We start from the raw sequence: 288,358 nt of genomic DNA, 5'->3' as shown, positions 1-288,358 counted from the left end.
CCTCATTATACATATCGCTGCTGTTTTCTGGTGAAATTAACACTAGAGGCTCTACAACAGCACTGAGTTGTATTCACTTTCACACAAATCATGAGTAAATCTTTAGATTAAACAGCCTGGTCTCATGAACATTACATGACCATGGCAATATTTTTGCAAAACAAAATAACATGCTTCATTACTCGTTTGGCTGGAGTTTCCCAGTGAAATGTCCAGCGGTGGGCACCATAAGCCAGTGAAATAATGTCATAATCAGACTAGGTTTTTACTGTGAATCTTTGATGCAGCTTTTAATAAGTAAAGTAACTAATAGTGTCCTAAAAGCAAATGAGTGGTAGACCTTTTTTAAATGATGCATAAGAGTAAAAGTGTTTCGATATTATAACATAGCAGTGTGTGTAATAGAGCAAAAAATAAGTGTCTATAAAGTCATAATCAGCAATTGTATTCGTGATTTTGTGTAAGCACAGTTGTTGTAGCGCCTCCAATGTTCATTTCGCCAGGAAACTGTGATGAAATACAGAACGAGGCACGTAAAAGTCATTTAGCAAAAATTTTCATTCTGTGAGACTAGGCTGAGAATAACACTTCATAAACACTTATTTTTTGCTCCTTCCCCCAAACAATACTCTTTCGAAACATGCTTACTATAACGCATATAATTGTTTTGAAAGATTATACATTTTAACACTTGCATTACATAACCAATACAAGCTTCCTCAAGTGTGACTAACTGATAGAGAATTGGACTTAACACACAAGCCAAAAGTATCATAGAAACGCCACAAAATGACATGGCTGCTTCAGCTATCACGTTTTTCATCTCACATGCTTTTATCACACAATCAGTTCGGTTTAGATGTAGCATTTAGAGTAGGGATGTCGATTTTGTTCATTTTAAAAATAGAAAAAAATATATAATCTCACATTTGCTTTTTATGAAACTATTGGTTAGGTTTCTGTTAAAGGTCTAAGTTAGGGAGGTAGGTTTTATTCATTTAAAACTCCATAGAGCATTAACCTTAAAAAACCTCATCTTTTTGGGAGAACATTAAACTCGCTTTTAGCACCACTCAGTGGAAATTTCACCTTGAAACTGCAGTGTTACGTTTATTAAACCCCGTAATATCATTTTGCAGAAATGTTGCCATTTGAACTATTGTGAACATTTTTCATGTGTTCAGGCTGTAATTGATGCAGTAACCCAAAAAAACAACAACAATTCTGTCATTACCCTAATGCCATTCCTAACACATTTGGCTTTGCATCTCTTGCCCTACAACAATTCATAGGTACCAGCAGCTGTCAATCTCCAAAAAAGAAAGAAAAAAAAAAACGTAAAAGCACCACAAAAGTCCATATGACTCGTGCGCTATATTCTACATTTTCTCAAGCCATACAGTATAATAGGTTTGTGTGAGGAACTTACTTAAGTTCTTGACCTCAGCCGATGCTGCAAAAATAGCAAGTCAGTGTCCTTGGTGGCAAAAGGCTTTACCTGTGTAGTAACCAAATGGGATGCATCATTTTTTAAATTTAGGACAAGAATGCAGGCAAGCTTCAGGGGAGGCCAAGAGTGCCTTATCGTGTTTATAAAGGCATTTAAACCACTAATTGTGATCTTTCTAAAAAAAAAAAAAAATAACAGCGGTCAGCTATGGGTGCAGCACACAGCACAGTGATACAAATAGTTGCTTGATAAAAAGGTCACTGACCAATCAGCATCCAGGACCGAAACTATTAGTTTTATAAAACAGCATATGGATTTGGAATAGCATGAGGGTAAATAAGGATTTTGAAGAAAATGACAACATTTAAATTTTTGGGTGAAGCATTCTTTTAAGAATGAAGGACGATTAGTAATTTGGATTAAATCTTTTATCTTATCTCATCTTTGTGAGTGTAATTCTTTACTACACAATTTACTGTGGAATCTAGGAGGCAGCAGTAAAATAATGTAACTTTTAAGTGTACATATGTGCAATGTTATAATGAAATATGTCTTTTCAAGGCCCTGGTATTTCAGATCTACATATAAATGAGGCTCAGGACAAGAAAACATGGACAAGTTTAGAATCTTGCATGGCAGTGATAACCAAGACCATTCCTACCAATCAGCATAACTCCACCCCTGTCTTCCTCGGAGCAACAGCAGGGATGAGACTTTTACAGTAAATAATTTCAACACAATCAGTTACTCTTTCTGGATATGTTTTATCCAAATAATGTTTGGTTGTGCTTTGTTTAAATATATAATTTTTAAGTACAGTAGTGCAGCCATTTACTGTAACATTGAAAGATTGGAGAGTCATAAAGCATTAGACCATACAACATAATAAAACAAACATATAAAATAGAAAAAGATCAAACTATATATATATATATATATATATATATATATATATATATATTCAAACTATATAAAGATCAAACTATATATATATACACATACATACACACACACACACACACACACACACATATATATATATATATATATATCAAACTATATAAAGATCAAACTATATATATATACACATACATACACACACACACACACACACACACACACACACATATATATATATATATATATATATATATATATATATATATATATATATATATATATATATATATATAAAATATCACTTATTTAGCAGCATGTCTGGACTCTGGACAGGGATATAAAATGTTATTGTGTCAAGGTATAATTGCTCCAACAAAAAGCAAAAACAAAAAAATTAGATTTTTATTTCTGTTAATGCCTCAGCTAACCTGATGCTTTGAAACTGAAATTTTTAAAAAATATATCAGTTCCACAAGCTGTGATCTTTGACAGTACAACTTTTTTACACAGCTTGAAAAATGAAGAGATGTCCAACACTATCCTGAAAGACATGCAGAGGTACCTTAGCTCTCTTCCCTTCAATTTCCATAATGCTTCTATCATCTCTGGACAGGAAGAAGGCCTTTATGGCTGGATCACTGTCAACTACCTGATGGGGAACTTCCTGGAGGTACTTAGAAATTTTTGTTTTCATATCCTACTTTAATCTAACTGATCATCACAGAAATAATTTTGAAACAGTTTCTTCTGAATTTTAAACAGCATTTTGCTAATCCTTTTATAATTATTATTCATGCAGCTTTTATGACCTCATATTAATTGAGAGACTATATGGAATATTTGTATTTAAAAATGCATTTGACACACTACAGTACCATTTAAAACGAACTAAAGAATGCAAAAAGGTGATTAATTGGTGAATATATTAAAAGAAATAGTGACCAGTTACAGGACCCAAGGCATACACTTTGCCTTATATGTTTATATACATTTTCACCTTAAAGCCTAATGCTGATAAAAGTCCATGGACAAATTGTGATTCTACCCATTTGAATCATGTATTATGTTTTATAGAAAGATCTATGGAATGCATGGGTACATCCTCATGGAGCTAGGACAGTCGGTTCATTGGACTTGGGTGGAGCCTCCACTCAGATTGCCTTTGCTGTTACTGATGATGTCAGAGGAGAAGATATTATTAAGGTTTCGCTCTATGGCTATGAATACAACATCTACACGCACAGTTTTCTCTGCTATGGGAAAAATGAAGCTGAGAAGAGAGTATTGGCCAAACTTTCAAAGGTAGAACCTGCTCATGTTTTTATTTATACATTTCTGGAACATCCTCATTTTCCTTCATCCTATTTTAGCAAAGTATTAAATTAATTAATATATAGCGAGAACAGTGTCCCAGACATTTGCATTGTGCTTTCATAATGTCTCAAACAAACTACCAAAAATGGAACTCGCCTCAAAGAAATTATCCTTCCACTAACTGCATCCTCCTCTCAGGATATCAAGAACATTAAAAGAAAACAATTCTGCAATGGAAACTCCTTTCTACATCTGTACTTTGAGATCGGACAATGACTGTACCTATTATACAGTTTTTTATTTATTTTTTATTTTGCTCCCCTCAGTAATTGCACGAGGAAACTGATCACAAATTCTGTAAAACCTTTCTTATAAAATCCATTACTGCTGAAGCTGAGAGCTGCATTTAAACTTGTAGCTCATGCTTAATATTACCTCAAACAAGCCATGTCAATACTTTTACAGACTACATTGTCATCAGTAATTTAATGTAAGGCTGAAATGGAGGGATGACTTATATTACATTTTTATCTGATTTGATCTTAGGTGAAGGATATGACAAGAAAATTTCCAATCAGTTGGCTACTTGACTTTTTTTTTAAAATACTTTTTTAAATGTAGTTAAAATAAGTATATGTGAGTTAAAGTAAAATGTAGTTAAAATAAAAATATTTTATTTAAAAAAAAATACATTTGTAAATATGTACTGTATTATCATATTTTTATTATAAAAAAAAATAAAATTAAAAAAAGTAAAAATTGTTCACCCAAAAATGAAACTTTGGTATTAATTTACTCACCCATCTCTCAATCTACTAATTTACTCAACCATCACTTTCCAAATCTGTTTGATTAATTACTGTGAATCATGACTTGAATAATATGAGTCTTTATGATTCTGACTGACCATCCATCAATTCATCTGAAAATAACCATCTCAAATAGTGTTACCTGCTGTATCATAATAATTGATCTCATAGATTTGTTTTATATATATATATATATACTTAGGATTTCACCAACTGGAATTATGTGAAGAACCCCTGTTATCCTGCTGGTTACAATATCACCATGCCTGCAGAGGAGATTTTTGGAAGTGAGTGTACAAAGAGTAAGGCTCCTCCGAAGTATAGCCCACAGCAAAACATTGCTTTCTTTGGATATAGTGATCCTGAACAGTGCAAAGTCTTGGTCAGGAGCATCTTTGACCTGACGTCCTGCCGTGGAGCTGAGAACTGCTCGTTTGAAGGAGTTTATCAACCGCCAGTCAGTGGAGAGTTCATGGTAGGCATTGCTCTACAGCTGTGGTTCTTAACCTGGAGGTCGCAACCCCCCAAAAGGGTCGCTGGGGGGTCACGGGACAACTTTTATTTTGAACGAGTGTAAAAAATACTTGCATCATGGCACCACCTACCGGCGACTTGATATAAACTAATTACTGCTTATTGCAAGACATCACCTCGGTCTAGTAATTCATATATTTGTAGTCATCTTAGTTGGTCAGCAGATTAGTCATGGAATGATTTCTAACTGGTGCTGCTGTTAAAAAGTGTCCAACAGAAACAGAGTCAAATGGAAAGAAAGCCAAAAGCAGGAAATATGACGAAAAGTACTTGGAATATGCTTTCACTCAGTCGATGGGGATCCACGACCACAGTGTGTGATTTGTGGTGATGTATCAAAGAATGAGAGCCTTAAACCATCCGAGATGTTAAGGAACTTAAAAACTAAACATTAATCACAAATATCAAAGCCACTGGAGTTTTTCCAGCAAAATATTGTCTTTCTTAAAAGGGGGTCACACTTGCAAAAAGGTTAAGGACCACTGATCTACAGACTAGCTAAACGGTGTGGTGCCTATTAGACCAGTGGGTGTCAACTAAGACCCAGTTTACACCTGGTATTAAGATGCGTCTTGGATGATAACGCATCGCTGTTAACATCTGGTTGCTTAAATGCATCTCCTGTGACCAACTGTGTTCTGATTTCGAGGGGAGGGACTCTGTTTCATGACGACATACATCAATCACTATGTCAGTGTGTTACAGCATGACAGTAAACCCCAAAAAAGAAAGCACAAAAGAACCGACATGCTGTTTCTCCCAGATGCAGAACACAACATTTCAAACAGAATTATCTGTTATTTTACTGTATTACCTGCATTAAAGGAGCTTCAGATGTTCATGGTTCTCATCTTTGTCACTGCATGTTGATTTCAGACACACTGAAGAAGATCTGTGAAGCTCTCGTGCTTGTGTATGTATTTGCTTTTTCAAATATTAAAATTAAACGTTCATTTGCTTTTAAAGCCGCTAGTAACAGAGGGGTGGCTATTCACTGCTGTCTAGGACACATTAAGGAAGAATAAGTGTTTAAACCTCAAATGCGTTGTGGTCACATGTGTTTTTGTGATCCTAACACAAAACATTTCAGACCTCTTTTTGATCTGTAATTTAGCATTGACCACATGTGATCCGATCACCAAAAACACATCTTAATACCAGGTGTAAACAGGGTCTTATAGAAAATAAGTTGCAGACCTGTTCAGATAGGGTCATGGACAGCAAATAATAAAATGCAACTAATCATATAATTGTGTATGGATGGCAAACTGAGACGTTGTGTCGATGTAGTGACACTAGGGGTCACTCTTGGGAGCCCGAGACACCTCTGGTCTTTGATAAAAGGCCAATGAAAATTGGCGAGTGGTATTTGCATGCCACTCCCCCAGACATACGGGTATAAAAGGAGCTGGCGTGCAACCACTCATTCAGGTTGTATGCTGAGGAGCCAAGACAAGGTCCGGCCATTTCAGCGGGTAGTTCAGCGTTGTGGCAGGAGGGACACAACGTCTCGTTCCCTCCATCAGGGAACGGAGGTTACACAAGTAACCATGATGTTCCCTATCTGTCACTCACTTGACGTTGTGTCTCATGGTAGGTCCTACCCAACGGGGGAGGAGTTACTACAAGCATGGAGACTGTGGCAGAGGGGCCTCTGCCCAAGGAAGACACAGTTTGCCAACAGGGAAACGAATTTGCGGAAAATATACATTCTGTTTGCCTACAGGGAACCGCCACATGCGGAGCACCTACCCCAGAACAGGGCTTTTAGTTAGCACGTGTACTGGGCAGGCAGCGAGTCTCTCTGAAAACTCGACTGCCACAGGGCTCGGAGGAAGTCAACCAGGGAACATAGTTTGTGAACACTACTGGGAGTTAATGGTGCACGTCTTCAGCTCAGAGGAGGTGAAAGGCGCTATGTGCAAGCGATAAACCCGGCCGGCTATCCCGGCACGAAACCGGTTCCACCCGGAGGTTGTAGAACCTGGCAAAAGTGTTGGGTGTTGCCCAGCCCGCTGCTCTGCAAATGTCTGTTAGAGAGGCACCCCTGGCTAGGGCCCAGGAGGCCACTACACCCCTGGTAGAATGGGCTCGTAGCGCTACCGAGGGCGGCACGTCCTGGGCGTGATATGCCATAGCTATGGCGTCAATGAGCCAGTGGGCAATCCTCTGCTTGGAGACAGTGCTTCCTTTCCGCTGTGCACCAAAGCAGACAAAGAGCTGCTCAGAGATCCTAAAGCTCTGTGTGCAATCCAAATAGATGCATAAAGCGCGCACCAGACACAGCAACGACAGGGCTGGGTCTGCCTCCTCCTGGGGCAGCACTCACAGGTTCACCACCTGGTCCCTAAAAGGGGTCGTGGGAACCTTGGGCACATAGCCCGGTCGGGGTCTCAAGATCATGTGAGAGTAGCCCAGACCAAACTCCAGGCACGTTTTGCTGACAGAGAACGCTTGCAGGTCTCCTACCCTCTTGGTGGAGTTGAGCGCAGTCTGGAGGGCAATCTTCAAGGAGAGTGCCTTAAGCTCAGCTGACTGCAAAGGCTCAAAGGGGACTCTCTGTAGACCCTGAAGAACTACAGGGAGGTCCCATGAGGGAATGAGGCCTCACCCATCTCGACTAATTTGAGCCAAAGGTGCCGCCCTTGGACCACTAATGTGGACATTGCCCACCCGAGAGACCATGCCGTGATCTTCGTCGCCCAGAGAGTGAGGTCGGTCGCCGAGCGCAGTTCCTTAATCAGATCTGGGGTGGAACTACCCTTGTGCAGTTCTTTTAGCACCTTGGCTTGGTGGACCTGCAGGAGAGCCATGGCGTGAAGGGCAGAGGTGGCTTGTCCAGCAGCACTGTAGGCTTTGTCCGTCAGGGACGACGTGAACCTACAGGGCTTGGACGGGAGCTTTGGGCATCCGCACCAGGTGGCGGCGCTCTGCGGGCATAGGTGCACCGCGAGCGCCTTATCCACCGGGGGAATCACCGTATAGCCCCTGGCCGCCCCACCATCGAGGGTAGTGAGGGCGGGAGAACTGAGAAATCGGGACCGGGCAGTAAAAGGTGCCTCCCACGATTTTGTCAGCTCCTCATGCACTTCCGGGAAGAAAGGCACTGGAGCGGGGCGTGGCTGCTTTGAGCGGCGCCGCAAGCCCAGGAACCAATCATCGAGCCACGAGGGTTCGGGGGAGAGCGGAGGGTTCCACTCTAGTCCGACGCTCGCAGCCGCCCGGGAAAGCATGTCTGTCATTTCCGCATCAGACTGTGACTGGGCAATCATCCCCGAAGGGGGGAGCCCAGCTGAGGCTTCTGCGTCCGACTGGACAAGCCCGCTCTCCGATGCTGCGCTCGAGAGCTCATCAGCTTCGCGGGCTCCGAACAAGAGGTCAAACTCGCTGTGAGACGAGCCAGCAGACTCATCCGGAAGCCCAATCGGGGCAGACGAGCGTGCTGGGGAATGGGAGGTCCGTGGGGGGATACCCGGCGGAGGCGGTCCCATTGGGGTCCCCAAATCGCCCCCAGTGCTAGCCGCGCTGGCCTCATACCCGTAGGTAGAAGGACCGAGGCGGGGAGTCGCTGGGGTGACCGCAACGTTGCCATGGTCATGTTCTCGCAGTGAGTACATGAACCATCCACGAACGCTGTCTCCGAAAGACAGCGATCGTGACCGTCTGAAGTTGAGAGGTAACGACCGCAACCAGGAATAACACACAAACGGAAAGGCATCTTTAAAAAGATGCGTCTTTAAAAAGACGTTCTGTGTGTGCCGCTCTTTTAGAGAAATATACTCTTTTAGGAAAATATACTCTCTTTTGTCTGCTTAAGCACCCAGGGGCATTCTCTGCAGTGCACCAGTGCAGAGGAGGGAGAAGCTGCTGAAATGCACCGTCAGATCCAGCAGAGTTGAATGAACAGTCAGCTCAGTAAACTTCGACCATTCGGCTCCGAAGAGAAAATCTGAATGAGTGGTTGCACGCCAGCTCCTTTTATACCCGTATGTCCGGGGGAGTGGCATGCAAATACCACTCGCCAATTTTCATTGGCCTTTTATCAAAGACCAGAGATGTCTCGGTCTCCCAAGAGTGACCCCTAGTGTCACTACATCGACACAATGTCGAGTGAGTGGCAGATAGGGAACTCTTCCCATATGTTTTGTTTTTGATGTCAAAGGTTGTGCATCCAATCAGACTTCATCAGTCATTTAGTTCTGTAATATGGCTAATACTATATATAATGCAATATTTGTAGTGTTTGTGTGTTAAGCTGGTAAAACACAATTTTGCTATTGTATATACATCTACAAAATTGTCCAATGTCCATGCCATCTAATAATTTTTAAAATGATTTGCCTATGCTGTTCATGGTAATGCCGTTCACTATTATAAATGTTATGTTTGTTTTTAAGGGCATTTTTTCAATAACAATACACAATACGATTGTATTTGTCAATCTTATTTAACTACATTAGTGAACATGATCTAACAATGAGCAATACGTTTACTGCACTTATAAATCTTGGTTAATAATATTAATGTCAACATATACTAATACATTTTTAAAGTTAAAAATTGTATATGCCAACATTAGTTGTAGCATTATGAACTAACATTAACTAACATTGAACAATACTATATTTGTAAACTAACATGAACCAAGATTAATAAATGCTATAAATTGTTCATTGTTAGTCCATGATACCAAATGCATTTATTTATGTTCACAAATATAACCTTAATGTAAAGTGTTATCCATCTTTCTTGATTTTCTACGATAAACGATTTGCTACCTGATTTCCAATGTAAAATCTGTTTCTTGAAGCAAAACCATTGTATTTGAGCTAACTGTTATATAAATGTACACTATATTTCTGCTCTAACTTCTGTTAGACCCCAAATTTAAACTTACTTTAAGACCTAATGTAAAATGTGTTTAAAACAAGAGAGATATTATTTAATATTTGTTACAAAGTAACCATATGATGAGGTATTATTTTGCTTAGGCATATGCTGGGTTCTACTGGACTGCCTCGGCTCTTAACGTGAAGGGTTCCAAGAGTATGGAGACATTTAACCACAACATGAAGATATTCTGCTCGAAGGACTGGAAAACTGTGAGTGCTGGCTAACTGCTTCATAACAATATGCACTGGCAAAAGAAGTACTTCTTTGAATTATCTTTATGATTGATGTGTAAAATGAGTACACTTTTGTTTTTTATCTTTTTTCCCTCTTTAGCTCAAACAAACCTTAGACATCAAAGAAAACCATCTGAAGTCTTACTGCTACTCAGCAAACTATGTGCACACTATTCTTGCAGATGGATATAAGTTTAACACAGACAACTGGAAAAATCTCAATTTTCAGAAAGAGGTATACATTTCACATCATGTACTTTATCTCCATCTGATTTATCTAACAAGTGATGATCTTCTTAAAGGTTAAATGTGTAATTTTTCACCAATATTGACACCAAAGGTAACTGCAAAATATACAAATAAACAGGTAGTCTCTTCCAGTGATGGCCAATGATGATTACTGATCTATAGCAGCATTTTTATTATTATTATTATTATTTCTTATTTTATTTATTTTTTCAGATATAAATCAGGCTACTGTTTGCACAATAGTCAGTCTTTTCATAAATATTTCAAAACACAATGATAGTAAAGTGTGAGTGGCGGGCTCTGGTTTAATTTTACTCTAACATGTTTTGGAAAAAGGGACTCTCCACCATGATAAGTGGCTGCTTATGGCTGACTATAAACTTAGCTACACAATTTGTTAACTTCTTGGCCTGTGGTGAATCAATTAATATTTTTTTCCTAAGGTGCAAATCTTCCGCAATTGTAGGTTGTTCCTGTTTACAGCCTTTCGCTGCACTGCCCTGCCATTCACCATGATATCTGTTCATATCGGATATAGGTCAGCTCCATCAACCCAGAATCTGAAATTACTCCAAAGTTCACTTCTTTTGCCATTTCCCCAAAACTCTCCAATTTGTTTATCCGCCATAACATTACCCACAATGAAACACCATGCAAAACACCAGCTGCGCAAATGTAGGGGTGACAGAGGGGACAATAACTTAGTATTAAGTAGTAAATGTTATATCATCCCCTTGTGGTCTCGTAAAGCTATTATACCAGACTACATTAAACAGAAGTTAACTGACAGTGAGTTGGAAAGCACACAAATTAGGCCTCTAATTTAAATGCCTGAAAATGTTATCAATGCCTCAAAAAAGTATCAAGAAAATAATGTGCCCATCAGTAATCGATGTATCAATAATTTATGATGTTTTTATATACAATATATTGAGGAAATTAACTAATGCTTTACTGCACATTAAACTAGGAAAGAAGGAAATATTTTACTGTAACAGAAAAATGCACATTTCAATTTCACTTTTCAATAATGCAGTTATATTTAGTAATACTGTACATGGTTGACAATGTTTTAAGGGTTGTTTGTCCATTTAAGAAATATTAAGCTATCATGCAAACCTTCTTCTCTACTTCTTACCTCTATTTCCAACACATTAGCTGTGCCCTGTGACAGGAAGAACAAAGGGTCAAGAATAGCTTTTTTGTACCACTGGACTGAAAAGTAGGGCCCTGTAAAAACCTTCTCACAGTTACAGTAATGTATTTCTGAGCAGCTGCTTTCTAAGGAACATACACTATACGTCAAGCCTTAATGCATCTCATGTTTTTGTGCTTGTCTGAGATGCCAAATATCTAAAATACATCAAAAATACACACTGTTCCACTCTTTACTCTCACAGATCTGTTTTGCCTATACAGAATGCTGTAAAGCAGGGTTTCCCAAACTTTGTACACAGACCCCCTAGGGTTTTGTGAGGGGAATGCAGGGAAAGAGATGCCATTGTTGAATTAATTTAAAATATATAATAATAATAATAATAATAATAATAATACATAATAATAATAATAATAATAAAAAAAAGTTAATACAAAAAAAATAACAACATAAATATTTCAAATGAACACACAATCATTATATTTTAAAAAGTTAACATCACTAAAAATATCAGCGGGAACTTCAAGCAAAGTCAAAAATGAATGGGGGCACAAGGCAAATACCCTGTAATGAATTCCTTTTTTATTTGTAGCATCTGAAATATTTTAATATTTAATTCTATGCCTAGTTATAGGTCTAAATATTTATAAAATATAAAATATTTAAAATCGAACTTTATAGGTAACAGCCAAATTACTTTTAATTAGCTTTACATATACAATGATGAAACACGTTTGCCTTATTCATAATGTATGAACAGAACAAATTTCTATGTAAAACCCATCCCTATAGAAATTGTATCATTCAATGGGACAGTTTATTTGCAAATTGTTTTATGTATGATTTACACTGAAATTTGTTCTGCTTGTGTTTGAATATATAGGTATATTGTTAGAAAAAAGATTGAAAATCAGATCCATACAGGTGGCAAATATTGGCACCTAGTAAAAAAGTTAATTTCTGCTCTTTTCAGGCCATAAAGTTAGGGAACACCAGCAGTAAAGAATCCGACTGATTAATCTACTTTGCATTTGACTCTCTTTGTGTTTTACAGGTGAATAAGACCAGTATAGCCTGGTCCCTGGGCTACATGCTTGCACAGTCCAACATGATCCCAGCAGAAGGGAAAATCCTCAAGCTACCCATAAACAATGTTCTGTTCACTGGACTTCTTCTTATGTTCTCTGCTCTGACTATTATCACCCTTACCTACCTCGTCATTGCACTGGCGCGCTTTCTTTATTGAGGTTTTGTACTGAGTTCTCGCCAGTAGGTCCCATTTAGGGAGGTTTTGTTAGTCAGGAGGGATCCAGATGTGTCAATGCAGATCTGCCTGTTAGAGGAGGATTTAAAATTTTTGGAACCTCAAGCTACTGTTTTAAAGGTACAACAGTGCTAAGGTTGACAAGATACCTGGATCTTGTTCAGTGCATTGGGGAATTAAGCAGATGTTATAACCTGTAATAAATTTAATTCAAAAGAGCAAAATATCTATCCACAAAAGGGAGTGTACAGGTCTTTCTAGTCAGGCCATAGCAAGCTCTTATACTGTGGATTTGAATGAAGACACTGCAGAGTAACCCACTGCAGCTTATATAAAATGTATCTGCTATGGTCATGGCAATGTTTTGACTGTGTATTGCATCTACTGTTTGTCTCACTCCATTGCATCATGCCTTATGTATTTTATGTATCTATTTCTGCATGTGCTCTTCGGCGCACATTGTCTTTGGATGAAGTATGTAATAATACTCTAAATAAATGTTATAGTTGTTAAGTGACAGTGCAAATAGGGTGAAGGTACAGTTTACAACCAAAAAGAACATTATATTTTATATTCAATGTGTTTTGTGTGTACAGTATGTGTTTTACTGTTAAAAATAACATTTCATAATCCCTTTAAGTAGTTAACAAATATTACATAGTGATGATTTATTAAGCATTATACAATGTAGTAATGTTTGTTAATGTTATTAAAGTTCATGTAAATTCTTATAAATCTGATGACTCATTATGTCCTGAATACACAAAAAGGGACTACAGATCCTTCACATGCAGCGAACCAAATATAACTCTTGAACTCTGGTCCTAAAACTAATTTACTCTCTATTTAAACACAAAGGGGCTGCGTTGGTCTGCCACAAATATAAATCACTGTAAGATACGTGATGACATAGCAAACTTTAAGATCTCATATACAAGTTTGGTGTAAGGTGTAACACTAGTTGGAGTAGTTTGTAATAATAAGAAGCAAAAAAATTAATAAAATAAAAATAAGCATCACATCACGGATTAAATCTTCAGAAGCTATATAATAGGTGTGAGCAAGAAACAGATCAATATTTAAGTTCTTTTTTACAATATATCTCCATCTTTGACCAGCCCCATCTAGTAGGTGGCAATTTGCACAAAGAATATGAATCTTGAAAGAAAAGAAAAAAAAGAAGAAGAATGTGAAAGTGAAAGTAGAGATGTATAGTAAAAAAGACTTAAATATTTATCTTTTTCTCACCCACACATTTCATATTGCTTCAGAAGACATGGATTAAACCACTGGAGTTGTATGGATTATTTTTATGCTACCTTTATATGATTTTTGGAGCTTCAAAGTTTTGGTATCCATTCACTTGCATTGTGAGGATCTACAGAGCTGAGATATTCTCCTGAAAATCTTAATTTGTGTTCTGCAGAAGAAAGTCATATACATCTGGGATGGCATGAAGTTGAGTAAATGATGAGATAATTTACATTTTTGGGTGAACTATCCTTTTAAAGTTGGGCAAAATCTGCCATTTTACAGTGGACTTTTTAATAATTGGATAAAATGGGCAGATTCAATTTATATCAAGCTTTATTGGCAAGAGAAACTTTAGTGTGCATTGCCTTTGCATTATTAAACACTGAAAACCGATATAAAGCAAATGAATGCTATTCTTTTAACTTGGATCTTTCCCATCTCAGAATCCGTTGTTGACTCTAAAATATTGATTATTGCAATAAAAATGATGAAATGGCAGGTGTGCACATCCAGAACAAAGTTATGTAGGTTACAGCAGGGACATTATAGTGCACTAACCCCGTCTCAACCCTTACTGCAAGTCCCTCATTCTACCAGCAGAGGTCAGTAGTACTACAATATGTTTTCGAGAAGCGATAAATCATCTCCAGATAGACTCTTTGAGTTTGAGGACTGTGAAACGCAAATTGTTGTTTGAATACTTGGTGTAGATCATTTTCTTGGTAAAGTTCGAGCGAGACAGTATCTTAAAGTCCAAAGTTACTTCTCCTTACAAAAATGTACAATGGTGGAAACCATTTTCGCCATTGTTCGCCTACTTTTATTGCTCTTACTGCTGTGCTATTACTGTGAAAATAACACATTAATAAGGGATCTCCTTCAAACAGTGTTAGAAGCTTTTTGAATATTTTGTAATTTTATTATTTAATTTTTTTTTTAGTGGAGGCTAATACAAAGATACCACATTTTTATTGTAATGACAACTAAAGTATTTTAGCAGAAAACATTTACTGTTTAAGGGTCTTATGATTGTGAAGTTCACGGATTGTGAACACAAGAACTAATGAAAGGACTGATGTGAGTTCATTTGTAGCCTACTAACGGATCCATATAACTATGAGACAATAACATACCACGGTTCTTGTGTAAATAACTAGGTACTTGTAACTTATACGGAATACGGGATACGGGATAAGCTGAGGCGCTCAGCTCAGGACAATAAATTTCCTCAGGAAGGTGTTTTTTCCTCTCCAAACCTCTTCTCCACTTCTCAAGTCCACTAACCTCCAATGCGTTGCTATCAAAGCTTTGCTCTGAGACTAAAGAATAAACCCAGGAAAACAGAAAACCACAGAGCAAATGTGACTTTGCACATATCGTATGCATGCACTGGTGCAGTCAACATTGGAATAACACAAAGTAGGTATACAAACTGGAACAACAGTGTGTTGGCATGGATGTGCAGCACAGGAATGAAGATGATGTGGTGCTGAAGATGCAGGTTAACAGTCAAACGCATTGTGTTTACAATGGTAAGTTAGAAGCCAATCATTTTCAGTTCAGTTCAAAATGTTTTCACCTAAATTTCTTATGCACATGGACTGCTTTCCTGAGTTTACAAAATGGACCACATATTAGAAAGTGGTTCTTTGCACAGGTCCTGATCACTGATGGAATAGCAAACACTGAATGCATGAAAAAAAAAAGCTAAATAGATATTGTTTGAGACTTTCCATGCAAACTCTCACATTGCCAATTTGCCACCCAGAGAAAAGACTGAATGAAAGAGGATTGCTGTTTGAATATAAATGCATGGAGTTTTGTATTTAAATTCAGTAGAAGTTAATAGTTCTGAGACCGATCAAAAGAATTTGCTTCAGTGTCTGAGCTCTTTGCAGGGTAAAGCAATACAGCACATTGTGTGTATTGAGATCAGATCTTTTAAAGGATTCTTTTATACTCTGCAGAAATCTACAAGACTCTGTCAGCAATGCTTGCTGATGCATCCAAGAGTTATTCTACAACAATGCTTAATGTTTTTCCAGCATCGGCAATTCTCCATAGCATTCAACACAGCTCCAGCCCTCCCCATCAGGAGAGACCCCACTAAAATCCCCTACTCAGCAAACCCGAAGTTCAGTATGTTCTGTTCATGAGAGGTTGTTTTGCAGTTACTATGCATTGTGTTGAAATTATTTGCAGAAAAGACTATTGTGATTGTTTTCTGATTTCAGTTATACCACAGACAGAAATATAATCTCTTTTTTGTTGGTTAATATATAAGTCACACTGTATGCTGATGTAACTTTATTGAGTCATCTCATATAATGCTTAGTGCAAAATCATGCACATAAACAGAGATGTGAGACAAAATATTGAATGCCTCCTGGCAGTGGCAGCCAGATGCTGATCTGGACTTTATCTAAGGTCAATCTGGAGGTATTTTAACAAGATTACCAGGTCTTTTGAAAGAAATTACAACTATCATACCACACAGGGAGACTTGGTTCGTTTCTGAATGATCTTGAGTCTTTATGCACCAAACCTCTAATTTTGCAACCCTGGGCACTTACAATTTTAGTTTGGCAAGAGCAAAGAGCTTTTCTACTGGCATGCCTTTCACATGGATATGTTGGCATGGAGGTGGTGTCTAACTGCACGTTTAAGGATTGTTGACACGAGGATGCTAAAAGCTTGTGCAATTGTATTCTTCTGTGATCCTTGGTGAAAGTTCTGCTGATAAGATAAATTGATTTATCACTGCAACTGAAGTTGTTAGAAAATAAATAATAGTGGAGATGGAAAGTTTCAGACGTGACTGTGTTTTCTAAGCCATTGTCTGGTTTATCGAATTCTACAAGATTTTGTCTCATTTATTTTGTGTTCTCTTTCTTTGAAAAAGTGGTAATCTGTAATTGTTACCACAAGAATTATTTTCTACTTGATCTACCCCATGAACATTAGTTGGTGTAAATTAATTTAGCAGGTTTCTTAGGGTGCTTTCACACTAGCACTTTTGGTGTGCACCCGAGTTTGAATGGCATCAAAGTTCATTTGGGTGGTGTGAACGCTGTTTTCCAAACTCGGATGCGCACCTGCGTACCGCACTCAAGTCCACTTGAAAAGGTGGTCTGGGTACGGTTCATGTAGTTCAATGCAGTCGTAGGCTACCAAATCGCAGAACCGCTATTGCACATTCAATGAATCCGTAGCAGACAAACATAATTGTCATTTTGTGCATGTAAAGTTTTGGTGGTAAATCTAAAGCTATGAATACTTCAAAAACACAGCGAAGCTGATGTCTTCTTGAGTTGTTGCCTAGTTACAGCAATAAACAGCTACCGCTTGTACTCATGTTGATGACATAATCAGACCACGGTTCGGACCCAAAAAATATGATTTGAATAGAGACCAGTTGGGGCAGGAGGAGGGGGGAAGATACGAACTCAGGTTCGGTCCAAGCAATCGAATCGAATCACACCAAATGTGAAAGCACCCTTAGTCAGATTAAATAACATTTTTGACTTCAATAAAACTAGTTTATTTTGATGTTACCACATAAAGATTTTTTAGGTATTTTTTTACAGAGTATCTTAGTCATGTATTTGGTAGCCTTTTTTTTTTTTTTTTTGCCAGGAAATTCAAATAACACCCATTGCTACCCAGTTAAACTGGGTTTATGAGTTTTATCTCATGGAGTAGTCTGATTTCTCCCATGTTTTCAGTAACAATTCATAAAACAATGTTAAAGTCATGTCTGTAATGCACATCTCTACCAGTTCCTTTAATTGTTATAGGTTTATTTGTACAGTATGGAGTATGTATTTCTTCTTGTGACAGTTGGCTTAACTTTTCCACGAGTAGAAAAGCAAAACAGTTTGTGCACTTTAGTCACGTCTGGGGTTAGATTCTTGACAACCTTGGATAACTGCAGCTCTGTCCAAACAAACCCATGTTCGCCACAGATTTATTGATTATGTAGCCTACAACCCACATACAATTCCCATCCTTAAACCGGTCAGTCACTCCCATTACATTTAAAATATATATTAAATGCACCACCAAATCAATACTTCACTGGTGCAATCTTAAAAGTGTTTGCAGGTGAAGTTGAAGCTGTAGCATCTGCTAAATATGACTCATTTCTGAAAATCTTGTAAGAAGGGAACTATGTTTGAAAATACACTGTGCCATCTGCTCTAGAGTAGAGTACCCGTTTGCAAGTTACTGCTTGGCTGCCATAGTCACTCCTGAGAGAGCAGTATTTCCTACCAAAAACATTAAGCACTGTTGTCCCAGATTTCCAAGCAAAAGTTAATAACATCAGATGTATTTTTATTTATTTATTTTATTGCTTATTTTTTAGTTTTGTTTGTTTTTTTAACCATCTTTACCTGTACAAAATCACTTCAGTAGCAGCAGTGGTTGAATAACAAAAACATTTACAAAAAGTACCATGGTGATACCATGGTCATTATGATATCATGGTAATACCGTGGTATTTCATGAAGTGCCTCTGAGTATCTTGTAAATACCATAGTACAACAGTACACAAATTTGTTAATTATTTACCATTACATAGTTATATCAAAGTACCATGACATTACCGACTGAAACCGTCACTGCACCATGGTACCAAAGTACTTTTTGTAAGTGCAGTACCAGGGAGAAACTAAATGTAAACATTCAATAAATGTTATTATTTGTGTTTAGCTATGTGTATATTTTTGAATCAACTAAATCAATTAAATCTCAATAAAATTTAATCAGTTTATTCTGCATTCGTCCTTTCAGGCATGTTGCATGCTGAATTATAAAACAGATAGTTCTGGTCTTGGATGCTGTTTGGTAAATACAGCATTCCAACCATGCTAAAATGCACAATATATTTGTACCTACTGTGTGTATACCTTTTAGTGGAAGGGTGAAAATGTGCGTTGTTAATATTTTATTATGTATCACTTTTTATAAAAGCAATAAGAAACTCCCTGAATGGATGGGGGCAGTGGTGTAGTAGTGACTGAATAGGTGGGCATACTGTGAATTTATCGAGGACAAAACAAATTAAATAAAATAAAAAAAATGAACACACCTGGTCTCAAAAAGTCATATATTTACACTGTATTACTTGTTAATGTATTTACATTATATTACTGTATAAAATGTGTAAGAAACACTACATAAATAAATAATAATAACAATTTATTTTCCGTTGTAATCATAGTCTCAATTGAACTTACAAAATGTTTGTCAGGGTAAGACAGTTTCTTGCTGGCATGGTGTACAGTACACTACTAAAACTTTATATTAAATATCTATTTAAATTAATAGGTCTGATTAACTGTTCTTTTAATTAATAGTAAAATGGGTAACACTTTATACTTACTCTAATTAATAAACTAATACAAACATAACCTTGTTCATAATAAACTGTTAAGCACTGTATAGGTAATGACTAATTAGTGTAGTAATGTTCACGTTAACACATTTACTTATATTATGATATACAGTACATAAGCAGGGCCGTAGCAAGGTATTCTGGGCCCCCTGACTCTATATTGCTCTGGGCCCCTTTCCTATTAAAAAATATAGTTTCGAATTTGTTGTGGGCCCCTTTGGACCTGTGGACCCCTAGAATCATTACCACCTTCCACCCCACTAGCTACGGTCCTGTCATAAGTATTAATTATTAGGCTATTTGTTTTATTTTTGTACAAAAATTTTCTTTCCTGTGTATAGTGAAATAGCTTTCCTATTAAGAAATATAAATTAAGATGATTTGAAATCACTAGGGAAAAAGACACCACTGACAGCAGTAAAAGACAGAAAAAAAGATATTTGATACAATTACGGGACAACTTGTCATCTGCGAAGAGCATAAAAAATTAAAAAAAAAACTAGCACGGATGCAGTGACACTCAGTATTTTCCCAAAGTTTAATAGCATAAGTTATTATTTAAATGCATTAATATTTTTACTTTCAGCAGCAAAGTAAACATACAGCGAAAATTATGGTGACTCCAGCGCTGCTGGTGAATCAGCATTTCACTGTAGACGCTAGAAATGTCACGCTCCTTATTAAAACAGAAAATATGATTGGTTAAAAAATATCCAATCACGTTTAAAATGAACATTGTGATTGGTAGCTCAGCTGAGTATAACTGTCAATTCTGCCTGTGCCTTCAGATCAGCGCTCCCGCGGCTCCATGCGCAGTTAAGAGAGAATCTCTGTACACTAATGAAATAATAATAATAATAATCACAATTCACTCAACGGTGTTGCGGCATCACCTCAGTATAATAAAAAGTTATGGTCAAAAGCCTCCTCGCTGTTCTGGTGGCCATATGTATCATAATTCATTTTAGGTGGACATACGCAAAATCCTTTGAAAGATAGGTGGGTATATTGTGGCAATAGTTGCTGTGCGGCGGGGTTAGGGATGGGGTTATGCTGTAGTAAAGACACCTCTTAAATCTCTATACTCTTAAAGGCACCTCCGCTTAAAAGGGCACCTTTACATGTGTGAAGGCCACCTTTAGATTTATGAACGAAAGGGGCAAGGGCTTGCACCCCTGTAGCCCCATTCTGTGCACGTCACCCCATCTGTATCTACTGGCTCATTGACAAAACAAGCAAAATGTAAAGTTTGTTTGTGTATATTTTGGTATAACTATCTTGCCAAAGGTTGTGACACAAGAGCATGTAGAAGTCTTGTGATATTGGGTTATGCTGTGTGTGTGTGTGTGTGTGTGTGTGTGTGTGGGTGTGTGTGTGTGTGTGTGTGTGTGGGCAGGTTTAAGTGGTTTACGAGGACTTTTTTTAGGTGATAAACTGGTAATTACAAGGGTATTATGCTATAAATGTGGTTTATGAGGACATTTCTAGTGTCCCCATAATTTAAATAGCTTAAAAAAACATACTAACTGGTATACTGCACCAACGTGTGTGTGTGTGTGTGTGTATGTGTGTGTGTGTGTGTGTGTGTGTGTGTGTGTGTGTGTGTGTGTGAATACAAATGACTGCAGCAGATTGTCAGTGAAACTTTTTCATACTACACACACACACACACACACACATTGTAGGATGACACTTGTGTCAAAAGCAGCTGCATCATAACAAAGACACTGCACTGATGACACTTAGAGGTAGGACAGACACAGCAGCAGATGGCTGATCTCTCTTTCTCTCTCTCTCTCTCTCTCTCTCTCTCTCTCACTCACTCTTTCCCTCCAGTAACATTCCGTCCCCCCCAAACCATTCGCCTTCTCCTCGGAATGGTAAATATCACTGATCCTACTATATGGATATAGTGTATTGCTGACCTTTGCACAATGCATGAAAGATCACAGATCAAATGGATGAGTTTTCTTGCAGCTGGTTATAGTTTGGAAGATCTTGTTATGCTGGTATTGCTATTTTTGTTTATTCTCTTAATGCAGGCATCCTGATCTAAGATCTTTTTCTGTACTCACTAAACTATACAGTATAACTTGTATAACTTAAAGGAACAGTTCACCTAAAAATTATAATTCTCTCATCATTTACTCACCTTTATGCTGACTCAAACTCGAATGGCTTTCTTTCTTCTGCAGAACACAAACAAAGATATTTTGATTGAGATAAGAGGTGTTTTTGTCCAGACAATGAAAGTCAATGGGGTCCAAAACTTTCAAGCTCCATAAAGGACATAAAAACTGCATAAAGGAAATTCATATGATTTGAGTGGTTTATTCTATGTCTTCTGAAGCAATACGATCAGTTTTGGGTGAAAAACAGACCAAAATGTAACTCCTTTTTTACTCTTCTTTTTCATAAATCTTGCCATCTGCAGTCTCATATGTGTAAGCTTGATTACGCTTCCTCGCACACATGTATACATACACAAACAGATCAAGATCCATCATTTCTTGTTGCTATGACGGACAGTGCTGACAGGCTGGGGGGAAAAGCACACGTCTCCCCCTCCAGGAGGGGAAGGGCGCTATGCGCAAGCGGTACACCCGGCCGGTTGCCGCAAACTTACCTGTTCGTACCTGACAATACACGGAACGGAACCGGCTCAACCCGGAGATTGTAGAATCTCATGAAGGTATTGGGTGTTGCCCAGCCTGCTGCTCTACAGATGTCTGCTAAAGAGGCGCGATTGGTCAGGGCCCAGGAGGCCGCCACACTCATGGTAGAATGTGCTCGTAGCCCCAAGTGGGGCGGCACGTCCTGGGCGTGATATGCCAAGATGATGGCGTCAATGACCCAGTGGGCGATCCTCTGTTTGGAGACAGCGCTCCCTTTCCGCTGTCCTCCAAAGCAGACAAAGAGCTGCTCAGAGCGTCTAAAGCTCTGCGTGCAATCCAAATAGATGCGTAAAGTGTGCACCGGACACAGGAATGACAAGGCTGGGTCTGCCTCCTCCTGGGGCAGTGCTTACAGGTTCACCACCTGATCCCGAAACGGGGTCATGGGAACCTTGGCACATAGCCCGGTTGGAGTCTCAGGACCACGTGAGAGTATTCCAGACCGAACTTCAGGCATGTGCCGCTGACAGAGAACGCATGCAGGTCCCCTACCCTCTTGATGGATGTGAGCGCAGTCTTCAAAGAGAGTGCCTTTAGCGCAACTGACTCCAGGGGCTCCAACGGGGTTCCCCGCAGGCCCCGTAGGTCCATGGAGAGATCCCATGAGGGAATAAGGTGCGGTCTGGGAGGATTCAGCCTCCTTGCACCTCTAAGGAACCTGATGATAAGGGTCGTGCTTCCTGAGAGACTTACCGTCAACTGCATCGTGGTGTGCCGCTATAGCAACCATGTACACCTTAAAAATGGAGGGGGACAGCTGCCCCTCCAGCATCTCCTGCAGGAAGGAAAGCACCGACCCGACTGCGCATCTCTGGGGGTCTTCACGTCGGGAAGAACACCACTTAGCATACAGACGCCACTTCAAGGCATACGGGCGCCTCGTAGAGGGAGCCCTATCCTGAGTGATCGTGTCTACCACCATGGGTGGTAGGCCACTTAGGTCTTCCACGTCCCGTCCAAGGGCCAGACGTGGAGATTCCAGAGGTCTTGTTGCGGGTGCCAGATGGTGCCCCGTCCCTGAGAAAAAGGTCCTTCATCAGGGGAATTCACTGGGGAGTGGGGGCTGTCACAAGGAGTGTGAGGTCCGAGAACCAAGTCTGGGTGGGCCTGGGTGCTACTAGTACGACCTGCTCCTCATCCTCCCTGACCTAGGCTCACTGGGGGGAACGCATACTTGCGTAGCCTGCAGGGCCAGCTGTGTGCCAGCGCATCTTTTAGAAGGAAAATATACTCTTTCAGTAGAAGAATATACTCTTTTATACTGCTGAAGCACCCAGGGGCATTCTCTGCACTCCACTGGTGCACGAGGGGGAGAAACCGCTGTAATGCGCCGTAAATCCAACAGCTTTTCGAAGTGAATGGACCAGCAGAGGAATTCAGCTCGCTGAACACAACCGCTCAGCTCCGAAGAGAAAATCTGAATGAGTGGTTGCGAGCCAGCTCCTTTTATACCCGTATGTCCGGGGTAGTGGCATGCAAATTCCACTCACCAATTCCCATTGGCCTTTTTTCATAGATCAGAGGTGTTTGGGGCTCACAAGGGTGACCCCCTAGTGTCACTACATCGACACAACTTCGAGTGAGTGACAGATAGGGAACTGGAATGCCCATAGCGGTCCACGAATGTAGAAAAGGAAGTCTTATCTTACAGCTAAAAGAGCCAATCACCTTTAAGACACAGACATCGCCTTTCAGTCAGCTCGAGAATGCACGTGTGCATTAGCTTGGCAAGCTGGAAAAATAGCGTTTTTTTGCGAAATCTGAGGTAAAGATTTATATCACAGTTTATGATACAAGTGTTGTCAGGTTTTACTGCTGATTTGAAATATGTTCTTTGATCATAATCTTGACCAGCCGTTTTTGAGATTTCAGTGTTCCCCCATTTAAGTAGATAGGAGCTTCACTTTCATGACTGGAAATAGCTGCCCAGGAGCGTTCCAAAGATGGCTGTGGAGAGACCAGACTTGCATTAAAGAACTATGGTATAACCCAAGAATTAATACCAGGTGTAAAAAGGGCCTATTTTTTAAATGTAGGCCACAATTTGCCACTTTCTTAAAATATGTTTCACCCATTCCATTATGAAACAGTTGTTTTAAAGTAATACAAATTAAGCTCTATCAACATAATTTGTGATAGAGGCAGTACAGACAATAATTTAGACCCGTCACTCAGTTTGTAAAAACATAAACAGCATTTACAGTAAAGCACATTTTAATAGAAGTATATGGGGCAAGGCATTCTGGAGATGTCAAAGCAGAAACTTGTAGCTCGTATTTTTTTAAAGCACTTAAATTATTTATTTTATACTGAAATGTATATTTAGATGGATATTTGAGCTGTAAAGTTTTCTAACTCATCCTTTTAGCAGTGAGACTACGGTTGTAAAAGGATGAACTTCTGTTTATGCTTTATCGACATTGGCCTGTGTGTGAATTTTCTAAGTCGTGTTGCTATACTTTTCAAATAGCATGTATTTTAATGTTTATGCCAGTGCAATGCCTTGCCCCATAGACTTTGTAAGTATATTACTGTACATATTGTGCATTACTGTAGTTTTGTTTGTTTGCTGTCGATAGAGCTTAACTTGTGTTGAACCCGGAACATTTCTTAAACTCTGTTTTTTACCCTAGTGTGACTAAAATGAAGGAGCACCACCTGCAACTCAACCCAGCCAAGACTGAACTCCTTGTCTTTCCAGCCAACCCTACTATTGAACACAACATCACCACGCAGCTGGGTGCAACTGCAGTAACGCCTTCCAAATCAGCCAGAAATCTAGGGGTAACCATCGTCAACAGACTAAATTTCATAGACCACATCTCAAAGGCCACAAGATCATGTAGATTTACATTCTACAATATCAGGAAGATAAGACCCTTCCTCTCTGAACATGCCACACAACTGCTTGTCCAGTCACTTGTCATAACTAGACTGGACTACTGTAACGCTCTCATTGCAGGCCTCCCTGCATGTGCAATTAGACCCCTGCAAATGATCCAGAATGCAGCAGCACGTCTGGTCTTTAATGAACCAAAGAGAGCACATGTTACACCACTCCTTGTCTCTCTCCACTTGTTGCCGGTTGATGCACGTATCAAATTCAAGGCTCTGATGCTGGCATATAGAACAGTCACTGGGTCTGCTCCAGCATACCTAAAATCATTTATGCAGAGCTACGCGCCCACTAGAAGCCTGCGGTCGGCTAAGGAAAGTTGCCTTGTTGTACCAACACAAAGAGGCACCAAAACACTTTCCCGGACTTTCAGCTTCATCATACCACGTTGGTGGAACGACCTTCCCAACTCCATCCATGAAGCTGACTCACTCTCTGTCTTCAAAAAACGACTAAAAACACATCTTTTCCATGAGCACTTAACCAGTCATAAAAAATAAAATAAAAATCCTGTTGCACTTTATTCTGTTTTTAATACTATTATGATGCTAGTGAAACTTTGTAATACAGCACTTTTCATACCACTGTCTCCTTAAGATGATTCGCTTATGTTTTCCTCTTTTGTAAGTCGCTTTGGATAAAAGCGTCTGCCAAATGAATAAATGTAAATGTAAATGTAAAATGGGGTAAAAAGCAATCCAGAGAACTTTCACAGTACACCCAATTTTCTTTTTTTTTTTTTTTTTGGTCTAGTTTTTTTCCTCTTGAATTAGCCTTTAACAGTGAATGTGTGATATTAAACTGGTTTTCTTTTGATGTGCACTGTCATCCAAGAATAGCTTGATAAACATTGCTGTTTCAGAGAGAACAATCTCTCCTTTAGATGTCTGCATTGTGTTTTTAGGGTAATAATGAGTGACCCATTTTGCCCTGCACTCAAATTGGGGTTATTTTTAGGTTCAACTTAAAGGGATAGTTTACCCAAAAATGAAAATTCTCTCATGATTTACTCAACCTCCTGGCATCCTATGTATTTCTTTCTTCTGCTGAACACAAACGAAGACTTCTAGAAGAATATTTCAGATTTTTTGGTCCATAAAATGCAAGTGTATGGGTGCCAACATTTTGAAGCTCCAAAATCCATATAAAGGCAGCATAATTCATATGACTCCAGTGGTTAAATCAATGTCTTAAGAAGCGATATGATACTGTAGGTGTGGGTGAGAAACAGATCAATATTTAAATAATTATTTATCATAAATTTTCCTCCCTGCCCAGTAGGGGGCGATATGCATGACGAATGTGAATCACCAAAAACAAGAAGGTGAAAGTGAAGGGAAAAGGACTTAAATATTAATCTGTTTCTCACCCACACCTATCATATTGCTTCAGAAGACATGGATTTAACTTTTATGTTGCCCTTAAGTGGATTTTGGAGCTTCAGAATTTTGGCACCCATTCACTTGCATTGTCTGCACCTACAGAGCTGAGATATTCTTCTAAAAGTCTTTCTGTTCAGCAGATTAAAAAAGTCATACACATCTGGGATGGCATGAGGGTGAGTAAATGATGAGAGTATTTTTATTTTGGGGTGAACTAACCCTTTAAGTAAGGAAATATGTTTTTACCGCTGCGTTTCCATTGGCATTACAGGTGTCACTACAGGTAAAAATGGACCCAGATGTACAAAATGAATCAAGCTGATAAAAGAGACAGAGACTGTCATGTGTATTCTGTTGATTCATGTCTTTTATTTTGAAATGTTTAGTTCCTGTTTCCCTTGTCATGAGATTCCTGTTTTCCCTCCATGTTCATGTGTCATGTTTTCATTGGTTTATTGTTTAATTATCTTGTTATCAGTTCTGTTTGTTCATTGGTTTATGTTCCCCCATGTCCATGTATTTAAGCCTCATGTTTTCCATTGTGTAGTTGTCAAGTATTGAATGTGATGAATGTGTTTGGTACGCCATAGTCAAGTCAAGCCATAGTCAAGTCAAGCCATAGTCAAGTCAAGTCTAGTCTAGTTTAGTCCATGTTCATGTTTTGTTTTGTATTTAACGTTTCTAGTTAGGGTTTTTTGGTTCACATTTGTAAATAAACTGCACTTGGGTTCTTCATCTTCACGTCTTCATCATAGTCATTGCCAGCAGCCAGCATACGTTACAGAGACAGAGAGGTAAATGATAGCTATTGATATCTCCATACATTAAGCTGTGAATTTTTAATACTTGGTTTTAAAAATCTGCAGTTAGAAATAATTAGATTGTCATGGCATGACATGTATTACATTTACATTTACATCTATTCATTTGGCAGATGCTTTTATCCAAAGCGACTTACAAGAGAGGAAAACATAAGTGGTATGAAAAGTGCTGTACTACAAAGTATCACTAGCATCATAATAGTATTCAAAGTGCAACATAAATTATTTTTATTTTAGTTTTTTAATGACTGGTTAAGTGCTCATGGAAAAGATGTGTTTTTAGTCATTTTTTGAAGACAGAGAGTGAGTCAGCTTCACAGATGGAGTTGGGAAGGTTGTTCCACCAACATGGTATGATGAAGCTGAAAGTCCGGGAAAGTATTTTGGTGCCTCTTTGTGTTGGTACAACAAGGCAACATTCCTTAGCCGACCGCAGGCTTCTAGTGGGCGCGTAGCTCTGCATAAATGATTTTAGGTATGCTGGAGCAGACCCAGTGACTGTTCTGTATGCCAGCATCAGAGCCTTGAATTTGATACGTGCATCAACCGGCAGCCAGTGGAGAGAGACAAGGAGTGGTGTAACATGTGCTCTCTTTGGTTCATTAAAGACCAGACGTGCTGCTGCATTCTGGATCATTTGCAGGGGTCTAATTGCACATGCAGGGAGGCCTGCAATGTGAGCATTACAGTAATCCAGTCCAGTTATGACAAGTGACTGGACAAGCAGTTGTGTGGCATGTTCAGAGAGGAAGGGTCTTATCTTCCTGATATTGTAGAATGTAAATCTACATAATCTTGTGGTCTTTGAGATGTGGTCTATGAAATTTAGTCTGTTGATGATGGTTACCCCCTGGATTTCTGACTGATTTGGAAGGCATTACTGCAGTTGCACCCAGCTGCGCGGTGATGTTGTGTTCAACAGCAGGGTTGGCTGGAAAGACAAGGAGTTCAGTCTTGGCTGGGTTGAGTTGCAGGTGGTGCTCCTTAATCCAAGCCGAGATGTCCACCAGGCAGGCAGAAATTCGAGCAGTCACTGTGGTGTCGTTGGGCTGGAAGGACAAGTAGAGTTGCGTGTCATCAGCGTAGCAGTGGTAAGAGAAACCATGTGCTTGAATGATGGGTCCCAGTGATGTTGTGTATATAGAGAAGAGAAGTGGCCCAAGCACTGATTACTGAGATACCACAGTAAGTAGCTGATGTGGATACCACACCTCTCCAGGCTACCTTGAAGGTCCTACCTGAGAGATAGGAATTAAACCAGTCAAGCACAGTTCCTGTGATACCCAGCGAGGAGAGGGTAGAGAGTGAGATCTGATGGTTGACTCTATCAAAGGCTGCAGAAAGGTCCAGCAGAATCAGGACTGATGATCTTGATTCAGCTTTCGTCCGTCTCAGTGACTCGGTGAAAGACAGCAGGGCAGTCTTGGTGGAGTGTCCACTTTTAAAGCCTGACTGATTGTCATCCAGCAGCTTGTTCTGTGAGAGATAGGCATAGATTTGATTGAAAACTGCCCTTTCAAGTGTTTTTGCCATGAATGGGATGAGAGAGACTGGTCTGTAGTGTTCTATTTGTGTGGGAATAAGTGTGGGTTTCTTCAGAAGCGGGGTTACTTGAGCCTGCTTAAATGTAGTGGGAAAAGTGCCTGTAAGTAGAGATGTGTTAATTATGTGTGTGAGTGCAGGTAGGATGGATGGAGAAATGGCCTGGAGAAGGTGAGAAGGAATGGGGTCAAGGGAACAGGTGGTGGGGTGGTTGGAGAGGAGGAGTTTAGAGACCTCAGTGTCAGTCAGAGGAGAGAACATAGAGACAGAAGAGTTGCATACAGGAGACAGGTGTTTGATAAGGTGTGGTGCTGAGAATGTATTGCTGATGGTTGTAACCTTATTAGTAAAAAATGTGGCGAAGACATCTGCTGTCAGTGATGTGTCAGGAGGGGGAGGGTAGAGAAATGTGTTGAATGTTCTAAACAAGCTGCGACTGTCTGTGGTGCTTTTGATCTTGTTCTGGTAATAGGAGGTTTTTGCAGATTTAACATTATCTGAAAAAGTTGCAAGCAGGGACTGATATTTACCTAGATCTGCTGGATCTTTAGATTTCCGCCATTTCCTCTCAGCTGCCCTGAGGTCAGTCCGATGTTCACAAAGGATGTCAGACAGCCAGGGGCTGGGTGGTGTAGCACGTGCTGGCCTAGAGGAGATAGGACAGATGTTGTCTAGACAAGTTGTTAAAGTAGAGCTTAGTGTGTCTGTGGCAGTGTTTACATTAAGCGTGGTAAATACATTTTGTGTAGGAAGAGATGTAGAGACAGCAGTGGAAAGGCGAGAGGGTGAGAGGGAACGGAGGTTACGGCGAAAGGAAACCAATGGTGGAGTCTGTTTTAATGTAGATGGGAGGGTCATGTTGGATTGAACAAAGTAGTGATCAGAGACATGTAAAGGAGTAACAAGAATATTTGAGTTGGTACAGTTACGTGTAAAGATGAGGTCCAGCTGGCTGCCCGATCTGTGAGTTGCTGTGGTGTTTAGTTTTTCCAAGTCAAATGAGGCCAGGAGAGTATTCAGTTCAGTGGCCTGGAGCTTGTCTTGGTGTATGTTGAAATCACCCACCAAGAACCACAAGTGGCCTACCATACTCTGGCAAGGAGGACAGCAGGACATCCAACTCCTCAAGAAAGTTTGTCAGCTGACCTGGAGGGCAATAGATGACAACAACATGTATTTTTGTGGATTGCATTGTAGTAATAGCATGGAATTCAAAACTAGTATTGTTACATAGTGAAGAGTGTGTTGAAAAAGTCCAGTTGTTATGAATGAGCAAACCTGTTCCCCCGCCCCTACCGGTGTGTCGAGGGGTGTGAGAGAAGGAGAAGTTGTTGGAGAGAGCAGAGGGTGTTGCTGTATCCTCTGGATGTATCCATGTTTCTGTCAGTGCCAAGATGCTGAGGGTGGACTGCGTGGCAAAGGCTGGAATGAAGTCAGCTTTGTTCACAGCTGACTGGCAGTTCCAGAGTCCCACTGAGAAAGAGAGCGGAGCAGGTGCTGAAGTGCAAAGTGGCCATAGGTTGTGTGGGTTGCGTTTGGTCTTGCATCAATATCATGTAAACGGTCTGTAACAGATAACAGGGATGTGCTTGAAGGCATGTGTTATTCGTGAAGTAGACATGTTAGTATATAGAAGGAAAATAATAAGAGATACAATAACAAGATACTTATGTGCTATGTTGAGTGGCGCCTTGTCGGTGCCCTTGCTCAGTGGACTCACACAGGTAGACTCGCTGGTCTTCACACGAGGAGGGCTTTACATGAGGGCTACCACTTCCGCTTGCCGCTTCCGCGTCAGCATTCAAGTCAAATATATACGCGATGATAATGAGCCGTTTAATGAAAAAAGCAGGACACGCCTTAATGCTACTTAGCACAACAAAGCTAGTCACGTGGTCAACAGAAACTAAGGGTCGCACGAGGTGACAAGTGCGACTTCCGTGCACCGCAAATAAATTATGCTGCACTTTAGCAATAAATAATACCCTAAAACAAGTGAAGCACTGTTTATAAACACTAAAAAACATGATAGTTTTACACACACACACACACACACACACACACCAACCTTCGTATAAGCGATGCGAGTTCAAGACAGTAAACAAACAGCACAAGTCTAGCAATGAATACCACTCTTCAACAAAGTAAAACAATGAAATAAACACACTTACACGCAACTGCAGACTCCTGTAGATAGATTGCTTATCCTGGATGACTGTGGATCAAATGGTTTAAATATCTTACCTGGCGCTGGACACGCCTTAATGCTACTTAGCACAACAAAGCTAGTCACGTGTTCAACAGAAAGAATCAATCAAAACCCATGTCTTTTGGGGGTGTGTTAAGATCCAAGAATTTTGGTTGAAGATTCAGAGTTTTATGTGTGAGGTATTGGGCACTCAGATTTTATTTTGTCCCAGACTCTGTATTTTAGGCGATGGGGCGGTCATCAATATAGAGAATAAGCACAGTATTAATAGTGGGGTTAAATATTGATTTTGTTTGTATATGTTTTGCTTTTCTTTGTTTAATAAATGAATCAATAAAAAAATGTAATAAAAAAAATAAAAAAAGAAAGAAACAGCGGCATGACTGAAATTATTGATGGCTAAATTAGTCTGGTGTTTTATCAACAGCCTTTTTAATTAGCACTAGGGATGTTCATCATATCCTATGTATTCATGAATAGGAGCTTCCAAACAATGAAATTTATTCACTTAACACTGTAACACTGTGTGGGTTTGTGTGATTTAATGTTAATGGCAATATCAACATTAAACTAATATTAACAAGAATAATATTAGTCCAAGCTACTATTTCAAATTAACTTTTACATTTAGTTTGCAAAGACTGAGTTTGAATACAAATTTAATTTGTTTGCCTTTCACATATTTGCATTTAGTCATATTTTGCAATGTTTATACATTGTTTATACATTGTGTGCAATAAATGTTTTGGTGATCCTTTTTTTGCATTTTGATACTTCCACAAAATAAGCTTGATAATTAATGTCAGTTATATTGCAACACTAAGCGACTGATGTGTAATTAACAGGTGGGGACCAACATGATTGAGTACTTAGAAAACGCAGTGGCCAATCAACAGTTTCCGCACATTTTGTGCTTGGGGGATGAGACGACGATATGCCAAGCCTTCACCATTATTTCAGGCCACTCCATTGAAACAGAGTTTTTGCTTGGAGCTGTGGACCTGTGTTTCAAGTCTTTTTTTTTTTTTTTTTGTCTTTGACATTAACCAAGCAGTGCCTCCCCACATGAGAGTTTCTGCAGACCGTATTAATGGACATGACTCCTCTTCTATTAAGTTTTTGAGGACAACAGTTTGTTCAGCCCACATTTAGGGTGTGTGTGTAAAGTTTTTTTGTAATGTGTTTAAAGAGGTTATATTAAAATTTAAAAGGTTATTTAAAAGTTATTTTTTAATATAATTATGTGCTGTGTGTTGTTCTATAATGCACTGTTGATTTGATGTTTTTTTTTAAAGAAGCTGTTCTATAAACTGGTGTTTTTATCTATGCGGGGTGGGGAGGGGGAATTGTATTCATGCATGATTCATTTTGGAAAAAAAAAAAAAAAAGTTAAAATCATTAAATACAAATTTACAGTGGCCCCTTTTTGTATAGTGTGTGTTTGTATGATTATGGGAAATTATTATAAAGTACACAACAATAATTAATATATAATATACCATTATTATTATTATTATTATTATTATTATTATTATTATAAAAATATAAACGTAGCATGGCAATGAGACGGAAAAAAACGTTATGTGTAATTTTCACCCAGCAATAAAGTTCATTTCACTCACTAGGTTGTGTCAAATGAAATAACCCAGGGTATGTGCAATTTTAACCCAGCATTAGAGTTATTTTCACTCACTAGGTTGGGTCAAATGAAATAACTCAGGGTATGTGTAATTTTAACCCAGCATTAGAGTTAATTTTACTCACTAGGTTGGGTCAAATGAACAACCCAGCATTCTGGGTTAAATAGTAAAATCCAGCACTTGGGTCAAACTAACCCAGCACGTGTTCTGTCCCATAGTTACCCAGCGGTGGGGTTAAGGTTGGGTTATTTTTTAACCCAGCAATTTTTTGAGTGTACCATGCTATATTCAATCACGTTCATTACGATTGCAAAATTCTGGCCTGTTAATAGTTCCTAGAATATAAAAATCCACAAAATGAGGTAGATACTTTTCCTATTTGGCTTCTAAACTATGGAATAGTCTCCCTAACACTGTTCGGGACACAGACACACTTACTGAGTTTAAGTCTAGACTAAAGACTCATATATTTAGGCAGGCATACACCTAATTTATTCTTCACTACACAATTTGGCTGCTTTAGTTAGGTCTGCTGGAACCTGAAACACTGATCATGATCTGTAACTCAAAAATAATTCAAAAAATGGAATGGCATCTATGGTAATATTATTCTATTTGCTTCCATGTCTCAACATTGGGACTCCTATCCTATGCATCTATATGAACTTCTGCAGTTAATCCAGGATGAACTTCAAAGACATTAGTCATTAATTTTACAGTTCTTACAAAATCTTTGTTTAAACACTGCTCCTTAACATTTACTTAGTTTAGTCATTTTAAACCATGACTTGCACTGCACATAAATAAGTACTATTGACATTATATTCATGCTGAATATATAGCCAGAGGGGAACTGGCTCCCACAGTGAGCCTTATTTCTCCCAAGGTTATTTTATCTCCATTAACCAACATCTGATGGAGTTTTGTGTTCCTTGCCACAGTCACTTTCAGCTTGCTCACTGGGTTTCTAAATACAATTATTATTTAATTACTTATTTTTATACACACTTCATAATCATATTTAATCAAACTACACAATGATCACTCAAAGACTTTATAAATATTACGGTTTCATATTCTGTTAATGCATGATTTTCTGTAAAGCTGCTTTGAAACGATGTGTGTTGTGAAAGGCGCTATACAAATAAAAATGACTTGACTTGGATAGAGTTAATTAGACACATTTTACAGGTATAAAGCTTTGATACAAGTATATGTATGCCATAAAGCCAGTGGACCTGCTGTAATTAAAAGGTTAGTTCACCCCAAAATGTTAATTCTCTCACCATTTACTTACACTTATGCCATCCCAGATGTGTATGTCTTTCTTTATTCTGCTGAACACAAATAAAGATTTTTAGAAGAATATCTCAGCTCTGTAGGTCCATACAATGCAAATGAATGGTACCAGAACTTTAAAACTTTAAAAGGCACAGACAGTCATAGTAAATTATAATCCTTTTGACTCCAGTGGTTAAATTAGTGTCTTCTAAAGCGATTTGCTTTGGGTGAGAAACAGATCAATATTTAAGTCCTTTTCACTATAATTGTTTACTTCCGGTCGCTCTCCAATGCGCATCCATAAGGGGAATCAGTTCACGCTGCCTCTCGCGTGGCGTAAGCGCATTGGCATATTTTGACACAAGAACTGACGCGATACAACTGGAAGTGCAGCTTGATTTGTTTACAAGAGAACGCCGTTTACAAGCGTAATTTGTTTTGCATTCATTTAAACATGCCAGCGCGCTTACGTCACGCGAGAGGCAGCATGAACTGATTCGCCTCATGGACGTGCATTGGAAAGCGACCAAAAGTAAACAGTTATAGTGATTGGTCTGATTGGTCTGACCATCTAATCTATTTGACTCCAGTGGTAAAATGAATGTCTTCTAAAGTGATACGATCGGTTTGGGTGAGAAACAGATTCATATTTAAGTGCATTCCGGGCCGCATCATCAGAGCATGCGTGAACCAACTGGCTGGTGTTTTTATGGACATTTTCAAACTTTCCCTCTCCTTGTCCACCATTGTGCCTGTACCAAAGCAATCCAAATTCACTTGCTTAAATGACTGGCGTCCTGTTGCTCTGACCCCCATCATCAGCTAATTCTTTGAGAGGTTAATCAGAGATTACATCTGCTCTGACTCACTGCAATTTACTTACCGTGACAACCGCTCCACTGATGATGCCATTGCATCTACACTTACACTGCTCTCTCCCACCTGGAAAAAAAAGGAACACATATGTGAGAATGCTGTTTGTAGACTACAGCTCAGCATTCAACACCATACTGCTCTCCAAGCTTTATGTGAAACTCTGGGCTCTGGGCTTAAACAGCTCTCTGTGCAGCTGGAACCTGGACTTCCTGTCAAGCAGACGCCAGGTGGTTAGAATGGGCAGCAACATCTCCTCATCACTGACCCTCAACACTGGAGTCCCGCAGGGCTGTGTTCTCAGCCCACTCTTGTATTCCCTGTACACACATGACTATGTGGCAACACATAGCTCCAATGGCATCAAGTTTGCTGATGATACGACAGTGGTATGTCTGATCACTGACAGTGATGAAACAGCCTACAGAGAGGAGGTGCACACTCTGACACGCTGGTGTCAGGAGCACAACCTCTCCCTCAACGTCAGTAAGACCAAGGAGCTTGTGGTGGACTTCAGGAGAAAAGACAGAGAACACAACCCCATCACCATCAATGGAGCACCGGTGTCCACATCACTGAGGAACTCACATGGTCCGTCCACACTGAGGCCATTGTGAAGAAGGCTTACCAGCACCTCTTCTTCCTGAGATGGCTGAGGAAGTTTGGAATGAACCAACACATCCCCACACGGTTCTTCACCAGCACTGTAGAGAGCATCCTGACTGGCTGCATCACTGCCTGGTACAGCAATAGCACCACCCACAACCACAAAGCCCTGCAAAGGGTGGTGCGAACTGCCAGACACATCATCGGAGGTGAGCTTCCCTCCCTCCAGGACATATATACCAGGTGGTGTGTGAAAAAAGCTCAGAGGATCATCAGAGACTCCAGCCACCCGAGCCATGGTCTCAGTGCTACCATCAGGCAGGTGGTATCGCAGCATCAGGACCCACACCAGCAGAATCCATGACAGCTTCTTCCCCCAAGCAATCAGACTTTTGAACTCTTGATCTCTCACGATCAAAATACATCAGCACTGCACTTTATTAATCTCACACTGGACTGTCATAAATTATATTCTCTCTTAACAACACACTGGCAACCGACAGCCTGAATGTCAATACAGTACAATACAACCTACTGTATATTTTATATTTACTACAGTATATATACTATTTTTATAGTATAATGTGTATTCTATATTGTGTGTATGTGTATTCTATATTGTGTGTATTGTATACTGTAAACTGTATATTATTATTTGTATATTGTGTTGTGTGTAATTATGTGTATATTTGATATGTAAATTGTGTTGTGTAAATCTGATGTTTATTGTAAATTGAAAAGTCTCATCACTGTCATGACTGCTATGATGCTCAGAACTGCACCCAAGAATTTCACCCACTATTGCACTTGTGTATATAGTTTTTTTCCATGTCTCAACCTCAGGATTCATTTCCAGAGGTTACCAGAGCTTGCCGGATCCAGCTTCATTCCTGCTTGGTGACTCCACTGCTACGTGTCGCTGAGAGATGACGACAAACTACAGCTGATGCTAGTCAGACATCACTTCAGTTTTTTTACTTCAGAGGATGAACTGATGCCAATTCCAACTGTAAGTCATCGGATACCTCATATGCCACTGCCTGAACCTTGGACATAGGATGGACCCCACCGAACCTCAACGAAATGACCTGCAGGTTGAACTGCGATGCACCTCATAATTTATCTCTGCCTACATCACCTTTGTCTATTGATGGACTACACTCTTGAAATGGAATACATAGAGATTGTTGGGCCTCATGTATTCAGATATAAGACAAAGGCAGGCCTAACACAGTCGTAAAGCCTGACTGAGGCCTACACACACAGTCATAAATCTTACTGATAAAAAGCGCGCCAAAATCAAACAAAGGGAGTCCAAAACAGATTACAAATCCCATGAAGCCTTGCTCACTAAAGGATCAAACTCTCAACTCCTATTGGATGAGGCACATGACAGAACGCCCCTCAACCATGATGTCACCGGGTCTCTGAGTGATAAACTAACAGCTGCTTTCTCTCCCACAATCACGAAACCAGCTTCGGTGCCACCACTTTATTCTCTCTCTCTCTTGTACTAACCACACACACACGCAACCCCCTCACAAATATACCCGCACATGCATTTGGCTAGTAGATAACTTGTTGATAAAGCTCAGCTTTGTCCTAAGTTATCATACAAGCGGAGACACGCGGTACACGCCATTAACCGGCGTCTCTCTGCCCACATTTGCGGCCATATTCTCTGGCCAGAAACCTCGCGTAGTCACGTCCGCCATTTTGTGCATGTCATTCCTTACACACACACCCATTCACACACACATAACATCCTCTCATGTGTTATAGGGTTATTTTGGTTACCATATCTAATCACGTCACTGTTTAGTTTGTAGTTGTATGTCGGAAGTTTATTGACTGCATTGTATTGATTATTAATTGATATTACTTCATCAATAAACTTTGTTATATTTCAAAGAAAATTTTTTGGTTTGTTTGGCATACACCTGTGTCAAAGGCTGGCAGAGGATGTCAGTGCTCGGATTCAAGCCTTCATTGTTTCTTTTTGAATGTCAATGTTCTCCGGACATCGATTTTCCCAAGAGAACAATCTAATATTGAGACTGTTATACTGTCTGGTTATTAGTCCCTGATTCCAGGGTGTGTCCCCTACAGTTTGTTATTAACAGTCCAGACTGCGATAAAGAGGGAGAAGGAGGCATGATTAGTCAGTGGTAAGTTTTTAATTCTGGTTGGGACCTTTCTTTGTCTGCAACGCAATTCAAGCAATGAGTGACATGGACATGGAATATGTGTGGAGCTTTCTGAAACCCCAGTTGGGTTCAGAGTAACTTGCAAATAGTAGGATATAAGGAGTCAATCCTGATATCATGCTCTCATAAATTCTTAGTCATTAACTAACTTAAATGGCTCTTCCCTATTTGCAGACAGCTGAATATTTTCCTATCAATCATCTAAGGGTGTTAGAGGTGTAGTGTATAATGTGATTTGTCCATGGTGTAGTGCATGTGTGAATTTTTTTTTGTGGTACAGTGTATGTATGATTTGTCTGTGTTGCATTGTAAATTTTAGTCTAAATCAGCTCGTTGGGGTCCCCTCTTCTCTAGCCTAATGGAGCCTGTGTGCTTCTTGATCTGGTTTCGGTGGACTCATTTGAAGATTGGTTCTTTCTGTCCCCGATGAATCTTGATTTGGCAAGCAACTGGGGAGAGTTTATCGACAGTCTCATGAGGGCCAGTCCAGTGAGGCAGGAATTTCTGTGACAAGCGGTGGGAGGCTGTTTGGAGTGATTGTGAAAAATTATAGTACCAGACTTTGTCACCCCAGTTGAGTTCTTCTTGAGACTCTTTTTGGTCATAATAGGTCTTCCAGCCTTCTGCGCTTTTCCGGAGCTGTTGCTGGGCAAACGTGAAGGTTGTTCTCAAGTAGTGGTTCAAGTCTTCCAGGTACTGGTGGGTAGTCTAGGCTGTAACAAGGTTCATGTCACCTGCTGGTACAGCAGATGCATTGGCTTCAGTGGCATTTGTTTCCCAGTCATTAGCTCGAATGGACCCTCATTGATTTGTGTGGTGTCGACCCAGATGGCCATGAGTACCAAGGGGAGTTTGATGTCCCAGTCCTTTTGGTTTGCGTACACATATTTCTTTAGCATGCTGACCACTGTTCAGTTGGTTCGATCCACTTGACCAGATGAGATAGGGTGGTGGCTGATATGAAATTGTGCTTGTATGCCCAAGAGTTTCTAGATCTCCTGCATGACTTCAGCAGTGAAGTGGGTGCCTCTGTCAGAGTAGACCCTCAGGGGCAATCCAAATCTGGTGAAAACATGGCTCATCAGGAGAAAGGCTGTGGTATGCTACTTGTCTCAGCATTTCGTAAGTGGCCTTGGCACCATGGTGTCCAGCACATGGTGTGTTGTGGCCCCCCTTTGGCACTGAGGAACCACAAGCTTAGGCGCAATGAGGTCATCAGGGACATAGAGGAGTACACCAGCTTGGAGTCACAACATGTGCTTAATGGCATAGAGTTTCCTAAAGGATGGGCTTGCTGCCAAGTATGAGTCTGCTATAGGATGTGTGGTGGCATCAGACAATAAGGGTCATATCAAGTATCGCATCCAAGTCTTCCCGAACTATTTTCTTTTTGTGTTCGGGCAAGCGATGGGGACAGCTACGTACCACCACTCCTGGTTCAGTCTCGATGTGGTGCTGGATGAGGTTCATACAACACATCTGCAAATCTGGAAAACACATCTGCAAATTCTTGTTGCAACTTGGCAAATCCTGCGAGCTGATACAGTGAGAGGTGGTCTCCGCAAGTGACCAGGGTGGGATTGTATCTTCTTTTGTTTGAGTGTCCTGCAACTATACAACCACTCATTTATAATCATAAAATAGGGATATGAAAGTGTGACACTTGGCCGGAGTGGTTGACCATCAATCACTCTCACTTGGTCGTAGGCGTGCTTGAGGGTCTCGTCTCATGAATTCTCCAGAGGGAATTCCCCTTCGGGAAATCCCCTGAGGATGGGAGGGGCAGCAGCCTCTCCCCCTCACATCATCTTGACTTGGAGCTGTCGAAGATGGCCCTGGCTCTGCCTCCCCCGCCAGAGCATTGCACACTTCACATCTCCACACTTTCGTGCAGGACCCATCTGTGCATATTCCCTTTAATACGTTTCTGAATTCAGGCCAATCAGTCCCCAAAATCAGTGGATGGGTGAGGCGGGAACTAACCGCGGCCTCCACTCTATGTTTTGTTCCCCGAAATTTAATCACCAGGGTCACCATATGGTATTTGTGAATATCCCCATGCACACACCTCACCCTCTCCATTTTAGCAGTGCCCAATGCCTCGCGTTGAACCAAGCATTGGTGGACCGTGGTTTGATTACAACTTGTGTCCACCAATGCTTGGTGAGTACCCCCCTAGATTCTTACCGGTATCCGGTACACTCCGGCTAGGTCGGGGGTAGCCTGTGGGGTGTCTGGGATCTGGACCACCGTCCCCAGCTCCATCACTGGGCATTGATCCCGGAAGTGCCCCGGATCCCCGCAACCCAAGCAGACCAGCCCAGACGGCACGCCGCACCTGCGTCAGCGGGAAATTCCACCTGAAGGGGAGAGCGACGGGGCACTATAGAGGCAGGGGGTGGTGTCCACCTCCTCAGGTGAGGTACTGGCCTTGGTGGTGGAGCTCCCTGCCTCCGCGGGGCAGGAATGGGCTCTGGGGAGAGAGCAGAGTGAGAGGGATGGGGGAACACACGGGGAAGGAGAGAGAGAGGAGGGCTCATCCGCACTCGGGTATGCCACCAAATGTGGCTTCCTCCAGTGACGCCGGGCAGTGGCACTGGACCCACTCCGCTGTCCCCTGAGGCAGTTGATGAATCAGCTGCTCCAGTACCACCTGGTCGATCACTCCCCCGACGTCACGATTCCCCGCCAGCAGCCATTCTGGCACACGACTCAGAGACGTTGGTAGAAGGCAAACGGGCAGTCGGTCTTCCCAAGCTTCAAGGTCCGGAACAGTTGGTGATACTGTTCTGGGCTACAACCCACCTGCTGCAGGATAGACTTTTTTAGGTCTTCATAAGCCAGGAGATTAGCCACCAGCAACTGTTGGGCCACAAGCTGGGCATCCCCGGACAGTAGTGGGAGGAGCCTGGCCACCCACTGGTCATGCTGCCAGCCCCAGATCTCCACGGTCCTCTCAAATAAATCAAGGAAGGCCTCGGCATCATCTTCCACGGCCATCTTCAGGAGTGTGGGGGGAGGCAGTTGGCTGCGGTGGTCACCCTCCCTTGTGTCCTCCTGACACAGAGCTGACGTAGATGTCCCCAGCACCGCCTCCCCAGTCAGCGAATCACAAACAACACACCGATACACTTGGTTGCAGGATCCATTCAACCCAGAATTAATGGATGGGAGAGGCGGGGACTAACCGCAGCCTCAACACTATGCTTTTGTCCCTGAAATTTAATGGTGATTGTCAGTAAAGGGTAACTTTGAATATCCCTGTGCACACACCTTACCTTCACCCGCCAGCTTGTACCCAAAGCCTCGGATTTAACCAAGCCTTAGTGAATGGAGGTTTGGTTACAATCTTAGTACACCAAGGCTTGGTATGTACCCCCCTTAATACTCACAGGTATCAGGTACATTCCTGCTCAATCGGGGGCAGCCTGTGGCAGTAGGCGGGCCACCCACTGGGTGCTCAGCCACTTCCATGCTCCCACCATCAACGTGAACAGCTTGATGAAAGCCTCTGAAAGTGTGATGTGAGGCACGGCTATAGGTGGGTCCGGGGTCGCGGCTGAAGACCCCTCCTGGTGTACCAAGCTCCGTAGCACCTGCCGGTCCTCCGCTTGAGCCTGGAAGAGCTTGGAACTGCTGCTCCTGTTCCACAAGCAGCTCAAGCAGAGCCTGATGTTGGGGTTTGGTGGATGCTGGCGAGGGTCTTGATGAGTTCGGTGAAGGGCGAGGACTACATGATGGTGTATCTTCCTCACAAATCCTGGGTTTTGGCACCACTATAACACTTACCTGGTAGCACAGGAATGAGGAAGTGGGAGACAGTGTAACAAAAACTGCATACAGCGGATATTTATTTGAGTTTCTCGCTTTTCAGCTATCTTTGCCAGACAACATAATCACACACACACACACACAGCTCTGAGTGATGCACTGTCTGCATTGTTTTAGCACCCGATTCACTGAAGTAATCATGTACAGAATGATTTCACAGTGAAATCAGATACAGTATGTTCAGTTTTCTATAGCTAAAAGCTGTCTATTCTTACAGAAATTGGAAACACTGCCTCCAGTGGCCAAAGTGGTAAGTGTTGTTGGGCATATGAGGACATGTGAGCTCAATTTTCATGACTAAATGTACACAAAGGGGTACCAAAAGTGGGTTTTTATGTGAGCTGTTTTCAGCTGTACAGGCTGTAATACAGTGAAGAGGAATGCATATTTTATCAACGTTGCCAGCCCAACTCAAATCCCAAACTGAAACCTAACCAGGAGTAAAAATGTAATGCAGCCTCTCAATCACATTCATAAATGATTTTGCGATTCTGATTTTAACACAGGATCCGAACCCGAGTCTCCCATGCTGCTGATGCAACGCGATCCCCTAAAGGAAGGTAAATATACTGATGCAAAAATGTCTGATGGGACGTGGCGCTTGTCAATGAGTCGCCATAATGTGGCCGATCCTAGTGTATTGGAAATAACATGCCGCCTTCCCATGTGATCATGTTGTTGCATATCAGATAACACCACAAACACCGCCACAAAATTGTGCAGCTCTTTAAAGTGTGCTTGACTACATCATGCGTCTGGATATACAGTATGCCTGGTTATAAAACTGCATTGTTTGATGAATTACTGCTGCCATGATCAATTGAAAATGTACACAAAAATCTCCTTTAAACTAAATTGTGTTTGCTGCTTTCTTTCCATGGGAAGTAATAGTGCAAATAGTGCAGACTTTTTTCAAATAAGGCACAATCTGTAGTAAAGAAATTGCACAGCACAATACCAGTGCTATGTTAAACTGGATTACAGTGGCTAGTAAATAATACCAGACATAAAAGTGACACAACTTTATTGAATTCACATTGAGTGTCTTTTATAAGTGTTATATTTAATCAAATTGTGTTTAAGCAATACCAAAGACCCCTTTGATCTCACCCCTTGATTAAAAGCTATGCCAAATCAAGCATGAAAAATCGGACAAATATAGACTAGTTCTGTGCGTTCATGCATGTGTGCAAGTGTAATTGCATGTGTTCATGAATGTGCTCTATGGATTTGTGAGAATAATATGCAGTTGTGCTTGGATGTGTGTGTGGGTGTGTGTGTGTGTACTATGAAAAACAGGGTGTACGGATGAACCATGAATAATACATTAGATCTTAGAAGAAAAGTCAATAGCTGTAACATGACCAACAGCTAATAGCTTTGTATTGATTTGCTGAAATTTCTGGGACCCTTGAAAACTTGTTCCTCTCTATTCATTTAGCGCCTCTGATGGCACTGATGTGAAACCTCACACCAATAAGCACAGAAAAGTGTGAAGGACATGCTCACAGTCACCAGGGGAACCACAAGACCTTCTGTGTGGCTCACTGAAATCTAGATAAAGTTGTGTCATGGCTGCTGTCATAAAGCGTTATACATTTTATGTAAGCTAATACATTTTTTACAATGTGAGCAGATATGGTTAATTATGTGGTAGCGGGTTTTACTGTAATTCAAACAGGTCACAAACTTTTCAGCGGGGCATGACAATTAAAATGTACTATCATGTAAGAAAAGAAAATTAGTTTTAGGTCTGTTAGGGTTATGATGGTTTTAGGACCATTAAAGTTTTGGTAACACTTTACAAAACCTTAACAAAGAGAACATTAACATAAAGGGGTTTTTTAAAGACTAATAAGTCATTTATAAATGCATTATAAATCATTGATATGCAGATGTAACAACATATAAAGTTGACAACATAATTATATGTGACATTTATAACATGACTATAACAATGACTATTTTTTTTCCCATTATTGTCAAAGCGGGTTCTCATTACTGTAATACAATAATAAACTACTGTTATACAATTATTATTCACAACGAATACTTCCATTATGTAATTAAATTAATTGACTACGATGATGTAATTATTATATATAAATTATATAATATATATATATATATATATATATATATATATATATATATATATATATATATATATACACACACACACACACACACACACACACACAACACACACACACTATAATTATTATTATTTTTAATGAGATTATTATTTTATGTTATATTATTATTATTGTTATTATTTTTCAGTAATGAAAATGTGGGGGAAGGGGGTGGAGTACGGGGGGTTGTTAATTGTAAAAAGTGTCCCAATTTCGTATTTTTTCATTTACCGTATTTAGACTGACATTCTGCAACACAGAAACTGAACATGCAAACATCATATTTTGCTTTTTTACTTTTCTAAGCGAATTGATTATGAGTCTAAATACTTTTGCCATTGTCATTGGATATATAAACCCAATGCAACCCTACCCACTGGTGATTATGATTCTCTCATGGTTCAGAATACAATATTCAGGGGCTGCAGCATGGAAATATCTTCAACAGAAATGCTCTGTGGCATTCACTATGGTTCATTGGCAGCACTGGGTAAGGACATTATGTAAGCAAGCCCTAAGGTTATCACAGTACTGGCAGGGTGAGGAGAGAAAGCAGGATTGAATCTGATGTACGTGAGGAACAGTTTGTGTTGACGGCTGTTTACTGCTGAAACTGTCATCTGACAGCAGCTGTCACAGACACTGATCTGATGTTAAAAATATTATTATTCCTATAATATCAGCATATAGACAAGAGTCTGAAGCATAATTCCTGGCTGTTTCTAAGGTTAGGATTAGGACTTTTCTTGATTTGAATTGGCAAAGGCTTTTCCAATACTTACAATTCTGGCATATTTTTTAAAGGAATACCTTTATTATTTTCTTTCTTCCACGGAACACAAAAGGAAATGTTAGGCGTAATGACCAAATTGTTCTTTTCCAAACTACGAAAATGGACAATGATTCAAAAAGGGACACAAAGGCACATTAAAAGTAGTCCATACTACTTATGTGCAATATTCCAAGTCTTCTGAAGCCACACAATAGTTTTTTGTGAGGAACAGACCAAAGTTGTTGGTTGCTGAAAATGTTCCTCTTCACCCCTTACGCTCAATTCTCATTTGCTAACATTCGTTAGCATTATCACTGCATTGTTTTTAGCACTAAACAACTCAAGTTCTCAAGTGAAAATGCAAATCACTGTGAACAAATTTCTCTCATATAGCTCAAGAATGCAGACATTAACATTTTCACAGAAAAATGGCTTACATTTCGAGTTGTTTCCCACAAAAAAAAAAAAAAAAAAAAAAAAAAACATATCATATGCCGTTGTAAGATATGGAATGTGACACATGAATGGAACATGGAATACTTTTATGATACTTTTAGGCCCATTTTTAAGCTTTAAAGTGTGGCTCTATTCACTACCATTGTATTGAAAAGATGAACCCCAATATTCATTAAAACATCTTTTTGTGTGTGTGTTCCGCATAAGCCATGAAATGACATGAGGGCAAGTAAATTATGACAGAATTATCCAAAATCAGTTCCCAGCTATTAAAATCATAAGCTTAACTATCATCAATGGATACATAGAGCTATTCTGAATTCAGAACCAGTTCTCTCTACTGTGTGAAATATAGCAGTGATGTGTCATTGAGGTCTGTGGAGTTTGGGAGTGAGGGAGAGCGTGCTAACTGAGAATGAGCTGGTTAAACATACCTACAGCACCGCAGGGTCACATTTCACCTCAGCTACACACACACAGCCTGGTATATTCACTCTGTGTTCTTCACAGCACACACATGAACCAAACAGGAACAATGTTTGTAGAGATAGACCACAGTATTGAACAATCAAAAATAAATTGCAACAATCAAAAATAACTTGTTTAAATGACTGGCGTCCTGTTGCTCTGACCCCCATCATCAGCAAATGTTTTGAGAGACTAATCAGAGATTACATCTGCTCTGTATTGCCACTCAATCTTGACACGCTGCAGTTTGCTTACCGCAACAACCGCTCCACTGATGATGCCATTGCATCTACAATACACACTGCTCTCTCCCACCTGGAAAAAAAGAACACTTATGTGAGAATGCATTCAACACCATAGTGCCCTCCAAGCTTGATGAGAAACTCCGGGCTCTGGGCTTAAACAGCTCGCTGTGCAGCTGGATCCTGGACTTCCTGTCAAGCAGACGCCAGGTGGTTAGAATAGGCAGCAACATCTCCTCATCACTGACCCTCAACACTGGAGCCCCGCAGGGCTGTGTTCTCAGCCCACTCCTGTATTCTCTGTACACACATGACTGTGTGGCAACACATAGCTCCAATGCCATCATTAAGTTTGCTGATGACACGACGGTGGTAGGTCTGATCACTGACAATGATGAAACAGCCTACAGAGAGGAGGTGCGCACTCTGACACACTGGTGTCAGGAGCACAACCTCTCCCTCAACGTCAGTAAGACAAAGGAGCTTGTGGTGGACTTCAGAAGAAAAGACAGAGAACACAGTCCCATCACCATCAATGGAGCACCAGTGGAGAGAGTCAGCAGCTTCAAGTTCCTGGGTGTCCACATCACTGAGGAACTCACATGGTCCGTCCACACTGAAGTCGTTGTGAAGAAGGCTCATCAGCGCCTCTTCTTCCTGAGACGGCTGAGGAAGTTTGGAATGAACCACCACATCCTCACACGGTTCTACACCTGCACTGTGGAGAGCATCCTGACTGGCTGCATCTCCGCCTGGTACGGCAATAGCACCACTCACAACCGCAAAGCACTGCAAAGGGTGGTGCGAACTGCCAGACACATCATCGGAGGTGAGCTTCCCTCCCTCCAGGAAATATATACAAGGCGGTGTGTGAAAAAAGCTCGGAGGATCATCAGAGACTCCAGCCACCCGAGCCATGGGCTGTTCTCACTGCTACCATCAGGTAGATGGTATCGCAGCATCAGGACCCGCACCAGCCGACTCCATGATAGCTTCTTCCCCCAAGCAATCAGACTTCTGAACTCTTGATCTCCCACGATCAAAATACATCAGCACTGCACTTTATTACCCTTACTCTTATATCTCACACCGGACTGTCATAAATTATATTATTATTATTATATTATGTTCTCTCTTAACAACTGACTATCAACCGACAGCCTGAATGTCAATACAGTACAATACTGTACATTCTATATATATATATATATATATATATATATATATATATATATATATATATACTTTTTTATATATTTTTATTTTTAATTTTTATTCAATAATGTGTATCTATATAGTAAAAAAAAACAAAAAAACAGCGTATTGTATACTGTACAGTGTATGTTATTATTTGTATATTGTTGAGTGTAATTATGTGTATAACAGATGTTTAAATTGTGTTGTGTTAATTTGATGTTATTGTAAATTGGTACATGTCTCATCACTGTCACGACTGCTATGTTGATCGGAACTGCACCCAAGAATTTCACACACCATAGCACTTGTGTATATGGCTGTGTGACAATAAAGTGATTTGATTTGATTTGATTGATTACCACTGGTATGACTGTCTGACCTGCAAGGTTAGCAGCTTGACGTGTGAAAAGGAGTGTCTGTTTGAAACTGTGCCTTTGTGTCGCCAACCATCACCCTCATGTGAACTGCGCCAAGATGTAGTATTTATATAGGATGACTGCATGCACTCGAGCTAGATTGAAGCCCACAACTTTGTGCAAAACCTGATTTGAGAATGTTCCAAAGAACATATTGTGTCCTTTAATGGAAGCATGGAAATCTGACTGTCTGTATACATAGTTAACATGGTCATTGTCACAAAATAGCTTTGATTAGTGACCCAAATAGAACAGAATCTTAAACATCTTGTTCTTAATTTTACATAATAATGTTTGTTTGTTTGTTTGTTTGTTTGTTTTGAAATCCTAAAACTTTCAGTTTATTTCGGTTTCTGGTACTTTCAGTTTTAAATCAATTTTGAGTTAAATTAGATTTTCAGCGGTCTCATATATTTGGACCCCATTATATATGAATGTGGAGCGGAACGTGGTCATGTGTCTGTCACTGGGGAGAGAGGAAGCGGTAAGGACCATCACCTGGTGATTGTTAACAATAAACACCTGTGTCTCATTACAGTGACGATGGAGACGGGCTTGAAAAGGCTGCAGAGAATGCTGGAGAGACAGAGAGAGTCAAGGACAAAGAAACCTGAAGTTGTGAAGCCGAAGTGTATATTTTGTTGTGAAGCCGAAGTGTATATTTTGTTGTGAAGCCGAAGTGTATATTTTGTTGTGAAGCCGAAGTGTATATTTTGTTGTGAAGCCGAAGTGTATATTTTGTTGTGAAGCCGAAGTGCATCTACTGTTGTGAAGCTGAAAAGCCAATGCTCTCTTGTGAAGCTGAAAAACCAAAGACTGTGTTTGCTAGACTGAAAAAACATTAAATCTTGACTTACCTGGACTGCCACCCCACATCCCATTTCCTTCCTAATCATTGGAACTTCTGCAATTCATTTTAACTTTTAATATTTTAATTATAAAAGGCTCATTACTTTCAATGTGTAATTATTTTGTTGTTGTTTTCTCCAGGTGAATGACAGACTGGGCCAGTACTGTTGTGGATTCAGACCAGACCCATCAGAACTGTGTGTATAAAATATGCTGCGTATCAAATGTGGAAACCCAAAGGACTTAAATCTGGTGCACATCCTGGTAAATGAATTTTTTATATATATTCATCGGATAATAACACTGACATTAAAATAATGTTCATTAACTTTGTTGTCAATATACAGTATAGGGCCTGTAAGAAAGATGATATTGGCAAGCACTGTATGGAAATCCCACAAATTTTCTTGTGAAATAAAATGTTCTTTTACACCATTGCAACACAGCCTCATTTGGCTTATTGCTTTAATCAAATGGCGACAACAGCAATATGATAATAGACATTGTTCAATAAATAGTTACATCTTTTAAATTAACAACTCTTTAAATAAGTAGGTTCATGTTAAAAATCAGCCTAACTGTAGACTTTTTACTGTTGCCAAGCAGTGTAGCAACTTGCCCTACTGAAGGAATAGTTCACCCAAAAATGAAAATTCTCTCATTATTCACTTACCCTGATGCCGTCCCAGATGTGTGTTGACTGTCTTTCTTCAGCAGAACAGAAATTAAGATTTTTAGAAAAATGTTGAATCTCTGTAGGTCCTTAAATGTAAGTAAATGGTGACATCAGGCTGCTGGCTATTTGACGGTCCAAAAGACATATTTAGGCAGCATAAAAGTAATCCACACGACTCCAGTCGATCAATTAATGTCTTCTGAAGCAAATCGATAGGTTGGTGTAAGAATAATATTGATAATTAAAACTTTAACTTTAAAAAATTGCTTCTTGCCAGCAGTCGACACATCAGTGACGTAAGCGCAATGGCGTGTTCACGCGAGAGGTTGGAAGCGCGCACTTTGTATACAACAGAGGAACGAACATCACGCGAGAGTTAGTTCAGTTCAAACAGCATCCCAGCTCTGGCCAGAAGCAACGATTTAAAGTTAAAAACTTTTTAATTATCGATTTGTTTCTTGCACCAACCTATCGAATTTGCTTCAGAAGACATTAACTGAGTCGTGTGGATTACTTTTATGCTGCCTTTTGGACTGTCAAACAGCCAGCAGCCTGATGGCACCCGTTTACTTACATTATAAGGACCTACAGAGTTTCAACATTTTTCTAAAAATCTTACTTTGTGTTCTGCTGAAGAAAGACAGTCATACACAGCTGGGATGGCATCAGGGTAAGTGACTAATGAGAGAATTTTCATTTTTGGATGAACTAGTCCTCTGATATAGAATGTGCGGCCACAGATGTGCTTTATCTGCATTATACATATGCATTTTAGAATCTCCCAGATAGAGTATTCACCATTCAAAATGTAACCAACTATAATGATGTCACTGTAATACTGCACACTGAATTTTGATTGGTCTTAATCAAACATTGCCTTGTAAGAATTCGTATTTTAGGAAATGCAATATAGTTGATTTAATCTGTTTTAACAAATACTTTTTGCAAAGCTGTACCTGTAAATCTGCTTTTCAGAGAGGCAGTGCTGTTTGTTATGGCATTTAGTTCAGTAGCAGGATAATATGCGTCAAATATTCTTAATAACCTCTCTTCATTATCATGTTGAGCTTTTGGAATTGTTCTTGAACTAATCAGGATTTTGCTTGAAGTTGGAGAGAGTAAACAAATACATATTGACACTATGGCTTCAGTAAAACTTGAAAAAGTTCTCTTTTATCATCAAGTTATATTGAATGACCTCACAAGTCACATAGCTGGCAAGTAATAGCTTTCTACCAGAAGAGTGTAGTACAAATTCTTTCATTCTGTGGGTAGCTCTCCAATATCAAAAGTAATATCTTTCCAACAGCTCTTGAGATCATGTAGTTTGAGTTCCCACTGTAAGTTAGAAATCCAAGTAAATGATGTGAGGCAGCTAAAATGAGTCAAGGCAATCAGTTTCTATGGGAGCTCTTAGACTGGTTCTCTAGTCATTATCTGATAGTGTTCGGAGAGCTGGAGAATTGGGGCTCCAGTGTGGTTGTGGTTAAGGATTTTGGAGCCAGTCTGCTAAAGTAATCTGTTTTAATACCGCTTGCCCACAAGAACATTCCACAGTTTTAGAAATATATCTGTCTCTCTGCAGAACCTGCAGAGCCCACTGCAACCAGTTCATAATTCATACAAGCTGTCTCTTTTGTTAACCCTAACCCTGAAATTAAAGTGTTACATGTGAACTGAAAAAGCCATATTCTTGCTCTGGATTCCATGAGAGTCTGAATTATTTTCAAAGTCAGGCAAGGTGTTTCAGTCTTACTATAGTTGTGACTTCAGAGTCTAGTCTACTTTCTAAGTTTGTTGAATTACATTTAATTTCAATTTATTTACAAATTGTGCAAATTTAGAGGACCTAAGAAATACATTTTCTCAAATACTGACCAACAAAGCCAAAACACAATAACTACACAAAAAGGGCTTCAAAGTTTTTTGATTGTCCAGCCAGTGATGGATTATAAAATAGTCTCACTCCATATTCTGAATCTGAGCATGGTTAAGCAAAACCCTCATCACACTTGTAGTCTTGTAGTAAGAGACACGAATTCAGTTATAACTACATTTTGGTCAAATGTATAGTCAATGGATTCTGGATGATAAAACAAAACTCGTGGACATGTTACACAGGAATTCTCCTTATACATAAAACCCAGTATGTAAACTTAGCAACCTCTATCTATAGGTTCGGAGGACAGATCCATCCAGATATTTTTTTAATTTATTGACAATGCTGGCAGACCTCATCAATCACAAGACAACCTCAACTTCAGATTGGTTGAATGTATCGATGAGTAAATACAAATATTTGTAAATATTCATTATTTCTTTTTAATTAAACAGTGCTATTGCATGTGTATATATAAATGTTTCTTCTTCCTGAAAGATATCACTGAAATAAGTGCCCTGAAATATGTGTCCGTGGCCTGCCAGTCAGAAGGCTTTGATGTACTTTTTGCCTGCTAATCAGTTTGTGTGCACTCATAGTGTAGTAGTTGAAGTGGATCAATCAGATTTAATGTCTTATTCATATTCAGAACAGTTGTCAGCTGTGGGTGGTTTTGCTACTGTTGTGTATGATAACCCTGAGAAGACACACTACTGCTCTACTGTTCGGTGACTGTCTCAACGCTATCTTTGGAGGGTGGTGTTTTGGAAAGAGAGGGCATGTCTAATTCAACAAATTTGAGAAAAAAGCCATCTTCTCAGTGAAAAGTGTTTTAGAAAGAAACTGAAAAGTAAAGTAATTAGTAATGTGATTGCTTTTTCGATAAAGTAATCAGAAAAGTAATCTAATTACAATCTGGAGTAATCAGATAGGAAAACTGAAATTTGAGGAAAGCAAATTTCAATTAGCACTATTTTTTTGTGTGTTTGCGTCATTACCTGATTTGCATAATTCCTTCAGGGAATCGTGTGCCAAAACAACGAAGACCAGCACATGTAATTAAACAATGCTATCAGCGGTTAATGGAGGGATTAGTGATTCCTTCCATTATGTTTACAAATTTCAGAGTAAGGATGTTGGTTTAGAATCAGTTTTGTTTCTCTCTGACAGATCAACATACAGTATCAGGGTTTTTCCTGGCTCAAAATGAGGCAGAGGTGGTACCATCCTGATCATGTGCACACACACACTTGTACCATGCCTTCCACTGGCTGAAGGAAACTCACACAAGCAACATATTTTAGGTGTTCTAATAATTAGATGATTAAAGAAAATGACAATTATCAACTTACAGCATATTTAATTAAAAAAGCTAACCTGTTCAACATTAAATTGATTAAATACAACATATCAGCTAATGTGTTCATTTATAGTTAACAAACAGCAAACTTGATTAACCTCTTAAACCGATAATAAGATCATCTCTGATCTCAGGTATGTGGGTGGGTATGGTGGAAAGGGACGATGTGTAAAGACCAATCAGCCACTCTTTTACAGCTTGGATTGGGCTGATCACTTAGATTGACAGGTCTTGATTTACCATGCACAACTGAAACGGTGCTGGATCTTATGTAATTATGTTTCTGGTTTATTGTGGCATTTACAAATAAAACCCTCAGATCACTTGTTTGGAGCGTTTTTTTGGACTTTTGATAATAATAAAAAAAAAAAAGGCTACCTTGGTTCCAAATGCCATAACTTGCTTTGAGATAACAATACAACATTTTGCCCAGATACAGTTGACATGATTGTAGTCATGTCAAGCATGAATAATTAACAAAATGAATAAATAAACTGCATTACTTTCTCAGCAGTGTTGTAACATAAGAGCCTCCAAATATGGGATGTACACTGCCGGTCAAAAGTTTTGAAACACTTGACTGAAATGTTTCTCATGATCTTAAAAATCTTTTGATCTGAAGGCGTATGCTTAAATGTTTGAAATTAGTTTTGTAGACAAAAATATATTTGTGCCACCATATTAATTTATTTTATTATAAAACTAAAATGTAATTTAAAAAAAAAGTTTTTGAAATTGATGACTTGGACCAAATAATAAAGAAAAGCAGCCAATAAGTGCCCAACATAGATGTGAACTCCTTCAATGCTGTTTAAAAAGCATCCCAGGGTGATACCTCAAGAAGTTGGTCGAGAATATGTCAAGAGTACATGTCTGCAAATTCTAGGCAAAGGGTGACTACTTTGAAGATGCTAAAATATAACACACTTTTGATTTATTTTGGATTTTGTTTAGTCACAACATAATTCCCATAGTTCCATTCAGTGGCGGACTGGGCATTGGGAGAACCGGGACATTCCCGGTGGGTCAGCCGTGAAATGGGGCTGCATGGGCCGCCACGTTATGCAGAACGTGCCACAAAACAGTGCCGCGATATGCGGAAGGGGGCAGCGATATGCAGAAAAGGACAGCAACTGTCCTTTTCTGCAGCAGTCCCTTGTGTTTAACTTGAATGTCTTTGTATTATATAACAAAATATCAAACCAAGTAGCATTTGTTTTAAAGAAAGATGCCACAAACACAGCAGTCACAAAAAGACATTTATAGGTTCGAAATGATAAATCAATAGTCATTGAAATGAAGACCAGAAGTATCTGGACACTTTCTGGCTGACAAACTTAGTGGAAAATAGTTAAAGCTACACTATGTAACTTTTTAATTGTTAAAAAATAACAAAATGTTATTAATGTGCAACAAAAATCCATCTTCCAAACCATATATTTACTTTACCCAAATACACTTTGCTAAACCTATAATAATGATATTCTATTATAAATATTTTAGAGCTGTCAGGATGGATTTTGCGGGAAATTGCGTACATACGTCATTCGCCCGCGCGTGTTGATGTCATATCCATACACAGAGAAAATAAGATCCGGCTACTGTAGCGCGTGTGTGGGATTAGCTGAAGCTGAAAGTTTGTTGTTACAACGAATGAGAAAAATTGACCATGGATCATTCAAAATGGCAAAACTCCAGAGAATCACTTTGTAAAAACAAAGAAACCCCAAACAGAGCAGAGTCTACAAGCAAAAACGGAAAGCGACAGAGCCCGTAATAAAACCCAAATCAACATCGGCTTGGCTTTTCAGAGGTGGCGACAACTCCAAGATCTGAAAGGATTTAAAAGTGACCCAGAGATAGATATTTTACTGATATGTTTTATGTATAATTGTGTAATCACACACACACACACACTACTGTGTAGTGAAATACAATAATTATACTGTAATCGGTGCAGAACTTTTCACTTGCTAGCACACGTGTGTATTTTTCTTTATAACAGCAATAATTTATATAAATAAATCCTTTTGTCCTAGGCTTGCCAAGGACATGTGAGCCTTGAAATGATGTTGACCACTGGTTGTTCAATGACACTCTATAAATTAGTTACTACCGTGGTCTATTTGGCCAGAATATCCTGCAGTTATAAAAACTTTACAACGGTTCACCTTATCAGACTAGCAATTGTTATGTCTAATGTTATCGAACGTTGCCTAACTTCTGTAACGTCATTTATTTCAAAACTTCAATGTTTCGAATAAGTCAAAACAACAGCATAAGATATGGCACTTACCTGCTCACATGTTTTCAGATATCTGTCTTTTCCTTTCTTTCATAATTTATTTTTCCATTCTCTCTTCTTCTTTTCTTCTTCTTTGGATTTATTGGTGGTTGGCAAACCAGCTTAGGTGCATTTCCGCCACCTACTGGGATGGAGTGTGAGGCACTGATGAAGAAGGAAATAAAAAGATGGAAAAAAAACACATCTGAAATCTAATTGTTTAATCTTAATATCATATTATTTCCCAAGGACTTGATGTTATATTCTTTTAATCAGACCTGTTGTCTTTAGGAAATCTAATACAGTCACTTTTGAATTGTTATTCAATAAGTTCTGTAATGTTAAACTATTTATCCCTTTGGATATGGCTTTAACTTCTCTGAGCTGAGATCTTTCTTTGCAGTAACCTATGCATTCTAATAGAACATTTTCAACAGTTTCAATCCACAATTATTGCACAGTCCATTGTTATGCTTTCCTATCTTAAATAGTGACTGGTTTAATGCAGTGTGTCCGATAAGGAGTCGTGAAATTACTGTGTCATCCCTTCTTTTGCCATAAATCTAATTTCCTACCTATTTTTTAATTCCATATACATCTTGTCTTAAGATGGTTATTTATATTTTCAGCTTTAGTGTGTCAATAGGAAATATACATTTTAGACTCCCAAACATTTCTTTTGCAAATAGAATAGAGTAAAATAGAAGAACAGGGAGCCCTGCAACAGATGTCATGGCCCCCACAAAGTCCCCCCACTGAACATTGTATCAGTCTGAGATGACATAAAGAGACTAAATAGATCTATGGTGAATTCTCCAAGAAGCTTGGTACATCCTATCTGCCAACAACCAAGAAAAACTGTGTCCAGGTGTACCTAGGAGAATTGGTGCTGTTTTGAAGGCAAAGGTGGTCACACCAAATATTGATTTAGCTTTTTTATGTTTACTGGACTTTGTATGACTTTAACTGATAAATGAAAACTATTTATGCCATTATTTTTGAAGACATCATCACTATGCAACATTTTTCCCAAGTGCCTAAAACTTTTGCACAGTACTGTAGATGTCTTCCCTTTCTCTCCTGGTTCCACACTTCTTGCCACCTCTTATTAACTGTCTCTTTAATTAATCCTTTAATTTCCACTTTACTCAGTGGTGCATTAATATTTATCCTTGGATTCTCTAATGCCTGTTTAGCCATTTCATCTGCTAGTTCATTACCTTTTACACCCATGTGTGCCAGCACCCACATAAATAATGTTTTTATCCCTTGTTGTTGTATTCTAAACAATGTCTGAAGGTTTTCAAAAAGAATATCCTGTCTAGAATTAGATTTGCCATTCATTAAGCCGATATGGTCAGAAAGAGAGTCAGAACAGACCACCATTCAGACCAGACTTCCACTCACTGAAGAGCCAACTGTATTGCTATCATTTCTGATGAGTAAACAGATAAATGATTAGATGTTCTTTTCCTATTTTACAGTCAAACTGAGTAATAACTACTGCTGCTGCTGTATGTCCAGACTCTGGATCATTTGAACGTCAGTATAGATTTGTATACAATAATAATATTCTTGATCTATATATTGCCTCACTGCCATATCCTTAGAAACCCATCTTTGTTTATTCGATTCGCTCTGATAAGATGTCCTGTATTCATGTGTACACCGGTGCCTCGAACCACATTCATCCACGCAGAGGAGCAGAGCCGAACCTCAACCAAAACAATGTCCTTCCGCAAGGCACATGCAGGTTTTTTTTAACCGCTAGAGGGCCAAAAGTTACATAGTGTAGCTTTAATAAACCAGTTACTCTGCTATTACATTTGTGTGCACTTGGGGGACTGACTTTATCTGTCCAGTAAAAATGAACTTGAGGCCAGCTGGCTAAAAATCATTGCTTTCATGTCTGCAGGTACCACTTTGCTTTGATATTTTGTTTTCTAATGCAATGGAATTCATAGATGTTTTACAAAAGATTAACTAAAGTATTCAAATACGGTATGAATAATATAAATATGCATGAATTTTCGCACAAAAGGTTTATGCACATAAATTCCTTTCGGTTGATTGATTTGAATTGTCCCGATTAACATATGGAAGTCTCGAAGTGCGTTTGTTTTGCTGTTTAGAACGTCATGCAAATTACACAAGACAGCTAAAATGAGTGGAGGCAGCGAGTTTTATGGATTTTGGAGTCAATTTCGCTAATCAGGATTGTCAGTCCTTGAGCTGTGATTAACTCATGAGATGTTCTCAACATCTGAGAGAAGAGATTCCAGATGGTCATTTGCAAAGTAAGACTCATGCAGGGGTCTGACACTGTGAGAGACTTTCTCCACAGCTGGTGCTTTGATTCAGATGTAAACCATCTTGCTTCTCTTTCTGAAGTGAAATGAAGTTACTTCTGAAACATAATTGTGGAGTTTATCTTGCAAACCTTCAAAACCAAGAGAACCAAGGGATAAAAATAAATCTTTAATGAAGTCTGCTTTAAAGGCTAAGCACAGAGGTCGGAGGCCGAGGACTATTAAACTGCAGTGTGGAATGAAACAAAAGGCTCTCCAGATAACCCCGTGCTGAGCCCAAAGGCACAGTTATGCACAAAATTGCTGAGTCTGAAATTGTGCTCTTTTATGTACTATTGTTATCATATACTGTATAAGTGAAAGAGCTTTGGTTCTTGAGTTTCTGAGTAGACTCAGAGACAAATTCACTCCACAGTTGTGCCACTTTGTGTTCTGTATATTAGTGCAAAAACCTATAATTTTCACTAACCACCGGCAATCGAGTTTAACCATGCGCCGCCTGCAAATTAGTGCTGTGCCATTTTTAAAATTGTTGTTTTGTTTATATGTCTGAATTTGACATTTATCCTCAATAAATGTTAGGGTGAGGGTTACATATTTCTGACATATCTTATTTTGTATAAACTAACAATAAAATAAAATCTGAGCGAACGGTTAACTTGCACATCTCTTCAGTTAGAGCCAGACATTGTTAGTTTCATTACTTAGGTGTCAATTATGTTTGGAGTTTGACTTGGAGTTTGAATTTGTCTGGACACAATTGCAAACTTGAACACATAACCCTAAGACATCCACAGATATCAGTTCCTAAAATCAAATTAATTGTGATTGTCTTGGAGTGGTTTAGACAAGTCTAGATGAGCTACAGTATATCAGGCCCATCTGATGATGAGCTGATCTTGTCACTTCCTATAAGCCTCATACTGATGACACATTTGGAGATTATGGTCTCCTCTTCCCCTCTTCATCCAGTTTGAAATCCCACAAGCCTCATTTACATTTGCCTAATGTGGGCCAGAAACTCCTGCCTGTGTTCTGCTTCCAATTTTACTTCAAAGTAATATGACTGCTTCCTTTCAAGACAGTTCACCAAAAGGCAGAGATTTGTAACCCCTGAAAACACTAGATTTGACTTGCATAAATGAAGAACACACAGATATTTCATATCTTTAAAAAAGAAAAAGTATTGAGCCAATATTATATCTAAAACTGCAGGGAAATTTTTTGGGAACACAAGATGGATAAAACAAGGTTGCGTTTTGAAGGGAACACTTGATTTGAAAAAAGTCTGGCGAGAGTCACATGCAACATTCCAACACATTTTCTCATAACAATTCGTAATAATTTGTACAACATGACGAAATAGTATGATATCACGTGACTTGCCTCACATACGAAAACGTACAAATACATGCATCAATGTTTTGCAAGCCTCCTATCCAACACTTTATTTTAATAAAGGAAACATCTGTTAACAAATGCTGTTACTCATTGTGCAATAAAAAGTCTGATGTATTTGAAGAACCTGCAGTATGTCTCCCTTGTTCTTCCGTGGTACACAAAAGTGATTTTACTCTTAAAATCATGGTTAGGTTTAGGGACAGGGTTAGGGTTAGGTCAAAGTGTAGGGGTAAAGGTCTAGGGTTTCTGTGTGACTCATAAATCATAAAAATAATACGAGACGGCAAAATCAAAAGCAATTGAATGAGCTGGCTCATACAAAACTTTTGCGTAACACAGAAGGAAGAGAAACTGCTGAGTTTTGAAGTAGCGTTCTGATGATCTATCATTAGTTTAACCCCAAATCTAAATCTAACCATCACCATAAAGTGTAATACTGCACCCAAACCCTTACCCTAATCTTAGCAGCAAATGCAACTCGGAAAATTTGTGTCAAGAGCATTCTTGTGGGTTGCTATTTTAAAAAGGGGCAGGGCTAGTTTTGTCCCATGTCTTGAAAATAAGTGTAGTATATTTACTGTCACATCAACATCTATCCAGGTTTCATGCTGCAGATCACAAAATTGCAATCATTAAAGTTCAGTTGACTTACCAGTTTGCATTTTATAATCATTAAAGAAAACATATTGCTTTTCTTTGTTCATTTTCTTTTTAATCGATCAACTTCATTGTGGGTTTTATATTAATTTGTTAATTTTTAATTAGTAACTAGAAGCGTTTTTTTTTTTTTTTTTTTTGCAGAATATAACCGAAAACTGAAAGTCCCTTTCAATAGTTCCGGAGTGAAAACGAATTATTTTTTTATTTTTTATTATTATGCTGGTAACCAGTTAATAACGTTATTATTTTGTTACCATATATTTTTAAATGAAATTAAAGACAAGAGGGTTTAGATTTAGTTCTATCCAGTTACCATTTGTAAAGGAGTCTGTGGAACGTTTTGTTTTTTAATCCCTGTTTTAATAACTGAGTTGTTTTAATTAATTATGTGGTTTCTGCAGCTCAGGCTGGTCTGAGTCCCTAGGCAAATGCCCAATAGATCTGCCGCCCTTGAGTTAATCCATCTACTTCTCTACAGTAAGTCTCCACTCCATAGGTTTGCAATTTAGAAATACAGGCAACTTGATCGCCTTTGTCTTACAAGGTCAGGATAAAAAAAAAGCATTAAATATAAAACTACAAGCTCTCTCACCATTAGACTTGAAATGATCAAGCCAGTATTGTTGAACAGCGACAATGCAGGATGGTTTCTCAGAAGAATATGTGACCGGAAACTAGAAATCTCTGCCATGTGTTACCCCTGGACTGAATCCATATTAATCGAAACATCATTTTAATTAATCATAACCAAGGGAGTGATTAAACTTAGAGAAAGAGAAACAGAGAGATAGAAGGAAAGATAGGAAAGAGCACGCAATTACCCAGATGAAAGTTTGCGCAGGTAAACACAGTAAAACTACAGTTGTGCTTCTTCAAGTATTTATTAAAGTAGTTATTGCTTGTCATAAAGTTAATCTTTATCTCAGCTTATCTTAGAGGGGAAATTATTATTATTATTATTATTATTATTATTATTATTTTTTACTCCAAAAAAAAAAAAAAAAATATGTAGAATCTGAGCAAAAGTTGCTAGAGCATCATAGTTGAGAGTGTGTATTCCTCTGGAAAATACTGGTGAACAAAAAGTTATTTTTTATTAGCATTATTAAACAGTTCATTAAATCTTAGGCTCATTGCTCTCTGGAAAGAATTAACTAACTCTCCTTCATTTGCCAGCTTGGAGTAGAGGTCTGCATGAGCCTTAAAAGGAAACCTGAACCCGACCCGTACCCGAGAACGTGTCGCCCGACCCTACCAATACCGTTTTAAGCCCAAACCCGACCTGAACCCAAAATTGCTTACTGTCTAATTTCTTCTCCTAGCAAGTACTGTTGCAATAGGCTGTTTTTTATATAAGCATATAGGCAAAATTCATAACAGTACTGAAACAGTAAACATAGACAATTTTAACAAGGCACAGCAGCCCCTTAGTACACTAGAGCAGAAGGGGAATAAAGAATTGCCCTACCATTTATTTTCTGAAACTTCACTTTGTGCAGAACAATCTGGAATCATATGAAACACTGCAACAGTCCCCTCTATACAGCGTGAACTTGTTCAGATTGTTGAATCTTTGTGACAACTAAAAACAGTCTAGACGCAGCTCAAAGAATGAAACAGAGCACAGGTGTCTCAACACACATTTTTGCAATTTAAGAAATGTACGTTATTTTTAACTTGACTTGGTGTTTAAAATGTGCCGGTCCTGTGCGAAAAGGAAAACATAGGAAAACAATGGGAAAACAGATCAGATGCATGCAAAAACACATTTGGTGTGAACGGCCCCTAACTTGTCCGTTTACGAGTCTGTGAGTAAGAGCGCATGCGTGAAACAAGTTCAGTAAGCCTGTTTATTTTTTCATTCATACAAACCCGAACCCGAAGTCCTACTTGAAAAACTGAGGTCAGGTTGCAGACCTCTAGCATGAAGGCAGAAAGCAGAAATGACTGGTCGTGGTTGAATCAACCACTGCCCTGGCAAAGGAGTTTTCCTGTTATTTAAGACAGCCCAAAATACGTATCTTATTTATCATACATTATTTATATATAAAATTTTGTACACAAATGTGACCACTTGACACAGTATGTGACAAATTCCAAAACCTCTGCTTGGCGCTGAACAACAGTCTCATGGGAAATGACATGGGTTACATTTAACGTAGTCTCACATAATGAACATTAAAGCGATGTGATCACTTTATGTGATGACATAATTAAATGTATGTCTTTATTCACTCTTAAATCAAATTAAACCATTAATAAACCCCTGATATCAAATATGGCGGCTACATCAATAACATCAAATCTCATTGGTTCTCTTCGTGTTTCGTGACCAAACATCACGACCTCATGTTATAAGAACGAATGAGGTTTGACATTATTAATGTAGCCGTCATATTTGATTTCAGATCTTTATTAATGATTTAATTGAATTTAATTTTTTTGGGTGAATTGCTCCTTTAAAATTCTTGGCCTATAACACTCAAGTCATATGTGGACCATTTTATGATACTTTCATCCTGCTTTCCTGTCATTTTCCAGTTTGACAGCTCCACTGAATGGAAAAGCATACTGATCTCACAATGAAATCGGAAACAGTAGGTTGACTTTTCTTTAGCTGAAATTGATCTGTGCTTACTGCCCCCAGTGGCCAAAGCAGTAAGTGTTGCTGGGTGTATGAGAATGTGAGCTCCATTTTGCAAGTTATTTTCAGCTGTACAGGCAGTAATACAGTAAAGAGGAATGCATATTTTTTAAACTGTACCCCCCAACCCAAACCCTAAACCTAAACCCAACCATCAGAGGAGGAAAAATCTAATGTTGGAGGGGAAAATGCAACCTCGGAATCGCTCATCACTGATTATTCAAACAAAATTACTCCTTTTAAAAAAATACGAACCCAGAATCCAAACCCGGGACTTTCGATTGTGCCACAAGGCAAGGTAAACATGCTTGAGCCAATGCAAAAATGTCTAATAGGTCATGGCACTTGTCAGTGAGTTGACATAATGTGGCCAATCCAAGGGAACTGGAACTCTCAGAAACAACATGCAGACTTCCCGTGTGATCATGTTGGGAAAAGAGTGGCCAGTATATTCTTCCAAAATTCACAAGTCACACAGGTTTAGAATGACATGAGGTCTAAATAACTGACATAATTTCCTTTTTGTGTGAACTATTCCTTTTAAAAAAAAGTGAGGCTCTGTTCATCAGAAAATTATAGTTCTAAGAGTGGCCAGAAATGGCAAGTTTTGTTCCCAGAACACAGAGATCTCCATGGCTGATATCGCTATCTCTCTTCTGTCTCCAATCTTCCTTGTTGCTTGTGATTTATTTAAAACATGGTTATCCTGTTAACCCTTGTCAGGAGACACACTTACCACTGACAGCAGCAGAAGGTGCACCATTATCAGGGTACACATAAAATCTTTCTTAAGGCCATAGAAACCTTTTTTTCATGAAACAGCAAGATAATAGCAAGATAAGATAAGCATGTCCCTTAATTTTTATTTTATTTTTTTCATCTGTTTGAGATGACTATGTCCATTTTTTTTTAGCAGTCTGTTCCTGTAAGCATAAGCAGTTTTTAGTGGCTCATTACACTCACATTCAGAACCATCTTTTACTAGAATGAAATACTGATATCCATGCAACTCTTCCTAACTCTCAACTCTTATAAAGCTCATCATTAACAGAATAAATAATGCAAATTGAAAATTCTGTCATTATTTACTTACCCTCATATCGTTCAAAACCCATAGGTTTAGAATAACTATTTCTCTGTTTCTCATACAATGCTATCATTTGGCTTCATAAGATTTGAAATATACTGTAGAATATGAGTCATACAGTATAGATAACTTTTATGCTGTATTTTGTGGGCTTTTTGTTCTTATTGGAGCTTGACAGCTCCTGGTCATTAAGAACTGTTGTTGTATGGCAAGAACTGTGCAGTAATTTTTCAAAAATTTCTCCTTTTGTGTTCTATGGAAAAAAAAACAGCATGAAACATCATGAGAATCTTTTTATTAACTTTTCTTTTTTTTTTTTTTTTCTCACAGAATCCACCTCTAATCAGTTTATTCAGCCTACATTACACAGACAAGGCAGGTCCCATGTGTCCTAGTTAAAAGCTGTTTAAATGTTAATTTGGAAGTAAACATGAAGCTCAGTTCAGCCTTCATCCTTTGAGACAAAACAAAATGCTTCAGTTGCACATTGTTTTAGTATTAGATAAAATTTTGCTGGTTATTTTGAGGATTGCAGTGCTGTACCCTAACATTATAGTTCCAAAAATGTTCCTACATTTCTTGCCTGTTCAGAAACTAATCTGTGTTCTGGAAGTATTCCAAGAGCCCTGACCTCTGCTGAATCTCTCTGACGCAAATGAGAGTCCTTAAGGTCCTCACCTTAGAGTGTTGCCATGACAATGAGTAGTCAGCTCCAGGCTTCCTTTTAGGTTCAACGTGATTGACAGATCCCACTCGAGGCTGTTGTCTCAGGTGAAAAGGTGTGACAGTAATAGGAGAGACAGTCATTTGCTTGCTCTCTCTCTCTTTTCTTTGCTTTAATGAGAGCTTACATGGCTAGCTCACTGCTAGTTGAGGTTCAGTTTAAACCAGGATCTCAGAACAAGATGTAAAGAATACAAGAGGGAAGCTCACCTGCATCATCATTCTAAAGTTTGAAATCACTATTACATTTTCATGTTTTTGAAAGAAATTGATACTTTTATTCACTAAAGATGCATTAAATTGAACAAAGTTACAGTAAAGACATTTATAATGTTGCAAATGACTATTTCTATTGCAAATAAATGCTGTTCTTCAAACTTTTTGTTCACCAAAGAATCCTCTATTTGCAGCAATGACATTTGTGCAGAAGAATATTGTGTTTAAAACATTAACACAATTAATCATGTCCCATGACACGACCGTACATGGGTAAGTTCCGAGATTCAGTCTGCAGAGGGCAGGTAGCACAACTCCAGCTGTACAGGTAATGAACAACTGCTTATTCAACTCCAGGCAGCTACCCTAATGAAGAGTGATGACATTGCACAAAAACAACATTAGCATCTCATGCATAATATGAAGAAACTCCCAGAATCGAATGTCGTACTCTCTAACCACTCACAACTTAAACTTTATGCATATAAAAAAAACATCATGGTTACCTGTGTAACCTCCGTTCCCTGATGGAGGGAACAAGACGTTGTGTCGATGTAGTGACACTAGGGGTCACTCTTGGGAGCCCGAGACACCTCTGGTCTTTGATAAAAGACCAATGAAAATTGGCGAGTGGTATTTGCATGCCACTCCCCCGGACATACGGGTATAAAAGGAGCTGGTATGCAACCACTCATTCAGGTTTTATGCTGAGGAGCCAAGACAAGGTCCGGCCATTTCAGCGATGTAGTGACACTAGGGGTCCCTATACGAAACGCCACAATTGGCTGAACTGTGTTACGTGAACTGGCGGTGTGTGGTGGACAGATTACTGTGTGCCTCATAGCCAGCACACCAGGTCGACACGTAACCTCCCCCAACATAGTCATGAGTGTCGAACGGCCCTTTAGGGACAAGTCGACTACCCAAAAGATAGAGACAGGCTTAACCCAGTCGTGGCCTCTTTTCCCCTTCTCTTTTTCCACTCCCTAAAAAAGAAGGGGGATTATCCGACTGGGCCGCCAGGTCTAGTCGGGGGGTGTCCCTCCCAAGGGGAAGACACCGTGGAGATCACACCTCGTCCAAAGAGAGGGGGGGATATTTAAGTGGAAGAATACGTCATGTGGTCTTTCCGACCATGTGGAGAGTCTTCAAGGTAGATCCTACCCAACGAGGGAGGAGTTACTACAAACATGGAGACTGGGTTAGAGGGGCTCTGCCCTAGGAAGACGCAGTTTGCCAACAGGGAAACGAACTAGCGGAAGATACATATCGCATGGGGTTAGCCTTACAGGGAACTGCCACATGCGGAGCACCTACCCCAAAACAGGACTCTTAATTAGCACGTGTACTGGGCCGGCAGCGAGTCTCTCCAAAAACTCGACTGCCACAGGGCTCGGAGGAAGTCAACCAGGGAACAAAGTTTGTGAACACTACTGGGAATTAATGGCGCACATCTTCAGCTCCAAAGGAGGTGGAAGGCGCTATGTGCAAGCGATACACCCAGCCAGCTATCCTGGGCTTATCCGCTTGTGTTGCGTGCCACTACCTGGGATGAAACCGGTTCCACCCGGAGGTTGTAGAACCTTGCAAAGGTGTTGGGTGTTGGCAAATGTCTGTTAGAGAGGCACCTCTGGCCAGGGCCCAGGAAGCCGCTACACCTCTGGTAGAATGGGCTTGTAGCCCTACCGGGGGCAGCATGTCCTGGGCGAGGTATGCCATAGTTATGGCGTCAATGAGCCAGTGGGCAATCCTCTGCTTGGAGACAGCGCTTCCTTTCTGCTGTGCACCAAAGCAGACAAAGAGCTGCTCAGAAATTCTAAAGCTCAGCGTGCGATCCAAATAGATGCGTAAAGTGCGCACCGGACACAGCAACAACAGGGCTGGGTCTGCCTCCTCCTGGGGCAGCGCTTGCAGGTTCACCACCTGGTCCCTAAAAGGGGTGGTGGGAACCTTGGGCACATAGCCCGATCGGGGTCTCAGGATCACGTGAGAGTATCCCAGACCGAACTCCAGGCACGTTTCGCTGACAGAGGACGCTTGCAGGTCACCTACCCTCTTGATGGAAGTGAGTGCAGTCAGGAGGCCAGTCTTCAAGGAAAGTGCCTTAAGCTCGGCTGTCTGCAAAGGCTCAAAGGGGGCTCTCTGTAGACCCTGAAGAACTACAGAGAGGTTCCATGAGGGAACGAGGCGTGGTCTGGAGGGATTCAGCCTCCTGGCGCCTCTTAGGAACCTGATGATCAGGTCGTGCTTCCCTAAGGACTTACCGTCAACTGCGTCGTGGTGTGCCGCTATGGCGGCAATGTACACCTTCAAGGTGGAAGGGGACAGCCTCCCTTCCAGCCTCTCCTGCAGGAAGGAAAGCACTGATCCGACTGCGCATCTCTGGTGGTCTTCACGTCAGGAAGAACACCACTTAGAGAACAGATGCCACTTAAAGGCATACAGGCGCCTCGTAGAGGGGGCCCTAGCCTGAGTGATCATGTCCACCACCGCGGATGGTAGACCGCTTAGGTCTTCCACGTCCCGTCCAGGGGCCAGACATGGAGATTCCAGAGGTCTGGGTGCGGGTGCCAGAGGGTGCCCCGTCCCTGAGAGAGAAGGTCCTTCCTCAGGGGAATTCGCCAGGGGGGAGCTGTCGCGAGGAGCATGAGGTCCGAGAACCACATCTGGGTGGGCCAGTAGGGTGCTACCAGGATGACCTGCTCCTCGTAATCCCTGACCTTGCACAGTGACTGTGCAAGCAGGCTTACTGGGGGAAACGCATATTTGCGTAGGCCAGGGGGTCAGCTGTGTGCCATTGCATCTATGCCGAGGGGAGCCTCGGTGAGGGCGTACCAGAGCGGGCAATGGGAGTATTCTTGGGAGGCGAACAGGTCCACCTGTGCCCGTCCGAATCGACTCCAAATCAGCTGGATCACCTTAGGGTGGAGTCTCCACTCTCCCCTGAGGGTAAGCTGCCACGACAGCGCATCCGCTGACCGCAAGCCATGACCGCAACTTTGCCATGGTCATGTTCTCGCAGTGAGAACATGAACCATCCACAAACGCTGCCTCCGTGTGGGTCACGCCCAGACACGAAAGACAGCGATCATGACCATCCGAAGTTGAGAGATAACGACCAGAACCAGGAATAACACACAATCTGAAAGGCATCTTTAAAAAGACGTTCCGTGTGTGCGCTCTTTTAGAGAAATATATACTCTTTTAGAGGGAAAAAGCTCTTTCAGAAAATATACTCTCTAGTTTTTCTGCCGAAGCGCCCAGGGGCGTTCTCTGCAGTGCACCAGTGCAGAGGAGGGAGAAGCTGCTGAAATGCGCCGTCAGATCCAGCAGAGGTGAATGAACAGTAGTATTCAGCTCAATGAGAATGACCGTTCGGCTCCGAAGAGAAAATCTGAATGAGTGGTTGCATACCAGCTCCTTTTATACCCGTATGTCCGGGGGAGTGGCATGCAAATACCACTCGCCAATTTTCATTGGCCTTTTATCAAAGACCAGAGGTGTCTCGGGCTCCCAAGAGTGACCCCTAGTGTCACTACATCGACACAACGTCAAGTGAGTGACAGATAGGGAACAACCACTTTCCCCCTAGAATTAAACATGAGTGCTATCGCTGATTTCAATTTCTGTGCAACATGTACATGTCTGTTAACATCTCACAAAATGTGTTTTAGGGTTTCATTTATAAAAAATGCTTTAAAAATTTTGCACTCTACACAGTATTATTCCACAGTGATTTATCCTGCACCGTCCAGTTTCACTGTGATTATAATTTTCTGTACACTGTTTTGTAACATGACTTTCCAACATTTCTATCTGTAAAGAGATAGAATAGATATATTAATAATTGTGTTTTCCTTTGTAGAGAACCCTGCACATCCAAAATAAGAAAAAATAGAGAAAACTGTACTGAGTTTAGGTAACAGGGCAAGGTATGATCCTCACCCTAATTAATTCCTTCCCTTATTTATATACATAAAGTTTTTATCACTTAAGATTATGACTTAATCACTTAAGTCTTATTTATTTCAATGGGTTTCCTGATGTATGCAAAACCAGAGGCCATTGTGTGTTTTTTTTTATTATTTTTTTTTTTTAGGTTAATTGTTTTTTTTAAAGCAAGCTGAAATAATTTGTATTTTGTGCCTGAAACCTAGTCTGAATTGGTCTTTACATGTGGAACACAATGCACTTTTACATCAGATCATTGCAGTTCAGCAGTATCCCCTTCGGCTCTACATAACTCCTTGACCTGACACTACCCTACATGGAGATGTTGTGCATATGATCAGATTTACTATTCTTTCAAGTCCCATTCTATGGGCAGATGTGGCATTTCTACACAATATGTCTCTGGAGAGTCACTGTAATTCTGATTTCAAAGATTTAATAGGCAAAAATACTGCAGGGGGAAATATGATTTACTATGTAAGAGCATCCTCCAGTAGGCGCATCATAAATAATTACATTGATTAGCATAATGCATTTCTGTACATACCGTATCTGTATTGTAGTGCAGCATTTGAAATTAGGCTAACATTATTTGCTGGAGCTAAAAGTGGTAGGTTAAAAGTGTAATCTAATCTTCATGTTCAAAGCCCGAGGACACAGAGATCATAAGTTCAACAGAACATGAAATGAGATAAAGTCCAAAAACAAACTTTTATTTTTTCAATTATGACCGTTGGAGTAATAAGTTGCTAACAAGACGATCAAGTCAAGATATGGAACTCAGCACTTCTGCAATGTTCAGAAATAATTAAATAAAAATAAATAACATGACATTAAATAAACAAAAGAAAATACATTTGAATTTGTTAACTTTAGATAATAACAATAATGATAAATGATGATGTTAGCATTGAGTCTCGTAAAGAATTGCGGCAAGACAACACAAAGACATCTGAGGAATTGCACATTTAAAAAGTGATAAAAAAATGATTTATGACATTCCAGTGGCACATAATGGCAAATCTCATCAACTGGCAGAGGGAAAGTTTACAAGAGTAATGAAGACTACAGCCACACATTCTACATACATCTTTACCTTTCTATGTTTAAACTACATTCTAATGACTGAAATGAGAGACTGTGAAACAGAAAAGATTACAACCATGACCAATCTATTCTTAACTCAGAGTGAAATTATGATACAGTACTTCAAATATGATGCTAGATAATTTCTCTCTCTGATTATATGCGCAAGCCATTTCTGCTATTTTGTATTACAAGCAATTAATTTATTATGTGCATACTTAACATGAATAAAATTACCATCAAAACAGAGTTATGCTAATAAAAAGCATGGCTGAGGTTTGCAAATTTAAATTAGAAATGTTCTTGGTTTAATCTACTTAAGCATCAATTCAATTGATTTTCATTTCAAGTAGAATGTTCAGAAAGCGATGGACAGACTGAAACTATAACCTCAATACATATGACCTGAGAGGCCATATAGATGAAAAAAAAAAAAAAAAAAAGGCATGTGACTGGTTGTTGAATTTGAAGTAAAATTTCAAACGCACAGTGGAACCCTTGACAAATCTGGGCTGAAGTATGTATAGCATTCCAGAGACGTCTTCAATAAATAATTTGCAGAGATAAAGTACATTTTTTCCATCTTAATAATCCATAAACCTGCACAACAAAGCTGGTCTTTGTGCAGATAAGACATATAAAGGACATGGACAATATCTTTAGCAACAGAAATTGGTGCATGGTCCTCCACAAGAGCAGTCTGCAATATAGATATTGTATGTTCAATATTTTTTTTAATGACAGGACATAAGAAGCACATTTCAACAGTGGTTTGTTTACGAAACAACTACTCAGTAAACATCTTCAATTTTGCATTCTGTAAGTCTTATGCAGTCATAGAGGGTTTTTTCCAAGTATTGTTACAGCTTTAGTTGACATTTAGCAAATGTTTTTAACCGAAACTAGTACAACTCAAAAACTCTACAGTTTGTACTAGGTTGGAATCTAATTCCTTAGCATTACCAGCCAAGATCTGTAATCACTACACTGCTACCATCATCCATACTATCATTGCACCAAAATACTCTGTATACAGCTCATTATTGACATGCCACCAAAATAACCAAAATGATTTCCAAACACAATATCTCAGCAACTTCATCCCAATCATCATAGATCTACTGAATTCACACATTCAATGAATACAACACATGTGATGCACACCTACTGTATTAACCTTATGAACATGAAATACCTCATAGGCTAATAATTATAAATATTCTCTTTTAATCTGATAAATAAATATTAGTGGTTTTGAGGCTGGTTGGATTAAAAAAGTAATAAATCTATCTATATGCAGCCCATCAGTATGTATATCTACAAATTGACATTCTTTTTTTCTTGTACTGAATAACTTGCAATTACTTCACTCTATATTTCCTAATCCAAATATATAAATAAAAAAACAACACCAACAAAATAACACAAAACCTTGAGAAGTAGAGGGTACACTCACAGTCACATACAATCCAGTTCAAGTCAACTGAGTCACAGAAAATATGTCAAAGTTCACAGTATTTCTGTCAACAAACAGAGTCAGGAGTCAGCCAAAATCAGTGCCTTGGAATTATAAATACAAATTTGAATTACATAATACACTACATTTCTAAATAAATAAAGCCAGTGAGAACTTTTCTTGGTTGGTGATCTTAATCTAAATGGATTGGCAGTTCTGTAGATTCTATTCCCTTCTAATCTTCATTGCAGTCCACTTTCTTACTTTTCTCTGACTCTCCATAAGGACTGTGAAGAACAATCAAGTGAAAAACACAGAGGTTGAAAAATCACCTATGTCACACTATATCATCCTCAGGATAGCTCAAGATAAATAATCCTAAAAATATTTCTCCAATGGCTATATTAACAACAATGTAACGTTTGAGTTCTGCTAACTGAATCAGGTTTTACATATAAGAACATCTGCAAATGGGCCAAGGAGGTTCTTATTAAAAATACAGCGCACCCATACTAGATAAGTGGTAAAGGGTTTGATGTTCTCTGAAAAGGTGTAGTTCTGATGGGGAAGGATGTAAGGCATATATGTGTTCTCTCCCTGCTCCTGGATCCAAACCTCATATTTCACGTCTTTAACTTTCAGGTACTTCAGGTTCCAAGGGATCTGCCATGATACTGAGAGCTTTGCTTCATTGGTGGCCTGTACTGATGTTTGGCACTTGGGCTCTCTGACCCGACCAGGATGTACTGTGCTAGCCACTTTGGCCTTCTTGAGATTAGGCTTGGTTTTTAGAGCCTCTCTGAGTACATCCAGAAAAGAGGGAATGTCCACAGTAGTGTCTTGGTAAATGCGAAAAAGCCACTCTGGATTATGGCAACAGAGATGTCTTGGCACCTCCTTGCTGGCGAGGATACGTTCTTGTTCCTCTTTCTCTAAGTGGATGATGCCACCCTGGTCCCAGGGGCGATCAGGAAATGTAAAAGTGTTCTCTTCTACAGAATTCCTCCATGCAATGTATTGTAGGTCCATGCCAGGTAAGGAGGCCAAGGTTTTGTAGGGTGTGTACTGCTCCGGGTTTATTGCAAATGGGAAGAGCTCAACTACAGCTGCACCACGGGGCAAGAACATGGAGGTGATCATCTGGGCTCCGTGCATGCTGACCAACATAGATGCCCCACTAATCATTTGGATAATCCTATCAAATGACTGTTCCTCCAAAGACACAGTGACAGTCCTCATCTGAAACTCTTGGGCTAAAGCCAGAATAAGTTCTGCCTCATTGAGGATGAGCCTGTTAGTAGTACGTTTAAAAACTACGATGTAATCATCGTCCGCCATCTTCTCCTCTCTCGTGGTGTTAAGCCTCTCCATCAAAAATGAAGCAAATTGACGAATCTCATTACCTGAAATCAGAATGTTGGCTTTGGGTCCTTGCGGTTGCACAAAGCCATATTGGTACCATGTTGTTATTTTTGACAATCCAACATAGGACTTTGTGAAGCACATGAGTTTGCCAAAGGCTTTCAGTTGCTCCTTGAGTAGTGGTTGCTTACTGCTCATCAAGCGGTAGAGATCAAAGTGAGCTCCCTCACCCCAGCCCTCCATGAAGACAAGCCTGGCCTCATCATCCAAGTCCGAATACTGCTGCATGGTGTAGTAAATGGGAAGAAGATCATCATGGAAGATGTGCATGAGGTTATCAGGGTTGAAGCGGTTCATAATCAGAGTGACGTCTGGCACGAACACAGGCTTTGGCATGAACTTCAGAGCTGCTGCTGGGAGCTCCAGAAAGTTGAAGTACTGAGTGTTGTGGTCCTCCACAGAGGAGAGGTCTAGAAGGGCGGGCTGGAAACGTCGAGGGCCAAGGTTGGGCAGCATGACAGAGGCATTACTGTGGAAGAACACAAACTCCTCTGCCTCCGTGCAGTAGCAGAGGTAGTCAAAGCGGCAGATGCGGTCGGTGTGCATCTTGCCAGTGCAGACCATTCTCGTGCCATGCTCTTGGAGTGCTAACAGGGCACTGTGGTAGTCGATACGCACCTGTGAGAACTCCTGTGATTGCCGTGTGAGATGTAGCTCCTCTTCCAGCTGTGACGTGTGTTCAATCAGGCGAACGTACTTCCAGAGCAAGGCTGCAACCACTGACACCAGCAGGCCATTCAGCAGTGCTGGCAGGTTCATCCTACAGCCAATAGCACGCATCACAACAGACCTTCGACCCCACACTCATGCTCCACCTACAACAGAGAATCAGAATGCAAAGTGTGATTTTGAAGAGTTTACAATAAACATAGAGGGTAAATAGTGTAGTGTATAGAGAGAGGGGAGAGTGTTAAATGGACATGTGTCAGTATTCTGTAATACCGTATACAGGGATAATTAACATGCACAGTTATGTCATCATGGACAATTCAAAATACTGTGAAAATATCTAGATAACCTATTAGCCAATTTAAATTTTTTTGAAGGCACTGTAGCATCATTTCCATCCACGAGTCAAGATTCATAACCAGGGACCAAATTTAACATGCCAATTGCGAGTAATTTATTGCTTGGTTGAGTAAATAAAATAGAGTTACTTGCCAGTGACCGGACATGATAAATCACATAAGTCACATTTTAAGAATGACAGTCGGAACTTTATAGTTTCATAAGGGCCTGCCACTTGATATATGGTTAAGTCAGAGTGTAAGATTGATATCCCTCGCTTATAGGGCTGGGTGATATAACAAATTCTGATGATATAATCGCAATGATTTTGCTGTCGATATAAATTAAGCAATACTGTGAATATGCCGATGATTTCAATGTGCTTTTAACTTGGTCATTAAGTTTCATAATGAGCGCATCTGTAGACTAATTTCATGATCCTTCTGGGCTGCACAATTAATCAAAATAACTCCTAAATATATATATGGTCATATGTGATTCTAAAACTGCAAAATGCTGCAAAAATAAAAGGTAAACATGGTCTGTGTGCACTTCAGAATAACCCAGTGACACGCTGTTCTGTAAACATGTAAGCTTTTAGAGAATTTCACATGCATTGTGAAAGAAAAGTACTGCAGGTTCTAGCATTCGCACAATTTTAGACATTAGTAACCAATAAGTTATTATATAAATCTACAAATTTGGTGCCGTATAACAGAAAAGGAGGAGATGACAGTATTTCACCAGATTTGGAACACTGTAATCTACACACTGCACTTTCAGTGTCAAAATAAAAGCTCCAGGTGAAGAGAAGTTTACATACACTAAATTAACCGTGCCTTTAGGCAGCTTGGAAAATTCCAGAAAATGATGTCAAGTCTTTAGACAATTAGCTTCTGATAGGAGGTATACTGAATTGGAGGTGTACCTGTGGATGTATTTTAAGGCCTACCTTCAAACTCAGTGCCTCTTTGCTTGACACCCTGGGAAAATCAAAAGAAATCAGCCAAGACCTCAGAAAAAAAATATTGTGGACCTCCACAAGTCTGGTTCATCCTTGGAAGCAATTTCCAAATGCCTGAAGGTACCACGTTCTTCTGTACAAACAATAGTACGCAAGTGTAAACACCAGGGGACCACACAGCCATCATACTGCTCAGGAAGGAGACGCATTCTGTCTCCTAAAGATGAACAAAGTTTGGGGCGAAAAGTGCAAATCAATCCCAGAACAACAGCAAAGGTCCTTGTGAAGATGCTGGAGGAAACAAGTAAACAAGTATCTATATCCACATTAAAACAATTCCTATATCGACATAACCTGAAAGTCTGCTCAGCAAGGAAGAAGCCACTGCTCCAAAACCGCCATAAAAACAGCCAGACTACAGTTTGCAAGTGTACATGGGGACACAGATCTTACTTTTTGGAGAAATATCCTCTGGTCTGATGAAACAAAAATTGAACTGTTTGGCCATAATGACCATTGTTATGTTTGGAGGAGAAAGGGTGAGGCTTGCAAGCCAAAGAACATCATCCCAACCGTGAAGCATGGGGGTGGCAGCATCATGTTGTGGGGGTGCTTTGTTGCAGGAGGGACTTGCACTTCACAAAATAGATGGCATCATGAGGAAGGAAAATTATTTGGATATATTGAAGCAACATCTCAAAACAACAGCCATAAAGTTAAAGCTCAGTTGCAAATGGGTCTTCCAATGGACAATGACCCTAAGCATACCTGCAAAGTTGTGGCAAAATGGCTTAAGGACAAAGTCAAGGTATTGGAGTGGCCATCACAAAGCCCTGATCTCAATCTGATAGAACATTTGTGGGCAGAACTGAAAAAGTGTGTGCGAACAAGGAGGCCTACAAACCCGACTCAGTTATACCAGTTCTGTCTGGAGGAATGGGCCAAAATTCCAGCAACTTATTGTGAGAAGCTTGTGGAAGGCTACCCAAAATGTTTGACCGAAGTTATACAATTTGAAGGTAATCCTACCAAATACTAAGAAAGTGAATATAAACTTCCGACCCACTGGGAATGTGATGAAATAAAAAAAAACTGAAATAAATCATTCTCTCTTCTATTATTCTGATATTTCACATTCTTAAAATAAAGTAGTGATCCTAACTGACCTAAGACAGGGAATGTTTTCTTCGATTAAATGTCAGGAATTGTGAAAAACGGAGTTTAAATGTATTTGGCTAAGGCGTACTGTATGTATTTTTTTTTTTTTTTTTATTAGACTTTGGAATAATTATTATTCTTTCTATTACCATCAACATATATTTAAACATTAGCCGCTGTTTACAGTACATCTTTTCACGTAAAATGCATTTTCTTCATGCCAGTGTCTCTTTTGCTTGATTTTAAAATAAGAAAGTTTTTGTTCAGATTTTCAGCTAAGAATTTCAGCTTTTTTTCCTCTTTTGGACGAAAACCGAAATAGCATTTTCGGCATCCAAAATTTTGGTGCATCTTTTAAAACATTAAATCTAAATTAAATTAAATCTACTTAGCTACAATGGCAGTTTGAGTGAAATGATGGTTCCTCTGATTAAAATAAAAAATAAAAAAAATTCTTTAGGAGCCATTTCAGAGCAAATACATAATTATCGAGATGCATATTGAATATCATCAATAGGCTGAAATATATCAAGATATAATTTTTGTAGCCATTATCACCCAGCGCTTATTACCCTCTCTGATGTGTGTCATGAGCGATTCAAAAGAAAGACATTCAAACCATCTATTGGAGAAAACATCAAGTCTTCTAACTGCTTACCTCAGTGGAAATTATATCTAGGATGTCTAAAGTTTTTCTCTAGAACTCCTTGTGGTGACACATGTGTAGAATATTCCTTGCAAAAGGACAAAATAAATAAATAAATAAATAAAATATGAATGTCAAACAAAATCACTGTGTCTTAATATTTTTGTCCAAGTGCTTTTTCACAGAGAGATGGAGAAAGGATCATCTCGTAACACTTCCATTGTTGTAAGGACAGAACTCGTTGTTGTTGTTTTTTATACAAATAATTCCAAATGCATTTTCATGGCTGGTAAGAATTGTTTATTGCTGGTAAAGTAAAAAAATAAAATAAATAAAAAATAAATAAAAATACAAATAACTTGAATGTCTGAGGGAGGAATGCTTCTGAACCTTTATCTCCCTTCTTAAAGGGTAAAGTCTGAAGTGTGAAAATATTTGAATACATAGTGACCACCTGATTTTATATTTATTTTAATTTTTGTTAAATGTTTTATGTTTATTTTATATATATATATATATATATAAAATTGTATTTATTTAACTGTTAATTTAGGTTTGAAAATATTCAAGGTTCTTTTCAGTTACTTTTTTTTTTTTATGCACATTTGGTGTTTAAAAACAATCAAATTTAACATAATTAGGACCAACAATAAAGTCTGTTTATCTTTTCACCACTTTTGTATTGTAATACAATACAGTGATAAAACCATTAACCACAATAAAAACAATTATCACAACATGAAAACTTGATTCTGGCACATATTGCCAAATATAGTGAATTTATATTTATTACACAGCTCCCTGGAATGCTTGAATCTGATTGGTCAGTTGTGGCATTCTGTGGTCAAATATTTAGATTTATAATTACTGCTAAACTGTTTGACCGTTGACTGACTGTTGTCCAAATCAAGCAACTTTCTATATAGCTGTGCTAGCTTCATGTCCCTCTTATCAGCTGCCTTTCTTCTCACACAATAAATAAACTGACATGAAATATACTGATTTGAGTTTAATCATTTAATTACCAAATAACAGTGTATTAAGTGGGATAATGCAGAGCCAGTCATCTTCGCCTTTAAGGTGATATAAGATAATAAAATAAAAATAAACCCCTTAAAGATAATACAAGACAGCTTCACATCTGGGAGTTGATAATCCGGTCAGGGTTTATTTTGCGATAAATTCCAGCTGACTGTTCACTATCCCCAACATATTATATTTCAAAATTTGCAGAACGTACAACCAAGGACATTACAAATGGAATCTTCTCCAAAAACACCAGATAAATGTATTTGCTTAAATAAAAAAAAACAGGCATGCAAATCTGATTTGCTGTAAAAATATATAGCAAATCATCCCTGAGATTGTATCCATTCCCTTCGCATAATACCGCATCTCAACTCATCTTCTGAGCTGCTGGCTTTCTAGAGTGGCCAGCTGAGGACTGGAGACCACAGAGTGGCCAAAGATGCCCACCCACATCCACACATTTTCAGAATTTGGCACAACTAAGATTCTATGCATGGGTCCTCAGCTGCCATCAGTGCACCATTTAATTAACAGCCTACACAGGCTAGTGCTTCAGCTGTACCTGCTGCTTTGTGACAACAAAAAAGCTCCTTTTTAAAAAGAGGTAAGAAAATTGAGGAAAAAGAAAAAGCACCTGCTTCAGTTACCATACATAGAGAGCTTTTCCTATTGAAAATTGTAATGATTAAGTCAAATCACAGGAGACCATATTCTAGCGCTAGCATAAGCTTTATCAGTACTACACATTAAGAGAAGGCTGGCAGGGCTTCTTGCTGTCGTCCTGTGTATGAGAAATGAAATGCTGATTTTTAGGATGGAAAGGACAGTCTGGCTTGTTTGTTTTATTTTTATGCATTGCATTTCATATATTGAGATTTGGATGCCAATGCTGCTTAATCTAGGAAATGAGCTGCAGCAAATGCAGTGCTGCTAGTTGTGCATTTAGTTCTCCCTCACTACATATAGGTAAACCAGAGGGACATGTTAAAAGGCTCTGCCAACTAACGAATGTCTCCATAATGTCAGTTACACACTGAAATAACTGGGAAAGACCTAGTGGTACCATCTCAGCTAACATAACGGTTTAAGGCTGAAATGTTTGGACATTTTTACGTTTAAACTGAAGAATTAATGGTTAGAAACACCTTATAATTCCACAGACACCCCCCAGGGAGCATTGCCTACGATGTTGACACAATTTCCCATCTTCCTCACACATCCAAATCAGATCTTGTATAAAAGACATGATTAGCTAGTCCTGATTCATTTTATAATCCTTCTAATTCATAATAAGTAATTCTTTCTAAATTGTTATCACTTTACTTAAACCATAAAAGTCTCAATGGCCACGTACACTACAAAGTTTCGGGACTGACAACTGCATTTAAATGCGGGAGTGAATCCCCTAAATTTCCGTTCCATATGTGTACGAAATACAGGACTGACTCCCGCAATTGCGATGACTGACAAGTGATAACCATAGCAACGCTGCAGCGTCTCATGTCTGTGAAACATTTATGCCACCAGTTTAACCAATTTTTTGTTTTCTGTTTTTGAGCAAAGAGATTATCCACCACAGATGTTTTATCCATCACTCTGTTTTGTTTATTTGCATCTGTTGTTAAACAGCGCACACGCTCTGGACTGTAATGTACTGGTTAGCCTGAGACTGCAGGGCTGATGAGAGAAACTACAGTAGAAAGAGACAGACTGGAATCTATGAATGAATGAAGACACATACCTCTGTAAGTCTCAAAATAGGTTGTAATCATACAAGGTTTTCAAGGTGAATTTTAAATGGAGGTTGCCTTGAGTAAAACGTACCTCCCTAACCTAAAAATTTACCCTAAACCTAACCAATAGTGTCTGAAATGATAATTAGTGTTTAAAAAAAACAGACATCCCTCCCCTTAACCAACACCTAACCGACAGTGTTTTAAAATGCAAATAAAAAAAAAAAAAAAAAAAAAGAGAGAACACACATTAACTGAAGCATCCATGTCCTTTCGTGTCGCTTCTATGCTACTTTCACTTTTGTGCATCTTTGGCTTAACTCGAACCGCGGCCGTTGGGGGTTGGGGGGGTGAGTAATAGAGTGAAAAATAAGTTTTAATAAATTCATAATCACAATTGTACTTGTGATTTGTGTGACAATGAATAAAACGCACAGTTGCTGTAGTGCCTCTAGTGTTCAATTCACCAGGAAAGTGCAACGAAACTTAGAAAGCGCCACATAAAAGTCAGTTTGCAAAAATGTATATAGAGTAATGTTCATTCTATGAGACCAGGTTGTAATTACATTATACAATTGTTTTTCATAAAAAAATTATATAATATATATATATATATACACATACACACACACACACACACACACACACACCGATCAGCCACAACATTAAAACCACCTGCCTAACATCGTGTTGGTCCCCCTCATGCCACCAAAACAGCTCTGACCTGTCGAGGCATGGACTCCACAAGACCGCTGAAGGTGTCCTGTGGTATCTGGCACCAAGACATTAGCAGCAGATCCTTTAAGTCCTGTAAGTTGCAAGGTGGGGCCTCCATGAATCGGACTTGTTGGTCCAGCACATCCCATAGATGCTCAATCGGATTGAGATCTGGGGAATTTGGAGGCCAACTCAACACCTTGAACTCTTTGTCATGTTCATCAAACCATTCCTAAACAATTTTTGCAGTGTGGCAGGGCGCATTATCCTTCTGAAAGAGGCCACTGCCATCAGGGAATACCGTTGCCATGAAGGGATGTACGTAGTCTGCAACAATCTTTAGGTAGGCGGTACGTGTCAAAGTAACATCCACATGAATGCCAGGACACAAGGTTTTCCAGCAGAACATTGCCAAGAGCATCACACTGACTCTGCTGGCCTGCCTTCTTCCCATAGTGCATCCTGCTGCCATCTCTTCCCCAGATACACAACACACATGCACCCAGCCGTCCACATGATCTAAAAGAAAACGTGATTCATCAGACCAGGCCATCTTCTTCCATTGCTAGACAGGGGTCAGCATGGGCACTCAGTCTGCGGCTACGCAGCAAGTTGTGATGCACTGTGTGTTCTGACACCTTTCTATCATGGCCAGCATTAAGTTTTTCAGCAATTTGTGCTACAGAAGCTCTTCTGTGGGATTGGACCAGACGGGCTAGCCTTCGCTCCCCACGCGCATCAATGAGCCTTGGGTGCCCATGACCCTGTTGCCAGTTCACCGGTTGTCCACTTTTGACGAATCTGCATACAGGTGGGAGGTTGAACAGCTGGCTGTCTGGTGCGGTCACAACAACCTTGTGCTGAACACGCTCAAAACATTGGAGATAATAGTGGACTTCATGAGAAATTAATATTGATTGATTCATGCATCCTTCACAAAGACGAATCTGCCTGATTCCTGCTTTGCTGAAGCACCCTTAGATCATCACCAATCCTCCACCTGGTCGTCTAATGGTTAAACAGAGACTTGGAGAGGTCTTCAAGCCACAGTGTCAAAGCACCCACTGTGAAATTTGGTGGAGGATCTGCGATGATCTGGAACCGGGCAGATTGGTCTTTGTGAAGGATGCATTAATCAAGCCACGTACAAGGTTATCCTAGAAGAAACATGCTTCCTTCTGCTCTGACAATGTTCCCCAACTCTGACAATTTTTCCATCAGGACAATGCTCCATGCCACACAGCCAAGTCAATCATGGTGTGGATGGTGGACCACCGGATCAAGATCCTGTCATGGCCAGCCCAATCTCCAGACCTAGACCCCATTGAAAACCTCTAGAATGTGATCAAGAGGAAGATGGATGGCAACAAGCCATCAAACAAAGCTGAGCTGCTTGAATTTTTGCGCCAGGAGTGGCATAAAGTCACACAACAGCAATGTGAAAGACTGGTAGAGAGCATACCAAGATGCATGAAAGCTGTGATTGAAAATCAGGGTTTTTCCACAAAATATTGATTTCTGAACTCTTCCTAAGTTAAAACATTAGTATAGTGTTGTTTAAAAATGAATTTGAACTTGTTTTCTTTGCATTATTCGAGGTCTGAAAACACTGCATCTTTTTTGTTATTTTGACCAGTTGTCCTTTTCTGCAAATAAATGCTCTAAATGACAATATTTTTATTTGAAATTTGGGAGAAATGTTGCCAGTACTTTAAAGAATAAAACAAAAATTTTCATTTTACTCAGACAGAAACCTAGAAACCAGAGAAACTGATAATTATGCAGAGGTTTCTTAATTTTTTCCAGAGCTGTATGTGTGTGTATGTATATATATATATATATATTGCAAACAGCAGAATCTGTACATTATTCCAAACTTTTGGCCGCCAGTGTATATATATACTGTATACATACACACATATGTGTGTGTGTGTGTGTGTGTATATATATACCTCTGCATATATTAGGGATGCAACAATACAGTTAGCCCACGGTTCAATACATACCTCGGTTTTTTTAACCACGGTTTTCGGTTCGGTTCGGTTCTGATGGCTTGGCACATCAGAGTGTTTTTTGTTATTCTATGCTTAGGCGACAGGAACAATAAGAGGTTAAGGAGAAAAGACTATTTTTTTATTGCAATACACTTTCTTTCTTTTACTTAAAAGCAAAAACAAAATAATAATTCCATTTGTACACATTCCTAAAATAAAAAAATAAATATATATAAAAATTAACACTGGCAGCACACAGCTGCTGGCAGCCCATATACAAACTGGGGAACATATGAATATTCATACATTTTAAAAATAAACATACATGTAAACATAAATTGACCATTTCAAATAAACATACCTGTACTTCAGTAAACATAAATGAACCATCTCAATTAAACTTACCAGTACTCCAGTACAGTAGCCTTCGTTCAGAATGTAAAGTGCAATATCACTTAGGTCAGCTATCTATTCCTGTATTTTGAGGTTCTTCATTAAAAAGATAAGCCTGTCAACATTCTCTGCAACAAGGCGAGAGCGGTTTGCATTTACAATGTCTCCGGCAGTGGAGAAAATTCTCTCACTCGCAACAGAGGTTGCTGGGACACAGAGGTGTTGTTGTGCAGCTTTTGCTACATGGGGGAACTTGCATTCATTTGTTTTCCACCACATGAACGGATCAGCATCCACATGAATACTGTCTGCTAACTTGTATGTGGTGACTTCCTCCTCAATGATCTGGTGAAAGGGCCTGGTCTGTTGTTCCTCTGTTCTGAAAAGCTCTTCAAATACTTCTTCCTCTGTGGAGGGCACAGGATTCTGTACTAGACCCTGTGTATCAAAGAGAATGATCCTTTAGTATAATTACACCTCCCCCACACAGATACACTCACATGCATGCACAGCTCAGAACCACAACCATCTCCAGTGTAACATATCACAAATGTGAAATTATTTTTATCTGTGAAAAGGATACAAGATATGTAACAACCATCTAAATAGATATAAAACAATCAAAATCACACACGGTTAACAAAAAACATAATCAAACAGTACCTGCTGTTCATGCTCCAGAATTTCTCGGATGATATTCCTGTAGTCGTCATCAAGGTAAGGCAGGGATTTCAACCTGGGGTCCAGGGCTGTGGCCATTTGGAGGTAATCATGAAGATTAGGGTCAGTGTACCTCCTTGCCAGGTCATTTGTAATGGCTCCTTTGGCTTCTTTGACTGTTGCACTGTCCTGTCTCCTGGTGCCATGGATTTGAGAATCATCTCTTTCAGAGGAAGGATCATCGATATGGTGGGTGTTGTTTCACTGCTCTTGAGTTGTCATCACTGTTTTCAGTGGTTTGAGGACCTGAATCAGTTCTTCTGCCAGTTTCTGTTCACTGTCATTCAACATTGTTATGTTCTTGACAGACGCCTTCAGACCTTTGACAAGTAAGGCAGAACAGATGGCGGGCTGCTGTTTTGTGTATCTTTCCAACATGTCATGTATTGTATTCCACCGAGTTGTGACATCATGGATTAACTTGTGTCTGGGCAAGTTTAACATCTCCTGCTTCACAGTCAAAACATGGTGGGCTTTGGTGCTTTTGTGAAAAAAAAGTCACAATTTTTCTGACCCTCCCCAGGAGGCGGGACATCGTGTTGATTGACACTGCTTTCTTGGCTGCGAGGTTTACAACATGCGCAAAGCAACTTATCTGTGGCCCCAGTCCATTAGCTTCATGAATTGCATTCACAATATTTGCAGCGTTATCTGTGGTTACTGGGAGTAACATGTTTGGCCTCCCCAACTTCCACGTGTTCACTGCATTTGTCAACTCTTCTGCCAAATGAGCGCTTGTATGACTTTCATACAGGGGACGGGTTTGGAGTACTGTGCTCTTCATTTCCCAATTTGATATGTAGTGAACATTTACAGTGAGGTAACTCTCTGTTGCTCGCAAGGTCCAACTATCTGTAGTCAGAGCAAGGCTCTGTGCTTTAGCCAATTCGTCTACGATAATGTTGCATGTCTTTACAAAGAGGTCGGGAATTACCTCGGCGCTGAAAAATGTGCGAGACGGTAGTCTGTAACGTGGATCGAGCGCTTTCTTAAGGTGGCAAAAGCCCACACCTCCAATCACCAAAAACGGCTGCAAATTTTGGCAATGAACACCCCCACTGCCTTTTATATTTCTTTGTGTCTCTCGGAACCAGTTGGGTATGTATGCTGGAAGGAATCAGCGAGGGACTGTTGCTTTTTGGATGACTGTATTACCTGCTCTGCTATCCGACACCAGCTGACACCAGCATTGCAAGCATGGTTAAGCGCCCCCTAACTTTAGAGCATAGCGATTGGATATTTACTCGTGGGGAGGTGTTTCCTCATCTCAGCTCGTAGACTCACGGGCACACACAAACAGAGCCAATTCGGAGAGAAATAAAACGCAAAACCGAAAAAAACGCAATTCACAAGTGCGTATTGAACCGTGGATGTCGTACCGAACGGTTCAATATTATATTGAGAATTGTGGCATCCCTAATATATATAAATACATATATATATATATATATATATATATATATATATATATATATAAATATATATAAATACACATATATATATATATACACACACACACACACACACACACACATACATATACCAACATATTTCTGTGGTGTAGTCCATACCAAAAAAAATGTAAACGGTACGATATCATCTTGTTAATTTTGGTACCATATTAAAGTATGCTGCCATTAGCAAAATGTAATTTAATGTGAACGTTTTGAGATGAAATCAAAGACTATTTTAATATAATAAAAAAAAAGTCTTGATATGGAAAAGTGTAAGCATTAAACAGAAGAATGTCATTTGATTAAGTAATATACTGTCACATGCGCTGCGCGCCACAGAATGAATGAGAGGCTATGCTCTGTAATCTCCTTCACACACACACACAGGCATGCAGGTGCACACAACACACACACACACACACACACACACACACACACTGATGCTTGATTTTTATGCAGTGTGTCCAGTAGTATCCATCTGCAGCAACACAGAGCAGTGTGTTTAGTGTATAAATGGCTGTGAATTCTCAAATGACCTTTTTCACCGTTGCAGCTCGGATATTTCAGCTTGCAGCTCGGATATTTCAGCTTATCACGGGAAGCTTGATATAACAATCCCTTCTAAAACAGGAAGAACTTCAAAGGTCTTTCAAAATAAAAGTCCCGCTGAAATGAGAGCTTTATTCAACTGGATGTGTGAAATTGAAGACGTTATGACAGAAAAATATTACTACTGTATAAAAGTGTAAAATTCAAAGTAGTAGCAATAATACTCATAATAAAAATAATATAATATTAAATGGTTATATTATTAGTATTATTATCTATAAGCAATATCACAAAAGCTGAATACCAGTACTGAATATCAGCATATTGTGATTCAGCCATGGCAGCCTCAGGTAATCAGATTGTTTCCATTTAATGTTCTCATTAATACTGAAAAGCTCTATTGTGCATATTTTGTTTTTTACCACAAATTTACCATAAATTTATAAATTATTATATTTTCATTTGAATAAAGCTGTACAGTATGTATTTGATTAAACACAACTTGATCATAACATTCAATTAAAACATTTAACATGGAATCCAGAAAAATCTAAACAGAAAAGGCATAATTGTTATCAATAAGACTTTATGCATTTCTTTTAGTCAGTTATTTTCTGTGTAATTTCATATAAAATCAGAGTATGTTTTTTTATTTGTTGCCTAAGTATCAAGTTAGTATCAATATCAAGGTACTAGGGCTGGTATCATATCGAAGCCAAAATTTTGGTATCGTGGCAATCCTTTTCAAATCTCATGCAAAGCATGCTGGGAACTAGAAATCCACTTCCCAGTTTCAGTTAACCAAACAAAAAATGTTTATGTTGTCCCAGTGCAAATGGGTTAGGTAAAGCTGACAAGACCCTTTTTTTTCTTTTCTTTTTTTTTAGTTGAATCGACCATCGTTCACATGGTTACATGATTATTTTTTTATTTTTTTTTAATTATTATTATTATTTTTTTGAGAAATATGAACATGAGAAGAGTGAGAAAAAAGCGGTCACCATGGTCAATTTTTGTACTGGTGTAACATTTCAACAAAGGTCAAAATTCTGTTCAGTCTATTTTAAGACATTTTTGGGTGAATCAGACAGAGATTGAAGGAATAGTAACGGAAAAACAATACATTTCATAATCCAAGATGGCGGCCACTGTAATGGGCAGAGCGTAAATGTAATGTAATGTCAATTTAAATAATCAAGAGAAGAGTAATCAGAGACAAAATAATTTTGTTTCTAGGCCAAACGTTTCAAAAGATACATGCAAAAGAGAAGTCAATTTTTAACTAGTGGCACTATAGCATTTTTCTTATTCCCCCAAATTTTGTCTGGGGGCTATTCATACCCAACCTTATCAGTGTGCCAAATTCCTTCATTTTCCTTTGAATGATTCAAAGCACTATCTAGATTCCCATTAGGGTAAAAGAATAATAATAAGAAAACTAACCAATACAATAGGTGCCACAGAACCTTTGGTACTTGGCCCCAAATAATAAAAAGAAAACTAACAGAACCAATAGGTGCCACGGCAACTTCGGGGCTTGGCTTCTAAAAATAAAATCAGCAAATTAGGGTAGTGTGAAAATAACTTTTATAAAAGTTAGAACTGTGATGAACTCCAGCTGCGTCCATTTCTACAGTAAATGTACTTTGGTGTGAAGTATTATTTACATCAGTTTCAGCATTTAGTCTGTCTGTCTCTCTTGGGAATTAACACCCACAGTGCTTCAGAGCCGATTCGCCCACACCATCCTGCCAGTAATTATTCAGAATAACTTCACTCAACTCAATGACTCTGCACAATAATCACTTTAAGAAAGAATAGCCTTGATTAAAAATAAACCAACAAAAGCTTATTTTGACACATTCACTCAAAGACATTTTTAAAGACATACTTAAAAGACTTAATTTCAAAAACACTCAGGACTAAAGCCCTTGACAATGACGGTGATTTTATCACAGGAGGTCATCAGATCACTCTACTTCTGGACACTAGTGGGTGTTTCTGCCAATAGATGTCTTATTGTTATAGGTGGGCTACGTAACTGTCCATAGCTTTTGAAAATATTATCATAAATAAGATTTATTTCCTGTAAAAATAAAATAAAATTCTATTTTGACAAGGAATCGGTTTTCTTGCTTCTAAAAATTAACATTCTGCAGGGGAAAATGATTGTATATAAATTGCAGTAGTGCAGAATCAGATCAGATCATCTGAACAAGATTAATGATTACCAATGCATGACAGTTTTCCATGCATTATTTTTCTTTAATTATATCCCTGTATGTGAGCAGAGACAAATAAAAAAGCATAGTACATATATTTTTTTCATACAATGAAAGTAGATGGTGACTGAGACCTGCACTCCTTCACAATCAGCCTAACATCTTTTGTGTTTCATACAGGTTTGGTACAACATGACGAACTATCCCTTTAAAGTTATATTTGTGATGACATACTGTACAAACATACTGCTCTTACAGTTTTTGCAGTATATTGAATGTATACTTTGCACAGTGTGCACATTGTCTGTAAGCATGGACAACCCCCAGCTGAACTACTACTGTACATTTGCCACTTTCTAAATGAAACAGCGACATAACAATTGAATATTCAAAATTCAGTTTCTGGATATTCTAGTTCCAAATAACAAATATAACAAGCAACCCTTTAAATTTAGCAAAATAACCTATGCTTGTTTTAGCAGCTGGTATGGTTCATTTGTTCCTGTTAGACTGCGACACAAGTCCTACTGCATCTGAGCCTGCAATTGTGAATCTGCTCTTATGTGTGTAAGCACATGTGCTTCTCATACTTCAATGCTTTTCATTCATTCAGAACTTGCATGTGTTCACTGATGGATATGAGCAAAACTGACAGTGAAACAGTGGGAAGATGTTAAACTGCTTGCATGTAATGCAGTATGATACCAATTAGATTATGGGAGGTCATAAATATATTGGTCCTCTTTGGTCCTTTAAAATAGTTAAGGCGCTGAATGCAATAATTTTCAACTGAATGCAATACTTTTAAAGTGCTATAAAGGCTCAAAATTTTATAATTTTTGGTTTAAAAAAATACATGTTTTTTTGTTTGTTTGTTTTTTAGTTCACACAGTAAAAGACAAACACTGTGTTTGCATTGCTAACAATTTGCCTGATTCAGTCATATTTTCATTCTTTTTTGTGCTGTCTCAAAGACAAATATAATTTTAATTTATTTTCATCACTGATGTATCTGTAAAATGGAATGACTGCGTCAGCTGGTTAGCAAAAAGAAAATACACAAAATTATTTACTGCCCTCAAGTTGACCCCCATTGTGCTTTTCCCCCAGGAGAATATTAACACAATCTTTTCTTCAAGAATCCTTACGCTGTTCTTTTACATACAAAGAGTTCACAAAGAGTTTTTTTTATTTTATATCCCATAAAAGTAGTCCATACAACAAATAGCTGTTGTATGGCCCCAGAAAGCTTAGAATAAAGTGCACAATCATATGGATTACTGTTATGATGTCTTTATACTGAACCTTTCATAACGGTTTATAGTATAGTATCCTTTTTGAAGCTTGACAGCTCTGACACCCATGTTCTCCACGAGGTTCCCGCTTAGCTTCTGAAACTTGACTTCTGCCTTGGCTATCTCAAATGACATTGACGAACGGTGTTAGACTACTGAGCATGCCAAAAATGTAACTTTTTTAAACCATGATGTTATTACTGCAACAACTTAATGACAATTAGACAACAGTGCATAATGGACTGCAGCAGAACAGCAACAAAGATATCATTTGGGGGGGGGGACAATCTAGCCATATCTGATTTTTGGGGGTCTTGTCTCCCTCAATGTATATTGTGGTTATGGCCCTGATCAGTGGTGTAGTTGGGCCATACGCACGTATACTCCGTATGCTTACTTTTTTCCCAGGGCTGTTTGCCTATAATGACTTCTAAGGATAAAAATGTGCATATACCCTCCGTATACACACTTGTTTTGCTGCTTCAGAAGTCCATTATCTACTGTTGTAGTTTACCATAACTGTATTCGATGATGTTTTGTGAAACTGGTGATTCTTTGTTGTAATTGGTGCCACCGCAGTCATCGACTGAGGGAATTTATGACAGCTGTGTCTCGTTTTGAAGGCTGCATCCTCCGGAGGTCGCATTTGTCAGCCGCATATGTCATTGAGGCTGTTTCCTGTCAGAAAAGCGAGTAGGACACTCCAAATGCGACCTTCTTTCACGCGAATTCGCAGTATGCATGAGGTGTATCCTTTGTGGGCACTCACAGCCCACAATTCTTTGCGTCAATGGAAAAATAAAATAATTTCTAAAAAAAAAAAAAAAAAAGACACCAATTTGCCCGAAAATATGATGCTCAAACACAAGAAATGTTAATTCCCAGTTGAAGTAGACAGGTGCAAAGTATATCATATGTATATTTATAGGAATATATAATTAAAATAAAGTAAAAGTACACCTGTAAAATCTATTTTCTTTTCTCTTTACATCTTTATAACTCTCCTAAAATGTACCTCATACATTCCCTTCCAAAGGGACTTTGTTCCCTTCTTACTCAAAGCACTCGAGCTTGTAAAAGAGTGGCGTGTTGTCATAGCAACCATAAGTTCTGTTTCCATTTGTCCTATGAAGGCCATCTCGTTTAAACGAGGCTTGTTTAAAGGAGGACGCTCGGTATACCGCTGCCTTCAAAGGACACGTCGTAGCTAGCACGGAGTGGAGAGAGAGAGAGAGTCACCCTCACGCTGAAGTAGTATCAGGTAAAATTAATAAGCAAAATATATATGGCCAAATGTCTCTTAAGGAATCGTCCAGTAATTAAGGGAAAATATTACGTTCCTAATGAAATTTTAGGGGACGTTCACACTGAACACATTTTTGTTTTTCAATGTAAAGCAGCGTCTCGAGCAGGAGCTTGTAAATATGAGTAATTCCTACAATTCAATGATATTAAGGGTGTGTTCACACTTGGCAAGTTTGGTTAGATTAAAACGAACTTAAACTTAACTTAAAACGCAGAGCGAGAGGGAAATTCATTAGAAGAGTGAAGGCAAATCTGGTTGATGCGAACTTTCTAAACTCCAAGGAGGACAAATGGAACAGACCAAGAGAAAAAGATCAGACGAACATAAAAAAAATAAAAAAAACAAGGATTACGATAAGTCAAGGGCTAGCAGCCACGTCAACATCGCCGAGGCTTTTCAGCGGTGGAGAGACCTCCGAGAAGTAAAAGGATTGAAGACGGATGCAGAAGTTGCTCTTTTTCTTCTCGATAGGTGGGTAACAAATTTTGCCATGTTTCACAGAACCCATATATGCTGTTGTTGGGATGTTACAGTAGATTTAGTAGCAGGAGAGTTGAGAGTGTCTGGAGCTGGTGGGGCGTGGAGCTTCCAAAGGAGCACTGAAGGGAGGGGTGTGTTTGTTTTGGCAGTAGAGTTCGAATATCAACAGTGTTTCTCAGGAATCACTGAATGCACCTTTAAATCCCCAGTACAAGTGTGTGTGGTACTTATATTGTTTAATTTTATTATTGTTAAAAAGAATAGACCATTTATAAATGTTACATACAACTGTGGGCTTAAAAGATAAATTTTAAATAATTGAAACTATTTACTCATGTCCCCAAAACTGCATGTCAAACATCAAAAACCAAGTGCTAAATCATTGGATTTCTACCCCCTATACAATTAAGAGTTTAGTATTACTCACTAACATATTCATTTGTGGTAAATGTGTAATTTTAACACTAATAGTGGAGGTTTTTTGTGTGTCATTTGATTTATTGCCCACACCCTGTTATGTCATGATACTATGACCCCCCATAAACAACAGTAAACCACTTTTTTTCACAGGACTACACCACTGCAGTGTATATGAAGCGTGAAAGCTGGGGGTGATGTCATGCTAGAGATGGTTTTCAGAGGGTCTGGGTCAATGAGTCTAAGAGTAGGAATATGTGCCTAGCTGATGGGGCATGCCCAGCTCACTTGTGTATAGCCGGGTTGTTTGCTGTGTGGATAATAAGCACCACAATGATGGGGGAAGGCAGCCTAGTGCTTCTAATGCATTTTAATAAGGCTCCTGGAAAGACACTGCTCTCAGACTTTCAGTGGCTTTCCTCTGACAAGTCCTTTCAGGATAGCCAAGGAGATTCCCTGTTCGGCTCCCTGCCCACGACAGAAAACTCTCAGGCTGAAGAAACACAATCATTATGCCTCTCCGCATCACCTACCTGATTGTCTTTCTGCCTTTCCAACTAAATTGTTTTATTTGTAGGGTTGAATGAACCAACTTGGACTTTATTGCACAATTCTGTGTATAGCTGAAGACAGATCTGATGTGCACCTTATATTGAGTGCAAAGGAATGTCAGGGATAACGAGAATGTTTTACATTTACACTGGCGGCCAAAAGTTTGGAATAATTGACAGATTTTGCTGTTTTGGAAGGAAATTGGTCCATTAATTCACCAAAGTGGCATTCAACTGATCACAAAGCATAGTCAGGACATTACTGATGTAAAAAACAGCACCATCACTATTTGAAAAAAATAATTTTTGATCAAATCTAGACAGCCCCCATTTCTAGCTGCCACCACTCCAACATCTTATCCTTGAGTAATCATGCTAAATTGCTAATTTGGTACCAGAAAATCACTTGCCATTATATCAAACACAGTTGAAAGCTATTTGGTTCGTTAAATGAAGCTTAACATTGTCTTTGTGTTTTTGAGTTGCCACAGCATGCCAAAAGTCAATTCAGACTGGCACGCCTTAAGGTCAATATTATGTCAAAAATGGCAAAAAAAGCTTCCTCTAGAAACTGGTCAGTCAATCATTGTTTTGAGGAATGAAGGCTATACAATGCTTGAAATTGCCCCCCCCAAAAAAACCGAACACAGTCTTCAAAGACAAAGGGCAACTGGCTCTAACAAGGACAGAAAGAGATGTGGAAGGCCGGATACAACTAAACAAGAGGATAAGTACATCAGAGTCTCTAGTTTGAGAAATAGACGCCTCACATGTTCTCAGCTGATAGCTTCATTGAATTCTACCTGCTCAACACCAGTTTCATGAACAACAGTAAAGAGAAGACTCAGGGGTGCAGGTTTTATAAGAAGAATTGCAAAGAAAAAGCCACATTTGAAACAGAAATACAAAAAGAAAAGGTTAGAGTGGGCAATGAAACACAGATATTGGCAATAGATAACTGGAAAAGAGTGTTATGGATCTTAACCCCATTGAGCCTTTGTGGGATCAGCTTGACTGTAAGGTGCGTGAGAAGTGCCCGACAAGACTGAGTATCTGGACAAACTGATAGCTAGAATGTCAAGGATGTGCAAAGCTGTCATTGCTGAACATATTTTTTTAAAATTGTAATAGTAATTTTTCACATTATTAATGTGAATATACATCAATGTATACATTGTGATCAGTTGAATGCCACTTTGGTGAATAAAAGTACCAATTACTTTCCATAAGGCCAAAACCTGTACATTATTCCAAACTTCTGGCCACCAGTGTTTTTATAAGAATTCTATTCCATGAAATAAACGAACCAGCACCAAGGTTAATCACAACATTACAAAGTTTGATTCAAAGAAAAAAGTATTTGAGTGCATGCTGAGTGACTCCAGCTAGGTCTCCTAAGCAAACAAATTGGCCCGGTTGCTAGGGAGGGTAGAGTCACATGGGGTAAACTCCTCGTGGTCGCAATAATGTGGTTCGATCTCGGTGGGGCACGTAGTGAGTTGAGCGTGGTTGCCGCAGTGGATGCGTGAAGCCTCCACACGCGCTATGTCTCCATGGCAACGCGCTCAACAAGCCACATGATAAGATGCGTGGGTTGACGGTCTCAGACGCGGAGGCAACAGGGATTTGTCCTCCGCCAACCGGACTGAGGTGAATCACTACGTGACCATGAGGACTTAAAAGCACATTGGGAATTGGGCATTCTAAATTGGGAGAAAAAGGGGAAAAATCAAAACAACAACAAAAAAAGAATCTCAGCTCTGTTGGTCCATTCAATTCAAGTGTTTCAAGTGAATGGTGGCATGAACTTTGAATTTCCAAATATCTCATAAAGGGTGCCTAAAAGTAATCCATAGAACTCCAGTCATTAAATCTATATCTTTAGAAGCGATATGATAAGTACGGGTGAGAAACAGATCACTATTTAAGTCCTTTTTCACTATAAATCTCCACCTTGACCTTTGACCAGCCCAAACTAGTAGGTGGCAATACCAACAAAAGAAAAGTGGAAGTGAAAGTGTAAATTTACATATAGATTTATTATGCTGTGATTGGTTGATCAGGATCATGGATAGTGTAGTTCTTTACCAGAAATTCCGCTATTAAAAAAAACAATTTGCAATCACGGGGAATGACTGGTTCAGCAGAAGCATATACTATAGAATAACAAACTCAGAGCTCATGGTAAGTTTGTCTTCAAAGGTTTATATAAGGGTGTGTTCACACTTGGCAGGTTTGGTTAGATTAAAATGAACTCTGGTGCACTTGCTCTGTTAGTGCGGTTCATTTGAACAAGTGTGAACGCTGCCATCCGAACCTTGGTGCGCACCAAACAAGCGGATCGAGACCCCCTGAATAGTGGGTCTCGGTCCGCTTCCAAACGAACTCTGGTGCAGTTCGATTGATATATGAACGCAACATGGACCAAAGACGTCTAAACGGACCAAAAATAGGAAGTAATTTGCCTTCAATTCTGACCTCAAGCATACCTGGTTCTTCTCATCATAAGCGCTATGTTGCCCATTATAGTTCGGTACAGGTGTCGGAACAGCCGTCAGCTGTCCTTGCAGCATATCTTCGTTTGTGTGTGCAACGGAGGAATTCCTGGTGCTGTTTTGACTCCTTTACACATTTTATTAGTTCTTCGATTGTTCTCTGCTGGTAAAAATACCACCATATATACAGTACATATATAAATCCAATGAGCGCATTTAGCCCAGCAGCCAGCATTGTTTTGGATGTTCGGCAAGTTCCATCGCAAAATATACACCAAGCTGTCCAATCAGGTTGTGACTTTTTCCTGATGCCTTTTGTTTTGTATCTTTAGGTTCAGTGTTAAAAATGCCAATGTGAACGCTAAGTGAACCAGGACTTAATGTATCATTTTCTTTTTTGGTCTGGACCAAGAGAACCGAACTACAAGTGTGAACACACCGTAAGTTATCATTCATAATCAATTCCCCTATGGAAACAATGAATGGGATTTTTACTTCCAGAACCAGACAGTTGCACTCTATTCAGATTGTTTTCGAAAAGGTTTTCCCAAACCCTCTTCCAAAGGTGGACAAACAGATCCCGCCTCAACTAATACCATTGGTTGGGTCAATGTCGCTCTGTAGGGCTACTCAAATAATCAGTGTATTGATTGTGCCACAGATCCACAGTGTGTACACTTTTTGACTTGCTTGTCTTATAGCCGTCTCTGCATATTAAACAAGAGAAAGTAACACACTTCAGCATTAATTAGACAGTAATAACTGCTACTTCTAATTATGTTGTCCACACAATATCCATCCATCCTCAGAATCCACCAAGAGTTATTAACCTTAATAAGCTTCATGCTGATTGATACAGAGAGCACTGAAGCAGGCAGACGTCTTCAGCGTCCCTCTGTTCAGATGAAGAATGGGTCTGAAAGAGCCTTTCAGCAGGGGTAACAGGAAACAATGTCAGCTGCCTCCTGGGAGAAAGACTCTACGTAACTCTACAGAGCTGATTTGAGGACAGCGAAATGACAAAATACTAGAGCAGGAGAAGAACAGGGTGCAAAACAAAAACGTAGCAACATGCATACGAGCGCGCCTATGGAAATGGAGGGAAGAGTGTTTTTCCCTCTTCTTTGTGTGATAGAGATTTTCATTCCAACATAAACAAAGGAAGAACAATCAGAATTACTTCTGCTGATGCTCTTTGATGACGAGAACGATCATTACTTTTTTGGAGTAACTAAATGAGTTTGTATTATGTTATGTCTGTCTGCTATGTTGGGAAGTACGGACTTCATGTACCATGGATTACTGAACCATATTACAAAAATCAAGTGCTTAAAATTAGATTACAACATTACATTTTTAAATGTGTGCAATCAAATAAGTTACTTTGTATGGATTACATGATTCCATATGAAGTACATCAATCTGTCTTGACTTTAAAATTGGTGCCCATAAGTAAGTTTGTTAAAGATTATATAGGGTGACCATATTCTGGTTTTCCAAAAGGAGGGCACTTTTTTTTTTTTTTTTTTGCCGGGGAGGGTTGGGGTGAGGGTTTGGGGTGGAATAATAGGGTTCAAAACAGTGTTACTATGAATGCAAACTTTAATACAGTGAAAAAGACACTCTATTAGCATAACATAAATATATATAAATAAATAAAAATTTCCAACCTTCTTTTGAATGTCCATGTACTAAAAATGTACTTTAGTAAAATACTAAAATTACTAATATTTTGAATGGCCATGGAAAATGAAGCAATGTGATAACAATTTTACCTGGTCGCAAAAAGTAGTCCATTAATTTACCTGATGAACTTTCACCTTTTGCTGACCCTTTATGCTTCCTAGAGCTAATGTGTGCTTCTAAATCACTTGCACCTTTATTAGCAACTGTCACATAAGTGCCAGCTTTACATGTCATACATTCTGCTTCCCACGGATCTCGACCTGGATGAAAGCATGGGAATTTTTTGTGCAAATCTTCTGTAAATTTGCACTTTCGTTTGGGCATTGTTTCCACTCAGCTGTCATTTGCTGCTACTGTCAAGCTGTTTGATGCCGAACACAACAGCGCTTCGTGCGTTCGCGGAGAGATTGACAAGCAGGAATTTGGCCAATAGTTGCTGCAAGCCTCTTATAATCGACCAATTGTGTGTGAGAAGGCGGGACTTACAAAGACGGGTTAAAGCAATGCAAATATATGCGCACACACAATGAAGTATTAGACCAGATGCACATCATAATGCAACTAAAGCCGAATCCCGGACGTTTTCGCAAATTTAGAAATCCCGGCTGGACACTATTTTAAGGTCCAAAAAAGAGGACATGTCCGGGAAAAGAGGACGTATGGTCACCCTAGATTATATTACCTAAGAAATGCAATTTATAAGATTAGGGTACTTAATTTTAGTTACATAATTTGTATTACAAATTATGTATTGCTTGCTTCTGAAAAATTACATTTCAGAAGCAAGCAACCAAACACTGTTGGATACAGTGCACACAGAGATTGTCAACAAGGCAGTCACAACCTATTTTACTTCTGCTACAAAATGTATTTCCTTGTAAAACAGGATATTTGGAAGTAAAATAAGGCATGACTGGATTTGATTTTATCTGTTGGGAATTGATCATGAAAAGTGGGCTTTTTCTATGTCAGAATAAAGGAAGCGGCTGAAAAATAAGAGGGCTTGATAACGACAGCCAAAAGCAAAGTTGGTTCAGAGGTTGAGCAAGATATTACATTGTGATAAATGATTACGGAGAAAAAACTTTTTTTTTTTTTTGGAAAAGTATGCATTAATGAGTCATTCACAAGAAGACCAGGAACTGAACACCTTATTCTGTGATTTTGGGTAAACTGACAAGATTATGCATATAACAGGCAGAAACCCTTAATCTACATCAGTTAGAAGAATTAATAGGCCTAGGGCCAGTTTCATCTGTTTAAGGCTACACTTAATAGTTAATCGTCTAAAATTTGTCTTATCTTTTTCAGTCAGTTGCATAAAAACTTAGATCGTTCTAATTTAAGACTGAAACGTAAGACAGCAGACCCCTAGGCTAACTTATGTTTACATTCTATGTTGCCGTGGAAAATAACTGTCAGCTGAGCCAGTGGGGGCTTCAGCTGAGACTTTGGGAGAATTCCAATGGAAAGTGATCGTCCCTATGTCCTACTTACCCACTACGAAGGACGGAGCTCTTGATGTGGGCACTCTGATGGGAGCATGGCATTACAGTTTCAATGTACCCTACACTAAGTCTTGTGAAAGGGCCCTTTATGAAATTTTTTTACTTTCTTACATTTGTTTGGAACGACCCTTCAAGTGGCATCCCCTTCCTGAAGTGCCCTTCAAGGGCACAAAAATACCATTTGGAAAAGACCCTTTGTAGAAAATTCTACAATGATCACAGACTTCTACAATGGTAACAAAAGTTATTGTGTTTATTATTATTATTATTATTATTATTATTATAATTAAAATCAGTGTCTTACTTTTCCCACAGTCCGACAGGATTACTAAATATAACTGTGAGCTTGTTTTATACAACTGGCTTTCTATGGCATCTTTAGCTAGTCAGACTAATTGTTAGTTGAAGTCTTAAGTCAATGGCTATGTTTATGCAACCGGCCCCTAATTATCATCATATTCAAATCATCATATTCATGTCATCACATCAATGTAACAGTGAGCACGTTTACATGCACACCAAAACGCTGATTAATCTGTAAAATCAGTTTATTTAAAAAAAATCTGACAAAGCATTAAATCCACATTTAAATGACATTTGAAATAATCGTGTTACTCTCTGCTGTTGATGTCAATCCGTGAAGAAGCATGCGCTCAACATGTGTGCACATTGGGTGAGCCGGTTAATGTGTTTACATGTCAGGCGAAATCAGCGTAATGGGCAAAAATCTACCTGTGTCGACTGGTTTATTCATTAGACGTTTATGGCGTTTACACCGATAAAGGAACGCAGTTTATTGTGTTTACATGACCACACACAATTGTCAGCTTATTAAGCCTTATCGTGTAAGAATGTGCATGTAAACGCACTCAGTGAGTTTTAGACTGAGTGAGGATGTACTTGTCGCAGATGATTCAGACCTGGGCTGCGTTTCTCAAAAGCATCGCAAGCTTAAGTTGATTGACCATTCAACTTGACTTAAGTTAGCGCCAATGGCTTCTACGATCTACTTAGAATTACGATGCTTTTGGGAAACGCAGCCCTGGTCTATGTAGTTTTGAGAGTGAAACCTGACCGTCCTGTCCTCCAACTGTCTGTGTAACTGTCAGTCAGGCTGCTCAGCTGGAAAAAAATAAGATCTAACTTAAACCCTAGATCAACTTTCTGTGCACCTTCAAGTGACAGTTTTGGATGCAGGCAAGCTTTTGTAAAGTTTTTTGCAATGGTCTTATTCTGGGGCATCATGCATTATTTTTTTCTTTTTGAGGGGGTTCCAGTGGCAGTCTTGGCTTACTTGGTGAACTAGACAAGATGAGACATGGCCAAGGGGACAAAAACCCTTTGTTTAGAGTAAAAGATTTGCACTCACCAAATCCAGAAATGTGAATGTTTGATTTCTGTCACAGTGTTTTAGACTTACACATTTTTTGTGCATCTTAATTTTCAAAACTATATATATTCTTTTTTTCTGAATGTTGCATTTAAAATCAACTTGGCTCAAAAATGTGAAGGGGCATGTGCAGTGTGAATGGGCATGATGATTCTGATCTTATTCATAACAGAGTGAGCATCAAATCCAATGTTCTGGTCCAGATTTTGTCCTTTAGTTGTGCATCCTCTTGCATTCCTGGTGTCAGCTCTTTAGCAAAGTTCAGCAATGAAAAGCTGCAATAATATTCACTTTGTGTTTTATGCACATCTGTCTAGTCTGAATACAGATAATTAGAATAAGAGCACTCTTAAATGCACAGATAAAGGCAGTATTCAATATATGGCTAATGAAACACATGAATACTCCTGTGCTACCTCGTGATGCAACACAACAGGTAGCAAATAACAAATGAAACATATTCCCGTTATTTATCTGATGCAATGCATTTCTTTCGTTTTAGTAAAGAGACCAAACCACAACATGCTTTCTGGTTTAATGTCGCTTGATTGTGTGGATGATTTGGCATCATCTTGAAGTCGAGAAGAGAGCATCTATGTTTTCACGAGGACAGATCTTGGGGGGATAAAAACTTTCTGCAGCAGCAAGTTCCTAAAACATACAGACACTGATGGATCACAAACCCCATGCAAAAAGCAAATGAATATCATACCTGTGGTAATAGGTGAAAAAGGACGAGGTGATGTGAATTCACTGCGGATACACAATGTTTCAACAGCAGCTCCAGCAAACCAGTGCCAATGACCATTTACAACTTTGCAGCGACCAAACGCAGCGTTTCCAGGGTTATCACGATTAATATGCTATGTTTTCATTCACCACTGTGATTAAGTGACACCGTTTCGCTTTAATTTTATCGTTACGTGGCGAAAATTCGACCCAGTCGCGCGTATTCCGCGAACATTCACCCAGCTGCGGGAGAAGTCTCCACCCACAGCAGAGGCACAGAGTACAAAACCTCGCGAGATCTTATCGCCGATAATCCGTCTGACGTGGACAGTCGTGACTTATCGCGAGAACATTGCCGCATATTTGAGAGCGCACATATGAATTAAATAAAATGAAATGACACGAAACCCATCTTCTTGAGAATCTAAGTTAATTGTAATCATAACTGTACATGGTGAAAGTATTAAATGGTACATGGAGACAGAAAAACAATAATATATCAGCCACTGCTTAAACTGTAGCTATATTAAAACTGTTCATATTAATTTACGCAACTGAGTTGAGATGAAATTAATGGCTTTGTATGTAGACATGATAATTGATCACTGTAGGTGAGTAACATAACGACATTAAATGTGTTAAATTGTGTAAAGTTAACTTACAGATGAAGCTCGGAGTGTTGTTTAAATATTATATTGTCAGGTGATATTGAAACAAAAAATTGCATGGGGGATTTGACATATTGATTTACAGAAATTCATCTTGTTCAGATAAGCGAACACATAGCCTCATATTATACATATGGATACGATACATATTAATCTATGATTGGCTGCATACCTGTACTATACCCGCACCGGGGTTCTATTGTGAGGCACAATGTCCTAAATGCAAGTAGAAAGTAGATTTTCACAATGGCATGACCTGACCAAGATACATCACTGCTAATGACCTACCACTTGCAATAGCAGAGAAATTATTCATACCAGGATTTAAGCCTTCAGAATTTGTCTTTAATCAAAGGTGATCATTAATGAAGCGGTAATACATCGCCATCTAGAGTTTATTTAGAACTAGCACTCATTAATGAAAGGTGGTCCGAAATTAAAGGAATAGTTCGCCCAAAAATGAAAATGATCTCATCATTTACTCACCCTGCCATCCCAGATGTGTATGACTTTCTTTCTTCTTCAGAACACAAACGAAGATTTTTAGAAGGATATCTCAGCTTTGTAGTTCCATACAATGCAAGTGAATGGTGACCAACAATTTGAAGCTCCAAAAAGCATATAAAGGCAGCATAAAAGTAACCCATGAGACTCCAGTGGTTAATCAGCATCTTCAGAAGCGATATAAAAGGTGTGGGTGAAATACAGATTACAATTTAAGTCATTTTTTTTTTTACTCTATATCTCCACTTTTACATCTGAAAGTCACATGTGGTGCCTGTTTAGTTTTACTTTCATATCTGAAAGTGAAAGTTAAAGTGGAGATTTAGAGTAAAAAGAACTTAAATATTGTTCTGTTTCTTACCCACACCTATGATATCGCTTCTGAAGACATGAATTTAACCACTGGATTTGTATGGATTACTTTTATGAATCCTTTATGTGATTTTTGGAGCTACAAATGTCTGATCACCATTCACTTGCATTGTATGGACCTATTCTTCTAAAAATCTTAGTTTGAGTTCAGCAGGTGAAAGAAAGTCATACACATCTGGGATGGCATGAGGGTAAGTAAATGATGAGAGAATTTTCATTTTTGGGTGAACTAAATGTAAAATATAGAGTTTACCAGTACTACACATGAACACTAGATGGCAGTCGAAATATTTGATAGTGATCAACGTCATGAAGGTGATCCTTATAAACTGAAATTGGACAATAAATGCTAGATTTAATATATATTCTATATATTAATATATATTTAATGTATATTCAGTGTGGTATTGGACTGCATATTTATCCAATGAACTGCATTGCTTTAATACATCTCTGAGAGCATGCACTTCTATTTTTCTCCAAAATGTTTTCAATTTATAAGATACTGCAATCAGTATCTGTTGAGTTCTATCAAATATTGTCACTTAACATTACTATTGCCAAATCACAGTGTCTAGGTTACTATGCCGTAGACAGGGTTGGGAGGATTACTTTTGAAATGTATTCCACTATAGATTACAGAATACATGCTGTAAAATGTAATCTGTAATGTATTTCGTTAGATTACTCAAGGTCAGTAATGTATTCTAAATACTCTGGATTACTTCTTCAGCACTGGTAGATTTTTTCACTTGTTTTGACTATAAAAACTCTGCCAGTACAGTAAGACAAAATACACATGTTAAAATACATTCTCTGAAAAACCTAAATATCTTATGCAGTGTTGTTTCTAAAACAAGATAAAGCAAACTGATCTTGTTTTAAGGATTTTTAGATATTTTTACAGGAAAACAATACAAAAATTGTTATCAAGAATATGATTTTTGCCCTAATATCAAAGATCTTACTAGAAAAAAATAAAAAAATAAATAAAAAAAAATAAATATATATATATATATATATATATATATATATATATATATATATGATCCTGGTAACGTGCATGTAAAATGGCTAGAAATAGCATTTTAGATTAGCGTAAAGCTGACAATTTACACAAGGTTTATTTCTATTTCTTCTGCTCCAAACTTACTTCAAACTTACTTCTCTGTCTGCTCGTATGAATGTAACACATCATAAGAAAGTGTTTCACTGCTGTTCAAATGCACTTTGGATCACATCAAATATATGAATAAATGTTTTCCATCTGAAAGGACTAAATATTAAATGAAACAAATGACAATAAAATGCAAAGTAATCTCTTCAGTAATCAAAATACTTTTTGAATGTAACTGTATTCTAATTACCAATGATTTAAATTGTAACTGTAGAGGAATACAGTTACTAATATATTGTATTTTAAATACGTAATCCCGTTACATGTATTTCGTTACTCCCCAACCCTGATCATAATGTAATATTTACAGCAGTGCCATAAGCAGATACTATATAAGATGTTGTTTAAAACAACTTAATTTCATAATGTAAAAAAAGAAGAAAAAAAGAAGAAGAAAAAAGTTTTCTCGACGAGGAGAGCGCAGCGCCGGACATCAAGCATATAAAACCATAAGAGGTAACTATAAAAAGAAAGGCTTATTTGAATCATTTATCTTCTGAATGCATTTGGAGTCAGTTTAGCCTACTGCATGCTTTCATAATCCCATGTCTTTAGAAAGCCTGGACAATTATGCTGAATGACGGTCAGTATAAAAATAACCGTAAAATGGCCCATATGATACAGCCTTACCGAGATAATGAATTAACTATCAGAGAATGCAAAGCTTGGTGAACTGAATGGCCCTCCATACACTATAAAAGCGTTCTAGTGACGTACAAGAATGCGGCTGCTTAATATTAGAAATGTACGTACAACCTAGAAAAGACAAACAAGTCTGAAACCAAGCTCTATTTACGGGCTATTAAAATGAACACCGACTGGTCAAAAACTTGTCATGTGATGTTGACAACTCGCTCTTTAACCAAATCTCGGTAAGAAGGGAAAATAATAATAATAATGACAATATATATGATATATATATATATATATATATATATATATATATATATATATATATATATATATATATATATATATTTTTATTATTCTTATTTTAGATTTAAAAATAATGTATTATTATCTCGCAAAATTTAATATTCATAAATGTAAATTCACAAAGAAAATCCCTGCTTTTTTTCCTTTCAGGAAAGATCTGAAAATCTGACAGCTAGTAATGATCTTTTATGGTGTGCTATTAATAAGATAGAATAAGGTCTTATCCCCAATAACATAATGATTTATATACTTATCGACCTTTTTCACAGTCTGATGACGCGTTTATGCTTATTTAGCAGCGTAAATATTGCAAACTTTTTTATATGATCAATTTTTTATATATTGAATTTAAATTTATAACATTATGCTTTGTGTTATATTACCCTGGAATTAGTAAAAAAAAAAAAAAAAAAAAAAAAAACAATTACCACAGCTGCGAGGGGGTTTCTATTACAGCTGCTGAGAGAGTGACAGTAAATTTGGCATCTTCTCCCACCTTAATCCACCGCTCTCTTTTTTTTATTTATTTTTTTTATTTTTATTTTTATTTTATTTTTATTCTTCTTCCTCTTCTGGAAAGTCATTCAAACGTTTTAGTGAATTTTTCCTTTTGGTCTTGAAACAAATGGGTAAGTGAAAATAATATTTGCTGTGATTTCCCATTCACTGCTTTCGAAGTTTACCCTTCAAATGTTTACTTCCGCGTTCCAAAAAAGGTCTCGTGGTTTTAGATATTTGTCTGACAGATTAAGGCCTACGTAGAGCCAGAAATTCGTACATTTTTATTTTTTATTATTTATGAAAAAACGTATCGTGTTTGTGTAGTTTGGAAAATGATTACTTAAAAATAAATACTTTAATAGAACTTTAAGTAAGCCGTATGTGTTGTGCCATGTGGCGCCCCCTGCTGATGTTATTGTTCATTGCAGATACGGTGAGTGTGACTGACTCATCCGGTGTTTTCGTGCAGTTCACTGGTTTCAGGGCGGAGAGCGAGAAGCGCTGAAAGTCGCACTTCCACCAGCAGCGTTTACTCGCTCACACACTCAATACTACCCTCACACACACGGGGCTGGAGTCACACTCAGCCGGGCTTTATCCTCCGGCGTCTTCAGATCTTCATCCGTCGGGACATTTAGGAGATTTAGGTGGTTTTAATGTTCGCCGAAACGAGCGGTAAGTCAAATCGTTGAGTGATAGTGCGTTTGAATGCTAACATTGTTAGCCGGCTAGCATCTGCTTTAAGCGCGCGTTAAACAGCTTCCATTGATCTAGTTCAGATCTGACAGCAGTATGCATGCTCTATGGGGGTCAGTAATGCTGGATCGTCCTTGTTTCAGTGTATTTGAACATCATGGGCTGTGTTAGGAGAGCCAGTAAGCTATAATTTATACGCTCTTCCTTCCTTCCTTCCTTTCTATGGATGTACGGGGTTCATAAGGAGCTTATGGGCCAAATCAGGCCTGCCATGGGCATATCAGGTCTCGGTTTGTCTTCATATGATGTGCCCAGAGGAATCTCCGTTTCATCCTCACACTCATATTTGCACTTGTGGGGTTGATAGCATTGATGCTTGGGGAAATGTCTCATGATGGTGGACTGTAACCGGTCTGATTTTTTTTTTAGCAGAAGCTTCGTTAATGCATCATCTCAAGCAGATGGATGTGGTTTTGCATGCTTATCTTAGATGTTTCTTATGTGGATCATGGTGTATCTGTGTTACAGTGGTTTAAAGTTCTCAGTAGTCAAGGTTGTATTGCAGGTTAACACTGTTGTGCCCTCATTAGTGATCATTTGCTACTGTCTAATGGCACTAAAAACATTGGTAGGTGTGCTTTGGGCAGCTTGATGGTTTCCTGGGAGCCATCACTATTGTAAAGTTTTCACTTTTGAGGTTCAGTCCATCTGCAGTGCTTTCATACTACATTGCTGCGACCTGCAGAAGAGTTTAAAGGAAGATCAGGCTCAAATTCCTTACTTAAAGGAATATTCCGGGTTCATTACAAATTAAGTTCAATCGACAAAAGTTGTGGCATAATGTTGATTACCAGAAAAAAACATTTTGACTTGCCCCTCCTTTTCTTTAAAAAAAAAAAAAAAAAGCACAAATCTGGGTTCCAGTGAGACACTTACAAAGGAAGTGAATGGGGGCCAATTGTGAACATTAAAATACACACTTTTTCAAGAGTATAGCCATAAGACATAAACAATATGCATGTAAACGTGATTTTAGTGTGATAACATCACTAACTACCCTTTTCTGTGTAAAGTTATAGCCAGTTTTACAACTTCGTTGCCATGACGATGTAATGTCAACAAACCTTAAAACGCCCCATATTACTGTAAAAAGTATGATTTAAACAACTTTACAGCTGAAATTATACATGAGTTTTAACAGAAGAATTAATATAAGTGCTATTTTACAGTTATAAACTTAACATTTCTGTCTTTAAACCCTCCAAAGATTTGCCACATTCACTTCCATTGTAAGTGCCTCACTGTAACCTTGATTTTAGCTCCTGCTGCTTTTTTTTCTTCTTCTTTTTTTTAAAGAAAAGGAGGGATGAGTCAAAATACATTTTTGTGGTAACTTGTATTGAGCCCGGAATGTTAATACTGTAGCCTGATCAATATATGCCCACTCTTGTTAGTCACCCTGGAATGTTTAAGGTGTGGAGCATGTTCCTTCAGTCTAGTGTGCACTGTAATCATGTTACGCAATCTGAAAGCTAAAACTGTTCCTATATCTGCTGGCCAGATCTGTAGTTCGTCTTATAATTTGTATTTAGAATGTGACATTAAAGGCTTTTGCACACCGAACGCAAATTAGCAGCGAATAACAATTTGAATCTAAACAAAAACTGGATTCCTATGAAGCAATTCACACCTAGAGCGAAAATTCTGCAGGATATGCAAATGATCCTCTTGACCCACAACCCCCCCCCTTCCCCCATATTATAGTATATTATACTGTATTATATTATTTATGTTTATCAGTCATATGGTTCATTAGTTATTTTATATTATTTATATTATATATTAGTTACAGGTTAGTTTTTAAATTTATTTAAAAACAACCAAACATATTGCAAACGTTTATCTGTAACTAGCTACACGTTGTCCTATGTACCTTGAACAACACTGATTGTGCACTTTGTAATGGGTCACACTTTTCTCTCATTTTTTGCAATCCAGTGAAGTTGAATAATATATCATTAGTAATATAATACTGAATAATAATAATCATAATAATAGTGTTTTTTATTTCTCCATTAAGAAATTAGGGGAAAAGGGAAAATTCTTTAACTGACTAACCGCCAGTATTAACCGGTTAAATGATAAGCCATGAATCAAACAAGTGACCAAACAGGCATGACAAAAGTCTATACTTGCTGAAAAAAAATAAAAAAAATATCTGTCACGTGACAGATATGCATATTTAGCTATTTTTATTATATCAACATTTAAACAACCGTTAATTTCCTTCTTATATTTCATATCCTGTGTGCAACACTGAACGGCTGGGAAACAGCGTCTAAACTTTGGTTCCTAGGACAGGCTTTCTGACACTCTTGGTTAATTTTGAACCGATAGTATTAGTCAAACAAACTGGTAATGCAGTTAATCGGTAGGGCTGAACGATATGACGATATACAGTATATCGTGGCGACAATATAAAGTGTCAGTTGATAGAGATTTAGCTATATCATGAATATCGCGATATGTAAATATCCATGTACACAGCGCAAGCATATTTATCAGTGGCCAGGGCTTCACGTGAGACTAAAGCTGCGTTCACACTGCCAGCGACAAAACAACCTCATCTCATTCATTTTCAATGACAGCTGGCGACCGTTGGCGACGGGATGTGGGCGTGTCCAGCGACGTGACAAAGTTGAGAAATGTTTAACTTTATGCAAATGAAGAGCGATTTTTGGGAGCGACAGCCAATATGATAGAGGATGGTAGAGCTCACGTGATCCTTCTCTCTCTCAGCTCCTGCAGTGATGGAAAGATGGAGGAAAGGCTAATCCTTGCTGTTAGCAATTTACCAGTGTTATATGATATGTATCTGCCCACGTACAGGGACATATTGAAGAAAATGATGCGTGGAAAGGTGTATCTGAGATCGCGTGGATTCCAAGTAGGTTTAAATCATCAAATAGCTTGTAAAATTAACTATTAAATAATTTGTTTTGAAAATGTGTTACATGCATGACAGCAAACGAAACCATATAAATGATCATCAGCTTATGGGGGGATGAACTGCGGCCGGTAAAATCACCAGTTATGTGCACAAGCTGGTTTAGTGCCCAATTCACCAGAGGAATTCTGCAGATCAGGCAACGGTGCAAACGAGTCCACAAACTCGTTGCTGAATGCAATTTGCACTCGAAATTCTGAGCGATATATAGCGGAAGATGCAGCAGACCACCGTGATTTGACACACTGCTGTGAAGCGTCACTGCGATCCAGATCATCTCTTTAACATGCTGAAAGTGGGCTTGATGACACCATGCATCTGTACTTCAGTTCTCCATCATTGCATTATTATTTGATAAATAACTGCTGATATGATCGATAGAAACATCAAGAAAATGTAAAGGAACTTGTTATTAAAACCAGTGCGAAAACCTGTGTTCACAAAAGCCGACACAGAGCAGAAAAATGTAATCTGCAAACTGTGTCGTGCGACGACAGTTTCATTTTTTTTCACGGTTTTATTTATTTTATTTTTTGCAAGAAGAATCTACTAAGGAGGTTTTTAATACCTGGAAAAATCTGTCTAATAATATTTGCAATTTAAATGTTGCTTGCAATACATTAGTTTCGTCAGGGTACACGGTTATGCTGCGTTCCATTCAAGTTGGATGTGGTATATTCCTACTTGATATCTCCGAACATAAATGCATTCTATTCCCCGATATTCGGAACTGCAACGCTCCCGTTAGCTCAGCAGGGGTTTGACTCTCATTAGAGATGTCTCCTAGCAACCCAACTGATAAACAATGCTGCAGCGCTAGCATTTGTGCTTCAGGTGTACGATTATCAAAAGAGATTATAATGTTTTTTACACCTTTTTCTGTTAAACAAGATTTAATATCATGTAATGTGGAAACGAACTCATTTATCGATATTACTTAATAAAGTGAATGTTTATCACTTACTTTGTATATCCCCCTGAGTGTCGACATGTTTGTGTGACATCATGCCCCTACATCTCGGCGAAATCGGAGTTGAGAATTTCTGCACGAGCCTACAAGTTGTAATTCTGACTTCAAGATTAATTCCATTGCACTTTTCCTAGTCTGAAGTTGTCAAATCTGACTTTCCGAGTTGAATGGAACGCAGCGCTACTTTTCAAAACTTGATCCGACACTGAATGCTCAAGCAGCCTAATTTACATTTAGAAAACTCCTGATGTTGCTATAACAATGCAAAAAGCACTTACCAATTTACTCGGTGAAAATCAGTCCTCCTTTCCTGTTTAATAAATTAAGCAATCACACCGTCATGCAGAACATCTCGTTTGTAAATCCATAAGCATCTCTTTCGCAACGGCAATATCAGTTCACTTAAAAAGCGTGATTGCGTCACTTAAGGCCACATAGAAGGCCTCAACCAGGACATATCCTAAAGATCACACCCACCAAGAACAGATAAATCAGTCTGATTGGCTGATGAATCTGACAATCTGAAGTTGCTCATTCATTTGCACTGTTGAGGGATTCTGAAGAAATTCTGAAGGCCTGATGGGGTGGAGCTCAAACTCATGAGCTGCTTCAGATTTGGGCATGTGATTTGTGAAACAGTTGTCACACTTTGCTTGTAAGCATCAAGGAATAAATTCTGACTGGATAAACTTTTCGTTTTTCTCTATTCATTTGTAGATTAATTAAGAGTGGAAAACGATTAAAAATACATGCAGAAAGGTGACTGAGAATGAAAGGATGAAAAATATTTATGTATTTGGCATGTTAGGCCAGCAGAGAAGGCTTTGCTGGCCCTGAGAATTCACCACTGGTCAGATCCTTATAATGCAAGTAAACGGGTGCCAGCAACTTGACGGTCCAAAAGTCACATTTAGGCAGCATAAAAGTAATCCATGCCTTGCACAGTGATTTTAAACAAATGTACTTAACACAAGTATACAGTATACGTGGTGCCCAAGACTCATTGATGCACGTGGGGAGCAAAGGCTAGCTCATCTCGTCCAATCCCACAGAAGAGCTTCTGAAGCACAAATTGCTGAAAAACTTAATGCTGGCCATGATAGAAAGGTGTCAGAACACACAGTGCATCACAGCTTGCTGCTTATGGGGCTGCGTAGCCGCAGACCGGTCAGAGTGCCCATGCTGATCCCTGTCCACCGCCGAAAATGCCTACAATGGGCACGTGATCGTCAGAACTGGACTATGGCGTAATGGAAGAAGGTGGCCTGTTCTGATCAATCATGTTTTCTTTTAGATCATGTTGACTGCCGGGTGCGTGTGTTGTTTACCTGGGGAAGAGATGGCAGCAGGATGCACTCTGGGATGAAGTCAGGCCGGCGGAGGCAGTGTGATGCTCTGGGCAATGTTCTGCTGGAAAACCATGGGTCCTGGCATTCATGTGCATTTGACACATACTACCTCCCTAAAGATTGTTGCAGACCACGTACATCCCTTCATGGCAACGGTATTCCCTGATGGCAGTCACCTCTTTCAGAAGGATAATGCGCCCTGCCACACTGCAAAAATTGTTCAGGAATGGTTTAATGAACATGACAAAGAGTTCAAGGTGTTGACCTGGCCTCCAAATTCCCCAGATCTCAATCTGATTGAGCATGGGATTCATGGAGGCCCCTCCTCGCAACTTACAGGACTTAAAGGATCTGCTGCTAACGTCTTGGTGTCAGATACCACAGAACACCTTCAGAGGTCTTGTGGAGTCCATGCCTCGACGGGTCAGAGCTGATTTGGTGGCATGAGTGGGACCTACACAATATTAGCCAGGTGGTTTTAATGTTGTGGCTGATTGGTGTGTTTTATATATATTGTGCCACAAAGTAATCCGATTTTTTTTCCATTAATGTTTTTATTTACATGTATACTGTGAAGCAGAGGTGGACTGGCCATCGGAAGAACCGGGACTTTTCCCAGTGGGTTATTTTTTTTTTTTATCTGCTCGCTAGATAACTCAATTGCTTGTCTTGTTTGTTTTGCAAACTTGTCAAGTAGTTATTCTTCTCATCAGTGACAGGTGGAGGGCGGACCAGCTGAGCTACCTACCGTACCAGGGTAAAATTGATGGTCGATTAACATCACCTATTGTAAAGGTGTGAATATGCTAACAGCGATCATTCACAACGTTTTTTTTTTTTTGTGAAAGGGCCATTCGTCGGCGATTCACTTCACATAATTGCGTGGCCTCCAGTGTGAAAAGGCTTTAATATGTAAAAACTAACCATGCTGTGGTCTAGTGATGTAAAACTGAGAGAATGACTTAATCACAGGGCTTAGATCTTAACCCTGTCCTCACCTCTATAATCAGAGAGACTGTACATTACACAACAGTTACAGGACATTCATGGCCATGAACAGCCATTTACTGGCAGATTTTTGCTGATGTGCTTGTGTAGCAGGAATTCTCAAAAAGGTGGAGCTGCTGGTGTGTACTTGCGAAAACTAAGCTTACAAGTGTATTCAGATTTTAGTGTTCTGGCATTGAATATTCAAGGTAGGGTTCACTGTGCAGCTGGGGTCATTTGAATCCATTACAGCAGCTTGGTAATTGGTGGCCAGCCAGTATTGGGCATTAAACAGGATATGATTTATTTAGGCTGCACTGTTGGCCAAGCTGAAATCTGAAATGCTGTTTTGTGTTTTGACTGTGGCTTTGTTAATCTTCCACCTCGGCTGTGTACAGCTGGGTTTGAAGCATCTGGGCCTTCTTGTTTGGAGGAAATTCAGATTTTATAAGTGCATACACTAATATTATCCTCAGTATTCTCACCACTTGAATATGAGCTTGGTTATTAATATCAGAAATGATCAGCTGTTTATATTGACAACATAGTCATTAGGCCGATGGGTGGAACAATCATGCAAATCCTTGAATTGCTCCACTTAAACCGCAAATAAGCTCTGTTTTACAAAAAAAGGACTTTATTTTTTCTGTGGTCAAACAAAAGCTGTTGTAGTGGCCTGTCATGTTCATTGTTAATGAAACATGCTTTTTCATTTGGACTGTTTCTTATGAACACCATGATCATTTAAAGACTGTGCAGGGTAATAAGCGGTGCTTGCTAAAGGACCTACACCATGGTCTCCGCGTAGTAGCCAACATGGTGGTTTGCATAGTTCCGCGTTGGTGTGTCTGTGTCATTCTGTGGGTACACAGCCAAGTGCTAGTATTAGTGTACTGAGAGAAAATGCCTTAATTTCTAAAAGAATTATACATTTCATAACTAAACAAAGGCAAAAAGTATTTATTTAGTTACTGTAGCATTAAAACGAGTTCATCATGTTGAGGTTTAGGTAAATGTTGGCATTTTCAAGTAATATTGTAAAGTACTCTAACCCACAAAAAAATAGTACCCGATTACTCATAAATTAAAGTGTGTGTTAAAAAAACACGTATGACACCTACGTGAAATTTATATTTTGTTTTATTCACAAAAATTTTCCAACAGTTTCAAAATAAGATAAACTATACTTTTCTTTGAAATGAAATGAACAATATGCAGTGCATTAATAAAAACCATTATGATAATGCATATACAGTATATAAACTCTGAGTCTACATAAAGGCCATCACATTTTATAATTTCACTTGTTATTATTCAGAGAAACAAGTCGTGAAAATTGGCTTTTTGTAAAATGCGCTTTGCAGGTGATCTTGATTTCACTCACACACACACACACACACACACACACACATACTGGTCTGATAAGCTTCTGAGTTTTTTGTATCTTTCCACAATAACAGCACTCTGCTGGTTTGCATGGCTCCAGCAAGAACCAAATACAAAAAATTCAACAAGAATCAAAACATTGCAAGTAACTTGCTTGAAAGCACAGATGCCATTTCTACCTCTCCAACGCCTCAACCACACATCCAAACTGCCCCCAGTGGAAAAGATTTTAACTGCATGATTTAGTAAGAGATTCAGAAGGAAAATACAGTGTAATTCAGCGCTGCTCCAGGCAGGCAAATGCACAAAGGAAAATTAATTTGCGATATTCGAGTAGTGTTTTTATGCTTGAGTAGCTGGTGCAGAATGAATACTGTATTACTCGACTACTCATGCACATCCCTAGTACATATTATGTATTATACGTATTGCATACCACACTGAGAGAAAATAAATCAGGCATATACTGTGTGCTTGCTTCTGAGTCACTGAATAAATAAATAAACACTCGCATTTGCAACCAAATTTCACGCTATACGACAAAAAAAAAATCTATGATTAGCCACCGTCAGGTAAATGTTCATATTCTACTCACCAGTGATTGTGTAGTAAAGTGGGAAAAAATTTCAGTAGCGAGATCCTTTCACTGCATGATAAAGTTTAGTTATGTTTAGCTACCCATTTTTCATTGAATAATGTCTCTCTTTTTCTGTTCAGTTGTTGATAAAAAAAGAAGTAACATTTACGTTCTAATTACACACAGCACAAATGAGATAAAGCCATCCGAGTTCTCTCTCGTTGCACTCAGTTAGACACTCTTTACAGAACAGCTTAAAGAGACAGTACCGGTTTGATTTTTCTTAAAGAGACAGTACCGGTTTGAGCACGTGATTAACAAATCAGTGTAAAACCTTGTAAATAGTACAAATCATGCAATTAAACAAATATGATAATATATATATATATATATATATATATATATATATATTTACTTATTTATTTATTTTAAAAGCTAAATTGTCACCAAAATGATGAAAAACTGATTAAATATTAGTAACATTTATATTTTTGTAATATACAGTTTAAGTCAGAAGTTTACATACACCTTATCCAAATACATTTAAACTCAGTTTTTCACAATTTCTGACATTTAATCGTAGAAAACATTCCCTGTCTTAGGTCAGTTAGGATCACTATTTTATGTGAAATGTCAGAATAATATTAGAGAGAATGATTTCTTTCAGCTTTTATTTCTTTCATCACATTCCCAGTGGGTCAGAAGTTTACATACACTTTATTAGTATTTGGTAGCATTGCCTTTAAATTGTTTAACTTCGGTCAAACATTTTGGGTAGCCTTCCACAAGCTTCTCACAATAAGTTGCTGGAATTTTGTCCCATTCCTCAAGACAGAACTGGTGTAACTGAGTCAGGTTTGTAGGCCTTCGATGCTCGCACATGCTTTTTCAGTTCTGCCCACAAATTTTCTATTGGCTTGAGGTCAGGGCTTTGTGATGGTCACTCCAATACCTTGACTTTGTTGTCCTTAAGCCATTTTGCCACAACTTTGGAGGTATGCTTGGGGACATTGTCCATTTGGAAGACCCATTTGTGACTGAGCTTTAACTTCCTGGCTGATGTCTTGAGATGTTGCTTCAATATATCCAAATAATTTTCCTTCCTCATGATGCCATCTATTTTGTGAAGTGCACCAGTCCCTCCTGCAGCAAACCACCCCCACAACATGATGCTGCCACCCCCATGCTTCACGGTTGGGATGGTGTTCTTCGGCTTGAAAGCCTCACCCTTTTTCCTTCAAACATAACGTTGGTCATTATGGCCAAACAGTTACATTTTTGTTTCACCAGACCAGAGGACATTTCTCCAAAAAGTAAGATCTTTGTCCCCATGTGCACTTGCAAACTGTAGTCTGGCTTTTTTATGGTGATTTTGGAGCAATGGCTTCTTTCTTGCTGAGCAGCGTTTGAGGTTATGTCGATATAGGACTCGTTTTAATGTGGATATAAATACTTGTCTACCTGTTTCCTCCAGCATCTTCACAAGGTCCCTTGCTGTTGTTCTGGGATTGATTTGCACTTTTCACATCTACATTCATCTCTAGGAAACAGAATGCGTCTCCTTCCTGAGCAGTATGATGGCTGAGTGGTCCCATGGTGTTTATACTTGCACTCTATTGTTTGTACAGATGAACGTGGTACCTTCAGGCATTTGGAAATTGCTCCCAAGGATGAACCAGACTTGTGGAGGCCCACAATTTCTTTTTCTGAGGTCTTGGCTGATTTCTTTAAATTTTCCCATGATGTCAAGCAAAGAGGCACTGAGGGTACGTTTACACGACAATGATGTACTAAAAACGGAAAAGTTTTTCCTTTTGCGTTTTTGAAAATTTTCGTGTACAGACGACAACGTTGTCAAAACGATCCCCGTTCACACGGATCCGTGAAAATGACAAAAAATGCTGTATTGTGCATGCCAGGCCAGTAGATGGCGATGATATTTTTTCATATGCCTGTGCACATAAGCATTCTTCCACAAAGCGGTGAATACAAACAATGAAGATGGCGATCCCTGGTCGTAGTAGTGATGCAGTAAATCTACACTTTGCTGGAAAAGCATCAATAAACTCAAAATCTTGAGCAGCACAAACACAGTCCTGTAGTCCGCCATTGTAGTTTTGAATGTCTCGCATGTTGTTTTGAAGTATTCGCGCGCATGCCTATAGACTGAACGTCATGCGCATGCATGTTAACGTTATCGTTTTCACAAATTCGCTTTCTGTATGTTTACACGGAGACGATAACGGCATCGTTTTCAAAAACTTGCACTTTGAAACCCGTTTTCAAAAGTGTGCGTTTTCAGGCCCCAAAACACCATTGTCGTGTAAACGAACAGCCAAAACGCATAAAAAGTTTTCAGTTTTTAGTTGAAAACGTTGTCGTGTAAACGGTCCCTGAGTTTGAAGGTAGGCCTTAAAATACATCCACAAGTACACCTCCAATTCAGTACACCTCCTATCAGAAGCTAATGGTCTAAAGGCTTGACATCATTTTCAGGAATTTTCCAAGCTGCTTAAAGGCACAGTTAACTTAGTGTATGTAAACTTCTGTCCCACTGGAATTGTGAAATAGTCAATTAAAAGTGAAACAATCTGTCTGTAAACAACTGTTTGAAAAATTACTTGTGTCATGCACAAAGTAGATAAACTATAGTTTGCTAATATTACATCTGTGGAGTGGTTAAAAAATTTGTTTTAATGACTTCAACCTAAGTGTATGTAAACGTCTGACTTCAGCTGTAGCTAGTTAAAAGGTCCCCTGTGTAATTAACAGCATTAGCTGGGAGAAAATTTCTTTCAAATGTAAGTAAAATGGACATATAACTGAAATATACCAGTATGAATTGATATTGAATTGAAATCGAATCGAATAGAGAGCTTGTGAAAAGTAATCAAATCCAATCATGAAATCTGTGTCAATACCTAGCTCTATTCTTCTTCTTCTTCTTCTTATTATTATTAAGTGTTTCTTTCAAGTGTGTGGTTTAGCAACCTTATTCATTTTACACTTTGTCCCTTTCTAAAGAGTAATGTGACTATTCTTGGCTATTTGGAGAATAAACAGGATGTTAAGAACATGTGAAAATCATGGTAGCTCGCAGTGGAGTCATCTTCAGTGCTGACCTGGGGTTAATGCCACTGAAATTGCATCAGCACTTTTAGAAGGCAGCCTCTCCTTTGGAGCACCAGCTTACTAGCCAGACCTGTGGCTTTTATTTTTCACTAACAAGAGCAGATCAATACAAATCTATGATGCTCCATGTTGACGGCCTGTGGCAGTGCAGCTACTCTGTAATGTTATAGGAGTATTCAGGTTTTCACTGTTATCTACTAAGGCTGGGTAAAAAGCCAGCTCTAGCTGCAGTAGTGGGGTTTCCCTCTTATGTAAAACTCCAGGATTTTCCCAGCGTACAAGCTAGGGATGGGCATTTGAGTAATTTTGTAGTCGAGTACTTTAACCCACAAAAAAAAAAAACAAGTACCCGATTATTCGTAAATTAATATGCATGTTAAAAATAACACGTGTGATGTAAAATGTATAATTTAAATACATTTAAAATTAAAAATAGTGACCACATTTACATGGACACCAGAAAGCCGTTTATTGTGAGAAAGCTGCTAAAAGGAATAGTTCTGATGAAGAAAGAAGGTCATATACATCTTGTATGGCCTGAGGGTGAGCAAATTATCAGCAAATGTAAATTTTTGGTGAACTATTCCTTTAAAGCTCAAAATCGGCGTATGCATTTACATGAGCTGTGTTAGCGGCTTTCTCTTTACTCTTTTATATATTTGGCTTTCAATAAGCAGCTTTCTTCACCGCAACGTAATTTCCCTGTGACGCTTGTGTAAATAACAAACATAGCATACAGTACGAGGAAGACTTCTATATTTTATTGTCTGTTGCTTCACTTTATTTCGAGGTATTCCAGAGATGTTGCTGAGTTTGTTTCCATCGCAATCTGCGCTTCAGTTAGGGCTGGGCGATATGGCAAAAAAATAAAATCTCGTTTTTTTTCGAACTTAAGGACGATTTACGATTTATTAGATTTTACTACATTTAAAGGTATTTTTCAAAAAAGTAACTCCAACATGATTCAAATAACATGTTCCTTATTAGGATGCAAGACAACCTGGTTAGAAAAATCAACGTTTGATTCATAATAGAAAACAAAGGTGTGTAAAAGAAATGCATAAAACAAGTGCAACACACAGAAAGTTGTCAACAGCGTAAAAGTAAAATAGATTAAAATCTAATTTATTTAAAATAACACTGATATAATAGTATAAAATAAGAAAGCTACAAAATACCTCAAAGCCAATTTAGGTATTATTTATCTAAATCAAGTCCATCTAGAAAGTTGTCTAGAAATCAATATCTAGAAATAGTATTTTTAGTATATCAATCATTTTGTATGTATAACCATAAACACCTGCAGATAGAGTCCAGATATCAGAAGAAATTCAGTGTAGTTGAAAACGCCAGAAGCAAAAAGCTCAGTTAAAAATAATGATGTCAGTCAGTGCTGTGAGCACACAGCGCCATCTATTGGTAAATGCGGAGCAGAGCAGCAAAATGAAATAATATCGCTGTTTGTCAAAATGATCGCTTAGCTTACTAAATGTTGGCTATAAATACAGTACATCTGAAACACATCACAGAGCAAAGCAATAATTAACGATCTATCTGAATCATCATGGTAAAAGGAGATGTGGATGATTCTCCCATTTATAACCTATCCGTTATATGATTTGATATGAAGCGCCCATAACTGTCATGGATGTTAACACTTTATTATAAACACACATTTCTTTTGACATCTCAGAAAATGTAGCTTAGTGCTTCATGACTTACACAACTTACACAGAACATAGTTATTGTTTGATTAAGCCGGTGTAAACTTGTCTAACTACAATCACACTGTACAATCGTACTTGAAGTACTACTGGCTTTTATATCGGCCTCTCTGTTGTTAATCTATGTTATGTTGGAGTATGCAGCTGCGCATATTTCCACACGTTCAGCTTATCAGACTGAGGGCGGCATCAAGCCAAGTGCTGTGAACATTTGTTTTTCTCTTTTATATTCCAACTACAGTCTGCTAATATTTTATGCAAAACCTTGATTCCACGATTTAAAAAAATTTAAAAAACGTAAATTCGAATTTATCGAAAAAATCAGCCAGCTCTAGCTGCAATAGTGTGGTTTCCCTCTTACGTAAAACTCCAGGATTTACCCAACATACAAGCTAGGGATGGGCATTTTCGAGTAATTCTGTAGTCAAATACTTCAACCCACAAAAACAAGTACCCATGTTATTATTCAGAAAAACAAGTGGTGAAAGTTTGCTTTTAAAATGTTTATACAATGTGCTCTGTCGGCATTCAGAGATTTCACACACACACACACACGCACTGGTCTGATCAGCTTCCGAGTTCGCTTTGCAGTTTCTTTCCACCAATAAAAGCAGATCCTCCTCCGTTGGTTTGCATGACTTCAACAAGAACTGAAAATAAATAGAGTATAATTCAATAAGAATCAAAATATCACAAGTATTGCCTTGTAATATAACTTGGCTTTGCTTTAGAAGCACAGATGCCATGATTTCTTCTCAGAATGAGTGCTCGATTACTTGTATGTTACAAGTACGAGCAGATATATGCGAACGTGCGAGGCATTGGTTTGTATTGGTGTGTATAAATTGGTATAGTTTATACAGTGTATGTGCTTTTCTCACTGTACACCTAGAAATGTTGAATTCTTTCCGCTATGTTGACGTTGTTGGGCTCCATCCTATGACGTTTGTTATCTGGTCTGTTCTTGAACATGCACACTCCTCAAAAACCTGTAAGAATGGCACTTATGCATTTGCATGACCAAAATAAGCCGTGTTCTCCAGGAAAAACCCAGTGTTAAACCATATTCTCTTAATCCCTTAAACTACGTGGAAATCAACATTCTTGTTTACATGACATTTCACAATGCTGCTTTCTGCAGAAACGCTGGAATAAACTGTTTTCTTAAGTGCCTGTAAACGTGGTCAGTGATTTTCCAGATTTTTAGTTGTGCGACTAAAAATGCTTGTGATTAGCCAATTGATAAATGTAGGTAAATGTTCAGATTTCTCTCACCATTTACTGAGATTTCAGCTTGAAAGCTAAAATTATTTACTGTAATTGCCATGGCCATTGGCCCACTTAAGAGGGCCAAAGTGATATCAAGATAAAGTGCAAACAATGTTAATAAAAAATGGTGACTTATTGATTTATGGCTGATTATTTTATGACTGATTTATTTTTTTATTTGTATCTCTCTGATTAACAGGAACCTGCCATCATGGGTTTGCTGTTACCAGCCAATGTGCTGAAGTAAGCTGGATTTTCCCTCCGGTTTAAGCCCCACCCGTACCCCAGGGGCAACTCCCCCCTTCCGTCTCACCGGAGGACCAGCAATCATGGCGGGAATCAAACGCGGGTACGACGGTAAGATTGCCGGACTGTACGACCTGGACAAGACGCTCGGCCGTGGCCATTTCGCCGTGGTCAAACTAGCGCGGCACGTCTTCACTGGTGAGAAAGTGGCGGTCAAGGTGATCGACAAGACCAAGCTTGACATGGCTGCGACCGGCCACCTCTTCCAGGAAGTCCGCTGTATGAAACTGGTCCAGCACCCCAACATCGTTCGGCTCTATGAGGTCATTGACACGCAGACCAAGCTCTACCTGATCTTGGAGCTTGGCGATGGGGGCGACATGTTCGATTACATCATGAAGCACGAGGAGGGACTGAATGAGGAGCTGGCGAAGAAATATTTTGCCCAGATCGTGCATGCCATCTCGTACTGTCACCGTCTGCATGTTGTTCACCGCGACCTGAAGCCAGAGAACGTGGTGTTCTTTGAGAAGCAGGGCCTCGTGAAGCTCACTGACTTTGGCTTCAGCAATAAGTTTCAGCCTGGAAAGAAGCTTACCACCAGCTGTGGCTCACTGGCTTACTCTGCCCCAGAGATCCTGCTGGGTGATGAGTATGATGCACCTGCTGTGGGTAAGTGTGTGTACTTGTATAACTATGGAGTAATAGTAACTCCGCTCAGTAATTCAGGCTCAACTGTGCAAATCAGAATATTCAGGGTGACCAAGGCATTTAACCAAGCACTGTTTCTTTTCTAAACTTTATTGTATTGCTAGGAAAACTGTTTCTAAAGCACCAAGCCACAAGAGGCCATGCATTACAGCATAACATAATGGGTGTTGGGTTTAAAAAAACCTTCAAGTTGTCAAAACCATTAATGTTACATACTGCTACAGGACTGATCAGCTATTCAACAGCATAATGTATTGATTATATTGAGTTATCTGTCATTGTAAGGCATCTCCACTGCTGTCAAAAACACAGCTCAACCTCTTTATCAGACAACATGTCAGAACAGACCCCCCCCCCACAACCCTAGATACCACAATTGTGGTTCTTCTTGTTAGTTAAGAAGAGCAACTGTCATTTGACAGTCTCAAGTTGTGGAACATTACAACATGGATTTCAGAAGTAAGTTGTCAAATTCCTGTCATCATTGTCAAATAGCTCCTCAAGATATCGAGCACAGCAGTGCAGGTTGCTACAAGTTAAGGCCTAACCTTTCTAAGGGCAAGATGTGGTAGAGGGTTGAGCATGCCAGGGCATGCGATCACTTCAATCCATCGACTGGCTGCACCGCGGAAGTCAACCAGCGGCTCCTGTCCAGAAGAGATCATGAACTGCTTCTCAAGCGCTCTGATCAGGGGGTCAGGAATTGGCTGGTTATCAGGTCCCTGTTAGCACCTGCTGATAGTTGCTGGAACTACACCACCTGATGGCAAAAAGCATGTTTCTCCATAGACAACCATTCAAAAGTAGCCGTGTTTTATGACAAAATATTTTTTTTTCCAAGAACTATTTCAATTTAAATTATTTCATTACATTATAGAACATTGTCATCTGGTGACGGGTTGTTTTGAAGGGCTCTTAAAAGCATGTAATTGATTTATATTTTTCCCTATCTATTCCCATTGACGGGTAATAAGTCACGTGACACCCGATCCCGGAACTGAGCGCCCATGAGCAAAGATGGCAGCCAACCTCTAGCTTTCTGGGAACCCTGCGCTAGCTGAGCACAGTCATAGAGATGAATGGGGGATGCTAACGTATAGCTCTCTCCAGGTATTTTATAGCTCCATGGCTCTGATGCACGCGCCGTCAGCAGAGGCTCGCGCCAAACTCCCGCGAAAATATAAACAAATAAATGCAAACTTTGATCGTGAACGCAAAATGCTCCGGCTTCACTTTAAACGATCATGGACTGGCGAATGTTTCTGGTCATTGTGAGTTCATATACGCAGCGTTAATGACACAGTGACACAGAGGAAGAAACGCATGCTTACTCGATTTATGTGGAGTGATAAAATAATGAAACAAAATCTCAAAGGTTTTGCTTCATGAGAAATAAGGGATTGTGGGTTTAATCAAAGAGCATTAAAATAACATGTAAAGTGAAGAAATTAAATCAGATCACTATTGCAAAATACAATATAATAAAAAAAAAATTGGATTTTTTTATAGAAAATATAGAAAATAAGGGTGTTCCAAACCAACAGTGTCAATGTAAAGCTGACCAAAAAGAGATACTTTTTTTAATGTATTTTTTTATTTAGAAATATTTTGATATTTAAAACATTATTTTTCATGTCATTCATAAGTTTTTAAAACCTTAAAATGTAATCATATATCCCTATATTATTATTTGATTGAGATATTTGAAGTTATGAAATATTAAATATATGAAATATGACAATTAATTGTGAAAGCCCTAAAAGAGACAATTAACCATCATAGCCCAAAACAGACAATTAATCATCATAATTGCAATTATATGTTTGACAATTAATCGTCAGCCAAATTTCATAATCGTGACAGCCTACACCATCAACTCACACCGCAGTTATTGTTTTGTTCTTTAAAAGTTAGGAAAGTGAAGTGGAATTATCTAAGAATGAATTACATAGACACTTATACAGTTTTTTATTTGCTTAGGATGTCTGTGTTGTTTTTAGCACCCGATTTACTAAATAAATTATGCAAATCAAGTAACTACGCTGACATCCCCCCAAAGTGTGCAATCTTGCAGCTCGGCTTTGAGTCCCAGGTTGTTTTGAATGCAGCAGACGGTCACCGCACTTTCCCTATTCATTTTCAATGAGAGAGGCGGCATGCGGCAAAACCGAGGCGGCTGTTGAAGTGGCGCTGCTTTCCAAGCTCGTTCACGAGAATCCTGCTGCTTTGTTGTGCACGACTGTTTGCGGTGCACACCGCGTAAGATAAAAATATTTTATCTCTCAGCGGCTGCCACTTGTCACTGACCAAACAGAGCTGAATTTATTCACAACCAATCAAACGACAGTTAGCTTTTATGTACTCCAAAGCAACATGGAGACGAATATACTCGCTGTTGCTGAATTTCCTGAGCTATATAATGTTTCTTTTAGTGTTTATAGTGACATAAATAGGAAAATAGCCTCATGTAAAACCGCCTTGATAAATGTAAACAAACATCTTTTTTTAAACACAATTCCTTAGCACAACATTTATTGTGGCAGCCAAGTAGCGCAGATTTTTGGTGTTTGCACTAAACAAAACAAAGACAATAATTTAAATGTGCATGTCCCAACGGTATACGACCACAAATAGCGTCTGGTTAACCTGGATTGAGCTGGAAGAAGTACACTAAAGCCCAAAGTATACTTCGATTTTGACGCGAACACTCAGCGTCTATGTACAGTCGAATGCGAGTCTGTCAAAGTATACTCCATTTGATGGTGCGTGCATACACAGGCAGGTGGTGCATGCGTGCTACAACTGCTGTAAGACTCCTGACTATGTCTCATCAGGAGTTTAAGTCTCAAAGAGATGTCTTCATATTCCTTCAGACTTGAGTTTTACAAATGCAGGTATCTCCTGAATTCCTCACACATGCGCTCTTGATAGATGTGCAAATCCACTGTTTTTACCTTCGTCTCCTGTTTTTTACCAGCAATTACATCTTCTAGCATTTCTTTGTGACAGCAATGGCTCAAATGTGAGAATTGCCACCTTGTGGACCCACTATTTCTTGCAAATAATTCCAGCTGCATGCACATACTGTGCATTCAAAGATGCGCAGTTAGAAAAATCGGGCTGCATGCATTCAGTGCTCGAACACTCGGCTGACGACAAGATTTGCGTCTTGCTTCTTGTCTGACCAAGGTATACTTGGGGCTTAAAATGCTGCTGTTTAGTAAGAGTCTTTAAGGCTGGATTACAATACACAACATAAAGTCTGAACAGATTTTAAAAATACTATGCATCACACAACTACCTACTATGTAAATGGCTACAGATAGAAACTGGACATCAAATGAATGTCAAGTTGATCCAGTTCAATCACAGGCTTAAATGTTTCGCCCTGCCTTTCATGTGTAAACACACATGAATGTACAGGAAGGCTGATGTTTTTGTTGCTGGTACTCTATGTTCCCAATTGTGAAAGAAACGGGTTAAGTGCATTTGGGTGGGAAGACGTGGCCAGTGTGGCCTCTAGAGACGTGATAGAGGTGAATGCCATTTAAAGTTAAACTCCACTTTGAGTGCTGGTTCGCCATCTCATTTCTTGAGCTTCATGACGCTGCTTGCTCTATTTCCATTGGCTGGTCACAGTTGACTTCAGGTTTGAGTTGTGGAGCATCATACACTCTTTATGTGCCTTTACATTTACTGCCTGGGTACCATTTGTTGTTGTTTATCACAGAGTCCGTGCATCTCGGAACAGATCTGTTCTGTAACTGTCTGTCAGCGCAGAGCAATCAGGCATCCGTCAGCTTTGGTTAATTGTATTTCCAGCCCTTATACAGGCAGGGGGTGGGATGGCTAATCCACTCTTTGTTTGAGCACAACTTTCCTGCTGAAGCCCTGATTAAACGCTCTTTATTGACACTGTCAGTGTGATCAAATACACATTGTGCTTCGATGCCAGTGGGTTTCCTGCTGAGATGATTTCTGGTTTGTCTTCCTAATCGATAATACTTTGCCCAGGGTCTGGCTTGCACATCTGTTTAGTACCTCATTGAGCTACTGGGCAGATGTACTTCTTAAGAACAGCGATAAGAGCCTGGAGAAAGGTGTATTGGACCCTATAATCATTCCACAAGTGTGGTGAAATAAGTAATGGCACACGGAAAACAAAGTACAGCCTAACCTTTAGCGTGAATAAATAATGCCAGAATTTTCATTTTTGGTTAAACTATGCTTTTAATGCTCTTCATTAATTAAAGTTTGCAATGTAGTATATCAGGATGGACAAAATACTTATGATGGATGAAGACCCTCAGTATTAAATTGCTCATGTAGGAATCGCTGTCAAACTGAGAAATTTGGATGAGGCCCAGGCTTAATAGACAGCTTTGTGTTGTAATGAAAACACCTGTCAGCATGTCTTAACCTTGTCCTCTCCAACTTCATAAAGATGATAAGCAGCAGAATTCATTTTGAACATAATTAAATAATTGCCAGGGTTTATTTGGAAACTCCAGCAAGGGTTCAAACTTAATACATTTCCAGTTAGAGCTCAATATTGAATAGATATGCCTTTTACTTGATTTTTATGCTGTTGACAAGTCTAGACGGAATCGCAGCTACTGCCTCTGCCATTTCGTGATTATTGGTGTTGTCAGTGATGTAGACTGATTTTCAGGATGAGGTGAAGGGGGGTTGTGGATGGGTGAGAATGTTAATGGTTTATGGATGGATATATTTATTACAGTCTGTCCTTCAGCCTCTCCCTCATTTGTCCTTGAATCAGTCAGCTAGTAGTAATTCCAGCAGTTACAAACAGCCGGTGAATAGATTAGTTAGCATTCTTTTATTCCATTTGTACTTGAGCAGTGAAGGGTTTAAAGGAGTTTCACCAGCTTTTTGTGCTTGAAAACTCCAGGCCGGTGAAAATGTTTGTCACTTAAATGATGGTGACTTTGAGGAATTTGACTTCTTCGCCTGAATTAAATGATTGACAGCACGATTCTGGTCAAACATTTGATTTAAAAGAGCTACTAAACTTATGAATTAAACCTTGATGTCAGATGATGGGAACAATCAGTGTTCCCATGGAAACACTGTTCACGCATGCCGGCAGTGTGAGAGACACATGAGGGAAAGAAGGAACAAATAAACAACATGGAGCATGAGTGTCCGGATCCCAACACAGACCGAAACCGGACCAAACAGAAAGTCAGGATCCAGACACCATGCTCTGGACATGAACAAGACTGACCGAAGAGCATACGGCGGTAACTCGCAACCGGACCCATGTGCTCACACAAAGAATGTACATGAAACACAAGACAGACAGGGAACAATGATGTCACGGTCCTGTCAGACAAAACCCCAGCCTGACGGATTGACAGGACCGTGACATTACCCCCCAAAGGGATGCCTCCTGGCATCCCAAATGGAAACATCAAACAAAAGACAAGACAAAAAAAAAAGCACTAACATAGAACAGAAACCACAACAGAAAGGGAGGGAAGGGAGGGAAACCAGGGAGGGAGTTAAAGGAAAGGGGCATGTTCCAGAGGCCTGGGAGGAGGCCTCAGGGAAGAGGTGTGGTCTGGTGGCCTGGGTGGCAGCCACTGGACAGGGGTCAACGGACTGGGCGGTGGCCGCTGGACGGGTGAAAGGACTGGGTGGCGGCTGCTGGGTTAAGAAGGGAGGAAGCTCAGGTGTGGGTGCTGGTTGCAGCAGGGGAATGGCTTCCATGGCCGTGAATGCTGTGAGCACTGACAGTGACAGGGGAACAGCTTCTGTGGCTTTGAGCACTGGCAGTGACAGGGGAACAGCCTCCGTGGCTGTGAGGACCAGCATGGACTGAGGAACAGCCTCCGTGGCTATGAACACAGGCAGTGACCAGGGAATGACCTCCGTGGTCGTGGGCACTGGCAGTGACTGGAACGACCTCCGTGGTTGTGGGCACCGACAGGGACAGGTCAACAGCCTCTGTGGCTATGAGCACAGGCACTGGTTGCAGCAGGGGAATGGACTCCGTGGCCGTGGATGCTGACCGCGACAGGTGAACGGCCTACACAGCCTTGAGCACAGACAGCTGCAACTGGAGTGCGGCCTCCATGGCCGTGGGCACCGACAGAGACTGGGGAACGGTCTCCGTGGCCGTGAGCACCGACAGAGATGGGAACGACCTCCGTGGTCGTGAGCACTGGCAGGGGAACAACCTCCTTGTTTGTGTGCACAGGCAGTGACAGGGAAATTACCTCCATGGTCATGGGCACTGACAGGGACAGGGAAACAGCCTCTGTGGCTGTGAGCTGAGGTAGTGACAGGGCAACAGCTTCCATGGCTGTGAGCACTGGCAGTGACAGGGGAATGACCTCTGTGGTCGTGGGCACTGGCAAGGGAGGGGGACAACCTCCTTGGTCGTGAGCACAGGTAGTGACAGGGAAACGACTTCCGTGGTCGTGGGTACTGGCAGTGACAGGAAAACAACCTCCATTGTCGTGGGAACTGGCAGTGACCGGGAAATAACCTCCGTGGCTGTGAGCACAGGTAGTGATGGGGAACAGCTTCCGTGGCTGTGAGCACAGGTAGTGATGGGGAACAGCTTCCGTGGCTGTGAGCACAGGTAGTGATGGGGAACAGCTTCCGTGGCTGTGAGCACAGGTAGTGATGGGGAACAGCTTCCGTGGCTGTGAGCACTGGCATTGACAGGAACTACCTCCATGGTCGTGGACACTGGCAGGGGAATGACCTCCTTGGTCGTGAGCACAGGTAGGGAAGGGGAAACGTCCTCCTTGGCCTTGAGCGCTGACAGCGGCAGGAGAATGGTCTCCGTGGATGCTGGCAACAACAGGGGAATGGACTCCGTGGACACTGGCAGCATCAGGGGACGGCCTCCGTGGAAGCTGGCAGCAGCAGGGGAACACTCAGCAGAGCTCCATGGCGAATGCTAGGAATGACGTGCAACAGGGAAGTCTGTTGTCCCACATGGCGGTTTCCCAAACAGCGGCCCTTCCGGTGAGGAGCATGATGATGTATGCCTCCATTGACTCAGACAGAGGAAAGCAGAGGGCTGCAATGAGAAGTACACGGCACATTGTTTAAGGAAGGTGCAACAAGAGTCCGCCTCACCTGAGAATGGGGCTGGAGGATTGGGGCAGGGCTCGAAGTGTCCAGAAATGTGGGGAATCGCCGGAGCCGGTGAGGGCGCTTTCTGGGTGAGGCTGGTATCAGGAGACTGGAGGAGTTGTTGTATAACAGAGGTGGGCTCAGCGAGCTGCGACGCCATCATCTCCAGAGCCCGGTAAGTAGCGGAGATTTGATCCTGCTGACGTCCCAGTAAAGCTCCCTGCTGAGAGAGGCTCCTCCACTGGGTCCATCATGGCTGGATTGTTCTGTCAGAAGAGCAGCTGACACGCAGCAAACTGAAAGGCATCCACACTCCCGACACACGGGCAGAGACGAGTAATCCTCAGTTGAAGATTTGTGAGCGCAGAGAACGCGCACAGCAAACCATAAGGCAACCACACGCCCGACACGCAGGCAGAGACGGGCCACCAAACAGATACATCAGACAGGACCAACTATTTGTAATAGTGACACGTGTTAACCAGAGAGGATACCTGCAGTGTTTTTTTATTTATTTATTTATTTATTTTTTTATATAATCTTTAAATAAATCTGGAGAAGAGCATGTTATGGATTAAAATTTGTCAGCCCTCATTCCCAAATGAACATATAACATCTGCTGCGACACGTACATTTGCTCCAAGGTAAATTAAAGCTAATAACTGAATGTTAATTCATTTATGTATTGATTCAAGTCATTGTAAATGTGATAGTAAATCAACAGTTCACAGCATCAAAATGAGTGTTATGAGACGTTATAAACAGCTCTGTTCACTTCTGCTAATGTTATTGGATGTAATCGCTATTAAATTACGTTTTTCTCTTTTCAAGTGACTGTAATCATCTGCCTTGATTCACAGTCTCCACATTTTTTATTCAAGTTACTGTGTAATTTAACTATTTCTTTTACAAAAAACTTCAGATAAATACGCATTACAATGCCACTCTTCATACCAGCCCAGATAAAAATATCTGTTCCGTTTATGAGAATATTTAGCCAAAAACTGAGTCTTTCATAGCAGTCTCCCATTCAATCCAATGGGGAGTTCTGCAGAGCTTGTCAGAGCAAATAACCTTAACCGGGGGGGCAGAGCTTAGCAAAGGGTCAGTTCCAAGCATTGTACTGTGATTTTTATTTTTATTTTACACAAGTAATATTCTTAAAAGTAATTGACTTGCTTGAAAGTCAGTAAGTAACTGTAATCTGATTACAAGAATTTATATTGTAATGTTACATGTCTTTCTATATGAAAGTAATTAGATTACAGTTACTAATTACTTTATCAGATCACACCCAACACTGCTTAGAGGGATAGTTCACCTAAAAATAATAAATAAATGTAGCCAGTGCCTTGATGTCTAGTTCCTATATCTTACCTGGTAGAGCATGGCACTAGCAACCTTAAAGTCATGGGTTCAAATTCCCAGGGATTGCACATTCTGATAAATGTATATCTTGAATGCACTGTTGATAAAAGCATCTGCCAAATGAATCTGTGGCTTGTCATAGATCTAGTAAATGTCTCTCCATATCTCTCTACCAGTTCAGAAAGCCTCTGCCCAAACACCTTGTTGTCACCTTGTGATGTTTTCTTTACAGCCGCATCCACCTAGAACCCTGTCCACTCAGTCATGTGAAACCATCACCGAAGGCAGTCTCTCTCTCTCACACACACACACACACACACACACACACACACACACACACACACACACACACATCGAAAGACTGAAGGGTGAAGTGCAGTGTGTGTTTGTATATTCTCACTTCCAGTAGAGTCCCTGAGTTCAAGTCGACAGCTCAGGTTCACCTCCCAGCAAAGTGTCTCGCGCCTGCTATAAATGACTTTTTGTGGTGTTACCTTTTATCAGAGCTCTAATGAAACATCTTGTTCACTAGATCTACATTATGCACTACAGATCATAGACTGTTATTGTGTAGTATTTATTGATTTGTGTGGATATGTGTTAGACAGATAATGATAGACAAAGCACAATGAGAAAATCAGTCTGTAGTGTTTCATTTAATGTATAGAGGCTATGATATATATATATATATATAGGTTTATTATTCTCTGGAATACTTGGTTCTGATTGGTCAATCACAGTGTCAAATATTTTTGTATAATGACTGCTAAACTGTATGTTTCAAGTGGCAAATGGCAACTCAACACAGTACCAAAATTGTACCACGAAATTGAATCTTTATTGTTTCATGTTGTCTGCAGCTAGCAATTCATAGCACAAAACACATTGTTGGTCAAAACATTGGAGTGAGACCAAATTTAAGGTAGTCGGGGTTATATTTTCTGTTTCCTTTCATAGTTTTGTTCATCTGTCCATGTTGCTATCTGTCTTCTTTCTAGCTTCTTTCAAGTGACAGATGAATTTCCAAAACACTCTGCGGTTTGATAGGACGCATGGCCTTTAAAAATTAGTATTCCTATCCTAAAATGTGTATGATTATATGGTAAGTTGTTATAGTAGTTTATTTGTATTTAGCTATGTTTTTTCCTGCTGTCTATGACCATATCAGAACAGACCTATGACACCATTCTGGATCCTGACCCACCAGTTGAGAATCACTGGGTTAACGTTACTATGCCATTATTCTCAGAAAGCTGATCTAAGACAGTACTGATCTAAGTAGTCCACCTGTCACCTGACTGGAATGGATATCAGTGGACTTATTATGCATATGTTTTAGAAGTGGAAGTGATGCCTACTCCCCTTCACAGCACTGGTCTGCTCTGGGGCCGCTCTGAAGCTGCTTACTGGAGAGGAGAACCAGCTCAAAAAGTTGCCAAGTGACAAATCCCTCAATCACTAATTAAAGCACGTGCGATGCACATATGCTGCCTGCATGCCTGTGCGAGTCCCGTCACTTGAGGAGATGGCAGGGGGGAATGTATCTCTTCTCCCATCTCTTTTTGCTCTGAAGATCAGGAATAGAGAGAGATGCTCTGTTCCAAAATCAAGTAAGCTGACTATGGAGGCAGCATTTAAAGACATCAAATCACTCCAGACTTAAACGCTGTTCCATAAGGTCGGCAACTTAATTATGCTGCCTCCTGAAGTCCAAAGTATACTTTGGTTTACAGCATTCCGGTACGTCTCACGCAGTTCATGTGATGCAAATTTGATCATCAGCACAGTTTGCGTGGGCCCATACAGATGCTTTTGACGCATGTGCACCATGAATGCTTTGTGACCCTCTTTAAGGTCGACTCATCCACCTGTTGTTGACCATGCCAAATGAGGATTACAATTTGTGGTGTGTATGCGTCAAACACATCCGTATGGGCTCACAGTCACAAGGGTATACGTTGGAAGGCTGAGTGCTCAACCGTGTGCGAGACAGAATGGCACGTGGAAAAACGAAGTATACCCTAGCCTTAAGATACCTTACATTTACTGAATTCCAAGGCGGAATTGCATGTACACCAGATCCTAAAATGCACTGGGGCAACAAATATAAGATGGCAGATGAGTCAAGCAAAATGTTGTTTGGAAATAAAACTTGTTTCAATCAATACTGAAAAGTATTGTTAAAAAATAGTTGTGTGTAAATAATGCATATTCACCAGTTTGTGAATATTGTATTATTCTATGTATTTTTATGGCTGCCGTGCCTTAGAGTATCATGCCGTTAGCTTAGTGACATGCTAACTTAACTCTATCGAAATTAATTGCATTGAGTCTGTTGTGCGGAGCACTATTTGCAGAATTGCTGCCTATTCAAATCATACACTTATGTGGTTCCAAGACAGTTAGGACGCTGCCTTTGAAGGCAGTTGCCTATGTAGGCAGCAGGCAGCACGACAGCTAACAAGGTTTTGCAACGGAGAGGAATAGCGTAGAAAATGAATGAGAGAGATGGATAGTGCTGGCTATTAAAGGAAATGGGGGAACTATGTTAAAGTAACGTCTTCCTGATCTTGCCTGAGACAGATGTACAAAATGAACTCCATCCAGAGGGTCATTAATCCATTTCGCTGGTTATTATGGTAACACCTGCTGCTGTTGTTGAGCCAGGTGTGTGTGTGTGTTTGTTTTTCCAGAGACGTGCCCCTGCTCAGATAACTCATCAGACCTGACAGCAACATAAATGAACCAAACTCTCCAGGTCTCACTCGTTTGATGCCAGTTTTTTCCCTTCATACTCCGTGGACACACACTAGTTTTCCTTATGGTCATTTTACACATGATTTCAAATGATTTGGTTCTGCATGCTGATGTTTTTACGCTGCAGACTCCATTAATTTGAGGAAACATCAGCTGGTGTCTGGCTGCGTGAGCTGATAGCTTCATTATGTGTTACTCTGATGAGCAGTACAGTTTCCTTTCCTTCGTGACTTATTTACTATTGAAGCAGGAAGTTTGGGTGGGACATATCGAAGGGCTCGGCTCTTTGTTTATCATAGCCAATATAGGCTTTAGTTTCATCATGAACCATGATTTGCTACTTGCTGGTCGGTTGAGACGTTCCCATTCTAGATAGCATTTGATTGGACAATAATAAATGTAGTGCAACATGAGTCATCAATATATTTGGTCTGTTGTCCTGGAAGACTGTAAATGTTTTTTATTCATATTTCTGCTAAAAGTAAATTTTTGCTGAATTAAGTGAATTAACGTTGAGTACATAACAGGGGTGGATGTACGGAGGTGACCCATATGCCACCCCAGCATTTGGTATCCCAGTGTATAAAATAGAACTGTTAGTACATTATTGTTGATGCCGATGTTAGGAAAACTCTAACCAAACCCATAAATGACTACAGTGGTCCTTGAATGCCGCACCTGATGTTGTGATTGATTACAGCTGCGGCCAATCATATGCTTGGCTACTGCAGTGCATGCACACTGACAGTTGTTTTAACAAAATCAAACCACTTGGCCTGCATAAGGTGACTTTTAGTCCAATCCAGCCTTCAATTGAAAATTTGTTTTACACCCCTGCTCTACGTAACCTGTCATTATTAATAGCGTAGTTTGTTTCTCTTTTCGTCCCGTGTTTCTGCCTTTTATACCAATGATGTTTATAAGTGTGATCTATTCATTGACCTTAGATTGCCAGTTCTATATGTGAAATATTTTAATTATGTTTGTAAAAAGATATAATTATTGAAGCAAGATTATTTGGATTATCTTGCACGGGGAAGTTGTCACAAGGGCTATATTTGAATAACTAGTCTGTAAGGTTTTGAGTAAAAAGTGTAATAAAACAAATGTGTGTTTTCAGTGGGTTGGTATGCTGGTTTCAAACTCTTAGTTCAAAACCCTATTAATTTACTTTTTTGTAAACCTATGCCACTGGTTTAATGGCAGCTTCCATCACGACAGCTTCCATCATGACAGCTAACCCGCACAAAAGGTCAACATGTGTTCAGTCAACATCTTTTAATTTCCTGGGCTATAAAGGTGAAAATGTTTTTTTTTGTGGTTTTTTTTTTTTTTTTTTTTTTTTTTTTTTTGGAGCCTACACTTCAATGTATGTGGCTATATGGATATATGACTTTAAAAAAAAATAAAATAAAAATCTACCATCTACTCTGAGAAAAATGTACTGGAGTAAAAAGTGTGACAACTAGCACTGGTCACTGGTCAAGCTGGAACATTTAGAATCTGTTGGTGTTTAATAGATAATGTCTTGGTACTCTGGAGATTGATATTTTGTAAGAATGCAAAAAAATTAAATGTTAGCAAAACAGTCGCACAATGATTATGTTGTGGCCTCTCTGTGGATATGCAGCTGTATCGCAAATTCATGGGCATAAGTAATTTGATAGTGACAAATTAACTAGTACTTGTTGCAATGAAGCTTGGTCTCTTAATCCAGAAGAACTATGGGCGCTTGCTTTGGTGTTACCACCCCTCAAAGTACACATGCCATCCCCTTTTTTAGATCTGCCCCTGGGGACGTATTAAAGAAAGATCCTAACTTTAGAATCCTAGTTTATCTGCTTGGTTTCCATGGCAATTTCAGTTAGGATCGCATTTAGGACAAAAGCTATTACAGAATAACATTTCCTAATGCATTATCTTAATCTGAATATGAATTTGTGAAAAATCTTAACTTAACTGATCAGATCTTAACCCTTGTGCGACCTTCGGGACATTCTTGTCTTTTCATTTTTGTTGCCAACGGCATAATTTTTGCCAAATGTTTGTATATTTGGGGGAATTTTTATATTTCAACCTCAGTCCTATAATACATCTATAATACACTGTTTACACACAATAGTTACACTCAGGACCTTCAGGACAGAAATGTCCCCATTGAAACCCATTAAAACTGCAACATTTGATCCCAGTGCCATTAAAGCATAAAATCATAAATTCTATGATATTATGCTTTCATTCCGGAGCCCTGGCTTCAAAATGTAAATTTTTAAAATTTTCCACCAGATGGTGCCATTTTTCTCATGTTTAGACTATGGAGCAAATACATGCTTTTTTCCTATTTTCTGTTTGCAGTATTATAGAGCACTGCAGGCCAATTAAATAAATGAGGAAGCTAAAAATTGTGTGGGTGTGTTGGTATGGATGTCAGAGTGTGTTTTGTATGTGTATTGAGAAATGTGTGTGTGTGTGTATAAAAACAGTGGCATTATGTAAACAAACTGTAAATTAAAGGGTTAAAATCCTGAAAATTAATGAATATTTGGTAGTTATGATCAGGACTGATGTTGGTTAAAGTGAACTTATTGAAAGTTGATTGGAATTGGAAAGTAATATTAATATATAATATTATTATGGCAGTTTTTTGACGTGGATATTTTTGTCCTCTAAGGACCTCTGAGTACCTTTTTTTTTTTTTATTGATGCACAAGGGTTAACTTAAGATAGGGAGTTTTCTGTAATACTTCCCCTGGTACTTAAGTATATTGATGGACCCGCGCATGTATGTATTTGTATGCAACTTCCTTGTTCAGTCACACACACCTTTTCCCTCAGACTGTGAGGCCTTTCAGTAGCTATCTGACCTTTGACTCGACTCCTTTATTTCATGTAAAAACACAGAAGAAGTGCGCACAATGGTCAAAGGTGACGGGACAAGTGAAGGCAAAGCATTTTCCCATTCATCGTGCTGCCCTGAGACAAGGATGTAGCTACAAAATTTGTCCCTTTCGGTTCCTGCTGCAGCATAGGTTAAATTAAGTCCACCACAGCATGCAGATGCCACAGAAACACAAAAAACCTGAGACACAAATAGTCCTCATTGTTTTTGTCTCTTTGGGTTCAGATCAGCAGTCGCAGGATGTTATTGGACCATTCAATGGCTTTGGTTTGTTATTGTCAGGCAACCTGAAAAACACAAGACCTTTGTTAAAATGTCACGTGTGGCGTCTAAAACACAGTTAAAAATGTTGGTATTAATGCTATTAAAACATCTGTCCTGACACACTCATTCTCACAAATCATGAGACAAGGGATGTTTCCTAATATTACAATTAATGTGTATGCTAGGTCTATTAGTCATTACATTAGATAACAAAATATCAAATCAATAAGTATCTGCTAAATTTGTCTTTATTTAGAACTGTAGCCTAGATCCATTGTTTTATTTAAAACTGAACCCTTATTGTTTTTCTTTTTTTTTTTTTTGGTGAAATGTAATGCTGAAAATGTGCTTTCTTTAAAATACATGCCAATTGATTTTATATTTTATCTAATTCAGTGACACTCAAATGTCTTTAAGTGTATCCAGATACTTTTTGAGGCCACTTTATATTTATATACAAATCTGTCGTGACATGTACTATATAATCATTGGGTAACTACACCATCCCAGCATTGTGTTGGAGTGTTTTGCATGGACAAGCACATTTTCTTCATGAAATGTAAAGATCTAGGCTAGTCTTTATTTGTGAGGTCACAAAGTTACACCACCTGGATTCATGCAGTGTTGTATCTATGTTATTGAATAAAAACTTGCCTGTCATGTCATTAAAAAGAGAGTATGTAACCTTACTGACTGCCACTCCTTAAAGCTCTCTTACTGTATTTTAGCTCGGTAGGTGTACTGAACTGGATTTTCTGCTATAACTTTCAAATTACTATTATTTTCCAGAAGTCAAAGTCTTATTGTAGTAATCAGATTCATGGTTGCGAATATTAGGCCAATGTAGTTTTCCATGTGAGGTGTTTCTCTCTGAATTATAGAGAGCTCTAGTTTACAACAAACCCCTGAGGTCTAACATGCTGATTTTACTCTCATTATGCATATGGAGCAGTGGAGTGCAGTCGGAGAACAGGACAGTGGAGTACACAGGAGAAGACTGTGGGAGACAATGAAGGACACGTGTTAGGGATGTAGGCTTGTGCTTCCATGTAAATGAAGATTAGAAGCATCTTACACATTTTGAAACTCAAGCTGTAGAATTGTGGATTGAATGATTGCTGAATTGACTTCATTTTGAGTTTTTGATGGAGATGACATCATAAGTGGATGGAGAACAAGATTGTTGGCACATTACCCTCTGCAGGTTTTTTCCCAAGAGTTTGCAGTACCAGACACTAAAATCTATAAATGAAATGGCACTGAGAGGTTTAAGCTAGATGTCGAAGCTGGATTGTAAGGCTGAATTGTACAGTATCTGTGCATGCCATGCTACTAATTTGATCTTGATTTGCGTTATGCTTTAAATGTAGGTGTTTCCTTTAGGGATGTGCAAAACAGTGTATTTTCAAATCAACAAGTCGGTGGGTTGCCTAAACGACTAGTCAGCGAATTGGTCTTAAGAAGGCCCTGTATAATTAAGCTGGTTTCGGGTTCACCCAACTGCAAGAAAATGCTCAAAAACAGTCACAACACAACGGCGAAAGATGTTCAGCTGCATACATATCACAGGTGTTTAAAATGGGATAAATACATAATCTTACACAGATTATGTTTATGCCGACAGTGTATAAGGTCATAAAAATACTTTAAGGCGCGGTCACACATACCTTCGCACTCTGAAATTCTGCGGGCGAAATACAGTCATCTCAATGGGAATCCGTGCGATTATGAATTTTGTGCAATGGACGTTGGCCAAGCATTTCCCCTTGCGGATTTCTTGTGTAGTTCAAGTTTGGTGAACTTTGACAGGCAAATTAACTGCTCTGACCAATAGGAAATTGTGTGTTTTGGCTGTTGTTTGGTGTGAGCGGTGCTTCGTACACAGCTACGTTGAATTTTTATCTCCCAGAGTATAAAGTGCAGCATTAAAAGAGGCTGCTTGACAGTTATTTTTTTGCTTATTTCACACGTGCTTAACATCTTCCCACACCTTCTTCGCCCACGGAATTTGCCATAGTTTTCCTTTATCAGGATAAGGACATAAATGGTTTAAGCAAAAATTGATCAGCACACCCTAGAATTTCACATTTTACTGGCATTCTTAACGGCTTGTCCAATGTGCGCATGCCTGTCCAAAAGTGTAGTGCACATGCCTGTTTACACGACACCAAAAGCAGAGAATTATCAGATGGTTTCAAATCTCATTTACATGTAGGTTTCTTACATTGTCGATGGCTGATTTTAGTTACCTGCGAATTGCTGTGCATGTAAACTCGCTCTTTGACCTTGATCAGAAGTGGATGTAGACTTTAATTAATGGATGGAGAATTCACACACCAAGGTAATACACCAACTTCATTGGTGCATTACATTCTTTAGTTTGTTTTTTGTCAAGATTTTCCAAGAACTAAAATCTGTAGCTCACAAATGTGTTCAGCAGGGCCTTGAGATGTTGAAGTTTACTTGGACTCGACTGCACACACCATGCTATCAAAATTATCTTGGATTACATTAAGCTGATGTGTACTGGTCTTGGAAACCTTCTGGCCTGAGAATTGTCCAGCCCTCAGGTCAAAATAACAACCCAGTTTTTGCTTAATGACTGTATAGTCCAAGCGTCAAGTGCAGAGTGACATACCTTGGATAGAGCTGCATCTGACGGCGTGACACAAGGAACAACTCTTCAGCCAGCAAGGGTGTTGTGGTTACGACATATGTTGTTATGTTGCTACAGATCTACTGTGCACTTCACAGACTGAGGTATTGTTTCTTTATAAAGAAACTACATTTGAAGTTCATCCACATCTGACAGAGTGCCACAGATGGACTCGAGCACAAAAGCAGCCCTTTGTTTAGCTATGACCCATTAGTCTGTCTGGAGCTGCAGAGAGAGTATGTGAGGCATTGTTCTGTCGCGAAAATGCATTTACATTTGAAGTAATGAGACGAGGAAATTAATTGTGTGTGATTTGCTTTGCTTGGATTGCTCTTTTTGATGTGCCAAAGAGCTATGAGTGTCAGAGATTTTATGTCTTGATGTCTTCATATTGTTATGATGTCAGTATTGCATTGATGAGTTCATGTCTTCAATGTCATGTTTTATTTTCTCAAACAAAATCATTAATAATAATAATTCCTTACATTTATATAGGACTTTTCTAGGCACTCAAAGTGCTTTACATAGTATAAGGGGAATCTCCTCAACCACCACCAGTGTGCAGCATCCACCTGGATGAGGTGATGGCAGCCATAGTGCGCCAAAACGCCCACCACACACTAGCTATTGGTGGAGAGGAGAGTAGAGTGATGTAGCCAATTCAGGGCTGGGGATTATTAGGAGGCCATGAATGATGAGGGGAATTTTTTTTGTCCAGGACACCAGGATTATACCCCTACTCTTTACGAGAAATGCCTTGGTATTTTTAATGACCACAGTTAGTCAGGACCTCAGTTTAATGTCTCATCCAAAGACGGTGCTTTTTTATAGTATAGTGTTCCCGTCACTATACTGGGGCATTAGGACCCACACAGACCACAGGGTGAGCACCCCCTGCTGGCCTCCCTAATACCACTTCCAGCAGCAGCCTTAGTTTTCCCCAGGAGGTCTCCCATCCAGGTACTGGCCAGGCTCAACCCTGCTTAGCTTTAGTGGGCAACCAGGTGAGAGCTGCAGGGTGACATGGCTGCTGACAATTAGAGGCACATCTGTGTGAACACATCAATAACCTGATTAAGATCATTATATACCTGTTATCAGTTTTGTGTTGCTCCATGAATGAAGGAAACCAAGTACATACATGCCCTTTCATATTTCCTGTTGCTCAACGTGGTGCTTGCAATACCAAGGTCATGGGTTCAATTCTCAGAGAACATGCATATAAAATGTATATATTGAATGCACTAAGTCATTTTGCAAGTGTCTTGCAAATGCTTAAATGTAAATTATTCGCATCAATGTTCCCCAATGCATTGAATTCTATGAAGCAAAGTGTGAAGATACAGTATAACCTCCGATGCCACGTAGCCGACGCAAAATGGATTCCTTGATCCTGGCAGGGCACTTTAGGGTGCTGTTCATTGGATTCAGGCCCTATCTGTCCTCTCTGCTCAAGTCATTCAAAATTAAACACAATATGATTTATTAAATCATGGCATCCTGTCCTTTCCTCCTCCTATTAATGATCAGTGCAGTTCCTACCCTTTCTCCACAAGAAAAGTCTCTATCCAAGACTGATGATACTCTGATACAAAATATAAATGGATTTTGCAACCTGTGGTGAGGGAGAGAAGAGCGTTTGATTATCTTTGTTCACACGTTGTGTGAAATTGGAACATGGCATGCTCTTTGATCCTGTGTCCCACTGACCTTTATTTGAGAACATTAATATTTTAAGGCCTTAAAAAGGGGTGTTCTCTGGATTCTATCTCAAGACTTGCTGTGAGAGGACTGGAGTGACTGCCTCGATGCTTGAGAAGTTTGTCTGAGTTGAGTTGTTCAACAGCAGGGCTATTCAACTTTCCTGCAGGGTCACAGTCCATCAGATTTTAGCTCAAGCCCTCAACAAGCTGATCAAAGTCTTCAGGATTACTTGAATACTGTAGGTAGATGTGTAAGAGCAGGTTTGTAACTAAGCTCCGCAGGATGTTGGCCCTGCTTGGGCAGAGTTGAATACCTCTGTTCTACTGAAATGTGTGTCCAAAGGATTCCCTAAAACCTTTTGGGGGCAATCAGGCCTCATTAATAAAGCAGGTCACCTTGTTCAGATATCTTGTGTATATATATATATATATATATATATATATATATATATATATATATATATATATATATATACAGTTGAAGTCAGAAGTTTACATACACTTCGGTTTAAGTCATTAAACATATTTTTTAAACCACAGATTTCATATTAGCAAACTATCTACTTTGTGCTTGACATGAGTAATTTTTCCAAAAATTGTTTACAGATGCATTGTTTCACTTTTAATTGACTATATCGCAATTTCATTGGGTCAGAAGTTTACATAAACTAAGTTAACTGTGCCTTAAAGCAGCTTGGAAAATTCCAGAAAATGATGACAAGCCTTTAGGCAATTAGCCAATTAGCTTCTGATAGGAGGTGTACTAAATTGTACCTGTGGATGTATTTTAAGGCCTACCTTCAAACTCAGTGCCTCTTTGCTTGGCATCATGGGAAAATCAAAAGAAATCAGCCAAAAAAATTGTGGACCTCCACGAGTCTGGTTCATCCTTGGGAGCAATTTCCAAATGCCTGAAGGTACCACAATAGTACGCAAGTATAAACACCATGGGACCACACAGCAATAATACCGCTCAGGAAGGAGACGCGTTCTGTCTCTTAGAGATGAACGTAGTTTGGTGTGAAAAGTGCAAATCAATCCCAGAACAACAGCAAAGGACCTTGTGAAGATGCTGGAGGAAACAGGTTGACAAGTATCTGTATCCACATTAAAACGAGTCCTATATCAACATAACCTGAAAGGCTGCTCAGCAAGGAAGATGCCACTGCTCCAAAACCATTAAAACATAAAATAAAAATGGACTACAGTTTACAAGTGCACATGGGGACAAAGATCTTAATTTTTGGAGAAATGTCCTCTGGTCTGATGAACCAAAAATGTAACTGTTTGGCCATAATGACCATCGTTATGTTTGGAGGGAAAAAGTGAAAGGCTGAAGAACACCATCCCAACCGTGAAGCATGGGGTGGCAGCATCATGTTGTGGGGGTGCTTTGCTGCAAGAGGGACTGGTGCACTTCACAAAATAGATGGCATCATGAGAAGGGAAAATGATGTGAATATATTAAAACAACATCTCAAGACATCAGCCAGGAAGTTAAAGCTCGGTCGCAAATGGGTCTTCCAAATGGACAATGACCCCAAGCATACTTCCAAAGTTGTGGCAAAATGGCTTAAGGACAACAAAGTCAAGGTATTGGAGTGGTCATCACAAAGCCCTGACCTCAATCTGATAGAAAAATTGTGGGCAGAACTGAAAAAGTGTATGCGAGCAAGGAGGCCTACAAACCTGACTCAGTTACACCAGTTCTGTCTGGAGGAGTGGGCCAAAATAAGTAGTGATCCTAACTGACCTAAGACAGGGAATGTTTTCTCCAATTAAATGTCAGGAATTGTGAAAAACTGAGTTTAAATGTATTTGGCTAAGTTGTATGTAAACTTATGCCTCTTGCATCCAAAAATGACCAGTTCCACTCTCATTGATTGACTTCTATGCCATTTTTGGGAGTCAGGGTGCACAGGTTTGTATCAGTCCACCACAAAACAAAGTGGTGTTTACGGGGTACCAGACTTCTACAAAGAGCACTTTGGAAAAAGACCAGTAGATATTTGAAAGATTTGTTTGAAACACTAAGTAGCAAGTAAACAGAATATCCTTGAGCAAAATTGTGTATTCTGTTATGTTCTCAAGTTTTGTCCAATTTCGGATCTGCTCAAGTAAATACGCCATTTTAATACACAGACTCTTCCTTTACATTTCAATCAGATGGCTCCTTTCTGTCTAAAGCCCAAAGTATATTTAGATTAGACAAGAATCCTCTGTAGTCATCTGCAGAGTGCCCGAGCACTCAATGCGTCTGGCCCGATTTATCTAACCGTGCGTACTCTAAACATGCAGTATGTGCATGGAATTATTTGCACTAATTAGTGGATCCACAAGGTAGCAATTCTAACAATTGAGTTGTTGCTTTCACTAAGAAGTGCAGGAAGATGTATTCGCCGCTGAACCATAGGAGTCGAAGGTGGAAACAGCAACAGTAGGTGTGCACATCAGGAGATTCCTGCATATGTAAAACTAGAGTCTGAAGGACTATAAAGACATTTTTATGGGTCTAAACTTCTGAAGAGATATAGTCCAGTATCTCATTACTTTCAGGGATGCATGATATGGAATTTCAGGGCCAATAAACAATCGGTTAATGTGCTTATTGCGGCCGATGCTTTTACATTATATGTTGTAAACTTACATCTGGTTTGGCTAGCTAATTAGCCAATTAATTAAAAAACACTCACTTTACTTAAGATGAGTATCGTTTAAAAGCTTTGAATCTGGACTTAACAATGCATTTTGGCTATCTGGCAAACTCATAAATACAGCGTTTTAATTTTCTGACAAAATTAGAAGTGCTCTGTTTTATATTTAATGAAATATGATCATCATAATCATATTATGAATTAGTAAAGCTCTTTAACTATGGTTTGTCTTTAAGTAGGGCATGCTGTGTGTTAACCCTGGCATGAATGGCATAGTTTAACAGACTGTTGGAACTGTGACTATACATTGACTTCTCACTGGGCCAGATTTGTTTTATGATCTGCCTGTCAGTCCGTGGTCAGAGAAGAACCTGCTGCTCATAGATGTACAGGTCATTACAGTCAAACAGTCCTAGCTATATGAAAAAGGTCCAGAGCATAACCTCGTCTGCCCAGTGCTTCAGGTGTACTGCTGCACACTGCACAGCAGATTGGAGCTCTCAGAGGAGCATTATCAGATAAAACATCTCCAAGAAACACACCTCTGCCATACGTGCGAGCTAGAGCAAGAAATCATGCCGCCTCCATTTTCTCAAATGTGTTGTCAGTTGCCAAAAATAGGCCTGTTAAAGATTTGCTTTTTGCTAATGCAAACTAGGTCTGGGCGGTAGAATGATATATAATGTGCAATGGTAAAAAGTTGTCAGCATGTAGAGATTCTGCTATGCAGTATATGCCACTGTATATCTTTGGTGAGATTTAAGATATGATACCAAGCAGAAAACTACTCTGCCAACTATGTTGCTTGGTGTCGCTTCCAGTGTAGGCTGCTTAGATGATTATAATGGATTAGTCAGGCTTTTTACGGTTCCAGAGCAACATCACAATATTTTGCATTTATATAGAATTCAACTGATGTGCGTCACACTGTCACACGCATTCAAAAGTGGCTAATCCTCTTGAACAGAGTGGATTGCCTCTGTTCAATTCCATTGTAAGTGCCTCACTGTGACAGATATTTTTATTTTATTTTTTTAAGAAAAGGAGAGACAAGTCAGAATTAATTTCAGTGGAAAGCAAAAAGATTATAAAAAACAAATAAACATCACAACATTATGAAATTTGTAAACTATTTTGAGGTTAAATTTCCAGCAAAAATCACTATTGTGAGATATACTATTACCATAATATAGAATGAATTTGGTCATACCACCCAGCCCTACTGTGAACTGTTGCTGGAGTTGTGGTGACATCCACAGAGACAGAGGGGCTAATGGAAGTTTAGCTTAATTTTTTTTCTCATTTCAGTCACAGCTTTACTTACAATTTCCTGCAAACCGCTGTTAACCGCCCAGGAAGTTTTAAAGCATTTCACCAATAAGCAATTCATTATTGTTGCATAAATATCTGATCTGCATAGGTGTTTCCTTTGTTGTCACAGAGGGCATATTTGCAAAATGAGTTTACAGTTTAGAAATACCACAGGCATTTTTGCAAACATTTGTTGGATGTTTAGTGGGTTGTTTGCTGTTATTGAGCATTCCATAACTCTTGCTAATTAATTCCCATGTGTTTTGACAGGCAGGGCTCATGGGGCAATTTTTGGTTGTGGCAAACCAAATTTTGCTGGGCTTGTGGGCCATCCACACAGCTAAATTGATTTAATGTTTGCTAATGGTCATGGCCAGTTCTCCTAAATTCAGCTCTCTTCTACTGCTACTACGACCAGAGTACAGAAGTCATTGAGAAACTCTACACCCACTTTACATATTAGTTCTGCATTGATTACAGTGAAAACTGCTATGTCCTTGTAATGAATGGAGTAACCCAAGAACTTCTTAAACTACTTCAAAGAGTTCTCATCAAAAATCCTCCACAGCTTTGCAGATCCTTGACATTCTAGCTGTCAGTTTGTCCAGATACTCAGGTGACATTTCACCCCACACTTCCTGTAGCACTTGCCATAGATGTGGCTGTCTTGTCAGGCACTTCTCACGCACTTTACAGTCTAGCTGATCCCACAAAATCTCAATGGGGTTAAGATCCATAACACTCTTTTCCAATTATCTGTTGTCCAATGTCTGTTTCTTTGCCCACTTTAACCTTTTCTTTTTGTTTTTCTGTTTCAGAAGTGTCTTTTTTCTTTGCAATTCTTCCCATAACGCCTGCACCCCTGAGTCTTCTCTTTACTTCTTTTAATGTTGTATACACACCTTAAAACCAAATATAATTGTGACCCCTCCTCCTGCCTCTGCTAGGCTGCATTTACACTGTGTAATAGCGATGTCCAATTAGCAATTTTAATGGAACATTTACATAAAATGCAGTGAGTGGACTTTGGACGTTACTTTTGAGAGATGACTAGTTTGCTAAAATGAATCAGACTTCCCAGTGCTTCTGTGTAAAGTATGAAGGCCACCTAGCTGTTTTAAACCACAGAAAGCGCTTTTGTCATTAATGTACCACTACAAGTTCTTTAGTTCCGTCGGCAAACAGCAAAGCGTGAAATCTTAAAATAGGGTTGAGATAGAAATTGAGAACCATCCCCTACAAAACCAAAACACAGTAATTTTGCCAACACTGAAACCATATTAGCCATATGTGGATTATAAAATAGTCACACTTCATTTTATGTGAATCTGAGGATGGTCGAGCCAAACTTGTCTTTTACAGGACAGATCATAGTCTAAGAGACCTGATTTCTGTCATGATAAAATTTTGACAAAATGTGCAATTACTGCATTTTGCCTTTGTAGGTTACCATAACGGTATTTACTTGAAATTGTTGAAATCGTTGAAATTTGCCATTCAAAATCAGATCACTTCTGAGTTTGGTTCATATCAACAAATAACTATACAGATAGTCACAAAAACCAAAAGCCAGAACACACTTTCCAAACCAAATCATATAGTTAAAAAAAAAAAAATTCAATACTGATCATAAATGGTTGAAGCTCTTATGCAAATATTGTCCCAGATGTTACTCTGTGCTTAAACTGTGCTGGTTGATGCCACTTTAAATATGTAGAAAGTCTTACAGAGACTTATCCACAATTATCATGAAACAGGTTTAAGGTGTCAACCACAAAAATGTGTGTTATGCACTACGCTAGATTGTTTCCTTCTGCCTTTTATACCTGAGGCAATAAAGAATCTCTCATGACACAGATCGTTTCCCTCACTGGTCTAATGAATGAAACTCTATGGAAAAGCTGATGACATTTCAACCCTCTTCCTTGCAGATATCTGGAGTCTAGGAGTCATCCTCTTCATGCTGGTATGTGGTCAGCCCCCCTTCCAGGAGGCCAACGACAGCGAGACCCTCACTATGATCATGGACTGCAAATACACTGTACCTGCCCATGTCTCTAATGCCTGCAAAGAGTAAGTCACCGCCTTAACCTCTGCCTCAGCCCTAGTTGGATCATCTGTGGCATTTCCTGCAGCTTGCATGTCAACATTATTTCTCCTTGGGCTATTGAGACACAATGGCTTAATGGATCCTTTCACTGTACATTCATTATCTAGAGAGCCAGACGCAGTAATGTGGACATGGATGTTAATAAGCTATCTCCGACAGATAGTGAGTAGAATAGCATCTCAGAATGCACAACACATCGAACCTTGAGACGAATGGGCTACAACAGTAGGAGACCGTTTCAGGTTCCACTTCTGTCAGTCAAGAACAGAAAGCTGAGGCAGCAGTTGGCCTACCATCTGTATACCTCAGCAGAAATCGAGATTCATCAGACCAGGCTAGGTTTTTCCAATCTTTAACTGTCCAGTTTTGGTGAGTCTGTTCCCACTGCAGCCTCAGCTTTCTGTTCTTTGGCCATGCACTTAATGTTTTTAGTTTTTGGCACCATTCTGAGTAAATTCTAGAGACTGTTGTTTGTGAAAATCACAGGAGATCAGCAGTTACAGAAATACTCAAACCTGCTCATCTGGCATGATTTTATGTATTGCACTGCTGCCATACAATTGGCTGTTTATATAATCGCATGAATAAGTAGGTGTATAGGTGTACCTAATAAAGTGTTCATTGAGTCAGGGCTCCAGACTGCGACTAAAATGGTTGCAAAAGCGACCAAAAATAATTTATTGCAACAATAATTTAAATTGTAGTCGCCACTGGGGACAGTCGGGTTGTGTGCGTTCATATGCGGGTTCGTCAGATATCATCTTGTGAGTTATTGAATACATCTATAGAGCGCACACCACCAGTGTGTCTTGCATTGCTTTTCACCTGTTCTATTTCTGATGAGCTCGCTGCACTGCATGCAACAACAAACCCAGTGTGAGAGAGTCGTGAACAAATGACTCTTTTGAACTGGATCTTTTTCATGAAGCATTCAAAAAGAACTTCGGGTTTGAACTCAGGAGCTCAGGTTAGCAGTTTGAATCAGATTCACTTTCTCAGTGAATCAGCCGTCAGTGAGTTCACAACTGGGAGTGCAGACATTTCAAAATAAGAGTCCTGTGTGTATTCCAGGCTTCTTTATAATTAATAGTCCTGTATTGTGTACCGCTTTTTTTCTTTTGGTAATTATTGGTTGGGATTGGAGTAGCACAATAAACTGCATCTGCATATACACATACATACATACACAGTGTGTGTGTGTGTGTGTGTGTGTGTGTGTGTGTGTGTGTGTGTGTGTGATATATATATATATATATATATATATATATATATATATATATATATATATATATATATATATATATATATATATATGTATGTATATGTGTATATATATATATATATATATATATATATATATATATATATATATATATATATATATATATATATATATGTGTGTATAATCAAGCTTTTGACACTTAGGAAAATTATGGAACTATTACACATATGTAAATATCTATAATGTATTCAGAAGAGCAGTACTAAATAAAAAGAAAAGTATTTTATCTCTTATATTTGTATAAATTATGAAAGGTGTGTGAACATTTATGAGACAAAAGGGAAATGCAAATTTATCTTCTCAACTATATAAACTGTTTATTAAACCTCTGATGAATGGGTTATCAGCTGACTTCCTTTTCTTCGGCTTTCTATCTTGTTTCTGAACAGCAATCTAAATCAAGCAATCTGTGATTTGGCGACTAAAAACAGCCATTTGGCTCCTTAATGTTTCAGTTTAGGTGCCAATGGCTCCCAAGTCATTTTTTTAGTCTGGAGCCCTGTGAGTGTATATTGCTTAAAACTCCCTCATTTGGATGGCAATTGGAATTGAACTTGCACAAAAAATAAAATACAGCAAATAATCGTGACAGACATAGTCTTATGTTTAAAACTGACCAAAGTTTACTGAAAAGGGAGATCTGATGTGTCTTTAAAAGTTGTCGGAAAGCTTATGATTGGTTTACAGAGAGTCAGGGTTTGCTTTAAATGGGATGGACTGCTGCTGACAAACTGATCGCAATGTGTGAAACGACAGTTATGTAACTGATAATCTCCTTTCTCTCATTCGCTCACCACTTTTTTTCCTCCCTTCACTCAAAACTGTGTCGTTTAGCACACACTTGCTGTCTCTTGCAGTTTGTCCTCAGGAACTTGCACATCAGGCCAGTATGTGTTTGTTCCCAAGTTCTTCATCCGGGCTTTGTAAGCACACATGTTTAGCGTTTAACATCTTTCAGAACTTCTGCCATCAGATAAAATTAGACTCTGCTTATATCATAGCTTAAATAGATAGCCTGTTCTTAAAGAAACAACGTAAAACACACACATATGCTCACCTCCAGCTAGTGGACACGCTACAATCTGGTTTCAAAATGGTTGTTTTGATTTGCATGCCCTGCCACCATTTGAGCAGAAATTTATCTCGGAGCCATCTTTTTGAATGGACTCTCTAGCTGAAGCTATTTTTTAAGTAGCTTTACCCTAGGGCTGGGTGATATATTGAATATTCATGATTTTGCTGCCAGGATAATATTAATCAACTTCATGAATATTGCAGTGATTTTAATGTGCTTTTATTTAAGTCATTAGACTAGTTTTGAGATCCTTCCTTCTCTCAAGTATTTGAGCATTAAGACAGATGTTTTAATAGCATCCCTATTTAAACTTCAGTTGCAAAAATGGTATTGGAGTTGATTTGATCAATTTAAGTGTTCGATGCGAAACTCCGATTTAACAATTTGTTTGCATTTTAACTCAAAAATGTTTACACAAGTCAAAGTGCAGCATTTTACATAAATTATTTTTTAGGAAAAATATATGTAGGTATATATTGCTGTTTATAGCTATGTATGGTAATGTTGGTGCATTTGAATGAAAATTATTAAATATATTTTTTCCTCATGTTCATTTAGTATACAGAAGCTACAAACAGTGTGGAAAACACAGCTTGATTATTTTTAATAGAGTTGTACTTTTCTTTCCATCTAACATTACATATCTGTATGGCAACAATGGCTGTTTGGTGTAAATGTTGGAATTTCAGAGCAAATGCATAAATGTTGAGATATATGTTGAATATTTTCGAAGGCTGGAAAATATTAAGAAATAAGTTATTTTGGTTATATCACCCAGCCCTTGTCTCAACTGATATTTTCACTTGCACTCTCTTAATGGCAAGGTCTTTTAATACCTACTTACTGGCATTGATAGTTACAGACATAACCTTGCCTGATTGTCGCAGTCTCTGATTATCATCATTTTTTAGTATACAAATAAATTCAAGCACTTCAGAAAATAATACAAATGTTTTGTGATAGAGCTGCTGACTTAATTCTGTCATTATCACTTTCAGGGAAAACAAGGTGGAAACTATGTGGTGGGGTAAGGAAATGTGTTGGGTCTTGATGTCGGTTCTCTGCGGGACGCCATTGTTAGGCTGTTAAAAGTATCACACAATGCTCTGTTGGATATTAGATGAACAGTTGGGCCAGTTTAGCACATAGACAAAAACCTGTTTAACCGGGGCCAAATATTTCAGTTCATATGTGCGTTAAGATCAAGTTACCCATTGATATATGCTAAAGACTGTTGGAATGAAAGGTATTTTAGGTTTTGTCTTTGAAGGCTGACAGATTGTGACCTATGACAAAGATGTTGAGTATTCAAAGCTGTGTCTGCATAAGTTCAGACTGGCTCAGTTTAGCTAGCTGCCTGTGCCTTGCTTTAGTAAGAAAAAGTAAGACCTGTTTCACACCGCATGCGTAAAACCAAGTGCTCACTACACAAGATACTACTTGGTGCTGGTTAAGACACTAGTATTGTAAGACTGTAGTACTTTTTGTTTGTACAGTATGTGTTGTTAAGCAGGGTGACTATACAACATGTACCTGTTAGACATTTAAAGCAAACCATTTTCAGCGTGAATGCGCATGTGGAGAGTATTGTGCTAATTGGCTGTTGGCATGAGATTTAACTTTCTCTGGAAATCCAGTCAGCTCCAAATGTTCACTTGGAGAGTTGAATCTCCTGCAGTCAGCAAAGCAAACCATTACACATCAGCAACTGGATCTCACTTTGATGGCATGTCAGATCGGCTCAAGTATGTCAATGCTGTTCTCTTTGCATAGCTGTCATTTTAATTAGAGATTTTTGTTGGATTTGGGCAGTATCACGAGACACTTATAGCTTTCTGCATTTGTTTGTTAGATTTTTTTTATATCTCTTGTTTTTGTATCTTGCAAGATGAATCTCAGAGCTTTGCATTTCATAGGCCCTAAATTCCCTTTGTTATTGTCTGGGAGTTTAATAAATATGGTAATTTTGGAGGATTGTCATCTTGTAGCTCTCACAGCATGTTCAAATTTGACCGAGTGATGCATGAAAAGCTGGACCACACTCCATTAAATATTTGGTTTGTTCCATTTTTTTTTTTTTTCCTCAATTAGATTTCTATTTTCGTCCTGTGCTTTTACCGCGCTGATTTATTTTCCCCCCTTTATGTGCTTGGTCTGGCTCATTTTGACTTCATTATAGTGTTGCATCTGCTGCACAAACATGCTCGCTTTTACAGTGTTGTGTAGTATATGTGAACTATGGCATTAGCAAACTTTTAGATGGAATTATGGGTTTCACTGGACTGATTTCCCTGCCTCTTTAATTATTTTTATAGCATTTAAAGTAGGGCTAGGTGTTATTACAAATATTTTGATACCGATATCAATTCAATTCCGATTCATATTTCAGTTATGTCCATTTTGCTTACATATGAAAGAGATTCTCTCTTTAATAATACAACCCCAATTCCGAAAAAGTTGGGACAGTATGAAAAATGCTAAAAACAAAAATGAGTGATTTATAAATTATATTCACCCTTTGCTATATTGAAAGCACTACAACTACACATTACATGATGTTTTAACCTGGGAATTTCGTTTTTTTTTCTTTTTATATACAGTAATTTCAAATAAGATGATTGCAACACGCTCCAGAAAAGTTGGGACAGTCAAGTGTTTACCACTGTGAAACATCACAGTTTCTTCTAATTACACTTATTAAGCATTTGGGCACTGAAGAAACAAGTTTAAGTTTAGAAAGTGGAATTTTCCCCCATTTATCCATTATGTAGATCTTTAGCTGCACAATTGTATGGGGTCTTTGTTGCCGGAAGGTGTGCTTCATAATGTGCCACACACTCTCAATTGGAGATAGGTCAGGACTGCAGACAGGCCAGTCTAGCACCCACACTCTCTGCTTACACAGCCATGCACTTGTAGTGCAAGTTGTCCTGCTGGAAGATGCAGGGACGTCCCTGGAAAAGATGGTGCTGGATGGCAGTATATGTTGCTCCAAAATTTTTACAAATATGTCTGCATTCATGGTGTTCTCACAGATGTGCGAGTTACCCATGCCATTGGCACTGACACACCCCTGGCCCATATATACAGACACTGGCTTTTGGACCTGAAGCTGATAACAGCTTAGATGGTCCTTTTCTTCTTTGGCCCGGATAACATGACGGCTGTGATTTTCAAAAACTTTTTGAAATGTGGACTCTTTGGACCACAAAACACAGTTCCTCTGTTCTACTTTCCATCTAAGATGAGAACGAGCCCAGAGAAGTCGGCAGTGCTTCTGAACAGTGTTGATGTAAGGCTTCTGCTTTGCACAGTAAAGTCTTAACTTGTATCTGTTGTATCTGTATCAGTGGTGTTGAATAACAAATGTTTACTAAAGTTATCCCAAGCCCATGTTCATGATATCCATTACAGATGAATGCAGTATTTTAAGACAGTGAAGTCTGAGGGATAAGAGATCACGCACATTCAGAAGTGGTTTTCGTCTTGCCCTTTACGCACCAAGATTTGACCAGATTCCTTGAATCTTTTAACTATATTGTGCATTGTAGAGCGTGAAATGCCCAAAATCCTTCCAGTTTGTCTTTAGGTAACACTGTTCTCAAAGTGCTGGATTATTTGGTGAATCATCTGTTGACAAATTGACAAGTCTTAAATGATCTTTGCTCTTGAAGGACTAGGCTGTTTTTGGAGGCTCCATATACAGTATAGAGTACTATGGCACGATTGCCTCACCTGTTTAACATCTGTTTCACAATGCCTTGTTATTTCAACTTGTCAAATTGTTATTAGTCTTAAATTGCCCATGTCTCAACTTTTTTAGAGCGTGTTGCAATCAACTGATTTTAAATTACCGTACATTTAAAAAAAAAAAGAAAAAATTAAATTCACAAGGTAAAATATCATATAATGTGTAGTTGTAGTGCTTTCGATATAGCAAAGGGTGAATATGATTTACAAATCACTCCTTTTTGTTTTTATTCGTGTTTTTCAAACTGTCCCAACTTTTTTGGAATTGGGGTTGTACAAAGAAACCTTCGAACATTATGCATTATGAAAATATTAATTAAGAAAAAAATAATTAGGTCAAATCATTAGGTTTTTATCATTTTGGTCATATTTTGGCTTTCTAAAAAACCCATTCTATCAGAAATATGATGTTGAAATTGCATGTATTGCATATATATTTTTTGATGCATGTTTATTGTTTACTAGGGATGTGTGAGACTAGTCGACTAGTCAACTAGTCTGATGCTGCTAGTCAACACTGGAATTACTAATCGGTTAATATATTTCCCCATTAAACTGTTCAACATTTTTACACATTTACGTTTGGCTTTATATTGGCCATGACGATGGCTCCCCCCCTCCTGCTACTCAACCTGCACTTATGATCTGTGAAGATGATGTGAGCCACGTCTTTCGGAAACAAAAGACGCGGAAGGCTTCAGGCCCACATGGCGTCTCACCAGCGTGTCTTCGATCCTGTGCTAACCAGCTGGCCCCCATCTTCACACAGATCTTCAATAGATCACTGGAGCAGTGTGAAGTCCCATGCTGCTTCAAACGCTCAATCATTATTCCTGTCCCAAAGAAACCAAAAATCCCAGGACTTAATGACTACAGACCTGTCGCCCTAACATCTGTGGTCATGAAATCATTTGAGAGACTGGTGTTGGCCCACCTAAAGAACATCACTGGACCCTTTCTAGATCCCCTTCAATTTGCTTATCGAGCAAACAGGTCTGTGGATGATGCAGTCAACATGGGATTGCATCATATCCTGCAACATCTGGACAGACCAGGGACATATGCAAGGACTTCAGTTCAGCTTTCAACACCATCATCCCAGCTATACTCCAGAATAAATTACACCAACTCTCTGTTCCCATGTCTATCTGTCAGTGGATTACCAGCTTTCTGACGGACAGGCAGCAGCTTGTGAGACAGGGGAAACTCACTTCCAGCACCTGTACAATCAGCACTGGTGCCCCCCAGGGATGTGTGCTCTCCCCACTACTCTTCTCCCTCTACACCAACGACTGCATCGCCAAGGACCCCTCTGTCAAGCTCCTGAAGTTCGCAGACGACACCACTGTCATCGGCCTCATCCGAGATGACGATGAGTCTGCATACAGAAGGGAGGTTGAACAGCTGGCTGTCTGGTGCAGTCAAAACAACCTTGAACTGAACACGCTCAAAACGGTGGAGATGATTGTGGACTTTAGGAGGAACCCCCCAACACTGACCCCCCTCACCATTCTAAACAGCACTGTGGCAGCAGTGGAGTCATTCAGGTTCCTGGGCACTACCATCTCACAGGACCCGAAGTGGGAGACACACATTGACTCCACTGTGAAAAAGGCTGATACAGTTTTACTCAGCAGTCATTGAGTCTGTCCTCTGCACTTCAACAACTGTCTGGTTTTGTTCAGCTACGAAATCAGATATCAGAAGACTACAAAGGACAGTTCGGACTGCTGAGAGGATTATTGGTTGCCCCCTGCCCCCCCTTCAAGAACTATACACTTCCAGAGTGAGGAAAAAGGCTGGAAAAATCACTCTGGACCCCACTCACCCTGCCCACTACCTTTTTGAACTATTAACTTCTGGCCGACGCTTCAGAGCTCTAAGCACCAGAACCGTCAGGCACAGGAACAGTTTTTTCTCTAATGCTATCCATCTCATGAACAGTTACATTGCCCCATTGAGCAATAACTATGTGCAGTACACAGTTTAGTCTTTCTTATATTTATCCAACACATCCAACCTCTTCTGCCATTTCATACCTCTGAAGAAAAAAACAAAACATTTGCACTGTACATAACAGATTGTATTAGATTTGCACTACCCATGTGTGTGTGTGTATTTATGTGTGTGTATAATTATTTTTTATTTTTTATTATTATCTATGTCTTGCTGCTGTTTTTGTATTGCTGTACACTGGAAGCTCCTGTCATCAAGACAAATTCCTTGTATGTGTAAGCATACTTGGCAGTAAAGCTGATTCTGATATTTTTACAGAGGCTGCACTTAAATTACTGTCATATTAAGGTTACACATTTTAAATATAATTAATAATACAAATATTATAAAAAAAAAAAAAAAAAAGGATATCTGGAGCAGATACAAAGTTTCATTTCACCTAGGGATGCACTAAGATCGGCCAATACCGGTTTTTTTTTTTTTTTTTTTTTTTTGCCCTTTGCCACACTTTTGCAAGTTATATGCTGCAGTTATGTTTATTTCCCACACAATAAAATTACAGTAACACTACAAAAAGGTTCAATTTTTTAATATTATTTAACAACATTACTGCAGTTAACATGAACTAATGAACTTAATGTTAGTTACAATATACCAATACATTTTTAAAATCAAAAGTTGTATTAGTAACATTAATGCACTATGAACTAACATGAACTAACAATGAACTTGTATTTTTTATTAGTCAATGTTAGTTAATAATGCTGTAAAAATATATTGTTCATTGTTCATGATACCTAATGCATTAACTAATGTTAAAGAAATGAAACCTTTTTATTAAGTTTTACCAAAAATTAAGATTAAGATTACATTAATTGTGAATTGCTAACATTTATTTGTATTGAAAACAGTTATTAATAGTTATGTTGTCAATATCAGAAGGTATTTGTGACATACTGGTAACCAGTAAAAACAATGAGAGCATCACACACCGCAGAGATACATTCAAAAATAAGAAAAATATATCCATTGCAAGCTTTAAAACTGCTCCAGTGAGAAATCATTAATATCTATAATTTGTTTACTGTTTTTGGCATCTTGTTGTAACACAAATCACGAATTAAGCAAATGCGTGAAGATGCGGTGACGTTATTGAAGGTTAAACAGTTACATCTGTGATTAGTGGTATTGTAAATGTTAATCTGATTTAAATCGGGATCCTCACAGAATAGCGCTGGGATGAGTGACTGATGTGATATTGAGAGCACCTGGAGAGTGCGCATGTTTGATTGACACCGAGAGCGCTTATATTAAAGGGAGTGAAGCTAAAAGCGATCATGATCACTCAAACAGTCTCTATAGCTCAACACAACATCTGATTGTCACGACTCATGTCACGTATGATGTATTTGCATGTTTATTTGTTGTTTAATTCATTTTTATACCCGTTAGCAGCCTCTTTATCCTCTTCCTGCTCACTGTGCAGTGAGTCAGAATTACTTCCGTAACGACTCTAGAAAATGGGCAGCTTAATATTCATACACGTGTAATTCTTACACATTTTTAAAACCAAATCGGCATATTCATCTGAATTAAAGCATGTCTGAAAGTTTAAATTCGTGAATGCTTAGAATTGCCAACAACCCTCCAAAGGCCACTCTGTCATGCATCAAGGGCTGAGCAAGCGCTCATTCTTTAGAGTAGCAGTGTATGTGTGATTCCCTGCACTGCAAAAAAGATTGGCCCTAAATCTAGGCATGATTGGCCAATCGCCGATCACAGATTTAAGACGAATATCGACCGATTCCAATCGGTGCACCCCTAATTTCACCGCAGGCGGCATGTGCTTATTCCCTATCTCACTCGCGGCGCGCGCAGGAAAATACCCTCTCGCTAGACAAGAAAACTCAGCAAAGTAGCTATAGAAGTCACTTCGGTGGTGGTGCGGGAAGCGGATTGCCGAAACGTTGGTTTGAAAGTCGGATGTTTTCACATTTGAGTCTTCTTTAAATATGTGAACGCTTGTAAGTTATTTTCCAGCTGAGCGGGCTTTTTCAAGTGCAGGATAGCTGCTTCAGTTGAGGCAAGTCTCATCTTTTACCGGACGATGTCGACGTTTTAATTTTGCTCATCAAAAAATTTAAGTAGCCTAGAAAATGGCTGTTTTAGGCTAGGAATTAAAAAATTTTCATCTGCTGATTAGGGATGAAGGCTATTTTCAACAAGGTGCCGACTGCTTAACAAGTTAAACTATCTTTTATTCTGTGTGCACGTCATGTTTAGAATACATTAGGTTTATTTTAGGCTACATCACTGGCCTAATTTTTTTCTATCCTATAGCTTTTTTTTTTTTTTTTACTTTTTTTTTTTTTTTTTTTACATCGTAACTGTTGTTGGTTAAAACTCTTTAACAGCTGTCATATTAGATCAATGGTTAATGCACGACTGCACATCGTGAAATACGCGCAACTTTTCAGAGCATTTTTTTTTCTCGTAGATTTGGCATAGCCTACCTGTTAATTATTTTCAACAATGTCCTGACTGTTTTAATGTTAAGTAACTTTACTTGGTGAATTCCATTTAGAACAGGCTTTTAGGGTTGCGCGATTGGTCCTGGACTATTCATTCAATTGTTTTCAGTAAATAAACCTGTATTCGCTAAAGGTGAATGTGTGTTCTATATTTAATGTACAATGATGGTAATGCAAGCGAGCATGTCGCAGATTAATGCTCCTTTTCTGTGGAATTTAGCATCGGATTTGGAATAGATTAAGTATTTTAAATGGGTCGCATAAACAACATTTTTGACTGTTTTTCTGAAGGTTGGTTTCTTTTTAGACTAGTCGACGATATATATATATATATATATATATATATATATATATATATATATATATATATATATACACACACACACTTTTTTTTTTTTTTTTTTTTTTGCCTGACGAATAACTAGTAGTTTAACATTGCAGGCAAGTGTAAGACAATTAAGTATTTTTGGAGCAATAGATCAATGTGCGGACACTTACCTTTTTTCTTTTAGCAAATTTAGCAGATAGCCTGTTTAAACAGATCTGAAAGCCACTATAGGTACAAAGTAGATCCCCGTAAATGTACGCTTATCTCAAGTTGTTTATGATGTACTGATTTCATAGCACAGGAATGTTTATTAATTTGTTTAGCTTGTAACAATCTCTCTAGTATAACTTCCAAAAAAACTATTAAACATTTGTTATTGTAAATGTTATAATGCATATTTCTGCATATTATTTTCATGTTCAATAAAATATATTTTATCATTATTGAATCCTCATTTTTTGTTTTAATATTTCAGTCTTATCGTGTGCAGTGCATAGACCTGCTGTTGTAGTATATTATGGTTCACTCAGATTCTCAACTTAGGCTGTAGATTGTAAAATAAAAATGTAGTGTCTTGAATTGAATTCATATCAGCCATTTCACAAGTTCACCTCTTAAATTGATGTGAAATACAATGCAAACATGAATGATTATTAGTGCCCGACCGATATTATCATTGATAATCCGACTCCATTGTTTACAGAGCTGACTCTGAGCTGACGGTGGCTCTGCAGACAGGACGGCTTTAAACGGTGCAGATTTGAGAGGTTTCTTCTCGTTAAATTGCTAACTAGTTTGTGAAATACATACTGGAAAGTTAATAAAAAATGACCCCATCATTTTATATAACTAATATAACTGTCCCTGACAACCATGTCACTCATGTTTATCACATCTGTTTGCTGTTAGCCAGCTATAGTTTGTCAGTGCAGTCAATAATGTAGCAGATTGAAAGGTAAACATCAGAGCATCTTTTTGCAGCTCAGCAAACAATGGTGCGGTGGTGGATTGTGTGTTGTGAGTGTTGATTTCACACTTTGCTGTTACCTAATTGGTGAGACGCAATGCTGGAAAATAAATAAAGTCCATCTTTTACTCTCCGTGACAACGAGAAAGTATTCACAGCGCTTCTTTTTCCACATTTTGTTATGTTACAGCCTTATTCCAAAATGAATTAAATTAATTATTTTCCTCAAAATTCTACAAACAATACCCCATAATGACAACGTGAAAGAAGTTTGTTTGAAATATTAGCAAATTTATAAAAAATGAAAAAAATCACATGTACATAAGTATTCACAGCCTTTGCTCAATACTTTGTTGAAGCACCTTTGGCACCAATTTCAGCCTCAAGTCTTTTTGAGTATGATGCTACAAGCTTGGCACACCTATTTTTGGGCAGTTTCTCCCATTCTTCTTTGCAGGACCTCTCAAGCTCCATCAGGTTGGATGGGGAGCGTCGGTGCACAGCCATTTTCAGATCTCTCCAGAGATGTTCAATCGGGTTCAAGTCTGGGCTCTGGCTGGGCCACTCAAGGACATTCACAGAGTTGTCCCAGAGCCACTCCTTTGTTATCTTGGCTGTGTGCTTAGGGTCGTTGTCCTGTTGGAAGATGAACCTTCGCCCCAGTCTGAGGTCCAAGCGCTCTGGAGCAGGTTTTCATCAAGGATGTCTCTGTACATTGCTGCATTCATCTTTCCCTTGATCCTGACTAGTCTCCCAGTTCCTGCCGCTGAAAAACATCCCCACAGCATGATGCTGCCACCACCATGCTTCACTGTAGGGATGGTATTGGCCAGGTGATGAGCGGTGCCTGGTTTCCTCCAGGCATGACGCTTGTCATTCAGGCCAAAGAGTTCAATCTTTGTTTCTCATGGTCTGAGAGTCCTTCAGGTGCCTTTTGGCAAACTCCAGGCGGGCTGTCATGTGCCTTTTACTGAGGAGTGGCTTCCGTCTGGGCACTCTACCATACAGGACTGATTGGTGGAGTGCTGCAGAGATGGTTGTTCTTCTGGAACGTTCTCCTCTCTCCACAGAGAAACGCTGGAGCTCTGTCAGAGTGACCATCAGGTTCTTGGCCACCTCCCTGACTAAGGCCCTTCTCCCCCGATCGCTCAGTTTGGCCAGGTGGCCAGCTCTAGGAAGAGTCCTGGTGGTTCCAAACTTCTTCCATTTACGAATGATGGAGGCCACTGTGCTCATTGGGACCTTCGATGCTGCAGAAATTTTTCTGTGCCTCGATACAATCCTGTCTCGGAGGTCTACAGACAATTCCTTGGACTTCATGGCTTGGTTTGTGCTCTGACATTTTTTTTACATTTTACATTTTTATGCATTTGGCAGATGCTTTTATCCAAAGCAACTTACAGTGCCTTTCCAAATCATGTCCAATCAACTGAATTTACCACAGGTGGACTCCAATCAAGTTGTAGAAACATCTCAAGGATGATCAGTGGAAATGTCAAAAATCAGATTTCAAACAAACTTCTTTCACGTTGTCATTATGGGGTATTGTTTGTAGAATTTTGAGGAAAATAATGAATTTAATCCATTTTGGAATAAGGCATTATGTAACATAACAAAATGTGGAAAAAGTGAAGCGCTGTGAATACTTTCCAGATGCACTGTAAATACTAATACAACAGGCTGGAAAAACAGACATTTATTCATTTTAATATCCTATATATATATATATATATATATATATATAATGAATGTGTTGACACCAGGCGACGCACCCTAAAAACTGCACCGTTAGAATGGTTTCATACTGAAGAGCCGCTTAAAAGTAATTTTTTTTCTCTCTCTCGTAAATGTAAATTAGTGTAAATATCAACATCATCATATATGTCGAAAGGACTGAAGCCTGTCAACCAAAACATGAGCTCACTGTTGTCATTAAATGAGAAAAAAAATTTATTCCATCAGTTACTCCTGATTGGAGGCTGCCGTATATATTTAGCTTATAGGTATGGTTACATCCTACATACATTTAATGGTGCAACGCTCAAATATTTAGTATTGCGTAAATTGTGACTTAGTGCCCATTTACGCCACAACTAGGCTAAGTTGTAACGTGCGTATAGCTGGTGCAACCGGCCCCTGATGTTTATTTAGCTATTTTATTTTTATTTATTCTTTATATTAATGGTCAGCATTTGACTGATACTAAACATACAGTACTGATGTTAAGCTATTTATTTTATTTGTATTTAATCTTTATTTTAATGGTCAGCAATTGATTTATACTAACAGTACTGATGTTTATTAAGCTATTTATTGTATTTTTATTTATTCTTTATTTTCTCAGTGTTCATTTCTAGAATTTGTTGACAATGAATAATAATAATGTCAAATATTCTTTGATAAAAATGTTTAAGAAAGCAGCCTTCTGAGTACCTTTGCATAGTCATATCGGTGCAAAATCGGTGCACAATCCACATAGAAAAGGTCTGTTTTCATTCTAGCTCAAAAATTAACTATATCGGCCACCATATCGGTAATCGGTGAATTTTCCCCTCTAAAATCGGTATCGGTCTCAAAAATCCCATATCAGTCAGGCTCTGATGTTTATTGTGTAGTGTACTTATAACTTATAATTAAGAGTGTTGTTAATCTTTGTCAAAGTAAGTAATATTTTGATTATACATGTTTAAACAAATAACATAATATCAACATGAATATAGCACGTCCACTCCTAAATGTCTTCAAGTCCTCAAACCATGAGAAAAGTTACATAATGTAGCTTTAAAGTCCATTACATTGTTGAGCATAAACTGCACACATCTACTTCTTAGTAGATGATGGAACTTGCTTTTAAAGTTTTTGTGTGTGTGTGTGTGTGTGTGTGTGTGTGTGTGTGTGTGTATGCTTGCATGTGGGTGTCATATTGTCTGAATATCTTCTCTCATCAGGGTGTGCCCTGCTCTGCGTCTAACCCTGCCGGGCACTTCTGCAAATTCCTCCTGCGATGACACTTTCCGTTTCTGTGTTTAGTTTGGCCTGTGTTGTGTAAACTTCCAGTGGTTTAGACACAGTCCTGTGTATTTAGAGGGGCAGTCTGATCTGTAAGCTCTTTCAGGATTTACTGTGGCTCAAAATACAGCCAGCTGTCTGATTCAACCCCTGTGATGGCTGCCAGTTTGCACTGAAGAATCGCAGATGAATTTGATAGAGATTGCAGCACACCATGCAGGGGCGTGTCCAAGATTTTTTGCCTGGGGTGGCAAAGGGGCTGCAACAGTCGAGGAAGGGGTGGCAATGAAGAGTTTGCGACCCATGATAAATGTACCTAAAAAACGCATTGAAAGTCAGATGTTCTTTACCAACGGATCAAATTACACAGGCAGCAAAGTATGCACACTGACAGAAGATGTTTAATTGCATGTAGCAAATACAATGTGCATGGTGGGTAACTGTAAGACGTCTCTGATTTGGAATGACACAAGAAATGCTGTTAGACACACAGACATGTACTTGAAGAAACACACTGTTATATTTTTAAGAACAGATGACAGAAAAGCCGTCTGTGCGCATATTTGACGTGCTGTTTGTTTGGAGGTGTGTAGTCTCGTGGAACATGTGTATGTAAAGGGTTCTCACTCTTTCTTTCAGTCTTCTGAATTTTTTTTTTTTTTTTTGCAAGAATAGTATCGTCTACAAGAATGCTGCAGATGACCTCAGACAACCTCAGCACACGAGGTGCTCTGAGTTTAGTTCACTTTATATTCACAGAGCAGTTCGTTGTGAGCGCAACTCTGCAGGGTCACTTTATATATAGCCTATACATCTATGATTAGATCATAAAATAATACAAAAACAAGTTCACCTCGAAACATGATTTATATTTCAATAATTATTATCATCATTATAATTATTATGTTTACATTTATGATTGTTTTAGATTTTAATTTGTATTAGTAATTTTCCACCTGTTGTCATAGATGGATACTTGAGTGACGGTAAAAGGAAAGGTGGTTATATATGATTTTTTATTTATTTATTTATTTTTTTACCACTTATTTTAATTGCTTTTTCGTTTCATTTGGAGTGCAATTTGAATTTAAAAATGTCATTGGTTTAAGTTTTTAGTTTTTTAAATAAATGAATTTAATTTTCAATGCTAAATCACTAAAGCAAGAATATTCACCGATCCCTCAGCCAAGGGGTTGACTATGTAATTGGATATTGTGATTTATTTTTTATAAAAATATCATGAACATATTTCTTGCATATCGCCCAGCCCTAGGAGGGAACAAAACAAATTTATTCACACACATTCAAAGTCATTACCCTTCCGAATCAGCCAAACTGGGTCCTGGGATGAAATGTTATAAAACACCAACATTAATCCCGCAACAACCCACAATAAGTGATTGTATTTGCCCGGACAATGAAATACCCGATCAGTAGCCGATGATGGAGAGAATGCACAGATGAAGTAGGTTTATTGCCAAAGAGATGTTGCCCTTCACAACTGTTGAAAAGCCATCTTTCAAAAAGTTGAACAACACACATTTTAATTGCACTTCATTTTCTTCAGTTTCATTTGAATTTTTAGTTTAAATAAAACAGTCAAAGTTTGAAATCAAGCTGCCTTTTGTTATTGTATAGGCTATTGCTTAACAAAAATTACCCCATAGTACCACTTAGCGTCCAACCAGCGGTAATACTGGTGTTAGTCAGTTTGAACGTGAACACCGCACTGGTGTGAAAATTATTATATCGTGGCAAGTCTAGTGGCAAAGCTCATTTTTAGGGTGGCAGCTGCCACCCTGTCCCACCCTTCTGTCCCCGCCCCTGACACCATGTGGTTAATGCATGTACAAGCAGCGGTTGGCTCATCAATATTGCTGTGCATCCATCTGCCATGTTTCACATGTCAGTCATCAGTATAGTGAATATTTCATCATGGTTTTGTTACTTTTTACCTCCTATTTTTGCATTCATGGAGGGGGCAGTGGGTGTTGAATTCATTTCCTGTGGATTTCAACCACGTCCTTGTCGCAGATTAGACGAGAGAAAAAATAGACTGAAAATACAGTATAACCTAGAGCTAATGTTCAGGACTACATTTGTGTACTGAATGTTATGTCCTGTTCTTGTTGTCCTCGGAAACCTCAGGAAGAGCACAAGCATTCCAAACAGATCTCCATGGTTGTTCCTGCGATGGCCTTTCCAGTAGCAGAGATACTGGAGATAAATTTAGACTAAACAAAGTATCCAGTTTTATGCTCAGAGAAAAGGAAGATAACATCCTTCACAAACCCTTGCTGACGAAATTAACGAAGGGCTTAAAGGCATTCAAATCTAAAAAATAAGATTTAATCCGAAATTTTAAAGAAAAGAAAATTATTTATGGATTTATTTAATGCATTTAGAAGTATTTTCGTATTGTGTCTGAAAGAACACTTTTTAAAAAGTGAATTTTATGATTTTAAATTAATGTCTATCTTTGAATTGTTGCAATTGAATTTTCATTGAATTTAGAAATTAGTATTCTGTTTTTCTTTCTTGTCATGTTGACGTTTATTTCAGTTTGAGCATTTGATTCATTTATCATTTTAATTTGAAGTTTGTCAGAGTCTCTCTTGATTTTCTGTTTTAAGCGCTTGTGTTTGGATTTGGTTTTTATCTTCAGGTCTTTTCAGACAACGGGGCATTTTAAGGTGACTGTCAGGCAGATTAATTTAGTCACTGCTTGGTTACATAATATTCTCACTCTCATTAAACAACTACCTCTATTTCACACATTTGATTTGCATGTAAAATTCAAGCTATTGAGCTGAGACACAGCCCTCCACCTCCAAATCCTGAGCTTTCATAAAATCTTTGCTTGTCTTCAGCTGATAAGAATAATTTAAGCAATAAAACGGCCTTCTCCAACAGGCCGTGAACATGGTTAGCGATTACCTCAGGCGTAATTGTCATTCCCGGATTGCAGGAGGGGCATAAATCTGTACAGAGGAAAAAAAATATTAAAAAAATAGATAAAGCCCTAAAGCCTCCTCTTCCTGTAGCTAAAGCTGTTTTCTACCGTGAAGCTACCATAGCATGAATATTTCATAGGCGAATGTGTTAAAAATGGCAGCGGATTGAAAGTAATAGTTGGCTATGAATCTAATTGGTGTCCTTTTTCCTGGTGACAGATGCTGTTTGGAGGATCTTTTATGTTTCCTCAGTTGCAGTAAGGAAACAGGAATGTGATCGAAAAGCAGTCAAAAGGGTATATTTTAAAAGGCTAGAGCGGGCTAAGTCATGTGCGAGACGTGACTGCACACGGGCAAACAAAGTTTTAAGGGAAATCAAGCTACGAATAGCTTACATTTAGTTGTCCCATTCAGATGGGATTGGAGAAACTATTATAACATCAAACAAATTACACACTTTACCTTTAAAGTTTTCAACAGCGTATTAATATACTCAAGCAGCCTTTCCTTGATGAAAGGAATACCGAGACATCATTTATTGCCAGCCTTTGAGATGTCAGATCAGTTCATAGTTCTTCAGGACTTTTTATGTTGACATCGGAAGGTTACACCAGTACGCCATTACTTTGTCCCACAGTCTTTGTCAATTACACTCTTGTTATGTTACCCTAATGACAGCTGCTGTTGCCAGAATGGCCAATGACTGTGGTTATTTCTGAGACCCTAACAGTAATAAAAAATCTGAAATATATTGTGTTGTACCCATTCATATCTTTACTCATTCATATCTTGCAACATCATATCACTGTCTATCCATCTTTATCTCCCCTAAACCTGTACCTTGTACTTTTTTTATAAGGCATATTATGTATACTGACTTTTTAATCACAGAAAACAATGAATCACAGTGAATCAGCACACGATAAAAGGTGTGCTGAAAAAAAAAAAAGACATACAAAATGCTTATTTGCCCACACAAAATAAGTATTTTCATGTATATCTAATTTATTAATCACAATTACAATATCATTAAAAACCATCGGCAATTATGATGGTTATTATTTGAATAATTGTGCAGCCCTAAATTCCAGATTTATTTATTTATTTATTTTCGATTAACAATTTTTATTGATTCACATATTTGAACATAGAAAAACAAAACCTATATTCACAGAATAAACATTAACCCCACTATTACCCCTCTCAATCCCACCCTGGCCCCCAGCAACATCCCAGTGGTCTTACATGATATAGACACACATCAAAAAATAAACAAATGAAAAATATAATAATAATAATCACACATACATACATGATAAATATCAGCCCCATTTCACCACGAACAAGTTAAACTTCCCCATTCTTCTAAATGACCCTTCTTCAAGGGCCGCCACCCTTCCCATCTCCGAGCACCACTCCTGAAATGAGGGTGCTCCAGCCTACCTCCAACCCCTTAAAAGAATCTGTCTGGCGATCATGACGCTGGTTAAGACCCAACTCTTTATGTGTCTATTTTCAACATCGATGACCGCCCCATCGCCCAAAATACAGTCTGGGGCAAAATGAAACCCGAGTGCTCAGTACATCACACACCAGACTCTGAACCTTCAACCAAAACTCCTGGACATTAACACATCCCCAAAAGACATGGGTTATGTCTCCATCCTCTGATTGGCATCACCAGCAGGTGGGTGTGTCTTTAAGACCAAGACGATACAATCTAGAGGGGGTCCAATAGAACCAATGTAAAATCTTGAATTGCGTAAGGTGCACCTTTGTGTCTCTAGATGCAGACTTGATGTTTTTTAGAATCCTAGCCCACACTCCCTCCTCCAATACCAAGTTTAAATCTTTCGCCCTTTTATTTTTTTAAATGGAGCCAGTATGGAATGAGAACCAATTCAGCTCTGTGCATCATTCAAATAGTGCTCCTCAAGTGCATGGGAGACGCGACTCGCGACTGAATTTAATGCAGGTGACACGAGGAAAGAAGCGATACTCTACTCTGAGCATAAATACGCATAACACACACATTATGTGTAAAATAGTTGGTTTTATATGATATTAAACTATTTTTTTTTATAGATACTTTTCAGTATTGAATGGGTTATATTTATAAAGAAATTTATCTCGCTTTGTCCGCCATCTTGGATTTATTTTCCCACTGAGCTCATCATGGTGCATTCTGGGATTGCCTACCCAGGGAAGGATACATACAATGATACCTTAAAATTTGGCCAAAATTAGATATCTTAGAAGGCAGCATAATAAAGATACCTACCTTTTGGAACAGCTTTTGCACAAGGAGTGCTCCAATGATGTCTAAAGTGCTGCCTTAAAACTCACAAGCTTTTAAACAGACCCTCTGTCTGCTGATAAGAGTCTGGCAGCATATTCAAGAGCAGACAAACAGGCTTATTCTCTTGCCAGTTATCATATCTGTTTGTTCTCTACTTGCCTTAACAAATTTGTTGCCTGCAGATAATGGTTAGAGCAGGCTGGCTGCTTCAGTGGTGATGATTTTCAGGCCGCCGCTGTAAGCCCGCTGAATCTACTCGGCTCTTTCATGGTGGTTGGGCTGTAATTTTGCCACATGCCTGTGCTGAATGCTGATGCGCCCTGGTCGAACTTTGCCTCAGTGTCTGTTCACAGCAATATCAATTCAAGTCATTTTCCCTAAACGAGTGTTATTGGCTTCACTTTAGGTAATGAAAGGATGGTCCTCTGTGGCTGCTGCTTTTCTGTCGAGTTCTTCTGTTTGAAAAGAAATTGACCATAACAGAAATAATGTGGACCACATCCATACCTGTTACCTAGCTCTTCTGTTGTTTGAGTAACAGCAAGGACATTACCAGTAGAGTGAGGCAAAAGATTGAGTACTTGAGCTTTCAAGACTTTTAATTAGGGTTAGGTACCGAGAACCGGATCTTGTTCAAAACCTTTTCCTTTCTTTAAAAAATTCTGGAACTGGATGATCTTCATGACTTTCGGTTCTGTTAAGGGTTCCCCTATGTGCAAATCTCCGCCGATGCAAATAGAACACTGTACCAAATGCTGACAGTGTTTCCAGCAGTGCATTTCAGCAGCAGCGCTGCCCTCTACAGCATAAAACTCACAGCTTTACCAGTGTATTTTGATTCCCGAACAAATGCCTCTTATGAGCCCGCTCTTTTGAATCAACAAGGCGAAACTTAGTTCTTCCGGTATAGTCCTATTCCTGAACCAAGGTGGCTGGTAGATGAAAAAATTTGCCAGCCAGTCAGATTACTTTCCGGCCAAGTTTTTTTTTTTTTTTTTTGCATTTTACAAGTGGATTTTACTGACATATGAGACAAATATTCAAAAGTGAACTGCTTTTTTAAAGAATTGTATTGTTTTATTATTTATGAAATATTTAAATGCCAGATAGTCCATTTAGAATGTTTTATTTTTTTATTTTTTTATATAGATTATTCACTTATTACAACAGCTAAATTTGTACTTTAAAGTACATGTTGTCATATGAACGACCAGTAAGTAACTCTCATGAGTCTAAAATACACACAACACAGTAGCAGTTCTTGGTTTATGTGGAGTGAGTCAATTAATTCAGTCAGCTCCAAAGGATTCATAAGTCTTTTTGATTTACTAAAAAGAGCTGGCTCATAGAGTCATGCATTTGGGAATCGGACAACAGTTGTTTATTTACTAAAAAGAGTCATTTGATTGTAAATCAGATTACACTGTCGCTTGTTATGTCTCGCGCTGTAGATTCAAAAGAACCGGCTCAAAAGTCTCATTTGTTTGGGAATCGGTCTACTGGTAGTGCTTTATGTCTCGTCTCACGCTGTAGATTCAGTAGCAATGTTGCTGTGGTGCTTAAAAGTAAAACAGGAAACATTGTCTGAGTATTTTAGTCTGGTTTTCTGTCCGCATCACCGGAAGAATGCACGTTCAAGAACCGTTAACGAAACAAAACGTCATGACAATCATTCGGTTTTTATGATGCAATCATTACCAGATCATTTTTATGTGTGGTGGTAGGGTAAATAAAACTTATTCTTACATCCAGTGGAAATTCAAGAGTGGTCTTCCCTTCATCCCGATGGCATGAACACTCCTGAACATTGCTTTCATCTTGCTTTGAGATGTACTGCTAGCGGTACGTGCCAACTGGTGAGGAAGAAATCCGCTCAGCCCCGCTCACAACGCCAGAGAGCTGCCGCTGCAGGGCGAATTTGTAAGATACATATCCCTTGTGTATTTTGTACTATTAGCTTTCAGTACACAAGCATTGATGTCATCTTAAATATGTGTGATTATAGTTGGAAAAATGCCAACTTCATTTTCAAATGCCCAAAGTATACAAACAGTGTTGATTTATTAAACGTTTGCTTACCCAGCCACAGAATTGCCACAAGGAAAGCATGCAATCATCATTTGAAGTCTGGATTAAACATAATTATGTGATTAAAGCACTGATTCCACCTTCGCTCACCACGCGCCAGTGGACACACAGCATTGAGACTATTGGTGTGCAACAGGACTTGCTAATAAGAGCCGCGACCTTACTGACTGTAGGTCTACAGAGCCCCCTTGAGGACAAAACTAGAAAGTGTAAAATTATTTTGCAAGCTGACATAAACTGAAAAAAAGCAAAAACCAACCAACAGAGTGGCCTGTGATGCTGCGAAATTCACAGACTAAACAGAAAATGTAACCACATTAGGCACTTGGCGGGTGTTAATACTAAAATAAATACTGGAATCGCTACTGGAACCGTTAAGGAACTGAAATCGATAATTTCCTTATTCCCATCCCTACTTTTAATGATGTAGGATACTTATTTAAAAGTTCAATAACACAATGTCTACTGGGGGTGCACTGATATAGAAATTTTGGCAGATGCCGATAATTATCTATCTTTAGCTGATAACCAATATGATAGTAGTCCTGAGCTAATCCTTGTCAGAAGAGATTCATTTATATAACTACAACACAGCCCAGGGTTAAGGCCTGAATGATGCCTAGAACTTGGCTTGCATGTTCAAGATGTTTCTGATATGCGTCCTCACATTTTTCTGTTCCTGTTTTTCACAGCCTGATAAACCGGATGCTTCAAAGGGATCCAAAGAGGCGAGCATCACTAGAAGAGATCGAAAGTCATGCGTGGCTTCAAGGGGTAGATCCATCTCCAGCCACCAAGTTTAACACCCCACTAGTGTCCCACAAGAACCTGTCTGAAGAAGAACACAACAGCATCATCCAACGCATGGTGCTGGGAGACATCGCAGATAGAGAATCCATCATTGAGTAAGACAAAGCCAAAAGCCACAGTTGCAGATTAGTTAAAAGATACATTTATGATGCTGGGACCTCTGATGTCCTCAGGTTAATGCTGAGAATTTTCCACAAAAGACGTTTTCAAATACATGTCTGTCGTGCTTTTGTTTTCTTTAAGTTGGATTGTCTCAAAATGACAGACTACTTTTGAAAGGGCCGTGTCTCCAGGTTTCAGTGTTATAAGTTGTAAGTGTTTGTTGTACAGACAGGCAAAGCTCTTTGCTTGAAGATTAGTTAGCTGGTGACAACAATCGTGATAAAAAAAAGCATCACGAGTGTTGTAGTGGTTTTAATAAAGACAGCATAAAGGTAAACCATATGGCTCGAGTGGTTTAATCCATGTCTTCTGAAGCATTATGGTCGATTTTGGGTGAGAAACGGACTAAAATGTTACTTCTTATTCTTTATAAATTTCGACATCAGAATAACCTTGGCATGTTCATGAGAGAAGCTCGTGAACATCCTTGCGGTTCCCTTGTGCTTGAATAAAACCAGTCGTATCGCTTCAGAAAATATGGATCATCCAATGCATTATCTCGAGTCTGGATTACTCTTAGGCTGTCCTAATGTTCTTGGAAGTGTTGGACCCTGTTGACTTGCATTGTATGGATATAAACATGTACATACAGTATATGAAAATATATTTGTGTGTGTCTTCAACAGAATAAATAAAGTCATACATGATTTGAGATGGCATAAGGGCAAGTAAATGATGAGAGAATTATAATTTATTACGTTTATTGCTAGCTAGTTGAATATTAAAACATCCTGTTGAATGTCACAGATATTTAAAGGTAACTATATCACCCTCATCAGTTCTGACACTTGTCACTGCCTTAGTAACTTCAGGGCATGCTGCAAAAACAGGGTATGCAGCATACGCAACACATAGTAGTGACGAATCAACCTCAAATGGGGGTGAAACAGAGAAATGTTCAAGGGGGATGCTCGTTCCACCTCACTTTAGTCCTGTTTAAGTTATTTCCAGAGTTCACATTGAATACTGGCACATTAAATTCTGGAAAAGCTTGTCCTTCTCTCATAATGCTCAAGGTGAATTTAATGAGGAAGCTGGCCGCAGGAAACCTCCACGTAGCCCATTGTGAATTGTCACTCAGAAATGGTGACAGGTTTTATTTTTTCACATCAGTAGGAGCACCATTTTTCATAAGTGCTGAAAAAAAAATAAGTTCATCTTGCTGTCAGTGGAGCATGAAACGTACACGGTGCGGAAGACTCCTGCAGTACAGTCTTGTAGTGAGATTCATGCTGGGTTACGGTTCAAAGCACCTATCAGTCACTTCTCTCTGTCTTTGATACCTCTCTCTGGCAGCTGGGGAACCCCACTGCGAGAAAATGCAGTCAACCCGCCTCAAAGGAACCCACAAGAGAAGGTGTCCTGTGATAGGATGATTGCATTAAAGTCCCACATACAATGAGATGGAAGCTAGATAAAACAGATTTGTGGCAATAACTCCTCTACTCTAAACAGCTTGGAGAGAATAAAGCTGGACTCCTGAGCCCTGAACGCAAGCCACAACACTGGATTCAAGCCTTTCCAAAAGATTATTGTCGCTGCATGAGTTTGTGGTCGCTGAGCCCTCATTTGTTCAATTGGTAGCATGTAATCTCTGAGGAAGCAGTGTAGTCTTGGCTAACATGCCCAGACTCACCATCTTGATAAGTTAACTGCAGAATGTCCCACTTGTAATGAGCCAGTGGATGATTCTTCATGCCTATTTTAGTCCCAAGTGTTCAAAATAGAGGGCAATATACTGATCAAGACCTTTTGAGCTGATAGAGGCTACTTGGTCTGTAGTTGTTAGAGTCCAAGGAGGTCTATAATACCAGGAGAAAGCTATCTGTTTGGATTCCTATCTCAGTGGTAGTGGCTTTGCCGGCACATGACCCCCTGGAAGTACGTGATTTGAAATCTGATCTTTTTGCTCATGGGCGCTCAGTTCTGCTTTTTTTTTTTTTAAACAAACACCTGAGCTGTTAATGTTATGTTTTTTTTTTTTTTTTTTTTGCCAGATGGTGTAGTTATGGCATCTGCCAGCTAACTGGGTCATGCTAACCAGCTAAACATTGACCCCTTGTCAGAGTCATCGAGTTGTACTAGTAGTTGACACATTGAATTGTATGTTTTTTTTTTATACTGTCTGTATCTCCCCCTCACTTGTCCATTCTCTTTGCGGTTTCTCCAGAGCCCTAGAGACAAACAAGTACAACCACATCACTGCTACTTATTTCCTGCTGGCTGAACGGATCCTGAGGGAAAAGCAGGAGAAGGAGGTGCAACCTCGTTCTTCCAGCCCCAGTAACATCAAGGCCCACTTCAGGTACGGCTGTTCCCCCGGAGCTTCAGTCCCCTGTGGGGTTTACTCTTGTCTCTGTGATTCATATAGACACTCGAGTCTTGTCTTTAGGAGAATCCTGCATAATTATGGATTGATAAGCCCTCTTAGGTTTCTTAGTTTTGGTGCAAAAGACAATGCAACACTCAATGTTATTTCTCGGATAACTAAACATTCTCAGTTTCACCCAGTTGGTTTTGTTGTGTCAAGCCACATGCTAACATTTTGCCTTAAGCGCATGATATAAAGTAAAATCAGAGAGAAAAGCATTGTGGTGCCATGTTGTAAAGAATAACTCGGTATCTCTCTCAGCAGGAGTAGAACATTCATCTCTTCTGAAATCAACTAGTTTTTGAGCAGAATTCCTTGGTTACTGCTTGGAATGTTTTTAGTTCCTCAGGTTTTAATGGGATTTCTCCTTCTTGTAAGGTCAGACAGTGGATTGTTCACATGAATAAAAGCTTTTACAAACTTGAGGTTTTAGTTAGTGAACTTTAAAACCAGAATTGTTTTATTTGCCAAGGAATTTGTGTTTGTACATGCCATCACAAAAAAGGCAAAATACAAATACCAGCAAAACAAAAGTAATAAAAAAAAGCTCAATATTTAAAGATGCACAATTGAAACTGACTGATGCCAAACTCCACCAGTTGAGGGACCATGGTTATGTGCGAAACCTGAAAAATGTTGCTTTCTCAGGCAGTATTCAGAGGTAGGAAGGCATCAAAGCATGTCTGAATCCAATGTTTGTGTAATATCCTGTTTACCGAGTCACTCTTCTCTGCCTATAATAACCCAGATCCTGTTTGTGAAGTTCAGCCGTTGGTTGAAAGAAGTTAATTAATTGATAAATGTCTTTTTGTAATTCTTATGATTCTGTTCTGTCAAAAAAGCCATTGTAGTCACTCAAGATATTTGTTTGGTTTAGCTTTACAGTGTTACTATTAGTTTAGTTGTCAAGGTTCTCTTAATTGTCTCAGTTCAGTCTGCCATGTAGTGTCATATGCAAAGGACTAACAACAGGTTTGTTGGCTCTTAGGAGAAGGTGTCTGTGCTTAAAAATTAAGGAAGGATTTACTATCTGAACCCATGGGAGGCCAGTTCTACTTGATGTCAAGATCCCTGTCTGCTCTTAGTGCTTTGTGTGGACAGCCAGCACATCCTCTGAGCCTTGCACCGGGTGACAAATATGTTTAAGAGATGAGGCAGAAATTGGTTCGGACTGACCTAGAAAAGCAGTGAGGCTGTAGATGCCTTCTGAAAGGAGCAAAGAGTGGAAGAAATGAGAGAATGTGGTGGGAAAGAGAAGAGAGGAAGGAAAAAAGATAAAAGAGTCTTTGGGATGCAGGCAGGCTCCATCTTTATCATCTTATATCAGAAATAGTATCAAGCATCACACTAATGAAAGAAACATTCAATACTATAAACACGCTTCTGTTTGCAGTATTTACCCAAGCTTGAAACAAGTTTAATATTTTGAATATCTTTGCTGACAAATTTTGTTTTGGGGTCTCTGGCAGAAGCTTGGTTTATAATCTGTAAAAACAAAATCTGAAAAGGTGGTTTTAACAAAAACATTTGCTGAATTTTTGTTTGCATTGTTATTCCTAATGTTTGACTTTTTTGGCTTGTTATATCAACATTGAAGTTTATGGAGTGTAGTTTAGTGTAGTTAAGACAACCAGGCAGGACGTGCCAGAGCTCGGTTCCACTGATTAGCTTTGCTTCGATAGCCTAATAAATCTTCTTAGCAGGTTATTTCTTTCCATAGTGACTTAGTGCACATATTGTGTAAATGATAACCTAGCATGTGGCTAAGGAAACAAGTAGGTACATTAATGGCAAGTTGCTGCTTCAGGTCTGAATTATCTTGTGAATCGCCATGTTCCTTTGTTGAGTGCTTGGCACGAGAAGCAAGTCTGGCTTTTGTCAAGGACTTTCTCTATCATGAAGGTTTGGGCTGTTTTTAAAAGGCACTCTCCAGAACTCTGTCCATAATTTTATTTTATTTTTTTCCTGGCAATGTCCACCTTTACTGTATATTATTATTTAAGGCAGAATCTGGCATTTTATTTTTTGTTTTCAGTAGCCTGCACCATCTCTGGAAAAGGTTATTTATATCAAGACCCATGTCCTTTTCTTTTTGCAGGCAGTCATGGCCAACCAAAATTGACATGCATCAGGACATTGAGGACAGCTTAGCATCTTCGTCCATCTCTCATGCTGGGGGTCCTCAGTCTCCGGCTCGCAGTACAGAGAACTTGCTAAACGGTCACAGAAATAAGGGGCTTCTGGAAGTGGGCCGTAGAGAGAACACCAGTGAAGCCTCCAGCAGCTCTATAGCACCTACCGCTCTGCCATCAAACCCCCTCATGGTGCCTCTTGCTTCTGCTTCAGCCAAGCAGAGAACCTGCCTTTTTCGAGTGGAAGAGGATGAGGAGGAGGAGGAAGAACAGGAGCCTTCACCACTACCTACCCAGGTGGTGATGCGGCGCAAGCCACTGTCCATCACCAACCGGCTTACGTCTCGCAAGAGCGCCCCTGTGCTCAATCAGATCTTCGAGGAGGAAGGTGAGTCAGACGATGACTTCGACATGGATGAGAGTCTTCCACCCAAGCTTAGCCGGTTGAAGATGAACATGACATCTCCTGGTACGGTCCAGAAGCGCTACCACCGGCGCAAAAGTCAGGGCCGTGGTTCAAGCTGCTCTAGCTCAGAGACCAGTGATGATGATTCAGAGAGTCACCGTCGGCGTCTAGATAAAGACACAGGGTTCACCTACAGCTGGAACCGCAGGGACAGTAGTGAGGGTCCACCTGGAGACTCTGGGGGCAATGGGGGTGGTAGCAGTGGAGGACAGAGTAAACCACCTGGGGAGGGTAACTCAGGACCAGACAAGAGCTGTCCTCCAGGAGGAGGAGGAGGGAATAGTGGTAGTACTGGAGGAGGTGGTGGAGGTGGTGGGGTACGAAAGGACAGGGTGCCCCTTCCAGCTGTTCCCGTAGCAACAACGTTTCATCTGGTTCGACGCGTAGTGCGGCTCGGAGTGCAGGGGAACTGGTAGAGAGTCTCAAGCTTATGAGTTTCTGCTTGAGTTCTCAGTTTCAGCATCGCAGCTCTGGAGGAGGGGGAGGAGGACGGTTCATCCTTGATCCCCAGAGCTTGTCTAGTGTTAAAGTCCAGGAGAAATCCTCCTGGAAGATGTGCATTGGTTCCAAAAGCAGTCTAGACAAAGTAATCAACCCTGCCTTGAATGGTGGTATTGGGGCAATGGAGCATTATCCAGACCAAACAGCAGTCATGCTAAATGAACTTGGCCTGGTCAAGGAGAACAACCTGAACTTGAAAAACAATGTTCTCCAGCTACCTCTGTGTGAAAAGACCATCTCCGTGAACATCCAGCGAAGCCCAAGGGACGGACTGATCTGTGCTTCAGCCCAGGCCAGCTGCTGTCAGGTCATATGATGGTGCATCACATGGCTGGTTCTCAGAGTGGTTTGTTCCTATTGCCACATTTGTAGCATAATAATGACTTGAGTTCTCTATGAGTAGCTGTATATGACCTCTCGACCCCAACCTGACCTTTATTTCCTGCCTTCTCTGTTGTCTTAATCATTCTCATGACTTATTTATTAAGTTTCTACTCTTGGACCCACTTGTTTTAATGAAGTGCACACTGCTATCCTTTTTTTTTTTCTTTTTTTTTTTTTCTGCCCCATTAGAATTTAATAGAATTCAAAATCTGTTGTCAAGTCCTGTTTATTTTGCTTTTATAGCCCTCAAAATAAAACGTTCTTACAGTGAATTCCAAGATTTTGACAGCCTAGTCTCTCAAGAAGAATTGCACAAACAGTTTATCTACAATAAAATTACCTTTAATAAAGTAAGATATTTAAATTAAGGCCAAAGGTATGATAAAACAGAACATGGCAATTCGTAAAACAAGCTCAATGTAAATATAAGAATTGCAACTGGTCTTGTAAATTAAAAGCCCCATTATCATTGTAAAGATACGGTTTGAATGGTAATACAGTAAAAGCAATAGTGAGATTAAAGAACCAACATAGTCATAGCGCTCTTTGATGAGTCTTAAACTAAATAACTATTTTGAACACAATCTGTTTTTATTCACCATTTTTAAAGTGCTGTTGACCGTTTCCATTTCTTTGTTTAGAAAGTTTCTGTTTAACTGAAACTTTTGAGGTTATGGACAATCAGTTGCAATAACAAGGGAAATTCTTAATGGGTCATTCCCTTAACGGGGGTTACGGGATAATCCAGATAACTTGGATTTTTAATTATTTTGTTTGAGATATATTGCCACACATGTTCACCAAGTTCATGATTCACACCACACCTTAAGATTTGTTCAAATTGTGTGAGTTTAAGGAAAGAATTGTTGAGATTTAAGTGCAATTTATACAAGTTAAAGCTGGTAAATTTTGCAATCCCCTCTGTGAAATGCCCTCGTAAGTAAAATTGTTTGCAAAATTTGCGTTGCAGACAGCACCGTGGTTATACTCAGACCTAAATGTGTTCATCATAGTTTTTGTTAAATTATAAAATTATCATTGTACTATGGTGTAAGTATAGTCTACAATTAGGATACAGTGAACATACAAATCACAGTGGGAAATAATTAGAATGCAGTTTCTGCTAGAGTAAAATCAAGCCCACAGATACCGTCAGGCCTTTGTAATACTGAATGGTTTTAACCAGTAGCCCATTTTTTTATGTTTTTATGTAATTTTTAAAAATACAAAATTTGAATAGAGAAATTACTTTGTCATTAAGGACTTTTCTTTGGCTTACGAAATTATTTTTGGTTGCAGATCTCAATCTCACCCCTGTTGTTCTTGTACTGTTCAGCATTGAGTTACTGTATGTACCAGTCTCAGAATGGAATGGCCATAGGGGCTGTTTATATAAGTATGTACATATATTTTTTTAAAATTTATTTTTTGAAAGGACTGCTGTTTTAAAATGCTGTGTTGGATGCAGGCCTTGGGCTGACTTCCAGTTGGGATAAAACGGGGCTGTTTTGTCACCTGGCCACCTCATAACAGATAAATAAATGGTATATCTTATATCAGGTATATGACCACTTTATCAGGAAATATGGCTTTGAGAGTTAGCTATTGAGTGACCATGATCTGATATATAAAAAAAAGTCAAAGCTCTGCAGAACTGTGAGAGTGAACGAAAATTGGGTGTGAGATATTTAAAGGGCATTTGCAATAAGCTAAGCTATAAGTTGCAGCTATATGTAAATTTAATTTTTGTTGTTGTTGTTTTTATATTTCAAACCTGTACATCCTTCAAATGGCTCACTTGACCTAAAATTATCTTAAGTATTTCTGTTTGTTTTGTCTTTTCATTTTAAGAATAAAGTCTGTAAATATAGGTGTACATATGGTGCTCTATACTTAGAAATGCAGTGTTGGACTTCTTGTTCATAGCTGTAATATAGCCTTATTAGATATGAGTGTCAAAAACAGAGCAAGGGAGGTTGAAATGAAAACTATACTATATGCATAATGTCTGTCTCTGACTTTGTCCTACCCTAATGTAAACCACTAAATGACATGTGCATGTGTTGTGTGTTTGACATTAATGATCCATGTCCATTCAGAGGAAAAGAACCACCATGAAATGTTACAGGACCAAACATGTACTGACCTCAAAAGATGAAAAAGAAAAAAACAAGCAAAATTAATAAATGTTCTGTTGCTGAAACTTGTCCTTAAAAGATACATATAGCTATGGTGATGTCCAAAATTAAATGTGAAATATGTTGTCTTTAAACCTTGACTTTTGTCTTTTTTTTATTTATTTTTTTGTCTTTTTTTTTTTTTTTTTTTTTTTTTTTTGTGGGGGGTTATCACACTGTTAGCGAAAACGTTTGTGCAAAATGAAAGATCAGAACATAGTTGATAGATATGTAGTAACTTGCATTGTATTTACATATATTTAGTGGCTGAACCTGTCAAGAACATGTCTGGGCCATATCTCACACCAAAATCCAAAGAAATAGATTATGCTAATAATAATAGGGGGAGTCACAATAATCTTAAACATTTTAATGATCCTAAGAGGCTAAATTTTGTTAATGAGATATATAATACTGTATATACACTAACTGGCCACATTATTAGGAACACCTGTACATCTACTTATTCATGCGATTAATCAACCAATCATGTGGCAGCAGTGTAATGTATAAAATCATGCAGATGTGGGTCAGGAGCTTCAGTTAATGTTCACATCAACCATCAGAATGGGGAACATTTTTTATTTTGACCGTGGCATGATTGTTGATGCTAGATGGGCTGGTTTGAGTATTTCTGTAACTGCTGATCTCCTGGGATTTTCATGCACAACACTATCTAGAGTGTAAAGTGAATGGTGCGGGTGAAAAAAAACAGCGAGCGGCAGTTCTGTGGATGAAAACGGCTTATTAATGTCAGAGGAGAATGGCCAGACTGGTCCAAGCTGACAGGAAGGTGACAGTAACCCAAATAACCACACGTTACAACAGTGCTGCGCAGAAAAGCATTTCTGAACATACAACATGTTAAATGTTGATGTGGATGGGCTACAGCAGCAGGAGACGCCTCCAGGTAGCACTACCGTCAGCTTCAGGAAACTGAGGCTGCAGTGGGCACAGGCTCACCAAAACTGGACAGTAGACGATTGGAAAACATCACCTGGTCTGACGAATCTGGATTTCTGCTGAGGTACACAAATGGTAGGCTCCCTGCAGCCTCAGTTTTGTGTTCTTGGTTGACATAAGTGGAACACATTGTGGTCTTCTGCTGTTATAGCCCATCCGCCTCAAGGTTCGACGTGTTGTGCATTCTGAGATGCTATTCTACAACAATTGTACAGAGGGGTTATCTGAGTTACTGTAGCCTTTCTGTCAGCTTGGACCAGTCTGGCCATTCTCCGTTGACCTCTCTCATCAACAAGTCATTTTCGTCCACAGAACTGCCGCTCGCTGGATGTTTTTTGTTTCACCATTCTCTATACACTCTAGATAGTGTTGTGCGCGAAAATCCCAGGAGATCAGCAGTTTCAGAAATACTCAAACCAGCCCGTTTAGCACCAACAATCATGCCATGGTCTAAATCACTGAGATCACATTTTTTCACCCATTCTGATGGTTGATGTGAACATTAACTGAAGCTCCTGACCCACATCTGACCCATGATATTATACATTACACTGCTGCCACATGATTGGCTGATTAGATAATCGCGTGAATACGTATATGTACAGGTGTACCTTATGGCCGGTGAGAGAGAGAGAGAGACCTGAACATGTTTTCATGAGATTCACCCTAGTTCTGTATATCACAACAATAATTTCACTTAAGAAGAGGAAGACGTTGTATTGAAAATGCAAAGAATGGTATAAGAGGAAATGTTCAAGTACTTACAGGTGCATCTCAATAAATTAGAATGTTCATGGAAAAGTTCATTTATTTCAGTAATTCAACTCAAATTGTGAAACTCGTGTATTAAATAAATTCAATGCACACAGACATAAGTAGTTTAAGTCTTTGGTTCTTTTAATTGTGATGATTTTGGCTCACATTTAACAAAAACCCACCAATTCACTATCTCAAAAAATTAGAATATGGTGACATGCCAATCAGCTAATCAACTCAAAACACCTGCAAAGGTTTCCTGAGCCTTCAAAATGGTCTCTCAGTTTGCTTCACTAGGCTACACAATCATGGGAAAGACTGCTGATCTGACAGTTGTCCAGAAGACAATCATTGACACCCTTCACAAAGAGGGTAAGCCACAAACATTCATTGCCAAAGAAGCTGGCTGTTCACAGAGTGCTGTATCCAAGCATGTTAACAGAAAGTTGAGTGGAAGGAAAAAGTGTGGAAGAAAAAGATGCACAACCAACCGAGAGAACCGCAGCCTTATGAGGATTGTCAAGCAAAATCGATTCAAGAATTTGGGTGAACTTCACAAGGAATGGACTGAGGCTGGGGTCAAGGCATCAAGAGCCACCACACACAGACATGTCAAGGAATTTGGCTACAGTTGTCGTATTCCTCTTGTTAAGCCACTCCTGAACCACAGACAACGTCAGAGGCGTCTTACCTGAGCTAAGGAGAAGAAGAACTGGATTGTTGCCCAGTGTTCCAAAGTCCTCTTTTCAGATGAGAGCAAGTTTTGTATTTCATTTGGAAACCAAGGTCCTAGAGTCTGGAGGAAGGGTGGAGAAGCTCATAGCCCAAGTTGCTTGAAGTCCAGTGTTAAGTTTCCACAGTCTGTGATGATTTGGGGTGCAATGTCATCTGCTGGTGTTGGTCCATTGTGTTTTTTGAAAACCAAAGTCACTGCACCCGTTTACCAAGAAATTTTGGAGCACTTCATGCTTCCTTCTGCTGACCAGCTTTTTAAAGATGCTGATTTCATTTTCCAGCAGGATTTGGCACCTGCCCACACTGCCAAAAGCACCAAAAGTTGGTTAAATGACCATGGTGTTGGTGTGCTTGACTGGCCAGTAAACTCACCAGACCTGAACCCCATAGAGAATCTATGGGGTATTGTCAAGAGGAAAATGAGAAACAAGAGACCAAAAAATGCAGATGAGCTGAAGGCCACTGTCAAAGAATCTGGGCTTCCATACCACCTCAGCAGTGCCACAAACTGATCACCTCCATGCCACGCCGAATTGAGGCAGTAATTAAAGCAAAAGGAGCCCCTACCAAGTATTGAGTACATATACAGTAAATGAACATACTTTCCTGAAGGCCAACAATTCACTAAAAATGTTTTTTTATTGGTCTTATGATGTATTCTAATTTGTTGAGATAGTGAATTGGTGGGTTTTTGTTAAATGTGAGCCAAAATCATCACAATTAAAAGAACCAAAGACTTAAACTACTTCAGTCTGTGTGCATTGAATTTATTTAATACACGAGTTTCACAATTTGAGTTGAATTACTGAAATAAATGAACTTCTCCATGACATTCTAATTTATTGAGATGCACCTGTAGTTCCTTAATACTTACAGTGAATAGACTGATTTGGGAGAGATGTTTTGTGTTCTGTTCAAACATATTAGTTTGTGTGCTTTATGTACAATGGAGAGAAAAAAAAAATTGGTTCAAATTTTATTGGACACTGTGGAAAGAAGTTAAACATGACCATGTACTGCTGCCCACAAGCACCTGCTGCTGAAAGCTATTTCCTTCTGATTTACTTTCCACTAGCACTGCCAAGGTGTCTCCGATAACCTGGAGCTTTTCAGGGGTGTCTCAAGTGCACATTTCCCTCCAAGTACATGTAGAGCATCAATAAATTGGCCAAACACAGCATGCATCCTGTCAGTTGAGCACCTTGCGAGCACACAGACACAGTCTGCATATTGTCAGTGTCATCGCTGGTCTCTGAGACAGCCTCAGTGTCAGAAAGTGTGACAAGCTGTTCCTTAATTAGACCAAATCTTTTGACATGACTGAATTGGCTAGTTACACTGCCAATGTGTTCAATCCTCAGCTTTAGGAAACATCTTGGAGAGCAAAGACACAGCTCCCCCCTGAGGCTTTTGGCTCCCAAACCTAAATAATTTCATAAAGATTCATAAATATTTAAGGATTAATGGAGGCTTTGTATCAATGACCATGTTTACATGCACATGAAAATTCTGATTAATACTGGAATTTGGTTATTTTCAGATTAAGTATGCACTGTGTAAACATTAAGGTTATTATTATGCAGTTTTTAAAAACCTGAATAAGAGAGCTGGCATACAGAACATGTCTGGATTAATCAGAATTAAATATAAACACCTTATTCGGTACACGTTTCTTAAAAAAAAAAAAAACCATATAACTGGCATATGCCTGGATTAATAGAACTTCTGTGCCATGTAAAAACCTTATTTGTTATATCCTTGGTGCTCCTAGATATAGGCAGCGGTGAAGTCAAGTTAATGAAGAGTGAGCTTAGTTTAATAAATATATATATATATATATATATATAAACATTTAAAACCATAAAATCTCATGAACAAAATGTTGGGCTATTGTGTGCTGTTGTCAAAGACATGAATGAGAATTAATTTGCTGTTATTAAATTACTGTCTGGAACTGTCCAGAAAAAAGGCAGCATAATGGCAAGAGTAAACATCTCAATAATTTTCAGAAGAAAATAATTGGTAAAGAATGTGCATGTCTTAGTTACTCTTTATATGCTAATTATCATGTATACAGATCAGTTTCAATACCAGAGCATATGAACCTTTTTACAGAATTAATTAATCATTCTCTATGTGAGGTGCAGAAAAAGCAAACAGTACAATCAACAAACCATTGTAATAGTCACCCAGGATTTTTGCATTGTTAGTAAAACAACTCCTGGTTATAAGGGCAATAAAGGCCTGGAGGAGTAAAACATTTCTGAAAGTCACAGACACCTTTTCAAAGTCATAATCAAACATTTCCATCTCTAGAAGATGTGGCAAAGACAAGAAACACATGTTATTGTTATTTTTAGGATTTTATTTCCAGGCAGAGAACATTGAATATGCTTATCTTCAAGTACAGCATTGGGTGAACATGAGATCAGTAAACAAAAGGCATAACAGGTAAATGTAATACAGTGACTTTAAAAGGCACTGCTAAATCTTTGGTAGACTGTGAGTGAATGGAACCAGTTTCAATTTGTCCAAAAAAAAAAAAAAAAAAGTTTTAAATATATACAGTTGTGCTCAAAAGTTTGCATACCCTGGCAGAAATTGTGAAATTTTGGCATTGATTTTTAAAAAACTGTCTTTTATTTAAGGATAGTGATCACATAAAGCGATTTATCATCACATAGTTGTTTGGCTCCTTTTTAAATCATAATGATAACAGAAATCACCCAAATGGCCCTGATCAAAAGTTTACATACCCTTGAATGTTTGGCCTTGTTACAGACACACAAGGTGACACACATGGGTTTAAATGGCAATTAAAGGTTAATTTTCCACACCTGTGACTTTTTAAATTGCAATTAGTGTCTGTGTATAAATAGTCAATGAGTTTGTTAGCTCTCACGTGGATGCACTGAGCAGGCTAGATACTGAGCCATGGGGAGCAGAAAAGAACTGTCAAAAGACCTGCGTAACAAGGTAATGGAACTTTATAAAGATGGAAAAGGATATAAAAAGATATCCAAAGCCTTGGAAATGCCAGTCAGTACTGTTCAGTCACTTATTAAGAAGTGGAAAATTCAGGGATCTCTTGATACCAAGCCAAGGTCAGGTAGACCAAGAAAGATTTCAGCCACAACTGCCAGAAGAATTGTTCGGGATACAAAGAAAAACCCACAGGTAACCTCAGGAGAAATACAGGCTGCTCTGGAAAAAGATGGTGTGGTTGTTTCAAGGAGCACAATACGACGATACCTGAACAAAAATGAGCTGCATGGTCGAGTTGCCTGAAAGAAGCCAATGCCACAAAAAAGCCCGGTTACAATATGTCCGACAACAACTTGACACGCCTCACAGCTTCTGGCACACTGCAATTTGGAGTGACAAGACCAAAATAGAGCTTTATGGTCACAACCGTAAGCACTATGTTTGGAGAGGGGTCAACAAGTATTGTGCTCCTTGAAACAACCACACCGTTTTTTCCAGAGCAGCCTGTATTTCTCCTGAGGTTACCTGTGGGTTTTTCTTTGTATCCCGAACAATTCTTCTGGCAGTTGTGGCTGAAATCTTTCTTGGTCTACCTGACCTTGGCTTGGTATCAAGAGATCCCTGAATTTTCCACTTCTTAAGTAATTGAACAGTACTGACTGGCATTTTCAAGGCTTTGGATATCTTTTTATATCCTTTTCCATCTTTATAAAGTTCCATTACCTTGTTACGCAGGTCTTTTGACAGTTCTTTTCTGCTCCCCATGGCTCAGTATCTAGCCTGCTCAGTGCATCCACGTGAGAGCTAACAAACTCATTGACTATTTATACACAGACACTAATTGCAATTTAAAAAGCCACAGGTGTGGGAAATTAACCTTTAATTGCCATTTAAACCTGTGCGTGTCACCTTGTGTGTCTGTAACAAGGCCAAATATTCAAGGGTGTGTAAAATTTTGATCAGGGCCATTTGAGTGATTTTTGTTATAATTATGATTTAAAAAGGAGCCAAACAACTATGTGATGATAAATGGCTTCATATGATCACTATCCTTAAATAAAAGACAGTTTTGTTGCATGATCAGTCATATTTTCAAAATCAATGCCAAAATGTCACAATTTCTGCCAGGTTATGCAAACTTTTGAGCACAACTGTATATACCGATCAGCCACAACATTAAAACCACCTGCCTAATGTGTAGGTCCCCCAGTGCCAACCCGAATCTCAGAATAGCATTCTGAGATGTTATTCTTCTCACCACAATTGTACAGAGCGGGTATCTGAGTTACCGTAGACTTTGTCACAAATAGTTTGGCCATTCTCTGTTGACCTCTCTCATCAACAAGGCACTTCCATCCACAGAACTGCCGCTCACTGGATGTTTTTGTTTTTGGCACCATTCTGAGTAAATTCTAGAGACTGTTATGCATGAAAATCCCAGAAGATCAGCAGTTACAGAAATACTCAAACCAGCCCATCTGGCACCAACTATCATGCCACGGTCCAAATCACTGATTTTTTTCCCATTCTGAAGGTTGATGTGAACATTAACCGAAGCTCCTGACCCGTATCTGAATGATTTTATGCACTGCACTGCTGCCCCACGGTTGGCTGATTAGATAATCGCATGGATGATTGTTGGTGCCAGACGGGCTGGTTTGAGTATTTCTGAAACTGCTGATCTCCTGGGATTGTCACACACAACAATCTGAATGGTGCCAAAAATAAAAAGCATCCAGTGAGCGGCAGTTCTGTGGATGGAAATGCCTTGTTGATGAGAGAGGTCAGAGAATGGCCAGACTGGTTCGAACTGACAAAGTCTACGGTAACTCAGATAACCACTCTGTACAATTGTGGTGAGAAGAATAGCATCTAAGAATGCTATTCTGAGATGTGGGTTAGCACTGTTTTGATGGCACGATGGGGACTTACACAATATTAGGCAGGTAGTTTTGATGTTGTGGTATATACATATATATACACACATAAAATGTCTTTGTGTTTTGTATTTCAGGCCCAAAGTCTGATAAATAACTTTTTTCAACCACATTCTTTACAGACAGTATTTTAGACAGCTTCAGACAGACAGCAATAATATTTTGAAAAAGAACCAAATTCAATCTGGTCACTTGACCTCAAACACTGCACCGATTGGATACCCATTCCCACCCATCTCTCATCATGTCAGTAACAGTTACAATGAGTAAAATAAATAATGAAATAATATGTGCATGCTTCAAATACAATACCAGGAAAAGATCATGATCAAAGATTTTTAATCATAATTAAAAAAATAAACATGTCATATTCAGAATTTTTTTTGCCATTTTTGAGAATAACATGGCAAGGAGTGCATATTTAAAGTCATTTAAATGTAATACTTTATTGTGTACATTATGTGCACACCTTTAGTAATGTACTGTACTTTCATGTTTTTCACCTCTTCTGTTGTCGTCGCATGTCACTTATTAGTATTTCAGGTCTCTGCGACTTCCAGCATTTTCTGAAAAAACAAAACATATCAAAACATTAATCATGGAAATATTTTTGAGCAGACACCAAAAGAAAAGTTTATTAGCTTGTAGACACTCAAATATCAGATGAAGGGGGGTTAAGGAAAGAAACCTGGGGTCTCTGTTGACAAATCAAAATGTAATATAATTAATTCCAAGAGATTTCACATAAATAACCAAGGCTTATTTTCATACTCTTACAGGTTTCAGTGCAAGAGAGCAGATGTAGGCTGATTTAACATCAGCTTTCCCTAGTCTAAACAAGTCTTACATGTTAGGTTATAAAAGGCAAAAGCTGATCTCAATTCAATTTTTGACTTCATACATACTGCCCCAGGCAGGTCGGCTCTTCAAATGAGTCATGCTGTGCTTTCAGAGGTGAGCAAACATACTGCTATTAAAAGGACCAATATCTACACTGCACTATTTTTAAAGCTTTTAAAAATATAAGAACACAGCAAGCTACTAAATCAAAATAAATACGATCAAAATAAACCCATATACGCATAACCGATCATTCCTCTGCTGCACACACACTTCACAGACTCTGGGCTATGCTGAGTTTCATTTAATCAATTAATTTCACTGTCTGCAGCAAACCAGAGCAAATTACATTCTCTGTAAAAAGGTGTTAGGTGCAATTAACTTTTCAATCAAAAAGAGAGATCAATAGTGCCGGAGCTGCTGACGCTGTCATTCTGTTTGTGTAGTGGGGTTCACAGAGTCCAAGCTCTGGCCCCATATGGAAAAAAAATGCACAATGGTTATTATCCAGCATTAGATATAATGTCCCTATGACTGTGGTGCAAGAAAAACTGCATTAAATAATTAAAGAGGTCTATAGAACAGTTTTTTATAATATGGCCTACACTAAAAGACTTCAATTTACTTTTTTGTCCCGTTCCAGTCATAGACTGTAGATGTAATGAATTAGGTGCTGGTTGGCTATCATAGTAGTCTATCATACTGAAACCTATTTTAGATGTTTTTGGGATTTTTTTATTATTATTTTGTAAATTCCCATTCTTCTTTCTTTTTTTTTTTTTAATCCCCTTTTCTCCCAAATTGGAATGCCCAATTCCCACTACTTAGTAGGTCCTCGTGGTGGCGCGGTTACTCACCTCAATCCAGGTGGCGGCGGACAAGTCTCAGTTGCCTCCGCTTCCGAGACAGTCAATCCACGCATATTGTCACGTAGCTCGCTGTGCATGATACCACGGAGACTCCCAGCACGTGGAGGCTCATGCTATTCTCCGCAATCCACGCACAAATTACCCCATTGAGAGCGAGAACCACTAATCACGAACACAAGGAGGTTACCCCATGTGACTCTACCCTCCCTAGCAATCGGGCCAGATTTATTGCTTAGGAGACCTGGCTGGAGTCATTCAGCACACCCTAGATTCGAACTCACGACTCCAGGGGTGGTAGTCAGCGTCAATGCGTCAATACTTGTTGAGCTACCCAGGCCCCCAATTCCCATTATTCTTAAAGGGATAGTTCACCCCAAAATTTTATTTCTCTCATGATTTACTCCCCCATGCCATCCCAGATGTGTGTGACTTTCTTTCTTCTGCAGAACTAAAAAGAAGATTTTTAGAAGAATATTTAAACTCTGTAGGTCCATACAATGCAAGTGAATGAGTGGCAACATTTTGAAACAACAAAATCCACATAAAGGGAGCATAAAAGTAATACACATGACTCCAGTGATTAAATCCATGTGTTCAGACATAATATTATAGGTTTGGGTGAGAAACAGATACTCATTAGACTCACATTAGTGTAACACAGTATTTTTTTTTTTTTTTACTGTATTGCAGTAATAATAATAATAACAATAATAATATATAATTATCTTTGTTATATTCAATGAATATTTATAAATTAAATATTATATTTTTATTTTATTTTTTTATTTTGCATTACAGTAAGAGAGTCAGATTAATGTAATGGTGCCTAATTGTCAGGAAACTAATGTCACATTTAAAAAATAACAATAATGTTCCTATATAGGCTTTTTATGCAAAATAAAGTTTCTTATGTCTGTCTTTTAATTTTGGTGTGAAAAATCACCTGGACATGTAATTGACAGGTTTGATGAGATTCACCTAAGTACAGATAGAGAGGTGCTTCCATGTCTTTGGATAAAGTCTGGTTGTCCACTGATGCTAAAAAGTGTTGAGCCTGGTCAGTCCCTGGATGGGAGACCTCCTGGGGAAATCTAAGGTTGCAGCTGGAAGAGGTGTTAGTGAGGCCAGCAGGGAGTTCTCACCTGGTGGTCTGTGTGGGTCCTAACACCGCAGTATAGTGACAGGGACACTATGCTTTAAAAAGGCACCGTCCTTTGGATAAGTTGTTAAACCGAGGCCCTGATTCTCTGTGGTCATAAAAAAATCCCAGGGTACTTCTTGTAAAGGTAGGTGTGTAACCCTAGTGTCCTGGCCAAATTCCCCCCATGGGCCCTTATTAATCATGGCCTCCTAATAATCCCCCTCCATTAATTGGCTCGTTCACTCTACTCTCTCCTCTCCACCAACAGCTGGTATGTGGTGGGTGTACTGACGCACTATGGCTGCTATCGCATCATCCAAGTGGAAGCTGCACACTGGTGATGTTTGAGGAGAACCCTCTGTTCACTATATAAAAGTGCTTTGAGTGTAGTGTCAGAAAATCACTATAAAAATCATTCATTCAAGAGCGAGAGCTCAAGTTTAAACAAAGATTCTTAATATGTCCTACTGTACATGCCTAACTGGAGCAAATATTCTGGATTTCATGGGAGGTCCTAATCATTTTGGGATAATTGACTGGTCATGTCAGTATTGATTATGTGAGAAGGAGGCAGTGGGGGATTTAAAAGCTTTAAAGCTTCTGCAGTGCCAACATACCATCACTCATGTTAAAAACTGCACTTAAATACAAGTGCAATCTCAGGGACAAAGAATCATTAAGAGGCTGAATAGCTGTGTGGAAACCTCTGCTTCGACAAAATCACAGTGGAAAAAAAGGATTTCTCTATTAGAGGTGGGCGGTATGACCAAAATATTTATAATAATAGTTTCATTTTTTATTTTTATAAATTGTATATTGCAGCATATAATGGTGTGTATATCACAATATAGTTATTTTTACTGGAAATGTAATGGAAAACATGGTTTATATATTAAAAAGCCATGTAGCAATGCCTACTTTTGGATATTCAGGTAATTAAATACTTAAACAAAATGTACCTTATCTCATTTGATTATTTATTATTTTTGTGTGGAACTTAATGGATTCAAAGCAAAAGAGAAGATTATTGATAATGTGCAACAAAAGTTAAAAACAGTAAAACTAATATTATAACGCATATAGTTCCAACTCTGAATTCTTAATGGATGAGCCACCTATAGCCACTGTAAAAAAGCTGATATACACACACCTGTTACTGGTCAGTTGAACTCTATTTTAATGCGGAAAGATGCCATGTTGTAGGCCAAGTAACCCTAAATGACTTAACTCAGTTTTAATAAGTTCTTTGTCTAGACTTGTTTGGGACACATCCCGCTCAGTATTTTTGTTTTACTCGTTTTTTTTTTTTTTTTTTAAGTATGCCCTGCAAAGGCAAAACACAGTAACTACACATTTAGTCAAAATAGATTATTACCAAAATCAGGTATCTTAGACAATCTGTTCTGTGACAGATAGGTTTGGCTAAACAACACTTAGATTCTGATTATCTTTTTGTATATTTTTAATCCATATTTGGCTGGACAATCAATAAACTTAGAAGCCATTTTTCACATAATGTATTTACTGCATTTTGGCTTTAAAGGGTAGTATAAAATCTCTACTGCTTGACACACTGGTCATACATCTCTATTGTCTATTAATTTATGATAAACTATCAAGGTCCCAAGGGCTTTTGGTCCAGAGTCAGACTTATAGTTTGTCAGTTCACTCTCTGTTCTAACACAGCAAAGTTGGCTGTATTGACAGTGTTGACTTCATAACAGCACTAGAGGTTAGTATGGGACATGTCACATTCTCATGGCCTTCAGTATGTTGACAGATGGCCTCAGAGGACCGGCATGTTCCGCTTCCTGTGACGTTGGTCAGGCAATGATGCAAAAGCAGACACAATCTGACAAGGTCCATCATGCCACCACCATGCTTGGGTGCATTTGTTCCCACATATTAAAGGATGTGTGGCTCTTTTTAAAAAAGTTTTTCTAAAAGTTTCTGGGGGGAAATCACTAAGAATGATTAGTCAGTAGTCAAACTTGCAATCAGCTGATGCTTGTCTACCAATAAAATTCAGATGCTTATCAGAGCGGTTCTATTTAAGCCTATTTGTTCATTGTTCATCAGCTGCCTTTCCATTGATACAAATTGCACTTAACACCCTCCTCCATCCCCAGCATCACCATCAAAGCATTCATTCTCAAGAAAAACAAAACCTGGCACAAAATGCATTTATAATACAGTAAATAAAGCCTTCAAAAGAGTGTAACTGATTTTATCAAAACAGTAGTCATTGATGAAGATTTAATATCTTGGTCAAGCTATCCATTTTGCTAATGGATAAGGCATGGATAGGGATAGTTGGATTGTAGACTCCAACTATTATTTTTCAGGACAACCGTGTATCTCCACTTCACCTCGTCCATCTCCATGGGAACACTTCGATCGAGCTCAACTGTTGACGTAAAGGGAGATAATATAAAGATGTGTATCAACACAGTGACAGCAGTTCTCAACCTTTTCTTTATGGGAGATATTTTCCACTGATGTTTAGCAGGAAATGCAGACAATGCCAACAGTTCACTAATCGAATCACCTCTGTGAGATGACTAGGGCCATTGTCAGGGGCAAACAACCATGAACACTGTTCATGGCCCAGTGAATTTAAGTGGCGGTCCCGAACCTAACATTTATACTGGACCTAAGTGAAATACAGTGTGATCTAAAAGTCTGAGCATTTTTCTAATCAAATACAAACATTTTTATTAGAAATTATATTATCAGTATGAGTTGAAAAAAATTAATATTAATTTCAAAATTTCTTAGTATTTGGTATGTCCTTTTTTGCTTAAATTACAGCATGCACTTGAACTGCCATGGACTCCAGTTTGAGTTTGTGCAAAACCAGATGACCATGTTATCCTGCATGATTTGAGAATATCCCAAAGAGCATCTTGAGTGCTTATATTATTATTATTATTATTATTATTATTATTTACAGTATGTGCTTCAATGGAAGGAAATCTAACATTTTGTACAAAGGAGATAACGTTCAGTGTAACAGATTTGCTTACATTTGATTAGTGCCCAAGGAATAGGACCGAATCCTAAATACTTTTTCTTCATTTTATGTCATTCTTCTTTGCTTTACATTTTTTTAAATCATAAAACGTTCAGTTTATTTCTAGGTATTAAATGAAAAAATCCCAGGTTTTCAATGTGATCTAGACTTTTGGAATCCAACGTATCTCTGTAGTATCTTTAAGATCAAAACCGGGTTACTTCTCCTATATTTTATAAAAAATATTATTTACATGGCTCGCTGTACAGTACGTATTGTGTTTTGTTGATTTAAATTTCGATAGATCGTTTTTTTCCTCACATTTTTCATCGCACATTTGCTTTTATGACACTATTGCTTAGGTTTAGGTTTAAAGTAGGTTTGTGGGTAGGGTTTTTTTTATTATTTAAAACTCACAACATTAATCTGAAAACCCTCATATGTTTGTGAGAACATTTAACTTGCTTAAAGTGCCACACAGCACCACTGTTCACCTCAGAACAACCGTGTTATGGGTAAGGAACATAATATTTAGCAAATGCTGCCACGGTCACATAATTTTCATGAAATCAGACTCTTAAGTTTGCATATCTAATCTTCAATGCCAAACTTTTTCTTTGTTTTCGCTCACACATCTGTTACGGGTTCAACCAAGCGGGAAGCTAAAATCAGCAATTGCAATAATAGTTTAATGCTAGTGTTGGCAGTTTGGCCTTTTCCTGGAGTTCACCCCAGATCCCTTCCAAACACTGGCCACAAACAGGGGATTTCCATTGCCACTGCAAGTGGCGGCTATTTTCAGAGTCCCTTTACCCTGGAGCTGAGGGAGCTTTCCCTTGACAGCTGTCTACAGCCTTTCAAGCTACTTAACACATGGAAATACAGCTAAACAGCATCATGTGATGCTAGCTCATCACTAGTGCTCTCAAACCACTGGACCAAAGTGTGTAGTACTATATCACCAACCAAATGCACTCTTTAACTGCAGTCAGCACTTTTGAACAGATCAAGATGAGGCTATGAAAACCAGAGGTAGCAATAACCAAAAATGTTCCTTTACTAAATTTTACAAACATTCACAGATAATTAAAAATGCTTTCCATCATTTTGACAGAGAAAAAAATAAGGTATCTGGTCTATTCTGTTTCCTTACAATAAAGGATGCTAATAAGGATCAGGAGTGAAGAAAAGGGGAAAACATAAAATTTTAAAGTGACCCTGTGAAAATAGTCTGAAAAGATTAGCAATGTGCTCAACTTGACCTTCCATTTCCAATGTGATAAAGAAAACCATTTAACATCTCTTAACTATTTTTTCAATCAGACAGCCATTCCCTGAATTAAACATGCAATGTAACATACTACTATTTGAACATTTTATCATTGCATTTGATGCAAACTCATTACTTGCGCTTTCAAAACACTGGACCAAGCACCTTCCCTAGGCCTCGTAGTCCTATATTAACAACCAAATGTGCTTTACTACAGTTGGCACTTTTGAACTATAAAAGATCTGGACGAGGCTGCTGAAACGATTTGCTGACGTCCATCATCATGATGGAGCGACCATGGTGAAGACGCACCGCCAGCACTGGCGGAGGAATGAGGTAGTGTCTGGTGTAGTTTGAGAGAGAGAAGTGGAGGGGTAGAAGCCCAAAGACATCATGTCTTCAGTCATTCTGAAACATAATCAATATGTGTTTTACGACCTGCGTCTCTCTGTTAAATTAAAAGAAATGTTAGATGGAAGAAACTTCGATGGAGTCCCACCTTCATCACATCTCATCAGCCAAGTGCTCCATCATTGCGTTAAAAGTGCCGCCTTGATTCCTCTGCAAAAATGGTCTTCCCTCTCCTGTGCTTACTGTACATTATCACTGTGTGTACAGGTCGATCTCTGACGACACAGTCCTTGTGAAACTGAGGTCATTATTAAAACTGCTGTGTGCACTTTCTGCAGCACCACGTTGAATTAAAAAAATATTAACAAAAAGGTCCAAAAAGGTTTCCCAAACACTCCCGTTTGCCATTATTGGGGGAAAAAAAGGTAGTTCCATCCCAAACTCACAACACTGGTTGAGCTAAAAATTGACGTCAGACTTCTCAAACAAAAAACAAAGTTTTGGCAACCTACATGTGCTATGTTTATGCCACTCATGCACAGTCCACACTAGAACAGCATTTTCTTCTACCAAAAATGGCGTGTTTTTAAAATGCTTTCCATTACCACATACTTTGGATACAATGATGTTAGGAAACTAAAAACAGAGTTTTCAAATTAAAACAGATTTGTGTGGATGTGGCCTAAGACATTGGCTGCAGTCAGATTCCTTTTTCCTCAGATTGCAAAACAAAACAAATCACAAAACAAAACACACACAAATGCTTCCCGGACACCTTACTACAGCTTTCATTTACAACTAACAATTATTTCAGGATAGGCGTCTTTACATAGAAAATTAATGGACAACAATTAATCAGTTTTTGATTTATTACTGGCAGGGATAAAATGAGCAAAAATTAATGATATTTCCTAGCCCTACAGTGAAGCCATATGGCAAAAAAATGTCTTTCGCTTTCTCACACTGCAGAAAAAGCTTAAACATAATGCATTGTTGGAAATGAAAGGGGAGTCTTTGAAGTAACCAATATTATCCTTTTTTTAAGCTACATGACATTTTGCTATGGTTTGTTTTTCTTCTTTTCAGTCAAAATTAATACGGCAATGTTTTATGTAATGGACAAGAAGAGTTCACAGTGCTCACTTCTGATTGACAACAGTGAGGATGTGCTATAGGCTTTAGTGACTGTGAAAATGAATGATAATGTTTCACAAATTGTTAGTTTGTAGGAGTTCTAAATGTATAAATACATAAAATATTAATTTAATTCTAAGGAGACCATTTTTTGGACCATTTTCTTTTGTTGCAATATGGTAACGTATCCCAAATGTTATTATTTTTTTGTGTCTTTTTTAATTTGTTATTAGAGATACATTCTGTCAAAAAATCATATGGGGGGGGGGGGGTGATCTAATTGTGATGGTTACAACATACAGTAATGCACACTACACAGGAATAGAGATGGTGACTAAAGCCAGCTCCACACTAGCAGACTCTAAACAACTCTATTTTGGCCAAGGGTGTCACACATGCGGAGTGAGATATCATGGAGATCTTGCTCTCTGTAGTCGGAGGTAAACATAAACAACTGTAATAAAGTGATTAAGGAAGCGATTCATGGAGTAACTTTACCATGTGAAAGTGTGTAATTGTGTATTTATCCCCTAAAGGTTTGCCGTAGAACGCGTCCATATGCAGCTTTCAGTGAGTAAAGAAATTACGTCCAATAAAAATAGAATGCTGTTCCTCCGCTTTCTGATTTCATCAGTCATTTTAATGAAGAAAAACGCTTGGTGACAGAATCACTTTGGATTACAATCAGCGTTTGTGATGATATGCAGCTGAGTGCATTGAAAATGATCAGATCAGCTTGACATCTTGTCAGTTCTTCAGTAAAAGAAGAAATTCATTGGTCACTTGAAGAGAACACAGGATCCTTTTATCTGTTACTTGAACCATTAACTCAGCAGGGGGTCCCGACTGTCAAGTGATCAACGACCTTCCTCTGAGAGATGTTAATGCATGCTCTGTCTCCCTCCCGCCTGTCTGGTGATTATGTAAATTAATACCACAACTTAAAAATCACTGGAAAAATGATATAGTGTGGTGCCGGATTAAGAAGGAGTTAGAGAAAGTACAATCTTCTTTTTAGTTTTAAATGATTAGTGATTACCAGTTAAAAGGTTCATTAACACTTTTTAATAATCTTCAAGAACATTCAATGGCAGTCTCTGCATTGATGAACATTCTACAGTCCATCAGCAGTTGTTTTGTTGTTAAATACTAGTGTTGCAATTTGCAAATACAAAACCATTAGAGTAGTGCTCATAATGTACGCAAATTAACTGCTGACATTATAATCCACAGCATTATGAGTCAAGGGGTCCATATCGCACACATCTTATCTGCTGTTAGTGAAGGGAGTAAACACAAGGCCACATTACAGATAACGCTGGATGCCAACAGCACATAACAGCTTATTGTCATTCACAATCCAACTGTGCCATATCACTAGAGCCATGGCAACAGGCTCTGCAGAAATAAAGCCATCGAATCCAGTTAAAGTGAGCCAGTGATGTCAGAAAGCATCATCAATTTTTCATATAATACTTCATGCATTTTTCTTCTCCAGAAGTGGGACGGTGGTCTGACCACAAATGTTGACTCCTCGGTTTCAGTCTAACTGAAGCTGTGAGGCTATGTAAGTTAACGCCTACCTTTGTATAATAGTAAAAAATGATCCATCCATGGATAAACTGAAGAAAACTGACCAATATGTCATTTGGTTAATTTTGGAATACTTCCGTAATATTGTACTATTTATAGTACATAGTATATTGCCAGTGTTGTGAAAGTTAATAATAAAAAATAAAACAAATCCATTACAAATGACTAATTATGTCTCTAAAATTGTTATATGAATAGCCATTGTCTTTTAAGGAAAACAAAACATAATTTGTTTGGATCATTAAATCTGCTTGTCTGCTAAGGGCACACTGCAGTGTGTGTGTATGTTTGTGTATCTTTGAGAATCACTTACTTCTTGTGCCGCTAACAAGGTGATAAACAGCTGTCTAATAACTGAACCTCATTAGGAAACAGTACCTGAATACACACTCTGTAAGTCAGCAGAGCATCTCAGCATGTCTCTGCAGATCATTTAATGACCAGAAAGTGTGTTAATGCTGCTCTCGGCCTCCCCGAGCTGCCCAGAAATGATGGTTGCTGCGTCACTTGTGCTGATGCAGACCAGAACTGCATTTGTTGACTCTAATGTCCACAGAGGCATATATGCTGGTCACGGTTTGCACTAAAGTACTTCCTGGAGGGGACTGTCATACGGATGGTCACATTTCCTGTTAGCAGGCTCTGTCAAACAGAAGCGTGGGAACCTACAGACACATGCACACAAGCGGATGTGTACTCACCCTTTTCTTAAGTGCTTCTAGGGACTCAAACTCCAGCTTGGCGAGTTTAATTTGGATCTGTTTCGGAACATCTGGAATGACGAATGCCAAGATGAATTTGAGGGCCAGGAGAACATGCTGGAAAAGACAAATAAATACAAATTTACAACACAAATTATGTTCTCTATGTCACTTGTTGTCAACTGGTTTTGCTTCAGGTCACAGATTTTACATTGGACATCAAGTGGCCACCCAACACAGTACCAAAGTTGTTTATCATGCAACTGTATAAAATAAATCAAACAAAAACAACTTTAAAATGGTTCTCAAGTTTAAATGTTGAATTTTGATGCTTTCACTACACAAAACAATGCTTTTCCTGGCAAATTAACCCATATTTAATGTAATGTTTAATGAGTATTTTATCTTGCATAGTTTTGTTCCAGGTTTTCAAAGAGACGGCATGCCACACAACCTGTCCAAGTTGGCATCGGCCTAATTTGGCTAACTTTACAAAGCGACGGATGAATTTGCGCAAAATACCATAGAGTTTGACAGGACGCTCAGCCCTTGACATCAACAGCAAACGATATGGGAAGCACTTTCTCCTCCCTTTTGATAAATATGTATTTCTCTATCATAAATATGCATAATTACATTGACAGTTACCTTTTCTTTTTGCATTTACATTGTCAGAACAAAAAAATGTGAATTTATTTTTTACATTTAGACAGCTTGTCACTGAGGGCCCTCTCTACCCTTTTACACCTTAAGGCCTCGATATACTTCCTACGAAATCAAAAAACGAACGGTTGTGATGTCATTCAGAACAAAATCTGGCAAAAAAGGTGTTTTTGCATTCGTTTCGGTGGTTCGTAACAGGAAAACTTTTCGGCTGCTAAACACCTTACTGCCATTGGTCCACATCATTGGTAGGTGTGACCTGGAGCTCCACCTACCTTGAGGCCGATGGCTAATTTAGTTGTTCAGTGAGTCCAAATCGGTCAACATGAACACATCGATGTGCAGAGTTATTAGCGAGCTGGTGCAAATGTACCTACATCTGTATGATCGTTCGCTTAGAGACATTTTCCAAGGCCAAGTCGATGAATTTTTTTATTTTTTAATTTTTATTATTTGTCTACTAAAGGAATCAAATCTTCTCAAATACTCTCAAGTGCTCATTCACTCATGTGCCATCTGCAGCAAAAGCCTTTCACACATCTGTCTGAAGATATGCTTCTATCATCATTGTTTTATCTTTGTTCTGCACATTAACACTTTTATACACTCATCTTTGCAGTGGTATCAGTGTCATCATAAATGACAATAACAGAGTGTAACCGGCACATATTATGGCCGCTTGTAGCATGTTAGCACATTAGCGTCATGAATTCATAATGTAAACAAGACAAATTAAACATTTTCTACTGCATATATATATTACTTTAAATCATCATCGAGTGGTTAACAGCTTCATTTAGTGACCTCGTGAATTCTACTCAAAATGAGGCATAGGTCTCACATGTAACGTCCTCATATTTAAATGTACTTCTAATTGTCATCCACATCTGTGTGGCGGGTGTCTGAATGTTCGGAAACAGTATACCATTGCTCGGCTGTTTAGAACTTCTTTTAACCCCTGAACAAGAACGAAGAAGAACTTCTACTGAAGTATATTGAGGCTTTTAAGGTACTAATATGCACTATTTAGGAAAAGAAAAGGCACACATACATGCCAGCTGACATGTAGAGGGTGCAGTAGGGGTACTGCCCCAGTGACAAGATGTTGTTCCACTGAAGGTACAATTTCTGCACATTTATTCTGAAAGTGTAACATTGCTTTTTCCTTGCTGTCTATGGCCCTATCAGAAGTTCAGAGTTCAGAATTTTTGGGTGACCCACCATTTGAGAACCACTGCTCTTTGTAATCATATCTTAGTTTTTATAATGTGTTTAAGGTTATATTTTGGTAATTTGCACTTGAAAGAGTCTTGACTGCCAAGCACATTCTAGATTGCTCAATGTCATTGGAAAGGCTTTGATCAATGTGAAAATTTCACTCCACATAACCTCTTTCTCAAACCCACAAACACTCTTACAAACTGATTAATATAAAACAGCAAGGGAACATATTTCAGTCATATTAAATGGCTGGATGATCTTTATGGCTCTCTGTGTGATCAAAGGCCACATTAGTGAGATGTATGTAGTTGGCAGACAGCCAGCTGTCATTGCTACTAACTCTAATGTATTAGAATTCCACATAACCACTGCCTCTGAATTGGCTCACTATTCATCTCTAAAGAGAACTATCGACAGTTTAAGTAAATGTAAAAATGAAGAACTGCAAATCTCACACATTTACCCTTTAAAAAACTGGATGTCCTCACTGACTTCTGATATTTGCCTGGTGTATGATAATATGGGTGAAAAATCCTAGACTTACATTGAAAGAGGGACTCGAGCCATATCTAGGGAACAGAATGTCAAAATCACTTGGGGTTGGATTCTTTAGACTTGAGCCAATAAATAACCAATTATCAACCACCCAGAAGAGTCTAGCAACCACCTAGCAAGCCCCTATAACACAGTAGAAACCATGTAATATAGCAACATACTAAAAACCACTTAGAACAAAGCATAACAAATGTCCTGGCACCCCCATCCAAACTCACATTAACCAGAATATGTAAAAATCTAGTAGGTTTATACACTGTAATTTTACCCCATCTGTCCAGCCTTGGATATGTCAGCAGAAAAGAAAAGTTATTTCAGATATGAGGAAAGTTATTACAGTTTGCTGAAATGTTATGAAAACTTTCTTGAAATGTTTCGTAAGAATAATGTTCACTGATGAATCATCTTGCACAATAATAACAGGGCATGTATTTAAAGAATAAATAGTGTCAGTTTTGATTTCATATTGCTGTTCAACATTTTTTAAACATTTATCTGTGGACTGATGAGGAGTAAAGCAGTGCCAGTGACAACAAAGTTCAATATAGTATTGGATCCGTCTCAGCATCCCTGTTAGTCAGTTATTGATGTGTAATGTGGAAAATGGCCAAGCTCTGCTTTGGATGCAGTAGTTTAGCTCAGATAATAATGAACAGTTGTCAGTGTTAACACTTCTGAATGTCAGTGAGACAGGCAGAGGAGAGACATTAGCCAAAGCTGTAACTGATGGAGATAAAGGCACCCCTGGGACTCATGAGAGCAGATTTATGTGAAAACCAAATCACAATCTGTTCCTCTTCAGTGAATCACACTGGATTTATTACATTATAAACAATGTAGGTTGTAGTGAAAGGCTGGATCTCTTGATCTCTTGACATTGGTTGGAAACGAATACAGCAAAAGCCAAATTGTCCTTTTCAGAAATGTTCACCTTTTGTCCATTTTAAAGCACAAACTGTCATATAATGCATTTTCTGAACGTCAATTAAAAGAATTTGAATTGCAAGCCAATATTCAATGCACTGAATAACAACATCCATGATCCATGAGTCCAACGGCTACTCCAGATGTTTTGCTATTAAACAAGAAGGGTGGGGGTCAAGTCAAGTCACGTTTCACATATTTTACCTACGATGCTGAATTGATATTCTAATGCCAATAATCAATACATTATCAATACATGCCAAAAATCAATACAGTATCAATCACATGTAAATTTTTGGGGACATTGATCATCACTAAGAGTACAGTAGGCCTATAAGTCAATGAACACTAAATTATATACAGTATAATCGACCAAGATGCACAAACAAAACAAGCAAAGAATGTAAGTCAACTTGTTTTATTTTTTAGAATGTCCTTAACAGATCCTCTGTACAGCTAGACTGTAGAGGTTTATTTATGTATTGATAAACACACTAGATCCAATGTATGCTAATCCTGCACATTGTTTTTTTACTGATACACTTCTTTGGCTTCACAATGACAGTAAGGCAAGAAGATCAGCACTTGTTGCATGAAGCACCAAAGTCCAACGAAGATGAACGAGAATCAAGTGAGTAAAGATTGCAATTAGTGCCTGACCGATTTATCGGTCGACCGATATTAGCCTTTCACATATATCGTATCGGCGTACATGTTTACCGATATGCGCAGATATGAAAACTCTTTTTCAGAACATATAATGCAGAAAACAATGCTTGAATTGGTGTCATAACGTAGTTTGTCCAGCACAGCGCGCTCCAACTCCATTGTTTACAGAGCTGACTCTGAACTGACGGTGGCTCTGCAGACAGGGCGGAGTTAAGCGGTGCGGAGTTAAGCGGTGTCTTCACGGTAAGTTGCTAACTAGTTTGTGAAATACATACTGGAAAGTTAATAAACAATGACCCCATAATTTTCCCTTTTCAATATAACTAATATAACGTTAACCCTGTCCCTGACAACCATGTCACTCATGTTTATCACATCTGTTTGCTGTTAGCCAGCTATAGTTTGTCAGTGCAGTCAATAATGTAGCAGATTGAAAGGTAAACAACAGAGCATATTTTTGCAGCTCAGCAGACAATGGTGCGGTGGTGGATTGTGTCTGTTGAGTGTTGATTTCACGCTATTTAGTTACCTAGTTGGTGAGACGTAATGCTGGAAAGCAAAATAAACAACATCCGTCTTTTACTCTCCGTGGCAACAAGCTTATAGCTAACTAGCTAACCACGTAGCTACTTTCATTGCTTGTCAGCTGAGTGGAAGCTAATGTGTAAGCATGTATTCACCAAACTGTTAGTTTAGGATTCGCAATTCCGTACCCCTTTCAACCAAACAATTCCAGCCGTTGCATTTATAAAATTTAATATTTAAAAATATGGTTTTCCACCATGGAAAGTTTCCCCTGAACTTGTATAGCAGAATACGGTGTAACACCGCTGCTGCTGTTTATCACTTGATTCGGCAGATGTAAATGCTTCTTGTTTTACAACCTGCCAATAATTGACTGGCAGTATTAAAACAGTCAGCATTTGACTGATACTAAACAGTAATACTGATGTTTATTTAGGTATTTATTTTATTTTTATTTATTCTTTATTTAAATGGTCAGCAATTGACATACTAAACCGCACTGATGTTTATTTAGCTATTTATTGTATTTATTCTTTATATTAATGGTCAGCAACTGACTGATACTGAACATACAGTACTGATGTAATCAGTGAATTTTCCCCCTCTAAAATCGGTATCGGTCTCAAAAATCCCATATTGGTCGGGCTCTAATTGCAATATATCACAGTTTTAAATCACAACACACTGAATATAAAAAATGTCAATATGATCGTATAGTGACTCGATACATTATTGTATCACCAGGTCTCTGCCGATTCCCACCTCTATAAACAACCCACTCAATTCAATTTCTTCCAAATTTGCCAGTCTGACTGTATCCTCCCTACAGCTAATACCACACCGGTGGCCCGTGCCTGAAAAACACTGTCTATGTTTTATCAATTCTCTTAGTCTAACGCCGCCTCCGTTTCTCCAACAGAATGTGTACCACGCACGTGTAACGTGAATAGAATGAGCTGCACATTTCTTGCCACGCTGTGTCGATTTTGTGTTACTGCTATACAGATGATTATCCAAAATGTATACTGACTGTCAAACTTCTGTTTATCGTGTCTACCTGAATGTCTGTGTATTTATGAAATACACAGGCATTCCCAGCTGGTGAGAGATAGCATGACTAAACAAATTATCTTTTATAAAGTGCAGGGCCACACAGGCTAAATGAACTCAACAAACCCTGCTAGTCAAAAGTACAGCAATTATTACAGACTCCCTCAATGTAGTGTAACCCACTTCCAGAAATGTCTCTCTATGATCTGAGCATACAGTGCAGGGCATTAGGTTTAGTTTTAACTGCTGTAGCAACAGAGAAAACCTAAACAAAGTGAAGACAAGTGACTCGTCCTATACATGTAGGAAAATCTTAAAGACTCTTGGCACAGACCTCAACAGTTTTAAACTACAAAAATCTGGAATATCAGGTTCATTTATCTTCACTTCATTGCAGCAATCACATAATGCATTTACACAATAACACTGACTCAAAATAAATGATCAAAAGTATAGAGATATTAGTTCTGTTCCAAAACCTAGTAAGCTGCTTCGCTGCCAACATAGGCAGCTACCTTCTAAAGCTATCATCTTCACTTCCTAACTGAAATAAAACCTAAAAAAAAGTGATTGTTTTGAAAAGCAGTAATACAAGACTTATTTTTAAAACAAGCTGTGCTCCTGTTGTGAGGCACACAACAGACATTTACAAATATATATTTAAAATAATATTTATTTTCAATATTGAATTAAATGTATGTATTTCGACTTGTCTACCATCTTGGGTGAACATACTGGACACACTGTATGTGATGTGACGCTACCTAAGATTTTGGCTCAAAAATAATTATACCTTGTTAGGCAGTATCATTTTTGTATCATTTTGGGAGCGTATCTATGATGCTTTAAAATCTCTTAGTAGTTTTTGGAACAGAACTGTGTTTACATGAAAATGAATAGCAAATTTCCATCAGCAAGTCTGGAGTAATGTTTTACACTCATTATTACTGCACTGAGATTACAGAGCAATACTGACTGAAAGACTGGAATGATTCATATGTGACTTATCACAACAGTACATCAGTAACAACAGACAAGCTTTCAAAACACACTCTCCTGCAGGGTGCTGCCTAAAACAAGCTGCAGAAGTGTGACTCAAAGTGATGTTGCATTTGAGCATGAATTTGAGCCTTCAGTGTTATTGGTGCTTGAGAGAGCGAAGTGTGATGCAGAGACTGAAAATCACAGTTCTGATATAATGGGAGAACAAAGTACACTGATTATTTGTCTAGTCACATTTCTCTGATGTACAGTGCTGATATACATCGAACGGTAGTCACACCACAAATACAGATAAATACAGAATTGATCAAATAGGTAAGTAAATGGAACAAAATAATACTGATACTCTGAGAAAATATCCAAAAATATTATTACTAAAGATGTTATATTATCAAAAAGCACCCCCAGACTTATTATGATTACAGTGGAAAAGAACAGAACAGAATAGAACAACAGAATAGAAAAGAACAGAATAGTACAACAGAACAGAATAACAGAGCAACATAATTGAACAGAATAGCACATCGACAGAATACAGAATAGAAAAAAAAATATAAACAACACAATAGAATAGAATAGAACACAACAACAGAATAGAACAATGCAAAAAAACAACAACAGAAAAACAACAATGGAGAACACAACACAACAACAGATTAGAATAAAATAGAATACAACAAAGATAATAGAAAAACAGAATAGAATAAAATAGAACAACAGAGCAACAGAACAGAATAGACTGCAAAGAAATAGAGCACAAAAGAAAAAAACAATAACAGAAAAAACAAGAGAACATAAGACTAAAGACTGGAACAGAATAGAACGCAACAACAGAATAGAATAGAATAGAACACAACAACAGAATAGATCAGAACGTAAAAACAAAAACAAAAAAACAACAGAGTACAACAGAACAGAACAGAACACAACAACTGAATACAATTTATAGAATACAACAAAAAGAACAGAAGACAACAACAGAATAGAAAAGAATGGAAAAAAAACAACTACAGAAAAAAACAACAACAGAATAGAATAAAACAGAACAAAACACAACAACAAAACACAATAGAACAGAATAGAATCCAACAAAAAGAATAGAAAAACAGAATAGAATAAAACAGAACAACAGAGCAACAGAACAGAATAGAATAGAATAGAATAGAACAGAACAGAACAGAATAGACAACAAAGACAGAATATAAAACAATGGGGAAAAAAAACAATATCATAAAAAACTAACAGAACAGAAAAGACCAGAACACAACAGAATGCAACAACAGAATAGAACAGAATAGAATACAATACAATACAATAGAACAGAACAGAACAAAAGAGAAACAGAATATAACAACAGATAGAATAGAATTGACTAGAATAGAACAGAATAGAACAACAGAGCAAGAGAATAGAATAGCTCATTGACAAAATACAGAAGGTAAAACAACAATATAAACAACAAAACAGAATAGAGTATAATAGAATAGAACACAACAACATAACAGAACAATGAAAAAACAACAACAGAATGGAATAAAACAGAACACAACACAACAACAGATTAGAATATAATAAAATACAAAAAATAATAGAAAAACAGAGCAACAGTACGAATAGAATACAATAGAATAGACCGCAAAGACAGAATAGAACACAATAGAAAAAAAAAAACAGAACATAAGACAAGACCAGAACAGAACAGAACAGAACACAACAACTGAATAGAATAGAATACAGAAACAGAATAGAACAGATCAACAAAAACAACAGAAAAAAACAACAACAGTAGAATAACACAGAACAGAATAGAATACAACAAAAGAATAGAACAGAACAAAAAAAACAACAACAGAATAGAATAAAACAGAACACAACACAACAACAGAATACAATAGAACAGAATAGAATACAACAAAAAGAATAGAAAAACAGTAGAATATAATAGAACAACAGAGCAACAGAACTGAAAAATAGAATAGAATAGAACCACAAAGACAGAATAGAACACAATGGAAAAAACAATAACATAAAAACAACAACAGAACAGAATAGAACGCAACAACAGAATAAAATAAATAGAATACAGAATAGAATCTGTCAGTGCATTGACAGAATACAGAAGAAAAAAAACAAAAAAAAAAACAGAATATGGTGTTGTTTGTCCAAGATGGCGCCGAGTATGGCTGCTGCGTTGCGAGCTCCAACCCAATATTGCAGTTTTTTGTTTGTTTTGTCTACAATTCTTATGTTTTTTGTCTTGGATGTTGTCTGCCTTATTGTATCCAATAGACAAACACTTTTGGACATTGGTTCTGTTGAGGATCATCAGAGACTCCAGCCACCCGAGCCATGGGCTGCTCTCACTGCTACCATCAGGCAGGTGGTATCGCAGCATCAGGACCTGCACCAGCTGACTTCATGACAGCTTCTTCCCCCAAGCAATCAGACTTTTGAACTCTTGATCTCTCATGATCAATATACATCAGCACTGCACTTTATTAATCTTACACTGGACTGTCATAAATTATATTATTATTATATTATATTCTCTCTTAACAACACACTGGCAACTATCAACCGACAGCCTGAAAGGCAATACAGTACAATACAACCTACTGTATATTTTATATATACAATTTTTATTGTACACTGTGTATTCTATATTGTGTGTATGTGTATTCTGTATTGTGTGTATTGTATACTGTACATTGTATATTATTATTTATATATTGTGTAATTATGTGTATATTTGATATGTAAATTGTGTTGTGTAAATCTGATGTTTATTGTAAATTGGAATATGTCTCATCACTGTCATGATGCTATGTTGCTTGGAACTGCACCTAAGACTTTCACCCACTGTTACACTTGTGTATATGGTTGAGTGACAATAAAGGGATTTGATTTGAACAGAACAGAACACAATAACAAATTAGAACGGAACGAAAAACAACAACAGAAAAAAACAACAGAATAGAATAGAACAGAACAAAGCAGAATAGAAAAACAGAATAGAATAGAGTGCACCGACTGAATAGAACAAAATTGAAAAACAAACAGAACAGAATACAATTTAATAGAACAGAATAGAATAGAACACAACAACTGAATAGAACAACAGAGCAAGAGTAGAACAGCACAAAAGAATATTACAAAACAGAATAGAATAGAACATAATAGACAAACAAATGGAATAGAATAATAGAGCAACAGATTAGTACAACAGAATAGAACAACACAATAGAATAGAGTACACAGACACAATTGGACAAACTGGAAAAAAAAACAGTAACAGAATATGTAGCAGGTATCATTGTGAGAGAGAGGAGAGCATATAGTCCATGATTTGTTCAGTCTGTTGATGACTGATCTTATGTGTGACCGGTGAACTGGAGGAAAATGCATGTCAGGGAGGTGTCAGAGTGTTTCCAGGCCTGCTGTCATCCTCTTTCAGATGTAAGTGGAACCGAGAGGGAGCGAGAGAGTTGGGTGGACAGACACGTCTGATTTTGCAACATGTCAGACATGGTTAGAGAGCCACGCATGAGGACAGAGTATTCAGTTAAGCAGCCCTGTTAGAGCCTGTTAACATGAACATGAACACTCACACATACACATCTCATTCACACACTCACTGTGACCAGTTGCTAATTTGGTCACTGACATCTAGACAGCTGCAGTCAAATCAGATTATATGAAAACCATATTTTTTCTTTACAATAACCAGTACAAAAGCCATGCTGCAGATATTCCCAGTGATGAGACTGTAAGTAACAGTGTCTTTAAGCAGCTTATGTTTATATTTAACAAGGTCCCTGACAATTACAATCTGATTTTAATGCACTGAGTGGCACAATTCAGCGTGAATTGTTCTGTGAACCTGTCACCGTGTAATTCAGGCATTGCAAAGATTCTGTTTTTGAAGGACAGGGCAGTTAAAAAAACAATAAGGACTGACAGCAAAACTGCAGCTCGAAAGTAAGTTCATCTGTATCTCATTGTCATTTCACATGCAAAGAAGACATTTTGAAGCTAGATTACACAACACAACTTCAACGCTGATTTGAGTAGTGTTGGGTTAGAGTCCACCTTAGTCAAGTCCGAGTCTTAAACAATCGAGCCCGAGTTGAGTCCGAGTCCAATAGGGGCCGAGTAAGACTCAAGACCCAGTCCATAACAGGCCGAGTCCGAGTCAAGTCCGAATGAATCCGTTCATGAATCTGAATTCAAATTGTAACCGTAAACTCAACATCAATATTTTAAGCTTATTTTAAACTTCACAACAAGAAAAACAGTTTGTCAATATAAATATAACAAAAACACCTCTGTTGCGTTTCATACAGTATATACATTTTATGATAAGTATCCCGCTGAGCAGACTTCAAAGTGGCTTCAGAATGAAAGTATATGTTTTAGGTGTATGAAGACAAAACTGTCTTTCAACACACTTCTTATTGCGTTCTGTTGACATTTCAATTATTGCTGTTTTTTCCCCTCCACTCAAACATAGACTAAAGAAAGTGAAAGCTGCATTAGTCATTACAACAAAGGTTATTATGTTTCGAATTTTTATTTAGTTTTTATTTCTATTTCATTTTCAATTTGTCAATTCAATTTAATTTAGTTTTATTTAAAATGATCCCTATCTAAAGAAATAATAGTCTACTGAGATTTCTTTCTCAATCTTTCTTCTCTATCTGCCGACTGATTTGGAAAATACAGTACATACAAATGAGTCAACACAGTTGTAATTAGCACTCGCTGAGAAGTTACGTCTCGTGATTTGACTGCGAATGCTACATCCAAAAACACTGGAAAAGCCCACTGATAATATAAGGGCCATGTCATCACGGACATAATTTTCTAGTTAATTTGCGGGAAACCGCACAATGCAGGGCAGTTCTGCGTGCTGCTTGTGTTTCTAAATCCCTAATGCATCCATTTGTGTCTCGCAGCAGCTGCCGCAGAAGATACATTTTTTTTTTTAATAATAATTGATATTTGCTTGAGCAGAGCCACGTTGGTCTGCAATCAGTCTGAAATCTTTAAATACCAACCAAAATTTTTTTAATTGAGCTCTTCTTTAACTGCAAAAACATGGAGAATAATAATTTTTAGTCATAAATTTAACAGAATTGTCCTTCAAAAGTGTCAGAGATGTAGGCTAAAAAACGATGTGCATAAGTTACACGGTGGTTTACAATAAAAATAAAATAAAATAAAATTTTTAAATAAAAACGTCGTAATCAACTAAATTCATCCCGGAACATGAAGTTTAGCTTCATACACAAACTCTGTCATCGAATAATACATTTATTTTATAGCCTATAATTAAATTATAAACAAAACATTTCAATGCCCAAAATATCCTAATATTTTATTGTGCATGGTTGAATGTTGTGAATGGTGGACAAATGCTGTAAAAGAATGTATTTTAAGCAGCTCGTCAATGCTTTGAAAATAGTCAATCAATAATAAATAGGTGCTGTTTATCTGTTTAGAGTTGCTGCCTGCTTTAGCAATAATGCTTTTTTTCCCAGACTATTTAACAAGTTACTCAGTTAATTCATCAAGGTGACAACACTGCGTGGACCACAAGAGACTACAGAAGCCTACATGTGTAGATACATCACACATAAAAAGACTTAATATCCAATATTAATACTATTTATATGTATTTTAGTAAACTGTGAGAGACATGATGTGGGTGACTTGACTCAATGAAGTTCTTGATTTTAAGTTTTTAACCACGATGAAACCGCAATGCGAGCACCGTCTTGGCTGCACAAACGCCACACACAATTTTACCAGTTGTCAGGTCCCGTGACAACTGCCTTGTTTAGTTTCTATTACATTGGATATATACCCATCTTTATGTTTTCGTCGTGCCAGCCACCTTGGTAGTTGATGTTATACAGTAGTCTCTGTAGTAACATTAAAGCGTATTGGTTGACTGATGTGTGTGCTTGTGCACGTTCGTATGTGTGTGTGTGCGTGTGTTTGCTTAAACACAGTGAAATAACTCTGGCTATGTCTACGACTTCAGGGGCTAATACAGCTGCATGCAGACAGAGATGTGTTTATTAATTTCTGTTTTGTTATTTATTTATTTTTTCATTGCATCACAAATGTCATGAACTCGGCTGGACTCTGAAAAAATCCTGAGTCACAAAGGCTCGAGTCCAAGTCAAGTTCTAGTAAAAATGTATCCGAGTCCGTGACAAGTCCAAGTCCATTAAAATTTGGACTCAAGTCCGCGTCCAAACTCGAGTACCCCAACTCTAGATTTTAGCCCCAATTTTCAGTCAGGCCGATTTGGTGCTAGTCGGCTTCAGTCTGCAGATTTGGAAAAGGTCAGCGTCAGAGAAAATCACATAGTGTATGATGGGTACCGACTCTGATTTCTTACCCTTCAACTATGATTCCATCTATTCGGAGGATATCAAACATGTTTGATATTTTTGAGCCAAATATCCACAACTACAGAGTAAGTCTCACAGTAAATAATGATACACGACCCAAATCTGAAGTCATATGTGGGCAGCCAATGGAAATAGAGCATGCACGGCTTCGAAGCTCAAATTGGAATTTAACTTTTAATGTCACTCACCTTGTATTGCAGTTTCTAGAGGCCATACTGGCCGCATCATCCCACCCAAGACTGTACCAAATGTGTTTGGCCTGTGTCTTGTCGCAACTCGGAACTGGGTAGCAGCAACAACAAAAATGTTTGTTTCCATGTTTTTTTCCATCTGTCATGCGGCTATTTAAAGGAAGGGCGTGTGTTTCAGCAGGAATTTGAGTGTGAAGCACAGTTTTTTTCTATAGCGATTTTCAAAGTCGGTAAGTGATTCCAATTACTTAAAAATCTTTTCAGATTAAAAGTAATGTAGTGTAATCCAGCATTTAATCTTAAAGGGACAGCAGCAAAAAATATTAATATTATTAATAATATTAATTCTACTTAAATACAACGCAGAACTATTTAGGCACATGTAGCGCCTAGATAAACTGTATTGCGGGTGGTTAGTGAATTAGACACAGGCTTTTGTGCTGAAATACTGTTCGCAAAAGTGGGACAACTGTTTAGTGAATTTAGTAAGCAATTAAACCAATAGACAAATCTCTCTCACTCTCTCTCTCTCTCTCTCTCTCTCTCAGAGGTCACAGTCAACTCCCTGCCATTAAGCTTTTCAGTTCTTCCTGATCCTCAGCCATCTCCTGTCACCGTGGCTACACTGTTGCCTAGTTACTGCTACTGAGGCATGTCATCGTGTAATAACCTGAGTATCGAATGGCCCAAAAATAGGCAGCAGTCACGGCTCTGAGAAATACCAGCAATGACACACACACACTTGCACGATCACAAACCTCTCTGATTCATTGCACCATGATCCCATGACAGTGCACACAATGGCAAAGTATAGCAGAGATAACAGAGCGACGGGACATTTGCATTACCCATCATCCAAAGATGGCATTTAAGGTCACAGGGATTATTTCTGTATTCGTTTTTCAGATCATTTACTTGCTTACGCAACAAAAACAAAAAAAAAAATTTGTTTCTCTCTAATTAAAGGGATAGTGCACCCAAAGATTGTGTTAAGTGGAGCACAAAAGGACGCAGAATGTTAGGGACTGGTAGCCTCAGTCACAATACACTTTCATGGTAAGGAAAAAATATGCACTGAAAAATAATATTTATTAACATCTTATTTTGTGTTCCATGGAAGAAAGAAAGTCATATGTGTTTGGAACAACATGAGGGTGAGTAATTGATGATAGCACTGTATAATAGTATGATGGTATTCAGTTTCGTGCAGTAACAGAAGATCATAGAGACTTGGGGATGGCTCTTTAGACCAGTAAGCCACAACCTAGTAACAAAGAACACACTGACAGCCACCTAGCAACATCCTGGCAACCACCCAAATTCCCCTAGCATCATCTTCAGAAAATGTAAAAACCACCCATATTTAAACTGACATTTTGTTATCAGACATTATAAACATCCTGACATATGCTACAATAATATACAGTAAGCAATCATTTGTCCTGTCTTCCTCTGTTGTTATATACCACATTGTCATGGATCAGACTCTGTAATATTGTATTACTGATTCTGGAAGCGATCCATACGGCGCACAGCAGTCTGCAACCCAACATGCTGATTCAATGCCAATCCCTGCTCACTCCACTTAATGAAATAACAGAGTCAACATAAAATATAAAGACAGCCTTGACAAGCACACTGGATGACAGAATGTGATCTGCTACTTAGTGTGAGCTGTATTCAATACACACATACACTCACAGACAGTACAGTGTGTTAATAATTGAGAATATCCATGGATTGGCACAATTTGTGCAGCAAATAGGAAACATATACTGTCTTGAAGCTCAAGACAACAGCTCAACTTTAGGGACCCGATGGGTTGCCGGTTCAAATCCCAGGCAAGACATCCTTCCTTTGACCATATCCACTGTGCCCTTGAGCAAGGCACTTAACATTTAGTCTGACATGTTAAGAACTATTGTGTTTATGTAAACTATGCAACTGTAAATATCTTAAAGCGATAGTTCATCTTTTCTGATAGAAATTCTATCATTCACTCGCCCTCATGTTGTTCCTAACCCACCAGACGTTCTTTCTTCCATGGAACAAAAAAGAAAGTCTCAGTCACTATTGACTTATTTCAGCTTTTATTTTTTTTTATACAGTACAATGAAAGTGAGGCTAATATTTTGCCTAACATTTCCTTTTGTGTTCCATGGAAGAAAGAAATTCATATGGGTTTCAAACAACATAAGGGTGAGAAAATGATCTCAGAATTAGGTAATTAAAAAGCTTGTAGGTTAATACATGCCCTTTATAGTCATTGTACAAGTACAATGCTGTTGTGTGTAATTTCTGCACCACTAGTGGCATCAAATGTAATTCAAAAAATAATAGTTGTTTTCAAACAAGTTTCCTAGCACCACTGCCATTTTTCAGACAAGTTTTAAATCTGCCCTGCCCCAAATTCATATATATATATATATATATATATATATATATATATATATATATATATATATATATATATATATATATATATATATATACATACACACACACACACACAGTTGTGCTCAAAAGTTTGCATACCCTGGCAGAAATTGTGAAATTTTGGTATTGATTTTGAAAATATGACTGATCATGCAAAAAAAACTGTCTTTTATTTAAGGATAGTGATCATATGAAGCCATTCATTATCACATAGTTGTTTGGCTCCTTTTTAAATCATAATGATAACAGAAATCATCCAAATGGCCCTGATCAAAAGTTTACATACCCTTGAATGTTTGGCCTTGTTACAGACACACAAGGTGACACACACGAGTTTAAATGGCAATTAAAGTTTAATTTCACACACCTGTGTCTTTTTAAATTGTAATTAGTGTCTGTGTATAAACAGTCAATGAGTTTGTTAGCTCTCACGTGGATGCACTGAGCAGGCTAGATACTGAGCCATGGGGAGCAGAAAAGAACTTTCAAAAGACCTGCGTAACAAGGTAATGGAACTTTATAAAGATGGAAAAGGATATAAAAAGATATCCAAAGCCTTGAAAATGCCAGTCAGTACTGTTCAATCACTTATTAAGAAGTGGAACATTCGGGGATCTCTTGATACCAAGCCAAGGTCAGGTAGACCAAGAAAGATTTCAGCCACAACTGCCAGAAGAATTGTTCGGGATACAAAGAAAAACCCACAGGTAACCTCAGGAAAAATACAGGCTGCTCTGGAAAAAGAGGCTGTGGTTGTTTCAAGGAGCACAATACGACGATACTTGAACAAAAATGAGCTGCATGGTCGAGTTGCCAGAAAGAAGCCTTTACTGCACCAATGCCACAAAAAAGCCCAGTTACAATATGCCCGACAACACCTTGACACGCCTCACAGCTTCTGGCACATTGTAATTTGGAGTGACGAGACAAAAATAGAGCTTTATGGTCACAACCATAAGCGCTACGTTTGGAGAGGTGTCAACAAGGCCTATAGTGAAAAGAATACCATCCCCAATGTTTTGGGGGTGTGTGAGCTCTAATGGAACAGGGAATCTTGTGAAAATTGATGGCAAGATGAATGCAGCATGTTACCAGAAAATACCGGCAGACAATTTGCATTCTTCAGCACGAAAGCTGCGCATGGGACGCTCTTGGACTTTCCAGCATGACAATGACCATAAGCACAAGGCCAAGTTGACCCTCCAGTGGTTACAGCAGAAAAAGGTGAAGGTTCTGGAGTGGCCATCACAGTCTCCTGACTTTAATATCATCGAGCCACTCTGGGGAGATCTCAAACGTGCGGTTCATGCAAGACGACCAAAGACTTTGCATGACCTGGAGGCATTTTGCCAAGACGAATGGGCAGCTATACCACCTGCAAGAATTTGGGGCCTCATAGATAACTATTACAAAAGACTGCACGCTGTCATTGATGCTAAAGGGGGCAATACACAGTATTAAGAACTAAGGGTATGCAGACTTTTGAACAGGGGTCATTTCATTTTTATCTTTGTTGCCATGTTTTGTTTTATGATTGTGCCATTCTGTTATAACTTACAGTTGAATATGAATCCCATAAGAAATAAAAGAAATGTGTTTTGCCTGCTCACTCATGTTTTCTTTAAAAATGGTACATATATTACCAATTCTCCAAGGGTATGCAAACTTTTGAACACAACTGTATATATACATACACTATATGGCCAGAAATATGTGGACACCCCCTTCTAATTAAAGAGTTTGGTTACTCCGTTAATACCAGTGAAGATAAATCATAATTCTACTCCAAACAATGGCATTCTAGGGCATTCGGTGCTTCCAAATTTATGTCAACATTTTGGGGAGAGCCCTTTTCTATTTCAGCATGAAAATGCCCCTGTGCACAAAGCAAAGTCCATAAAGAAATGGTTTACTGTGTCTGATGTGGAAGAAATTGACTGGCCTGCACAAAGCCCAGACCTGAACTCCACTGAACACCTTTGGGGTGAATTGGAATGCCAACTGAAAGCCAGGCCCCATCGCCCAACATCAGTGCTGGACCTCAGTGATGCACTTGTGTCTGAATGGGAACAAATCCCTGCAGCCATGTCACTACATACAGTATAGTGGAAAGCCTTCCCAGAAGAGTGGAAGTTGTTATTGCACCAAAGGGGGAAATTGATGCCTATGGTTTTGAAATTGAAAGTTCATCAAGCACATATGGTGTCCACAAACTTTTGGCCACATAGTGTGTGTGTGTGTGTGTATATATATATATATATATATATATATATATATATATATATATATATATATATACAGGTGCATCTCAATAAATTAGAATGTCGTGGAAAAGTTCATTTATTTCAGTAATTCAACTCAAATTGTGAAACTCGTGTATTAAATAAATTCATTGCACACAGACTGAAGTAGTTTGTCTTTGGTTCTTTTAATTGTGATGATTTTGGCTCACATTTAACAAAAACCCACCAATTCACTATCTCAAAAAATTAGAATACATCATAAGACCAATAAAAAAAACATTTTTAGTGAATTGTTGGCCTTCTGGAAAGTATGTTCATTTACTGTATATGTACTCAATACTTGGTAGGGGCTCCTTTTGCTTTAATTACTGCCTCAATTCAGCGTGGCATGGAGGTGATCAGTTTGTGGCACTGCTGAGGTGGTATGGAAGCCCAGGTTTCTTTGACAGTGGCCTTCAGCTCATCTGCATTTTTTGGTCTCTCGTTTCTCATTTTCCTCTGGGTTCAGGTCTGGTGAGTTTGCTGGCCAGTCAAGCACACCAACACCATGGTCATTTAACCAACTTTTGGTGCTTTTGGCAGTGTGGGCAGGTGCCAAATCCTGCTGGAAAATGAAATCAGCATCTTTAAAAAGCTAGTCAGCAGAAGGAAGCATGAAGTGCTCCAAGATTTCTTGGTAAATGGGTGCAGTGACTTTGGTTTTCAAAAAACATAATGGACCAACACCAGCAGAAGACATTGCACCCCAAATCATCACAGACTGTGGAAACTTAACACTGGACTTCAAGCAACTTGGGCTATGAGCTTCTCCACCCTTCCTCCAGACTCTAGGACCTTGGTTTCCAAATGAAATACAAAACTTGCTCTCATCTGAAAAGAGGACTTTGGACCACTGGGCAATAGTCCAGTTCTTCTTCTCCTTAGCCCAGGTAAGACGCCTCTGATGTTGTCTGTGGTTCAGGAGTGGCTTAACAAGAGGAATATACGACAACTGTAACTAAATTCCTTGACATGTCTGTGTGTGGTGGCTCTTGATGCCTTGACCCCAGCCTCAGTCCATTCCTTGTGAAGTTCACCCAAATTCTTGAATCAATTTTGCTTGACAATCCTCATAAGGCTGCGGTTCTCTCGGTTGGTTGTGCATCTTTTTCTTCCACACTTTTTCCTTCCACTCAACTTTCTGTTAACATGCATGGATACAGCACTCTGTAAACAGCCAGCTTCTTTGGCAATGAATGTTTGTGGCTTACCCTCCTTGTGAAGGGTGTCAATGATTGTCTTCTGGACAACTGTCAGATCAGCAGTCTTCCCCATGATTGTGTAGCCTAGTGAACCAAACTGAGAGACCATTTTGAAGGCTCAGGAAACCTTTGCAGGTGTTTTGATTTGATTAGCTGATTGGCATGTCACCATATTCTAATTTTTTGAGATAGCGAATTGGTGGGTTTTTGTTAAATGTGAGCCAAAATCATCACAATTAAAAGAACCAAAGACTTAAACTACTTCAGTCTGTGTGCATTGAATTTATTTAATACACGAGTTTCACAATTTGAGTTGAATTACTGAAATAAATGAACTTTTCCACGACATTCTAATTTATTGAGATGCACCTGTATATATATATATATATATATATATATATATATATATATATATATATATATATATATATATATATATATATATATATATATAACACACACACACACTTCACCTTTTAACAACCTCCTTCAAGCTGGATACAAACCAGCAACCGAAGGACTGGCAATGCAATATCTATCAGCCAAACTTTCGAAGGTAAAAAACATTTATGATCTTGACAGGAAAGAAATTAACACATCAGAGATACAGCATTGCTTTCCTCTGATCACAAGCAAAGCTGATATGTAGCACTGAGCTGACCTGCTGTACAGCTAACACCACTGTGCTCCAGCGTACCCTTATACCACCCCTAAACAAATCAATTCACACCAACCAGCAGGAGCATCCAAACTCAATCAGATCAATATGAATTAGGACTGAATTCACATAGAGGTGACAACACTACTGTTTGCAATTTGGTTGCTTGTGATTTAACATGCATTCTCTCTGACCTCAGTCAACTTAATTAATGTATGTGACAGCACAATGATTACACAGCTTATCTGTATCTGTACATAAGCTTACTGTATGTGTTTTGCTGCATTCCAGTCAGGCCCGGTTCTACGGGGGTGCTTGAGGGTACCAAGCACCCTCAAACGAACCTAAGAGCACCCTTAATTGCAGACCAGGGCAAACTACTGCCCGCGGGTTGATTTATCATGAACAATTATCAAGAACGTCTCCTCTTTGGAAAAAAAAACAAAAAAACATAGCGTTCGATAGTGCAAAATTATGCTCAAAGAAAAGTGTGATGCAGCCACTCGTGTCCATTCGTGATGCTGCGTGTGCTGTTTAGTGCCAAGTCTGTGAGCAAACCTTTTCAGTGATTAACTTTAATAAAATCCCAATAGATCATTGCATCATTTGCACATGGAGGGGACACGTGAGCAAAACCAAGTAAGAGAGTGAAATTTTTGTTCTTTGTGTTATTTGTGAAATGCTGAAGTCCCTCACACCTGTATGTGAATGTTACTCTGGCAGTAATCATTCATCAGTGTCATGCAGCCTGTATTATTCAGTTGTGTGTTGAATGGGATGCCAAATAAACCACTGACCAGACTCACATCGTGACCCATGAGCGTGTAATCAGGTTGATATTTTGAGAATAAAACAACTTTGTCTACTTTGCGGCAAACGTTAAAATAAGCTTTTAGAATCTATAATTTCTGTATATTTTATTTTACTATTAAATCAGACTCCTGATGTTGAGTGAATATTAAATTACTACTGCATTGAAGTATGGTAAAATAAACAATTCATAATTGTATTCAGACTTTATTCAGTTTTACTAACACATGATAGAAAAGTAGCAGCAAAACTGAATCGCAGAATGGTCCCATCAGTATACACTTCAGAAAATTGTGCATCATTCATTGAGTGCATGAGTACACTACTACTTCTGGGCTTAAAAAATACATCTATGCAGAACTTTTATCTTCTCTCTTCCATGTTCTACTTAACGGCTGATGTGGTCCCTGTACCAAAATAAATCGCGCACACCTGCTCAATTGAATTTGTAAGACTAATACTGTAAATTGGCAAGCAGATTTCCTTGAATCCCACACAACACACAAAATGCTGCATCAATTTATAAACGTGTATGATTTTGCAAATCAGTATGTCCTAATCTGCAGGTGCAGCATTTTGCTGTCATGTGCAAACCCCACCCCACCCCACCCCAAAAAAACGAAGCAATAAATGTTTTGTACATTAAAAAAAAAAAAAAAATTCTTTACGTTGTTTTATTCGCATTTAAACATGATTTAATCTATTAAAAATATTACATACATCTCCACTTTATACAGAGCACCCCCACTATTTTCAGAAGCAACCTCAATAATATTGATCTGGAACAGCGCCTGATTCCAGTTGTGTTGGAATTACTGTAATTACCAACCTGGTCTTATAGTGACTCAATATATATTTTTGCAAAACTTATAATACATGTCTCCAGGTAAAATTCCCTGCAGTTTTCAGGTGAAATGAACACTAGAGGTGCTACAACAACAGTGTGTTTTATTCCCTTTCACTCAAACCATGACTTCAGTGGCTTATTATGACATTATAAGTACTTATTTTTCTCTCTATTACTCACTCCCTGCTATGTTATGATATCGACACTTTTCCTCTAATGCATCTTTTCAAAAATGACACATTTTAGCATTTCTATTACGGACCCACCTACATATAAAACTTATTCCAGTGTGATTAGCTCGCACGGTAGCTCACAGAGCGTTGGGCTTTGGACCCAGGGGACTGCAGTTCAAGACCAATCAAGAACACAAGCTGACACGTGCCATAACAGAGTCATAGAAGCGACACAAAATTAAGTGGTTGCTTCAGAAAGTGTGCTTTTCATTTTGCTTCTGCATTTTAAAACACTATCGGTTAGGTTTATGCGTTTGTTGGGTAAGGACGTCTTTTTAAACTTCTCATTTATTTTTTAAAACACTATTGGTTAGGTTTGGGCAAAATGTTTAGGTTAGGGAGGTATGTTTTAAAAACATCCATCTAAAATTCCTACTCCCAGCTGGACATTTCACTGAAAAACTGCCGCCAAACATGTAATACAGCAATACAATTTTAAATTGCAAAAATGTTGTCATGGTCCTAGAGAAGCCTAGCCCCACCATGTGAAGCCTAGCCCCCCACCACAGACTGATCACGGTATCCTGACGTCCTCGGACTTAGGAAGATATCTGTTATTATGGCAGCACTCATAACACAAAAACAGTTTTGTTGTTAATACCAGCAAAACATTTACCACTACATTCATTCATTAAATCACCCTGCAAAAATGTTTAAGAACAAAGAAAGCAATTCAGGTAAAAATTGCATTATAAAATGGTATATCAAACATAAATGTGTTATTACCTGTAACTGTTGAGGCCGCTGCCAAATGTGTTCTTCCTACATGACGTTGCAACTGTCAAATTGGAGCTTTCATTGATTTCGGAGTTTACAACTTGTAATTACGAGTTCTGCGAAGATGTGAATGTTTTTACAAGTCGGAATATTGTAATTAGCGTAATTCAGACATGAACACATTATTAGTTCAAACAGTAAGACTTGTAGTAGTAGCCAAGTAGTAGTAAGCTAGCTACATCATTCATTTGTTCGTTCGTTCCTTCGTTACTTCATTCATTCATTCTCAATCAATCATAACAGTGTTCCCACACCTTTTGACCAAGTAATTCTTGTGACATTTCCAGTCATTTGTAATTACTGGATAAGGATTTTTTTAAATAATTTAAAAGGGATTGCACACGTAGAGCAATTTCTAGCCTATGAAAATGTTTAGAGCTGAGCAAAACTAAAAGAATTTCTATTTGCTATAGAAATGTACAAGACTTTTACATTACGTTTTAAGATTTAATTAATGTCCTTGACTTTTCCAGGCCACAAAATCATTTAAAAAGATCCCAAATCTTTTTTCCCATGTCCATGGGAACCCTGAATGTAGCTTCCATTTTAAGAATCCACTAACAACCTGTTATTTTACTGCTTTCTGTGCACCACCAGTTTGGGTCCCTGTCCCATTGATCTGGGTTAGGTTCTTTGCCGCAACCAACTTACTCCAGCAGGATATAACGGTTCAAGCAAGAACACCAAAGAACATAATACTGTCACTACACAAACATGTTTCTCCTTCGCTTTCTGAGACTTTCTGGTAGAATTAATGTTGTAGAATGCAACAACAAAACCACACCAACCTAAAAGACTACAGCCTCTGTTTTTGAGGTTTTGAAGATTCTTTCATATTCCCACAACACTCCTGGTTTTCAGTTTTATTTAAAATTATGCCATGGAACGCTGATGCTGTGTGCAAATCAGTATGGCCTAATTACAACTCCAGTGATTACTGTGAAGTTTAATTAGCGGAAAACAAGACACGGCACAATGAATTCCTCCACAGATCCCCACCAGATTCACACAGAATTTCAGCAGTTCTAGCTTTTCTCTCCCCCAAAACACAAGTCTCTAGAGTGTTTGTGCACGAGTGTGTGTTTGGGTCAGTTATTTTGAGAAGGTCTCCTGAGGCCAGCAGCAAAGCTTAACTGAACCTCCTGTTTAATTCTGATGTTAACCCATGTGGACTGGACGTGCACAATGGTGAGGATCTGGATTCTACTCTGTTACACCAACTGACAAGGCCCAACACTCTCTGTTTCCTGGATTATCCAAACCATATGGATGGCGGTTAATGAAACAAGGACTACAAGCCAAGGCTAGCATCCTTAAATACTTATAAACAGCAGAAAAACAGCTCACTCATGCCACCTTATGGATCGAATAGTCCATTGCCTAAGTGGGCCATAAGTTCAAGGGTGGGAGAGAAGAGAACATATCATTACCTCTATAGCCACCACAGTGAGGATCAGCTGAGTCTCCGATTCAAGGAAGTACTCTTTGACTTGTGGGGACAAACCAATTAAGGCACAGTTGGTCACCACGGCAATAACGCTCATTGTCTCGAACGCCAGCTGAAAAAAAAAAAGTCAAAATATTAAAGGATTGTTGTGAATACAGTATCTTATAAATGTTTGGAGAGATTTGACTGATTCTCGTGATCTTAAAGACCTTTCGATCTAATGTTCAGTCACCATTCACTTTCATTGCATGGAAAGATTCAATGCAAGTGAATGGGGACTGAGGATGTCTAACATTCTGCCTAACATCTGATTTTTAGTTTTACTTTCATTCAACTTTTTTGGTTCCAAGTCATATGGGTTTGGAAAAACATGATGGTTAGTAAATGACAACAGAACCTTTTTTGGTGAGCTATCCCTTGAAATTCATTTGGTAGACAAATATAAAACAAGGCATATAAGATATATAGTAGTTATTTTTGGCCGACACATAATTTTACTTTGGATTTGTCCAAAAATTGCCTTTATTTGTTTTTAAAACAAACATACAGAATACAAATTCCATTATTATTATGATTCAACTAAGCTTGTTTTTATTTTTATTTTTTATAACAATTAGTTAAGTCTACCAGATTATAGACCTACCCCATATTTATAGCATTATAAATTTCTTATTTCTGTCTGTTTCTCTTTCTTCCTCAAGAGGTTTTTTCACCTGCCATATTCCGATGTCTGAGGCTGGCTCAGTGAAGGGGCGCTTGAAGACGTGGCACATCTTGAAGGCGTCAGAGTAAACCTCAGTGATGTTGTTCAGCACCAACAGCACAGCAGCCAGCGGGTACACACAGGAGAACAGACTCACATAGCCAAACAGCAGAAACTGCTCAAGGTAATCATCAAATGTTCCCTGATGGTCAAAGTTATTTTAGACAGATTAGCAGGTTTGCCTGTAATAAATATAATGCTCTTTCATTGAGCAAAGAGAACACAATTATTCTTCAACAAATGTATGAGGGTCATAAGAATGTCTGAGATGCTTAAAGGAGAAAACTTTTACAAATCTAGTACCAAGTTCTTAGAATTGTAATCTTTACTTTTATGTTGGTTTCATTCTCTTTTGAAAAAAGAAAGAAATAAATAAAAATGCATGCATACAGTATATACAGTATATATATACACACACTGGTGGCCAAAAGTTGTACAGATTTTGCTGTTTTGGAAGGAAATTGTTACTTTAATTCACCAAAGTGGCATTCAACTGATCACAAAGTATAGTCAGGACATTACTGATGTAAAAAACTGCACCATCACTATTTGAAAAAAGTCATTTTTGATCAAATCTAGACAGGCCCCATTTCCAGCAGCCATCACTCCAACACCTTATCCTTGAGTAATCATGATAAATTGCTAATTTTGTACTAGAAAATTACTTGCCATTATATCAAACACTGCTGAAAGCTATTTGGTTTGTTAAATGAAGCTTAACATTGTCTTTGTGTTTGTTTTTGACTTGCCACAGTATGCAATAGACTGGCATGTCTTAAGGTCAATATTAGGTCAAAAATGGCAAAAAAGAAACAGCTTTCTCTAGAAATTCATCAGTCAATCATTGTTTTGAGGAATGAAGGCTATACAATGCTTGAAATTGCCAAAAAACTGAAGATTTCATACAAAGATGTGCACTACAGTCTTCAAAGACAAAGGACAACTGGCTCTAACAAGGACAGAAAGAGATGTGGCCAGATGTACAACTAAACAAGAGGACAAGTACATCAGAGTCTCTAGTTTGAGAAATAGACGCCTCACATGTCCTCAGCTGACAGCTTCATTGAATTCTACCCGCTCAACACCAGTTTCATGTACAACAGTAAAGAGAAGACTCAGGGGTGCAGGCCTTATGGGAAGAATTGCAAAGAAAAAGCCACTTTTGAAACAGAAAAACAAAAAGAAAAGGTTAGAGTGCGCAAAGAAACACAGACATTGGACAACAGATAATTGGAAAAGAGTGTTATGGATCTTAACCCCATTGAGATTTTGTGGGATCAGCTAAACTGTAAGGTGCGTGAGAAGTGCCCGATAAGACAGCCACATCTATGGCAAGTGCTACAGGAAGTGTGGGGTGAAATGTCACCTGAGTATCTGGACAAACTGACAGCTAGAATGCCAAGGATCTGCAAAGCTGTCATTGCTGCACATGGAAAAAATTTTGATGAGAACTCTTTGAAGAGGTTTAAGAAGTTCTGAAATTTTTTTCAAATTGTAATAGTAATTTTTCAAGTTATTAATGTCCTGACTATACATTGCGATCAGTTGAATACCACTTTGGTGAATAAAAGTACCAATTTCTTTCCATAAGAGCAAAATCATATATAGAGTTGAAGTCAGAAGTTTACATACACCTCAGTTTTTCACAATTCCTGACATTTAATTGTAGAAAACATTCCCTGTCTTAGGTCAGTTAGGATCACTACTTTATTTTAAGAATGTGAAATAATGAATAATAGTAGAGAGAATGATTTATTTCAGCTTTTATTTCTTTCATCACATTCCCAGTGGGTCTGAAGTGTACATACAATTTGTTAGTATTTGGTAGCATTGCCTTTAAATTATTTAACTTGGTTCAAACATTTTGGGTAGCCCTATATAAGCTCACAATTAGTTGCTGGAATTTTGTCCCATTCCTCCAGACAGAACTGGTGTAACTGAGTCAGGTTTGTAGGCCTCCTTGCTCGCGCATGCTTTTTCAGTTCTGCCCACAGATTTTCTATCGGATTGAGGTCAAGGCTTTGTGATGGCCACTCCAATACCTTGACTTTGTTGTTCTTAAGCCATTTTGCCACAACTTTGGAGGTATACTTGTGGTCATTGTCCATTTAGACGACCCATTTGCGACCGAGCTTTAACTTCCTGACTCATGTTGTTTCAATATATCCACATAATTTTCCTTCCTCATGATGCCATCTATTTTGTGAAGTGCACCAGTCCTTCCTGCAGCAAAGCACCCCCACAACATGATGCTGCCACACCCATGCTTCACGGTTGGGATGGTGTTTTTCGGCTTGCAAGCCTCACCCATTTTTCTCCAAACATAACGATGGTTATTATGACCAAAGAATTCAATTTTTGTTTCATCAGACCAGAGAAAATTTCTCCAAAATGTTAAATATTTGCCCCCATGTGCACTTGCAAACTGTAGTCTGGATTTTTTATGCCGGTTTTGGAGCAGTGGCTTCTTCCTTGCTGAGCAGACTTTCAGGTTATGTCGATATAGGACTCATTTTACTGTGGATATAGATACTTGTCTACCTTTTTGCTCTAGCATCTTCACAAGGTCCTTTGCTGTTGTTCTGGGATTGATTTGCACTTTTCACACCAAACTACATTCATCTCTAGGAGACAGAATGAGTCTCCTTCCTGAGCGATATGATGGCTGCGTGGTCCCATGGTGTATATACTTGTGTACTATTGTTTGTACAGATGAACGTGGTACCTTCAGGCGTTTGGAAATTGCTCCCAAGGATGAATCAGACTTGTGGAGGTCCACAATTTTTTTTCCTGAGGTCTTGGCTGATTTCTTTTGATTTCCCCATGATGTCAAGCAAAGAGGCACTGAGTTTGAAGGTAGGCCTTAAAATAAATCCACAGGTACACCTCCAACTGACTCCAATTAGCCTATCAGAAGCTAATTGGCTAATTGTCTAAAGGCTTGACATCATTTTCTGGAATTTTCCAAGCTGCTTAAAGGCACAGTTAGCTTGGTGAATGTAAACATCTGACCCACTGGAATTGTGATATAGTCAATTAAAAGTGAAACAATCTGTCTGTAAACAATTGTTGGAAAAATTACTCATGTCATACACAAAGAAGATAAATGGCTTGTCAAAACTATAGTTTGCAAATATGAAATCTGTGGATTGGTTAAAAAAAATAATTTTAATGACTTCAACCTAAGGTGTATGTAAACTTCTGACTTCAACTGTATATACACTACTGGTCAAAAGTTTAAGGTCACTTACTCATTCTTTATTTTTTTTTATTTTTTTATTTTTTTTCACATTTTAGAATAATAGTAAAGTCATCAAAACTATGCAATAACATACATGGAAATATGGGAATTATGTTGTGACTAAACAAAATCCAAAATAAATCAAAACTGTGTTATATTTTAGCATCTTCAAAGTGGCCACACTTTGCCTAGATTTTGCAGACATGTACTCTTGGCATTTTCTCAACCAACTTCTTGAGGTATCACCCTGGGATGCTTTTTAAACAGTATTGAAGGAGTTCCCATCTATGTTGGGCACTTAGTGGCTACTTTTCTTAATTATTCGGTCCAAGTCATCCATTTCAAAAACATTTGATTTTTGTTTTTTATTTTATTTTTAATAAAATGTTCATTTTGTAATTAAATAAATTAATATGTTGGCACAATTATATTTTTGTCTACAAAACTAATTTCAAACATTTAAGCATACACCTTCAGATCAAAAGGTTTTTAAGATCATGAGAAACATTTCAGGCAAGTGACCCCAAACTTTTGAATGGTCTTTGGAATTGACTTTTTAAAGTCAAGTATATATATATATATATATATATATATATATATATATATATATATATATATATATTATATATATATATATATATATAGCATTCCAGGTATGCTGGTACTTTTCACATGTGAAGAGTTTAGCCAATCATAAGAGGCTAATGACCTCTTTAAAACATAGAAAAAAACAGACGGTTTTAATCTATGTGTTACAGAGATAGTGGAAAATGTTTATGCACAACTAAATTATTACTGTTTTGGTCCAAGTAACCTTGACTAACATTATAAAAGGACTTCAGGGAGCCAAAGAAAAAAAGCTACAAATCTGTAGATCTGGACCATCTGTAGGGTTCATTTAACCTTTCAATGAGCCAAGAGAAGGGAATTATACCAAAAATGTGTGCATATCATAAGTGATTATACACAAACTCTCTTCCATCTATTATAGGTAAACTACAGTATATATTCTTGATGATTCCACCCATTCATTGCACAACATACCCTCATGATTATATTTCAAACTTTGAATAAGTCAAGACATTCAGCTGATAAGCGTTGTTGGAGCTTACCAGATATGTGTTCATGTCAGTCTCTAACTGAACTTGTTCCAGCAGGGGGAGCTCTTTATCACCCATCAGCCTCCTCATCCTCTTATGAACCTTCTTGTTCCTCCTCCTCTGTAGCCAGTACGGCAGGAAGGCCTCCATCACTTGGTTCAGGATTTGAGAGGTGATGAGCAGGGTGGCCAGACTCTGTCCACAAACACAGGCCAAATACAAGAGTGCATTACTTCCCAAGCACAAGTAAGGCTTCTTATGAATAACTGTATAAAGATACACAGCTTGTTTAACTCTGACTGAAACACTAACCTGTCTCAGAAGCACCATGTCTTGCATGACGAAAGCAATATAGAAAAGAGAGGCAAAGCAGTTTACGAAGTTAAACTGGAAACAAGAGATAATATTAAACCATTTTAGATTAAATGTGCACCTCGAAAAAGCATCGTTTTCATATTGCAGGCAGAAATAAGTTCTCTGTGAACTATGCCAGCAAAGAATAAGAGGTAAAATAAACAAACGTGTTTGCTAAATTATAAGACAATCCCCCCAAACCCCCTGTGTTTGGGAATCAATCTTCAAATGCTGAACTTGCAGTAATTAACATCACATGCAGTTAAAAAGACTATGCAAAGTATGAAAACACAAAAGAAACCATTATAGCATACCACCAAAACTTTGAGCACGAGATGATTTTGAAACGATGACTCAAGTCGGTGGTTTTCTGCACAACAGATAAACAGGAAATAGGATTTAGCACTGATGTGATGCAACATATTTATTTCATTCAATTACAGCAAAATCATTTGTAGACAATTACAGACTCTGAGGGAAAAAGAAAGAAAGAAAAGAAGAATTATATTCTCACCCCAGTTTGTGAGAAACTCTGCTGCATAGCGATACAATAGGTTCATGATCTCGATAACAACAGCGTAGATGATACTGGGAACGAACAGCAGAATACTGGTTGCAAAGTTTGGGTTTTCCTCGTATATACCTATGGCCCAGTTCTCCATGTCGAAGTAGACCATCATCACATAAAAGGAAAGATACAGGCACAGCAGTACGAAAGGAACCGACACCAAATATATCCTCAACTGACGCCTGTCATGGGAACACAGTCAAAACAACCTGAGCATATGCTCATAATTTCTGTACTGAAAATGTTCTGCTCTGAAATGCTATATTTCTTTATATTGATTTAATCTGATTATCAGTTTATTTATCAATTAATATATCAGAGCACACAAAATAAGTCTACATCACTGCATCCTAAAGGCCAACATAACAAGCAAACCAGCTTTTGGTGGTAACCAAAATGCTAGAGCTGTGCTTGAAGGAATAAGTTACCCAAAAATTAAATTTGGTCATCAGTTATACAAACCCAGATTACTTGATTTTTTTGTGGAACACAAAAGGAGAAATGTTGAAGGATGTACTGGCTATTTTATTTCCTGAATGGGGACTCAGGGGCTATCCAGGTCCAAAATGACAAAAAAGCACTGTATACCTTATGTACTGCATATGACTCATGCTCTATACTGTAGTCCTAAGTCTTCTGAGTCTAAACAATAGCTATGTGTAATGAACACAAAGACTTGGAATATAGTGCACAAGCTGTAAGGACTGCATTTATGGTACTGAAATGATTTTTTATAATTTTGGAGCTTAAGAACCTCCAAATCCACATTCACTTTATAACAAAGTCTTCAACATTCCTCCTTTTGTGTTCAAATGAAAACATTTCATTTTTGAGCAAACTATTCCTTTAATACAGGTGTCTCAATCAGCTCCCTAGCTCCCTATGTCGTGAATCAGTTTATTGTGAACACAAATTCGGGCACTGGCAAGGGTGCTGATCTACTGAGCATTGGGACACTTATGACTCAATCACCTGCGATACGATTATGAGCTTGCGCATTAAAAACAAAGCTGTTATTAAATCAACAACATCGCTGTGTAAATGACACTATTGTGCCTTTTCGCCAAAGATATTAAAGGGATAGTTCACCCAAAAATGAACATTTTCTCAACATTTACTCACCATCATGCCATCCAAGATGTGTATGACTTTCTTTCTTCAGCAGAACACATTTGAAGAAAAATAGAAAAATCCTTAGCTTAGTAGGTCCTTAAAATGCAAGTGAATGGCGATTTCTCTTTTGAAGCTCCAAAAAATCACAGACAGTCAGCATAGACGTCATCCATACGACTCCAGCGGAGTCTCTAAAGTGACATTATCACTTTTGGTATGAAAACAATCAATATTTAAGTACTTTTTAACTGTAATCCATCAGTTCTGATCAGCAGCAGGATGCACGTGTAACATATTTGCATTTGCATGTTCACGCGAGAACTGACGCACGTGCGACACACCCAGAAAAGCAGTGCTGTTTACAAGTGAGAAGGAAGAACGCTGTACAGATGCATCTTTGGTTTTGGTTTAGATCTGTATTAATCTGTTTCTTTACTCACAATGGTGTGTTTGTGTGCTTATCCTGGATGTCTCAACCGAGAGAAGAACGTGAGATTATGTCCGTAACATACCAACGTGAATACGTCACACGAGAGACCACATGAACTCAGCGCCCTCGTGAATGTGCATACGACTGCTGACTGGAAGCAATGGTTTATAGTTAAAAAGTACTTAAATACTGATCTTTTTCGCACCAGAAGTGATCGTATCGCTTTAGAAGACATTAATTTAACCGCTGGAGTCATATCGATGACGTTTATGCTGACTGTCTGTGATTTTTGGAGCTTCAAAGGTCTGATCACCATCCACTTGCATTTTAAAGACCAACTGAGCTGAGATATTTTTCTATTTTTCTTCAAATGTGTTCTGCTGAAGAAAGAAAGTCATACAAACCTGGGATATCATGAGGGTGAGTAAATAATGATATTTCATATATTTACACTTGCGCTCGTCCTGTAATGACTTCAGAGACTTTAGAAGACATGACGATGTTTCCGATAAGGGAACATAGTGAGCAAAAATGCTCCCTGATTTTTACTGTGAGTGTACGTTTCAGTGCACTGGAATGATTTTGCGATTGAGACACCCTGTTCAGTGCCCTGACTGAACTTGGGATCTGATTGAGACGCACCCAGTCTTGCTAAAGCTATGACATTTTTCTGACAGTATACAGTTTGGCAACACTTTGACAACACAAAATTGTACCTGGAGCTGGGGTAGACCGGTTCTTCTCGGCCCGTAACTGGATTAAACCCTAGAGCTCCATGGAATCCAGGCCTGGGTTCTTCAAACGCTTTCTTGCAGCTCAACGTCCCCCACCCGTACGCTAATGTAGCGCTGCATCTCTTCCATACTTCCAGGAAAACCGTAGACCAAACCAGGTTGAAGACAGCAAACAGTACATACTTATCATAGTCCTCCCAGTCAAAGAGGTAGTAAAGGATCCCAATAAGGGCCATGGGTACCAAGGCAAACGTAAAATACTCCAGAAATCCAAAGTAGAGAGCCAGACCCTCTCCAAAGTAATGTCTGATGTCATCTTCATCATGGAGACAAAGAGAACACCTTCAGTATATATAGTGCATAATGGTTTTATTACATGGTTTTAGTTATTTATGTTTAGTTAATACATGGTTCAGGTACATCTCTCCTATGCTTACATTTGCATTCAAAAGAGAAGACAACAGTATTCTTTGAAATTCTGTAAATTATTCTAGAGAAGGACAGCTACAAGTGACATATATTCACCAAATATGGCAAATATCTATTCATTCTTTCTTATCTAACCACAGTTCTTGTGAAACTCTTTTCACAGTAAATTATCTCAGGAAAACTGATACAGAACATAGTGTTGGGTTAAAGGTCATGCTGCCAGCACTGAGAGAGACAGTGACTCACCAAGAGGCTGGAGGGACAACTTGATCTTTTTGTACCAAGAGAAAGATAGTCTCTTCAGCTCTTCTTTGTCATGGAGAGGGAAATACTGGACTAAGACACCTTTGGACTGCAATCTTCGCACTGGAAAAGTGGACAATCAAACGTTAAATTTCCTAAATTTAAAATAGCATTTAAAAATGTAAATTAAAAGACTACTAAAGCAGAACTATTGTTAACAACAAATATTGTTAGAATGGCAGTGTTTTGAATAGTTGACCCCTATGGGTCTTTTAAATGCGCACTTAAAGTTTCCACTGGAGGAAAAACAAAATTGCCCTACAAAACTTTATTTTTATTTTTATAAATATGTTAAAAATTATGATAACACTTTAAAATAAGGTTACATTTGTTAACATTAGTTAACAACATTAGTTAACATGAACTAAGAATTAATAATAATTTTTCACCACTTAATATAAGTAAATGTTAATAACAACATTAATAACTGCCCCCCCCCCCATTTGGGCAGTTTTGCCCCTTGCTGAGATCACATGAGCCAAATACATTTCATCTTATGTCAGTATTATCGGGCACTTAGTAGTTGCAAAATAAATTAATCACAAGTGACACATACGCTTTCAAATAGAGTATTAAATAGAGCATAGCATTTTTGCTGTTACATTTAGTATCCACGCAGATACTGTAGGTGTTAGTATAAAGTCAGACCACTATCATCGGCCACTAAACAAAACATTACCAAGTGCACCAATGACAATACAAATAATTATATAGTAAATTTAAATTCTAACTTTGAAATAAATAAAACACTTTCCTTAAGTAACTGAAAACATGTCAAATCTTTTACATTGATAAAAAAAATAAATAAATAAAAATAAAAAAAAAATCACAGATGTTTTAGTGTACTTCTGGTACATTTTCAAACTGGAAGAACTTAATAGTTCTGTTAATTTGGTCAAGCGCAGGGTGTCAAAATGCCAAAAACTGGCCAACCTACCGTACATACTGTATCGGTAAACCACTAGTTTTGAGACATTTACCAACACAAATAAAAGCATGTTTTTGGAATGTTAACATTTTCGCACAGTTACTGTATAGACCTAAAGCAGCTGGTTATAAAAACACACTTACCGACTGATTTTCCAGGGTAGAGTTTTAGTTTAGGATATCCTGGAACATGCTCTTCACTCTTAGCTCTAAGTGTGTCCAGCTCATGTTTGATAATGTATTGACACTCTGCAATACTGAGAAATCCATCACCATCTCCTAAATGTACAGACATTAAAAAACAATATCTTTGTGAGCACAGTGCAACAGTATGAATATACAACAACCAGTACAACATCTGAGTTTGGCACTGTGTCCAATTAATTCTGAATTTACTGTATCAAATTAATTAGTGATGTTTGCTGAGACAAGCATCACAATTATTACTGCTCAAACTTAGGGTTAAAATTTCAACTACCCATAACCCATTTGACACATAATTTAACCCACATCATATGTGCTATGGACATGAATGATACCTCAAATTGTGCACCTTATTGAGGAGAGATGTGCAAAAAATTTTCTAAGCAAAGTAGGTAATTTGAGTTTTACCTGAGGATAAACCGGTTGAAAAAGATCTCACAGACTTACATTGAAAGAGGGACCCGAGCCATAACTGTATAGCAACGGCCTGGCAATTTAGCTCAGAATATGTCAGAAGAATCAGTGTCTCTTTACTATGGTAACTAGCAATTTATGTGTCAGAAGCCAAGCCAATATGAGGAACTCATAAAAATATAGCTTCTTAGCATGTTGTGAAATGCATAATAAAGCCAGACACTAACACACTTCTCATTAACGGTTATAACCAAACCTCACCTTGAAAGTCTTTAAAGCTTTCTCTGTTGGCATAGGTGAATCCTCGCATTGTTCCATCTTGAAACTCTTTAAACATCCCTACATCTTCAGCCCCATTTAAGAGCCTCTGTAACGTGGAGCTCACCACAAAGACATTTGGATTACACTTCTGACCGTCCTGAGCTGGAAACAAGAGCTGCTCCACCAACAACTCAGCTCCTGTCAAAGATTTCACAGCGTGCATGTTAGCAAAGCCTCACTGACCTCTAGGAACTGGGTATTTCACCAGCTAGGTCAAATTGCTAATAAATAATACCCTTATTATATATTTAATATTAAAAACGATCATTTTCTGAAGTACAGTAAATATTTCAAGCTAAACCATATAGTAAGCATGCATGCAACAGTAGACTTGTTGACACGTCCACATTAATCCCTTTTCGTCTGAAAACTCAGTTTTCAGTGTCCTAGCGTTTTCGTTTTCCCAGGTATGCAGTTATAGGGAGTGTACTCAAAAGTCTCTGTTTTCAGTGGAGGAAAATGCCATTCTAGTGTGGATGAAAGGCATAAATGTAGCAAAATCAATGCATTTTCAACTGAAAGCAGATTAGTGTGGATGTGACTTGGACATGATATATATCATCCTTTCTTAAAGGTCATATAAAAAAATAAAAAAATACAACCGATGTTACTTGTCTCTAATATAGAACCTTAACAAAAGTATTTTATCATTTAACCCTTTAATGCATACCTCGGGTCTTTAGTGACCCGGGACCTCATTCCACTACCTGTACCTCATGCATTTTTTGGAGTTATGCCCACACCGCTTTAGTATTCCTTAACCTTTCTCTTCTGAATAGTGTAAAAAAAAATAATAGTAAAAACTGCAAAAAAATAAATAAATAAATACAATAAAATATATATACAGTGGTGTGAAAAAGTGTTTGCCCCCTTCCTGATTTCTTATTTTTTTGCATGTTTGTCACACTTAAATGTTTCAGATCATCAAACAAGTTTAAATATTAGTCAAAGATACACAAGTAAACACAAAATGCAGTTTTTAAATGAAGGCTGTTATTATTAAGGGAAAACAAAATCCAAACCTGGCCCTGTGTGAAAAAGTGTTTGCCCCACCTGTTAAAACATAACTTATCTGTGGTTTATCACACCTGAGTTCAATTTCTCTAGCCACACCCAGGCCTGATTACTGCCACACCTGTTCTCAATCAAGAAATCACTTAAATAGGACCTGCCTGACAAAGTGAAGTAGACCAAAAGATCTTCAAAAGCTAGACATCATGCCGAGATCCAAAGAAATTCAGGAACAAATGAGAAAGAAAGTAATTGAGATCTATCAGTCTGGAAAAGGTTATAAAGCCATTTCTAAAGCTTTGGGACTCCAGAGAACCACAGTGAGAGCCATTATCCACAAATGGCGAAAACATGGAACAGTGGTGAACCTTCCCTGGAGTGGCCGGCCGACCAAAATTACCCCAAGAGTGCAGCGACGACTCATCCAAGAGGTCACAAAAGACCCCACAACAACATCCAAAGAACTGCAGGCCTCACTTGCCTCAGTTAAGGTCAGTGTTCATGACTCCACCATAAGAAAGAGACTGGGCAAAAATGGCCTGCATGGCAGAGTTCCAAGACGAAAACCACTGCTGAGCAAAAAGAACATTAAGGCTCGTCTCATTTTTGCCAGAAAACATCTTGATGATCCCCAAGACCTTTGGGAAAATACTCTGTGGACTGACGAGACAAAAGTTGAAGTTTTTGGAAGGTGTGTGTCCCATTACATCTGGCATAAAAGTAACACCGCATTTCAGAAAAAGAACATCATACCAACAGTAAAATATGGTGGTGGTAGTGTGATGGTCTGGGGCTGTTTTGCTGCTTCAGGACCTGGAAGACTTGCTGTGATAAATGGAACCATGAATTCTGCTGTCTACCAAAAAATCCTGAAGGAGAATGTCCGGCCATCTGTTCGTGACCTCAAGCTGAAGCGAACTTGGGTTCTGCAGCAGGACAATGATCCAAAACACACCAGCAAGTCCACCTCTGAATGGCTGAAGAAAAACAAAATGAAGACTTTGGAGTGGCCTAGTCAAAGTCCTGACCTGAATCCTATTGAGATGCTGTGGCATGACCTTAAAAAGGCAGTTCATGCTCGATAACCCTCCAATATGGCTGAATTACAACAATTCTGCAAAGATGAGCGGGCCAGAATTCCTCCACAGCGCTGTAAAAGACTCATCGAAAGTTATCGCAAACGCTTGATTGCAGTTGTTGCTGCTAAGGGTGGCCCAACCAGTTATTAGGTTTAGGGGGCAATCACTTTTTCACACAGGGCCATGTAGGTTTGGATTTTGTTTTCCCTCTATAATAACAACCTTCATTTAAAAACTGCATTTTGTGTTTACTTGTGTTATCTTTGACTAATATTTAAACTTGTTTGATGATCTGAAACATTTAAGTTTGACAAACATGCAAAAAAATAAGAAATCAGGAAGGGGGCAAACACTTTTTCCCACCACTGTATATATATATATTTATAACTGCTTAATTAGTAAAAGTGTTTAGGGTCATTAAAGACCCGAGATATGTAATAGTGTTGCTTTTTATTTGCGCTTCCATAAATAATATTTTTATGATTATTTCACATCTATATAAGTTTACTATCACATGATATACTGTTTACTTCTTTAAGACAAATGAGTACTTTTTTCATATAAATGACTACTATTTCACATTGATTTTCTGTGTATCAATGGTGAATTATCAGTATCCCATATGTGTGTACACATACATTTTATACATGCTATTTTTACTCAGTGGCGCTGATGTTTCAGTGATTGACTTGATTTACATTTGACTTTGCTATTTGACGAAGAAGCATCGTGGAAGTAAACTCTAACAAGTACAATACATGAACATGTTTGGCTATTGTTATTTTGGTGTACTACTGAAATTAAGTTGTGCATTTATCTAGACTCAAAAAGTGCCTAAGAAAATACATATCCATAGTTTATGTGCACGTTTGTGGCTCAATATGTGTTTGACAGCCAGTTGCATCTCATACAATTTCAGTGTGGAAGTAATGAATCCTGTTATATATTTGTTGCATCATCTCTTTGCTATATGAAAAATAAAACATCAGAATATATCAAAATATATTCCATTCCATAATTTTTTAATTGTCTTGAAAATGGAAAATTATTTGAAAATTTGACACTATCTGGGCATTTAGTAGATCCATTTGTGATATATATATACTGTACGTATGGGGTCTGAAGACCCGAGTATGTAATAATGTTTTTGAAACACCCATGCATTTAAGGGTTAAGAAAGTTTAATAGTTTGAATACAATAAAATAATGTCTAGTTTGAATACAATAAAAATAGTGTCAATGACAGTCTCTATTTAACACTTACAGTGTTAGAACTATTTAAAATACTACGATACTTAAATGCTCAGTCTTTCCCAAATGGCCTTTATGAGTTTTCAGAAGTGTGTAGCTTGTCTTTGACATGAAGTTGTTCATTTGATCAGTGGCAAGTGTCTTTGAAGGCAATAAGTATGAAGCAACTAGAAAACCAGTTACAGAAGGACTGGGTTCACAAACTTTGGTGGACCAGTGGTTGAGTAACACTAACAGAGGCAAAAAGGACAAAGACTGGACTTTAAACACAGACAACCTCAGAAGGCAAGTAGATTTTTCACAAAATGTTCAGTTCCTGTCAGCCACTGTCCCTGGATATAACATGCCAGGGGTCTCACCTCCACTCTGCTGCTTGTCTCTGATCCTGTTTAGTAACCATGTCATGGCCTCTGTTTTAGTGTCATCAGCCAGCTCCAGGACCACCAGAGGGGTGAACGAGAAGACATCACTGTCAGAAACCGACAAGCCACTTTGCATTTTTCCTTATCCCTGTGTAACAGAGAGACAAAGAAGGGCAAGGAGCAAAAAAATATCATATATAAAACATATCACTCTCCTCAAATCTCATATAAAACAGCTCCAGTTACACTCAAAGTTACACTTATGCAAATGCTACAATAAGGTACATTTACATTTCAAATGGTACATTTCACATTATTACAGTTCTAATAGGACTGGTTGAAAAGAATATGGACTATACCTGCCACGCTTATGATAATATATTGTATGAAATTCACTGTCAAATATACTGTAATAATGACTGTCTTTCCCAATATACACCCATTTTGGTAGTCAAATATACAGTATATATATATATATATATATATATACTGTATATATGACTACCAAAATGGGTGTATATTGGGAAAGACAGTCATGGGAGACCGGGGCTTGTCAATGTTTTTTATAAATTAACATAAACAAAGCAAATCTGTTTAAAAATATTGTTCATTTTTAGTGCATGACACCTCATGCATTAAAGGAATAGTTCACCCAAAAATGAAAATTTTCTCATAATTTACTCACCCTCATACCATCCCAGATGTGTATAACTTTCTTTCTTCAGCAGAACACAAAGGAAGATTTTTAGAAGAATGTCTAAGCTCTTTTGGTCCATACAATGCAAGTGAATGGGTGCCAAACATTTGAAGCTCAAAAAAGCACATAAAGACAGCGTAAAAGTAATCCATACGACTCCAGTGGTTTAATCAATGTCTTCAGAAGCGATATGAGAGTTGTGGGTGTGATGGAGAGCAGGTCCCTATCACAGTGGGTGAGAAACAGGTCAATATTTTAATATAAAACAGATGTTTTATTTAACTTTTTACAATAAATTATCCTCCCTGCTCAGTCAAACTCCACTTTAACTTTAACTTTCACATTCTTTTTCTTGTATTTTTGGTGATTCACATTCCTCATGCATATCGGCCCCTACTGGGCAGGGAGAACAATGTCTAGCAAAAAATGACAAATATTGATCTGTTTCTCACCCACACCTATCATATCACTTCTGAAGATATGGATTAAAATACTGGAGTCAGATGGATTATTTTTATGCTGCCTTTATGTGCTTTATTGAGCATCAAAATGTTGGCACCCATTCACTTGTATTGTATGGACCAACAGATATTCTAAAAATCTTATGGTAGATAAAACATGATAAAAGTGCCCTCTACGGTGGAACAGTGTGCAAGAAAATGTGATAAAGTGCCCTCTAGGGTGCCCTTCCAGTGGAGAATACATGATGCAGTGCCCTCTAGGGTGCCCCATCGTGTGAGAAAACGTGATGCAGTGCCCTAATGGGCGACCTTCCAATGGAAAGATTGTGATGCAGTGCCCTCTAGGGTGCCCCTATGTGTGAGGAAATGTAGGCTGTGATGCTGTGCACTAATGTGTGCCCTTCCAGTGGAAAAAATGTGATGCAGTGCCCTCATGGGTGCCTCTATGTGTGAGGAAATGTAGGCTGTCCTACATGCTAGAAAATTAGTTGGCCTCTGTGTGCTCCTACAGTGGAAAATGCCCTCCTGGTGCCCCTGTTTTTTATTTTTTATATTTCCTTTTAAAAAACAGTTTAGTGGCAGCATGATTCTACATCAATTTCATTTCTGTTTGGAGCCAGTAAACTCATCCAGACAGTTTTTAGAATCATTAGCATGTAGAAGTTAAAAAGTTAGCATGGAGAAGTTAAACGTATCTTTAGAAAGAAAAAAAAACGTCAAAACTGTCTGGATGAGTTTATTGGTTCCAAAAGAGAGTGCAAATGAGGTAGAATCATCTCTTGGGTGGAGTACCCCTTTATTTTTGGTACAATCCTCACAAACACTCAACCACACCCTCTTTAGAATGTACAGGTGTCAGGGGGTTTAGTGCAGTCTGAGCTGTAAACTTCACATCCCACTACAATGTGTGAGGTAGGTTACATAGCAATATGTTTTACATTTAAACCAACGGAAAGATTGCAGCTTACTAAAGATGCATTACTAATATGTGTAGACTGCATTTTCTGGTTTGGTTTGTTTATTAAGCTGTATACCATGTGATGCCCAGATGCTCTTGCGTAGCATAGATTTTGAATTTATTCTATGCATGGAGATTTCCACACCTGTCTTTACTGAGACTGCCATGGTTGAACTGCTCCATGGTACTTTTAAACAGCAAAATGGTTTGCATGAGCAACGATATTGATGGAAGCCCGAATTAATCTTGCATGTGAGCCGCTCTGGGTTTGTCACGAGAGCTTGCATTTTAAGGAGTGCCTGGTTAATGCACTGATCCTGTCACTGTAGCTCGAGTTTCACGGGAAGCCCGGTTGGCGCGTGCGCATGGATAGCAGAGTGCGATTTGTCTTCAAAGTCCCACATTGTCAACCTTGTCCCACATTAAAAGCATATTTAGCACTCGTAAATTGAAATGAATGTAATAAGCTTGCTTCATCGCCTGACGGAAATGTGGCTGACATGAGAGTATTAAAATAAAGGTACATCTTAAAAAACTTTCTATATCGATATTTACACGTTGTATTGATAACATTGGTTCGTTGGTTATTGGATTGATGCATTGATCCAGATCGATGAATTGTTACATCCCTAGTGTGTGTGTGTGTGTGTGTAATAAATGGTTAAATAGTTAATAGTTCCTTGTGTGTTTTTACTACAGAGGTGTAGTAGTTATACTTAAAATCTGAGTCACATAATAAAATTGTTTTAATCTTAACCAGGTTTTGAACTGTTATCAAACTGTTAACCATAAATGCATCACGAATTTCTGCACGCTGGTGCCCCACCACATGCAGCTGGTGCCCTTTTCATTAGTTTCGCCCCTGCCCCACAGACAGCCTGAGTCCGCCACTGTATATAGGGATAAATAACCAACAAAGAACACTCTTACTGTCACGTGTCCAGGCGTAAACGCTTGTAAAATGTCATATCAATGGTAAATGCCATATCAGGCCTGAATACCGCCACTGTCATGTAAACTATGTCTACTTACAGAGTTGCACGGTCGATCAGCTGTCCGGAAAGCGAAAGAGATGTCAGCCCTGCTGTTTAAATACCCATTTAAGCCGAACGGTTGACAACTTGTTTAATTTAAAGTATAGGTCTCTAATGCACGCGCATTAGCCGGAGATCTGTAAACATAAAAGGCTTGACTTGAGTTCCTCTACGTCACAGAGACGAAAGAGCCCCCACCCACCGCACGTACACTGAACAACTGAGAAATATATTCATATGTTATCGAGACGAGTCATTTAATAATATGGACAGCTATACACATAAATGCGCTTGAAATGCTAGATATATTCGCTATAGTTACCCGCGCTTAGCCCATTATGATATAAATGAGTATTTAACATTAATTAAAATGATGTGTGCATTTAGACAATACGAGTGCACTAACACTGCACGTTTACCGCTGATAATACAATCTATGGACAGCTAGGATGTCAGCATCTATAGTTCATGTATGACGCTCAGGGTCACGTGATCAGTGACATAGACGTTCGACTTGTGTGAATCACTCTTTTGAGCCGGTTCTGAGTTGAATGGCGAATCAGTCTAACTGATCCCGCGCTTCAGTCTGAGTCGTTCGGACAACTGACTCACTCATTAAATGGGTCCGAGCATTAAGAGACAGAAACATGGCTGGGAATTCAGCGGACACGGCTAAGAGTCACCCTCTAAAGCGTTATTAATATAGTGGTAATGCTGTGTGTTGGAGTTTGTTGGTTGCGTCTGGTGTTGTTGTTTAAGTGAGTCTTATTGTTGTTGACTGTTTTCGTCTGCACCCTGTCAGTGTTGATCAAGAAAACATAATACTTGTTTCAGTATGTAATTGTGAATGTTTCAGTATTTTATTTGTGTTAATTCAGAAGATAATTGAGTGTTTTTATGCTTTCAATAGTCCTACAAATCACACATGAGCACTGTCATAACGTCCCTCCACAAATAGATACTTTTAGTAATAACATACATTAATACAATGCTAAACTTATATCTAACATATCAGAATCAGCTTTATTGCCAAGTATGCTTACACATACAATGAATTCGTCTTGGTGACAGGAGCTTCCAGTGTACAACAATACAAAAACAATAAAAAACAGCAGCAAGACATAAAAAAAAAAAAAAAAAAACTAATTATACACATATGTACAGACACACACATACATACATAAACATGGGTAGTGCAAATCTAATACAGTCTGTTATGTACAGTGCAAATGTTTTTGTTTTTTTTTTCTTCAGAGGAATGAAATGGCAGAAGAGGTTGGATGTGTTGGATAAATATAAAAAAGACTAAACTGTGTATTGCACATAGTTATTGCTCAGTGGGGCAATTTAACTGTTCATGAGATGGATAGCATTAGAGAAAAAACTGTTCCTGTGCCTGATGGTTCTGGTGCTCAATGCTCTGAAGCGTCGGCCAAAAGGCAATTCAAAAAGGTAGTGGGCAGGGTGAGTGGGGTCCAGAGTGATTTTTCCGTTTTCCTCACTCTGGAAGTGTATAGTTCTTGGAGGGGGGGGGGGGGGGTGGGTGTGTGCAGTCCGAACTGTCCTTTGTAGTCTTCTGATGTCTGATTTCGTAGCTGAACCAAACCAGAGAGTTATTGAAGTGCAGAGGACAGACTCAATGTCTGCTGAGTAGAACTGTATCAGCAGCGCCTGTGGCAGGTTGAATTTCCTCAGCTGGTGAAGGAAGTACAACCTCTGCTGGGCCTTTTACACAATGGAGTCAATGTGTGTCTCCCACTTCAGGTCCTGTGAGATGGTAGTGCCCAGGAACCTGAATGACTCCACTGCTGCCACAGTGCTGTTTAGAATGGTGAGGGGGGGGTCAGTGTTGGGGGGTTCCTCCTAAAGTCCACAATCATCTCCACCGTTTTGAGCGTTTTCAGCTCAAGGTTGTTTTGACTGCACCAGACAGCCAGCTGTTTAACCTCCCTTCTGTATGCAGACACATCGTCATCTCGGATGAGGCCGATGACAGTGGTGTCATCTGCAAACTTCAGGAGCTTGACAGAGGGGTCCTTGGCGATGCAGTCGTTGGTATAGAGGGAGAAGAGTAGTGGGGAGAGCACTATAAGGGTTAATTGTTTGATTGGCAGTCATTTGATTGACAGCTCTCTCCTATTCTCTTGACTTTAGACTGGCACAGCGTTTACTGATGTTTTTCGGTATTCATAGTCTCTTCTACAATATCCTAGTTTCCATCCACTTTTTGCGCTATTTTGTTATCGACAAAGTGAAAATGCATTAAAAAAAATGTTTGCGAAATTTGGCGTCTTCTGCCTGTTTCCATTCAAATGGCCTTTTATCGATAAAAATGGTGTGCGTGATGACGTTATGCCTAAAAAAAACACTTTGGCGCATAAACTGGTCAAACGGGGCTTTCGAACAACGCTGCCGAGCATTCATCTTGCGAATCTCCGCTCTCTTCCTAACAAAACGGATGAACTACATCTCACCTGAACAAACAAGGACCTCTGCTGCCTTGTGCTTGAAACCTGGCTGAGTGAAGCCATTCCAGACAGCGCGTTACATCTGCCGGGCTTTCAGCTGTTCAGAGTGGATTGCATCGCGGAGTTAACGGGGAAAACGAGAGGCGGTGGAACATGCTTTTACATCAATGAATGTTGGTGTACAGATGTAACAACGTTAAAGAGGATGTGCTGTCCTAATTTGGAAGCGCTCTTTATTAACAGTAAGCCCTTTTACTCACCGCGGGAGTTTTCCTCGTTTATTCTGGTGAGTGTGTATATCGCGCCAAACACGTGTTTGAATGCAGCGCTGCAACAGCTGGCTGATCAAATCACAGACACGGAACAACAGTACCCGGACTCACTTATTGTTATTCTTGGGGATTTTAACAAAGCAAATCTCACACGTGAACTGCCCAAATAAAAACAACACATCACATGCCCCACCAGAGACAGAAACATACTAGATCATTGCTACACAACAATAAAGGATGCATATCGCTCTGTCCCTAGAGCAGCTTTGGGACTCTCTGATCACTGTCTGGTTCATCTTCTTCCAACTTACAGACAGAAATTAAAATCTGCTAAGCCTGTAGTAAGGACTGTAAAGATATGGACCAATGAAGCAGAGCGAGAAGTACAAGCCTGCTTTGATTGCACGGATTGGAGTGTTTTTGAGGCTGCAGACACCGATTTGGACAAGCTCACATATACTGTGACATCATATATCAGTTTCTGTGAGGATATGTGCATTCCTACTAGGACTTATTTAAAGTTCAACAATGACAAACCGTGGTTTACAGAAGAGCTCAGGCAGCTTCGTCAGGCAAAGAGGATGCTTGAAGGGGTGTGGATAAAGTCTTGTACAATCAGGCCAGGAACACACTGAACAAGGAAATCAGAGTGGCTAAAAGAAGATACACTGAGAAGCTGAAAAACAATCAGTGAGGAGTGGCAAGAAACAACTCGCAAATTACAGGACTCCTACCCCTGACCCTGTAGTGGACCAACAACTGGCTGACGACCTGAATTTGTTCTACTGCAAATTTGAGAGGCCCAATCTCACACCCCACACCCACTCTGACCTTCACTTCACACAAACACCAACACCTCCTGCAACCCCCCTCCTGCTACTCAACCTGCACTTAAGATCTGTGAAGATGATGTGAGCCGCGCCTTTCGGAAAAAAAAGACGAGGAAAGCTTCAGGCCCAGATGGTGTCTCACCAGCGTGTCTTCGATCCTGTACTAACCAGCTGGCCCCCATCTTCACACAGATCTTCAATAGATCACTGGAGCAGTGTGAAGTTCCATGCTGCTTCAAACATTCCACTATCATCCCCATCCCAAAGAAACCAAAAATCATAGGAATTAATGACTACAGACCTGTCGCCCTGACGTCTGTGGTCATGAAATCATTTGAGAGACTGGTGTTGGCCCACCTAAAGAACATCACTGGACCCTTTCTAGATCCCCTTCAATTTGCTTATCGAGCAAACAGGTCTGTGGATGATGCAGTCAACATGGGATTGCATCATATCCTGCAACATCTGGACAGACCAGGGACATATGCAGGGATCCTTTTTGTGGACTTCAGTTCGGCTTTCAACACCATCATCCCAGCTATACTCCAGAATAAATTACACCAACTCTTTGTTCCCATGTCTATCTGTCAGTGGATTACCAGCTTTCTGGTGGACAGGCAGCAGCTTGTGAGACAGGGGAAATTCACTTCCAGCACCTGTACAATCAGCACTGGTGCCCCCCAGGGATGTGTGCTCTCCCCACTACTCTTCTCCCTCTACACCAATGACTGCATCGCCAAGGACACCTTTGTCAAGCTCCTGAAGTTTGCAGATGACACCACTGTCATCAGCCTCATCCGAGATGACGATGACTCTGCATACAGAAGGGAGGTTGAACAGCTGGCTGTCTGGTGCAGTCAAAATAACCTTGAGCTGAACACACTCAAAACGGTGGAGATGATTGTGGACTTTAGGAGGAACACCCCAACACTGACCCCCCTCACCATTCTAAATAGCACTGTGGCAGCAGTGGAGTCATTCAGGTTCCTGGGCACTACCATCTCACAGGACCTGAAGTGGGAGACACACATTGAAAAGGCCCAGCAGAGGTTGTACTTCCTTTGCCAGCTGAGGAACTTCAACCTGCCACAGGCGCTGCTGATACAGTTTTACTCAGCGGTCATTTAGTCTGTCCTCTGCACTTCAATAAATGTCTGGTTTGAAATCAGACATCGAAGACTACAAAGGACAATTTGGACTGCTGAGAGGATTATTTGTTGCCCCCTGCCCCCCCTTCAAGAACTATACACTTCCAGAGTGAGGAAAAAGGCTGGAAAAAATCACTCTGGACCCCACTCACCCTGCCCGCTAGATTTTGAACTGTTGCCCTCTGGCCGACGCTTCAGAGCTCTGAACACCAGAACCGTCAGGCACAGGAACAGTTTTTTCCCTCAGGCTATCCATCTCATGAACAGTTAAATTGCCCCATTGAGCAATAACTATGTGCAATACACAGTTTAGTCTTTTTTTATATTTATCCAACACATCCAGCCTCTTCTGCCATTTCATTCCTCTGAAAAAAAAAACCATTTGCACTGTACATAACAGATTTGTATTTGCACTGTACATAACAGATATAGATTTGTATTAGATTTCACTACGTATGTGTGTATATGTATGTATGTGTGTGTCTGTGTGTGTATGTACGTATGTGTATAACTATTTTTTATTTTTTATTACTTCAATAAATAAACGGATGTCTACCACGATTAAATTAATCACAAAGAGTGGCCATTAATTTGTTCTCTGTGCACTTGTCCATGTGCATGTCTTGATACGAGATATTTGAGTTGGCACTCCTGGAAGTGTCATGTTTGCAGCATCGGATCTGTTCTATGCCGTTAAGATCAATCCATAATCACGTACAATAAATTGGCTTTCAAGGATGCATACCTTTTCGTCATGATTAACACAGTCTAACGATTGGGGCAAATTCTATCATGTGACACTACATTTTTGCGTTAATGGCAATTTTCTCAACAAAAAGTGTTTCCAAACCAGTTTTTCGCGAAATTTGAAGTATCGACATAGAGTTTATGCGCTAGTGTTAAACGGAAAAATATTATGTCAACACTTGTGAAATTTTAGCAATAATTAGCGTTTCCATCAGCTTAATTTTGATGCGCTAAAACTTTTTCGCAAAAAATCCTTGGATGGAAACGTAGTTAGTGTTGTCTGTTTCTTGGGCAAGACAGGTAATCTTTGTCTAGCAGTAACTTTTGTTGTTGTGTTAAATAGACTCAGTGCATGGATTCATTCATTCATCTACTTACTTATATTCCTGCTTGAGCTGAACATCTACCATTACCATGTACTGTATTTCTAGGTTTAGATTTGGTCACATTACACTGTTTATGTTACTTACTATGTCAGTACATAGTACTGAGTAGTACTAATAAACAACATCTACATGTAGTTTTTATGTAATGCACATAAACAGATGTCATGGAGATGTACGTGTGCTATCTGGGATGTTATTACTATTATTATTATTATTATTAACAACAGAGTATTTACAAGAAATATGACATAATAATCGCATGTAGATGCTGTGTATTAGCATTATTTTTAATAGTATTAGTAATAATAGTATATTGTTAATTAATAATTATAACATCCCAGATAGAACACCCACATCTCTGAGACACCTGTTTTAGAGTGTTTCCTGTGGAAAGAATCACATTCTAAGCAACATCTGGTAAACATCTTAAAAAGATCAGATTTTCAAACATTCTAAATCATAAACGTCTCAAAGACATCTGCTAAATGTCTTATTGACATCCAAGAGGAAACGTCTTATAGATGTATTGAAGGTGAGCAAACAATATGTCAAAATACGTCTTCCAGATGTAAACACACACACATCAAATAGACGTCTGGGTGATGCATGTGTGCTATCAGAGATGTGTAACAAGAACACTGTGATGTAATGTGTACTTCAGTTTTCATTGTGCATGGTCATTTCTCACAAAGGGTTGAGGGTTGTTGTGTCCTCTTAAAGTAAAAAGCCAATATTGCATTTTTTTAGCACCAGTTTTGGGAATTTTGTAAAATTATCAAACTATCTTAGACTTCCCATGTTTCCCTGTTTGGTTGTTGTTGTTTTTTCCAGCTGCCTGTCTTCTGCTGTAAGTGATATTGGTTAAGAATGAGATGGTCACATTGAGTTGTGTTGTAGGTCATGGTGGATCACCAGCTGGCTGTCCTCCTGGTGCCCGACATCTCAAAGACAACTGAAGGAGGCAGAGGAGAGGATGCTGCAGTGTGAGTAACCACCATTGTGTCCTTCTCTTGTATGAGTTTAAGTCCACTCAGGCTTGCCTTCCAGAATTTAAAGGATTATTACCCTGCCCTTATACAGCTCAGATATATCAAAATCAATTAGAAGTTGACCGATAGTGGATTTTGCAGATATTGTATGACTTTCTTTCTCGCAAGTGAATGGTGACCAAAACTTTGAAGCTCAAGAAAGCTCATAAAGGCAGCATAAAAGTAATCAATACGACTCCAGAGGTTAAATCCATGTCTTCTGAAGTGATCCATTCGGTTTTGGGTCTCTTGGCTCGTGTTTGGCGCATGCGCAGAGTGCTAGATGGCGCAAGAAGTGTAATCGAGCTTGAAATCATGATAGCAAGGAGACTGATGGTGTCTAAATTTATACTGAAAAAGGAGTTATATTTTGGTGTGTTCTCACCCAAAACCGATTGGATTGCTTATGAAGACATGGATTTAACCACTGGAGTCATATGGATTACTTTTATGCTGCCTTTTTGTGCTTTTTGTGCTTCAAAGATTTGGTCACCATTCACTTGCACTGTATGGACCTACAGAGCTGAGATATTCTTCTAAAAATCTTCGTTTGTGTTCTGCAGAAGAAAGAAAGTCATACACATCTGGGATGGCATGAGGGTGAGTATGTGATATGAGAATTTTCATTTCTGGGTAAACTATTCTTTTAATCGGCTTATAGTTTTTAAAATCAATTTATTGAATGTTAAAAAAAAATCTTAGTATTTCCTTAATGTGATGCCACAGACATAGAGACTGCAAGAGTCCAAAATTAGTAAAATCCCAGATGCGTTTGTTGTGCAACCAAAATCCCAATAATAACCAGAATTTTTTTTTATTTGGTGTATATTACGGGACTTTTAATTATAAACAAGCTCAAAATACACTAGGGACTCTTATTTTAAAGTGTCTGTGCTTCCAGGTAACACAAACACACAAGGGAAACAAAACATGCACTCTTACAATCATCTTCAATGTATTAAAATAGAATCACTACAAATTAAACATTGTCATATGGGCTAATATATACTGTATACTGTATAAGCAGTAATTAATTAACAATAGATCATCATTAACCAATAGTAGATAATCAGTGATCGCTTGTCAATTGTCATATGTGTCTTTTTTGCAACATTTTGCATTGTCATGAATTAGTCCATAAACTAATTCTTGGCTCCCTTACCATGCTCTATATATAAATATTCACCAAATTAAGCTTTTTATAGCCTATATGTTCACAAGAAAAAGAGTTTTGGCCACAGAGGAACATGGAGGTTTTTTTAAAAAAAAGTTCTAAAAAGCAACTATTGGTACCAATTAATCAGTAAAACCGCTACATCGGTCGACCTCTAAAAGGAATTTTACTCATTATGTTACAAATCACACTTTCTCTGTGGATTAATGAATACCTGATTGTTTTGTCTTTTATTTTTCTCTACAGAAAGTTAGTGAGTTTTAAAGTGAACATCACTATTTGTTATGTTGTTAAAATTTAAGACAATTTATTTCAACATTAAACCTTAGCCTGACTACAATCCAGACTGTTCTGAACAAGAGATCCAACTTGTTCTGAAATTACTCTTTATTTATGAACATGAAACTTGAGCGTTGTTATTTTGAATTCCTGTGGTTAGACATAACCTTTGCAATTTTATTTTAGCTGACTTTTGTTAATTTTGGTGAGGAAATATAGATATTTGTCATACTGAATTTCCTATTGATTCAGGGATGCATTTATAAATGGCTTGTGAAGATGTGGAGGTTGCCATGTTGAGATCAAATGACCAGCTGAATATTACTTGCTTTACCTCAATAATCCCCTGTAATTTGTAGCTTTTATTTGCGTAATAAGTTAAGTAGGCTACATAAATAACAATTGTATAAGTACTAAGTTGTTATCTTTTAAGTAGAAATATGAAGGTCCTAAAAGATATATTTGCAGTTCACTAATGTAGAAATGTAAGCTGATGCTGTTAAGTTAAATGTAATTTCTCCACTCTCTTTAACTCCTATCAGACATCAAAAGCAAGTTCTTCAAGCAGTTTGTCTACATATTTGACAACAACATGGTGTGGACACTGGGGACATATGGAGAATAAGACCCCTCTGGTGTTGCTGCATGGGTTTGGGGTTGGCGTCGGTCTTTGGGCCCAGAACCTGGACCCTCTGTCTCAGCAGAGGCCCGTCTATACCTTTGACCTGCTGGGCTTCGATCAGAGCAGCAGACCTCACTTTGACACAGATGCCCAAGAGGCTGAGCTCCAGTTTGTGCAGTCCATCGAGCAATGGAGGGAGAAACTGGGCCTGGAGAGCATGATTATGCTGGGTCATAACCTGCATGGATATCTGGCAGCCTCCTACGCAATCAAATACCCTACCAGGTTTGTAAATAAAGATACAAAAGCAATTTGCACTTTATAAGTTAGTAAATGTTAGATTTTTAGCATATTGTGATATTTCTTTTAGATTCACAGTATGTGTCCAGTTAAAGCATGGTTTGTTATGGTTCTATTTTTAAAAGAATGAGTAATTAATGAAAAATGTGTAACTGCAGCACACATTGATGTCTACTGTAGATTAGAGGTCAGTACATTTATTTATAATGTATAAATAAATCCTGCATGTGCCACCTTTTCATATTCATAAAATCTCACTGTTGAGTTGTACCTGAGGACTCTAGAAACATAAAATTGTTCTCAAATCCTTCTTTATCCTTTCTGTTTTTTTCTTGGTTTCTCAATTTCCCTCAGCTTTTGTCTCTGTCAGCAGTTTGACCTCAGAATTTGATGCCAAACTGTGTCAAATTTCCTGTACCGCTGATGAGTGTTAGCAAATCCCTGAATGTTGTTTCACTTCTATGCTGCTCACAAATTTTGTACTTTGCATGTTTGGGGTAGTGTTTGACTTGTGTTTAAGCAGAACATTTTGGAGTAATCTGGGCATCTCTATTGTGGTTTATGTGAAAAACGATAGATTACGAACAATCATTGACCATCTGATGCCTATTGAAAACACTGATGGATTATTCCAAATGTTGTCCATCATTTGACAAATAAAAATCAAGAAAAGTACACAACTTATACCAAGCAAGTCAAATTTCCTTCTAACCAACTGTAAAAATGTTCTATGTTCGTGGGCAATGGAGGAGTCAGGAGACAGCGAACAGTCAAGGTCAGTCTTTATTTTCTTTCACAGTTACGGCTTATAGTCAACTCAGGGCTCTTTGTTTTGCTGGTCTTTCTCTTGGCTCGTCCCTGGTGCTCTCTCCCCACTCTGATGCTCTGGCCTTGCCTTTTCAGGACTCCCTCCGCCATCACTATAATTAGAGACAGGTGTTAGAGTAATCATAACCCAGGTGACGATCCTTACCGCTCTCCCTCTCCCGCAGACCGACACATGAACACGCCCTCCTATGCCACATACCCCCACCACCGACTCAGGCCGGGGCAACATCCGGCCTGCCCCCTCCCCCCCGATTTCTGGAGAGAAAGTCAGCCACAACCATCTGCGCCCCCAGTCTGTGGACCACCTTGAATTTAAAGGGCTGAAGAGCCAGATACCAGCGGGTGATCCACGCGTTAGTATCCTTCTTGCGGTGGAGCCACTGCAGAGGAGCGTGATCGGAACAGAGGGTGAAGGCCCACCCCAGCAGGTGGTAGCAGAGGGTAAGAACAGCCCACTTAATCACAAGACACTCCTTCTCGATGGTACTGTACTTGGTCTCCCTGAAGGAGAGCTTGCAACTAATAAACAGTACTGGCCGTTCCTCCCCTCCCACCTCCTGTGAGAGAACCACCCCCAGCCCCATCAGATGCATCAGTCTGCAAAATAAAGGGGAGAGAGAAGTCAGGTGCATGTAAAAGCAGCCCCCCACAAAGTGTTGACTTTACCTTCAGGAAAGCCTATTTGCACAACTGATCGAGTAACTTGTCAATTCGCGGCATTGGATAAGCATAAAATTTGGACACTGCGTTCACTTTCCGGTAGTCAACACAGAACCGGACCGAGCCATCGCTCTTCGGTACCAGAACTACCGGGCTAGCCCAGTTGCTGTACGACTCCTGTATTACGCCTATTTCAAGCATTGCCTCTAATTCTTGTGTTCAGGAAGACGATAGGGGCGGCTACGAACCACCACCCCTGGGGTGGTCTCAATATGGTGCCCTATAATGTTTGTGTGACCGGGAAGGGGTGAAAACACATCCGCAAAATTCTCCGGACCCCCGCAGCTCCAGCAGACAGGCCCAGACTTCACGCCCACACCTGCAGCAATGGATTCACCAGCCTGTGGGGGAGATCTGAGAGGGTTAGTGAAGGCCAGTGGGACGAATGGCCAATGGGACCAGGGAACTGGTTTTGGGGAAGGAATTCCCCATTTCCAGGGAGGAACAGGATGAGGGAAAGGGGAGGGGGTTAGAAAGGGAGAAAGAGGGAGGGAGAGAGAGACTTGTTTTTGAAACCCCAGATGAACTTTGCATAATACTAAGTTATTACTGTGGGACATGTCAGGTTTTGTTATTGTAATATAATGCTGAATTATCATCATTATTATTCTGATCATTAGATTTGCATTATACAAAAGTAATATATTTCTATCCTGTTTACTTCACAAGGAGCTTTTAATTTGACACAGAAAAGGCAATGTATATTTGACAGTTTACAATGTACCGCATTTCCTGAAACACTGTAATCTCCTGCTTTTCTGTTATTCTGTGCCGTGTTTGTAGATTTGTATAATAACTTGTAACTGTTACTAATGTTTGGAATTGCGCGAATGCTTAAACCTGCATTACTTTGATTTCAGAATGCACGTGAACTGATCTGAGAGCACTGCCATCCGCGTGAACACAGATCAGCATGTCACCAGTTTGTTCTGAATCACACACAGACCGGGTTTATCTATCTTTAAATCACAGCCTTTTGTGAATATCACATACCGTATGACCAACTCGCCATTTTTATTAATTTTGCAGCCCTGAAGGATCATGAAATTAGTCTACTGATGCGCTCTTTATGAAACTTAATGGCCAAATTAGAGCACGTTAAAATCATCACGATATTCATGATATTGGTCAATTTTACATTGTCAGCAAAATTATCTAGATTATATTGTTAATATTCGATATATCGCCCAGCCCTTTTACAGTATAACAATAATAAGAAAAAAGATAACTGTAGCGCTATAGCGCTGTAAAAGACTCATTGCAAGTTATCGCAAACGCTTGATTGCAGTTGTTGATGCTAAGGGTGGCCCAACCAGTTATTAGGTTTAGGGGGCAATCACTTTTTCACACAGGGCCATGTAGGTTTGGATTTTGTTTTCCCTTAATAATAACAACCTTCATTTAAAAACTGCATTTTGTGTTTACTTGTGTTATCTTTGACTAATATTTAAACTTGTTTGATGATCTGAAACATTTACTTGTGACAAACATGCAAAAAAAATAAGAAATCAGGAAGGGGGCAAACACTTTTTCACACCACTGTATATCCTTCCACTAGCAGCTGTTGGTCAAACGGCAGGGTAAGCTCGGGAGACTCAGCATCCATAATATCTCCCCACGACAAAAGATCCCGCAGGAGCGAGGATTGAACCCCCTTTTCAGCTGGCGGGTTAGCAGAAAGGCACAGATCATCATTGGACAATGCAGCCACGTGGATCCTCCTTTCCGAGATCTTAGCCGGCATCGCACTACAGTGGACACAACCTTGTGCGTCCTTGTGCATGCTTTACGCCCATGCATGCGATACACATCGGATGCGAATCTATGCATAATCAAAATCATAAATCCATACGGGGGAAGGTGTATCTTTTCCCTTCCCCACGGCACCTTTGGACGCAGACATGGTGAGTCAATTAAAAAACTAGCTAACCTTAACGTGATAGCCAGCACCGGAGACACTGCTAATGAAAGCAAATTTAAGTTGCTTAGTGGAAAGCAGAGAAATCCACAACAGATTTGACTGTGCTACATTCGGCAACATTATCCTTAACAGCTCACCTATGAACTGAAATTAGCGTAAACCTGGTCCTGAGATACTGTAAGTCTTCACGGTGAAGAGAGCAAGAACGCCATTTTAGGGCTTCACAGCAGTTTATATAGGAAGGGGGTGGGCTCCTTATTATCCCTGTGATTGGTCTGACCTTTGGACAGATGGGGTGTAATTGGTGCTTCCCATGTCTATCACGCCTGATGTTTGTTTTCTCGATGCAACACCTGACTTGACTTAACCCGCTGCCCACAACTAATGACAATGAAAAAAAACCCACATGAAATCCAATCTGACTGTTCAGACTAAAACGCATTAACAAAAATGTGATTTTATTTGGATTCCAGACCACCTACGAATGTGGTTTGGATCAGGCTTGTAAAAATCTGATTTTATGTGGGGGGTTTTTTCCTGTTCAGACTACAAAAACGTAGACGGATTTGTGTCAGATCTGCCAAAAATCATATTTTTTCTGCCTGTGTTAACATAGCCATAGTAGCAAATATACAAAGATAAAGTACTGTAGCAAAGATTGTCAAGAAAGACAACATTTTCTTCTTTATTTTCAGAGGTATGTTGTTGAAATACTCTGTTCTACATCTAAATTCTTTCTACTACATAATCTGCTAATTTCTTGTGGACTGGCAGAAATTCTGATAACAAAGTCTACACATTCTCTGTTCATTTATTAGGTGTTGCTATTACAAAGTTTCTCGTTTCTCATTGTGTAGAGTAAAACACCTGATTTTGGTGGAACCATGGGGTTTTCCAGAGCGACCTGACCCGGGAGACCAAGACCGACCCATTCCAGTGTGGATCAAAGCTCTGGGGGCCATGCTGAGCCCATTCAACCCCCTCGCTGGTCTCAGACTGGCTGGACCATTAGGTAAGATTTCCTCTAATCTGAGTCTGAATCAGACCTCATAAAAGTATTAATGTGAGCAAGTGAGATGGTTTAAGGCTTAAGATGTACGTCACCATTTGAGAAAGACCCAGAGAGAGATTTAATCAAGACACTGCGTTTGGAATTTCACTGAATAATTATAGCATGTCTCTTACCACAAACCACTTACCTGTTTCATATTCCTCATACTGTAAGCCCTCAGTGTTTATGCTGTAGCAAAATTGTTTTGCATGAACAAATTAACTTTGGCAAAGTCCAAGTTTTAAGTTCATAGATTAATAATAATGATTACTTCAACTTTTCCATGGTTCAGATGATAATACCATGATACTTTGTTTGATACCATGGTACTATTACTAAGTCCATACCACAATATTTTACATGGTACTCCATGGTACATGTCTAAAATACCACATTATTAACATGGCATCATGTCAAAATAATTTAGTATTACCTTGGTCCCATGCCCAGAAACCATGGTAATGCCGTGATACTTTTTGTGTCTTCCAACCATATTAATAACTCATCTGTTGTGATATTCCATGTCAATTTCTTACTTTTCCTATTTTTCACATACATTTGTTTGTTTTTAATGCCAGATATGTCCAAAAATGATGTGTAATCTGTTCCCATGAGTGCCAATTGATAGTGTAATAGATACTGTATCCCTTGGTGTGGGCACAGGGAAGAAAGGACCCAGTTGTTTGGGAGTGGTAGTTGAGTTTGTGCCTTCATAGCCAGAACCCTGGCTCAAGAGGTTTTTAAAATAGAAGTGATCAGCCATTAGTCATTCTGACTATGGGAAAGTGACACATTAGTGAAGAATTGATGATGGGATTAAACATTTATGGGTCATCCAACAATTTTGGATAGATCAATTTCAGTTGTATTTTCACTTTTGGAGTTTTTTCATATGTGTGTTTGCATTCCCCTTTAGGTCCCACTCTTGTGCAGACTGTGAGACCAGACTTAAAAAAAAAATGTGCCTCTATGTTTAATGACAATAGAGTCACAGAATATATCTACCATCTTAATGTCCAAAGTCCAAGGTACCCCATCCATCCATCCCCTTATCTCTTGCACTGACCTTTTCCATTGAATTATATTGTGTAGTCTTATACAGTCTACTTACTGTTTTTGTTTTTATTATTATTATAATAATTTTTCAGTGGTGAAACAGCTTTTAAAAACATGACCATTCCGTATGGCTGGGCAAAAAGGACCATGCTGCAGAGAATTGGCCTGATTCACAGCGGCATCCCCGTTACGGTGATCTATGGCTCACGCTCCGGCATAGATGGCCACTCTGGCAATTCAATCAAAGAAATGAGGCCAAACTCCCATGTAGAGATCATTGAGTTCTCCATTCACTGCTCACCATGCACTGGTACTCACACAGGGCTTCTTAAGAGATGTTTTGCATTGCCTTAAAGGGTTAGTTCACCCAAAAGTGAAAATTTTGTCATCATACTCACCCTCATGTCATTGAAAACAAAAGATGGTATATTGCAGAATATTCTGGCTGTTCTTTTCTCTAGCATGAAAGTGATTGTGGGCGGATGCTGTCAAGCTCCAGAAATGACCAAAAATTGTGACCTTTGGGTTGTATTCCAAGTCTTCTGAAGACATATGATAGCTTTGTGTGAGAAAAAGTCCACTTTCACTTATTCAAATTTGCATATTGCATTTGGTTACTAGACACACAAGAACCAATGTTGTTTGGCATAACTGACATCAAACCTGGTTTGACACATCTACACATGACACATTTAAATATACCCAAACTTAGATGGAGGGGAAGATATTTAGTGAATAATGACTTAAATGCAGTCTGTCCCTCAAAGCTATCACATGACTTTAGAAGACTTTACATTTACATGTATGCATTTGGCAGACGCTTTTATCCAAAGTGATTTACAGTGCACTTATTACAGTGACAATCCCCCTGGAGTAACCTGGAGTTAAGTGCCTTGCTCAAGGACACAATGGTGATGGTTGTGGGAATTGAACCAGCAACCTTCTGATTACCAGTTATGTGCTTTAGCCCACTACGCCACCACCACTCCATTTAGACTTGAAACATAGCACACAAGTTGCATGGACTGCTTTAAGGGGGCTTTTTTTGTGTGTAATTTTTAGAGCTTGACAGCATCCCCATTAACTTTCACTGTATGGAAAAGTGGACTTGGGACAATTTGCAAAATTTCTCCATTTCACAAGAAATAAAGTCACACAACGACATGAAGGTGAGCAAATGACAGAATTGTTTTGTTAAACTAGCCAATTTGGAATTAAATGGCATGTTAGTGATGGGTTTTCACAGATACTGGGAGCCCTGCTTGTAGGAGTTGTATCCCAAGTAACCTCTTACTCTCAGTGTTAGTTAGAGATTTGCATAAATTCTAATAGATTCTAGTGTTGGATGACAAGCAGTCTTTAAAAAGTACACATTTTATTTGCTTGAATTATCAGGAAGTCCAACAAAGCTGTCAAGTAAAACTCTTGCAACATTTTACATCCCAATCAATGGTGGTGGTTGAATAAACACCCACATTTTAAATAACACAATTCCAATACATGGATTGTTGAATATTCTTGGTGAGTGTGTACCTGTACCTTACTCATGTAAAACTTCCCATTGACCTATATTGGTTTTAGGCCATACGAGGTGCAGGGCACTATGTTTATGCTGACCAGCCAGAAGACTTCAACCAGAAGGTTCTTCATGTCTGTGAAACACTGAGCTGAAGGGTGATGATGAAGGTCCTTCCCTTCTGGAACTATATCATCCCAAACATGGCATTCATGGCCTCCTTTATGATGCTAGGTTCATGTCAACCAAATCTTCTTTGTGGCATCCTGAATTTGTGATGGATCTGTTTGAAGCTGCTGGGTTTGGAAACCAGATGTTTGTTTTTGCACCACTACTGATTTTTTATTTATTTTTTGTGCCACATAAGTCTGCATGTAACATAATTGTGATGATATAATGAAGTGAAAACAAGCAAACTGTATGTGAAAACATTTCCGATTGTGATATATAAGGGCTGTCAATTTAACATGTTTATTAAGCGCAATTAATTATAAAGAAAACGACACAGTAAAATATGAACACAATCAATCAGGCTCCCTCATCCGTATGTACAGGTGCATCTCAATAAATTAGAATGTCGTGGAAAAGTTCATTTATTTCAGTAATTCAACTCAAATTGTGATACTCGTGTATTAAATAAATTCAGTGCACACAGACTGAAGTAGTTTAAGTCTTTGGTTCTTTTAATTGTGATGATTTTGGCTCACATTTAACAAAAACCCACCAATTCACTATCTCAAAAAATTAGAATACATCATAAGACCAATAAAAAAAACATTTTTAGTGAATTGTTGGCCTTCAGGAAAGTATGTTCATTTACTGTATATGTACTCAATACTTGGTAGGGGCTCCTTTTGCTTTAATTACTGCCTCAATTCGGCGTGGCATGGAGGTGATCAGTTTGTGGCACTGCTGAGGTGGTATGGAAGCCCAGATTCTTTGACAGTGGCCTTCAGCTCATCTGCATTTTTTGGTCTCTTGTTTCTCATTTTCCTCTTGACAATACCCCATAGATTCTCTATGGGGTTCAGGTCTGGTGAGTTTACTGGCCAGTCAAGCACACCAACACCATGGTCATTTAACCAACTTTTGGTGCTTTTGGCAGTGTGGGCAGGTGCCAAATCCTGCTGGAAAATGAAATCAGCATCTTTAAAAAGCTGGTCAGCAGAAGGAAGCATGAAGTGCTCCAAAATTTCTTGGTAAACGGGCGCAGTGACTTTGGTTTTCAAAAAACACAATGGACCAACACCAGCAGATGACATTGCACCCCAAATCATCACAGACTGTGGAAACTTAACACTGGACTTCAAGCAACTTGGGCTATGAGCTTCTCCACCCTTCCTCCAGACTCTAGGACCTTGGTTTCCAAATGAAATACAAAACTTGCTCTCATCTGAAAAGAGGACTTTGGACCACTGGGCAACAATCCAGTTCTTCTTCTCCTTAGCCCAGGTAAGACGCCTCTGATGTTGTCTGTGGTTCAGGAGTGGCTTAACAAGAGGAATACGACAACTGTAGCCAAATTCCTTGACACGTCTGTGTGTGGTGGCTCTTGATGCCTTGACCCCAGCCTCAGTCCATTCCTTGTGAAGTTCACCCAAATTCTTGAATCGATTTTGCTTGACAGTCATAAGGCTGTGGTTCTCTCGGTTGGTTGTGCATCTTTTTCTTCCACACTTTTTCCTTCCACTCAGCTTTCTGTTAACATGCTTGGATACAGCACTCTGTGAACAGCCAGCTTCTTTAGCAATGAATGTTTGTGGCTTACCCTCCTTGTGAAGGGTGTCAATGATTGTCTTCTGGACAACTGTCAGATCAGCAGTCTTCCCCATAATTGTGTAGCCTAGTGAACCAAACTGAGAGACCATTTTGAAGGCTCAGGAAACCTTTGCAGGTGTTTTGAGTTGATTAGCTGATTGGCATGTCACCATATTCTAATTTTTTGAGATAGCGAATTGGTGGGTTTTTGTTAAATGTGAGCCAAAATCATCACAATTAAAAGAACCAAAGACTTGAACTACTTCAGTCTGTGTGCATTGAATTTATTTAATACACGAGTTTCACAATTTGAGTTGAATTACTGAAATAAATGAACTTTTCCATGACATTCTAATTTATTGAGATGCACCTGTATATTCCATACTAAGGAATTTTCCAACCATCGGAGCAATTCTAGTTGAAGGACCACCTTCTAGTTTTTGCAAAGCAGCATTCAGCGGATATAGTGACTTGCATTGCCAAACCACACTTAATGAGACAAGGCAGAACATCCACAGAATGAGTAAGCTCTAATATACAGTATTATAAATACACTGGTGGCCAAAATTTTGGAATAATGTCCAGATTTTGCTCTTATGGAAAGAAATTGGTACTTTTATTCACTGAAGTGGCATTCAGCTGGTCACAATGTATAGTCAGGACATTAATAATGTGAAAAATTACTATTACAATTTGAAAAACATTCTTAAACTACTTCAGACAGATCTCATCAAAAAATCCTCGACGTGCAGCAATGACAGCTTTGCAGATCCTTGGCATTCTAGCTGCCAGTTTGTCCAGATACTCAGGTGACATTTCACCCCACACTTCCTGTAGCACTGGCCATAGATGTGGCTGTCTTGTCGGGCACTTCTCACGCACCTTACAGTTTAGCTGATCCCACAAAATCTCAATGGGGTTAAGATCCATAACACTCTTTTCCAATTATCTGTTGTCCAATGTCTGTGTTTCTTTGCGCACTCTAACCTTTTCTTTTTATTTTTCTGTTTCAAAAGTGGCTTTTTCTTTGCAATTCTTCCCATAAGGCCTGCACCCCTGAGTCTTCTCTTTACTGTTGCATATGAAACTGGTGTTGAGCAGGTAGAATTCAATGAAGCTGTCAGCTGAGGACATGTGAGGCGTCTATTTCTCAAACTAGAGACTCTGATGTACTTATCCTCTTGTTTAGTTTCTTCCACATCTCTTTCTGTCCTTGTTAGAGCCAGTTGTCCTTTGTCTTTGAAGACTGTTGTGTACACCTTTGTATGAAATCTTAAGTGTTTTGGCAATTTCGAGCATTGTATAGCCTTCATTCCTCAAAACAATGATTGACTGATGAGTTTCTAGAGAAAGCTGTTTCTTTTTTTGCCATTTTTGACCTAATATTGACCTTAAGACATGCCAGTCTATTGCATACTGTGGCAACTCAAACACAAACACAAAGACAATGTTAAACTTCATTTAACGAACCAAATAGCTTTCAACTGTGTTTGATATAATGGCAAGTAATTTTCTAGAACCAAATTAGCAATTTAGCATGATTACTCAAGGATAAGGTGTTGGAGTGATGGCTGCTGGAAATGAGGCCTGTCTAGATTTGATCAAAAATTACTTATTTCAAATAGTGATGGTGCAGTTTTTTACATCAGTAATGTCCTGACTATACTTTGTGATCAGTTGAATGCCACTTTGGTGAATTAAAGTACCAATTTCCTTCCAAAACAGGAAATCTGTACATTATTCCAAACTTTTGGCCGCCAGTGTAAATCTATAACAGGTTAGAGTATCGATATAGGTTAGACCATTTTTTTTGAAGGACTTTACTGTCACACTGTGGAAATACAGGACCCAAACACAGAGGTAAAGCTCATAAGTCTTTAATGAAACAGTCTACACAAAAGCGCTACAGCGCCAGCTCGGTCAAGCTCAATAAGGAAGCCACTGAGGCAAGGATAGTGTGTTCGTCAGTGTGAGTGCTGTGGAGGTGACTTGGAATGACTTTTTTCAAATAGTGATGGTGCTGTTTTTTACGTCAGTAATGTCCTGACTATACATTGTGATCAGTTGAATGCAACTTTGGTGAATTAAAGTACCAATTTCCTTCCGAAACAGCAAAATCTGTACATTATTCCAAACTTTTGGCCGCCAGTGTATATATACAATATTAAATTATATATCAAAATGAAAATGAAATTGAATAACAATATATTACATATGTAGTGAATTATTTTGTGCATTCTAGCTTTATTTAAATGAAACTATTAATGTACAATATTAAAGTTGAAGCCATGGACATAATGCAGTAAGTGAGAGCTGTTAGACACTTTAAGTTAGTGTGAATATAAAAGATGATATAACTTGTCAATGGTTATTGACATTTTTAATATTTCAGCAGTTTTATTAACATTTATTTTACAGATTTATCAGAATCTGAGACAACAAAAGTTTTGTTTGTTTTTTTGGTTTTGATGCCTTTTTGTTGTTTTCTACCTCATGAGACTGTAACAGTTTCCTTAGCATGAGAAGGGAGACAGATGGGTGGAGCAACAGAAAGCATATTCTCTGGTCATGCAGCTCACGTGCAGCAATTCCCTTACTGTAACCTGTATTAACAATTAACATGTAACATTTACATGTAAAATTTGCAATTCCTTAAGTGCCTCAAAATCTTTATAAGAGCTCCAATGTCTAAAATATTCCCATATTTTTGTATAAATGTACAGTAGTATTCTCTAAACACAGTCTTGCTCTCATCTTCCCCCACAGCATGAGGTAACGTTTTTCACAATTTTATATGAAGATTGCACAGAGCCTCGGATCACAGTCTGTTATGTTTTCAGGCATAGTAAATACTGCAACATGTCTCAGGATAAAGTCAATATCTTATTAAATCATTTAGCGCTAATGGGCATTTTAACATCATCATTATTTGGAATTAAATTGAGGCTTTCATAAAGATTCTGTAAATAACATTTGTTAGATTTTATGGTCTGTGAAAGACATATTCCTGCTTTGACAGATCTTTTTTTCAGGTATCAATCGGATGACTATTGTTAATTTTATTAATAATAAAATGATCGAGTCTCTTGAATACAGCTGCCCCCTGTCCTAACAGCCATTTCAAATGCCCTCCTCATATGACTCATGTTGACCCGACCGTTGCCTGGAACCATTATGACACAGCAGATAGAGAATGCGATTATGATTTCCAGGTCATAATCTACATAATTCACCATTTTTAATTTACATTTAAGGCATTTTTGCTTCAGTGTTTCATGGCATTGATAAATGTTTAAGTAATTTTAACACTCTTATTGTAGACTCTCTTTTTACTGAAATATTTCGTAGACTTCAAAAAATATTAAGACAGAGTGCAAAATGTTCTTAGTAAGAATTAAGCTGAAGAATACAATGTAGCTATTCTGAAGGTCTGTGCATAATGTCTGTTCATATCCACAAGAGGGCACAATATTACACTGCAGAGAAGTCACCTGCAACCCCACCCCACTAACACACACAAACACACATATAAACGCACACACATACATACAAACACCTACACACTCATTACAGAGTTCATGGAGTTAACTTACACAGACTATGGATTCAGTGCAGTTAAGCATCAAGGGCAATGTTAAGCCTTCATAACAGCCGCTACATCAATATTATGAGTCACCACCTCAGCTCACAGGAAGCACTTTATAACTCCACTTCCTGTGAGTGTGGTAATGCTGAATAACCAAGAGTGCTTTAATGAGTTAAAGTAAAAAGCAAATTTTAGCCCTGAATGTACTCAATGGTTTCGTGATGCATGGAGTATTAGGTTTCAGACACATATAAATTCATCACAATGTATCACTGGTGATAATTGGAAGACTTGGTAAACATTTTCAAGGAAACATTTGCTTACCTTAGCATGCACCACTGTTATTATTGCTCATACTTAGGGTAAGGGGTTTGTTCAAATCCCTAACCATAACTTTTAACCGTTTAACTAGCACCATTCGTGCTACAGACCTGAATGATCAAGCGGCATGCTGAGGAGAGCTATTACTTTTCTAACCAACCAGACTCACTATTTTATCCTGGTGAATGATGAAATATGTGGAAAAATACCTTAGACTGACATCGAAAGACAGACACGAGCAACATCTAGAGACCAGAATATCATAGAGACTTGGGCCAGTAAGCGACCAGCAACCACCCATTGCTACTGCATAGCAACATGCTATGCAAAAGCCATGAGAACACCTTAACAATTGCATATCAATGCCCTGACAACTACTCACAATTTCTTCTAAAATGTAGAAATCTAACTTTTTTAACACTGTAGAATTCAAACTGTGTGCATGTTAATTACTTGTTTTTAGACTTTCATAAAATAGATGTTATATAAGAGAAACAAAGAGTAGACAATGCAAATAACCTCTGCATTGCAGATATTGGAAATTACTTCCCTATAAAAAAAAAAAAAAAAAAAGAAACAAATGAGACAGCTGTTGACATACAGGAAGTAAAAATAATAAAGTAAACAATGCAATAAATGTAATTAGCATAGTTCAGATAATTTAGTTATTTGATTTAATGAGAAGTTTAAGCTCACATTTAAGTCTAAGCAAATCGCAGCACAGTTTAAGGCCTTCAATGTAAACAAAATAAAAATAATTAGTTGCCTTTGAAATTTTTCATTGGCTTTATTCTTAAATTAAGTTCTTAAATTAGTTTGAGTTGGTGTGGTGACTACTATTATGTGGGCTAAATTATTATTATTATTTTATTTGTATGTGTGTGTGTGTGTGTGTGTGTGTGTGTGTGTGCAGATTTTGCAGTTGAAACAGCAATGTAGCGTAAATGTTTTCCCCCAAAACAACGTAGTTTCAAGGAAAATTTTTTTTATCAATTTGTTTGTTTTTTGGAAATCATACCCATAACCTTGACATTGCAACCAGTTAAAGGAATATTCTGGGTTCAATACAAATTAAGCTTAATCAACAGCATTTGTGGCATAATGTTGATTACCGTTGATTTCCCGTTTCTCCCTTCTTAAAAACAAAAAAAAACAAAAATCGAGGTTACTTACAATGGAAGCGAATGGGGCCAATCTGTTAACATTAAAATGCTCACTGTTTCAAAAGTATAGCCACAAGACATAAACAAAATCTTTTAGCAAGTGATAAAATTGCGTAATAACATTTTCTGTGTAAAGTTACATACAGTTTTACTTCGTTGCCATGACGACCATAAAAACAATTATTTAAACAACTTTACAGCTCAAATGATACACAAGTTTCAACAGAATGCAAGTACTTTTATAAAATGATAAACCCTGCCATTAAACCCTCCAAAAATTCCATTCACAGCCCCATTAACTTCCATTGTAAGTGCCTCACTTTAACCTTGATTTTTGCTAAAGAAAAGGAGGGACGAGTTGAAACTACTTTTTGTGGTAATTGACAGTATGCCACAAATGCTGTCATTAAGGCTATTGAACCTGTAATATTCCTTTATGCCATTAAATCACAAAGTCATCTTTGTTAAGGGAGCCATTGTTCAGTGGGAGAGTGAATCTCGAAAGAGTTTTGCTACATTTCTTTCCTCTCAAATATAGATTTTTGTGCCGTATTTAAAATGTTGACTCTGCATAGTAATTTTAATAGACTGAATATAACCTTAAGTTGCAAAAATTACACAATCATTGATATAAACCAAATTTCCTTTTAATGGGACAAATATTTCCAGTATAAAAATGTATACTGGGCTAAAATATCTTTATTATTTTTGTCAACATAGATTTTTACAGTGTTTTTAATTTGTCTTCTGAAACTCTAGAGGAGACATCAGCAGAGGTCTCCATTTGCTCTGCACTTAATCTCATTATAGCAGTTTTATTCTGTGATTTTTTTTGTTTTCAACCCAATTTGGAGTAGGCTGTGTTGAAGTTTAAGTCTCACTATAACTGTGTAACACACAACCCTTTTCCAGAAATGGACCTGTTCTTCTCATACAGTACTCTAACAGTCCATACAAACAAATAAAAAGAAGTGGGACTGAACAAGACTCTCCGAGTTTAATTGTGCCACTAAGCATAAAGCTGCTTTGAATGAAGATACATATAATGTTTCTTCATCAACACACAGTTAAAGATACTAAGAAATACTTACTGCTCTGTGTGCACATGTGCTATTTGTGTTGTATGTGCACTTTTCTCCATTGACCAAGCCCTCAACCTAATACACACAGGGCCTGTTCCCTTATTTATTTTAAGGAGTTAAAGGCAACAAGCCACATGATTTAAGGTATAATTCATGTCCATAGCATAAACTTTGCAGGACAAGTTAACTGCTGCAGCACAACAACGTTTTTACTTTTCGGGTTAGGGGTTTGTTCAGATCCCTAAAGTGAAGTACTGTATAAGCAATATTATTAGTTATTGACGCTTCAATCAATATAATTATTTGTTCTGTATGCACTGTATGCACATTACAAATACAAAATGTGGCTTGTAATCAGTCATACTCTAAAAACCTGAGGAAGTGGTGTCATGTAAATTTGTGCACATGGCAGAGTTCTGTGAGTATGCTGTGTGCCTCTTTTTTTTCAGCCAGTATGGAAAGAGAGAGAGAGAGAGAGAGAGGGAGAGAGAGAGAGAGAGAGACCTTAAAAGATGGTGAAAAGCATCGTGAGAGAAGGGGGAATTTAATCAATTAGATCTAATATAGGCGCCAGGCTGGTCTCCTAGCAACCCAACAGAGCACTGTCTGCCGAGGGCTGTGTGAAGACCCCCTCCGGCCGTATGCTGAGATGACCCATACAGCACTGCGCCTTCTCCCTCCCTCTTGCTCTCACATCACTGTAGTGCTGCACCTCACAAAGCAAAACACACTCCTAGTCTCATATTTGTGTGTGACTCAGAAAGCAGATTGTAATGAACTCATAAGGTTGAGACATTTGCGGTGTCTGTGTGTATGAGACGTCTCAGGTGTTCTTAAAAGTATAACTATATAGTTCAACACCTTGGGTGAACACCAAAGCCTGGGACATGAAATACTGAAACAGAATAAAAAATTTTGGATCCCACCTCAGCCATCTTGTATGAGAAAAACCACTGGAGACTGAGTTATTGGCAATTTTAAGCATTTGCGCATTTACTTTTTCAGACATGCTGTATTTCAGATGAATATGCCGGGTTGTTTTAAAAATCTGAAATTACCTGAACATGTGAATGAATTGAAAGGTGCCCATTTTTTGAAAGTCATTACAGTAGTAATTTTGACTCGCTGTACTGTTAGAGATGGAGAGGATGAAGATACTGCAAATGGATATAAAAACAAACTAAACAAAAAATATGCAAATACAAATCTGAGTATACTTGATGTAACTTGAGTCACAACAATCAGGCAGTGCGTGGTGCAATAGAGCAGCCTGAGCTCCAGCGAGACAGGTTGAGCCAGGGGCACCGTAATGGGGAGCAGGATAGGAAAAAAATAAGGGCCCTGGACAGACAAGGGGCCCAGCAGAACCTCCAAGAGTTTTCCTACATGATTTTGTCATAAATGGCCACTTTGCACTGGTTAACTAAAATGAAGACTGTTCTTAGTCTTTATTGATAATAAAAGATGATCTTGTGTCTGGAAGCCCACTGAAGACGTTCAGTGGTTAATCCCAAAAGCGCTTTTTAAGCCATAAATGAGCTTCCCATTTGTACAGCGCTTGGCATGACTCGCGCGCATCCTCATGTTGGACGCGTCATAAACCAGGCTTGACTGGATTGTGCGGAGTGTTAAACAGCGCGGTACAGACCATAAACCTGAATTAAACCGAAAATGTTCTACCACAATTTAAGATCAATCAATTGGATTTGTGGCATAATGTTGATTACCACAAACATTTATTTTGAATTGACTCTCCTTTTCTTTAAAAAACCAAACAATATATATATATATATATGTTACAGTGAGGCACTTACAATGGAAGTGAATGAGGCCAATTTTTGAATGTTAAAATACTCAGTTTTTCAAGAGTATAGCCATAAGACATAAAGGATATGCATGTGTAAACATGATTTTAGTGTGATAAAATCACTTGCTAACATTTTCTGTGTAATGTTATAGCCAAGTTTACAATGTAAATGATGATGTAATGTCAACAAACCTTAAAACCCCCCAAATTACTGTAAAAATAACAACTTAAACAACTTTACAGCTCAGATAATTAACAGAAGAATGAATGTAAGTGCTTTTATAAAATTATAAGCTTCAAATTTCTGCCTCCTTTAAACCCCTTAAAAATTGGCCCCATTCACTTCTAATGTAAGTGCCTCACTGTAACCTGGATTTTTGCCTTTATTAAAGAAAAGGAGGGATGTGTCAAAATACATTTTTGTGGTCATCAACATTATGCCACAAATGCTGTCAAATGAGCTGAACTTTTATTGAACCCAGACTATTCCTTTAAGCATCTCATAAGGTCGGACAGGCCCGACATTCTAAACAGCGCTGACCTGGACAAGACGAGAAAACATAACATGTGCCATTACTGTAGTAACAAGTAAGACTAGGCAGAAATGTTGAGTCATATTACAACTATAAAAGGGGAAGAAGTCTGCTTAGTTTTAATACAACAAAGGCAGTTTTAACTATAGATTTTAAATGTTTAGACTATACTTTTCTTTCTTTTTTTTTTTTTCTTCAAAATAAGATGTTATAGTTTATTTAGAAACCTAGTAACATTGACCTATTCAATAATAATAAGCCATCCATAGTCAAACCTGTGGTAATTCTTACAAATAAAAAAAAAGTAAAATCAAGGGCTTTAAAGCCTGGACCTCTTAGTAATTATGGGCCAATCAGTTTTTCACCTTTATAAAATATGTTTTGTTCTGCTTTGTTGGATTTTTTTTTTTTAGAGATGATGCATTTGTAACTACACCTCTCTTTATGTGGGTCAAAAAAGATCCAGATAAAATTTAGATGCATATTCTTTATAAAACTACTTATTTTTTTCAAGGTAAATTAAGTCGAATAATAATTTTATCATTAAAATAATTTACATTTTTAAATAGTTTACATATATTTTATTCAATTCTAAAGAAGCACTTTTGGGTTGGAGTCTAAAAAAGCCTGTATAACAGAAATATGGGCAATTTCCATGTTTGGTGGTAAAATATGTGTTTCAACCACTCTATCCACAAAAACACATACATATAAGTAAAATGGACTAGGATCAAATGTTTATTTATTAAATTTTTTCTCCAAGAAAAACTTGTTATATACTTGTAGAATTACAACCTTATGTACTCTATATTGCTTTATGACACTGTATTTCTAAATTGCTCTACAATCAATTAATGTATTATAAAAATAATTCCAGTGTTAAATGCAATGAATACCATAGGTTATACATATGGGTTATATAGGACCCACATTCTACGTGTTGTCACACACCTTAATTGACAAATTCCTTGAGTGGCAGATCAAAAGACCACTTCATGTAAAAATATTGTCTTAAAAGTCATTTTTGACCCACATATGCATTCTAGGGTTGAATCAACATTTAAAACAACATCCAATATCACCTTTAGAAACACAGTCCCAGTTCATTAAAATGACATTAATTTATTGTAGACCTGTAGTTATTTCTATTAAATGCATTGTTATTTTAATGAACTTTTCAAACTTACATTTGTTTTTGGTAACACTTTACAATAAGGTTCCATTTGTTAACATTAGTTAACGCATTAGGTATCATGAACTAACAATGAACAATATATTTGTTACACAATTTATTAATCTTTGTTAATGTTAGTTAATAAAAAACAATTGTTCATTGTTAGTTCATAGTGCATTAACTAATGTTAACAAATGAAACCTTATTGTGAAGTGTTACCTTGTTTTTTAGTGTCTATTACTGAATGCACAATCAAGATTATGTTCACATTTATTATTAGTGATAACTTTTAATGAAAAAAATAAAAAATAAAAACACTGTACGGGTTTTACTAAGATAGGGGGCCCAGAGTGCAAAGTTGTCAGGAGGCACAGAAATCCAGGTGCCCCTGGTTTGAGCAATTGTGCATGCTCTCAGTATCACTCACTCCAACATTCACACTCACCAGGTGCTCTCAATCTCTCATCAGTCACTCATCCAAGCGCTTTTTTGTGAGAACCCCGATTTTAAATCAGACATATACAGTATGTTTGTCACAGTACCACTATAGCAGTTTAACCTTCAATAACGCCAAAGACTGTAAATAAATCATAGACACTAATGATTTCTCACTCGAGCTAAGCTTTTGGAACTTGTAGTGAAAAATAAATAAATTCAAATACATTTTAGCATTTCACAATTAATGTAAATTTAATGTAATTTTTTAGTGTGGGGCATTTCTATAAAACTGCAGCATTTAACTTGTGAAAAAAAAGTGTGGTATGGGGCACTTTAAAAATAAATATAGTAATCAGATATTGGCCGATCACAGTGTTAAAATATCAGTGATCTGTATCGGCCACCACTAACTAAAATGGCCACAATTTGACTCTGTTTAAAATTAACCAGCAAAGCTGCACAATGTTGCATTTTCTTAACAAGTAATGCGATAAAATGTTTGTAAAGTAAGATCATGGAGGGATGAAATGGATAACAGAGTATATGTGAAAGTTTGAGATTGTTTTTTCAGTAATTATGTTTATTAATTTATTTAGAGCCTCATTGGTTAATGCCTCAGTGATTGCTTCCTGTGGTCCACAAGGAGCCAATTATTTAGGCATCACAGACAGGAAAGGACAGACTGTGGAGTCAGAGGAGGGGTTTTAAAAACAAAAATGTATGGGTAACAGATAAACTATTCCATAAAGATGAGTAATCTCTTTGTTCTGACTATTGTATGTCTTTGAGGGAGATTATATTCTTATTATTGAAATAATGAATGCAAAGTGGAGTCTGTTTTCTATCTCTGCCTATCATCTCTCCCCAGCAAATAACAGGCAAAAAAAATCATAATGTTAGAAAATCATCTTCTCAAAAGGAATTTAATAGTTCAGTATAGTTTATGCAGGTTAATATTGCTTTTATTAATGTGTACCCTGCTAAAAAAAAAAAAAAAAAAAAAAAAAAAACCTGCCTAGGCTGATAAGTTGGTCTTTGCTGGTCTCCAAGCAAGTTTGTCAGGTTGTTCAGCTTGACAGTTTTAAAGGGGTTTTCGGTACTTTTCAGCTGGCCAGGCTGGAAGACTGTTTTAGGCTGGTTTTAGGTTATTTATTTATTTATTTATTGTCAGCAGTGTATTTATAAATTAATAAACATAAATAAATAAATAAGCATAATTCTTCAACAAACATGTTTTGTGAAAACCTAAGTAGAAAGCATACCTCTTAAATACAAAATAAATAAATATAATTGTTCCATGATGTTTAGTGAAAACCTAAGTAGAAAACAAGGGTGCCTTTTTTTAATAATTATTTTAATATGAAGTTTAATATGAAGTTCACTTAATAATATTAGTCAAGCTTTTTGCAAAAAAACAAAAAAAAAAAAAAAAAAACATCATATATACTGTAAGTAAAACATGATGATTTTCCACCCTCAATCTGACCCTCTGTCAGAAATGTTTTGGTGCCGTTTCTCCTTTAAGACTTGACAGTAAACACCCACTGTTATGATTGGCTCTCTGCTCTTGACTGATCTGTTCTCTCCTTGTTATCTCACTGCTCACAGCAACTGTGCAGGGCTACAGAAGTGATAAGGTAAAGTAGGCATTGATGTGTTGTTGAGGAGGCGGTCAGATGCAGATGTCTAGAGTGTGACATCACAATGTGGAGGAAGTAGAGAACGAGTCGTTTTAGCAGTTTGATTCTAATAAATGTTCTTTTTGAGTAGTTTTGAGTTCTGAAACTCAAGTACAATGAGCTCTTATATGGTGAAAGATAAAGGAAAATTAGATTTTCATGTCATGACCCTTTTAATGCAGCTAGATAAACCTTAATGTAACTACATTCTTAGAGCATTTTAGCTATTGCATTAAGTCTTTTTAATCTACTTTGGAACAATTTCTGTTTTATCCGAAATATATTAATCTGAAATATATACAGGTGTATATATATATATATATATATATATATATATATATATATATATATATATATATATATATACCTACTTAGTTGATTCAACTGATCTCACTCTAATGGCATTTAAATCTGATTTTCCATGTTTAAGCCTTTCTATTTTATGACTTAAAATAAGCCTTTTATAGCAAAATTGATCATAAACTTTAATGAAAGGTCTAAAAAGTAAATGTAATTCTCTTAAACTTAAAGTTTATTGTGTTTGTAGCTGGAGGTCTTGTCAGTAAAAGGAGTTGTCATTCCAAATACAAGAGAATTAATTTACAATCATAGCTGCAGCCTTTAAATGTCAAAATATAAATTAAATCAAATCAAATTAAACAACTACAGAGCATTTTTTTTTTTTTTTTTTTTTTTAAACAAAATAGAAAAATGGAAAATGTTAATAAGATGGCAGGTCATTACACTTACACAGAGCTATTATGAATAAATAGCATCTTCTCTCTGGCACTGTTAAATGAGAACTAATTAGTCAATGCATGACTAATAGAAACAGAACCACACTGGTGCAGCAAGTCAGTCCACTATTCCAACAATGAAAAATTAAATTTGGCTTTGGAAATTCTGCATATAGTGAAATTGTGCTCTTTTGATTACACTGAACTATGTTCTGATTCTGATTATAGGAAATATAAATAATTAGCCCGGCCCGTGAGTTTGTTGAGCCCTAGGCGAAATCACGTATATGGGCCCCACTGGTGTGAAAATTGTCATTACTTTAAAAAATCTATAGAACCATTGCAAAATGTAATTTGTGGAGTTTGTTTTTTAGAGAAAGCACAAAAAAATAAAATAAACAGATGACAAATAAATGGTAGATAACCAACAACGTGTTCAAGAACGTTTATCCCAACATGAAGACGTAAGGGTTAAAATGTACATAAAAGGCAAAGTGTGTATTTTATGCCCTGTGACAAGTCAGCAGTTCTTCACTATTTCAAGTTTTTCACCATTTTAATCACCTTTCAACTTTTTTTTCTAGAAGTACAAATAAACTAGTGTCTCAATTAATATGAGGTGATGGAAACTTAAAGTAAAATAATTACAGGGAAATACTTTACAATAAGGTTCAATTTGCATTAAATCATTTTACAGCATTTATTAATCTTGGTTAATGCTAATTTTAGAAAAACACAACTGTACATTGTTTGTACACAATGTCTCGTTCCCTCCATCAGGGAACGGAGGTTACGAAAGTAACCATGACGTTCCCTATCTGTCACTCACTCAACGTTGTGTCGATGTAGTGACACTAGGTGTCCCTATACAAAACGCCACAAAAAACGCCACTTGAAGTGGAAATACATCACATGGTCTTACCGAGTCTTGTTGGAAGTATGTCATGTGGAGAGTCGCATGGTAGGTCCTATCCAGGGGGGAGGAGTTTCTACAAACATGGAGCAGAGGGCCCTCTGCTCAAGGAAGACGTAGTTTACCAAGAGGGAAACAATTTTAGGGAAGATAAAACTCATGGGGTTACCTATGGGGAACCACCACATGCGGAGCACCTACCTCAGTACAGGGCCTTACCAGCACACTTACTGAGCCGGCAGCGAGTTTATCCGCAAACTCGACTGCCACAGTGCTAAGGAGGAAGTCATCCAGGGATCACAGTCTGTGAACACTACTGGGAGTCAAGAGTGCACGTCTTCCCCTCAAGGGAAGGGAAAGGCGCTATGCGCAAGCGGTACATCCGGCCAGCTGTCCCGGAACTTACCTGCTTGTACCTGCCACTACACGGGATGAAGCCAAATCAACCCGGAGATTGTAGAACCTCACAAAGGTGTTGGGTGTTGCCCAGCCCGCTGCTCTGCAGATGTCTGCCAAAGAGGCGCCACTGGCCAGGGCCCAGGAGACTGCCACACTCCTGGTAGAGTGGGCTCGTAATCCCGCAGGGGATTAGCTCATGTCCTGAGCTTGATATGCCATAGTGATGGCATCAATGACCCAGTGGGTGATCCTCTGCTTGGAGACAGCGCTTCCTTTCCGCTGTCCACCAAAGCAGACAAAGAGCTGCTCTGAGCTTCTAAAGCTCTGAGCGCGATCCAAATAGATGCGTAAAGCTTGCACTGGACACAGCAATGCCAAGGCTGGGTCTGCCTTCTCCTGGGGCAGCGCTTGCAGGTTCACCACCTGATCCCTGAAAGGGGTCGTGGGAACCTTGGGCACATAGCCTGGTCGGGGTCTCAGGATCACGTGAGAGTAACCTGGACTGAACTCCAGGCACGATTCACTGACAGAGAATGCTTGCAGGTCCCCTACCCTCTTGATGGAAGTGAACGCAGTCAGGAGGGCAGTCTTGAAAGAGAGTGCCTTAAGCTCAGCTGACTCCAAGAGCTCAAAGGGAGCTCCCCGTAGACCCTGAAGGACTACAGAGAGGTCCCACGGGGGAACGAGGTGCGGTCTAGAGGGGTTCAACCTCCTAGTGCCTCTCAGGAACCTGATGATAAAGTCGTGCTTCCCCAAGTACTTACCATCTACTGCATCATGATGAGCCGAAATAGCGGCTACATACACCTTCAAGGTGGAGGGGGACAGCCGCCCCTCCAACCTCTCCTCCAGGAAGGAAAGCACCGATCCGACTGCGCATCTCTGGGGGTCTTCCCATCGGGAAGATCCGAGAATCATGTCTGGGTGGGTCAGTAGGGTGCTACTAGGATGACCTGCTCCCCGTCCTCCCTGACCTTGCACAGGGTCTGTGCGAGTAGGCTCACTGGGGGAAACAAGTATTTGCGTAGTCAAGGGGGCCAGCTGTGTGCCAGCGCATCTATACCGAGGGGTGCCTCGGTCAGGGCGTATCAGAGCGGGCAGTGGGAGGATTCCCGGGAAGCAAACAGGTCTACCTGTGCTTGACCGAATCGACTCCAAATCAGCTGGTCCACCTGAGGGTGGAGTCTCCACTCTCCCCTGAGGGTAACCTGACATGACAGCACGTCCGCTGCGGTGTTGAGTTCACCCGGGATGTGATTGGCTCGTTCTCTGCAAACCACAGATGCAGAGGGGGAGAAGCTGCTGAAATGCGCCGTAAGATCCAGCAGAGAGAGGTGAATGTACTCGGCGGATGAATTCAGCTCAAAGAATAGAACCACTTGGCTCCGAAGAGAAAATCTGAATGAGTAGTTGCATACCAGCTCCTTTTATACCCGTATGTCCGGGGGAGTTGCATGCAAATTCCACTTGCCAATTCTCATTGGCCTTTTTTCAAAAAAGCAGAGCTGTTTCAGGCTCCCAAGAGTGACCCCTAGTGTCACTACATCGACACAACGTCGAGTGAGTGACAGATAGGGAACTATGTGTACATTTTAATTTAGTGCACACCCTCAGAAACCAATCACTGCCTTAATGTACTTCAGTCACAGTATTTTTTATTTTCTTATGTTCATAATGTCTTGTTAAATGCTTATTTTATTTTATATTGTATAGTGTATATTGTTATTATAGTTTTTATTTTATTTTATTAATTACCTGGTACCTTATTTTAATTCTATTTTTATTGTTATTTGTTACCTTTTTATTATAATTATTTGTCTTGTCATTATCTGTTTTGTGTGTTAATGCTTTGGCAATATTGTATGTAAACACAATCATGCCAATAAAGTCTTTAAAATTGAAATTGAAAATTGAATTGAGAGAGTGAGAGAGAGAGAGAGAGAGAGAGAGAGAGAGAGAGAGAGAGAGAGAGAGAGAGAGAGAAAGAATAAAATAATTTTAGTAAGAAAGGGTTATCAGACCCCCGGGTGCAGCCATCTCTCTCCGTCAATGTTCCACCTCTTCCTGTTCAGCTCATGATACTCAGCATGCCACAGCTGGAGCAACAGCGTGGAGGAATCAATCTACTGTTTCTCTCTTTCCGCCTTCCCCATCTTCATTCTCTCTTTCCTTCATGCTTGTTGTCAGCCTCTGGACTGGCTGAAAATGCGCTAAATATATATCTGTGGAATAATAAGGTCTGAGATGCAAAGAAAGAGAAAATCTATAAAACATGACAGCACGTGTGTTTGTGTTTGATTCCAGCTGCTGTTGTTTTTAGTGCTAAACTATGGTTAGGTAGTATACAATGCATCGGCCACACATGCTTCTTCTGAAATGCTGAAAGACTGCTGACTGCCTGAAACTGCTCAGGTGAGACAACAGCAGTACCGTCGCCGTGGTGACCAGGACCTGACGAAGCCTGACAGCCCAACACTCACTCACTGCATCCCTGCTGTGCTAAAACATCACTCAGAGTGACGAAAACTGATTTTAACGTTACAAGTCTTTTAGGACTTACAAATAAAATGGATATGTTAGTAGTGCTTGCCAATGCAAAAGTCACCACCACAAAGCTAGGCGGTTTAGGGTGGTTTCTAGGATGAATGAGGTTGCTAGTATGTTCAAACTCAAAAGAGCCCATCCCCAAGTCTGATATTCTGACATTCTGGTGTCTAGATAGGGCTCGGTTCCCTCTTTCAATGTAAGTCATTGTTTTTTTTTTTACTGGTCTATACTGTAGATATGGCCTTGGTACCTGCATAAATGTAAAAAGTGTTTAACTAAAAGTAGTGATGCTACTAACTAGAGTGACAGTAGCTCAGCTATTTTACACTGTGGTGTAGCTTTTCCAGTAACTAGCTACATTTTCCAACTAGTAGGGCTGTAGTGTCACACAACATACATTTGTTATTGTGAGCACAGCAATGGAACCGAGGGAGTAATCAAATGCACTCATCTAAACCGTCCTCTCTCTCTCTCTCTCTCTCTCTCTCTCTCTCTCTCTCTCTCTTTCATATAGATTACATTTATAATTTATAGATTAAATTAACTAGTTCACATAAATGATTTGCTTATTCAGCCTTAAAGGGACTTTGTCTTTTTCTAAAGCAAAATATTAATATTAATTGCTGCTGTTTATCGCTATATTTTGATTCTTGAAATGTACAGTATATTTTATACAGCAATTTGATGTCATCACCCTACTTGTCTAACCCTTATGAAATGTAACCATGGTCTTACTGTAGTAAATATTGTAGTAACCATGATTATAGTAACCATGGTTTTACTACAAATACCTTGGTTAAACTATGATTACTATAGTAAAATTTTAGCCATCCACTTTTTGATATCATTTATACAGTTTGTTCTTTTTTGGAAAACTGTGAAATTTCGTCGGGTTTCGAAGATAAATAAAGTTGGGTATCGTCAGCATAAAAGTGAAAACTAATTTCATGTTTCCTGATAATGTCTCCCAGGTGGAGCATATACACTGCATGCACAATTATTAGGCAAGTGAGTATTCTGATCTTATCATTATTTCCATGCAAATTTTCCAACTCCAGACTATATAAACTTGAATGCTTATTGGATTAAATCATTTTCAGGTGATATATATTTGTGTAATGAAGGAGGGTGTGGCAAAAGTGCCTAACATATTTATTAGGCAGCTTCATTACCTCAGGTAAAATGGGACAAAAAAAGAGATTTAACTGGTACTGAAAAGTAAAAATGTTTAAAATGCCTTTCAGACGGATGCAACACTCTTGAAATAGCTAAACTATTGATGCGTGACCACCGGACAATCAAACGTTTTGTTGCGAATAGTCAACTGGGGTGCAAAAAAACGCATGGAGAAGGTGCAAATTAACTGCAAAAGACTTGAGAAAAATTAAACATGAAGCTACCAGGAACCCATTATCCTCCAGTGCCACCATATTCCAAGTGCTCAGAGACATGGCCAAGGTCAAGAAGGCTGAAACATGACCACCACTGAATAAGATTCACAAGTTGAAGCGTCAAGATTGGGCAAAGAAATACCTGAAGACAGATTTTTCAAAGATTTTATGGACAGATGAAATGAGGGTAGCTCTTGATGGACCAGATGGATGGGCCCGTGGCTGGATCACTAATGGACACAGGGAACCACTTCGAGTCAGGTGCCAGCAAGGTGGAGGAGGGGTACTGGTGTGGGCTGCTATCATTAAGGATGAGGTAGTTGGACCTTTTCGAGTTGAAAATGGACTGAAACTCAACTCTCAAACCTACTGCCAGTTTCTGAAAAGTACTTTCTTCAAGCAGTGGTACAGGAAGAAGTCCTCAGCATTCAAGAAGGCCATGATCTTTATGCAGGACAATGCTCCATCACATGCATTCAAGTACACCACTACTTGGCTAGCCAGTAAGGGCCTCAAAGATGCCCAAATATTGACTTGGCCACCTTCCTCACCTGACTTAAATCCTATTGAGAACTTGTGAGCCCTTCTCAAATGTGAGATTTACAGTGAGGGAAGACAATATACCTCTTTGAACAGCATTTGGGAGGCTGTGGTTGCTGCTTCAGTGAAAGTTGATCGACTCCATGGATGGAAGGCTCATGGCAGTTATTGAAACGAAGCATGGCTATATTGGTCATTGAATATTTTTGAAAGATCAAAAATGTTATTTAATTGTCATTTTGTGCTACTTATTTGTTGCGCTTACTCTAAAAATTGAGAATAACAATTGAGTTGGGAGAAATTATTTTTGTAATTTAGTTGCCTAATAATTGTGCACACTAATAGTTGCCTAATAATTGTGCACACTTATATATTCCCCTGAGAAAGACAAAACTCACTTTTCCTTTGTTAAACATTTAGGTTTGAGGTTCAATAACATTTTGGATTGACTGAGAGCATTGTGTTTGTTCAACAGTATAATTAATCTTGAGGAATACAATTTGCCTAATAATTGTGCACGCAGTGTATAGTGAGAAAAGCAGAGGCCCTAAAACTGATCTCTGTGGCACTCCATACTTAACTTTTATTTGATCTGACAGTTCCTCATTTACACAGACAAAGTGGTAGGAGTCAAAGAGATAGGGCCTAAGCCAAATCAATGCCTGTCCACAAATGCCAACATAATTGCAAACCTATCCAAGAGAATGTCATGGTCTGTGGTGTCGAAGGCAGCACTAAGATCTAAAAGAACTAGAAGAGAAATGCAGCTGTGATCAGAAGATCAAGTCATTTGTAACTCTAATAAGTGCAATCTCTGTGCTATGATGGGGCCTAAATCCTGACTGAAATTCTTCATATATACCATTTCTCTGTAAAAATGAACATAGTTGGGAGAGTTTATTCGGTATTGGGTCTAAAATACATAACTTAATTTTGATGTTTTGATCATTTTTGTTTGCTCTTCCTGACCAGTAACAGTGAAGGACTGAAGTTGCTCGTAGGGAATAATTTTTTGTCTTCTGGGGTGCTGTGGCAGACGAATGCTAATTTTACAACTTTGTTTCTGATGATTTAGATTTTACCAGTAAAGAAATTCATAAATACATTACTACTATGCTGCGATGGAATAGCTGGTTCAACTGAAGTTTTATTCCTAACCAATTTAGCCACAGTACTGAATAAACATCTAGGATTGTTGTTGTTATTTTCTATGAGATTGCTCAAATATGCAGACCTGGCAGTTTTTAGACACTATCCTTCCAAGCACCTCGAAATACCTCTAATTTTGTATTCTTCCACTTATGCTCCATTTTCAGAGCTGTTCTCTTGAGAGCATGAATGTGATCATTGTACCATGGTGCGGGTTTTTTCTCTTTAACTTTCTTTAATTGAAGGGGGGGCAACACTATCTAGAATGCTAGAGAAGACTGAATCCATATTTTCTGTGACTATCAAATTCTTCTGATTTTGTTTTTTTTTTGTTTTTTTTGCCGTACTGAGTATTTGAGACAAATCTGGAAGATTATTAGTGAAGCTATCTTTAGTAGTTGAAAGAATAGTTCAACCTGAATGATAATGTTGCATAGATTGAATGACCTTTGCTAAGCGCAGCATACAAGAGACGAGGTAATGATCTGAGATGTCATCGTTCTGCTGCAAAATTTCTATATTATCAACATCAATTCCATATGACAAAATTAGATGTAGCGGATGATTTTGGAGATTGGCTGGACCTGTCACATTTTGTCTAACCCCAACAGGGTTGAAAATATCAATCAATTTAAATCCCAGTTTATAATTTTCATTATCTATGTGGATGTTGAAGTCACTGACGATTAAAGCTCTATCCACAGCAAATACTAGATCTGACAGAAAATCAGCATTTCTCGAAGGAATTCAGAATATGGCCCTGGTGGTCTATATACTGTTGCAAGAACAAAGACGAAAAATATTTTTTATTTATATCTGACTATGCCACATTAAGCATTATCAGTTCAAAAATTAAACTTATACCCAGACCTTTGAGTAACTATAAAAATATCACTTTAAATTGTAGCAACACCTCCTCCTCAAACTTTCAGACGAGGCTCATGTTTATAACAATAACTTGAGGGAGTAGACTAATTTAAAGCGATATATTCATCTGTTTTAATCCAGGTTTCAATCAAACAGAGCGAATCCAAACTATGATCTGTAATAATTTAATTTACAATTAGTGATTTGGATGAAAGCGATCTAGTGTTTAGTAGCTCTACCTTTATATGATGTTTATCTTCAGTTTTTTTTTTTTTTAAGTTTGACATAGATTTTTTTTCTAAATGACTTAATGAGGGTTTTGTGTTTGGTAGTTCGGGGAACAGACATGGTCTCTATATGATATATAGGTGATTCATTCTCTATGTGTTGTAGTTTATTTAGCTAGCAGATGTTCAGATTAGCCAGTTTGTCTGCTTCCTGACCTGGGTCCCAGCTAGTCAAATATTATCACTACTAAGACTATAAGCCAAATTACTAGAGAGGAGAGAGGAACCTTCCCTGGAGGGATTTAGTCCATCTCTCTTTAGCAGGTCAGGTCTACCCCAAAAACTCTTCCAATTGTCTTTAAATTTTATGCTATTCTACAGACACCACTCAGACATCCAGCCATTCAGTGACACTAATCTACTATAAACTTCGTCACCACAACGAGCAGGAAGGGGGCCAGAGCATATTACAGTGACTGACATTGTTTTTGCAAGTTCACACACCTCTTTAACATTATCTTTAGTGATCTTTGACTGGTGAAGCCAGACATCGTTAGTGCCGACATTAGCCAGCACTTGTAAATTTGATCTGATGTCAGATGCTCTGGCACCCAAAATGCATTTAACAATGGTGGCTGGAGTTTCTATTTCCAAGTTCCTTACAATAGAGTCACCAATAACAAGGGCGCTTTCAACAGGATTCTCAGTAGGTGCATCACTGAGTGGGGAGAATCGATTGGAAATCCTAACAGGAACGAGAGAGTGGTGTAACTTTGCCCTACAAGTATGCTGTCGAGACGTCACCCAAACGCTCTGCTGCAGGGGCTCAACAGCCAGAGCCAAAGTGTATGTGTTGCTCGCTGAACCACCTGCATCTGAAACAGTATCTACTGGCTTCTCTTTCTCACTGACCTCCACTAGCGTTTGGATGCATGCCTCTAACTCATTTATCTTCTCTGTCAGCTTGACTAATTCTTTGCATTTATAACATGTAAATCCCTCACTGCAGATGGAAGAAGCTATAGTAAACATGTGACGTGGTGCAAGTAACGATAAAGTGAGGTGATGCCATGACATGGTGGTGGTTTTTGATCAGTGGGGTTTGAGATTGATGTGAATCCCTCATGTAATTGTTGTTTTGTGGTGATTCCTAATCACCAGTGGTTTGAGATCGATGTAAAGATTTGCATAACAAATGTGTGCGGCAGTGTGCGGCAGCACTCTATAAAAGTAGAGAGATTAAAGATTAAATGCTGAAAATAGAAAGATAAGCAATACTAACCAGGCTAGCAGGCTACAAACACAAGCACTAGCAGCAACAGGAACAGGAACAGGAAACAGCGTCACCACAGGAAACAGCATCACAGCCCTTGTGTAATTAAGTTCACTTAACTTGGTACTCATATAGAATTAACTTAACTATTTAAGTTAAGGTAACTAGATGCAAGTTAAGGAAACTAGATGCAAGAAGACCTAACTCAGATTTGCTATTAAAAAAAAAAAAAATTAAACTTAATAATTTTATTTGAATTGACTCAAATTTAGATAATACAACTGCAGTTAAAATAAAGAAGATTATAACCAATTCTAGGTCATTCATTACATAAACTTAATTCTCCTCAGAAATGCATATAAACCTATACTACAGTTGCAAATGCACAAGGTGAACTGAGAGAGTGTTACAGGGTCGAACTAGACCAAAGAGGACACAGATCACTCTAATGGTGACATCCCAAAAAACAACTATTAATTAAAAAAAACAAAAAACATAAATAATACTACAAAATAGCTAAAACCTCTATAAATTCTTAATAACAACTATTTAAATGCCACCTTTGATCAAGGAAACATAATTAAAACAAGTGCAAGGGATTATGGGTTTTATTCCCCATTTCCTCAGTCATTTGAGGTGTTAACACTTAAAATTTTCAGTCTATAGATTTTTAAGATAAATAAGGTCAATGAACATAGATATTTGAGTTATGAGCCCAAAACTTGACATTTCAAGTAATTTTTAAAAAGACAACTTGATTTTTCCAGTTGTGATCACAATAGGGTTTACAATGTAATTAAATAACTATTAGACAGTACTCATGGTTGCAGAATTATATAATATCTGATTGTTATATATAATTATTTATTTTTTTTTTAAACTTCAATGTAATTAGCTACTAAGGATGTGCCCAAAGTGAATACCTTTTTCGGAAAGGCATGGACGGATTCATCCGAATAATATAAAAAATATTTGTATGACTAATTATCCAAAAATCACGATAAAGCAACCTTTTAAATAAACATATCCAAAATTACAATGAATTTCTGAATCTGTGCAGCGAATATTTCTAAAGTGTAAACCTCATGAATGAAAATGCACATGTTGTGATTTCAGATCGGATGGCCGCTGTCTCGACTCAGTTTGCGGTCTCCGTTAATTGTGCACGTCTGGAGCTTGTCAAGTGTAATATTGATGAAGATACGACATCATATACACACATTTGAGATGTCTATGTTAATGTATCACACGATTCACACGTGATTTTCATATATGTATTTATAGCCTAAACCTGAGCGTGATGATAAATTCCTGACCTGAAGTGACGATTTTACTTAGGAACCCGTCTATCCATCTTTTAAAATTGACCACATTTATGTCTACATCAGCAATTAAGGTTATTAACTGGTTAAGACTTTATTCTGAAAAAAAGTTAAAATGCTCCATAAAGGTTTAAATGCTCCATGAGTATTCATCTTTTAGGAATATTCCTCCATATGTAAAATGAAGAAACTGAAACATGCTCAATCTTTTTTCTTCTTCTTCATGAAACTGTGCTAAATTTGATAATGTTAAGTGTTTTTGAACTCTGGTAAGGCACTATATAAATGTAACATTATTATTATTATTATTATTATTATTATTATTATTATTATTATTTAACTAAATAATGGTGTCCTATCATAAAAGTTCCTGATAGATTTACAGGAATTTCACCTGTTTGTAGGCTATATTGATTTTATTTTAATTTATTTTAATGTTTGAATTTGTATTTATTATTAACTGTAAAATGTGTGCTTGACATTTCACATTTTGCTTGACACCTCTTTCCTCCAGAATAATGTTGTTATACATGCACAGACAAACGAAAAGTCTGTTTTATGCAGATATTAATATCTGAAATGCCAGGAGAAACCACAGTTAACAACATATTCCACAGTTGTACCCTAGAAAATCAGCTTCACCTGGTAAAAAAAAAAAAAGAAGAATAAAATAAAAATTTTGTAAATAATAATTGTATAATAATAATAATATTCTATAACACTACTATTAATAATAATAATAATAATTGTTATTATTATTAGGCTATTATTATGAAAGGCATATACAAGGCGTATTTTATTAATAGAAACGTCTCGGTTACTGTTGTAACCTCTGTTCCCTGATGGAGGGAACAAGACACTGTGTCGATGTAGTGACACTAGGGGTCACACTTGGGAGCCCCAAACACACTTAATCTTTGAGAAAAGGCCAATGAGAATTGGCGAGTGGAATTTGCAACCACTCATTCAGGTTTTGTGCAGAGGAGCCGAGACAAGGTCCCGGCCATTTCAGCGGATAGTACAGTGTTGTGGCAAGAGGAACACAACGTCTCGTTCCCTCCATCAGGGAACGGAGGTTACAACAGTAACCGAGACATTCCCCTTCTGTCACTCACTCGACGTTTTGTCGATGTAGTGACACTAGGGGTCCCTATAGAAAAATGGCACAACAGCTGGACCATGTTACGTGAACTGCCGATGCAGGTGCAAGCAAGCTTCTGCGTGTGTAATAGCAGGTGCATCAGTCAGCACGTAACCTCCCTCAATGCGTCATGTAGTTCCCCACATCCCAGAGGGGGGGAAGTGATGTAACTAGAATGGGAGAAGGCCGTGCCAGCTGCGGCCTTTTCTCTCTATGTTTTCTCTCCACAAAGTACTAGATTCAGTATTAAATTCATCTAACACTATTACACATGCCAGGGAAGGTGTTCTTTTCCTTTCCTATTCTTTCAGGGGGAAAAGACCCCGCTGAGACCACATCCTGCCAGAAGGGGAGTTAACATGTGGCAATACGTCATGTGGGCTCACCAGCAGCACATGGAAGAGGTGCGGTGGTAGGTCCTGCCTGGAAGGGGAGGAGCTCTACAAACACAGCAAGCGGGGGCAGAGAGGGCTCTGCCCAAGGGAGACGTGGGTCTGCCAACAGGTATACCGTACCACGGAAAATATATCACAGGGGGTTACCGGAGTAACTGGCACCCGTGGAGCACCTATCCCAGTACAGGGCATATTAGTACCCGTAGTGGGTCCGGCTGCGAATTCCTCCACCAAATTCGTGATCCACAGGGCTAGGGAGGAAGGACATTCAGGGTTCGCGGTTCGTGAACTCGCATGGGAGAATAAGCACATATCTTCGCCTCACGGAAGGGAAAGGCGCTATACACAAGCGATACACCCGACAACCTGACAAAACACGGGACGAAACTGGCTCAACACGGAGATTGTAAAATCTTGCAAAGGTATTGGGTGTTGCCCAGCCCGCTGCTCTGCAGATGTCTGCTAGAGAGGTGCCATTGGCCAGTGCCCATGAGGATGCCAGACTCAAAAATGCGCTTCTGCCTGAGCATCTTGAACAGGAGTTTGTGTAAGGCCCGGTTCAAAACTCGCAGGTCCAAGATTGGCCACAACCCACCGCCTTTCTTTGGCATGATGAAGTAAGGGCTGTAGAACCCTTTCCTCATCTCGGCTGGAGGGACAGGCTCTATTGCGCCCTTGCGCAGAAGGGTCGCAATCTCCGCACGCAGGGTGGTGGCATTCTCAGCGGACGCCACTGAACCGGGGCAGGTGCCTGGTGAACTGAATCACGTAGCCAAGTCGGATGGTCCTGGCCAGCCATCGCGATGGGTTGGAAAACGCTAACCACGCATCCAAGCACCGGGCGAGGGACACTAAGGGGACAATCACATCTCACGTACCTGTGGGTGGGGTTTCACGGTGGGGGGAGCAGGGGACACCACGTCAAGGAGCATTGCTTCGTCTCAAACTCATTGCTGCGCTGAGGGGGCCCTCGAAGCACTTACCTTGCTCCATGTACCTGGCGTCGGGGGGGTCGGCGAAGGGGGAGGAGGGACTTTTTGACCGTCCCCATAGCTTGACACAACCGCATGGCTGTGGGCGGGGGACCTGCGTTCGTGACATCCAAGTCGCAGGTGCTCAGTCGAGGTCGGTCGCCAAGCGCAGCTCCTGCATCACATCGGGATCAGGACTACCTACGTGCAGCTCTTTCAGTTCCTTGGCCTGGTGTACTTGCAGGAGGGCCATGGCATGCAGGGTGGAGGCGGCCTGTCCAGCGGCACTATAGGCTTTGTTCACCAGAGACGACGTAGTCCTACAGGCCCTGGAGGGGAGCACCGGATGATCCCGCCAGGTGGCGGCGTTTTGCGGGCAGAGATGCACCACAACCACCTTATCCACCTGAGGGATCTCCGTGTACATGTGGGCCGCCCCACCGTTGAGGGTAGTGAGAGCGGACGAGCTGGGAAGTCGGGTTCGGGCAGAAAAAGGTGCCCTCCACGACCTCATCAGATCATCATGCACTTCCGGGAAGAAGGGAACTGGGGGGGGGGGGGGGGGCACGGCTGTGAGCCTCAGACTGGGCAGGCAGACATGAAGGTGGCAGCCGAGTCGAGTCCTCGGTGTCCAACATCTCCAGTGTGCTCTCCAAAGCAGCGATCGAGGACTCATCCTGCTCATGACCCCCGAAAGAGATGTTATGCTGGCCATAGGGTGAGCTGGTCTCATCTCAGAACTCGACGGGGGCAGACGAGCGTGCTGGGGAACGGGAGGTCTGCGGGGAATTACCTGGCGAGACTGTGCCCATTGAAATCCCCAAATCGCCTCGTAACCGTAGGTAGAAGGTGCAGCATGGGGGGGGGGGGCTGGAGTGGCTTTCCCTTGGAGGAAGGAAAGCCGCGACCTCAACGTTGCCATGGTCATGTTCCCGCAATGAGAACACGAACCATCCACTAACGCTGCCTCAGTGTGAGCTCAGCCCAGACACATGAGGCAGCGCCCGTGGTCGTCGGAGGCGGAGAGATAACAGGAATCACACAAAGACGGAAAGGCATCTTCAAAAAGATGCATCTTTAAAAAGACGTTCACGTCAATGTGTTGCTCTGATAGAGGAAAACATACTCTTTGGAGAAATATATACTCTCTCAGTAGCGCTGTCGAAGCCCCCAGGGGCGTAGTCTGCACTAAGCGTGCAGAAGGAGAGAAAGCCACTGAAATGCGCAATATATCCAACAGCATACGCTTATTTCTGAGGTGAATGAACCGGCAGTGGAATTCAGCTCGCTGACACACAACCGTTCGGCTCCGTAGAAAAAAATCTGAATGAGTGGTTGCGAGCCAGCTCCTTTTATACCCGTATGTCCAAGGGAGTGGCATGTGTAGGGCTTTACTGGTTGTTTAGATCAGTGTTACTATCAGAAATAATTAATAATTATTTCTTTAGTTGTTAATTAATATTTAAATTAATTAATTGAATCTAACTCATTAAAACCTCATATGGGGCTCCAGTAAATGTAGTGTGCTATATTTAGGAGCAAGTTTGGTTATTAGCAATAATTATGAATTATCAAAGATAATTATGAATTATTAAAATCAATAGAACATTGATGAGAATCAATGTTAGCTTTTTTTAATCCTTTAAATCAACAGTTATCAAAGATAATCATTATTGTTAACATCGATGCAACAGTAATTAAAATTAACACTAGCTTATTGATCATTCAAATTCAACAATCATCAAAGATAATTATCAATTATCAAAAATCAACAGAATATTAATAAGGATTAACATTGACTGGGCACCACTCTGGAATCAGGGACTAATAACCAGATAGTATAACAGTCTCAATATTAGATTGTTTTCTTAGGAAAATCGACATCCGAAGAATATCGATTTTCGGGGAAAAAAAACAATGAATGAAGGCTTGAATCCAAGCACTGACATCCCGTCAGCATGACACAGGCGTATGCAAAACAAACCAAAACACTTCTCTTTGTAATATAAACAAAGTTTATTTATGCAGTAATATCAATTAATAATTAATACAATGCAGTCAATAAACTTCCGACTTACAACTACAAACTAAACAGTGTTATGATTAGATATGGAAACTAAAATAATCCTATAACACATAAGGTGTGTGTGTGACAGTGTGTGTGTGTGTGTGTGTAAGGAGGGACTCGCACAAAATGGCGGACGTGACTCTCGTGGAGAGTATGTCACGCGAGACTTCCGGCCAGGGAATATGACCGCGAATGGGGGCAGAGAGAAACCAGTCAATGGCGTCTACCAGTTACTGCGTGTATCCGCTTGTACGATAGCTTAGGGACAAAGCTGGGCTTTAGCATTAAGCTATCTACGAGCCAAAAAATGTGTGCCAGAATGTTTGTGAGGGGTCACGTGCGTGTGTGTGTGTGTGGTTAGTATGAGAGAGAGAGAGAGAGAGAATAAAGTGACAGCCCTAAAGCCGATTTTGCGATCGTGGGAGAGAAAGCAGCAGTTAGTTTAGCGCTCAGAGACGCGGTGGACGGCTCGTAAACAGTCCCGCGTTCTTTGACTCTTAATGGATCAAAACAGCTTGCCGGTCTCACCCGCGATGGCGAAAATGCACAACAGTCCAATTTGGTTGGACCACAATACAGCAAAACAAATTCGTGATAATTAATACCCTGAGTATTAATAATAAGCGGACATGGTGGTCCGTAAACTGTACAAGAATAACACACTATAATATTCTATTTCTGCCCAGACGTAAACCTCTTACTTGAATCACATGAGGACAAAGGTAGAATGTGTTTTCCTCCGTCTTTTAACTCTGACCCGGTTCCTTGAGGCTCGTGTGATGATGGGAGGCCGTTTCCTCGCTCTGTCTGTGGGCGGTACGGCTGCTGATTCTCGGCAGGCTGGCAGAGAACTTCAGAAATATCGACTTGATTGAAGATGGAAGAGAAATCTTTAATCTCTTCACTTCTGCAGGCAAACGGATAAAGATGCGGATTGCTCGGCGGTCTCCTTCGGATCCGTTAGAGTGTTCGGTTGAACACAGAGTAATCTCAACTCGTCCAGCGAGATGGAGATTGTATGGCCACAATTTCAAGTCGGACGTTACTTCCTTGAGCCACGAGGCTGCACCTGAGAGCAGCGATGAGCTGTGTCTACACACTGCAAACAAAGTTGCTGGAAGCAAATCCCAGAAGCATTTCAGAGGTATTTCTACTCCTGATGATGTCATGGTTTGAGGTGCGTTCTGTTGTGTGCCTCATCCAATAGGAGTTGAGAGTTCGATCCTTTAGTGAGCAAGGCTTCATGGGATTTGTAGTCTGTTTTGGACTCCCTTTGTTTGATTTTGGCACGATTTTTATCAGTATAATTTACGACTTGGAATGTGGGGGCTTGAGTTAGGTTTTTACGACTGTGTTACGCCTGCCTTTGTCTTCTATCTGAATATATGAGGCCCAACACATGCCAATTCCACTTGCCAATTCTCATTGGCCTTTTCTCAAAGATTAGAGGTGTTTGGGGCTCCCAAGAGTGACCCCTAGTGTCACTACATCGACACAATGTCGAGTGAGTGACAGAAGGGGAACTATAAATGTAAGAGTAACACTTAAAAATGGGTGTTTCATTTAGTTTTGACACACTTCCGTTTTAAGCCCCGTCCACACAAGGTTCTATCCGAATACAGAGACAGATACAGATAATTTTGTCATATGAACAGATACAGATACAAATACAGATAATGGCTTCGCTGCACACCCCTATTAGCTACTTTTTGTTCGTAGCTTGTAGCTAAGTACTTTTTTAAAAGAGTAGCTTGACTGTAGTTTAACTTTAAGTTATTTAAGTTATTGGCTTCCCCAACACTGTATGTAAATCTAAAGAATTGTCTTGCTTCCTCAATCGTCTGCCAGGCGAAAATCGTAAGTCTGATTATTTAGAAAAGTAATAGCACACTTCTACTGAACAAGGTGCATTATTTGAGGTCTCACTCATGTCCATAGCACAAACAGTGTGGGTTAAGCTTACATATACTTGGGCTAAGGGGTTTGCCGTAGCAAGCACCACTAATAATGATTCATTTGATTTGTGATTAGACTCTTATTTTAATATTTGAAATATGCCATTGGACCATCAGTTAGTGCATGTCATGGCCTATGTGTACGTTGCTCTAAACCACTTAGGCAAATAAACCAGCAGTCTCAGCACTGGCCACATCCTTCAGTTTTTTCATTCAAATTAAAAGGACTTGGCTCTGCCTGTGCTGTTTAGGCAGACAAACCCTGGCATCCACTCTGAGTTAGAGCTACTGAAAAACAAGAGACTGAATATTTAGCTACTTTTCCCCCCCCACTGGCTGTGCTGACCCCATGGTTCGGAACTGACTGAGCTGCTGAGTGGGCTACTCATCCGCCGGTTCACCCTATTGACAGGTGGGATTTTATGTGTATGTTTCCAGCTCTACACTGCAAGTATATGGTTAAGAATATGATTATTTAGACAAAATTTTTTTGTTCACTTGTTAGAGACTGTAGCTGTCAGTTGCTGTATATTGTTTACTGTACCTTTTATCAGACTGTACCTTTTTATACAGCACACATGTGTGCCGCCATTGAGTTTGAAAGTCCCTTTGCAACTATAAATACTAGTTCAAGAGTATGCAACTGTGTGTGTGTGTGTGTGTGTACGGATGGGTTGTTCCTGCCAAGCCAGCAATAATAGGGCTAATGCTTCCGGAGGTGTTGTCCAGCTCTGCATTAGGTCTGGATGGACTCATTGATTTAGAGCTAAAAGGCCGGACTGGACCAGCCCCACAGCTTGCGAACACACACGGCATCCTGTCCCAAACCAAGCCTTTTATCTTCCCAATGCAATTATTGTTGGTGAGAGTGCATTTTCAGGAAGGGGGAGGGGGGTGTAATGAGTTCTCAGCTAACGCCACTCCTGTAGACGGCCCTCAGACCAGCTGCCACACCCACGGCGCTCCCGAGGTAAATCGGTGCATTACTGCATTACTGAGGGTGGAAATGCATCTGTTGAAGTTTCATGGGAGAGGGTGCATGAGGACAGTAATGGAGTAATGCAGGGAGAGGGAGAAAATAAGCGAGAGATAGAGTGGTAAGAGAAGAAAGAGGCAGAAAGAAAATTAAGCAGGGATATATAATGTTATAGAATGAAACAGGAAGAGATATACAAAACGATGAAAGAGTGTTTTAGAGACAGAGACGGGGACAGACTTGAAGATGAGTGATTTAAAGAGGGAAATGTGGAGAGTGAAAGAGAGAAGCAGAGATGATTTAGCCACATTGTGACTGATGAGATAATTACTTTGGCTCATTTTTCCCCCAGCTGCTTTGCATTATACAGTGTGTGGGTGCAGCCAATCAGTTTCTATCTGACTTGTGAGGTAAACTGGGTTCCCCACACACAGTTTCATGCTTTTAAGTGGTATTTGGGCATTACTAATGTATTGTTAAATGTGTTATTAGCATTTCAGGAGGCTTTTTGGAACTTACAAAAATAAAACCTGGATCATTCCTACAGTTTGGTGCCTTTTAAGTCTCCAGTACAAGTTGTGTTATTTATACCATTATTTATACCGTTTACAATTATTACAATTTTAATAGGCTTGGTAAAAATAATAAAGACTATGTTTAATGCTACACACTGCTGTGAGCCTGAAAGTCAAATTTTAAATAACAGAAATAATTTTCAATTATTGCACTAGTGTAATTTCCTCATGCCCCCAGAGCTGCACATCACACATGTTTGACAAAAATAAGTGTTAAATCATTGGATTTCAAAATTTTTTTATATAATGTTGAGTATGACATTCTATCACTTGTATTCATTCGTTTTGAATGTGTCATTTTAGCACTGATAGTGGAGGTATTTTGTGTGTCCCTTGATTAAATGTCCACACTGTTATGTGATGATACTGTGACCTTTAATTAAAGATATATGTTATGAAATGACATCACATACCATGGAGGTGACATCAGACATTTAGGAGTTTATTTTTTTATTTTTATTTGATGTGGATTACTCTGTTTTCATGTTTTGTTTTGTTTTTATGATTTTGCTAGATATCATATCACAGACCATGGAGTGGCTATTTTTACCCACTGAACATCCACCCTGTTATTTTCCACCCTGACCATTTGACCAGATGGAAAATTATACCAAGCTGTAAGACCCACCTAGATTTGTACAATTTCTGAAAAAAAAAAAAAAAAAAAAAATGTTTAAATAGTGCCTGTCTGTGCAACTGCAACGATGATAGGGAATTGTGTATGGTTGCCAGGGAGTTGCTATGCCATTGCTAAGGTGTTTTGAGTATTGCTATGCAGTTGCTAGGTTGATCTGGGTGGATGCTAGGTTGATCTGGGTGGATGCTAGGTTGTCTACTAAATGACTTGTTGCAAGTGTTGGGGAGTAACGGAATACATGTAAAGGGATTACGTATTTAAAATACAATATATTAGTAACTGTATTCTACTACAGTTACAATTTAAATCATTGGTAATTAGAATACAGTTACATTCAAAAAGTATTTTGATTACTGAAGAGATTACTTTGCATTTTATTGTCATTTGTTTCATTTAATATTTAGTCCTTTCAGATGGAAAACATTTATACATATAAATGATGCGATCCAAAGTGCATTTGAACAGCAGTGAAACACTTTCTTATGATGTGTTACATTCATACGAGCAGACAGAGAAGTAAGTTTGAAGTAAGTTTGAAGCAGAAGAAATAGAAATAAACCTTGTGTAAATTGTCAGTTTTACGCTAATCTAAAATGCTATTTCTAGCCATTTTACATGCACGTTACCAGGCACGATCATATTTTTTTATCAAGAAAATTCACGTTAGATCATAATTAATTTTTTTCTAGTAAGACCTTTGATATTAGGGCAAAAATTGTATTCTTGATAATAATTTTTTCATTGTTTTCCTGTAAAAATATCTAAAAATCCTTAAAACAAGATCAGTTTGCTTTATCTTGTTTTAGAAACAACACTGCATAAGATATTTAGGTTTTTCAGAGAATGTATTTTTAACGTGTATTTGTCTTACTGTACTGACAGAGTTTTTATAGTCAAAACAAGTGAAAAAATCTACCAGTGCTGAAGAAGTAATCCAGAGTATTTAGAATACGTTACCGACCTTGAGTAATCTAACGGAATACATTACAAATTACTTTTTACAGCATGTATTCTGTAATCTATAGTGGAATACATTTCAAAAGTAACCCTCCCAACCCTGCTTGTTGCTTTCTGGACCAAGTCAAAAGTGCCCAGGTGAAACTTTTATGCCTGATTGGTCAGAAAAGTAATAACACAACTCTTCTCTACAAGTCACATGATTTGAGGTATCATTCATGTCCGTAGAACATGAATTATGTACTGAAATTTAAATGTGCACTCAGTGGGTGTGTCCCGTTCAAGAGTTGCATGCTTCGGAGGTTGCATTTGTCGGCCCCATGCGTCATAAAGGCTGTTCTGTTTCAGAAAATCAAGTAGGACACTCTGAATGTGATCCTCTTTCACAGGAATTTGGAGGATGCAAGAGGTTTATCCTCCGTTGGTACTCACAACCAGCAATTCTTTGCTTCAGTGTAAATGAACATAATTTTAATGAAAAATGTATTTATGAGAATATATGATGCTCAGATGTAAGTAATGTTAATTCCCAAGTTGAATACTTTAGTAGATGGGTGTAAAATATAATATGTAAAACAATAATAATATATACTGTAATGTAAAGTATTATAAAGTAAATATAAAAGTACAGTAGCAAAAATCCATTGCCTTTTTACTCTACATTGTTATTACTCTCCTAAACTTTACCTCAGAGATTCCCTTCTCACTCAGAGCACTCGTGCATGTTGAGAGTCATAGCAACCATGATACGTTCTGTTTCCATTTGTCCTCTGAAGGCCGTCTCGTTTAAATGAAGTTAATACTAAGTTGAGGATGCTTGGTATACCGCTGCCTGCAGAGGATGTGTATTACCTAGCGAGAGATTTTTAATGAGACACACATATGTAATGGTAGGCAGCTGGTAGGTAGCTGAGCAGTGTGTAAACCTTACTCCCCTGGCCTCAAGAGGTGCACTGGCGACTGATGCTAGAGGCTATAGCCTTCAGCCTCCTCGTTAATGCGCCCGCCTCCCATGCTGGAGATGCCAGTTTGAATCCTGTTCGGAGCGGGTCGAGCAGGATCGGTTACAGTGGTGCCGTGACCTGGATGGGAGTGAGGTTTAGGGGGGTGAGTGTAAAGGGAGCCAGCTGGTAGGTAGCTTTGCAGTGTGTAAACCTCACTCCCCTGGCCTCAAGAGGAGAACTAGTGACACTAGAGGCTGTAGCCTTTAGCCTTCTTGTTAGCGCACCCGCCTCCCACGCTGGAGACACCAGTTTGAATCCCGCTTGGAGCAGGTCAAGCAGGACTGGTTACACATAGTAATAACATCAGAAAAAGTTTTAATTTCTAAAGAAACTAATAGTAATTTTGAAATGATGAGCACTCACATGAGATGAAAACTCCAATCATATCAGTAACCTTATAAAAGCTGGATTATTCTACATGTTTGGATCACATGACCAGCTTAATACTACTGTCTTAATCTCATTTACTACCCTGTTATTGGACACTTTCAATCATGAATTAAATTAATCATGGCTGATTGTGAAAAGTGAATTTCTACAATGGCATCGGTAACTGAAAACTACTGCATTTGAATGATGCTGCATCCAGGCCGCTAGGTGTCAGACATACTCCAAGATGACATGCATAAAGAAAATACTTGTGGTTGTGACAGTGTGTTTTACTGGCCCCTTGTACATACTGCGGCCAAATTTGGCATATCGCGGCCCCGTTTCACGGCCGTCCACCCAGATCTAGCGATGGCCAGTTCGCCTCTGCTTTCGGGCAACCATCTCTCCCCGGGCCCCAGTGCGGCTGCACACCCTGCACTGCCTGTAGCTATACCACTGAAGTATGACATCTACTCTATATGAAGTAGGCCAATCGAGTAAAGTGGTTGAAAAACACCCACTGATTGGAAAACGCCCATTTTTTTTCTTTGTTCTCAATATCCTTTTAGATTATGTCTCTGAATTTTACTTTTTGTATCTTTATTGTAAAGGTTCTATATGGATAAATCCCAGAGATATGGGTCTCTCAATAACTACGTTTCCATCCAAGAATTTTTTGCGGAAAAAGTTTTAGCGCATCAAAATAAAGCTGATGGAAACGCAAATTATCGCTAAAATTTTGCTACAAGTGTCGACATAATATTTTTCCGTTTAACTCTAGTGCATAAACTCTATGTCGATACTTCAAATGTCGCGAAAAACTGGTTTGGAAACACTTTTTGTCGAGAAAATTGCCATTAGTAAAAATTTAGTGTCACATGACAGAATTTACCCCAATCATTAGCCTGTGTTAATCATGACGAAATACATCCTTGAAAGCCAATTTATTGTACGTGATTATGGATTGATCTGAGCGGCATAAAGATCCAATCACTGCAAACATGACACTTCCAGGAGTGCCAACACAAATATCTCATATCAAGACATGCACATCGACAAGTGCACGGAGAACAAATTAATGGCCACTGTTTGTGATTAATTTCATTGCGGTAGACATCCGCTTATTTATTGAAGTTGCTTTTCCACACCATTCAAAATAATAGACGGCAGTCACGGGATTAGCCCACAATACAAAAAAACATATCATTTCTGTGCACAAAGATGTTTTAAATTAAAAATAAATACACAATACTAGAAGAAAAGCTTCAGTGTGCTTTTTTGGAACACTAACATACAGCCCAATTCTATAAAATTATTGTATATACTTTTGAAAAAATGCTGGCAAAATTCCCTGTATTAAATTAACTAAATTACCATACAAAAAAATATATGCCTTTTTCTTTACACAAACTTAAATTAGCCGTACCCTGTTCTGTAGACGAATAAAGTCGGCTGAATGACATTTTCTACACTTCAAGACTATAAACTATCAGAACTATTTGTCCAATGAGTTCACTTTCAGAAAACCAGCTTTTAAACATTTTAAAACTTTTAAATATTTTAAATCTAACCCTCTTTACCTCGGATCGCATTTGCTGAGCTTCTTCAGAAAATGTAAATTGCATTATGATGCTAAAATTAATTTGAGATGATAATTAAGTTCAGTTGGTCGTTAAAAGTTGCTGTACAAATATGCGGGACATAATGCAGTTGTGATGGCGATGCTTTAGATTAGATGATTGCTCAAATTAGCCTACTGAATATCAGGAATGTATCATATGTAAACCCTGATATTACACTGCATCAGTTTTTCTTTAATAGCTGTACACACAGCATATACACATCAATGGATGGTCCTTATTCTAAGACCGGAACCGGTGGCAACCTGCGATAGGCGCAACATCAGGACCAGTATTACAGTCCTATCAGAAGGGCAACTGCTCCCTTTTGATTGCAATTCCTCCTGTTATGATTGCTTTTATTTGTGAAATTAAAATGACAGTAAGCTGGCTAATTTCAATGAATTGTCTCAATACTCTCCCCATTTTACCAAAACTTCGGAGGTAAAAAATTAGGGACATCTGGGAGGCGAATTAGCGATAAACACACATTTGTGTATAGAAACAGCTTAAGGGCAGATTTCTTTTGCGATAAACCAAAACTTATGCGACTGTGTTTTTTTAGGCATGACGTCATCACGCACACCATTTTTATGCCATTTGAATGGAAACAGGCAGAAGACGGCAAATTTTGCAAAAAATCT

At 38.7% G+C, this 288,358-nt stretch overlaps 4 protein-coding genes and 1 pseudogene across 8 annotated transcripts in view; 3 read left to right on the top strand and 2 right to left on the bottom strand.

Annotated features, from left to right (window-relative positions):
• The window catches only part of LOC127452565 (ectonucleoside triphosphate diphosphohydrolase 3-like), a 17,698-nt gene extending 4,177 nt beyond the window's left edge, over positions 1-13,521 (top strand). The window contains exons 4-10 of one of the 2 annotated variants that reach the window (XM_051718110.1): positions 2,012-2,171; positions 2,861-3,020; positions 3,425-3,652; positions 4,676-4,948; positions 9,999-10,109; positions 10,234-10,368; positions 12,593-13,520. In XM_051718110.1, the coding sequence (XP_051574070.1) occupies positions 2,012-2,171; positions 2,861-3,020; positions 3,425-3,652; positions 4,676-4,948; positions 9,999-10,109; positions 10,234-10,368; positions 12,593-12,784 (1,259 nt within the window). In that variant the 3' untranslated portion in view covers positions 12,785-13,520. Of the gene's footprint in view, positions 1-2,011; positions 2,172-2,860; positions 3,021-3,424; positions 3,653-4,675; positions 4,949-9,998; positions 10,110-10,233; positions 10,369-12,592 lie in introns of both variants that reach the window. The other variant, XM_051718111.1, reaches the window with a different exon arrangement.
• Positions 13,522-67,853: 54,332 nt separating this feature from the next.
• On the bottom strand, positions 67,854-97,783 carry LOC127452564 (protein O-linked-mannose beta-1,4-N-acetylglucosaminyltransferase 2-like). 2 transcript variants are annotated; one of them, XM_051718108.1, is made up of 2 exons: positions 97,534-97,783; positions 67,854-71,921 (listed from the first exon to the last, which is right to left on the bottom strand). In XM_051718108.1, exon 2 carries the CDS (start codon positions 71,884-71,886, stop codon positions 70,126-70,128), a length of 1,761 nt encoding a protein of 586 aa, XP_051574068.1. In that variant the 5' UTR covers positions 71,887-71,921; positions 97,534-97,783; the 3' UTR covers positions 67,854-70,125. The 2 variants fall into 2 exon arrangements, with proteins under 2 accessions (XP_051574068.1, XP_051574069.1); XM_051718109.1 differs by lacking the exon at positions 97,534-97,783 and adding an exon at positions 80,761-80,793.
• Positions 97,784-102,199: 4,416 nt separating this feature from the next.
• LOC127452561 (SNF-related serine/threonine-protein kinase-like) lies at positions 102,200-173,934 on the top strand. The gene is given in 7 exon segments (XM_051718098.1): positions 102,200-102,383; positions 117,005-117,723; positions 142,419-142,560; positions 165,529-165,741; positions 167,979-168,113; positions 170,278-171,091; positions 171,094-173,934. Coding segments are annotated over 6 exon segments (2,394 nt in total). The 5' UTR covers positions 102,200-102,383; positions 117,005-117,134; the 3' UTR covers positions 171,595-173,934.
• On the bottom strand, positions 128,979-234,015 carry LOC127452562 (anoctamin-10-like). 3 transcript variants are annotated; one of them, XM_051718100.1, is made up of 15 exons: positions 233,794-233,992; positions 231,331-231,565; positions 230,643-230,793; positions 226,883-227,080; positions 226,148-226,282; positions 225,020-225,139; positions 224,327-224,660; positions 222,014-222,249; positions 221,814-221,869; positions 221,458-221,532; positions 221,158-221,340; positions 216,755-216,946; positions 216,025-216,153; positions 192,128-192,244; positions 180,280-181,781 (listed from the first exon to the last, which is right to left on the bottom strand). In XM_051718100.1, the coding sequence occupies exons 3-15, from the start codon at positions 230,779-230,781 to the stop codon at positions 181,755-181,757; spliced, it is 1,941 nt and encodes a 646-aa protein (XP_051574060.1). In that variant the 5' UTR covers positions 230,782-230,793; positions 231,331-231,565; positions 233,794-233,992; the 3' UTR covers positions 180,280-181,754. The 3 variants fall into 3 exon arrangements, with proteins under 3 accessions (XP_051574061.1, XP_051574060.1, XP_051574059.1); XM_051718101.1 differs by lacking the exons at positions 180,280-181,781; positions 231,331-231,565 and adding an exon at positions 128,979-132,186 and having other exon boundaries at positions 233,794-234,015; XM_051718099.1 differs by lacking the exon at positions 231,331-231,565.
• Positions 234,016-239,810: 5,795 nt separating this feature from the next.
• Positions 239,811-250,296, top strand: LOC127452688 (1-acylglycerol-3-phosphate O-acyltransferase ABHD5-like; annotated as a pseudogene).
• The last annotated feature ends 38,062 nt before the right edge of the window (positions 250,297-288,358 follow it).

Source organism: Myxocyprinus asiaticus, chromosome 15 (assembly GCF_019703515.2).
Source record: "Myxocyprinus asiaticus isolate MX2 ecotype Aquarium Trade chromosome 15, UBuf_Myxa_2, whole genome shotgun sequence".
Taxonomy (NCBI): Eukaryota; Metazoa; Chordata; class Actinopteri; order Cypriniformes; family Catostomidae; genus Myxocyprinus; species Myxocyprinus asiaticus.
Note: the sequence above shows the minus strand (reverse complement) of the source record. Positions and strands in the feature narration are given on the sequence as shown.

Excerpts from the sequence above, each read along its gene's own strand:
- LOC127452562 (XM_051718100.1), bottom strand. The coding sequence starts at position 230,781 with ATGCAAAGTGGCTTGTCGGTTTCTGACAGTGATGTCTTCTCGTTCACC. Across the intron at positions 224,661-225,019 it reads GTTGTCCCTCCAGCCTCTTG|ATGACATCAGACATTACTTT; the intron begins GTGAGTCACTGT and ends TCCATGATGAAG. Across the intron at positions 221,533-221,813 it reads TCGTGCTCAAAGTTTTGGTG|TTTAACTTCGTAAACTGCTT; the intron begins GTATGCTATAAT and ends TCTTGTTTCCAG.
- LOC127452564 (XM_051718108.1), bottom strand. The coding sequence starts at position 71,886 with ATGCGTGCTATTGGCTGTAGGATGAACCTGCCAGCACTGCTGAATGGC.